The 288,358-nt window shown below is 40.1% G+C and overlaps 3 protein-coding genes and 1 long non-coding RNA gene across 21 annotated transcripts in view; 2 read left to right on the top strand and 2 right to left on the bottom strand.

Annotated features, from left to right (window-relative positions):
* The first annotated feature begins 53,660 nt into the window (after positions 1 to 53,660).
* Positions 53,661 to 71,063, top strand: gmpr (guanosine monophosphate reductase). Of its 2 annotated transcripts, none has more exons than XM_015356933.2 (9): positions 53,661 to 54,067; positions 58,854 to 58,973; positions 59,443 to 59,526; positions 60,115 to 60,288; positions 61,078 to 61,159; positions 61,889 to 61,995; positions 64,558 to 64,600; positions 67,648 to 67,801; positions 69,729 to 71,063. In XM_015356933.2, the coding sequence occupies exons 1-9, from the start codon at positions 53,981 to 53,983 to the stop codon at positions 69,907 to 69,909; spliced, it is 1,032 nt and encodes a 343-aa protein (XP_015212419.2). In that variant the 5' UTR covers positions 53,661 to 53,980; the 3' UTR covers positions 69,910 to 71,063. The 2 variants fall into 2 exon arrangements, with proteins under 2 accessions (XP_015212419.2, XP_006635620.2); XM_006635557.3 differs by having other exon boundaries at positions 53,663 to 54,067; positions 67,642 to 67,801.
* A 3,951-nt stretch (positions 71,064 to 75,014) lies between these two features.
* On the bottom strand, positions 75,015 to 228,071 carry atxn1a (ataxin 1a). Of its 17 annotated transcripts, none has more exons than XM_069195157.1 (8): positions 227,473 to 228,071; positions 192,554 to 192,728; positions 152,231 to 152,290; positions 137,982 to 138,121; positions 130,286 to 130,437; positions 129,958 to 130,085; positions 87,113 to 89,288; positions 75,015 to 83,359 (listed from the first exon to the last, which is right to left on the bottom strand). In XM_069195157.1, the coding sequence occupies exons 7-8, from the start codon at positions 89,030 to 89,032 to the stop codon at positions 82,781 to 82,783; spliced, it is 2,499 nt and encodes an 832-aa protein (XP_069051258.1). In that variant the 5' UTR covers positions 89,033 to 89,288; positions 129,958 to 130,085; positions 130,286 to 130,437; positions 137,982 to 138,121; positions 152,231 to 152,290; positions 192,554 to 192,728; positions 227,473 to 228,071; the 3' UTR covers positions 75,015 to 82,780. The 17 variants fall into 17 exon arrangements, with proteins under 17 accessions (XP_069051258.1, XP_069051263.1, XP_069051259.1 ...); XM_069195162.1 differs by lacking the exon at positions 137,982 to 138,121 and adding an exon at positions 165,980 to 166,034; XM_069195158.1 differs by lacking the exon at positions 130,286 to 130,437 and adding an exon at positions 165,980 to 166,034.
* Positions 228,072 to 277,248: 49,177 nt separating this feature from the next.
* On the bottom strand, positions 277,249 to 287,542 carry fam8a1a (family with sequence similarity 8 member A1a). Its single transcript, XM_006635634.3, has 5 exons — positions 286,978 to 287,542; positions 285,270 to 285,390; positions 283,693 to 283,816; positions 282,964 to 283,103; positions 277,249 to 280,484 (listed from the first exon to the last, which is right to left on the bottom strand). Exons 1-5 carry the CDS (start codon positions 287,474 to 287,476, stop codon positions 280,340 to 280,342), a joined length of 1,029 nt encoding a protein of 342 aa, XP_006635697.2. The 5' UTR covers positions 287,477 to 287,542; the 3' UTR covers positions 277,249 to 280,339.
* Positions 286,547 to 288,358, top strand: part of LOC107078577 (uncharacterized) — a 5,072-nt gene continuing 3,260 nt past the window's right edge. The window contains exon 1 of the long non-coding RNA XR_001479531.2: positions 286,547 to 286,839. This is a non-coding gene — a long non-coding RNA (uncharacterized lncRNA). The remainder of the gene's footprint in view (positions 286,840 to 288,358) is intronic.

Raw genomic sequence — 288,358 nt, forward strand, 5'->3', positions numbered from 1 at the left:
TCACTTCACTCTTTTTATTTGCTAGCTCTCCCCCCCACTATGCATACTGTCATTATTAACAGGGCATAGAAGAAAAAAAATCAAGCCTTGAATAAAAAAAAAAATATATATTAAATAATCATCTAAAAATGTTGATAAAATTATACATTTTATGAAAAGAACAGAGACTATTAATCTGCAACCTTCACCAGGAAAAGTAGAAAGCAATCTGATGGATAGAATGGAATACTAAGGAATAATACTTTGATTCAGATGTTTCAAATAAAATTGCACATACTGTATCACGGTCTATTTCATATTCAGAAGGTAACAAGAACAGATGTCTGGAGCTGTGAATTTTCACTGTTTTGTATATCGTAGATGTGTCTCTTATAATATCAAGGTTGCTTTTTGTGTGTTGCATATTTAATAATTAGAGGTCAAATGTGTTTTCTTTCCATGCACTAAATATATCCCCAAAAAAGCTTACATTGTTTTGCTCTAAAGATGGAAGTAAACTGACAAATGACAAAACATTTATTAAAACAAATGTTACACTTGCCAGTTCATTGAAATGGAAATCTGTTAATCCTGGTCTGTGTACAACACAGCAAAGCAAATTACATTTTTGTACAGACCCTGAGGTGAAATGTGGTAGCTGACAGAATTAAACCGTAGCAGGAATTTCAATCTCTGATTCAGTTAATCCCTGGAAGTGATGTTAATTGAATGCTGGCAGCTCTCCATGAAATACACCCCTGCTACTGTATTCAATGACATTCGGACAGATCCTCAGTCAACGTTAAGAATTCAGATTTAGTATTAGGACTAATAAGACTTTTTTGTGTTTTTAGCATCTGTCCAATTTCAAAGGCATATTATATTCAGAAGGAAGCATACAGTAATAACCCTGATCAGCAATTTATTATAATTTTAGTGTCTTTGAGAACAGATTATTAATAGTTCCTCTTCATAGGAAAATTATTGTATGCAGTAATTAACAATACATTCAAGAGAAAATATTCACTCATTCAAGTCCAGTCCTGCCTGTTACATTAGTTATAAAAACCATGTGATAAGACTTGTTTACATTTAAAAATTAAGAGTTTATGTTTTTTAGAAAGCCAGTTAAAGAATGAACTTGTCTCTGATTTGTACTGTATGTGCATGCCATTTAAACCTACAAAGTGCTAAATGGCAGTAAAAGGACTCTTTCAGAGATTATAACAGTAGAAAGAATGACAAATCTATAGTAAGGAAACACATTTGTCCTCGAGGACCAATATTTCTGGTAAAAAGAATCATGTAACTAAAATCTGCTGTCTGACTTTAGCCTCGAGACACCAGTAATTGCAAAATTACATTTTTATAAATAATGTTTCTTGAATTAAAATACAGTTTGAAATTACTAGCGTTAAGTGTAAAATTAACACTTTGACTGTCACCAATCCGAACGATAGAAAATAGAAAAATGTTGGCAGTGTAAGGGGTAATACTGTACATGTCTTTTTAATCTCTGACGAGTACTCTTTAAAAATGCTTTTGGAAGAAATATGAAGTATATGAAATAAAATAGTCTGGATCCACTGATCATAATTTATCTCTTTTGAAATTCGCTGTAATATTAAAAATAATATATACCATGCATTTGTAAAACAAACAAAAACAAAATCCAGTCAAGTTACACATTGCTTGTGTAAAAACTCTGACAACTAGGTCTGGTGCCTCTTTATACAGTACCTATTTTTTTGTATTTGAAAAATAAGTTAAAAAACATCATCAACAATGCTACAACAAATATTTTAAAATTTATTAAATTGACTATGGATGGATATCTGTAACAATGTAAAGTTCATTATCTGACAAAGAGGCCGACTTTGTATTTTAATGGATATTAATCGTTGTGACCAGATTTGGCCATATTTGTGGAGACTCTTATATTTTAGCTATCAGATGCCAGGATTGGAATTTTGTGGAAGTCAGATGTGCTAACTGAATTTTGCTAATAATTTCAAACAGCCCTGTACCATGCACATGCATGTCCTATTGCTAACCTGGGTCATTGTCCATTTCTCTTGCAGTGAACAAAAACTGAGATTATATACAAGAGTGAGGCCTTACAATCTATTAAAAGCATGTTCTACAATTGTTTTTCGATTTTACCATTTGTAATACAAACTTTTCGTTGCCTATTATATCTAATATATCACTTTTAAAAAACATTTTAAAAACATTTGTGACTGTGTTTTACAGTGAATTAAAAAACAGTTCTGGATTTCAATAACGAATGTAAACCTTGTCATAAAAGTATTATTTTGGATGAAAAAAATAGAAAATCAGTTTTGCTCCTTCAGATATAAAAATACAATTAATCACAAAAGTGTGATGTAGTATGATGAATTTCAGCATTAGCATCAGACATTAGCAAACTCTTTTCTTTCAGCTCTGCTTCGTGCTGTAGCTTTTTCTACCCTGAGGCTGTGTGTTCGCCAGGACAATAATGAATGTAAGTTACAATAAAAAAAGGGCCCGTTTTCTTCTTTCAGCAACAGAAACACAAGTGGCTGCATTTCCTGTTTCTGGATTAAGTTCAAGTTTTCAAATGCGACTGGGGCTCTCTTTTCTGATTAGAAAGTTTGATATTTATCATCGACCCTCCTGTCTTCCATATCCAGTGTGAGGGAGACTGTACAATGGTAAACTGAAAGGAACCATTCTTTTATTCAGCAATTAACCCCATCTGAGTAAATAATACGGTGTTGTGCAATTGAGCCATTGCTGTTATGCACTGAGCTCAGAACTCGAAACGGCTTCAAAGCACCACTCATGAAACGATGACAAGATGCTGCAGAAACAGCTTTTCATGAAGTATATAATGCAAGTATTGTATTTCATTGTACAGTACTGAAGAGAGTAAAGCAGCAGTGATATCACAGATAACATATCTGGATGCACTTACCTGCTGGAAACCTAATCTTATTATTTTAAATTCTGGGCTCGGGGGTTATAAACGGAGCAAGAACCCAAATCCTTAAGTGCAGTAGGGCTCTCGGAAAAGGATGGTTTTACCTTTATTAGCGTCTGTCGCTTATATATTTTGGACATCGCTAAATTTCTATGGCGCGATATCTCTTCCTTTCCCATGACCTCAGGATTTTTGGGGCTTAAAATGACCTGTAATCACCAGACTCACACTTATCCCCCAGATTTACAACACATTCAGAAAATATGATCTGTGGAATGTGAGAAATCTAGAAACAGGCAGTTGGCATAGAAAGGCAGTGGGCCTCACTGCAGGTGATATGATCTTCCCAAAGAGAGCTCATCAGCCTCCACATTACGGCCATATTCCACAGGGCTCTATTAAATTGCCCTCTTGTCTAAGCTTCATACTACAGTACATGTTGCTTTTGGCACAGTTGGGCTAAATACATTGCAACAACAGAAGCCTCTCTTGCTGCTGGAATTCAAAAATGCTATTGTGAATAACATGTTGACCAATCTGCAAATACAAATAGATATGGCGTAATGTCCCACTTTATTTCAAATCGGTTCCATGTTAACTGAGTTGACTAGTACCTTCATACTGTTCTAGTACAAGGATACTGTACAGTATATGATTTTGTAGGTTTTGGAAGTCGTGCTGTTTTGCAATACTTGCAACAGCGTCTACCTGTTTTTTTCATTGAAATAAACATTTCTTTCATTTTATTCAGACTTTCATAGTTTGGAGGAAAGTGAGTTACTTTCAATTCCTTGTGAAGATTTAAAACCACATTATGCTGTCCAAAAGACACATATTTAATAGTCATCAAAAGTCTTGTCATTAGCATGCCAAATGTGTGTCAAATATTCATTTATAGAGCTGAAGAAAGAGTTTTAAATATTGATTTAACAGTTTCCTTATTTTTTTTATTTAATGTCTGTCACACATACAATAGATACCTATGTTAATGTTAGAACCTTCCAAACACTACAAAGATGAAAATGTATTTTTGCTAAAAATATATAGCATGAACACAAATTGGTGGAACACTTTTACATAATGCCATTTGAGTATTTTATATAGAGTTTAAAATTAAGGATTAAAACAGGGCTCAAAAATCTTGACAAATTTGCTACAAGATTCCAAGGCCCGTAAGCAAAGCACAGTCTCCCAAGTATCAGGGCTCAGTATAGGAATTGCTATAATACTGGAATCCACACAGCACAAACAATCTGTAGGCATACAGGTGTTTAAAATTCAATGATGCAGTCAAGAGTCAAATCATTGATGGACAGACATATTTTGAATTTCATCCTGAAATCCAAAAGGAGCCAGTTCAAGGAACCTAAAACAAGGTCTACAGTATAAATATGATGTACAGTATATGACCTGTACAGAAGAATGGTATATTTTGGTTATACTTTAGATATGCTGTAAATAGCTGAGTTCGGAACATGCTGCAATTTGTTAAGAATATTTTGGATACATCAGTAAGAAATGTAATTCAATAATTTAACTCTGGAGTAAACAAATGCAGACATTAGCTTCTCTGCCTCAGATTGAGACCAGCCGCAGAAAGGAACATTATTACAAAGACGAAGGACACCTTCAAAACATTATGAGATTCAGATGAAAGGCTCACATAAAAGACAGCAAGATTCCTGACTTATTGATTCCTGTGTATTTGGACTGCTTCCAAAGCCAGAAATAAGTGAATTAAGGTTGAGACAGCTGTGGAGATGACAAAAAATATTTTGTTGTATCTATTTTTTATCATAATCGCTGCAGTATAACCAGACAGTGCTTGAATAATGTCAGGTGTTTGGATGAATAATAATCTGTGCTAAGATGCCTTAAAATATTAAAGATTAAAAAATGTAATAATAGCAGTAGAATAGTACAGACTTACTGATTCTCATAATATACATTTCCTGCAAGTCCTTAATATATTTAAGATGTCTAAGACGAATACAGTACACACACGAGCATATAACATATAAACTGTTAAAAATACAAATGTCCCTATTTTACATTTCAAATACGAAATGGACTGGAAATAATAAAGAAATCCAATTGTGGCAAATATTTCACCATGCGTGACAAAATAAATCCAAGTAGAATGGTCAGTTCTTCTACAGTTTATGAAGTTTTCCGATCTGTTTTCGACTGGTCATGCTTAATGGACTTTTCATACATTTGCTTATTTATCCTTTATCTGCAGTGCCTTAATTCCCAGTACAATAACCCCTTGACAGTTTCATTACGAAAACAGATACAGTACGCCACTTGCATTTTTAAAGTTTCTGGAGCTAAAGAATGAAGCAAAAATATTCTGGTATTAGTTACTTTTGACTGCGACATCGAAGTTAATTACAGACCCTTTCAAAAGCCATGGTCAATAGAATACTCAACAGAGTGTGTCATTTTGTCCCCAAACCAAAAACAAACAACCTAATTGTTAGCTTGCTGAGGGAAGAGCTAGCAAAAAGGAATTTGTCTTTTCCTCTGTTCTAAAGTGCAAAAGTGCTCTGTCGTCTCTTTTATCATCCAACCCTTTACAATTGACTTTCTTTGAAGATGGACCAATAAGACACCTTCAAATTATTAACAGCAGTGGAACTGCTCTGCTGTCATGCATTACCTTCAATAAAAGTATTCCTACTACCGTATTATTTTTTATTTTTTGCATGTTTCCTTTGAACTTTTTTTGACCGTCATTAATATATTCACAGACATATGCTTACTGTAGACCCCTTTTTTCCATTTCTTGAAGGCGAAGTATATTTTGTTTTGTGAGGTGATATTTTCTTGTAAGAGTTTGAGAGGAATATTTTATTGGGCAGTTCACAAACACGACAAAGATCATTTTTTGTGTTGTATACTGTGCTAGACACTGAGGTTTCATGCTTCAGCCTTACTCTGAGTGATCGAGAGCCGTGGTGGTAGAATCGGCTGTATACAGTATGCTGTAGCTCCTGCACCCTGAACTGACAGTCCGTCTTTGTGTCTGGATCACCGACAGAATGGAGCTCACGAAGCAAACCTGTCATGTCTGTCAATTGTCATCAAATTCGTAAAATGTCTTCCTGTACTTGTAATTTAAGCTGAAAAAGAGATAAAAAAAAGAGTTGGCTGATGAAGCCAGGGATCAGGGCATTATGGTGGTGTGGTGCTTAACAGTAGGACCTACTGTAGGTGTCCTTTATTGCCAGGTGATCTTTTTATTCCCAAAGAAACATAGTTTAGATTGGATTGGCCGCCCAAAAATGTCCCTATGAAAAAATAAAGCCATAGCAGTATTATGGGCCAAACAGTCTGCTGTCACCGGTAACCATTCTGATGATAATAATGTTGTTTTAATACTGAACCTTGCAGGAAGATGTTTTTCAGTTATGTTTACTGTGTTCTTTCAAATCTTCCATCTTTGATCTTCTGTTTCACATAGAAAAAACAACTGAGCTTTGCCAAGCTACAGTATCATTTAAATATACTTAGCAGAACAATTCCTTGAAGTTTGTTTACAGGAAACATTCCAGTCCACAGCAACTAAATCAGGCATTTCATACAGTCTATATGCAACAATGTAGTTTATTTTTGAATGTGTTAATGGCGCTGACTGTTTTGAGAAATTCTAAGAGACAATGTCTTAAAATAAAATTCTAAGAGACAACTTCTTAAAATATCTACCGAGGAGTTGATCTTTGTAGAGTGCTGTTTCTTAATGCTTTTCCAGCAGCAGCAATCCAGCACTATTAGTGTAACAGATATATTCTTCTGATTTCTGAGCAGTTTCAAAAGACAGTGTATTGAAAGGTTTTTAAAGATATGTAAGTAAACTTGATTTATTTATATTCCTGTTAATGCTTAAATTTAGTTATACATCTTTTAATGGCAGACTTTGCAAATTAATTAATCCTTGAAAATATTTTCTGATTTTACAGCCTAGTTTTCAGGCTGGTATTTAGGTGGAGTTACATTGACTTTATGTGTTTATAGGTGATAATCTTCCTATTTAAGTTTCCCCAGAAGTAAAAATCACAGAATGGGTCATTTTTGTAATTTTTTTTTTTTTACAAAATATGTTTTGGACATATGAAATACCTTTTTTCTTAATAACTAAACAAAGACGTTTTTTACAATTTTAATAAAACATTTAGAATCAATCTTTAAGCATTTGAGACACTTTGTGGGAGTTAGATAATTAAGCTTCATCTTCCTGTTAAGCTGTTTGCATATGGTGCATACTGTATGTAAATTCAGATATCAACAAAATATTTATAACTGCCTGAATTTAAAAATAAATATATTTTTGGTTTTTAAAATCCCTTTTTCCAAGAACTAGTGGAAAACAGTTGCCCAAGCTGAAAAAGCACAAACCTTCCAAGAGAAGATAATTACCTAATAATCTGGTTTTTACTCATATGGCAAATCAAAGCAACGTAAAATATCCACAGGAGTGAGAAAGTATGATGTTTACTGTTACTTGATGTTAATTTGACATGAAATGACACCAACACAACCATTGTTCTGTATTTTGTATCAGGCGAAAGCCGAGCAACACACTTAAGCTTTAAATACATACTGGCGCAGATAGCACTGCGGTGATCTTTAATAGAGCTGAGTTCATCAACCACAAAAAGACAACGGGCAATTAAAAACACTCTTTAGTCACTCCTGTGCTTTAATGAAAGTCCAGTTTCCCCGGCCCTAGGTAACGTGGAACAGAATGGTATCTGTGAAACAATTACACTGTCACAATCAAAGGAAACTGTCTTTAAGTAGTCTGTCAAATCACATCAGGAGCTAATAACTGCTCATTCTCCCCACCAAGTCAAAAAGGTCTTAAAGCTCTCTTTGTTCTCCTGATGATCTGCTTCTAAATAGATTGCTTAGCGTTACACTTCAGGCACTTAGATGTCCACACTTAAAAGCCAAGCTTAACCCTCTGGGCATAAATGTAGTCAAACTACAGCCACTCTATAAAAGTAACCAAATCACCCCTTTTCATCTTGTAAATAGAAATGTTTATCAATGTTTTTCACTGTGAACCCTATTACTGCACTTTGCTGTGGATATTTTGAACAATAACTGTTGTTGATTGCCCGAAAGCTAACTTTCATGCCAATACTTTAGGTTAATTAGTGCATTACATTCCTAGGCTATAGATGAACTACAGTATGCTTCATCTTTGTTGCTTTGCAGATTCAGTATTCTTGCAAAATATTTTCTCTTATTTCCAGAAATATATACAGTAAACTTGCATGGTGTGTGAATGTATTTTTGTTTGTGAATCAGCATTAACTGTATACTGTACATGTGTGCGTGCACTTAAAGAATGTGTGGTATTACTTTGCTGTTAAACAACGCAATGTGTATTTATGACTGGTTTTGTTACTCAGAACATATGCTCATTTATGTTTTCTAACAAAATTTATAAGGGTAATAAAAAAAGACACAAGGAAAGGTATCATCTAGTTTCTTTCAATTTAATGATATGCCTGAGCCTCAGCATGCGGTAACCATGGGCTCAAAAGCAAATGTTGTACTTTAACATCATGACTTACGAGACTCACTTCATCAGCAATGGGAAGACTTATACATTTCTCTTCAGCTGTTCTCAGGCAAGGTATTTATAAAGGCTTGATATCCATTGATCAATCTTTAATGACCAGATTATTACTTACAAAGATTAACAAACTAGTTTGTCATGCCACTTTTTGTCTTATAAAACAGCTGTTTTTTATTTTGTCCGATTTATTTTAATGGATTATAATGATCTTTTTTCTTCTTTGTTTCCTCGGATAGTCCAAGGGACACCCCATTCATTTCTTTTTATTAAACTTCAGCACTCCTAGAGACTCATTTCCTTTTTTACAAGCTCCTTCCTGTATTTGAGGACCGTGCAGCGAGCTCATTCTGCCTCTGGTGTAACTGGAGGTGCAAGAGGCTGGCAAAGACACAGATCTGGTACTCGTGCACCTGTGGCTCAGCTCCTGATCCTTCTTAGCCCAGATCACAAAAGGATGCATTAAAACAAATCAAGCATGTTGACAAATTCTGCTTAGCTTGGTGAAGCACAAAAAAAGGAAACACACACAATTAAAAAGACAGAATGCTTTCTGCAAGAGCCTGGTGTTTGACCACAGGCACTTTTCCTCACCTGAAGATGCTGAAAGGAGAAATTTAACAGATTAATGTGCTCAACAAGACTTTACATTCCACAAAGAGCTTTATCAGATTAAATCTATCCCCGACACTGCGAGAAGTTCATCTGTTGATTTCTTTCATACGCTCCTGTTAATCCTGATGAGGAGCCATGACAAATAACAGAAATAAATTTCTATCTTCTCGTTTTTAACCCCCAAAGACATAAGTGTGTGTTAATCCTGAAACACATTCTAGACTGAGTGAGTGCTGCCAACAGTTATCAGAAATATTATTTTTTTATGAAGTGCATTCCTGTCATTTGAGGAAGAGTGAAACCATAGCAGCAATCTTATGAAGCTTGAATACACAAATAATGTCATTTTCATGGCCTTCAAAACGAACCATCTGGATTAATTTCTGGCAAGGATCCTACTGTAACTTTAGGAGATTTATTTTCTTTTCTTGATATGTTGCGTATTGCACACTGGGGCAAAGAAAGGCTTGGGTTACAGAGGGGACCATGGTCAAAAGCACACAGTCATTTTAGTAAAACTAACAATTAGATATGAAGTGTGATAAGTATCGTTAGCAAATTAGTAAAATAAATATTTTGGAAAGAGAATGCAGTTCACATAGCCCTGTTCAATAGAGGGCTCTAGCCTGGGGTAATTTTATTTTTAAGATTTTGCTTATTATTTCCATTATAATTGTTTGTATTAGTAAAGGGTAGCGTGGTAACCCATTCTCTGTTAGAAGCTTAGACTAAATCGAAGTGTGAATCAGCTGGCAAATACAATTTTTACGTCTGCCACTAAGACACACGCAGTAGAATTAACTATCCATAGCTCTGGTTTCAGCACATAGCACTAAAATGAGATGTTGATTGGCAAAAGATGGTTTATGTTTAGATAGCCTTGACTGTGCTGGTCATGTGAAGACCACAGGAAAAAGAATATGTATCAGCCTGGTAAGGATCACACATATCCTTTGGCTACTCAGTAAATTGAATTTAACTTCTTACCTGAGATTCCACTTCCCAGGAATTTTGCACTTCTTTTGAAGTTCCGTGTAAGATCCTAACATTCCGCAAACTGGGCATATCCATTACAAGTACCGAATCAATTTAAATCTCAGAGTCTCAGCCAAATGTTCCTTAGTAAATACTGTTTTTGGTTTTCATATCTTTATTTTTATTGGCAAAAGAAAATTTTGTGAAAAAAAAGTGTTTTTTACAGTATATAAACAACGGTTTTACAAACAGCTATTCCTTTGAAGCCCTTTGTATTTTGTTGTTGCACTAAAGGGATGACTTTCCAAACAGTCTTTTCAGGTTGCATTATAATTATAATTGGGGAGCCATGAACACAACTGTGGGACACATCTTACGGTTTTGATGGGTGCTAAGCGAAACAGACACAGGCACTGATGTTTCATATTTTGCATGTCATCGAGCATTTTTTGTTTTTGTGCTGCAGGAAAAGCTATTCCTTGAGGAGTCTGGGAAATTAATTCAGCCCAAAAAAGTAAAAAAAAATAAAAAATAAAGCCAGTGGGGCTGAGGACATTTTCCATCTGTATCGATGTGACCTTTTTTCCAGAGATCCTGGGTACCTTGATGAGTTACAGTAAGTGTACCTTCAGGATATGTTGTGCAAGAGCATTCATCATTACACAACAGTAAACTTCCCATAGACAGCATGCTGTTTGCTTAATGAAATGCATGCCAGGACTGAGCTTTTTTTTTTTAAACAGATTGTGCCGCTGCTACTGCCTCCTGCTAGTCAGTCAACCCTGGACACAGACCTCACCCTGTTAGGCCTCCAGGCAAGACATTATTGTGAGTTGACTGTATGGTATTTAACATTTAGTCCTTTCCTCACATAAAAACCAAGCAATACTATAAATGTGCTGTGTTAAAAGTAACCTCGTTGAGTCAAATGTGGTCAATTAAGTGTGTTTTACCAATATTCAGTGCATGATAATACTTATCCTATTCCAGTTAATTATGTGTCTGCAGAAAATAAAGTTTTATGAGAATTACTCAACTAACAGCGTTCGAGACTCATCTCAATCTCAGAAGATCAGGTTCCAAATCATTCAGGCTGTCCATCATGCTGTTAAGTTTTAAAAAAGTTTCTTCAGCAAGCCTGAGTGGATTGTCTTGACATGGAATCCATTTCAAAGGCTGCAAACAGTTCTGAAGCCTACTGTCCACTCAATTCGCGAGACTTGAAATTCAGGAGGAAAAATCCAATTAAAATTGTTCTCATTTCAGACCTATTTTGATGGAAAAAAATAATGGATTCAAGGGTAAAGCAATTACCCCAATATTTTATTTGCTTTTTTTGTAAGAAAGTACATCCACCTAAAACAGTACTGTTCTCCAAAGAGAACATTTTTTTTCCTTTGTGAATGACACCCAAAAAACACTTCACAGAGAATTCAGCGGAAACAATTTTTAACCAACAATTATCAGATCAGGACTGGTAAGACATTTTAAGGGAAAAAAATGAGTTATACTCAAAAAAGATTTGTCATCCCTCCATTATAGGGTTAGCCTAGAGAGCGTTAAAACACAAATCTGTCGTATGAACATACAGTATACCTGTATTAAATAATATTTATCCTATTATGCTTTTTCATATGATTTGTAATAAAAATAAAACCATGTGAAAGGCTTTAAAATATCACTACCTGTAAGGTGTGGAAACATTGTCTATCCCATAACGATTCCTTATTGAGTCTCAATATTTTACTGTCCCCATGAAGTGTGTACAGTATATGTGTCGAATATTCAAACGGACCACAGATTAGAGCTGCTATCTGAACTCTCGGACACAAGGAAGGCATACAGTATGCTGACCCACTGACATGTATTTGTGTGCTCTTGAAAGCCAAAAGAAGATTCCCCACCTCAAAACTCAACAGCAACACCATCAAGTGGCATCACAATGAGCTACGTCTTGACACCACTGTGGTCTGAACCGGCGATAGGATAGCTAAAAGCAACATGTCAGCACAGCTGAAAATACAGGCAAGTCTCAAACCCACCTTACTGAAACACTGACATAAGGGCACAAGGTGTTCACACTCCCACACCCTTGTACACATGCAAATATAATTTTCAAACACTTCCTGAACAATACTTTAGGAATATATTATTACTACATAAGTTTACAATATCTGTCTCAACACACACACACACATAAATACCCAATAAAAATAAGAACAGAACAGGCAAGTCTCAAACCCACCTTACTGAAACACTGACATAAGGGCACAAGGTGTTCACACTCCCACACCCTTGTACACATGCAAATATAATTTTCAAACATTTACTAAACAATACTTTGGGAATAAATTACTACTACATACTTTACAATATCTGTTTTAACACGTGCACACATGAATACTCAATAAAAATATAGAACATAAGTGCCGTTACAAACGTGGAAGCTAGTGATCAGATCACCAGTGATTAAATTGCTTAATGGCACTAACTGCTGTCACTTTCACTGAAATTGATACCTCCCTTAATGGAGCATTATAGGAGTAATCCAAAGGTATAGGGTTCAGTATCCACTGGCCTCAATTCACTACCTATAGGGTGATTATTGTGTTTGCTGGCGTATTCAAATCACTGCATGTTGAAAATTGTGTAGTGTGGGGCATAGAAATCTGGTACAAATGCAAATGATGTAATGAGGAACACATTACAGGTATTACAGTTAAACTTTCAATTCAAAACATTAACAGTGTAAAAAATGTAATACTGTAGATCACAGTAGTTTACAACATACTACTACAACATACAACATCCCATAGCATGTGATACGTGTTACTAAATTTTCTCATAGTCAAAAATACAGTTTATATTAACCTGCTCAGTCAGTACAAATAGGTTACATACTGTATGTGCTGTGTGTCTTGATTTGAGGTTTACAATACAGCTAGTGATAAAAACTACACATACACTTACACATATTTTCAATTGAGCATAATGTTCCCTTTGAAACTGGACATTTTGTAATGTCTTGAAATGGCATTTTATAGAGATGCTGTATACACATGAAAAGGCCCCAAACAAATTGATCATGTCAGTCCCACCCAAGGAATGATGACCTTATGTAATGTGTTCTGATATTTATAATGATTGATTAATGATAGTGTCACACTAGTTTCCTGGGGAATGCTTTCGATATTGAATTTCTATCAGCATGCAGGACTACTACCTTGAAGTTACCTCTCACTAGCCCACAGAATTAAACCACACATGAGGAATGGTCTGGCCTGGTCATAATATTAATTTCAAAAGGACTTCCTTACAAACTAAAATCCACACAGAAAAGTTAGAAACTCCACAGTTTATCATCTTCACATTGTCTGATCATTTCGAATGTATGCTAATGTACTGTATTGCTTTAAACAATACTAAGCCTGAAACATGTATAACAATTCAACAACAATTCGAAAATCAGTTCGAAACTGTCAGCATGTGACATCAGTTTTCCAAGGTCGCACACATAAGAGAAACCTCAAAGACTGGTTCCCATCTGTCTGTGTCTGCTAAATACCTTCCCAGACAGCTTAGATGCTTCACATGGTTTGTTCCATCCAAATGGTTGTTTTCCATATACCTCCATAACCTCCGGCCAGACAGAGTGACAGAACAGCGCTCCCTAAGGAGTTTGGCCTGGGAAAGATGGGTATTGGTTTTCCCAGAGTGGTGGTGATGGGCGTGTGAGGTTGGCTGCCCCCAGGCAGGCCTGGAATGAGAGTAATGGCAGAGTCATGGCAGGAGTGCAGCCTAGTTCATTATGAGTTTGCCTTCTGATGCTTTATTCTATTGAACTGCCTCCTTCTCTTGCTGTCTGGGACATGCGTGGCCTGACATGTGCTTCTTATGTTACACCTCTGAGTCTACGCGAGATAGACCTGGACTGCTAAGCTGAGACCACTGCGTCCCGTTTGCTAGCCTGTCAGTCCTCCCTCTGGTTTCACAATCTCGTATTGTTCTGTAGATCCAGTGGCCGAAGTGAAAAGTGTAGTGACAGTCATCTGTTTTCCTTGTGACGGCCGTGGTTGTGATCCATGAAACCATAGTACAGAATAAAGGGGAAAGGATTCAGGAGGTCTTCATTTGAATGGCAAAGTGCTTCTCTTCCTACCGAGAGAGCGCAAATGATGACAAAACTTTTACAAAGTTTCCCAGAGTGACAGACTTTTAATATTAGTGGTATAAATACAAGTGAATTACAGCCATTAGAATATTGGTATTTTTCACCCTCATACAGTGCCTGTAGTTTAAAGTGAGCCCGGAAGGAGGGACCCATTCACAGGTCTATCCTCCACTGTGGTCTGCATTGGAAACAATACCTACATGTACCGGATAGGCCAAAATCTTTCCTGTAGCAGGTTGACTGACCTTATTGATCGTACTGTATATGGCATTGGTAAATGCATTATGCTAATTAACATGTGTGATCAGGAAATGTTCCTGATCACTTTTGATCTCCCTCCCCAAGCTTTTCAAAACTGGTGTGCCCATGAATTTAAAAATGGTTACTTTATCAGTGTACTGTATATTCACAGAAAACTAAAGTGTATGAATCTTCTATATTGATTGAATGTTTTGCTGTACTTTTGATTCATTGATCATTCATGATACACTCAAGTGCCTTTGTCTATTGTATAAATACTAAATCACCTTATAAGTGAGAGAGTCGTTGGGACACAGGTGATGGTTAAAAGATTAAACTATTTAATATCAAGGCTTAGTGGAATGAAAGGAGAAACACACAGAAAGCAGAAGATTTGCCCTGCTTATCAAGAAAATATTGCTTTTATGCCATGGGTATGTTGATGCGGAAATAAGTCTGTGCACTGTTCATTGTTGTCTAGAGAGCTCACAGTAAATTGTAACCTGGCAAGACGTTACAGCCAAAAACAGTCCATTACTGATAAGCCATGATACACGGCCAAGACTGAAATATCATTATGCCCCATGTTCATCATCATCTTCACAATAACAGTCACACTGCATCTGAAGTGAGTGATTGCGACCTCACTACACAACGCTACAGTACATCTTGGGATCCCACTTGATGGCCCTCCGGTGGAGTGGTCCTGATGTGGCAACAGTCTAGCAGAACAGCTCATGTCCTCATGCTCCTCATGTAACAACAGTTTCTTGCACGATGAAAACATTAATGTGGATCTGTACCAGTGAACACGCACATAACTGTCAAGGGATTGTAAGCGTGGTGGTACAGTATCCAACAAGATAGCATCTGCAACCTGATGCAAAGAAAGCATTTCAGATGTAACAGCTCATATTGCTTTCAGCTGGAGCATACTAGCCTCTTGCTGCTACTACTAGACTGTAGTCCATCTGCCTATGGCTTTCACAGTTGTACCTCTGTTGATCAGTCCAGGAGGAGGCGGTGTTGCTGTGTTACACTGTCCTGTTCCAAAATAAATTAAGACTCATAACCTTTCGCTCACTCATAATATCTTTCATCTTTTCCATATCTTGTTTCATAGCAGAAGTCAGGTTTTGATTTTTTTTTTGTTTTTCTGTTCACGGAAAATTAATATATCAAGTTGTTGTCCAAAGGATAAACCTGGTCATATGTAATTATATGGGTTGGTGTGTATCAAGGATTAAAGAAAATGTCAATATGTGTTGTCTGTATCATGGGGAAAGCAGATGATTAGATTTGATTTATTCTTCCTCTATGTCCCCCCCCAAAAAAAAAAAAACAAAAACATTTCTTTCACTTTTCGTGCATCTAAGGCATTCATTGTAATTGTGCTGATGAGCCAAGGAACATGTTGTCCAAGGCTTGAACAGGGGCTAGTGCTGTTTCTTTGTTTAATGATATTTTTGACCTTTGGATAAACTCTGAGGTGGTAGCAGTCAATAGGAAAACCCATTTCTGCCCTTAGAGCACTGATTTCAGTCCTGCTATACAGATGAGGATTTGGGTAGGATAATTTATCCTACTATATTTTTTAAATAGTTTGAAGATTTTCCTCTTTTTTGTTGAATCTTGTTTTTTTTTTTGCGTAGCAGCAAAAAAGACATTCATTCTCCCAGCCTTGTTTCAGTCTTGACTGCAATTTATCTCCCAAAAGTAAATGTAGGGTAACGTGAATGATGCTGGATTAATTTAACCTAAAATTCCAGTCAAAGAACAAGTCAGCTTCTACAATATGAAAGTAAACTGATCAAATAAAAACGTAAAAAAACAGAAGGAACAAAAAGAAAAACAGAGACGATTGTCTTTCTTTTATTCAAAACAGCCTTTCTTTATCTCATGTAGATCAGATTACAGAACTAGTCATTTCAAGATAGTATGAAAATCACATGTTGGTAACATAGTTTATCAAAAGCAAATTCAATAAACTGTGAACACATTGCAAAGTAGACTAACTTTATCATAGCAGAAAACATTCAATAAATACATTGATGATGAACAAGTTTGCATTTATTGTAATGTATCTCCTGTTTGTGTCTATGGTGACTATGATTTGGAAATGTAAAATTCTGCTTTACATGTGGTATCACACTATTTGATGTTTTCATTTATTGTCTTGCCACCAAATTCATAACGTTGCTTCCAGTTTGAGACAAATACCAACACAGTCTGTTTGATTGACTATATCAGTACTGCAGTCCCTACAGCTGAAGAGTTGCAAGCTCAGTTCCAAAACTGAATTAATAAAGGCACTTCTGCACATTATCAAGTCATGTTTTAATCATATACTGAAGATCACAAACAAATAACTATAAAATAATTTGGGTCATCATAATTTCATAGGTTCTAAAATAACTATTACACAAGAAATCATAGATTGTAAAAAAATCCATCCATTTTAGGATCAGTTGCTTTATTGATGGAATGAATCAAATATTTAACAGGCCAGTATTATTAACAACTACCTTTAAGAGGGGCTAATTCTAAACTGGTTAAGAGGCTTTAAAGATAAATAACTTTATACACAAAGACAATACAAACAAAGGCCTTTTTAGTAAACACAAGTGAACAGAGATGCACGCCTAAACACTCTTAATTCAAAGATTAGTACAAAAACATTTTTGATGTTTTATTGATTAGTTGCCCCTTGTGTCTATTGCAGTCAGGTGGGTGCATGATCATTTAAAAATGGCATGTGTGTGTTCTGATTAAATACAGAGTTGCCACAGCAAGAGAAAGAACTGAAGAAAATTCATAAAAACCCACAGGACCACTTGGGCATTATTTTCAATGGATACTTAGATTGTGGAATTCCAGTCACTGAATTATATGTTTCCCGAGCTTCTGATTTCCAGATTTTTATACAAGATGAAAAGAGCTCTGAATACTTTCATCCTGCTATGCATAATTGATTACAAGTGTGCTGAAAAACAGGTTATTTGATGTGTTTTATGTCTTTTTTTAGTGAGTTACAGTAGATAAGAAAGATATACTTTTTATGGTCCAGGTTTATTGGTAGAAAACAGTGTACAGAATGGGGTATATTCTTCAATGGATGAAGCAGTAAAAGACACCTTTCAGAACCTCTTCTTAGGCCTAATTATCTTAGGCTGTAGGCTCTCTGTCCATTCAGATCCTTCTGTCACAATACATCAAGTCATGGTGTGAATTTCTTGGAGACTGCCCTGAGAGCTTTTGAAAAGGAACATAAGGTTTTCAAAACATCCTCTCTTTTGTGGTTTTCCATTCTCGTTAGCTCCAGTCATGCTTTGTGATATTAAACAGATTCAAATTTAGAGCAATTTACAAAATTATGTTTTTCCAAATTCTTTTCCTGTCTCTCGCACTGAATGTGTACAGTTCACATGTGTGAAGATTAATCACAAAACACTCATAATGTGAGCACAGACATGCAAGTAAACACATAATAGATTTGAGCAATTTTCCACACGGAGACGTACAGTACTATACAGTACATAAGATTTCTAAAAAGAAAGCAAGTGGAAAAGGACACTTTATGAATAAATAATTAAAACCAATAAATAAGTACATGAAAACAATTGTACAGTATATTGACCGAATTAAATTAACAATGGCACTGTACTACTTTTAAATTGCAGTTATGTTTGGCAGTGATATGTGTCGTGATTTTTCCTTATAAGAAAGTAAGAATGACTGCTATCAGCCAGAAGACACTGAGCTAGCGTAGCTTGTTTGGTTTCTAGTAATGAAGTTATCCAAAAATCTAATTTAGCCATTTCTTGGAAGATGCTCTTTCTTGTCATGCTATTAATTTACAGTACATTTACAGCAAATAAATGTACTGTAAATGTGCCTTAGATACAGTATGCTTCTGGCAATTCAGACATTTCTCAATTGCAAGAAAATTTCCTGTAGGTTTGACATAAACACAAGAAATCAGAGATTACAGAGGAGCTGAAGCCATTCAAAGCACTTTCCTTGCTTGGTTAATGACTGGGCGTTTTTTTCCTTACAACCACAATCGAATGTGTAAAACAGAGTTTGTTTTTCCTAAATTTTAGATGCCCTGTTTATTAGCCTATGTTTGCAACCAGGGTCTTTCATCCTGTGTCCATTTTTCTGGATTATCTTTTTCTTAGAGGATTTTGAAAGCTATCAAATCAGCTTCTGAGATGCTGTATCTGTATGGTCTACTCAAATGAAATGAGGTTAATTTCTTTTTAACTTGTTTCTACAGTTGCGATCCCCCACATAACTGAATTTGTTCTTCTTTAAAAATGTTTACAAGGCTTATACTAATAATTAATAACATTTCATGTGGATTAGTACAGTGTTATCTAAAGTAAAACCTTGGCACACAATTTTAAGGACTGGCTTAAAGATTGACATTTATTCTGTAATGAGTTTCAGATTTTAGAAACTCCTGATTCAAATGATGCTTCTTGTCCTTAAACCGCTGCTATTTAAAACAGGAAGGAACCATTGTTATCTAGTAAACCAGGGGTGCCCAAACTCTGATTCTCTAGGATTACTGTCCAGAAGGTTTTATACTGTTCTGTAGGTCCCTTTAAATCTCCATCTTCTTAATAACATGGAAAGGCTTCAAGCTGTTGATTTAAGCAAATAAAGGGTTAAATTTTAAAATAGGTATGCAAGTGATCAGTTGGGAAGAAAACCAGATACTTTCTGGCCCTCCTGGACTGGAATTGTAAATCCCTGTAATAAACACTTTTAAAATGATTTATTAATGTCATGAATATAACTTTGAGTAAGACAATACCCATAATTATGATATCTCACAACATCCAAGATGTTCTCACAACATGGTCTTACAACATCAGATAAGATGCCTATTAGGTCTTCCACATCCTGTGCATGACAACGCCATAGTCAATTTGCAGCCTTTCCAATCCACTCCTTTGCAGTGCTTTGATATAACCACCTCTTTAACTGCTGTCTTGATCTTGCTAATGATCATTCAGGAATGAGCTGTCATAAAATTCAATAAAGAAGCATATTGGATTGGCAAACATTTGAGTATCTCTGGGCTACAACATCATCATCCATGATTTCCAGGATACATCATCATAATTCAAGTAGATTTTGAGTTTCCGAGCTCTATTTACAGGTAAATAGAAACCAAATGCATTGTAATAATGATGGGAATGTGTTTTACATACACATGTAATTCCTTTGAAAAGTAAAAAGAAAGAAACTGTTCACCAGCTGCTGCCTAAAATTTAAAAATGTAAATGCTCTTGAAGTCAAACTCAATGACTTGGTAAGCAATAGATTTTTAAAGAAAGCCATGCCTCAGGACCCCACAGTGAGGTATCTATTACAGGGACTACCAAAGAAATGTTCTTTTAATTAGTTACATTTATCTTTTTTTCCTTGTTTTGACAGAAATTCCTACAAAAACATACACTACAAAAAGAGAAAGCCCCACAGAAAGCATGGTCATTTTTATGTTTGACAGAGCCACTTGGAACAAGAACAACTGTGACCTTTTTTTTCTCCCTTTTTGGGCATTTGTAATGACATCATCATAATGCTCAGCAGCAACTGTGACTGAAGCATATTAACAATGAAATTTTAATAGCCAATTATGCTAAAGTAACAATACCTGTGGGCCCAATGTTTTGCCAGCTGCAAAACTGCAAAAGCAAACCTTGCGTGGAAAGACATGTATTTCCAAATGTGTAGGATTTTCCTTTTCTTCCTCAACACATTGGTTGCTCAGACCTTTCCCTAGCTACAGTACATTCTGTGAAGTACATTGATTGCTTGTGAAGTAGTATTGTATTTATCACCAGAATAAATACAATTGAAATACTGTCTGCTCGGAGCCTGGGCATTTCCATTAGGTTACGGTGAATAGGCACACTACAATTCTGGCTCTACAGGAGCAAGTACACAAATAGCCAAACATTGCTGTGGGCTTCGATCAGAACCAATTGAATTTGTCCATGCAACATCCCAGTGACATGCAGAGTACTTTTATTTGCCAGGTAGGCAAATTGGTTTGGTTTCTTACAATTGTACAATTAGCGTGGTATTTTACTACACCTACAGTCCTTTGTCATGGAACAGAGATGTGATAGTCAGCCATATGAATGGAGGAATGAGCACAGTCATAGTGAGTAGTCTTTCCTGGGGACTGTGATCTCCAAGCTGGTGTCTCCAGCAGAGTGAGGATGCGGGTTTACGTATTGTCTTCATGCAGCATATCGGTTTTAGAAGGATACTCCTCGTGTGGTCTTCCTGAAAAAAAGCGTTTGTCCCATTTATACATTTGTGTAACCTATCACTGGCCGTTTACTATCCCAAGGCAATGAAAACTCATTATCATTACCTTTCAGCTTCTCTTCATGGCACGGTTTCCGTAGGAGGCAAAAGTGACAAATGAGACACTGCTTCCCAGCTGGAGCTGCCTCACTGGAGATTCAGGTCTCCTGAGACCTTCTTATTAACGACACCGGGGGTCCATACACACTGTAAGATAGGAGTCCTTAACCAGTGGATGCTCATTCCCCATTCACCTTTGAAAGATAATGAGCGCTAGCAACTATATCACCCTGCAACTCACACCTAACAGCCCACTGGAGCTCAGCAGGTGTGAGCCTGGCCATTACCTGGATGGGAGACCTCCTGGGAAAGCTACAGTGGCTGCTGAAACAGGCGTAGTGGAACCTGTAAGGTCCTTCATATGAGAGTTGGGACCTAGGTTTTGACTCTCTGTGATCATTGTCGTAAAAAAATCCCAGAGCATTTCTCAAAAAGAGTAGGAGTGTTAACCCGGTGTCCTAGCCAAAAATCCCCCCCTGGCCTTTACCAATCATGGCCTGGTAATAATCCCCATCTCTGAACTGGCTTCATTACTCTGCTCTCCTCCCCACTGAGAGCTGATGTGTGTTGAACGCACTGGCGCATCATCCAGGTGGGACTACACACTGGAGGTGGGGGGGAGTCCCCATTACCTGTATAATGTTCCACGTTAACAGATTTCACTTCATTTCATTGCACATTTGTGAAAAAACCTATTTAGAGTTTTTTAATTTTTACAAACTTTTCCCAGAACACGTGGGAAAGCTACCTAACAGATGTACAGGTAGATGTACCGAAAACTGTCCCAAAGATGTTTTTTGTTCTTGATCTATGGAAAACTAACACTGTCACAATCTCCTATTTTTTACAACAGTAAAGTTTGCAACAAAAGTTTGGGGGGGTTGACAACACCCAGTTCGATTTTGTCTCAGATACCCTACTTCATAAACATTCCTGATTCCTAAATGCAATTTCCTAAAATAAAATGTATATGTACATGTAAATACAACATGTAAGCCCTTTCTCCTTTGCATAAATTTTGCAAATTTATCTATTTAGATATCATGTGTCTATATCATATCATATATCATGTATCTATTTTACATGAATATTTATGAATTTCATGGCATTCCTATCTGTGGCAGAAATGAAACTTTCTAGAAGCTTTGAGTTTTGATTATCCTCAGCAAGTAAAATTAAACCATTGTCAAGCACAGGTTTTCAGATCAGGGCCACTCTATCCAGTTTCTCAATTAAACAATCATCTGAGAAACTTCTTTTAAAACTTTGAATAACATTTGTCACGTCAGTGCTGCTCCAATAAATACCTGGAGGCTGGATTAATGATTTTCCAAAACTGAAGGCGGCATCATTCACAAGGTGTGCTTGAAACATTGATAATGACATCAAGTCCCTGAGTAGTCTGCCCTCAGCTTTGCCAAATCTAAAAAAAGTTTTATAATTGTACTAAAGCAGATGGCACTATTTAAGTTTCGGCTACACCATCTGGAATTTACTTAAGCTAATGACTTCATAGACAAACACCTGGCTCTTGTTGTTTTAAAGTAGATACCTCATGCAGGAGCTGGTAAGATTGTCAGAATTGTGAGGTATATTTTATGACACATTGAGTAACAGCATTTAATACAGTACGAATCTCTCTAATAATATTATTAATACAATCTGTATATTCACAGTTTACCCAAAATGATTGAGGATTCTCTGATACATCTATATTGACTCGGTTCAATTCATTTTGAGACTATAAATCAAATTAAAATTGCTTCTTCATTAGATAGAGAGTACATTTGTTTTTCATATTCATATAGAAAGTGTCAAGTGCCGAATCCCTTTAATCTTTCACTCATCTTCTCATGATATACAGTAAGACCTCAAATAGTCTAGACGATGAAATGCTTAACCAAATCATTACCCCACAGAAGATTCAGGAGTCTTCACGAAACAGGAAATTATTTCAACAAATTTATGGATGGATTAATCTTCTCTAGCCGTTCAATTTGGAAAACGAGAGACAACTGAAAGATAAAGCCTGAGAATTTTTCAAGATGGCCTTAGTTTCATTTTGTTTAAATCTAACAAAAGAGGCAGTGCTAACAGCTGGTGCAGTGGCTCTGTGGCTGAGGATCTGCACCGGTTCGTGTCCCGCGGCCGGCAGAGGAATCCTACTCTGTTGGGCCCCTGAGCAAGGCCCCAACTGCTCCAGGGGCGCCGTATAAATGGCTGATCCTGCACTCTGACCCCAAGCTTCTCTCCCTTGTCCCTTGTAACATAAGTTGGGTTATGTGAAAAAAGACAAATTTCTAACGCAAGAAATTGTATATGGCAAATAAAGTGATCTTATCTTAAAGTGCCAATAAGTGGAAATAAAGCTCATGGTTTGATGAGGGCTGTTAAGTGTGCATTGCCCATTGAGCACCTGAATAAACGACTGCATGATGGCAGTTAAGGGATGCTGGCAAACGCAATAAAAAAAGCATGCCTGCATTTGAGGTGCTCATTTTAATAAAGTCTATGTAGAGGCCCTTGTAGACGGCCTCTCCAGTTATTACACGAGTGCCTAATGAGTACGAGAGTACGTTGTAGTAGGAGAGTCAGATATGGAAGAAGGGATTCTTCTGGGTTGGGGCTGAAGAGAAAAAATGCTGCATTAGTGACGCTGGTTTCTGCTTCTCATAAAATCCACACGTTCACAGGATGAAACCGTTTCCTGTTTCCGATAATGGCCTTGCATTGTCAAGTTGCCCTGAGGGCTGTCATGGAGCCCTGCACGTCATTGTTGTGGCTGTAGGCTGGGAAGGCAGAGATACCCAGCCTTCCTCTCACTATCAAAGGAGGAGTCAAACACACACTTGCAGATTGACTGATGTCTGCCCTGTCACCAGCCTGAGGTTCGAAGTGATATGTTGACATTGAGTAAGGGAAGAACTTACTTTAAGAGTGAAAAGCTTCACAATTGGAGATCTTATACCCCTCTTGAGCGATATTCTTTACCCAAGTGTCTCCTTATGCTCCTGTTCACTTGATTGTTTTATGAGAATAGAGGCTGAGGGACCGGTGGTTGATTAATACTAAAGATAAGTAAGAATGTAGATCAGATGACTTCAGTAATTTAATGAATACAACTTTTTTTGTTCTGTGTTAGTTCATTGTGGATTGAATTTGATATGTCTTTTTTTTCCAAGACACAGAGTTATGAAGAGTACAAAGCAAGAAAGAAATGGAGATTCAAAGGGTGAGACGGAATTTTGTGGTTGACTGCAATACTGTTTTCAATCAATCCTGTAACATAAAATGTGTATATGTAATATATTTAAAATTAATTATTATTTAACATACAGTAGGTGTTCCTATGTTCCGATGGTCCTACGTCCATTAAATAAAACTTGCCAGTCTGTTAATACTCATTATTTTAGCGAAATCATATAGATGTTACTGTATTACTGAACAATTTTTACTTGAAAATGGATAACATAGTTGATCACATACAGGGTGCTTGGAACTGTGTGGAGACCCCACAGTTCGAAAGGAGCATTTGGATGATAAATTCTTGTCATCCATGTCTTCTTTGTTTTCTAAATGTAACCTTTTCACCTTTAAAAAAGCCCTCTACCCACTCTGTTTAATGGATCAGGTATTGTGATCTACACTTGCCGTCTTTTTTAGGACTTGCTACCAGAATGCATTTTTTTGTCAATGACTATTTTATGTATTAAAACAAAGCTGGAGCACACTGACGAGCCGTAAGACAGCAGAACCTGCTGCCCGTGGCTGCTTGCGTTGACTTTATATACGACACAGAATTATCAATCTGTTCAGATGATTCTACTTTCTAACTCTGTGAACGGTGCTTTCAAGGTATTGACATGTTTGTCTGAGACAGAGGCCTGGCAGGTGCAGGTCCTTTGAGCAGGAGTTTGTCTTTCTGGGACACCTCGTCTCAGCAAAGAAGGTTCATCCAAACCCCCAAAAAACAAAGCAAGTGAAAATCTGGACTCAAGCCGCCTCTCCTATTCTTGAGATGGCCTTTCTGGGACTGTTTTCCTATTATCGGAGATTTGTTAAGGCTTTTGAGAAAAAAGAAGTCTCACGAGACAGTGTACGGACTGATTAAAGTACCTAAAATATACTTTAAACAAGCCTACTGTAATGGCCTTTCCAGATTTCAACCAACCACTTCTGTAGGTGCTCTATTATATAATAAAAGAAGTCATTGAGTATGAACGTCACATTTTGTCTAATACAGATTTTAAATGGTCTACATATGACAGGGAGCTATGGGCGATTGTCATCTGGTCTGTCAGACATGCTTTGCATTATCTTAGTACCAACCCCTTCTCAATATTGAACTGACCATAAACCACTGAACCATCTTCCTTTAAGCAGTGATCCAGCTAGATGCAGAGGAAAATGGGCCTTTGAACTCGACCTTTTTCAGTGGATTGTGAACCACTGCAAAAGTGTTTGCCATTTCAACGCTGATGCTCTTTCAAGGAAACCTCGGCTTCTCATCTCCTGCTCTTGTTTTCAGGGCCTCTGTCAATGTTCCAGACTCTTGTGCAGCAGACCAGATAATGTCACAGATGCTTGACAGTGTTTCTGTCACATATTCATCCATAGCTTTGTGAGGACACTGTCCTGCAGTTTAGAAATGGAAACAGTGGCTGTCGCTATCTGTTCTACAAGTTTAAGGTTGTTAGTTCAGGTTTGAAGAAACTGTGAACACAATAGTCTACCTTGTCCTGTGAAACTGACCGTTACAGAAAGTGATATCTGCAGAAAAAGGTGAAGATCCACTATACATGGTGGTTGTGCCTCAATCTCTAGCACCAAATGTCTTCACTTACTTGCATGGTCACTTTTTTCTGGGACATTGGGTTTTGCAAAACTCTTGCTCCACCTAAAGCTTCTGTTATTGGGCCTATACGTCTAAAGCGATTGGGGACTTCTATTAAAGTTGCAAAGCTTGCCAAGCTCAGACGTCGTCAATTCAACATCACAAAGCTCCTATGCAGAACACCAATGCCTCCAGTTGCTCCTCACTGCAATAGTGATGATCAGCTCCTGGAGACATCAGCATTTGTGGAGCGAAAACAGAAACAAGAACCATGCAGAATAGGAACAGACTTCAGATCTTCTTGGATTGATTGTTATATTCTGCCATCACAACAGCATCGATCTTTGAAGTTTTGTACAAGTGTACCACTTTGTGTGTTTTTTTTTCCGTTTGTGTTTGAGTTGCAGAGTAAATTGATTAAAAAATTAAAAGCGGGATGAGCTCTCAGGAAAGAAAGCATGAAAGGAGATTCAGAAATGTGTTTCTGTCACCCAGCATCGTACAGTATGGGATTTATTCATCACATTAGCTTTAGCAGAGCAAAACATGTTAGAAATCACCAAGGCCATCTGTGTTGAAAAGGGGTGATGTGTCAATACTGTATGTCAGCTTGACTACTTCTATCTACATTTCGGCAGTGTCTACATTTCTTTCATGTCTTTTCTCTCATTTTAGAGTAACCTTATCTCCCAAGAGCTTTTCCGTAGCTTTCAAACCACCTGATTAATAGAAAGTAAACACAGCAGCTTCTGCAAACACGACTTAATGAGACAAGTGTGTTTGACATCACTAGTAACTGTAACAAAAACGCATTGTACCCCAAGGGGGAAATCTAAATATAGCACAGCATAATAGCCTTTACAATTACAGGTAATATAAGATGGACATGTTTTATAAAGTTTTAACACAGTATCTGTGAAACAGCACTAAGTCTGGTGGATTGAGATGAAGACACAATGAAACAATTTCAACATCATATATCCCAGTAAAGCCCTGCTAACATACTATGAAAGACATTTACCATGAGGGCAAACAGGTGGAAAGGATGGTGCTTCAGTGTATTCTTTACGCAGGGACATAGTCAACGTGTGAGTAATGTAAGGGGAAAACATAAAACATACTTTAAACAAGAAAATGACACTGCTAAGTACCAGACATAAATTACATCTTCCTAATGAGGGAGAAACAAAAGGAAATGCCAGTGTCTGGTAAGCATGACTATGAACACAGCATTTACACATCCTGATGGCTGCTTTATAGACTAGCTGGAAGGCTAATGTGAAAAGGAATCTGTTTGTTGTGGTCTTGTACCTTCGTTATATGAAACTAATCAGAATCCTTTGTCTTTCGTAAGACTTTTCCACAGGCTCAGGTCTCAGGGTTATGCCTATGCCCATGCATAGCGCCAAGAATTTCTGAACTTATCCGCTTTCTTTTTTTTTCATCCTCCATTCCAGGTGTTGTTTACCTAACACTGTGTTTTAAAGACGGTTGCCAAGCAAGAAAAAATTGATCGGTCCATGGATTTGTTAAGAGTGTCTTTCCACCAGGTTCATTTTCATCACTGAAACACTTGCTGACATGGACTGGGGCCTTATGATGGCACTCTTCAATGGCATTATTGGATTCATTTCCATTTATTGGTGTAGGAATGAAGTAAGAATGTCTCACACCAGGGGCTGGTGTGTTGGATGAGATCATGGAACAATTCCAACATATGCAACATGTTGCATATGTTGGATGCATCCAAAAGCATCATGCACTATTAAGCAGGCTATAGGTTATTTTTTGCTGAAGCTTCCTCTAGTGCCTTGAGTCCATCTTTCCAGGAATGACAATAAGAGAAGTAATGAAATCATTATATCACTCATGCACACTTTTTTCAATAACGAACACCAAACCTTTCTCTTCGACAAATGGTTTCAAATTGTGCATGGAAATGCCTTAGGACTTGATTTAATAAAAAAAGAAAAACATTGCAATCCTTTATCCTGGTAGCGATCTTGTAGTGCCTTTTCAAAACCTGGGCTAATACGAGCTGAAAATGTATGCATGGATTCGTGATTGTGGCTCAACTGGAGCTGTACAGTTCCATTTCAATGTCTTGTATCTTTCCCATTATGTTTTACAAGAAACCAGATTGCGCTGACGTTGATAGTCTTTGTTACAACAGCACAAATCCCTGCATTGATTTTTTGCTCAGGTCTTTATACACAAAACAAAGTTTTTGATCGTGTCAGCAAAATGTACATTCTTTTACCATTTAAAAAAAAATGTACAACAGCAAAAAGTGCAAAAAAGACCTAACGTAAAAAAAACGTGACTATCCTCAGCCACTGTTATGCAGGTGTGTGTTACTTTACGGTCCTGTAGACTTCCAATCTAGCTTGATTTTCTATACATAGAAGGTGACTGTAGCGCAGTATTTCAACAAAACCTTCCAACTGCAAAAAGTAGCATTCCTTTCTCACTCTCCCCCCAAAAATCAAGTCGTGTTTGTCATGCACCACAAAGTATACTAAGGCAGAAAGCTTTAGAATTCCTTCTGTAAGATGTACAGTAGAATTTCTATTGAAAATTAGGGAAGGCTTTACTCAAACTGCCAAAACGTCAATGAAGATATTTCCGTTATCAGCTACAGAAGTATTCAACCTGCTAATATACTGTGCACTGAGATGTTTTAGTGTTTCTTTTTCAATTTATTTTCCAGCCCCAAGGAAATATGTTAAGTGATGTTATAGTAAGTAATCATGAGCAAATGTTATTACAAACAAAAGTTAACATATTTCATTCATTCCCTCTGCTCTTTTTTTTTAAATGCTTACATGTTTACCAGCATTTGCTATAGATTAGTTTTCTTCTGAACGGAAGACTGCTTTGAACAGTATCAAGCAGGGCCTGGAAAGAGCTGTTACTAATAGAAAAGTCTGGTTTTCTAGAGTTTTTAGTTTGTCAAATATATAGGTTTTCATTTGTAAATTATAAGGGTATATTGATTTCTCCTCAGTAATGCCATTCAAAATGCCATATACAGCACTTTCCATATAGTATGAATATTTGCATTGTAGCAAAGTTAATTGCTTTGTTTCCTCTTTTCCTACAGCAGCTCAGAACACAAAGTATTTTTCCTTGACAAATGAAGTGCAAGAAAAGAGACAACTTTCAACAGCAGGATTAGTATTCGTGAAGGAGATGTGTGCCTTTTCTCTGTGTGGCTCTCTGAGATGAAATGAGACGCTCTTATTGATAAATGTTTCAACGCTGTACTTTATTAAAACAAGTTATTTCTGCTGTTTACCATGCGGTCAGCTCCTGATGAAAAGCAGATCTTTACAAATACATTTTTGTTCAAATTCCTTAGCTCTCTGTTTACAAAAGAAAGTGAAGTACCTTTCAGTGGTATTTGTCACAGAACACCAGTGCCCAACAAAGCACCCTGTCAACTGTTTGAGGTTTCACTTCCTAATTAACTTTTTCAGAAACACAATAACTGCCTAAAAAAACGCCATTATAATATTAAATAACGATATTATAGCCCTCTTGTCTAATCGACAAAGCAATGGAGCAGTGGAGAACTCTTACGGGGTCCATCTGCAGAGTTTTCCAATTTACGATGTTCTTGCGTTGTTAAGTTTCATACTGACGTTCATTCCTGCTATTCCACACCCAAAAAAAAAAAAAGGCTTTCACAGAAAGTTCTAAAAAGAGCCCTGAAAACAGGACAAATCAAACAAATTATTCTTCTGTGGTTTAACCATATCCGAAGGAAATCAGTTGCAGAAATGCAGACGGGAGGTTACAATTTCTACATTGCAGTGCTTAAGATTCTCCATTCTACAGTCCGGAAAATTCTAAAATTCTGAAATTTATAAACAGAACTTGGGTTGTTTGTTTTCGCCATACTTGCAGGAAAGAAAGAATAATCCTTAAAGTAGTTAAGCGTGGGGGGTAAAGAGTTCATAGCTGCCCGTCCCTCGAACCCGCCCAACCCCTCCCCCCATCGTCGTCCCTTCTTCTCCAACATGCAAAACTGGGGGGGGGGGGGGACTGAGACAAAGCATTATAGAGTCAAGTGTTGAGTGATTTTCATTGACTCTCTCTGCCACCCAGGTCACACAGAACACCCAGACAGGAATTCCAGCACAGCTTATCAGAATCCCATCTGCTCAGTGCTGGACAGGAGAATGTTCATCTCTGCCTTTGCCAGTAGCCAGGATTAGAGCGTGGAACTCAGGGCTGAGGAAAGCAGTTCATTAGTGTTTACTAACAATCATGTGAGATATCCATCAAAACGGGGAAAGAAGGGGCAAAAGTGAATTTGTCGCAAAGATAACAGATTAGCTTAAGACCCCATTGGCATTAAGTTCTTTTCTCAGCTCCTGTCCACCAATCTCTCCTCTGACCCATCTCAGCTCCCCAAAGCATTTGGAAGAGTTACTGGTATAATACTGTGGCTAATGCTTGATTAGGTCTGTATAACACAGCCACTGTTTTCACAGTAGAAGAAGCATTGACACTAATAACTACTAATCCAGCCTCAGAGTTCCTGGGTGTTTGGCCAGATTCCCTTTCCTCTCTTGAAGTTAAAGGTTAACCTGAGATGGTTATACTGTAGTTTCACTGATTTTTCGCCATACTTAATTTTGAGTCACATTTCCTCCCACGTATCGTTCCGGAGGTGTAGGATATTGAGGCACTGGATTGAAGAAATATCCTCTGTTGCTCTACACAGTCTCCATTCTTACTCTCCTACTTGTCATACAGTACATGCCTTTAAACTAATTAGACTTTAAAACCCATCATATTTTTCCATACCTTGAAATGCATACAGTATATGAAAGTAGGCATACAAGATATTATAATTCTAATATTTTAAAAAATCAATGTCAATTGGAATGTTCAGGCAAGTCATTCATTTCTGTTATATACAGTTTGTGGGCTGGATCCCCATCATTCACAAGGTGAATTCTGCCACGTTTGTCAAGATTCTTCAGCAGGGACTCCTGTCTTTCTACAGTGGGGGTCACATAGAAGCAGTATTTCCAGCAGTGATCATGCTGTGGATGCAGTTATCTGGCATGAACAGAGCAGAGGTGTGGGTTCTCCTTGAGTGAACTTTGTTAACGTAACCTAGTTTCCAGCGCTCTGTCATACAGGAACACACAGTGTGCCAGCAATGGGGTACAAGCAGAACAAGACTGCTGATCTTGACCGAGCAATTTTCATGACTTACGACTGCAAACGTTTCTAAGCACTGGAGTAACCTCATAATAAATCGTTTGTTCTGTAAAATCTGGTTTTCCTGCAGAGTGGTGTAGTGCCAAATGGTAGACCCACTAAGACTACATACTGACAGCAAAACAAAAAAGTATTAGATACATAAAAAAACTTCAACGCTAGACATTACCACTTATTTTTGGTGGGAAACTATCATGAAGGATACGCCACTGACCACAGGGAGAATAAGGATATTGGAAGGGTTATAAACAAGATGAGGCCATTCAACCCATCCTTTAGTTCGGTTGCTAGTCTAAACAATGTATAGAACCTCTGTTTACAAAGGTGTGAGTCTCCCCTGAAGCACCATTCAGATCTTATTCCACCCTGCTAACCTTGAAGAAACCCTCCCTTTTGTTTGCAAGATTTTGTTTCAGGGCCATCTGAGTGTGCTTTTGCCCCTGAAAAAAACCAAAGACTCCCGACCTTGTTGCTGGCGACCTCTGTCACCTGGTCATGAATTTTGCTCACAGAATTGTTCTCAAGAATCTGAATCTACAAAACTGAAGCTATTGTATAGTATTGGTATACCTTCCTCACTTTGTCTAACCTATATCTTTATGATTCCGTATATGTGAGAATAATAAGCACTTAAGTATGTCCGTTTCCTTTTCTTTGTTGTTGTGTTGTCATATTTAAATGACTAACTGTTAGCAAGCGATGTGCAATGAATAATATGAAAGATAATAGTAAAATTAACAAGTTTGACTTTCACACACTGAGCAATCGGCACCTTTTTCACTGGCTATGGGGTATGATAACAAATATCTCGTTATTTTCCGTGAATGAAGGGGTGAAGAACAAGTAAAGACATAGAAACATACAGTAGATGGAAGTTTACATTTACTCTCATATGCTAAAAGCTAAAATATCTGTTTACTGCTCACTCAAGTATTGTTTTTTTTTTTTTGCCCTCTCTGGAAAATATAAATTGTTCATTTTCAGCTAAAAAGTTTGGCAAACTTAAGAAATGGGTTAAATACCTCATTTGGGAACAGAATCACCACATTTTCTCAATGGGGGGTTCACATAATTTAGCCATAAAACTTTTTTATGGCATATTTTGTAAAGCGCATTGATCACAGAGGCAATAAATACAGAGATAATGAAACTGAATCTAAGATTCTATGAATATTTGTCATTCCCTCTCCTAGTTCACCACAAGACTTCAAAACCATTAACATGTGGAAAAGGCTAAGCCACGTTTATCATCAGAAAAGTTTTAGATTTACTGCTTAAGCTCTCCAAAGTCTGTCATGCATCACTGACTCACAGTGTTCTATGTTCCCATGGAGCGTCACACAATGTTTTTGCCTGAAAATTCCACTTGACTGTGGTTTTACCAGAAACAATTTAGTAGTTTGTGTAATTGAGTGCTAACCAGAAAAAAAAACTTCATATCCCACAATTACAGATTAAGCCCATATTGTTTTATTTTCACATTAAGCAACCATGGAAAGAACGAACAAAAAGAGGCAAATTTGGATGTTCAGTGGTGTCATCTGATAAACTAAAAAGATTTTCACGTGTGAAGTTTTCAAAAATCAAAAAAAGACTTCCGGCTGATTCTTTATGATGTCTAATGGCATCTCTAGAATTAATATTCCCGTTCAGTTAATTTTCATTGTTGGTGTTGTGGATGGCAGAGAATTATTTTTTTTTTAAATTTAAAACAAAAAAATGTGTGCTTCCTGCCCCAACTTGAAGTTAACAATCATTATTCCATTATGAGTCATCCTTAAACTCAGTCCCAACCATAGGTGAACCGGCTAACATTACACAAAAGTGCTATGGACACTTACCAGTACACTCGTCTTTCTTTCATACTTTGAGGGAAAAATCAGAAGATCTCTAGATTCCACCCAGAGGACTGAAAAAGACTCCAGCTGATACTGTCAACACCATGTAATATACATGTCAAAGGGAGTTTCTGCTGTGATAAAGACTGAGGACCCTCAAGTCCATTTTATGCTACACAGTGTAATTTTTTAAGGTGTGCCAGGTGAGTAGAGTGCATCCCATTTGAAATGAACTACTGCCAGACTTAACTATAAATGTCATTAGACTAACCAATGTAGAATTTATTTTAGCAACATTCTTAATCAGGAAATCTTCTTAAACCTATCAACAACTTAAGGAGGTAAAAACAGTTAGAAAGGAGAGGAAGCCACTTAGACCTGTGTGGATCATTTGGTAGCTGGTAGCTCACCGAAGATCTCATCTTCTTGGAGATCTCTCGTCTCATCTTTTGTAGCTGTTTCTTGAGATAAGCCAAGGACTGGCTTTAGCGATATCCAGTAGGTATGTTAGGTGGTTTCTTTTAGACTGCCTCATCATCCCTCTGTGCTAAAAAGCACCTCCTGCTCTCAGTTTTCAAACGCTTGGTTCTCACTTGATCTGGCTTCGAAGTTGACTCTTTGATTTGAGGATTTCAAATACTTATGAAATCAAAGATTCAGTCTTCTGTGGTCTGTCACATCATTTTTTTATAATAATAATAATTATAATAATTGCTTACACTTATATAGCGCTTTTCTGGACACTCCACTCAAAGCGCTTTACAGGTAACGGGGATCCCCTCCACCACCATCAGTGTGCAGCATCCACCTGGATGATGCAACGGCAGCCATAGTGCACCAGAACACTCACCACATATCAGCTATCAGTGGGGAGGAGAGCAGAGTAATGTACCCAGTTCATAGAGGGGGATTATTAGAAGGCCATGATTGGTAAGGGCCAATGGGAAATTTGGCCAGGACGCCGGGGTTAAAAGCAGAAGACCTAATTAAGGCATCATGCGTCCTGTGTACTTACAGTACATTAGTAGTATATTGTGTATCCAAGATATTCTGCCAACCTAAACCTACTGTAAATAATAGTATTTACAAAACAAACTGTACAAATTCTCTTCGTCTAGTCTTTTCATCTTACCAAATTGAGAAAAAAAAATCCTTATTCAGAATAACTGACACAAGTTGCTAAATTAATTTCCGTCAAAGAAATGTGTTCAATTTCAGGTTTTTAATATTTTCGTCAAACTTAAAAATATTTTTTTTTACAAATCAATGGTAGTGTTGCAGCATCTTAAAAATGCTATTTATTGTTGCAATAACTATGATTTCTTTTTCCAGCATGGATTGTAATGCCACTTGAACAAAACGTTGTAAATGTAATTAATATTTAACAACACTAAGTTGCTTTTTAATTGATGAGCAGACTAGTGCGGAATGGTGACCTATACATGACTCAAGTTTAAATGGTGGGGTGGAGTCAAACTTAGTGAAGTTCTGAATAGTGGAACAACCCCTGGTACTATGCCATCATTGATGTGGAAAGGATTTACACTATACCTTGAAGGCCGATTAAAAGTGACAAATGCCTCATTATCTCACGTTTCCCTGCAATATAAGATTAACATCTAGACTGAGAGGTTGCTATGACGACAACCAGATGGGACACTAAACTTGGTTGTCTGCTGTCTGACGGAGGCCACTCGGAGCTGAAAAGATGTTTATGAAGCAAAATCAGGCCTGCTCAATCTCTATGTTTAGCCGTGGAATTGTTTTTTAACTTTACAAAGGTAGAACAAGTCATATTTGATTCTAAATGGCCGAGGCTGACCTAAACGTTGATCATGCTGAGAAAACATACTGTAGATGAATTGCTCCACCCTAAAGCAGCTCTTTTTCATGTTTTCATTTCCTACAGAGAGGATTAATGACTTCAAAGGGAATCGGAAGTGAAAAAGTTACATGTCATCTAGCATTTTCCCATGATGATAACACCAGAATTCTTGCAGGTCTTGGAAGCAGCCTTTTGAAATAGATAAGGGTATCAAAACATGGCAGCAGTTATCTTCTTTGACAAACCTGTAACCTTGATTCAATTCAGATTCAGAGCATTGACAGCACAGAGACCAACTACCAAACATTTTCCTTCCCTTTGGTCTTAGGCCAACATCTCTGCAGGATTAATAATTTTGACTGAGTCAAACCTAAAGCCAGTAATATTCTCTGGGCGGTTGTAAATTACATGTTTCCAAAGAGAAAAATAAGGCAAGCAGACTGTGTCCACACAAACTGGTATGTCACAATGGAACAGGCCATATTTTAACAGCTGGTATGGAAAAAAACCCTCCATCTAAATACAGTAATGTAGATTGTTATGTTAGGATAATACAAATCCGTAAGTATAAATAGCAAAATAAAAAGTCCCATTAGAGGACAAGATCACTAGTACCACCTCTTTAAGTCTGCTAAATTGTACAGCCAAATCTTTTATGTGAAATATGTTGTTTAGATTGGGGCTTAACTCCTGCATTAGTGTCCCCTAAATGTTTGGGCCCAGTGTTGTGGCTAAGTATTTAAAGGAAGGAGTGAACAGGATGGCTGTCAGTGATTCAGACATGAAAGAGTGGAAACTATGTGGAAGATGCCACAGGCAGTGCATTAGGATTCTTAGAAAACCCTATTGTCCCCTACCTGAACTAATGTCTAATGTAAAGAACAAATAGGATTCTCTGTAACACGAAAGCAAATGGAAAAATGTTTTCTCTCATTTTTTATCTTTTAGTGGTTTTAGGTCAGAGAAAATGTACCTGAAGGAATTGCATTATCACGTACCTTGATGAAAATCCCCAGCTATTCTACAGGTTCTTACCTCTGGAATGTGCGTTTACAAGCAGACAGACTAAAGCTAATCCTCCAAAAAAAAATTACTGAGAGGGAATGTTTTTTATAGAGCCATTTGTGCTTGTCTTATATCTGGATTGACTTTACAGTTTACACAGAGCATCAATGAAAAGAGAGACCATTACAAAATAACTGGGGAAAAAAACAATAGACACAGGTTGTGTATAGATTGAAGTATTTTGTATTTTTTAAGCATCAAGGCAAGTCTGTGTGCGTCTTTAACTTTGCATGTGCTTAGTTTTAAACAGTTAGTATCTTTCATTATGTGTGGTTGACATGGATCCTATAGCTTCTATTGAGGCATGGTCACATACAGTACAGGACAGTTTCAGAAGCTCTGACTGAGCATTATATTTATCCTGATGGCATCATTGTCAGTAGTGATTATTGCTGCAGACTTCTGACACTTATTTTCTAAAGCTCTTGAAAGCAGATTTCAACGAGACTGTTAAAAACAGAAAGAAAGCTGAAGCCAAACTTCTCAGTTGTCTAATATGGCCCAAAGGAGGCAGATAGAAACAGAGCCAGAAATATGTGTTGAAAAGACAGACGATGCAGATGAGACCCAGCAATAGAATAACATGTACCATATAAAAAAACCCCTCCACTGCAGTCAATCACAGTGAGGCAGTTAGTTAACGAAAGTGTGCTTGTGGGAAATGAAATTGAGTAAGATTATAATTCCCACTGTCACTGAATGCTACAAGGAAAAGAATGCATGTCACATCCATCTTTATTTTTATGACTTCTCTGAAAACCTATAAATTCCCATTGCAAACAAAAGGCACTTCAAAGAAGGCTACTAAAAAGATGCAGCAAAGTTTTGGAATTCAGTGGAATATTTTAATTACGACTGGTAATAATTACCTCTCCCTCCTAGGAATTGTGTAATGCAGACAAGCCTACCCCACCACCACCAACAAGATGAAGTTTTGTGATTGGCACTGTTTGATTGGAGGTTAGTTTATTTTACCAGTGTTAGAGATTTGTGTATGTCAGTGTTGCCAAACCTTCACCCAGGCTGTCAGTCAGCAGATATTTTCTTTACTCTGGCGGTGAGGAGCAGGCAGAACAGCAAGAAAAAAACAGGTTTGGTCCATAGAGGATTTTCACATTAGAAATACATGACGTCTGCTGCCACTATTAAGCAGGCTCAACATGGACTGGCAATTTTTGTTTTTGTGTTGAGTTAGTGGTGGTTGTTAGTTTGAGGCGCAGGCTATTGAATTTCCAGTACAGTTTCCATTTAAGCAGTTTTAACCTGTCAGACATGACATAAAAGAGGAGGCTCCTCTTGGAAACTTGTTGGATGAGAGAATAGTTTGCTAGCCCTTTCCTTGATTTGAGTTATTACACGTACAGGTGAGGCAGTAAAGGCACTCTTGTCCTGGTGTAACTCAGGGCTTGGGATAGAAACCCTGAAGGAATCATCCAGGGATTATACCCCAGACTTAAGCATTTGAAAGTGCCATGACCAGCTGAGCCATCTTGTCCTTCCTCCTGACTACATTAAGTTAAATCAAAACTTCATATCTAAAAAGATGTTCCACTTGACCAGGATGAAAGTTTAATCTGTGTGCAAAATAGTGTAAAAAATCTACAGCAGTGTACAGTATGCACACTTCCTTCTTCCGGTAAAATTTTTTTTGTTTGCTTTACCGTAAGCATACTATTCAATTATAAGCCATATCTTATCTTTTACAGTGTAATCAAGTCTGAATATCCCCCATCATAAACACACACACAAAATCCCCTATTTACTCAATCCTATAGGGAAGTAACCCTGTAAAGCCCCAGAAGCCAAATTCCAAGAAAAAAGTCCAATACAATTATAAAAGAAATAGAGATTAAGAGCTATAAAAGTTGCAACCTTTTCATGCCTTCATTTATTTACTTAAGTCTATAATAATGAATAAGGAAAAAAAATTCAGAAATACTTTAGGGATGACAAATTATTCAGTTCTTCTTGTTCCTGATTCCAGTCACAAGCCCATTACTGCCCAACCATGCACCACAAGCCTGAAACACCTGTGGAAGACCCCTGCAGAATCTGAGAACTGGATTTTGTGTCTTGCCTCATTGAAATGTAATCAGAGCTGGAGGTGCAGTACTAGTCACAGCTGAAATCTCGCACGTGAAAAAGCTGCAATGGAAATAAGCCCTTCTCCCTCAACAGGGTGGGTTTTCACCTAAAGCAGTTGTTTGTCTTGGCGCAAACCCAAAACGTAACCACTGTATATATTTCTAGGGTCTCACTGGATCTCTGTGAGCACCACAGCTACTTAAAGTGGTAGAGACATGTACGTTTTCAACAATAATCCTGAAATAGTGAAACCACAGTTTTGGATTCTTGGCACAGACTGGAATATAGACATTTTCACCTTTAATTGCTTTTGAATATCTGAGTGACAACATATGTTTATTTTATTGCCATTGTTATATTACTGAGTTATGGAACATACTGTAAGTAATGCAAAGATAATCCCTGACATTACTTTCATCTATTTTATTCAGTGGGAGTGCTACAAAACAGGAAGACATCGTACAGTACCAGCAGCAGAAATATTTTCACCAGATAAATTAAGAGAGAGTGTCAGGGAGACAATATTGTGCAACCCCAGAGTGGACTTGAACCAAGACACTAGGGTTTACAGTACAATCAAGAACAAAAAAAGCAAATGGTCACAGATGCAAATATATTTGGGTGACTGTTGTACTGTATCCTGTATTTTTGTGTTTCTACTAAGGAATTTATTAGGTTTCATATTTGTAAATTATTATGCAATAGAGAGTTTTGGATGTCCCAGTCTTTTAAACCTAGTTGAGAAACCCCTTACAAATGATAAATAAGAGTACCTTTTCAGAACCAAAAGTGTAAGCAATAAGTAAATGTAATAGGCAAGCATAAATTAAATAATTTGACTGGTTAGACAGAGCATGCAGTTTGCTTTGCTTTAAGTTGTTTTAAGACCTATAGGTGACCAGTACATACTATGTTTATGACAACTTTGTGAAATGCAACTGACATTTACTTCTTATTTCATCTCTTACTAATATAACTAAATTAATATTTACAGTAGTTATATTAATATCGATTTCCCTCACGGGATCAATAAAGTATCTATCTAATAATCCATTTAGTTAATTTGATTTCCCTTCTGATTAAAAGAAACCACTACCACCATTACTAACATTGAGTACCAGAGAACCAAAGGCCAGAAGATTGGTGTATAACATGAATGTTCCTCAAGCATCACTGGGGAAGCTACACAGCACTAAATCTAATGTCAAAGATCAACTGTCTTATTCATGGGAGAATCATGTCTTGGATGGGGAAATGCATACGTCCCTTGTGGCATCACTCATTTGTAAAATTATTCTTGACAAAGCAGTGACTGGTCCTCTCTCTCTGTCACAGACCTGTTACAAGAAAAAAATGGAATACCAAAAAATGACAAAAATGCCCTCCCTATGAATAAGGCATGTCTTCAGCTCCAAAGAGAGTTTAGCTCTGGAACATCTTCCAAGCTGCTTCAAAAAAGATGCCATTTGAAATAAATATATATACAAAAGCCATTTCTAAAGCTTTGGGACTCCAGCGAACCACAGTGAGAGCCATTATCCACAAATGGCGAAAACATGGAACAGTGGTGAACCTTCCCAGGAGTGGCCAGCCGACCAAAATTACCCCAAGAGCGCAACGACGACTCATCCAAGAGGTCACAAAAAACCCCACAACAACATCCAAAGAACTGCAGGCTTCACTTGCCTCAGTTAAGGTCAGTGTTCATGACACCACCATAAGAAAGAGACTGGGCAAAAATGGCCTGCATGGCAGAGTTCCAAGACGAAAACCACTGCTGAGCAAAAAGAATATAAAGGCTCGTCTCACAGGGCCATGTAGGTTTGGATTTTTTTTCACTTAATAATAAAAACCTTCATTTAAAAACTGCATTTTGTGTTTACTTGTGTTATCTTTGTCTAATATTTCAATTTGTTTGATGATCTGAAACATTTCAGTGTGACAAACATGCAAAAAAATAAGAAATCAGGAAGGGGGCAAACACTTTTTCACACCACTGTATATATGTGACACAACATTTTGCTTGTGTGCTGTCATGTCATCGGTCATTTTGTCCCATTGCTGCGTGTGACGTAACGGATGTTTACTTTAAGAGCTGTCTGGAAGGGCAACTGTGATAATTTTGCTTCTCATTTGCATAGTTGGGAGCTGGACTTTGGAATAAATGAGGAAGATACTGTATATTATATGGAGGAAACTAATGAGGCCATTGTTTCAACCTGGGTTGTTTGCAGTAATGAGTGTGATAGACAGTCTCTCGGCAGAAACACGCTCCACACCTGCTTGAGTGTATCATTACTATACATTAATCTCAGGAATGGGCCTCCCCCCTCCTCACCCATCAGGACAATGATTATGAAGGCTTCCTTTAATACCTTTTCAAAGAAAAATTGTAATTTATAATTTTCCTCCCTAGAAGCTTTGACGTAGTCCAGTACGTCTCGTAAACCTTTTTTTACATCAGTCGGCAAACTGTCTCCCTGGGCGATATCCTGTGAGATGCCTTTTCTAACAATAGGAAAAACATTACTTCAACCATCAAATATGTTTACATAAATAAAGTACAGTAATGTTGTTTGTGGATGCCTCATAGTCCCTAAAGATGTCTGAAGGCCACACACATTTTCTTTGGTTTTGTTTTATTCCGATCCATGATTCTTTGAAAGATAGTCTTTGGGACTGAAGCAAGGGTTAAATTGATCCAATTAAGTGAATAAGTTCACTCAGTTGTCTAAGAGGTCAGTTAAAAATGAATTATCATAAGTATCATAAGAGATCTTGGCCTTGTCAGACTAAAATTGAGAAGCCCTGCTTGGCAGACTGCAAAGCTTACTAATGTGAATAACCCAGTCTAGTATAATGTCTAGAAATGGGCCTCTGAATAGGATACTTTGCTATTCTCCAATACAGTTGATCAGTACTCACAAGTCTATGGAGGAAAACCGGAAAGCCTTCCTTAAAGATTAAGCATACAGTATGTTCAGAACAGTACACATAAGAGGGCATTATATTGGTTCATTATATTATGATCATTGTGTCCTTGGCGACTTGCATGCCTCTCCTGATGGACATCAGTGATTGCTTGTGCCCTCTAGTGTCTGTAAAGCATATGTAATATAACACTGACGGAATTCTCAAACCAAAAAGAAAATACTTGAGCAGAACCACACTGCGTTGCACCTGTGCCCATGTGTTGGACTGGTTGAACCCTGTGCTTAAAACTATTGCTTCAAGCAGCTTTTTTCACACTGGAATTTCCTCCTGAAGTTTAAATTTATTTAAAAAAAAGCTAAGAGCTGCTGTTCTCACCGAAAAATTCCCAAAATATCCTTGACATTTTTTTATTTATTTTTCTGAAGAAAAGATTTCCTCTTATTTCTTTTTCAAAAAAAAAAATAATTGGCTTTATTATTATTATATTACTTCACCTGATCAGAATCAATATAACTTGATACATTAATTTTTTAGAATACCAGGCTGACCAGAGCATTATTGAGATTAAAAGACAGGAATGAGAAATGTGATTTATTATAAGGGAAGACATACTGGCCAGATTATATTATTACCATGGGTGATGGTCAGTAAAATAAAAATAACAATTGGAAATGTCCTTATTTATTTATTCATCCTCTGCCTGGAATGGTAAAGATAATGACCTGCAAAATTATTCAACCCCTTACAAGATTTCCATATTTTTGCCACCTGAAATTAAAATCCTGTGAATTTTAAATTAGAATTTATATTTAGAATCTACAACGTCTACTCTATATTGCAAAAATATCGGTTCTGTTGTACTGTAAGTACATAAGTTAGATTTTTTTTAACTTAGAAGTTTCTTAAATACATAATGTAAGTATTGAAGTTACTGCAGCCCTTGATCTGTTTGGGTTCAATAAATAGTTTGAAAGGTCACAAAAAGGTTTTCAAAGTGATTTAGCTTGAAGTCTATAATTAAGAGGTAGAATGTGCTTCCTGCAGTATGTGCAAGGCAACCACTTTATCCAATGGTATCTCTATCCCAGAAAGCTATGCGCACAAGGTAGGATACACCCTGGATGGGATGCCAGTCCATTGCAGGGTGCACACAGACAAGCACACACTGACACCAGGGCCAATTTTCCCAGAAGCTACCCATGCAAACATGGGATGAACAAACTCTATGTAGATAGCTATCCAGGTCCAGAATTGAACCCAGGGCCCCAGCAATGTGAGGCAGCAATGCTGACTACTGCACCACCATATATATAGCCAGTGGTACTTTTCTTGTGTACCAGAATTTAGTCCTGCATACCTTCACTTTTTCATCAGTTCACTCTTATCTTTGTTTCTGGGGTGAAGAGTTGTGACCTTGGTCCCATGATTTTGTACAGCTGCGACATGTGTAATTGCTTTATTTCTCCCTGTGTCTGAACACGCAGAATAGGACATCTTGTGGCTAACCAATGACACTGCACCAAATTATAAAGCAGGGGACAGGCATGAGCCAAAGCTCCTTCGGGCCTGCTGCTGGAGAGCTCCAATCCAGCAGGTTTGGTAGAGGGAAGGCTACCATTAAATCACTCATTTCAAAAAAATATCTAACAATTCCATTGCAATCAATTAAACAGGTGAAATGTTAAATTAAGTCATTTGCTGTAGTCACAAATTAGGACTAAAGTACTTTTAGGAACAGAGTTTTCTCTGAATTGATCAGATCACTTGCCTGATTAGTGAATATCTAATAGGCATCACAAATCTTTAAAAAGATGTGATCTACAGTATAAAATAAACTGGAGTGGAACTCTCCTGGACAAGAGTTGGCGATCCATGGCATAGATGCTTCTCACTTTTTTTAAAAGGGCATAAAAATGACATTTGGTGCAAGTCTTCAAATCATTTGTGGCCGTTGTTTTAAAAAAAATGTCATTCAACTGCAATGTCACAAAGTCAAAACATGAAATCAGTATGATATCTGTACTTGGTAAAAATATTTTAAGCTTTTTTTCATTAGCAATTGCACTGCTCAGCCCACGATTCTACCAGGGTATTTAACAGCAAGATGAAGCAGGTCATAAAGTTGCACTCCCTCATTGTAGAACAAATATTTAACAAGTAATGTGAGGTTTTTTTTATTTTCTGTATTGATCCTGAAAAAAAAATTATAAAGAAGATACAGGCAACTAGTTACTAGTCACCAGACAGAATTAAGACAATGTAGGCTTGGTTTTACAATTCACATATTGCCATCGCTTTCTCATACTCACACCCATCAATGATTAATATTTATAAATGATATTGGTAGACTGTGTGGAGTTCGTACTGTACAGTATGTTCTCCCATGTTCGCACGGGTTTTCTCCAGGTGCTCTGGATTCCTCCCATAGTCCAAAGATTAATCGTCCTCCGGGAAAATTAGCCCCAGGTGTGAGTGGGTGTGTGTCTGCGTTTGTGTGTATGCCCTACAACGGACTGGCATCTAGAGTGTACTGTACCCTGCCTTGTGCCTGCTGCTTGCCAGAATAGGCTCTGATAGGCCCTGCATTGTAAGAAGCAGTTCGAGAATGGCCGTGCTATATTGGGTAGAATACTCACACACTCCAAGAAACAAATTCTCTTTATGTTTTAACTACTGCTGAATTAGAAAATACTGATCACAATAAGAATCGTATGCCTGATATTTCCATTAAAGATAAGATGACCGGTTTTCTGAATAATAATCTAAGAAATAATTGTATCAAAAGGTTCCCTTAGTCTTAGTATAGAAAGTTCTATTTGAAAAGGTAGAGTCCTTGCTTTTGAATGCATTAGTGGGATAAAAAAGCTTCTCAAATAGCTTATTGTTCAACTGTTGCTCCTTATACCTTTGTTCCACTTTTCAAGATAATACTGCAATATCTGGAATCAGAACTGTGACAGGAGTACCCCCCGACAGTGTACAGTGCTCTTTCAAGGTTTGGAAAGACCCCTGAACTAAATAAGAGAAAATACACTATGATTATGTTATAGTATAAAAGCTACCAAATCATTCTAATCTTTCCATGCATAAGTGAAAACAGGAACATTTTGGCCATAGAGAACCATTTTGTACCATCTGTACTTTGACAAGTTTTCTGACTTCCCCAAAACCAAGATAAGTTATGTAAATCAGAAAGAGCACTGAGTTTAAAAGTTGCAAAATGTTGACGTCTACAACAGAGATATCCAAGCAAACACATACTGTAATTAATAAAAAATTGCCGGAAAATACTGCAACAGACATTATGTTTGATAATCAAACCCTATTGACAGGTATGTTTTCAAGGTGATATTCCTGCAGTTAACGTGTTTATTTAAGAACATTCATGTAGAGTTACTAATAGGGATTGCACCAAAGTGAAATTGCAAAAAATCTACTTTTGTCATGTAAAACCAAAATACTGTCTGTACTGTACATTGCTTTTTGTTTTCATAAATTAACTAAAACTATGCTTAGGGTTGAAAAACTTTGCAAAAACACTAAGGCGCTGAATATTAAAATGTACTGCAAAGGTGATATACAGTATGAAGTATGTACTGTATATATGCTATGGTCTCCAAAATTATGTCCAGAATCTACAGTATGTGCTAAAGCAACCTTTCAGCTTTGAGTACAAAGGTTGTTGTTGTTTTGTTTTGTATTGTCTTGTTTTGTTTTTTCACAGATGTGAAAATAAAATTCTAGACCTGTGATGCAATGGAAAGACCTTTGATGCTGTTTATGTGGTTTTCATGGGGCCTAAGGCAGGACTTTGAGGAAGGTATAAAAATAAAACTCCTGGGAATAATAGAGTGGATAAACTGCTAATTCCATAAGAGTTCCTTAACCTGCTTCCTATTGCACAGTATGTTTTAGTGCACATTTGCTCCAGAGCGTAATAGTGTGTTTTACATACTGTTCATACATTTCAGTACCTGGATATCAAGGTTTTCATGATTATTATAAATTGTGGTGTCATTTTAAAATGTACTGTTCAAAATGTCTTCTTTTTTTAAGTGTATAGCCTACAATAGGATATTTTTATCTAATTTTCCTTTGGTGTACCATAGAGCACAATTTGAATGGGTATTTAAACTCAAACTAACTAATGTAGCTCAAACCAATTCAAACTTGCTCTAACCCAAACATAAGTTAAAGTTAAAAAAGTATAAGATATTTTATTTTTAAGATTAAAAAAGCTTTTAAAAGTTTAAAGATTGTGACTGGATCTCATCAATCTTTTAGGTTTCTGGTATGTTTTGAGGGCCTTCAGTCACTCAGAATTATCGATATGAATATTAATTTCCTCTTACCCTTTCACGTGTGTTTATATAGTTTATAGATATACTGTAGTGTAGTCTATAGGTCTATAGGTATGAACAAGTTAAGGTTATTTCCGACAGCAAAAGTAAAATGAAACATTACATAATTTCAGCTGTAAATCCCTTTGTCAGGTGTGAGGCATGTTCTTTTTATCTATACTGTATCTATATCTAACCAGCACACTGATTTTTATTCTTCTACAAAAATCAATAACATTGATAGTTCTTTATGTAAAACTTTCAAAAGTTATTATTTAAATACAGCACATTTTACTATTGATTCAGGCTACAGGTGCAAAGGCAGACCCCAGTTTTTGTCCAAATATATTTAAGCTACGTCTTAAACATCTGTCTTAATGGTTTCCTTCAAAAGCGTTTAACTGCTTGTGCTTGCCAATAAACATCGGAGGACTGTTGCACAGATTGAAAACAGTTTCCATATTAGAGTCGAAGCTTTTTCATGTGTCTTGGTGCAAGTGCACTCCAATACAGATGTTTGGTGCATAAACCTATTGAAAGTTTTCTCCTGCGGCCAACATCTGCTCTGTCGAAATGGCTCCCTGCCAAAATGGCGCCATTACCCAGAGCTCCTGGTGCAAGGTGTGCAGCTATAAATCAGTTTGAATACAGGTTTTATAGGATACATCCCTGGTTTCGGTTGTGTCAGCACGCGACTCGGCGGACACAGCAGAGGAGCGAGGCAGTAAATTCACGGAGAGGGCTGTTTGCCCAGTTACGCCCGCTTCCCTTGATGAATGCGCCTGGGAGCAGGGTCATGAGCCACTGCCAAGGGTCGCCAATATATTATACTCTTAAAAGAGATTGATGAAATTTTAAAAACTCTATTTGTCGAGTATGTCAGGCCTCCTTTATTTTTGCGAAGCTCTTGGATGGAGCAAGAGCCCAAAATTTCATCATGTTTTCCTTCATGTTTCGTTACAGTATATATATATTTCATTCGGTTATCGGTAAGTCACAGGTTTACAATTTGCCTAGAGCGTGCCACACTCACATCTTTAAAAAGGTTTGCTGTGTCGGAGTTTGCCATGGTTTTCATTATTACTGTGATATTACTGTGAAGAGTGAGTGGTTGTAGTTTAAACTCCAGACCCATAACTAACTGGAAGGTAGTGGGTTAAAACTCCAGGTATAACACAGGCATGTTTGAAACCTAACATTTTATATTTAAATTTAACAGTCTAAAAAATGTTTGAATACCTTCTGCACACACTGCACACCAGGATGACTTCTCAATCACCAAAAAGATCAGATGTTAGGTGAAGGTCTAGATAAAGGTGTTCAGATATATCTACTGTTCTAAGGTGTATCATATGACAGCCATCTCTGCAATTATGTAGTTTTTTGTCATTTGCACGCATTAAGTATGGATGAACAAAGATAATTACCACTGTACAGTTGTGGTGATAAAAATAGATATTGTATTAAACAAATGTGAGTTCACAGAATGACCCAATCACACATTGCATGTATAAGATAGTTAGACATCTTGTTCTTGATTTTTAGAACTGTTTTGGATTGATTGTTGTGTCAACAAGAAAATAAAATCTGTTCCCCACCTGTGAGAATGCGGTACTGTATTGTTTTCTGGGAATGGTGAAACCACACAACGAGTGTTTCTGATAAAGGAAGTACATGTGAACCAGTGCTTGTATAAATTTAGACAGTTGTATTTAGAGGCATTATGAGAAACATTATTTAGAGTTTGGATGTCTAAGTTCAAGACGTAGTGTTACTCTCTTCCTGATTTGATCAAACCTGAGAAGCAACGTGAAGGTAGTCCAGCTCAGTACTGACATGTGGAGCCTCCAGGACGATCAGATAGCTGCTGTAAGGTAAGCGGTGTTGATTGAGGAGTAGGTTGCATTTTTAAATCTGAGTCTGAATCTTCTCATTCAAATCCAATACCCCAGTATGACGAGTGTGACTGCAATCTGAAGTATTTAACGGACACATTAAATACCCCATAGAAATGTTGGTAAGAGTAACCTGGAATCCTCCTTAATACAGTATAAGCAATGAAAAAATAAAGAAACCAAATTTAGCATTTTTTTCCATTTTTATGCCAAGTCTGTTCGAAAAGAATGACCTCATTTTAATGGCAACTTATTCTGCTATCTGAGGTGTAAATCAATGGGACTTACTGGATTCAAAATTCCACCTCACCTACAAGAAACTATCAGTTTAAGTGCAGGTAACTGAGACCTTGAGGTTTCTCAAAACGTCTTGCACACCCTTACAGAGTAGTGTGAGACAGCCCCTGCATCTCTGAATCCTAAGAGAAATATCAACAGAAAAGCACGCAGTTTAAATTTCCTTGTAAAATTACATTTAAAGTATCAAAGGACATATATCATCTCTAATTACTCATAATACCCTATTCAGCATGATGTTCATGAACCATTAAAGTTCTCAATATACTGTAAGAGGAAAGTCGGCAGATATATCATATTTATGCTCACAATGGGTCCTTCAGGTTACACCTGCACAACAACTGTAATGTAAACATTTAGTACATTTTTCATTAAAAAACATTTTAAACAGGCCATTTTCTACACAAACTCACAGTTTTTGTAAAATATGAAAAACATGTTGTGGTGTTTGTTTTATCCATAATAGATTGAAAACAGCCAAGTAGAGCCCACTGGAGAACAACAGTGGTTTTTAAGGTATATGTCCAGAGAGATTTCTGATTATTTTTTCCTCCCATTCTTTCCTCTGCATCATTTTCCCCTTTAAACACGCTTTGCTATCTTGGTTATCAATCAAAACAATCATGAAACCACAGGAACAGGTTACACAATTCAGTCTTTGCATTATTTCAATAACTCCGGTGATGGTGAAGCTTCTGTCTTCTGACAGCCCGAATCATAGACCATGATAGTACATTTTTATAATGTGTTTTGTTTTACATGGGTAATCATTCAACACATTGCTGTGAATTTTATACATATGCAGACAATAAGGTATTTCATTCGATGATACTGTCCTGTATGTCAAAGATGTCAAAGATAGACTACAGATAAAAGGTGATCTGATAACACTGCTATCACAACTTTGGGAAGTTAAGCAGAAATAACAGCCTCTGTAATTTTTTTTTATTTGCTTTCTATAGTGCTATGCTCAGTAAAATTCACTCTGAATTCTTTCACCAAATTTATGAGATACGCAACATGAGAGTATAGCACTTCCAAGCATCTACTGCTAGTCGCTGCCATCTAAAGACATTTGGCATCACTTTAACCTGCAAGTCTGAAATGTTTTAAATTTATTTACACCCTGTCGTGACCTGCGGGAGCTGTTTTCCATAAGCTAATGAGGCACCAGTGTAAGTTCTGTGCTGTTATTCCTGGCATAAGCAAACCACTCCTGGGCACAGAAAGCTTCTTACTTTTTTTTTCTCTTCAGTAGCCCAGTGCAAATAATAAATAAGAGGAAATACATCATTCCTTTTCATTTCTGAGCCAAGCCGAGGTCTGCCAAAGTTAACACGGAGCAATCTTAGGTAATGATCGGCAAATGTGTATCAGGTTTCATGGAGCATGACTTCGCCTTGTTCCTGTTCGGTTCATATTGACTGTGTCGGGAAAAATGTTGCGTGCTGTTGTTTTAGAAGCTTCAACGAGCGTTTTTGAAGCCTCACACCATGGTCTTTCCCAGTTTCCTTATGAGGCTTTTTTTAGAGAGCGATACATTATCCAAATGTGAAAGCAAGAGCCAATTTTCCTGATTATTTCCCACTGTGGGTGTTAAAAATCCAATTTCCCTAGGACCCCTTTCCTTTCTGGGTTCTGTTCCAAATGAATTACTTCTAACAGCATAATTATTTGCTCAATTGGACACTTTATTTATCATTTTTGCCAGCACTGGTTTAAAAGGTGACCTTGATTTAAGGTTTGATCCTTTGATTGGACAGGACTCATACAAAACCTCTGAGTTTTTGCATACTGCTTAATAAAATAAATTGTACAGTATTTTGTACAATAAGAGAACAGTGGTACAGTAGACCAACTCTTTACCCTCGTGCAGATATTTGAGGGGACATGGGAGTTTCCCAATCCCATCTTTACTTGTTTTGTGGACTTGGAGAAGGTTTAGGGCTGTGTGTCCCATTCTCGGCCTTATGTCAAAGCCATTCCAGGTGTATGTTGGACTCAGCTAGGGGTGCATCTTCATCATCAAGGCTGCATCTTCACCATCCAGGGTGCATCTTGTCTCCTCTCCCATTCATGTTCTTCTGGACAAGATTTCAAGGTGGAGACAAAGAGTGGAGTGTATCCAGTTTGGGGGACTGAGGGCTGCTCTGCTGTTTGCGGATGATGTTGTGCTCTTGGCTTCCTCTGAGATTCAGGGTGGGGCTCAGCCCCTCCAAGTCTGTGGCGCTGGTTCTGTCCCAGGAAAGTGTGGCTGGCTCTCTCCAGGGTGAGGGGAGGGACAGCTGCCCCAGGAGTGTGAGTACTGTACCTCGGGGGCTTGTTCATGAGCGAGGGCAGGGGAAATCGTGGGATTGGTGCGCTGGATGCAGTCATACAGACGCTGTACTGGACCACGATGGTGAAGCGAGTGCTGAGTTTTTGGACAAAGATAAGTTAATATACAGTAAGTCCCCATCCAAAAAATGGTAATATTCTAAAACATCAAACAATATATGCACATACAGTAAGTACCAGAAATAAAAGATGACATTCTGTACTTTTGCTTCATTTTCATCTTTTCTTCTCACGTACAAATTGCTTGAGTATACAGCACAAATAGTCATTTTCACTTCACTGTCGCAGTACTTATGCAGCGCAACGTATGGTCGTGAGCTTCTGTTCATCAGGATTGGTCTGATCAGATGGTCAGATAGCCTGCCTTTTATATAAAAAAATAATACAGGCGTGCATATCTCCCCCCGTGTGTGTGGTACTGTATATCTTCTTCAGATTACAATTTTGAAAGGGAGTACTGTACTTTCGTATTAGTCAATTTTAGCACCACTGTGAAGGTTAGTGGATGGGTAGGCCAGTTCTTTTCCAGTACACAAGAGGGAGCTATGGGGATATAAATCCAGCCATCCAATTACTACTTTCTATTATTTCGATTTTTTTTCCTTCAACCAAGAGGTTTTGCATGATAGTGGAGTTACAGTAGGATAAATACCGTACGGAGCCTGAAGGGGCCATCAGTAGGGGGAAAAAAAAGTTATATCGATTGACCGATTTACAAATCGTGCGCACGAAATAGCTAAATGGTTCCCTCGTTTTCTTTAATTCATGCTCTCGAAATATATTAGTCTTTTCTAACTCTGACCCCTGCAAGGACAGGTGTGGCACTAGTAGCAGTGAAAGAGAGGTGCAGTCCTAACTACTAGTTCAAGAGTACAGTAGCTACTGTACAATGCCCTAATATCTCATCCCGAAACCAAAATAAAACTTAATCATTTCATCTGTGTCCATTATCCTAATCTACAGCAGTGTCAATTAGGCTTTATTGTACTAATAGAGACAGTAACGTGTTAACTAGTGTTTGATAGCGTTGTTGGTAGGAGCCCGGGATAATACTGGCGTTTTAGCTACTTTCTATGGGCGGTTGACTACCGTGACACAAAGAAAACGAAGGAAAGATAAAACGTGATTTCGTGTGCACGAATTAAAGAAAACGAGGGACCGATTTAAATATTTCGTGCGCACGATTTGTGCATCGATATAAAGTTTTTTCCCCCCTACTGGTGACCCCTCCCGGGCTCCGTAGATAAACACCTACATCACGCACACACAAATATTCCCGAGTCATTTAAATTAATTCATTGAGAATTTCTCAAAGGAAAGTTTCTCTTTCCTTCGTGGGGACCATTCCGGTTGGAAACAGGTACGTACAGTACGGTACATTTTTCCTTTAAAATTAAATGGTCAAAGCCTGCCTGTGTAGGCTTGCTTAAGGAATCTGTTTGTACTATAAATACGTATATAATATAGAAATTCAGGAACAAGAAGAGTTAATGACAGGGCAAAATTTAAATAATTAATTAGAGCGTGTTAATGCTGTAGGTATACAGTTTGTCCTGAAAGCAGAGCATCTTTAGGGCATGAAGACAACAAGCATTTACTGTACTAACTAGACATTACTTAACACATTATGTTGTCGTTCTGCATATGACTGCTTTTGCGTACACAATCTACTGTATATGTGTCATAAAATTTGCATTGCGAGCTTAAGAGAACAATTATATTCCGGCGACACATCACATGCAATAATAAAATGGGTATACCATACTTTAAAGAGATGCTTGCTTTGTAATTGTAGCTATCTGCTTTTTCAAGAAACACATACCAATTGTTGGATATAACAATTACCAACTTGCGGAATTAAACAGTGTATGGCAGCTATTTTTGTATTTAATTTTTCATTTCAAACAAATATGAAACAACAAACCAAATTGTAATTGATCTAGATTATAACTGTATCCTACTAAATAAATCCTTTACCACATTATCTGTTACAGTATGTCTGGTTTTCGCTCTCTCTGTTACTACTGTCTGTGATATTTTAATTAAACACGCATATCCCTATGACGTGTGCATTGCAGTTTTGCAGTACTACAGTATGTAATGCTACAGTATAACCAGTACAGTAGCAAAGTTTTTTTTAGAGGCTGAAGTCGCCCTCTTGTTGGTCTTGTAGTGATTCTGGAAAGATACCTTCCAGAGACCAACGAGCTTACATTATCAGAATCATGACAGTAATTCATTATTCATCCCTGCTCTCTCCTGTACGTGTTTTGAAGCTCGCAGGGTGAAAAATGGCAGATGACTCAACAGTGTACAGCACTCCAGGCACAGATCTACTATCAACAGATTCCCCCCACTTGGCTCAAGGCTTGTAGTGATAAAGCAAGCTACTGTAGCAGGCTTAGCAACTCCATAGTATAGAATACATATTGTTAATTTTAAATGTATTGAATGTATTTTCAATTCAATGTAAATTGATGTCTTTTAAATTCTCACATGATAGCCGAATGTGTTTCACCTCAGTACAGTTTAATGCAAAACCTTTAAAGCTCTGTAGACAGATCAGAAGTGTCAGCTGGGCATGGACATTGCTAATTAAACTTACAGTATCGGTGACACAGTAGAACTGGCTTTATTTGTGCATCTGCATACCAGATTTTATTGTTTTCAACATATTTTCTGAGTGTTTTTAAAATGGAAATGATCAAGTCATAGCTTTATTTTTCTGTGTTTTTTGCTCATTATAATCTTACTGTACAAATTCATACTATGTTTCCCACCACCTTGTGGCCGAATTAGGCATTTTTATTACCAGGTTTACTCATTCAGTGATGTCTGTCCCTTTTTAATATTTCTCTTAACTCAAACGATTTATTCACAGGTAAAGTAAGTGCACTTTCTTAGCTTTTGCCACTAAACATAGACTTGTTTTATACCTGAGCTGAGGTAATTTCCTTTTGTAAATGTAGGTGTACCTAATGCTTATCTTGCATTCTACTGTATACTGGGTTTAAAGAATTCTACCCCTTACAGTACATCTGGGAAGATGTAACTTCTGCTACTGCAACACAGTGCTCCTTAAAGGGGTTAGGAGTACTTTCATATAGTTAAATACCTGTATATACATTATCTATTGACAAGGGAGCTGTAAATGGGCATCGTTTGATAAGGTAGTCCATAACATACTGTGGTTTCATTTTAGTGTGAATGAAGACCTGTAAGATTAACTGCTTGTAAATTAAAGCCCGAGTTCTCAATCCTGATCCTGAAGGCCAACAAAATGTCTGTTTTTTGTTCGAGCCCAGCTCTCAGTTACACAATTGAACCCTTAATCGACGTAATGATAGGATTACTTTGGGCCATTTTCAGCTCTTGAGCATGTTGGAGGTTGCCTGTTAAGTATTGCTTTTGAAATAAAAAGTGAAATAAAATCCAAAACACTTCAATACCTGAAAATATTCCAAACCAACAACTTGTTCGTTCAGTCAGGGCTTAAATGAGGGAGCTATGCTCGACTGTAATGAAAACCAGCATTCCCAACCAGCCTCCAGAACTTTGGGAATATTGTGAATAAAGAAATGATACTTACATCTCTGTTGCTTCCAATGAGGTCCTGCCTATTTGACTATATTTAAGTGGCTTAATAACAGTCATCTTTGTGGCTAGACACAGTATGACACAAGGTTTTGCTGAAATAAAAATGTTTATTTCTCACTTTTCAATATACAATAAAACGTTCTCCCTGCAAATAAAAAAAAGGTTTAAGACAATACACGTTAAGGAAATTCAAAATTTGTTTTTACTCTGGGCTGTCTCCACAGCTCCTGCCAACTGTCAAAATTGAACACAACATGCCGATTAGTTAAAGATTGAAGGCAGCTTGTCTCGGGGTGCTTGCTTAGAAACCGACAGCTCCCCTGCAGACGTGTTACAACAGCAGACAGACTCGATGGGGTTCCCCACCCCCCACCTCGCCCCCTTTAAGGTTGGCTCTGCAATATTTAGAGGCCGGCAGCGTCTGCGCGGAGGGTATCGATTGCAGTACTGCTCCCAGGGGGACTGCTGAGTGTGGAGCAGTGGTGTGGAGTGGCCGCCTCACTGCAGGTGTGTGTGTGTGTGTGCGCGCTGCAGTGCTGGGGCCATCCGCAGTCTGTGTGTAGCTGCTGAGCGAAGAGCAGGGCTGCTTTTTACAGTGCTCTCTCAAAACAGGCCTGGCCAAATAAAGCAATGGGAGTTCGGACAGAGACGGCCTCCTCTGCTCTATAAATACTCTCTCTGCCTGACAGTTCGGCTTTGGTTGTTGTAGATCGGGACGGGTGACTATAGCCGGAGGCATTAGGAGGTTAGCTTTGTCCTTCAGAAATCTCGCCATGCCCCGGGTGGATGCTGACCTCAAACTGGACTTTAAAGATGTCCTTGTAAGACCTAAAAGGAGTAGCTTGAAGAGCCGATCTGAGGTGGGTGTTGTTTTCTTATTGTACCTATTTTGACTTTCAGAGACATGTAGCATGTACAGTAGCTGCTTTTTCATAACTGATGTGTGATTTTGTGACAGGTCGGAGAAACAGACATGTTTGGATGAACATATTTCCTGAAAAAAAAACATAAGGTTGGAGATGCTAAATTAGACCGAACTTGAAACGGCACATGTGTCCTGGAAATAGAAATCAGAACTGTGGTACTTTCTTCCAGTGCAGTACAATACAAATGACCTTCCTAGTACTGACAGTCAGGGCACAGAGGGGTCTGTGTTTCCTCAGGAGAGTCCTGAACTCCCTCTTCAAGACAGAGTACTTTCCAAACTTCCAGTTCCAGCATCAATGGGGCATATAATTGGAAAAAGAATTGAAGTATAGACAGCAAGTGACAAGTCAAGGTGAAGAAATATGAAACCAGGACACAGAGCGAGCAGATAAAAATAGAAATGTAAAGTTATTTGGTGCACCGGACTCAGCTGTCAGCACCAGCATTGCACTCTGCAGCAGAGAAGAAGTACCGATCTGTTTCTCGTGTCAGGTTAGCTGATAATCAAGCAAAGCTTTAAGTTACTGTTCAGGTACTGGGGCTGTTACCTGCATATTCGGAGATTAGATACTGTAGGTAAGACTTTATTGATCCCGAAGGGAAATTGATGATCTATATTATCTATATTCAGAGATGAGATCTATGGCGCTCTAGTGTTTTAGCCCATTTGTGCACAAAAAGGGTTGATATGCCAGGACAACATCTTAACATTACTATTGTGTCACAGACCAATAAGGACTTTACAAAGCCAGGGTATTCAGTTGCTCAACTTTTCATTTTAAAAGGTCTTTAAACAGTTTTCCTATTAGTACAAATGTGTGTATATATATATATTTAAATGGGTTTTACAGCTAGAATGTTCAGTACTGTATAAAAAGGAAAATACGGAGGAGATAAAACACAGAATATATTATTCCTTTAATTTTTTTTTTCATTTTTGGATAACAAAAAGGACAAAACCAAAGGTGATTACTGTATTTCATTTGCAGTATGTAATTTCTGATCTATTCACTCATAATCACTTGCTGTATTTTTCTCATTTTGCTACATAGCCTTGAATTTTGTGCCTGTTGATTAACAAAGCATGAATGATTTCTTTTAAAAATTGTCTGCTGTCAAGTACTCTAGAACCATTGGCCTCATTAGATGCTAGTGGCCACTTTTAAAGAACTTGTATTGGAATGCGCACTGATCTAAGACAGCATCTGGGCTGTTTGATTACTGAGGTCTCATTCAGAATACCTGCTGTGTCAGTTAGTCACACTTACAGCATAGTGTTGCTCACTACCTTTCTGATAATATTAGAAAACTTGCAGGCTAATTTAAGATTTTTTAAAATATGTATATTTTTTAAAATATGATAGTCTCTTTTTTTACAAATAAAACATTTAAGGATAAAAAAGTTTTTTTTTTAATGTTAACTCATTGGAATTTATTGTACCATAATACTTGCAATAGTTTTCTCATTTTGGCAAACCAGCTTGTGGTTTACTTGCATTTGTGATACAACGGGCTATCCCCATTATTAAACGGATTTTGTTCATGGTTGTGTACGTAGTTATTGAGGATTGTATTTCCAAATGCAGTAATTGCCTCATGTCTCCATGGTTACAGTATGCTTCCACGTGGTGCTTTCCATTGTGAAAAGACAATGAAAAGCAGTTTGGAACAAAATAGACTCACAAGGTGATCTTTAAAATATAACAAAAGAAAATAATGTGGACACGATGTCCATACAATTGTCCAACCCCTAGAATTGCATTTAGGAAGTTTGGCTTCCATCATTCATTAATGTACACGTACTGTATGCCTTTCTGTGATGAAAACAGTCCTAGTGGTAGGCTAGCCACAACCATCTACAGTATCTGCTACTGTTAACACTGTGTAATTAAAAATGCTGATGGTGCAACAGAAAGGCTTCTCCTTAAGGTCCCAAGCGCCTGCTCATTATTTTTTTCTGTGATAGAAACTCTCCGTTCTCTCCCCTTCCTTCACACTATATCCAGTATTACTAAAAATGGCCAAACCTGCCGTGAGATCTTTGAGACCACAAATATCAGTAGCCCTCCTCTTCCGATCCTGAAGTCCACTAAGCAGAAAACAACTGGGGCATTATGGTGGCACAATCGTTGGTGTGTTCCCTGTGACTGGCGTCCCACCCAGGGTGTACCCTGCCTTACACCCGTTGCTTGCCTGGATAAGGTTTCGGCCGACAACTTCATTTTGTGGTTGGCCTTTTTAAGCCCGGGCCTCTATTGGATAAAGCAGTTGAAAAATGGATGGAGATACAAAGGAAAAGACAACTGTAAGAAAAGTTAAACAGTGGGTTTGTGAGGAGAAGCAGAACAAGAAAGTGTCGTGTGCCCTGCTATAATTTGTTATTGACAAGCACGTCAGGGTCCTTACTTTTAAAAGGATTTCCCTGAAACTCCATTACCATTGTGTTTTTGCTGCCTCTTGTTAACCTGCACCTGGCTTTATTTTTGTCCTGTGGTCTTCCTTTAGTTTTTAACTGTAGGATTAGTGGCAGCAATTGCCTGAAGGCATAACTGATTGCCAGTATTAAGGATAGGCAATGTGCATTGTTTTAGTACAGGCCGTGCTTTGTGTAGAGCATATCGGTAATAGCTGGAGATTATCAACATGAAACTACAAAAAAAAAAAATGAAATTACAAAATAGAGTTCTTGGCCAAAATACAGATCATATCCAATTGTTAAAGCACTTTGATTTACTGTTAAAAAAAGAAATGTGTTGTTTTTCAGAATTGTTTACAGAGTTTGTTTAAAAAAAAAACAGAAAAATTAGATACATACTCAGCATACTTGCCACATAAAATTACACTATATTTTTCAGAGGGAAAACTTTCTTTACAGTATGTCATTTTGTTGCGACAGTGGATTATACTTGTACAGCACCCATAAAGGAATTTGTCATTTTGTGTTGCTTTCAGCATAATCTAATGCCCAAGGAGAAAATTACTGGGGATCTTCTAACAAATGTTCTGGCTGAAAACAGAAAGCTAAAAACCCAAAGAAAAGTGTAAAGAGACCTGAAAAAATAAACACGAAGAAATATAAATGCTCTGGAGATTATTTATATGTCTTTGGGATAACACAAAGGGCTGCAAATCACATTTTATAAACAATGTATAACAACTTAGCGACATACACTTACTCTATGTATTAATATAGTATTTATATATGCAAACAATCTGACATTTGTTGGCAAGCAGGATGTTACTGTATGTCATGTGCACATGGGTGTGTCTACAGTTTTGGTGTAGCTAAACTGTATAACTGTAGCAGACGAGGCAGTGTAACGGATAATACTTAGTGCCATTGGGAATATTAGTAGTCAGGAAGCTGACTCTAAAACTCAGAGAAGTGCAATAAAGAACAATTACATTTTTAATTATTTATTAGTAAATATGGGAACAGAAAAGAAGGCCATACTGTAGATGAATACAAGTTTAAAAAAAAGTTAAGAAAACAGGTGGTGAGATATAAATGAAGAGATACTGAAGTTACAGTGAGAACTGTTTCAGTGACAACATTCTTAAGTGCACCAGTTACCTTCCACATTTTCTAATCAACGGTTCTGTTCAAGACGTTACAGGCTGAAGACACAGCAGTGGGCTTGGTGTGAAGAGAATGTAGCTGGAGACCAGGAGAAAGAACTCTCTTTAGCCTCAGTAGGTGATAACCTCAGAAGAGATTTGCTTGGGACCTGTGAAATCTGCACAGAAATGACGAAGCTTGACTTCAAACTTAGCTCATTCAGTAGATTAGGAGGCACATCATGTTTTTAGTAAAGAAAACTCAGAACTAAGTTAAAAAATAGACTAGTTCTAAGTGAAAATGGTTTGTGCCAGTGCATGAGATTAAACCTTATACCCTGGGATTCTTCAAAATGTTGATGTTGCATTAAGATAATATCAGGCAAGATTCTAGACCATTACTGTATGACAACTTCAAAGTCCAGGTACAGTATTGATGTTGATTGTTCCCACACTGCTTCTGGCTTTTAATATAAAGTTCTGGTAATATGCGATTGACTCTCACAATTTCAGGTCTTGCATGTCTGTATATTCTGTAGCACAAAAAATAAGGATAGAGTTTTGTTTCAGTGAATTATTAGACTTACTGTATTATTGTAGTTCCCCCATTTTACTGTAGGTGTTTAACATAAAACTCTTTTACAGGAAAGCAAAGCCCTTTAGCCTTAATATGGAGTTGCATGCCTGCAATACCAGATCAGTTAAAATGATCCAGTGCCCCGACTTGACTAACATACTGTAGCTCCAGAAAACATGACAACTCAACATAACAGTAGGTGAATAATACAGTGCGTGAGGCTATCTTTCAACCAGGTCTTCAGCAACCTGCCCCCTCCTTAAACCTCTGTCAAACATCCACCAACTAATACAGTGAGGCCTTTAATATACTGTATCACACAAACACAACTTTTGAGAGTTTGAGAGTGTGTGTTTTTAATCCATCACCCAATGTCTATTTACAGATGATAAAGGCCTTTTGTGGCAGGTTGGCTGTGATTGCAGTCCCCTCACAGGCAGCCCTGTCATAGATCTTCTTTGTCTCTTCGTTGAAACAAGAATCCTCTTAGTTGAAGCTGCCCAAACCCAAACAATGGCTCAGCTGTTGGTCATATTGTAAACCTGGTCTTAAGAGCTACAGATTAATCAGCCCCTCTTCCACAGGTGGACCTACAGAGAACCTTTACATTCCGTAACTCCAAGCAGACCTACAATGGAATCCCAGTGATCGCTGCCAACATGGACACCACTGGAACCTTTGAGATGGCACAAGTCTTGAGTAAAGTAAGGATCTTGAATTAAACATCCGGGTGAGCCCCATACTGTGTGAGTGTGTGGGGGCGTGGTGAGGCAACCAATTTTCAGTAGAAGCGCTCACGTGTGCGAAGGGGATAATGGAACTGCTCTTGGATTGCTTAATTAAAAAGCAGAGAGTGGCAAGAATGAGGATAGGTCACTCGTAACCCCCCATTCTAGAAAGTCTCAAAATTAAAATATGGCAGATTGCTCCTACTTGGATTAAAAACTTATTTGATGAAGTTCTGAGTCAGTGGGAGGACATCTGCTGTACTTGTCTTCACAGAACAAGAACAGTAAAATGTGTGTTGTAAACATGCTGGGGTGCAGTAGGTGTGATTCTCTGTTAGTTTTACCCTCTTTGCAATGATACTGTAACTATTCCACAACAAGCCATCGCAGCTCTTCCTAGATGTTTCAATCGCGTGCTGTATAACCACTCTTGCCTGCCTTGCAGCACATGTTGTTCACTGCTATTCATAAACACTACTCTTTGGAGGACTGGAAGAAATTTGCAGCCACATCTCCAGATTGCTTAGAGGTAAGAGACCACAACACTTCCTATACTGCAGAATTAAAAAGCCCATGAGTGAGTGGTAGACATTTCAATTGGTATTAGAAGAAACGTTTTGGCTGTGGAGCCTTCTTTGGGTGTGGTATACTGTTCCTTTGCAGCCTACGCATGCTGACGCAGCTCCCCACCTGAACTAAATAAGAAAATGTAATAGGTTTATTCCATGCTGAAAAAAAGAAGAAAGAAAACACAACGTTTCAGCCGTGGAACCTTCTTCAGGTGTGTGAGGCTGAAACTTCAGGCTCCACAGCCGAAACGTTGTGTTTTCTTTCTTCTTTTTTTCAGCATGGAATAAACCTATTACTTGTTCCTTTGCAGCCTACGCATGCTGACGCACCTACCCACCTGAACTAAATAAGAAAATGACTGCAATGTGTTAACATACTTGCAGGAAGCTTCAAAAATCATTCCCTTCGATTTTCAGAATGGAACTTGCGACTGTGATGCATTACGGTCTCTGAAAAGAGGATTGTGACCTGTTTCTGATAGGGTCCGTGTTCTGTGGTCTGAAAATGTGCTTGAAAACACTGAGCTGCTCTGGCCTCTCTCCTGCAGCATGTGGCCGCCAGCTCAGGCAGTGGCCAGGCAGATTTGGAGAAGCTGTGCAGCATTTTGGAGGCCATCCCAGGCATAAAGTATATCTGTCTTGATGTCGCTAATGGATATTCAGAGCATTTTGTGGAATTTGTGAAGACTGTCAGGAGCAAGTTTCCTCATCACACCATCATGGTAAGCCCCATTTACCTGTTTATAACACTGCATAGAGAAGATGGCTCCAAAGCACATATTTGTACCACTTATTCAGAAACACAGTGGATTTGATGCCTTTTATTTGCTCACTGTTTTGTATATCCACTTGTTGTACTTAATATGAGCATTTGTTTAGCAAATAATAGAATTCTGATTGAAAATGCAACTCTTCATTACATGTAAGAATTACATAAGCATTCTAGGCATAGTTAAAAATATAGTTATTAAAAATAGAAGGATAGCTGTTGACTTGCACAAATTCCCCCTATCTGTAAATGTTATTTTCAGTATTAGGATTTGTAAAACCATTCTTCAGTCTTAACTAACCCTTTTTTCAAGTTGAATATATTGTTTGAAAAAGTGTCTAGTCTAAACACTAAAGGCAGTATATTCCTGTCCAAGACTAAACAAAAAGTACAATGCATTTTTATCACAGACTGTAAATAGTGCTAAATCAAAAAGCACAGCTGAATAGAGTCAACTACGTACATAACCAGCTGTTTTCTATTTTTCTGCATACCCATATTTTTCTGCTGCATATTTTTCTGCGTAGTTCAGAGGTTACTTGGCAGTTAAGCTGTTTACTGCATTGTGCATGCTACAGGTTATCTCAGTGGGCCATTTTTAGATTTGACAAGTGATTTTGTCTGTTTTCAACTAAGTATTTACTGTATAATGTTTAAATCTGGGAACATCAGCTTGCTGAAATGACGCCCACACACATGCTTCAAAGTCTTAACACAGCAAGTCCTGTTGTCTTCCTGGCAGGCTGGCAATGTAGTGACAGGAGAGATGGTGGAGGAGCTCATTCTCTCTGGAGCTGACATTATTAAAGTGGGCATTGGACCAGGTACAGTACATGAAGAGATCAGTTTATTCCAGATATCCAAACCCCCTCATTAAAAAAGCATATCCTGTTTCTTTTCTAAAATGCACATTATCTTAGTTTCTGTTTCCTCCTGTCTTTATTTGATCATCCTCAGTGTTTTGACAGGACCTTTCTTGATTAGAAATACATGAGTGAAGGTGCCTGTAGCCCACTCTAATCTAGACAAAAGGTATTCAGTTCTGTTAACCTGTCTGTTCAAGACACATTTACAGTATGGTGTGGAAAATGTCTTTTTGACCTTCCTTCAACTTCCTGATCAGTAGGTTTCCTGATCAGTAATACAGTGACCTATAGAAAGTCTACACACCCTTTCCAAAGTAACACATTTTGTGGCCTGACAGCCTGAAATCAAGACACCATAAATCTAAATTTATTTAACCTTTATTTACACATTGTAACACACAGGCTCCCAGAGAAAAGCAAATGCACCAAAATTCCGAGATGTCATAAATGAAAAAAATGGGTGAATTTCATCCTCCCACTTGTTTCCTTTCTTATACCGTATGATCATACAGTATATCTTTTATAGTGTCAGTTCATGTGAGACAAATAGAGCATATAAATACAAGCTTCAGGCTTGTCCTGTGGTCTCATAATTGTGTGCCTTGATAATATGACTCAATTTTAAAGTGCTTTTTTGGTTTTTGCCAAACATCACATCAGTCTCTCCCTTTGAATCTTTATGCCCAGGTTCGGTCTGCACTACCAGAATCAAGACGGGCGTGGGGTATCCCCAGCTCAGTGCTGTCATAGAGTGTGCTGACTCGGCTCATGGGCTGAAGGGACACATCATCTCTGTAAGTCTCTTTGCCAATGTACATGAGCTCAGACAAGAGTGCGGACTTCAGCTTCAAATTCATATTCCTCATCAATCACAAACATCAGGATGTAGAAACATACTGTACATGTTGGTACGCACACCTACAGTATTCACACACTTGTTGTTCAGAGTATAGTACTGTATATGAGATCAGTAATTGAACAGAGTTTTGGAACGGCATGAATTCAGACTGAAGCTCTCTGTGCTTTTAAATTAATTCAGTATATGTTCAAATGTTACTCACGGGGGCAATGTCTAACTAAAGATCATGTTGCTCAAAAGCATCACTCTTTGCTTATCACATCCTAGATTATCTTCAATTCCATATTTTATACTCAGTCAGGATATTTAAAAAAATGGAAACGAGGATTTGGAATCGTGAATTGCTAACCTGATCAGTGTGCTGCCGAAAAGCTTCTGTTAGATTTTGAGAAATGTACTGTGGTAAAGGTAACGTGTTTGTGAAATGCACAGTGTTTCCGTCTGTTTCTTCTACACTCTTCTAAACAATGATTTTGAAACCACTGAGGCCTGGTAGCACAAAATAAATGATTTAGTACCATCTGGGGAATCATAGTCAGAGCCAACTAATAATTTGCCAGTCCCAGCAATACTGTACCTAGATTTATGTCCTATCTTTACTTCAGTAAGAGGCCTCTGCCTTTGAGCCACTCTGGTGTTCCTCAGAGAACGCCATTTTGAATGATTCATACTTTGGCTAGTGTTAGTATACAGCTGCATCTTCAATATTTGGCATCTCATAAGCTTAATAGACGTACAGTGTAGGCTCATTGCCCAGTACTAGGAACCCCCAGTCAAACAGGCTCTCAGAGGCAGGCTTGAGTACCATGAGACATAGTGTTAATCATCATTTCCATCAGCTACCTGATCAGCACAGCCCCCTCACTGTCTGTTGAAAATTGCTTTTCAATCCCCTACACTACTACCCTGTTCACAAGCTCATAACGGAAGGCAGTCCTACCACAATATCGTTTGAATCCTCATGATCAGGGCTGTATTATCCAAAAGGATCGACTCTTTGCCTCAGGCCTACAAATGTTAAAGTCTCGTGGAAAAAGTGTTTGACTGTGTTTATTATTTATTTGTTTGACAGAAACCGATGACAAAGATTTCTTCTTGAATAAATCTACTGTGTATAACAGGAAATAGCTGTCTGGAAAAAAGATTCAAGAAGATATTTTGATCATTCATCTGTCCAGAGAAATCAATATACTCGCCTGGGGCCTGCATGGACTTAAATCGTGCACATTGTATGATGTACATTGCAGCATTCCATGTTTTTGCTGCTCATTGAGGCCTGGGGTGTCTTTCAGCTGGGGCGTTGTGGTATACGAGCCACATTCTAATAATCTGGTCAGTGAGTGTATGATGTCGCTCACACAATCATCAGTTACACCTCTGCACATAACCATACAGGATCTGAAGAGATGGAAGCAGGGTTGAAAGGGATGAAATTATACATTTTTGGAAGGCTTGTAGGAAGACGATGCTGCAAATCACAATCACAAACACTTCCAGTATCTTGTAAGGTGGTAGCTGATATGATCTACTGGATCACTTTTGAAATGTTTTTGCTTTGTTCCCATTGTTGAGTAATAATCCTTTTGAAGGCATTTTACTTCACATAGGCTCAGGTATGTACTCAAGTGTGAGTCTGAAGCTAGTGTAGCAAGTACAAAAAGAACTGAACACTACTACAATAGTGTAACCTGGAACAGTGGGCTGTAAATTTACAACTGTCCAGTACTAGAAAAAAATGAGGATACTGTAGTCTTGAGTATGAAACCCTCAACAGGATTTTCTGCAGGATGTTAGCATATTCTGGTGGTTATGCAAAGTTTAGCATCTGTGATACCTGGGTTTTGATCATAACTATCAGACAGCACTCAGCGAAAAAGTGATAGCACTAATGGTCCTCAAGGGGGCAGTATGGTCCTTTCCAGACACCAGTATCTGTTATAAAACTGACTGTAGTACCAAATTCAGCGTTAAGCTTGTAAAAAAAGAAAGATTAGACACAATCCAGGTTCTAATTCTTTCACAATATAAGAAGATTATCTTGCTGCAACAACACATCTTGACTCCAGACTGAAAGGTCCTAATCCCAAGCTAGTCTGTACTTTTAGTTACTGTCTGTACCTGCAATTTCCCTCATGGGATCAATAAAGTATCAATCTATCTGTTGTACCCTTCAGCACAATACTACTGTACATTCTCATGTTGCTCCAGTACATGTCCCGCTGTGTAACTCTCCAAGTTATCAAAATATGAACTACTGAGAATTTCTGGATACATAAAGGATTTATTTCAAATATACGTACCGTATAAATAAAACTGACCATTAGATGCATCAAGGAGTTTAAAATACAGTACCTATACTGCTGATCACCTGAACGACTCTTAATATCATAGGGTCTATCAGTGATGAGTCCAAGTCATGCAGAAATGAGCCATTCTTAAGCATGTTCACTCTAAACTTCACAGTGTTGACGTTATTTTGCATTCTCCTCCTTTTCAGGATGGAGGCTGCAGCTGTCCAGGTGATGTTGCCAAAGCTTTTGGTAAGTTTTGCTTGGCTTTTCAGGCCATTCATGCTCACCTGGGTGAGGTTTATCACCTGCCCGATTTAAAAGTGAAACCATCGAAGAGCGTGCAACCAGGGTCTGAAAAATGCCATGCGCTGACAGAGGTACCGCCGAGGTCAGCCAGTGCATGAGCTTAAATATTCAATTAATCCCTTGGGTAACCTGAAATAACATCTGAGAATTCATTGACTAGTGATCAACAGTTACTCTAATAAGCAACCTCAATAAAAGGTTTCTGTACTGTTTATTGAGAATACATAAATTAATAAAAGGTTATAAAGCAAGCGTTATCTGATTCAAAAGCTGTTAATCCACAGTTTCACCTCTGACAGGAGGTCTGATAGGAGTCTACTCTTGATAAAACAAAGAGTCTACTCTTGATAAAACAAAACAAAAACATATTTCAGTATCAGAAAGTGTAAGGGCTTTCAGTGTTTCAATGTTATACAGATGGAAGAAAGATATTCTTGTGATGTTTCAAATTGCCAAAAGGGGGCATACAGTAGGTAAAATCCAGCTTTTTAACGAATGTTTAATTTCGGCGGACTGAAGGCAACAGCAATGCAAAGCCGGTGTTGGGAGCTTATGAGCATAACCTCATTCTTACCAGGGTTTAGCTTGTGAAAGATGTCTGAATTATTTAAACGTTACAAACACAGAATGCATCTGACAGTTTAATACCTAAGCAACCCTTAATTAGTACTGGAAGAGAAAACAATTGCTTTTCCAAAGGGAGTCTCAGTTGTCAATTCCATACACAGATTCTGCCATTGTTCTAGCCTGTCCCTAACACCCACATTACCCCTCCTGCTATAGCCAGAGAGAGGAAGACACAACTTAATTTAGTTACGCAGCCCGATTATAAAAAAAAAACATCTCTGTCTTAGCAACAAAAAACACATTCGCATACTGTTGCAAACGTAAATTAACCTTTAGTAAAAATAAACAATTATCAGAAGAGTTCATTACTATACACAAAAGCATGTATGCATATCTGTAGGCAGCAGTACTTTAAAGCTGTCAAAGTGAACTGCAGTCACACAAAATAAAAGCATAAGGACGAAAGAAAGGTTAAAAACGTGACAGTCATTTAACCATCTTGCTTACTGTATAAGGTTGCTAACAGCTAATCCACATGAGAAACTCATTCAGACACAAGACTAGTAGAAAGGGTGATAAACAGAAGGAAACCATCTTCGTTGTTATAGTAACCAGCTCCTTTAAGACACCTTTCTATATCATAGGAGTATATTCCCATGGCTTTAGTGCTGATGAAGTCAGACGTCAGCATACTGTTTCACAAGTGAGATGTGCTGTTGCTGCCTGCTGTTTTGGCAGGACACTAACAACAAAAAGAAGAAACACATAATAGTAGCAAAGGAATGATAAAGTCATGGATTTGGGCTGATGCATGACAGATTAATTTTAACATGAATATGTATGATGTTAACCACTGTAGTAGTAGTAGGAGGAGCTTGCTTCAGGGAAATGCATATGAAAGATATTTGGGTGGTTATATAGATTCTTCCACGTCCTCATCAAGAGAACGATATTTTATAAGGTAAGTAATGGAAAATGGAATGCTTGGGTATACAATATAGCAAAAAAAAGCGTAATTCATATCCAGGGAAGTTATGTGTATGGTTTATAATGCACTGGTGAGATACCACTCATTTTATCATCTATGGTCAGGTGAAAAGTTCTGCTGTAAATCTGTTCATTCTAGAAAAAGGCTATTCAAAGGCGGTTCGATTTATACACCTACAGTATATAAAGGGACATAGAATGGTGAGCTATTTCACACTCACTGGTGACACAATTGGAAACTAATGGGGAATTAATTAAGGTTACACAAAGTGGCCCGGCTCTTGACCCAATTAAGAAATAACTATACTAACATGATTTTAGTTTCATTTAGCTATTAAACTACCAAACAAGCAACATGGGTGAAATAGTCGCCTCTTGTATGCAGAATTTCTCATTGTCTTGTGGTTTCTTCTGACATGTCAAAACTGTCTTTTTGAGACTTGTCTGAGATTGATCCCCTCTGCTACTCCTCTGATATTACTTGAACTGTTCTCCAATCTTCAGTATGGCACACGTCCGTGACTGTTCTTGCTGACGTGTACCGAAGAGGTTAGAGGGTAACTGCGGTCGCAATTCCTCACGCTGGTGAATCAATCTAAGTAAAATAAATCAACTGACAGTATGGCAAAATTTTAGTGTAAAATCGTGAACTTTGCGAAGCTACTGTGTGGTCGCTGTGTTGTCGCCGGCAGATGAGAAACTGCTGGACTGGCCAGGGGCGAGAACGAGAATTCATACGAGAATTGTGATGTGGAAGCAGCCCTTCCTGCTCACTATTCGCTCTTAGCAAATGAGAAACATGGTCTCCTGACATTAAGAATGTGTTTTAGTTGGTTGGCAGGTTGCTCTTTTTTTGCAATACCTTAAGTACCTAAAAACATGTTGCCTTGTACCTGTATGTGGCAGTGTCATGAAAATATGTATTATTAATATAGTAGCAAAACGCATTTGGTCTAAAGCCTGTTTACAATGTAATAAGGCTGCTTTCACATCACTGGAAATTTTGTTCTGCATCCCAGACAATAAGGGTGTGCATACATTGAAACCTTGTCTCTTTTGTGTTATATGGTAAATTGGAGGTTGTACACATTAAGAAGTACTAGGTAGATTTATTGTGGTTTGAACTGCGCTCATTATTGCCAATTCATTACAACCCTGAGAAGTAAAAACAGCATTGCAGTTCCCCTTCATGGTTGCCAGATTTCTTCCCGAACAAATCCCCAAAAAACTAATTTTTGTGAAGTTCAAAATTAAATTGGACTGTAAGCGATTTCAGTCAATAATACCGACTACATTAACGATGTCTTGGCTTGAGAAGTGCCGCAGGGATGTGGCCTCTCCACCGGCTCGGGTTCTTTGGGCGTGAGCTTAGGCCTTTTTCCCCGGCTTCAGCGTTTCGTTCCGTTTGTGCTGCATGTGTCTCTCCCTAGGGGCAGGGGCCGACTTCGTGATGCTGGGGGGAATGCTGGCTGGTCACGACCAGTGTGCGGGCGAGATCACGGAGAAGAACGGCAAGAAAGTCAAGCTCTTCTACGGGATGAGCTCCGACACTGCTATGAAGAAATACGTCGGGGGGGTGGCTGAGTACAGGTGAGTTGCTTTCATATTTACCACACAAGACATGTGCAAAGTCAGCTGGCCTAGTTCGTTGGCTTATTCAAACACCTATACAATGAACGCTGCAGCATGGAGCAATGAAATTTGGTACACGTGTAAGTGGAACCATGGGAAACCACCTAACCACCTAACTTTGTAGGTACCAGGGGGGGCATACTCTGTTCCTAGGGAATAAATTAATTCTTGTGGACGCTGGTGATGGGAAGGGCCTTCTTGTGTGCACGCAATGGTCATTGTCCATGAGTATGTGTTCCTCATGGTGGCCTTTATATACATTGCCTTGCAAAAATGTTTCTTGCTCTTCACCTCATCTGTGCCTTTCAACAACTTTAGCCCCGAGATGTCTTGAAACCTCCTGGGCCTTAATGGTTGAATCTTTGCTTGAAAACCACTGCCTGACTGAAGGAGTCAGGGACAGGCCATTCAACATTCAACTAATTGAGTGACTTTTCAAAGCAATTTTGGGCTTCTGAACTCATTTAGGTAACACAAAGGGGACAAATACTTACTGCATGCAATTGACATGCTTTATTTTATTTTTTTTTTAGTTTTTTTACTTAACTTCTTTGGCCTGTAAAATTCAAGGTTTTTTTTAAAAACGCGTGTGTATGTCATTTGCAGTTCATCAAATTGCAAATCATTGCTAGGAGGTGAATATTTTTCCAAGGCACTGCACTAACCAAATTTCTTTGCACCAGCAACTACACTTCACATTGCAAAATGTTGAATCCAGGCCCTGAAAAGCAGTAGTTCCAGTAGGAATCCTGCTCTGAAGGTTTTTCCTAGTTCTTTTCACTTCACAGAAGATTAATTTATTCCAAAACACCGATTATGAGCAATGGTCAGATACAGTATGTGAAACAGCAGATTGGGCTTTCCCTGTTGCAGTCTATAATTCTATTGCAGTGTTTATGTGGGAAAAAAACAAACTGTTCTTCGAAACTCTTCTTTCAATTTCTCTCTTCCTTGCCGTCTTGAATGGACATACCCAGGTGCCTCTATCAGCTACTGTATATATACTCTGTGCTTCTTTATGATGAAAGCCTCATGTTTAACTCTCTGCTGTGAAGGTGCTGTACTATAAGTGGTGTGAGGAGGCCAAACACATGCTGTTTATTTGGTATCAACACACTCTGTGCCTTTGCTTTAAACGTGACCTCCCTGACCTCATCATCTTGTCTGGAAGGACAGAACAGTTCTCCACACTTCTTTGAGGACTCCGTTAAGAACTCAGACTGCCAATTACACTAATTAGAACTGCCTGGGGGGAATCTCGCCTTCCTCAACCATCTGTTCACATTTCTTTCTGCACTGCCAGGCTCCAGCTTCCTAGTTCCGAGGATGAACCACGGTAATAATACATATAATTGAGTATACCTCCCATATTTAAGTTTGTCCCTTAATTATTTTGGGGATCATATTGGCTTTCCCTTTTGGCTGCCAGTAAAAATAAGTATGCATCTCTTTCTGTGAAGAGTCCCTCAGAACTAGAGGAATGGGAATTTTGGCAGTTGCCTCTTCTAGTGCCGCCAGGTCTTATCATTTTCACAGTGGATCCTTTATGACTCTTAGAATGCGTCATAAAAATAGAAAAGAGGCTTATCAATTAAAATACATTAATAAAAATATAAAGTATTATTTTTTGGGTGAACATTCTTGTTGAAGAGTAGATTCCAAATTCAGCTCTACTGTGGAAATGCACGAGCGGAGACCCCCATCGAACCCGCTGCAGAGCTCATTACGCTCGTTTCTGCCCTCTCGTGTGTGTTGGACGATAGCCGATTAATATTAAAATCATCCAAGAGTTACTGCCCCCGCCCACCCCCCTTCAATGAAGATGGTTGCCCCCCTTTTTGTGTTTCTGAAATCTTCGCTCCTGCTCTCTCTCTCGTTCTTCCAGGGCTTCAGAAGGCCGGACCGTGGAGGTTCCCTACAGGGGCGATGTGGAGAACACCATCCTCGATGTTCTGGGGGGGCTGCGTTCCACTTGCACCTATGTGGGGGCCGCCAAACTGAAGGAGCTGAGCCGCCGGACCACCTTCATCAGGGTCACTCAGCAGTCCAGTAACATGTTCACCTAGCGGTGGACACGGATCCAGAGAGCCGGTGTGCTGTGCATCCCCAACCATTACCTGGCCTTGCCAGAGCTCAGCAACCGTCTCTCAGAGCCGATTTAGAGCTTTGATCACCCAGAGCGCTGACAGAATGGCCCCGGAAGCGCTGCCCTCATGCTAACCTGTTGAATTTTCGGTGTGGTCTTCATTGCTGGATCCAGCCGGGGTCTCTCTTTACACTCGGCCTCAGCTGTGGGGGGTGCGAATGCGAGGTTGTTTCCTATTTCTAGCCGTCATGGTGCGGAAAGGAAATATGTTATTCTTCAGGTTCCCCCCCACTCCCCACAACCTCCTTCAGTGGCGTCGAAGCAAAGTGTTTTAGTTGAGGTCCTTTGTGATATTACGGAAGGGCAGTACATCTCATTTCTCTCCCTTTAAACCATTTCTCGCATGGCAAAGCTAATTCAAAGGATGACGTGACATATTGTGAAAAGGCACAGTAAATCTGGCAGAAGGCATGGTGGGGCCCAGCAAGATATTAAATTTATTACCTCAGCATGGAGAAAGCATGGTAACCTGCATACATAGCCTGGGAAACGGTTTCTTTCACTGGAGAATAATTATCAAGGTGGTGATTTACTGTACCTTAAGAGAACAGATGAGCCAGGCTCTGACTTCGTAGGCAACAAGAACACTACAGAATGATCAAGGCCATTTCTTATTTGAGCCAGATAGAATAAAGTGCTACAAAGTAGCACACTTTCTGTGGAAGTAATTTTGAAGAAAAGGTTCGGACTTGATTACAAGCGGCGGTAAGACAAGATAGCACGCCGTGTATTATTGTAGTGTACAAGGACAGACTGAGAAAACTTTACATGATATAAAAACCCATATTTTGAAATCGACAAATAAAGGTGGCCAGAGAACCCATGGAAAATGAAAGGCTGCATGTCTGTGGGGGAGAGGGGCTTCCTTGAGCTGTAAAAAGACAGATTTAACCAGAGGCCCAGCTCTATGGTTGGGAGCATGAGAGCGGTGAATGAAATACTACCCTCCTGCTATTGATCTCTTCTGAGCGTGGTGTGGGGTGGGTATTATAAACTGTATAAATACACACCGTAACTTGAATGTAAAGACCTTGTAGCAAAAGTTCAAATCAATAAACAAATATTCCAGTGTAATTTAGTTTTCATGTCTTTTTATTTAGGGTTGATGGGTGTCTAGCATGCATAAGTAGAACTACTGTATAAAAACAGCAGCAATGCCACTTTAAAATGAATAATACTGTAGATCAGTGTATAGGTGTGTTGTGGAAGCATCATAGGTATTTGAGTATAGCAAGGAAAAATACATTTAGAACAAATTGTGATTCAAACGTTTAAACCCAGTAATAACTTTTTTGTAAATATAATGGTTGACCTGCACTAAACTTTTAATGTTTCCTTCACTGTAGCACTAGGCATAATCATCAGTTTTATGGAGCAAAGGGTGCATGTCAAAGGCAGAGGTAGGACAAACGACACAAACTCTTTCTTTTCTTTTTGTTTACCACCAAGTTGTATTCCTTACGCTCAGCTGAGCTTGATATCGCTGAACTCTTGCTGTTTTGATACCCGGTCACTGCACAGCAACACCACGCAACATCGTACAACTGGAAGATAATTTAAGATCTGAGAAGATTTTGGAAAGTACTGTGACACTCCACCAGTAAATGAATGGGGCTCAAATTTGTGCAATGCAGGAACTCATAATGCACTTTCCCACACCACCACAGTTCTAGTAATGCTTTTTTTTTTTAGCGACATACTCACCAAATTTAGAATTGACAAGTGTGTCTTTACATCTTGGCTCACGGCGATGACACTCCTGTTACCACAGGTGGAGACTGAAGAAGTGCAAACAAGTTCCTCCAACCTGCTCATCCATCCGGGTGGGTATTAATCTTTCCAAACAAAATTGCCTCCGCAGAAATGCACAGACAGTTTAGGATTAATTGGGGGGGAGGGGGTGAAGGCCCATCCCTCACTGCCACAGTGAGCCTGCAGGTGCCTGGGTCATCACAGGCTGTAGTCTGCTCTGTTCTGTTTTGTTGATAGTGAAGAGAGGCATGGCCAGCTAGTTTCAACCCTGTAACTGGTGGGGCTCAATCAAATGTCTCTGCTGCATCCTGGCCGTTAACTACAGAACTCAACCTGCATTTCAGAGTGAGCTGTTCAGGCCTGAGCTGAGAACATGTCTAAAATTCCCAACAGGTCTTCAGTGCTGTCAAACACCATTCATAAGGACCAAATAACGCCTTTAAAATATATTAACTTACATAAGTCATTCCTTCAGAAAAAGTCCACTCTCAATACAGGATTGTTTGGAGGATACAAACGGTGCTACCTAGCGAAGAATGAGGCCCATACTTGCAGACTTTTATTTAAGAATATATGCAAAACAGGACTGAAGAACACCTGGTACAACCTCCTTTAGGCTGTAATGTTATTTTTTCCTGATTTGAATTTGAAATACTAACTTGATCATTACAACTGTATGTTTTTGCCATACATTAAAAACTAAACCAGTGTGTTTTGTTGTTAATTTGACATCTCAGCTTCTGGTCAATAAACAGAAAGCCTAACAGCAAATCAGGAAATTGAAAAAAACTTCATTTTCTCCTGTGTAAGGGTTTTATTTAATATAATTGGATAGTAAGTTAGCATTTGGTTGCAAAACAACATTACAAGTTGACACTTCGAAACTGAAAACCATGAATCCGCTTGATCATCACCTCAATGAAGAGGAAGCAGAGGTTGTGTAGCATTCTGAATGAAATGGGGGAAAAAATTGAAAACACGCATAATACAGCAAATTGAAACCATGGAATGTACTTTCATCCAAATCTTTTACTCAGCTCTTAAGGCAGATGCAAGTCAAAAAGGCACAGCTTTGCAATTGGCACTGTTATTTTATTAGTACGAGTATACTGAAACAATAAACTTGTACTGGTATACAGACAATTTCTTTTTTTTTTCTTTTTTAAAACAAATTTGTTCAAATCCTGAATCAAATATTGTTTTATTATTCATAATAATGAAATAATTTCTAACTAGAAAACCTGCAAGCACCATCAAAGAAAGGGACCATAAAATCCAATAAACAGACTTGAGTGTATCCTACAAATAGACACACCACGATTAGAAAATAGAATTTCAATTCTTCCATTTTTTTATATTTGTTTTTAAAAAAGCTAGTGCAAGTACAATATTTTACACTGAAATTACAGAGAGTATGCACGCATATGGAAACAAAAAATATTCTCCTTTCACAATAAAAGCTCTTAACTATGTCTGTACTATTTCTCCTCTTACCACTAAGGTGCAAAACATGTTTAATTCCTCCAATGACACTCCCTCCACATGCTACTGGCCAGATCTGTTTATACTACTGTATATCACCTCTGCCCATTCGCCAGCAAAAAGAGATCTGTAACACAGCCCCCACTTCACTCTTGGTGGAAGACATATTCTCATCATGAAAGCATCTTCATCTGCTCATCTGTAATGATTAGGCCTTGGGGCTACGGCAGTAGCTGTTTCTTTAAAAGGCTCCTCTAAATGATCGCCTGCATCCTGTGAAATTGTCATGGCTTCCTGTTTAACGATACCTCATGTCTCTCTACCTCATGTCTGAAGGTACTCGGAAAATAAACACACAGAAAAAAAAAGAAAACTGGGAATTAGAATTGCCTGGAAATGTGTGCACTTCTACAGTAAATCACATCCCCTGTAAAACTCTTTACCCTGCGAGATCAGGGTACGTTGATGCTTAATCTAAAGGAAATACTGTGCAGCTCCCTTCTTCTAACTTTCATTCACTCACTGTTGCTGCTTTGAGGTCTCGAGGTCAAAACAGAAAACTGGGACACCAGTCTGTTCTTGAAAACCACTAGTAATATAGGGTTAATCGGATTGCACATTTCTTTTTGTAACACAAGCAACCAGAATTAGTCACTAGTGAACTGAGTTCTTCACTGAGGGGGGCAGTATTTAAGACTGAAAAGCATTAGGTCAGAAACACCACACGAAACCGTCAAATTGTGAAACTGTGGAGGAGAACAGAGGATTTTTGTCCATTTCTTACAGATATGTCAAGTTTTCTAAAGAAATGTGTTTATAAAAATATCAAATAGGAATCTATTAATAAATACATTTAACTGAAAAGAACCTCCTATACAGGTTGTAGATATACAATTTCAAGAATTTCATTTATCTATTGCTGATAGATTGCTGTGGATTGTTTGTGAGGTTCATGGACTTTTTCTACTGAGCAGCCTGTTTTACAGACTTTTATTATTTTTGAATAACAGCTCCCGAATGACGCTGTTAAGTTTGAAAAGCAATACGAAGTGGAACCAACAAATAAATTCATGAACAGGGATTAAATGCAGTCTCTGCTTTGTGGTGGCATTGGTTGAAACAAACTCTTTGAAAGGAATGGTTTCACATGACTCAAAAGACAACCAAAAACACATGAAGCAAAATGTTTGCTAATTTGTTTGGAACCTTCAATTTGGGTTCAGTTTAAATAGGAGCGTCCACATATAATAATGGGAAAAAAAATTAAAAATGGGTTCATAGAACAAGCTCATCATACAGCATTTTAAAAGTGGTACAGATGAGCTCCAATACGTTTCGCTGCATTGGAGTGGCCAATTTTCTTTCTGACAGTGGTGCACCTTTTTGTTAAAGTTCAAATAACCAGAACAATTATAATAACAACAAAAAAATCAAACCCAAATTAAAAATCCCACAAAAAAAAAATCAAAATTAAACTGAAGTGCTGGGTGGGCATATATAATTTTCTCAGCCTGAGAGTGAATTCTGGCAAAAGCCTTTAATATTGACATGAGGTCAACAACAGTTACATGTTCAACTGAGTAATCCTTTGATTTGTATTCAGGTTGTCTCCTTTCAAACAAGGTGCCAGATTCATTGCAAAATCCAAACAAAAAAAAACATGCCTTTTTTTTTTAATTCTCCAAATACTGAAACTCGCGCACCAACATTCAAATTTTCATTTGTGCAATTGAAAGAAAAACAAATAAAAATATCACCTGTACTCCTCAATGAGAGTGCTTACATACAGCCACTCAAGTTAGTTAAAACAATTAAAAAAAAAAAAAAGATCTACTGTATATGTCCCGACTAAAAGGTTATAGTGCTACAAAGAAAATAATAATAAAAAGATCCTATCAGTAAGGTAACACATTTTGAAGCGAGGTCTATGACAAAAACAAAGAAAAATAAGCCCGAGAGTAAAGGTGTCCAATTCCACTTTGAATTATGTGACGATCCATCCAGCCAACCATTCAACCTCGTCAAACCCTGACCTCATTTTCTCACTCACTAGACCCAGTAATGAGCTAAAAGGAAGGAAAGGTGAGGAAAACACTGCTGTGCCTTGACTGCTTTAAAAGCAAAACGCAGACCACACTTCCGTCAGTCTCCCCTTTCTCTCTCTGAAATGAATGTAAGAGCTTTGAAAGCACCAGGCCTCCCCTGACAGACAGGCAAGCCTGACCTTTCCTGGCTTCAAAAAGTGCATCAACAGTATTATTAATTCTACCCTAAAAAAAGGATTAAATGTGCATTTTTGTTTTAAGTGGTCCCCACTTTATGAGGTTTTTTTTTTGTTTTGTTTTTTTCCGTCAGCGCTACCATCATGGTATTAGCGAACAACACCACCCGGACGAGTAGTCATTGCGATTCACAACAACGGGACTCGCGACGGCACCCAAAATGCCAGTCAGAGTCCGAGAGGTGTCAGCTCTCGTTCAGGAAGGCCCTGCGCCCTGACAACGTGTCACAGGCGCTGTTGAGGTCTGCTGCTGCTCAGGAGGAAAACTGAACTTCTGGAGAAGGGTCCAGAGGTCAGGCGACCCACATCTCTGTGCGGGTGGTTTTGTTGTGTTGTGTTTTGTTTTGTTTTTTTTGACGGGCTTCGAGAGGGGTGAGGAGCACCTCTGCTCGCGGGCAATAAAAGTGCTGCTTCTGGTTACATCAGTGTACCACACGCGCCCCTGCACGCACGCACACACGCACGCATACGCACAAGCGCGCGCACACACACACTCACACACGCGAGGGTGTGCGCATGCGCGCGCCAACCCCCCCCCCCCAATACCTGAGTAAGAGCTCTGAAAGTTTTTTTTATTTTTTTTTTCTGGCCGCTGATAGGGTGCAGCGGATGATGTCACCTGCAAGGGCACCTGTCTTGTTTGCTAAAGCAGGGGGGTAGGGGTGATTGATACACTGCAAAATATATATATTTAAAAAATACAGGGACCTTATAAGTCAGAAGGGCTGAGTGCTGCAGTTCATATCTGTACGAGGAACAAGGAATGAGGAGGTAACTACAGCCTGTCAGGGAAAAGAGACCCCCCTATTTCTTATGACACTTTGGGTCTTTCCTGTTTTACCACTGACTACATGGTAGAAAAGAACCATCAACGCTACATAAAAAGCTCAGCAGGTGACATCATTCGCCCACTGCCTATGGTGTGGCCTGCACAAGAACGCAAAACAAAAAAAAAAACACTTTCTAAGTAAAACTCCAGGATGTACAACTCCAAACGATGACACGAACAGTCTTTTTTTTTTTAATAAAACATACTATACAGACTTCCCTCAGAAGATTGCATCCTGACTATTTGACTTAGAAACAAACTGCCTGGAAACTGTCGACAGAAGGAAAAAAAAGCCCGTGTTCAGCTAATCTGAGAGTCATATATAGTTAGAGATAATATTGACATATTGCAAGCTAGACATTGTACAGAGGCACATTGCTAGTCTGGTAAAGTTCACTATCTGCATATTCTCCAGTTTGAGGCAAAAGCGGACTGGGAGGAAGAAGAATAAATGTAAAAACACAATGAGGGGAAAAGGAAAACAATTATTAAAAGAAAAGGGGAAAAACTCAAGAGGGTATCAGCGCGACGCTAATTATTACAAGTTGGCACGATGAAAGGAAAACAGCGAAAGGTAGCCAAAATAAAAAAGGGCGAACTGACGTCTAGAAAGAAACAGTCTTACTACCCAGGATACCTTTTTAATGAAACACTTAATTATAAAAAAACTAAATCACACTGTGTCTTATCATCACTCTCATTCTTCTGTATATAGTGTCAAAGTCGTTCCAGTCAGTTTTTAATTCCTGTATTTGCACTATGTACCTACAGTACGTCTCCCTGCCACCTCAGCAAAGGTCATTGCTGGAACCTGTATACTGTATATTTGTTGCAAGTTTGAGCCAGACTGAAGTGTGCCTCTCTTTTTCCAACTCGGTTCAAAAACAAAGCGCTGAGAATGTGCGTGCCCTGAGTAGAGAATATGGAAGTACTGAGTGAGTATGACCAAGCTAAGATCCAAATACTTTTCTATTTTACTGAACCAACCTGGTGGAATTGGACTTGGCACACAACTGGGCCTCACCACTAGGAACTCGACCACAACATTTTCTCATCTGAGTGTAAGAATGCTAGCAGATACTCCTGTTTATTTCTGGGAAGGTTAAAACCCCAAATGTTGTTTCTTTGCAAGAACAGATTTGAGTCGGGGAAAAAAAAAACGGTACGGTATTTTGGGGTGTTACACTGGGCTTGTCTGTGCTACGTCTGGCTGGCAGAGAGAAGTCAGATTCAAACCAGCACCCTACATACCGTAAGCAAGAGGAGGCTTGTGCTCGGATCAGCGCAGCTGTGTGAAAAACAGATATTGGGTTTGGTCAAGGGGTGCTCTTGACGCCAACATACTGTAGCTAAAGGCCAACACTTAAGATTGAAAACCTTAACATTGGCATTGGCAGTAACACCACATGTTACTGCAGAAATTTAATGGAAATTAAATTAACAGAAAATGGGCAAGACTTGGTGCACCACCATTCATGGAGAATGACTCTGTCCACGACGGGACACTGGGCAAAAAAAAAAACCTCTGGCGTTGTAAAACGGAGACTTTTGCATAGTGTCGTGGCAGACTGCAGGCTTCAGTCACACCACCTACGCTGGATAATGCACCTAAAAACAAAAAAAAAGTCTCTGTTCTCGTCTTTAAAACATGGTTTTGGGACAATTACTTTAATTTTAAAAACAATCCAGAACAGTACAAAAGAACAGGCTTGTATTCAGTTGTAGAAGTTTTTCTGTTCAGTTTGTATTTGGACTGTCCCCTTCTTACTACTAGAACATACAGCTGGATTCTTTTCTTGTCATCTGTTTGGTTATTCCAAAATATCAGTGGTGCAGAGGACAGCATGTTCTGAAATCACCTCTCTTTTAGCCTCCCAGTCTTATCTCCTGCTGTAAGGCAATCTTAGGGACTTGTATAGAAACAATGCAGATGACAGACATCTCTGGATGACGTGTTTTAAACGTGTACTGTAAATGCAAGCACACGCTTTTGGAGGATGCCAGACTTTTGCCTCCACAGCATCCAAGCATAAGCGTTTCATCTTCAGCATTCTTTTGTTTAAACCCCATCTGGCTTGCGGTTTAAGTTAAACATCGACGGCCTTCCACAAATGCATGTTGCCCCTCTTTGTAAGCATTAAAAAACAACTAAAGTTCGGCTGAAGATCATTCCCTTCCCCTGCTACCAAAGAACTAAAAAAGTCTAGCCTTGTGTTTAATCCAAGAGACCCTGGTTTTATTACAAGAAAATAAAAACATTTTAAATCTGCATGGGTACATTTTTTTCCCCAAGCTTTCCGTACCCCAAATGTCCCTGCCTGGCACACTCCTGCCTTAAGAAGACTAACACCTGAGGAAGTATGCTACCTCACAGCCAAACAGAAAGCTTAGGAGACGCTTGCACTCAGTATGACTGATGGCTCTTCTGTGACCCACTAGTCTCTGTTCCACACAAATTGTACACGATGAGGCTAGAAATTCGTGAAAGTGGCTGCTGGAGGAAAAAAAAACAACAAAAAAGGTAGGAGAGTAGACCCATCAGTATGGGTCCAGAGGTTAGGCAGATCTGTTAAGTAACTGCTACATCAATTTCCCCACATTTACAGCGGAAAAAAAAAAACAACACAAAAGTTACTAACTCTCCTGATGTGCAAATCGCAATATTCTTTAAAGTATAACTTTAAACAAGAAAACACTGGACAATTCATATCGCTATATACACTACAAAACATTGAAATCAGTCCACTGCCACGCCAGTTCAGTTACACAGCAGGGCAATTTCAATGTTGTGTGGAATATGTCTGTGTGCATGTAAAAGAAAATATACGTGTGTGTGTGTATATATACACACATGATATACACCTACACAATATATATGTATATATACATACAAACAAACATAAGTGTAATAAAGACAAAAGGTACCCTTCAAACTTTTGTGGCCATTAAGTAGAAATGGATATAGTGAATGCATTTTCACTATAGCTGCAGATCTGCTTCCCTTATATAAAAGGAAAGTATCACTTTTCCTCTTTTTCAGTATACAGCCGCTCGGTACAATTTTGAATCAGGAGAATTTTCTCTCAAGAGAGCCATCTCGTTGGCCTGTAACAAGACCTTACTACATGTCGGAGGCAGCTTCATCGAACAGCCACACAAGGTTGAAGTGGTTCACCCTTTTTTTAAATCTTTCTTAGGCTTTTGTGCTCTTGGAAGCGGAGCATCAAAAATTCCAAAACAAAAGTGCCTCTACTAAATCAGTCCTCCCTGGGACCTTTTCTTTCCTCGCTGTCACATATTACTTCAGTATTCACATTCATCCCATTCACCCCAGATGCAACCTGTCTTACGATGTTGCTGCCGGAAACAATGCTAATGAAGACTATAGAAGACTATTTCGTCTAGTCTTCCTTTCGCTCACACCCTGTACAGTACTTATTGAATGTTGAGACCGTAAAAATCACACTTTACTTCAAACGATTCTCAGTTTTTAGGTGTGACAGACACTTTAAAAGCTTGAAGGCAATCACCTGTCCCCTCATTTCCAATCTTTTCTCACACCATTTAATTACTTCTCCCATTAAATGCGACAAAGAGGCTACACTGGCACCGGTTACTCAAAATTTGGATTGAGTTTAGTTTTCTTCTCCCCTATTCCTCTGATCATGTTCAGAATGTCAGGAGACCGACATAAGCCTACAATCAAATAGACTGCCTCTGCAAGTTTCCTGACCCCCAGGGTGTGAATAGTCACTACAACATGAACCATCTATCATGCAAAATGTGCCAAAATCTTAACAAGAGGTTTAAAAAGGAAAAAAAAACATTACAGATCTAAAAAACTACTGAAAGTAAACATGTAAAGCTGACTCTAGTCTATTCAAACCTGATAGTAAAAGCGACTTTTTTCTTTCTCTGAAAGATATACGGCACTGCTTGTTGTAGTAATACCCGACTGGTCTGATTGTCTAATGCCACAACACCTAGTCTAGTCAGATACAACACAAGGCAAGTCAACTGAGGAAATGACGAGGCAGTTTTGTTGTTTAGTTTCTCCAAAGGCCTTGAGACACGTTTTGATTTCTGCTTTATGAATCGGCTGTTTCCATTGTAGTGCCCTGAGGAGCAGGTCAGGCAGTTAGTGAGCTGGGTGAAGACCAGTCCAGGTGTGTTTGATACAGTTCACGTACATGCAGAGAGGAAAACATTTACTCCTGAGGGACAAAGCCCTTGACTGCTGATGCTTAATGCTTCAACAGTACATGCAACAGCTGCACAAACAGCTCCTTCATGCTCACTTCCTCTCATCAGAATTTTGGTTATCGATCTTGAGTACCCTGTAATAATACATTTCACCCCTGGGAAATCAAGTTTTGTTCCAGGTACACTGTCCAGAGCAAGACAGAATCTCCTGCTATGCTCCTAAATCATTATTGGGCATAAAGGCCCTTTCCACACAAGCCTGGAAAAATCACTGGACAAAATGGTGCATGATCTCAATAAGAGGAATAGAAGAGGCCTACTCTTTGGGCACATATTTTGATTATAATATGGGTTTCAACATTCAATCACGTATAAAGGGGACAAGATAGTAACCTGTAGATGTTTCAAGATCTCTCTCCTCGCATCTCTGTATTGGTCTCCATCTCTCAGATACTACACCGTCTGCGTGTCTTTGAAATTTCCAGACATTCATGCAATGAGTTTTTCGAAGCCATGTGATCCAGTGCAAGATGGACTCGGAAATAAAAACAGCAAATGCTGACAGAGTCAAGAGAAACAACAATCAGCGATGCTGTTATTTGCTGCTAAGCTGCTACATAAAGGGCTTAATATTTTTAGCAGGATGCATTTCCAATCAGAACATTTGCATGATAACTTAAATGAGAGCAGACAGTTCTACAAACTGTTGACTTCACGCTTAAATACCAACCTTATAATGTATATAATTTCTAAAACATATTCACATAATGTACATCTTGTAAGTGTGCTTTTAGTGGTACTGTTTCTGGGAGAGAAACAGCATCTTAATTTAGAATGAGGCAGAAGGGCACAAATTAAAAGTAAATGTAAACAGCTTAAAGTGTGCAGACATCCTCAGAAATACTAATCAGCTCTATTTCCCTTTAAAGCAACTTTCAGACAATCTTTGGGGGCTGCTGGGAGTGGTATAAAGAGCCAACCAGAGTTCAATTCATTCAAAACCCATCCCCGTCACTAATGGTAATGTAGTTACAATTGGTTTATCAAAATGAGTCCGGTACTGTGATCTGGTACAGACCTTGTGGTTGGGATTCTTCCCATTCCCCATTATGGTCCACTTTTTGGGGTCTTTAATCACGGGAGCTGGCACTCCCCAATGTTTTGTGGTTACTGCATGCCTTAGAAAACCAAATTCACAGCATACGAGAAAGCAGTTTACCCACCATAGACTGCAACGTGCGTATCAGTCACGGATCTGAGAACACTTCAGATCACCTGATCTACTTCGCCTGGCGTGAAAACAAACACGAAATGGATGGAGCCCGAACACGCGGACGATTCTGTTTTCTGTATCATCTCAAAGTCCATAATAATGTGCTGCAACAACCAAAAATAACGACTGTTATCTCTAAAAACGAAAGACAAAAAAATATATAATATATATATTAAAACAGAGAGATCAAGTGCCAGGGCTGGCTGACATCATGTCAACCCCTACCAGCGGTCTTGTCGCCACAGAAACGAGATGTAGGGGAGTGATTCCGTCTCGCCACCCCCGTGCATTTAAACCCAAGATGGGAAAGTGCCGATATTCTACATTCTGAATTTACAGCACAAACATCTCAAGTAAAAGCCCACATTACTGCCCAGAGAAGGCTCTGTCAAGTACGAAAGGGTTTATCTAAATGTGAAGGGGTGAATGACCCTGCGCTTCAAGAGACTACGCCTCGAGACGAAGACGGTGGACATGAAGCGGCTTGGCTGTCTCCCGTTTTGACGTTCCTCAGCTTGCTACTTTCGGCTGGACTCTCGGTGTCGTGCTTTGCCCTTCCTGAATCTCTCTGGGCCTGTGTTGCTGATGGTGGTGGTGGTGGTGGTGGTGGTGGTGGGGGGTTCTTTAAAAGTAAAACATGGGTGGAAAGCCACAGACCAGCCTGTCCGTTCCCTGTGAAGTCAAGTGGTGTACAAGCGCCCACATATCTGTCCCCCACACGTACTCTCCAGAGATTTGTGGAACAAACACCTGCGCCAATTGCCTGTGTAATACCAAATGCAACTATTACAAAGGTTATAACATGAACCTAAGATGATAACGTGTAAATACTGGGTTATTTAGCCTACAGTACAGTATTCTGGATAGAACAAAAACGAAAGAAAATGGAAAACAAAATACGAAAGAAGACGACTGTGAAGAAGGGTATTCTTTTGCTTTCCCCCATTTATAAAAACGTCCCCCGCGAGCCTTCACTTGCCTATATTTGACCTGCCTTCGATGCAGATTTTAACCTCCTGAGGGATAAAAGAGGGTTTGGGCAGAGTCAACGGAGGCTCTTCTTCCGATTTCTCCACCTTGCGGCTCTCCGGGGCCGACCACCGCCTCTTCCGGGTCGCGGGCTTGCCGCCCGGCTCCGTTCTGGCGAGCGGCGGGGGCCGGCAGGCGGCGGCGGCGGCCGGCGGGGCCGCCCGCTCCAGGAGCTTCAGCTCCCCGTTCTCGGAGACCGGCGGCGTGCCGGTGGCACCCGCCCCGCCGCCGGCCCGCTGCCCGAGTCCGTTCTCCTGCTGCTCGGCGTAGCGGCTCCGGCCTCCGTACGGCCCGTCCGCCCTGGGGGGTTTCGCCAGGAGGCCGCCGCCGCAGTCCGGGGGCTGGCTCTTCTTCAGGGAGCCGTTCCTCAGGTTCTTCAGCGTGAGAGAGATGCAGACGTCGCCCACGGCGAGCTTGGCGCAGGGCAGCTCGAACAGCTGGGTGGTCCTCTCGGGGCAGCAGGAGGACCACCCCTGCCCAAAAACAAAGAAGGGGTACTCCACCAACACTTCCACGCTGACCTGCGGGAAGAAAAGTGACAGCACAAATCCCTCAGAGCTTTCCCGTGAACTAGTCTCGGCACCGTGCACACCTGGCAGAATAAAGACATTATACGGCACATTTCATCCTGCTCTGCCGGAAAGAGTGGGGTTTAATTTCAAAAGAAATAATTTGCTTCTCCTTTCTGGAGCACTCTCTGCATGCATGAACTTCAAGCACAGTGACTTTACGCCTGAATGATACTGCACCACACGCTTTCGTTCCAGCGGCATTTCGGCATTCTTTATTTCACACCCAGGCAAATCTGGAGTTGCCGGATGTTTATTTCCAACCCGGCTCGCAACAATGGTTGTCATACCCCACGTGGCCAACAGGGGGCGCCGGGCACGCTCCCCTAACCTGCCCACCCATCAGGTTCATTTGTGTTTCGGCACGCTCTGGAGCCTCACAGGAGATACAGCGCTTACGAAACCCCAGTCCTGCTCTTTGTTTCTTTATTATCATCCCGTCAGCTGGGCCTGCTGATCGGGGATTTGCCTGAAGAAATTCCTCCATGGTTGCTACAAACCGCATCACCTGAGGGTTCTGTCAGCAAAACCGGCAGAACTGCTGGTCAGCAACACTTCTCAGGCACCCTCGTGGACTAATATTTACACATTTAAAAATCTTTCTCGGAGCATAATAAATTATGTTCTCTCAGTGCTGCCCTTCAAAACACTTCCAGTATGGAAAACCATTCACTGAGACACTGAGCACCGAACACAACACTCTCTTTGAAGCAAATATTAATAGGTAGTGTACGTGTGAGACAGGGATTGAACCGCAGTACTGTATCTCCTCCTTTCTCTATTCACTATGCCTGTTAATCTCCGATTCCTCTATTCAGACAATTCATCAGTTCTTCAGAAACAAGATTTTAACTAAAAAAAGACACCAGTTAGGTCTTCTATAGCCATATCTGCTTCCTGCACTCTTCTGAAAACTTTCTGATTCTAAAGCAATTTGTCATGGTGCCTGATATGCTTGTCATTTCTGCAGGTAGCCAGTAGCCAAAACACACCGCAGTTCAAAACTAAAGAGCAGTGAACCACCTTAGACCATGCATACATACGTTTTCCAAATGTATGGGCCTATTTAGTGTTTCTTTGTAAATTGTGAATCATGTAAAACATGATTGAAATTTGCACTGCATTTCCCCCCTAAAAATAAGACGCTTTTCTTTAACTACAGTAAGTCTACTTAACTAAAACTACTATCAAGCAATAACAGTCTAAAATGACTCTTTTTAAATACGACTGTAACTCCTGCTATTAAATGTGATATCCCTATAGCCAGTTTCTTAATTCACTCTCAGTTAACCAGTCTGTAATGAAAGGTTTTATTTATTTTCAGAAGACACAGGTGAAAACACAAAAAAACAAGTTTTTTCAGGTTTAAACAAGGTGCTGTAGCAAGACCCTTTCTTTCATTCTCACCCTAAAGGAAGGAATTTGTTCTGTGCTACTACTGCATGTCTTAGTTTTGCTCTTTCTTTGTGCTGCTCTAGTTATTTTTCTCAAGGTAACGAATGCTTTCACAGGTGCCGCTGAACTTGCAGAAAGCTTAAACACGTTGGTCTGTGTTTTCTCAGACGTCTTTCTGCAGGGGCTGGGAATAGTTGAAACTGATTAAAGAAGAAGATGCAGAATCCTTGAGGTTTAACAGACTAAACAGACCGAGGTCTTTAGACACAGCCTTCTGTAAAGTGGCAGCGACTTCTGGCTGTGAGCAGCAGCAAGCCATTTCATTGGTCTGAAACAGCTTTGGCACCTTGTCCAGGAAAAATTACACCAATTCAGGACTCAAGGATCTGACAGAGAATTGTCGGTGGTATGGAATGAATCATAGACTTCGCAGAAGTGCTGAGTAAAAAAATATATATTTCACGTTCCTTCATTCATTACACCTCTACACTGTATATCGAACAGGCCAAGGCCTACCAAGAATTCTAATAATACTCACTGGAGCACAGAACAGAGTTTGTATATTTTGTCAACTACAGCTAATGTTGTGTTTTTTTCTGAGATCTTTATGAAATTGTAGAGATGCTGGGAAAGCAGTAGAGGTGTTTAGTATACAAATAAACAAGTGACCATTAAACAAGTGATTATTAAATTGACGGTGGAGGACATTCAAGGTAATGCAAGTACTGTACAGTACATGCATAACAAATAAAGACTAGGTAAGGGGTGACTGCTCAGATGGGGCTAATGTAATTACTGAAGTACAAAAAGGACCACTTCTTTTCATCATCTACACAGTCAGTAGCAAGTAAACTAGTTCAGTATGCAGATAATACCAAAACAGGAGAATGAGGAAATTCTGCCAAAGCAGCAGTAAAACTGAAAATGATTTAGACAAGAATTAATACTGGCAGACAACGTTTAATACAGACAAGTGCAGAGTGATAAAATGCAGGTTGCAAAACCGAACTACAAAATAAGATGGGAAATACTGAACTTGAAGAAGCCACCCATAAACAACAAAAACTGACATTGTTTTCTGCCTCTAGGCAATGAGGAAAAACAATCAAAGAAGCAAAATGCAAGAATATACAGTTAAAAGTATATAATTTAACTTAAAAATATATTAAATTCTAAAATGCACAATACAAGATATCATTAGGAATATTGTACATAATTATGGTCACAAAACTAAAAAGACTGCTTCTCTAGGATCAATCCAGGGCTTGAATCCCTAATCCCAGGTTCAGACGAATGCCCTACAATGACAGATTATTAAAAAATCTTTGTTAGTCTTGAAGAAAAAGAAGGAACTTGAGTCGAAAGGTACTCGCAAAAGACATAAATTGTGGAAACCCTATCTTTTTTCAAGAAGCAACTACTGTAGATGACATCTTCAGATCAATTACAGTAAAATGCTAGCAAATAAATTAGATGGCCTTTCATTTGTAATTTCTATAGTGTTCTTTTGTTCTAAAATCTTGCATTGCATCTCATCCATTTTTATCTTTGTCTCTTGAAACAACGAGGCTTCAATTGTTTCTGAATGAATTCAGATAAAATCCTTTAGCTAATGTTTTCATGCCCACTTATCCCTTAACTGCACAGTCTTTAATTTGCAAAATTACAATCCCAGCTGGTATGGACATAATTAATAAGAATTTGCTGGCAATTAAATAAGATAATGCACACTTTGTTTATTGATAGGATGTATTCAGATACATTTGAGACTTTTAGAATTTTCCTTAGAATTTGTGTGCAATATCACTAGTATATTCACTAGTAAATATCACTAATTTCCACAAACGAAGAGATATTTTTGTCCGAGAAAATTTAGCTCCAACAGTTCAGACCACTTTTCCCAGATTCTTACACATACACAGATGTGGGATTCACACCTGTTTTGAACATTTTTCTTGATCTCCTGGAGATCTATAACAAAAAGCTGGTAGCCCATTTGTTAAGTACTGTTAAACCTGGATTATTATGCCTGGATTTTAGAAGGTCTTTTTAGAAGTTTTCACATAATTAGTACAGTATGAGCTGCCTGTTGAAATAACACATACCACACAATACAATACAGTGCTCAGAAATGCTCCTAAATTCACAGTAGGCAAACTGCTTGACATCTTGCCACTTTTTCTGGGGTTTAGCATTTCTGAAAACGAAAAGGCTACACGCCTGAGGCACTTATCACTAAGCTTGTCAAGGTCCGCTAACGTTCCAATTTGATTTCCATTAAAGTTCAGCTGCCAGCAGAATTTCTCTCACCTGAGCTCGGTGCTCCCCAACGGCAAACTGGATGATGGCGAAATTGGGGGTCTGGCTGCCATCGATGCGCTCGACCGTGCTCGAGTCAATCTTGAGGTCACTGCTGATCTCGGCACTCTGGATGAAGTCCTCCGTCCTCAGGTCCTCCACCCTCTTGAGCTCGCCATCAGCCAGCTGGATGATGGAGCCCTTCATGAAGTAGGGAGGCAGTGAAGAGGAGGAGGAGGAGGAGGCCGGAGGCAGGGGCAGTACGCTTGCGGGAGCAGTGGCCGGGACTATGGGTAGGTGGAGCTGGGCCTGCACCACGGCAGCAGTGTGGTAGGGGGCAGGGGGCTGTGGCTCGCTGGCCCCAAAGGGCTCACACTTGGGGACCGTGGTGGTGACGAAGGCGTGAGGCACTGTAGCGAACTGCTGGGACGTCGTGGCGAGAGAAGGTCCGGATTCCAGCTCCCCGCTGCTGCCACTCACCGGTATGAGCAAGGGCTGGTTCCCAGGAATGACCAAGTGCTGGGGCAGGTTAGCGTGGTAGCCAACAGACGGCTGCTGCTGCCCACTCCCAGCGATGTAGCCGATGATGGGCGGCTGCGTGGCGGCGGGGTAGAAACCGGCAGCAGAGAGACCCAGGGAGACCTGCTCGGTGGCGTTGTGCGTGGTGTGAATGACCGTGTGGGGAGAGAGGGTGGTGACCGTGGCTTTCAAGCCGTCCGCCCCCAGGTGCGACGACGACGATGATGACGACAAGGTGAAAGACGATGCCCTGGCCACCGGCTTGCCCAGGCAGAGGCCCCCCGCCTTGTCGCTGTTTGTCGCGCAGGACGGCGATTTCTCCGAGGCCATCTCCAAGTCGGCGCCGCTGTTGGCTTGGCTGTTGGGCACCAGCATCAGTGAGGTCCGTAGCCCTGAGGTTTCGTGTGTACTGTAGTCGGCAGGGAGCATGACGTGGCGGGCCTCGTAGTGGTGCTGCTGCTGCTGCTGCTGCTGATGCTGCTGCTGGTGGTGATGGTGGTGATGGCCAGAGGCCCCTTTGGCCTTGGCCAAGCCGGCCTCGGGGGACAGGCCGTAGCGCCTGCCCTTCTCCAGCTCGCCGTTCAGCATCTCCCGCATCCGCCCGTCCTCTTTTTTTGCCGAGGGCCCGTCCGCGTACTGGACCACCACCTGCGAGGGCCCGCTGAGGGCCAGGGCGTGGGGGATGACGGCCGGATGGGAGTGGAGGTGCATGGAGAGGTGGGCGGGAGGGGAGGACACGGCGCGGGGGTTGACGCCCAAGGGGGAGCCGGCGATCTGGACGTACTGATTGGCCGGCTGGCCAGAGGTGGGCGGGGGCGTCCCGCCGGCGGCCACCAGCCCGGGCGACCGGCCTAACGAGTGGTGCTGGTCAATTTTGGAGGCCTGGGAGATGACGGCGGCTGTATAGGCCTCCAGGTGGGCACGCTGGGCAGGGGGCGTGGGGGCAGAGGTGGCTGGTGGGGAGATTAGCTGGGAGGAGATGTAGCTGGTATACGGCCCCGTGTAACCAGAGCTAATGAACTGCAGATTGGGCGGCAGCTGGGTGTACTGGATGGTCCCACCTGGCTGAGAAAGGGATGATGGGTAGACCGTAGGGAGAGCAGCCACAGTGGCCCCCGACTTTGGAACCCTGGAGGAGGAGGAGGAGGAATACTCCACCGTGGCGGCGGCGGCGAGCGTCTTGTACGAAGAGCTGTCCTGCGTCAGTCCCGTCTCGGCCGGGGTGCCGCTGTGCCGCACGGCGGTGTTATGCCTACCGGCCACGTTGGCGAGCCAAGCCAGGTTTTCTCCCCGCTGGCTCTCGCTCGCGGGGGCCACGGCCACGGGCTTCTCATCCGAGGGCAGGTTGCTGGCTGGGATCTCGCGCTTCTTGGGGGGCAGGCATTCATTGCTCCGTTCCTGGTTGGACTTCATGGTTGTGCAGCTGGCTCTCTCGCGCTCTCTTGCTCTCTCCTCTCTCTCTCTCTCTCTCTCTCGTTTTTCCCTTCTCGGCACCAGGTTCCCGCCACCCACTGGCTAGCTCTGTGCTGGAGGTCTGTCTTCAGTGTCTGACCGGCACGGATCTTAATCTGATGCACGGGAAGTCACGCCTGCTGTCAGTGTGTGATCCATGGACTTCATGAGGAATCATTTCCCACTGACCGCAAGCCCGCACAGCCACTCCAGGAATCTGCAAGCAATGGACAAGCAAAGATCAGCAATGGTTTTAATATGCTTTTTTTGTGGGGGGGCAAAAAGTCTCAGACCATATATATAAACTTTCAGCTTACATATGACAACATATTGGCCGCCCACCCTGGTCAATTATCCCACCCAAAAATACAATTATCACTGCCATCCGAGTACAAGATTAAGGTAAACCAGACATCAGATCCCCTGCTACAGCCATGCAACCATTTGCTTTCAGCAGTAAGAAAAATAACACAAATCCATTTTATCCTTGGAGATATTAAGCGCAACAGACACACAGTGTAGGTCAGTGCTGCGATTACACCAGGTGAAGACTGTTTTAAAAACACAAAAAAGTTAAGCAGGTCAGAAAGATAAGGGATTTGAACAGAACTGCCTGGAACAGCATTTCATCTCAAATAAGCCCGTGTTAAGATATAGATATTTTTAAAAAGATACTGTACAGCAATACTCAACAAACACTAAAAAGCGATTAACCTTATTTTGACTAAACTGGCAAGGTTAATTCCTAAACATTTCCAAGCAATTTCACATACCCTTCATTATCACTAATTGCAACTATTTACATTTATGTAAGGAAATCTAGGACTACAGCTCATCAGAGCCTGTGAAATGACTTCCTAAGAGCAGTAGTAGGAGAATTTTAGGGCACTGTCCTACAAATTCAGACATGATAGAAGGTAATTTTTCCAGTAGGCAGTACAAAGCAGTTCATTTTTGAAAATTAGAGTCACACTTTAAGGAAAACCCACACAGAGAAGTTAAGGCAATTAGTTCTGCACTGTGTGATAAAATGAAGTATTGCCACAAGGTAAGACTTTACAAAGCACAGTGAAAAGAATGGCAGGTTTTCCATTAACAAACATTGGCATTATCTTTACAATACTCTGAAGGGACAAGGGAAAGGGCTTGGATGCTGTCAGAATCCTTGGTTTCTATCTCCTACAGTGCCTGTGCATCTCTGTACAGTTGTAAAGTGTTGCCTTGACATGATAAGGTCCCATCAATAATGCATTCAGTGCTCAGCTCCTTGCTTCGTGCCCTTTCCATTTTGAATCTTGCACCACACAGAAGAGAAAACAAATATCACATTTCCTCCCTATGCTGCAAAGCTCTTTCACAGAACATACAATAGGTATAAAATAACCAGCATAGCAAGCATGCTAAAATATCTCAGTGAGACTGCGTGTTTTCTTTTTAAAAGACGTTTTAAGTGCAGCCTTCTTTGAGGTTTATTGAGACTGTTGTTAGTTAAGAAGAGCATTATCTAAGTGGCAGCTTGCGTTCGGAATCCCCAATCATATCATTTTTACACCACTTCATGTTGTTATTAGAGCTATCTTTACTTTTTTAGCTTTTTAACCTTTTTTTATTTTTTATTCATTGCGATAAGTAAAAATGAGTGCTCCCTCCAAACAGGCCGCCAATATTTCACAGCCCGCTCACGGGTAACAACCACTTCACAGCAACACAGCTCGACTCCCCAGACAGCAGTGAATTCTGCTACACAAAGAGACCGGGACTCCTGCCATGATTCAACGACGCCCAGAGTCAAGCAAGGTGATGTCACTTCCCTCGGTTACTGTTGCCGAGCTCCGTTTTATTCTTCCCCCAACAACTCCTCTTTCCCCTCAGCAGCTGCCTCACCCACCGAGAGGCCTTGCGCTCCGTCGTCCTGGCCGGGGCGCCAACATGAGCAGTGTACCTCAAATGGGCCACAGCCAGCTTCGGAGCCCCGCAGAGGTGCTCCCCCGGAAAGCGAAGAATTCAGCCCACCCCGAAAGACCAGGCCTCCTGCCTCGGGCTAACTCAGCACCATGTGGTTTCCAAGGAAGTGATGTCACTTTCTATCTCGGGGCCTGGGCCACTAAACTCTGAAACACCTCTGTTAATAGAAAAATCCTAAAAAACACGGCGGGGTCAGTCCTTTTCACCTCCCCACTGAGAGCTGATGTGTGGTGAGCGTTCTGGCGCACTATGGCTGCCGTTGCATCATCCAGGTGGGGCTGCACACTGGTGGTGGTGGAGGGGATCCCCATTACCTGTAAAGCACTTTGAGTGGAGTGTCCAGAAAAGCAGTTATTAATTATTACAATTATTATTATTAACTGGTGTAGTCATATGTACTCTATATGATTCTCTGAAACATTTAAATTTGAAATGAAATAATATACATATAGTAATTACCGATAAACTAGATAAGATGTGCATTTTACACATATAATAATATACTATTTTATAAAACTGAAAGCTTGTATGTGTTGGCCTGTGCATTTAATAGGGCCTTTCTAGTTTTCAAAGATGACACCAGAATTGTGGGACACTGCAAAGTTAGATAGACCTTCACAGCAAAGTTAGAAGTGTCACATCTGTTTTGCTAGAGTGCTCGTAAGTATAAAAATAAACTACGTGCTATCCCCTTCTCTGTGAAAAAACGACAGAAAAAAGATCTGCTTCTGCAAAAACTGCAGAATGGTGAGAAGGGGTAAATTCAGACACCACGTGAAACAATCTTCTCTGTAGATAATGTTCACGCGTAACAGACAAAATCTGCTATTAACGACAGAGCAAAAACAATGACAAAACAAGTTTGTTGAAGAATGGATTTTAAAAAGAGAGAGTCTGTGAAGCATGTTTTCTCAAAAAATAAAGCAGAAGCTGGATGATCTGACTTTTATCCCTGCTAACACAAGTAACACACAGACCTGCCTTTACCTTCTACTCTGGAGAATGCAAAACCAGCAATAATAGCAAAAGAAACACCCTCAGATTTAAAATCACTCAGTTGACACTTTTTAAAGAAATAAAACAATGATGAAGTCAAACCTGAATATCCAACACCTTAGCTTCCAGCTTCTATGGTTGGCTACAACAATGTCACAATGACACAATGTTGACATCTCCATAGGGCCTGCAGATCTACAGTACAGTATTTGCCTCTTTGCTTTAGATTGGCAGCCAGTCATTATACAATTCACATTCTCACAAACATTACGCTTCCTACAAGTGTGCACGACAGTATGTCTGAACATTTTCTTTCTGAATAATCAAAATGACAGAATTACATTCTGCCAATGAGAGGCAGAGTATGCGAGTTCAGCAATAAGAGCACGTTTTAAGCAGGGTCATGTACAGTCCATCGTATCGTGCCTAACACACTAAAGTCTAGTCTGAATTACCTGATGTAAAGTATGACAAGTGTGCTGATTACCTTATCATATCCAAGGAACCAAATGAAATCTCATCAGTTGCCAGAGAATGACACATACTGTAGATCCCGGAAGTAATGTGCCCTAAGAAATTCAAATTCCCAGCGTGCACTCTTCCTCCACCAGCAAAACAATGTCAACAAAGAATACATAGAGGAAACAGTGAGGAGAAGTTTGGGATCAGAAGTGTAAAAAAATCATTCAGGTTTAACATCATCAACATCCAAACATAAATTATCCACAGCTGTTTCAGCCTAAAGAGGCCCGCTGAGTGCTGGAGCCTAACATTGCTACAGGGATGCAAGAAGTCACAGCTCAGTTCAGTGCCGTCTTGAAATTTGTTTACTCTGAATGCCTTTTGCTAAGAAAAGCAGGGAGAATGTTTTTTTTCCCCTCAAAGCCAGGCTCTAACATTCATTCAAATGTCTTCCCTTTTTTAATACCCTGTAAGTACGCAACAGCCTCCTGTGTTTCCTTAAAAAGAATTAAACATGGTGTGAGGAAAAGGACATGTCTGGGGTGACTTCATAGCCAAACGCCGGCAGGGAAAGAATATTTCTTAACCCTAGGAGCTCACACCCACCAATATCCAGCTCTTACACATTCTGCAGAGTTCCAGGCAGTTAAAATCAAGATACCGTATTTTTTTCCTGAACAATTACGCTAGTGGAGGCTTGTTTTTAGGGAAGAAAGAAATCTAATCTCTCCAAGGAAGGTGCAAGCTGCAAGGCAGGGCTAGACAGGGCCTGGACACGATCTGCAGGGCACACACACACATTCGCTCACATACCGTACACACGTTAGAGACAATTAACACCGGGCTACGTCTTTAGGCTATGGGAGGAAAAACAGGAAAACTAAGAGAAAAGTCATGCAGTCAATGGGAAAACAGGCAAACTAGGCCGGGATCAATCTCACGACTCCTGCTCTGTCAACCAAGAGAACAATCTGCCAAGCCACATTGCCACCAAGGATTATACCAAGCATATAGAGAGAGTACGGGCAGAAAAGCAGGAATGTAAACACCAGGTTGAAAAATGAATGAGCATGTGTATTTAACAAAGCCACGTGTAAACATTTCAGGTTCCAACTGCAGTTACTATGGCTCTGCAGATCCTGTAGCGACAGATTCCAGACACAACAGAATGCCAAAAAGATATAGATTCTTTCCATTTTTTCTTCTTCGGTCAAGTGCCTGGGCTTTAAATAATGCGGTATCTTCGGAAAGGCAAACATACACTGGGAACAGAAATGCCGCACATTCCCTTTGAAAAACAAACGCATAATATAGTATTCAATCACCTTGTAGGCAGTATCACATGACCACTAAAGAAAAGAACAGTAAGATATCACCCTCTCTTTCTGATTTTTTTCTTCTATGTATTCACTGACTGGAAAAAGAACAGACTCACTTCTCATTTGTAAGGGAATGTCTGTTCTTCCCCTTGTCACCACTAAGCACTTCCACGGATTACGATACGAGTTGTACAGGGTGAAAGCCAGCCCTAATCTCGCACAGCTGGGACTATATATTTATCATTTACTCTGGTGGATTAAGCTGGGAAAATGAACCCCAAGGACTGGTGTGCTGACTCTCTCTGGATAGCTGCCCTTTCTGTTCCATACAAAGCTGTAGCGATGTCTTTCAATGTGAGACACTGTTTCGCCTGCAGCCTGTGATGGCACATGTTGTCCAGCCTGTTTTTCAAAGCTCCATGCAGGTACATGACGATTCAGGCTGAAGCTTTGCTCCAAAAGTTAGAACTGTTTTCTCAAGTATTAGAACCGCTTTATACCTTTTTTTGCTTCATTGCATCTTTCATTCAACCTTTTGGTCCTCACAAATCAGGCCCAGCTAAACATCAAAAGATATCCATCCACCTATTACCATAAAGCCACTTATTCGTGATAAGATTATGACAACTCTGAGCCCATCCCGGAAGGGAAGGGCATAACACAGGACTACATCCCGGACTTCACTGCAGACACAAGCAAAGTGGACACCAGTGACACCAATCAACCCAGACAGCAGTCTTTGATAGAAGAGAGGAGACTAGAGCCTGTGGAGAACACCCCTGTAGACGCAGGTAGAACATGCAAACTCCACAGAGAAGGTTTCCCAGGCCAGAATCAAACCCAGAACCCAGAGCTATGAGGCAGTAGCACTCACTGCCACACTGCTGTGCCACCATCAAAAGAAAACAACCATTTTGCCCTCTTTTCCATTGTTCGGTCTTTTTCTTGCTCAGTTGACAGATTTCACAGTGACCTTCAATAGTCAGAGAACATTTTCCTGAGGAGCAGAAAGCTTAATATAGTGAGCGGTAAACTACTTAAAAGAAAGGAAGAAACAAAGATGTCAGATTATCTTACGGTTAAAAATTGAGTACTATTTCATAAAGCAAGAAAAGAAAAATCGTTTGGGGCAACCGAGGTAGTAATGTTTTCCTTTGGTAACACTGGAGTTCTGATTTGTGGTGCTATCGAAAGATATCACTGTGACCATGACAACTCAAAACCCATTAAAATGAAGATGATTCTTGCTGTTACATTATTTAAAAATAAGCAACTATGTGACGATCAAATTGACAGCAATTCGTCATACTGTACAATTTTATCTGAACTGTCTCTCTCTGAAGGACTGCCTCCGTGTGACATTTTCATGTGTGTTATGGATCCTCCTTTGCTTCTGAGATAAGTTCATACTGCTTCCTGAGTCAGGAGCTCTGAGGAGAGCATTACACAGGATACTCTGTGGTCGTATCTGGTGTCTTTAATCCCCACAGAGAGGCTGCTGGCTGATGCTCCTTACTGCCGTGCTAATCATATTGCAGCGAAAATGCTTTGTTTTAGACTATAGCTACAGAAAGAAACATTCTCTGGTCCACCTCTCTGGATGTTCAAGGAGAATTCTGTACCGAAAAGTGGTTGAACGACCAAACTGAAGCTGTGGATCATCTGCAGGGACACATTACTTGAAAACCTGGATCACATTTTATTTCAGGCACTACATTTTAACACAGTGATAATGTATTAATGTGTCTGACAAACTACCACTTCAACTCGGTGGCAATTTTCTAAAAGTCTATATTATTCCTTTTTTATGATAACTCAATAGAATTTGATGATAATTCATTCTAAAATATGTATGTATGTTTTGAGCATTTATAGATAGATGTAGCACATTCTTGGAGGCCTCCAAGTAAAACATGCACTGATGTGTTTCCCAAGAGCCTCTATAATTTCAATAACTCAATTGTTATTTTCTTTTTAAAGTCTTCTCTGGCTATTACTTCACATCAAAGATTTTTTTTCTTCTTCATGCCTTTAATAGTTACGCTGCTTTCCAAAAGGAAAACAAACAGAACGATATCATGTTGTCAGAGCCATTAAAGGACTTGACAAAAAGTAGTGTTACAGAACAATGCACTACTTTTCCTCATTAAAGGAATATTTATAAACAATATCTATACCTTTGCTAATGTGTAACACGCCTCAGCTGAAAACACACATGATAAGGAATAAAAGCCTGTTGCTGTAAACTTTTCTGACAGTGTGTCAATTAAGCCAGTAAGCAGCTTAATTCCGGACACACTGTAAAAAAAGCATACCCTCACAATATGACTGTTTTCCAGGAAAATATTCTCCTAGCATATTAAAAACCCATGAACCAACAAGGCTAGGAGTTGAAAACACATGTCATATTTAATGTTATTTTTCCACTTTCCATGATAGTGTTCTGTGATTTACCTACCTAGTACCGGGCCGTTAGCAATGTCTGGATCTGCCCCATGGAAAATGAGATGTGCTAATATACAGTATGTGTGTGTTCCAGATTCTTAGTTTCTGGTGTTTCACACACTCTTTAGAGGTGAAAATGAATGCTTTGCAGAAAAATGTGAAAGGCCTATCGTTTTCCAGTGTGTCATCTGTGAACTGCCACAAAGTTTCCTAATAAACTGCAAGTCTTCTGCCATCTACTTTCAGCATGTCTTTTTCCACAAACTTGAAAAGCTCAGAGGTTAAAACAGCGGTAGTGTTGGAGATCTCCATTTTTCATTATTTCAACCACTCTGTGCCCATTAACTTAGTAACTTGTAATCAGAGCACAATTCTACTCCTAACTACTTGCGGCAGTTTTGAAAACAGAGGTTGCGTGCATAGTAACAGCCTTTCAATTTACTACCCTGTGTAATTAATTTGGAACTGTAAATCAGGTTCCCACACTGGAAGTTTAGTTATTAGATTAGAAAAATCCCCACGGTACTCATTGCTTTTAGAATCATTTTAAGACTTAGTGACCCAGAACATACCGCTCGCCTCAATTAGCTGTACCACAAAAAGAAAAACGTCTTATTTTTATAACCCACGGTGAGCTACAGAAAAGACAACGCCACAGCTGAACCCTTCCGATACGTCTGAGAGGAAAATATAGATTTTGTACAACTAGTTATAAGTGATTTGCCACATCGATAAAAATGAAAGCAAAATTAAATAAAACGATGAGGCACTTTGGACTCTGTATGATGAAATGATAAAACCTCTAGGTTTTAATGATGTTTCAGAGGGGGGGAGTTGTACACGTTTAAATGCATAAAATATACAATGATGGGGTAAAATTTGCCTGTAAAAGCTTCACGTGGAGCAAAAGACACAGGTATTTGCGAACTCCAGCAACCACTCAGATAAATGCACAGCCAATATAAATCAGTGTTATTATTTGTTAGAATTACTACGAACACCTGGTATGAGTGAAAAGGCAATCCGTTACAGAAAGTATTATCTGCCACATTCAAAACTTTTTACAGTGTGTGAAATACCCATCTATGCCTTGAAGAACAATATTTAAAAAAAGAATTAGGAAAATAAAAGCTGCTCATCAGAAGTGCTTCAACACTAGAATTACAGAACTGTACTTCTAGCAGCAAACAATTGCATTTTTTAAATGTGGATGAGATCATTTTTAAACTCCAGCAGGGAAATGAAAAGTTAAAAGAAGTCCATTTTGAAATGCTTCCTCAATTATTTTTAATTTCTTTCTTTTATGAGCACCAGCTATAAGACAACGTGACACTTCGTTTACAGTATGTGACAGGCCAGGCGCCAAGAAGCTGAGAAACAAGATACTTACTGTCGCTCTGAATGTGGAGATTACGATGTTAGAGGAGACTGAAACAAATCCGCCTGCAGAAATCCTAGGACCAGCGACAGCAACCTCCATACCTGTAACTCGCTCTGCTCCCTAATTCTACAATGAGATATCCTAGAACTCATTTGAACTGGAAAGAGCCTAGAATCTGTGGCTGGCTTGCTATCGGTCCAAGAGACCTCCTTCCTGCCTGCTTGTCTACCCTACACTGTCAGAGTATTCTCCTTTAAGAGGCGGACCATGGATCTGAACCAGACAGGCAGCACAAACATCGGCGTCCTTGTCTTCACAATGACTCAAGCCCTCTGCACCCCTGTTTCTAAACCACAGGCAGGAGAGGGAGAGTGCTTTGGAGAGGCACGGTAGCATCACAAGGTCGCATGACTTGCATATTCTTTAACCAGGAGGAGCTCCCAGGTAATAAAAAGACAAGAGACGTTGTTGTAACACACTGGAGAGACCGAGGCGGAGAGGGAGGGAGGAGGAGGAGGAGGGGGCTGGGTGAAGGATTGGAAAACACCTTTTAAAGCAAAAACAAAAAAACCCCACAGCAACAGCACGACCGACAGCAAACCCAACCCCCTCGCCGCTGTGAGGGGTGAGGGTTGTGGTGGGGTGCTGGAATTGCTTACCAGTCTTTCCCAAATCCTTCCTTGGTTGGCATTTTAAAAGCCAACCCTCCTCGGTATCTCTTCTCTGTCCGTGTCCCTGAGAGAAAGAGCCCGCGGGGCTGGAGAAGGGTCTTCTTCCCTCCTTTTGAACCTTACTCCTTCTGACAAATAAAAACAGGAAGGCACCCCGGCCCCCTTTTTTGTTCAGGCCCCATTCCCCCCCCGCCCACCACACACACACACACTGCAAGTGTCCAGCCCAGAAAGGAAGCTACGCTGATCTCCCTGCTCACATGAAGCCCTGCGTGCAGCACTCCAGAGTGTGTTATGCAAGGGCACTAGGCTGCCGGAGCTCTCCACAGTACTCCACTGTCATCGCTCCTCCCTGCTTTCGCTTCATTAACTTCATCAGGTATTCATTCAAAAAACACACACTCCAGTTGGCAGCGTGCCCGGACTACGCTCATGAGGACAGGAAGGGAGAGAGCGAGAGAGCGAGAGAGAGAGAGAGATGCACACACTCACACGCAGACAGGATAAAATCCTCCAGGGAGACTTTATGCCCCTTTTTTTTTTTTTAAACGCTGAGCTGAGTTTGTTTTCTCACCATGGGGACAGGAGAGAATTCCCCCGGCTTCTCTCTGGCCCCCGTGCTGGGGTTTGCACATTGCTTGCTCAGTCCCTTCCCTTGCGGTGTGGTAAAAGCGCCTGTCCTAAAATAACCTCCCGCGCCGGAGAATTATCACCCAGCAGCAGGCGATCTGTACACTGATAAAAAAAAAGCACAACACCCCTTGCTAGTCCAACCAGGCTACCCTGCAGAGGGGCCTAGTTCTTCTTCAGCCTTCAGATCCTTTAGTCCAAAAACTTAAAAGCCAAATCTACAACTCTTACATAACTCCTCTCTTGCCCAAGCTCACATGTCAAGCCACCGGCGTTGTTGGCTTTTTATGGAGTAGTGCATGTTGTAACAAAGCACACCGACAGGCCCAAGGAAAAAAGCTTGCACGCGTCTAGGTGGTGCACAGCCTCAGAATATCTGCTTTGCAAAGCGTGTGAGAAACCGTCATTTAAAACATGTTTTGAGAAATGCTTCTAAGTAACTCAGACTCGGCAGCGATCAATTATTTAACAGCGGCCTTGCACGTCGTTTCAGCTCATCTTTTCTCAACGAGAGAAGGCACAGCCCGGAGCAGCACTGCAGCTGGCCTAGACTGGGGTGACTGCCCCTGCCGGACAGAACATTTCAACAACTTTATAGCAGAGGGAGAGGAGGCATTTTGTCTCCAGCAAAGTCGGAGCTTGGAGTGTGGGCAGAACTTTCTGCAGGTACAGTATGTTCATCCAGCTTGCAATATCTGTACCAGAACTCCCTGCCAGACTTTCTCCTGAGCCGTCCTGGAAAGGTAATACATTAAAACTCCCTAAAGTGAGATCATGAGAATATTGTGTTAGATCACCGCCTGTGTCACTGCCAAACCATCACTCACATCTGTCAATTTCCACTTTAACAGCAAAAAGCAGTTCTAGTTGGTCCACCCAGCAGGTAATTAGTGGCGGGGAAAAGTATTGTACCTCTGCCTTAGAACTGCCAAAAATCCATGCAAATACAGCTGCAGCCAAAGTTCACAATCTTTTGGAACACAAAACTCCCAGGATGTCTGAGAATGCCTACATGAACAAACTGTCACAATTAAAAGGGTCTCGTTAATGGTGACCTACCCTCCTGAATAATGAACTGGTCGCATAGATTTTTCATGGCTCTGCACAACAAGGTTAAATTCTAAAGGGCACTAATAAACACCTGGGAAATCTCACTGGCCATCACACACTCTTGCGTCATGCATACCTTAAAAAAACAAGTTAAGAGTTGTTGTTGAAGAAAATTTGGTAACCTAGCTCGGGGCATAAAATTCGATTCAGAAGGAAAGCTGCCGACAGCGTAATAGTTCCATCACTATCAATTCCTACTGCTGTATTGAAATAAGAACTTGCTGGCCTGGCAAGCTCTTGGTCAGGTGTAAGTTGTAAGTGTAGTGGAGACTTCACTGACAGATAACCACAGGTGTAAAAAAAAAAGCCTGTTTCATGTATCTGTCATACTGGAATACCAGGTAACTTAAAAAAAAAAACAGTTCACGAGTAAACCTTGACAAGTAAACAAAAATGACAAGTTAAACAACTGCTGTTTGAGACATGATGAGAATTGGGAAAATGAGCTTGGAGCACGTACTGTATGATGTGTATACTTACTGGCAGAGAAGGTGTGACAGTTTTTGAAGGTCACCTTTGGACAGTACAGCACTGTATTTCAACTGAAGTCGCAGTGGGTACCTTTTTAATGTACCATGCGTTTTAACTGCCCGTGTGGAGAGAGGAGGACAGGTATGAGTGGGGAAGGCGGAGGAGCTTAACTGACCACTGCTTTCTAGAACTTTCTAAAGTTGATTTGCGGGTTATCCAAACTCTAATACAGTTTCCATGATCTGGTGTAATGTGCAAACTGGGGGTCCTGTGTTTATGTTGAGTCTCATTCTCATTTTTCAACACGGTAATAATTTTGAGGCTAGACATTCTATAGTAACATTACCCTTTGAATAAGTTCGTATAAGATAATAATCCCGTTTGATTTTATTTTCTTTCCACTCAATAATTATGATCCCAGCCACAAAAAAAAAAGTCAGAGAACAGGTAAACAACCTGTTATAAACAGGGATGAACAGTACTGTTGATGTTATCCCAGGTATTTATTAATTTCAGGCAGTTAGTCATAAATTAGCAATACAGTCTAAACTAGAACTGATACCACACTGTCCCAGAAACATTTGTGAATGAGTTTTACTTTTAAAGAACACACGGACGAGAACAAGTTTTACTTTTAAAGAACTCAATTTCTAGAATTTCCACTGGAAGGCCAAGACAAATAACGAAACGGGAGAAAAACTTTTGCAGCTTTGAAACTTTCTACACTGTGAAGTCATGGTCAATCACAGCAGCCAATGGAAACACTATACCTGTTAATCGGCCTTTGTCACTAGCAGCAATGGTAAATGATTATCCAGAAAACTGCAATAAAGGTAGATGCAAATAAAGGGAAACGCATAATATCTCATGTAAAGGGCATATGTGGAACTATTTATTAGGTTCACTAATGTCCCAGTGCAAGGCTGTACAAATGCACTGTCACTGGACAGATTAATCCACAGTCTGCACTGCGAACCTATAGCTGGTACCCACAGCCTCTGATTACAAAGCACAGCACCTCCAGGGGCTAGGTCCGGTCGAACAGTGAGAAAAACTCACAACTGCACCACTCTCCCCTGTGTGTAAATATCCCTCCGCCGAGACTGGAGCCCACTGAACACGGCGAAACTCAGCACTTCCGCCTTCTCTGGACTCTACAGCCACCTGCCAGACTTCACCAGAACAAGGCTGCCAGTCTCCCTGCTCTGAGGGCTGCCAATACATCTGGTCTTCATTCCAGGTCAAATTCCCAAACAGCACGTCGATCACATCACTTGCTCATTTGGACGATCTAAATTTTTGATGTCTTCTTACAGCTGATGATTGAGTTGACAGATGTAATTCAAAAGTACGGTACAAACACTTTGAGACCTGTACACAACCGTTATACTTGTCCAACATCATATAATTAGACTCGTTAACCTAAAAGCAGAAGACACTTAATTAATTGAGTTTGAGCTTCTCATTGTAGCGGCATAAATTAAATTCCGAGGCAAGTTTCTGAAACAACCCCTAGAGGTCACTGTAGGCTGCTTATCCAAAAACTACAGGGTTCATACGATCAGCCTAAATGTTTGTTTGCCTGACCTAGTTTCCCGACTAGGTTTCATATTTTCTGAGTGAAATTGCTAGTGGAAATTAGTGCTAATGTTTTTTCCAGTCCGCCATAATAAATGTAAATCTGAGAGCAGCCAGTGTCTGGGAATGGCGACTACAGTTTTTGTAATGCGATAAACAACACGTTCTACAAAGTGAAACATTTCCTGTTTTTCTCTTGTTTCGTTCCTACACTATTCAAAATAATCAACACAGCCATTGCTTCCCTTGAAAACAGTGTCACCTGTTGTTGAGGGGTTTCTTCATTTAAAACCCATTTACTTCAACACTAGGTGTTTTTCATTTATTCGTATCACCAGTAACCTTCATTTTAACAAGGGCTGAAAATGAGACTGCCTCTAGGTACAGCATGTCACACTTGTTTCAGATTTTGGTGTAATGTGATCCCTGATGTGCTTCACAAGGACTAAGATGTGAGTTTTGATTATATTTCGCAAATGACCTACACCAAGGATATGGAGCCAGAGCTTAACAGCAGCACGTGACAAAGTTGGTATCTCACCAGTTTCATATCATTTTTGTTTCAATTCACATGTATTGACTTTTACACTCATATTACAAGATAGCTCACTCATTTCCTTTTCTGCAGGAGGATAACATGACAGGTAAGTACAGTAGCCTCTGAAAGTCAGACCTACAGTTTTGCTCCGTGATAAGTATGGAGGTTACATTCCAGGTTTGTAGACTCTCTTTAGGAGGAATCTGCCCTTAAGTAGGGAGATTTGCTAACTTGGCTCCTTAGGTGAACTGTAGCCAGCAATAAATTCTTCAATACCCACTAGATAGGCAATACGTGTAACATAAGCAAAATGGTAAAAACAGCTTAAAGACAGATCAAAGACATGTACAGTAAGAGCAACATTTACAATAACATTTTCCAGTGTATTTTTTTTTAACAAAGGCTTTGAACCTCCCCTGAGTAATATAATTTTTTTAACACGCAATCAGTGTGACTGGCTGTTTAACCTTTGGAAGTTCTGATCTGTAACAGATGCTCGCTCTCTTCTGGTGACAGGAAGTGAAATATATTTGGATTCTCACTGCACAGAAAGGAATACAAAAGCAAACTGGTCAGAAGGCTTGCTGTCGTACTGGAACTGGGAAGCAAAATATAATGCAGACTGTCACAATAAAGATAACAGACCAATTCCATTTTCTTACGGACCTCTGTCTTGGCCAACAACTTCCAACTGTGGCTGTACTTGCTGAGTTCACATGTCTTTTATTCTTTAACCTGCTACATTTGCTGTTCCATCTTCCAGTCTGCACTTTATCAGAAGGGGAAGAACAGATTTTGAAAAATGAATTACGCAACAGGACACCAAGAAAAAAAATGGATAAAGAGTAAACTTTATGGTCATTACTGCTGAAACCAGCATTTTAGAACTGAAACTTAAAAAACTGCTCACTTTAACGGAATGCATGACTAATATTTTCAATAAACATTTAAAATGTTCTAATAAAAAACACTGTTCATTGTTAGACATAAAATATTCTCAATTATATTTTTTAGAGCAAGGAATCACCCGCAATCCTGAAAAGCAGGGGGTAATTAACGAGCGTTTCTGGAAATGTACCAATGTCATAAACCCCCATGTGGTCCTACAGATTTTGTTACCTGTGGCCCATCATCTCTGATACACTGCAAGTGCATCATCACAGTATGAAAGCCCATAAATGCTTGACCCCCATGATGCTACTTTCTCAAAGCGACCACACAAAACACCCTGAGTGTGCAATTAAAGCTGCATGTTAATTAAGGCAGATACCCAGCTGATCCACTCATGCTCAAGGGCATCTTTTCTGTTGTATTGCAAGTCCAATAAGAGAAAGGTTTTTAGGCAGAAAGGCATAAAACTATATAGATGTCTGCTATTAATTAGTTTTAAAATATCCAATGAAAATCTCACGAGGCACACTTAAATTATTTTGAAACAGGCAGCAAAAATAAACACTGTCCATCAAAGGAAGTGCAATGCCTTTTGATGTGGTAAAACAAAACGTCCTCTACACAACACACTGCCTCGGAAGCAGAGGTCAGAAATTCAGGGGATATTTTTATTTATCCTTGTCTGGCTGGAGATTCTATTCGAACCTGCCTGACAGATTAGGTCACAGTGTGGAGCTCATTACCAAGTGATTGAATGACAAAAGACGGTAAAGACATTGCAGTTGTATTCTTTTTGGAACTCAAGCTCAAGTGGCTCTGTGCTGAGCTTGGAAATTATGTCTTATTTACTACATACAATTACGACAGTGGAGAAATCATACAAAATTGTATCTATTAATTTGTTATCGAGATTTAATTTTCATCCATCCCATGTTAAAATCCCAACAAAAGATAGATATAGATACGTATTGAATGTATAGATAATGCTATAAGAATTGTATGAAGCAGATCAGAATAGAGAGAATACACTATCCTAAATTGGGTGCTAAATGTGAAAAAGTGCACAAGAACACAGTATCTTTAACAAAATAGTTTGGTTGATACTTTAACTTCAGTTGCCTTAAAGACAGCTTAGTAGACAAGTAAGTTATTAACTGGCTATATAAAATAATCGTGCTCTATTTTGCAGGTTGAGGTCAGTACTCGCACTGCCACTAGACGTTTCACTGCAAGTCGTACATGTATGTACAGTATATTTAATTTTAATGACATTATCATATATTTAATGTTAATGATATCAAATGGACTTGCTTCTGTTGGCTTCAGCAATGTCAACATAAAAGTTTAATTTTAATAAAGTTGAAATTGTATTCAAATCACATTCAAAGCCCGAAAAAAGGAAAATCGCCAAGCATTTATTTCTGCAAAGCTGAAGGTGAAAGAGAACTACCCTGCCTTTGTGTAACAGAGCTCAGTGCACTAAGGAAGCTGCAGATGTGATGTCTCATAAAGATTCTCAATTACCAAACACAGAAGAGTAGCTTTGCGTGTTCACATTTATTAGTCTGGAATTGTTTTTCTTTAAATCCTTTATTTCTGATGGCTGCAGGAATAAAGAGTGGCCAAGGAAACCAGATCAACAGATACACAGATCATTACATCAGATTATGTTTACAGCTCAGCGTGCATCGGTTCATCTCAGATATCAAAAACATTCCTCAGTTCAATTCCTAAGATCATTATACTGTATGGAATGACAACGAATTACAGTGGTTGACAGAAAAGTACCATTTCTTGTCAAAAAAGCCTTTTCTTTTGTCTACATCACCAGACAAAATCTAACAACTTTTTTCCCCATTTTAAAAATTGACTACTTCTTCTAGACAAATCTTGCATCTTTACTAATTATTGAAATGAAGAGCCCTCCTGGACTCCAGAATCCATAATCAAAAATCAGATCCCCAGAATCCATCATGGGTGTCTCTAAACTGTCCCTATAGTATGTGCTGGGGTGTGTGTTCCTTACAATGCCTGGTGTCCTGTCCCGTGTGTAGACCCACACTGTGGATTTATTTGTAATCCATTGTTCCACTACAGATTCCAGGTTGCCTCAACGCTATCAAGGAAAAAGCAGTTTTACGATTGACAATGGAGTTGTCAAGTATGTCTTCATTTTTGATCCACCCACTTGGGAACTGTAGTTGTCAATCAGTTCAGTTCAGCCCGAGGAAGAATGAGGACTATTAACACCACTCTGATGCACCTCAACCATACCCACTGTTTGTTAGGCTGTAGGACCTAGTGCCTTCTAGGAAAATCACCAACAACTAGAGGAGGGGCACAGCCTTCCCAACTCAGGCCCATCGATCCCTGGAGAGGCTCAGCCAACTGCTCGTTTCTGTTTAGGGATAGTTTTATACAGCTGTCTAAGCATCCACATTGCTTTACACGGAAAACGTTAAAAGACTAACACTTACAAGTCATCAACTACATTAAAAGCAATACAGTCATGAGACCAATGGATCTTTAATAGGGAGACTGCAAAAAAAAAACGTGTGCACTCACAAGGCAGAGGAGAATCAGGCGGTCCTCTGTCCATCTGTACTTTAAAGCAAAGCCCTCACAACTCGTTTTCACCACGGTCGAAGGTGATCAAACTCACTTGAATAACCGCTGAAGTCATATTCCCAGCAAGCCACCGAGTAATGCACGAAAACACAAACAAAAGAAAGACGTTCCCCTGTGAGGGACGTGACAATATACCTGACAATAAAGCGGAGAGCGCCGGCAACAACAGAATACATTCATTTCCAGGGAACCGCGCAAATCCACCTACTCACATAATGCCTACGAACAAACGCGAGCCCCGGTTCGTCCCGCACTGCAGCACTTAAAGCAAATCATCATGAGTTCACCTCTGAACACTGTAGGCTTATTCTTCTCACTATTAATGCCATGCATTACTCCTTTGCACTGAAATTGGCTTGGTGCTGTCATGGCTCCCGTCTGACATTACCATTATTTGTGTTGTCATCGTTGCCGTTATCCCTGTTGTTTTGGCCTCTTATTTTGAGCCACCACCACAGCCCCAGCAGTGCGCCTGCAGAGGCTGAAAGTATGCGATCTTTCCTCTACCCACGTGGAGAAAATATGCTCTAGGGTGTAGCACAAACAATAAAAAACACACTCCTTTTGTGTGTAGGGGGAACTCTGACACCTCCAGCAGTACACCTAGTGTAGGTCCAGTCCGGTGCTTAGCTCTGGAGCTCAAGCTCAGACCTCACCATTTACACAAATAGATATGCAGCTGCTGGCTCTTTATCTTTAGTTGTATGGCTTATGGCTTATTATCTCTGACAATGGGAAGGCCCAAGGGCTCCTGCGAATGACTTGCTCAGGAGGATAAAGCACAGCTGTCACTTTGAGCAACTTATTTTACAATAAAACACCTCCGGAAGAATGTAATGGAAAACACGCTGCCTCAGAACTGCCTCTGTGAAATGACATTATAGTCGGGGCACTCCAAAGAGAAAATTGCCACGTACAGACCATGCAGAGCCCAGTAATTCTTGGCTGCAGGATTGCCTCAGAAGACTCTCTTCCACCTTGTGACTGTCTGTGCAGGAATGATTCATCACAGATTTTCTAACCAGTCATTAAGCCAACCTTTAACAGAGCAGCCGATAAGATGTGTATCTTCGAAAATAATGCACCCCTACCTGTGTAGCATCCTGACCTCCATTCTAATACAGTTTTCATCTCCCTTTTGACCTGCCACATCCAATAATTTCACCCGGAGGAGTAACGAGCAGTCCTAGGGGACGGGAATGAGTACTGTAAACATACAGTATCCTGAAGGAGACTAGTATCCAGAGCTCTGAGTCCACTGAAACTTGCAACTCTTGCCTTATGAAGTCCAGTTCCAGGTGATCAGAGGAGCACTGAATGTCGTTATGAGGCCAATGTGTACATTTTGCAGTGCAAATACAGTCAAGGACTCCCCATCTTCTCACAGTTACGGGCACAGAACAAGAAGAATTTTAATCAATTACCAAATCTGAAAAAAAATAGCCCAGAAACAGTTTACAAAATGCATATTTTCCTGCAAAGTTTATATTGTACACACCTACACAGCCTAAACACAGAATGTACATTTTACTGACTTGACTTTTTGTTCCAGTCCTACACACAGGGAGGTGGCAGGCATCAAGTTTGGCTTTTGCGATTGACAAATTGACGGCTGTTTCAAAGAACGTTACACAGAACAAAACAGTGCTGTACTTCAACTTTGTCTTGTTTTCCTTCTGACACTTGGATCCTGTGGACAATTCCTTTTAGCTCCACATTGCCAAATACAAACACGAGAGAACATGCCCAGACAAGTCTGGACACATTCAGCAGACAGCTATTACTGTATATATATATTCTATTTGACATACCTATGTAGAACCTAATTATGACAGCACATTTACTCTGTGCACATTTAATTTGTTCTACCATGCAAAAAAAAAAAATGGCGATGAACACATTTCTTCGTTTTGGCTGCTCATGAAACAGGAAAAATGATCCTCACGACGCTGCATATGACAGACTGTCAAGCATCTGTATGACAAATAGACATGACAAGATTACCTCTTCCCTGCGCCTTGTAAAAATAGTGATACAAACACTTGAAGTGGGAAACAGCGACCAGCAGACCTGTGGCTGAGACAGTAGTACAAACTGCACACAGTGAGGATACCCCTCATTAGCAAGTCCGCATCTGAAAGGATGCTATAAGCAAGGAGCTTTAGCAAATAGCCTGTGAAAACGCTCATCTCATGATTTACTCTGGATTTCTGACTCCAGCTTACGGGCTAGGGAAACCTCAGGGACTTCAGTGCTGGAAAATTGACAAAACTTCTACAAGGAAGGAGAGGACTTCTTCATGTGGTCAAGGGGCGACATTTCTATGCATGCCTCTGCGTATACTTTCTGTCCTGCGCGCATTTGAAAGCTTCGGCACCGGAGCCCAGTGTAAAACGGAGATCGGCTTTGTAACCTCCAGAAGGGCTTGTTATGTAAGACAGTGGCAACAGCAGCAGCTGCTGTTGTGAGAGCGCGCTGGGGAGGATTAGCGAGTGAGAGTGATGGGAGGGGACGCAGAATCAAATCCCTTCTGGTACTTACACACACATACACACACACAGAGTACTACCCCTCCCATGCCTCTGTGCCTGGCACACTCAATCTCAAACAAGTGCAGGCCAAAGTGTACCTGAGTCTGCTTGTCTGATTCCATGTTGCAGGGCATGAACTTTTCCACTCTAGGCCAGAGCGCCAAAGAGTGTTGAAACCTCTGACACCACCTCCTGCTGAATAACTAAAAGCTAAATTCTTCAGTGAGAGCGGAGGGGATTCTCCGACAGCAAAATATTCATGCAAAATTCAGTTATCCTACGTTTCCTAGGCAAAAAGATCAAGTCCCGTTTTGAATTCCCCTATAAAACCTATTTAATTCTGATTCTAAATACATTTTATTTGTAATTCCTGCCGTGCTAAAAAATGCCAAACAAGCATTTCCCATCTCATAAGGATTGCAGAGTTAAAGTCAGCACCTGCAGATATTGCAGCCTGATTTGTGTACAGAGGGGAACAAATTTAAAAAATTTGAAGATTAATCCATAAGGCTTCTACCTATCAACAGCACCTACTTATCCATTAGTCTACACACCAATTCAGTCCAATTCCTTCCTGTGTGTCCTCAATTGTTTTTTGTTAAAAAAACAGACACGAACCCACTTGACACTGCTTGACAAATATGGGCAAACCACATGTAAATACAGACTGCCTTCAATTATCGGGAAGCTGTGGCAGATGCGCCTCTTCCCAGGAAAATACCTTCTTCCCTAGGGTTAACTGTGTGTTTGACTAACAGGACACTTCCCCCTGTCAGGCCCAACTGTCACTACTCTCACATAGGAACCGCATGCAGGCCTGAGCTGAAACCTAGACAGCCTCTTACGCCTTTCTTCCCCCCCGCCCTTAATTATTCACAGAAAACGACTGCAAATTAAACCCTTGCAGCCTGTGTGCTGACCCACTTAACATCGTCTTCGAAGATATGCGGTTCCCTATCCCAGTGCCACAGGCTCTGTGCTGGAAATCATGACCGTGGGACCGAGAGCCCGAGAGAAGAGAACTGAGGGGAACGTCAGCAGTAAACAAATGACCAGGAACAGCCACCCAACCTGCTCATTCACCAACCCATGAGCCTGGAAGGATTCTCTGCAAGGGACGAATGACCCTGTGGTGTAAGTGCACTCTATCCATTGAACTGTCTGCAATGCTGTATTGCCTGAAAAGTCCTGAATGGCCGTTGGGAGCTTTTCTTCCCTTCCAGTGGAATGAAACATGCAAGTCACACAGCGAGGAGGCAAAAGAGGCAGAATAGGCCAGAGGCCCTTCTTGAGTCGCCTGCTGTGGTGTAGTCTGCAACATTCACACAAGGCAAGTGTCAGTCAACGTGGAACAAACCGGAAAGACAAATACAGGAACCTGGCCAGAAAACAAAACCCTTTCAAGCCGCACATATCAACTAAGGCTCGGCTGTGATGCTATAGACAGTAATTCAACAGGCAAAGCCTACCAAAAAGGCCAGAATCTTTTAAAATTATGGGACAATCCCTTCAACTCACCATAAGGATGCAGCACTCAGAGCGAGCTTAATTAGAATACAGCCAAAATACAAAATTGCCTTAATGTGCCAAAGCTGGATTTTACCCAAGGATCACAAATCAAGATGTATTTTCTTTTACTCACGAAAACAAAAACAAAACATATCATTCACTTTTGGGTCCCGGTACCATTACAATGACCCAGCCAATAAGATACTATCACAACCTTTGTACTTAACAGTAACAAAAAGGCACATTTTCCATTTTCACTGCCCCTTCCTGACCTAAATCTCAAAGCAGTCGACAGCGACCCAAACATAATTCAGACAAGCTCCGGGAGAACCCAGACAATATTTTAGTTTGTGCTGGTGGGTTTTCAGAATGTGATATCTGGATTGAATGCAGAACATTCGGAAAGGGCCCCTTCCAGTCAGGAGTCAGAAAACCAAAACGATGAACTGTACAATGTCTGCAAAATATTCCCAGTGCCAATGGGTTCATCCATATCCCCACTATAGTGCTAGTACCCTCAATGCAGAGATAAGAAAAAACAAATTGCTGGCTGTCTACAAAACTACTGTATGCTATGTTACAAGGGCAGATATGATTTGAGTGTTTGTCCCGAACAGCCTGACTGTACTGAAGCCACTGCTGAAAACATTATTGTATTTTCAAGGAAGCAGAAAATTGCTTGAATTGTTTCATTAGAAAGGTTTATGTTGTTAAAGATGTGAAAGACCCTTGACCTACAATGGCCTTGCCTACCCTTTTATTCAGTGTGTGTTTTGTAAGTGAGGCTTTGTGTTTTTAGGATGGTGAAGAACAGTAAAGATCTGTAATGTCTGTCACATCTAAAAGGACGGTTGAGAATTTGCAATTTAAAAAACTCTAACAGCTTAGTATGGAAATATACAGTTATATTCACAATGTATTCTGTAAACTTGGCAATGTAATACATTATGTACTACAGTGCCTCCCCCATATACTGTACCTAAAGACTTTGAGAAGAATGGAAACTGAGGCTGACTGGGGATCTATTATAGTGGGACTATTATGGAGGGGTTTTAAAGGAACAGACACAAGCAGGTCTCTTACTCCAGACTTCAAAATTCAATGAAAAGTCCATTAAAAAGATTCTCTATATGATATAGCAATGATGAGGTTCAGTACATACAGATTTGGCTCAAGGGCTAAATAGCTTTGTTTTAGACACTTCATTAAAAAAAAAAATATCCCCTCATTTAACTGCATTTCTTTCACTGTATTATCTGGTTTTGCAGTGAACCAAAATGGGGCTCAAATACGAAAAATTATAATGTCCCAAGTTTAACATGATGGAGAGCAATGAGAATCTGTGTGGCTTTTATTCCAGTTTTTAGAATGGCAGTGATAACTAATAGAAATAAAACGCTACTTTGGCTACACAGCTTACATTTACTTCCCCCAAATCATCTTTTGGTAAACCTTGCAAGATTGTTTCTATCCAGAGGATATTGCATTTTGAGAGCGCAACAAAGAAATAACAGACAAATCCAAATACTCTGTCTGAAATGTCAGCCCGCCGGCTAGAACAGGATGCAGCACTTTTGTAGCAAAGTCGTTTAAACAAATAATAAAAAAGCATATTGGCTCTGGGAAACGTTAAGACTGACATCACAAGGCTCTTCTCCAACAGCGGGCTGAGAAAAACTACCAGGCCCTGTTGCTGAAGCTGATATCCAGGGTTTGACAACACTTGGATTAGATCTCTGGATAAAACATCTCCTAGCAACTAAAACACGCAAAAGAGGCTGAACGACGGCATCCCTATCATTGGTAACCTTCGCGTTGTCATGCAGTTTTGAAACTAAGAGATCAGGCAAAGATAAGTCTGCCTCCGTGCTGGATTTCACTGGAAATCCTGATGGAAAAAGAACAATGTGGATAGCGTAGATACCCAGTACCTCCACACAGCCCAAGTGAGCATCAAACTTGCAAATGCAAAAGGCTACCATATTAATGGGGTGCTTTTGAACTCTGCAGGGATATCATTATCAGGTTCAATACAGAGGGTAAGGTGTAACTTGTGGAAGCAATTGCTATATTAGACTCTTTCTATAATTGTCTGATGTTTTTTGAAAGTATTTTCCAGACCTGTCAGAAGTATCAAAGAAGCACGCAATGTTTGTGCAGTAAACCAATCGCCTCTTTTTTTCCCACATACTGTACCGCAAACCAGCAGAGATGTTGGATTTCAGTTTATTAAAATTTAAACACCAAGTGCACTAAAGGTCTGCTTTGTGCAATGCATGGCATTTGGAAACAGTTGTTTCGTTTGAAATCTGAACACGAAGGCATTAGGCTCCTGATAAACCTGAACCCCAAGGCTACCGAGATTACTAGAGAGTCCAAACACTGCAAATCTGAAGATAACTGTAGTCTCAGAACAGAAACTCCTGTCACATTATCAGCCTTGAAGTTAGACCAGCGGGAAAACAGCAAGGCACAAATGGTCCAGCATTAAACCGACACTCAATTCCTGCGGGTTCTACAGTATCTGGGAGAACAGAGGAAAACGGGGTTCCTCTGTGGAGTGTGAGTTCAAATCAGAACTGAAAAAATCCTCCCAAGGTTTATAAATCATTATGGTAAGAATATTTCTCTTCTTTTGGATTTTGGAATCACCATTTTTTTAAATACTGTGTATACACCCAGAGTGAGATCTCAAAATGTCTCTAGCTCCCTGGCAAGGATTCCTGTACTACTTGGAAGAGAATGACACGCAGAAGCACTCTGCTCTCACATTCCCCACCCACAAGACCATTCATTCATGCTTTGACATGCTGGGAGCTCCCCAGCGCCTAGCAAGAGAGATAGCAGTGACTGGAAGAGCAGGCCAAGAGAGCCCAGGCTGACTAAACCCATCTCTTTCCTCCAGGAACTCCACCAATCGTGTGCCACATTTTAAGGAATGTCAGTCAGATACTGAGGGCACTTTTTTAATAATACAGATCAACACAACTGCATTTAAGTTAAATTAGGTCAAAGAATAGTAATACATTACAAAAGACTTCATGTGTAGGTAAATCACTATGAGCTGGAAGAAAAACAGTGTAAAACAGTGTAAAACAGAGCTAATGGCTAATGTTTTACACTAATGTGATTTGTTTTACGCAGGCTTGCATATCTAAAAAGACATGCACAGTATTTACGCAAGACAGCTTCTCAAACCTGCTGCACCTAACATCCAAAGGTACTGTAAAAACAATGAATAGCTGGTTTCCGAGTGGCTCAACCAGTAAAGCTGTTTGTTCCGAGTTCATCCTGCTTTCCAAGACCGAGATGTAGCGAGTTTGAGTCTGGATAATGTCATTAGCCCACTGTGCGTGCGATTACCCCAGCAATAGCTCACAACTGGCAGAACGCCGCCAGGGGTAGAGTTGGGATTAATCAGCCAGGCTTTCCTTTTGTTTTTTTCAGCGACGCAATTTGAATTTGAATTACTGCACGATGAAGGTACAACTCTTGCACTTTGGCTTCTTTGATTTTTTTTTATTGAGAAATCCACGAAAAGGCTTGTCCAAAAACGTCTCCCAGGTTACACGAAATTTCCAACATCAAGATTATCTCGGAGGCAGAAAGTTTGAAGTAAATGCAGTTCATAATCAACTGCTGTGAAACACAGCAGTGTGGTTTCTGTGCTTAAAGGAATAGTCACCTGCCGAGTCTGTTATAGGTCATACATAAATAAGAGTCTTTCCTGAAGTAAATTAAGTGTGTTAATAACCTTTTTGAAACATTTTCATTTCCCCTTTTTTCTCATAACCAAAAAACTGTTTTTTGTCTATCAAAAGGACTAGTGAGCATTCATTAAAACGGCCATGATTCAGTTATTAATTAATAAAAACATCTAATTCTGAGGACAGCCTCAAAAGATTGCATCCTCAGATTCTGCTGCGAAACCCCTATTTATTTCCAAAATAAATAAAAAAACTAGGAAGTAATTACAGTGGCCAAGCTGATAGATCACAGGAGTGCTGATTAAAAATGAGCAAAACAAAAATGGCTCCTGATTGAGAAGCACTGGACACAAAAAGGTCACAGCACTATTTCTGCAAATCCGCCAATTTTCTTTTTTATAATTACAGTGAAACACAAATTATAGGCTGCATTAAAAAAAACAGTATTGAATCCCTGGAGGTTGATAAAGAATGCTGGCTACTGCCTGAATAGTTTGTTCAATTACCATACTTAAGGCCTATGCAAGACAGTCTTTATGATGGTTACTTATTTGTAATCTGCCAGTAGCAGGCTGTACACAATTGCCATCAGTACTCACATAAGCAACATGGAGCACAAGGACAAAGGATGAGGACTGTACTATTAATCTGTGACTGCTGGATTACAATTAACCCAAAGAGAGCTGGAAAATACTGGTGGTGGACTGGGCGGTGGGGTGGCTCTGTGGCTAAGGATCTGCGCCTGTGGCTGGAAGGTTGCCGGTTCGTACCCGCGGCCGGCAGAGGAATCCTACTCTGTTGGGCCCCTGAGCAAGGCCCTTAACCCCAACTGCTCCAGGGGCGCCGTATAAATGGCTGACCCTGCGCTCTGACCCCAAGCTTCTCTCCCTGTCTGTGTGTCTCATGGAGAGCAAGTTGGGGTCTGTGAAAAAGACAAATTCCTAATACAAGAAATTGTATATGGCCAAAAAAGTGATCTTGATCTCTTATCTTACCTTCAGCTGAAAAATCAGAGAAGAACTCTGAATTATAAAATTCATTAAAGCAGCAAAATAGTTCTAGGATCTCATCTCTCTGCAGCTCCTATTTTTCAAATGACACTTCTAATTTAATAATTCAATTTTAACAACAAAAGCAGGCTAAAACGGGCTTAAAGGCAGTGCTAAAATAAATATATAATAACGACAGAGGGGAAACCAAAACTAAGGAGAAAATGATAGCAACGTAAGCGATACATAAATCAGTGAAGTTCAATACACGAAAAGCAGAATTCAAGCACAGATAATTTTCCAGATCTACTCTGCTACCCATGTTCCATGTGCATTTTATTCAAAAACTGGTTTTAGCTACTAAGAATCAAATGAGCTGCAGTAAGTAGGCCAAATGCCCAATTCTCATTTGTAAACACATTCTTTATCTCACAGGGTGGTTGTTCAGACACTGAGCATCTCAAGGGCATTCCATCTTTTCAGGCAATTCCCAAACACTGTTCAGACTTCCAAGACAGCCAAGGAACAAAAAAATTCACAACTGAAAAAGCAAAACTGCTGAAAGACAGAAGCATGGCTGTTCCTGTGATCTTAGCCTCTCTTCTCTAGCTTTTCTAACATGAAAGCAGATGACTAAACAACAGCTTGAAAGAATATCAAAGATGTCTCTGGGATTTACTGTAGCCGGACCGGTAGAGATATTTCACTATGGGTTTGATTAAGCTGTTCTGCTCACGACTGAGGCAGTTAGTACCTCTGTGGACCCTGAGCTGTACTGCCTGCTTTTAAAGTGCAGAGTCACGTGTGCTTGGACCCTGCAGGCAAGACAGCTCCTAAGAATATCCTTTCATGTTAGGGTGCACAGAGGGCCTTCTTTTCCAGCGAAGCGATCTACAGTACTAAACACTGCTTTCACTGAGCAGCAATCTCAGCCATGTGCTTAAGTTACGCTAATAGCAGGTTGCTATTTTTCAGCAACAGATTTTCAAAAAAATCTTCTTCTTCAGGAGTCCTGACTCACAGTGGTCATTAAAGATCCCCGGGTATTTCTCGATAACAGTAGGGAGTTATCCCGGTGTCCGGGCCAAATTTCCCCCCTCGGCCTTTACCATGGCCTCCAATTTGTCCCCATCTGCGATTGGCTTGCCCTTGCCCTGTGATGGACTGGCGTCCTGTGCAGGGTGTACCCTGCTTTGTGCTCGTTGCTTGCCGGGTAGGCTCCGGCTTCCCACGACACCGTATGGTATAAAGCGGTTTGGCGAATGACATGACATGACTTTCTCCAGGAGATAAACAAGAAATGTTTAACAGCCAGTCCCTTTGGACAGCTCCTACAAAGCTGTTCTTCCTTCTGATTGGTTTGTCTCAAATATCCAGTCGATCTCTCACTCCCTCTGTCTGGGAATCTCTGGGTGAGTGGTGTCCTTGGCCGTTTCCCAGATACCTCACTCACCTTCTGGAAGCTAGCGCTAGTTTATGTAAACAGGACAGCAGCCATCGGCTAACACAGCAGTGACCACCAACAGCTCATGGATGATCACAAGGGCTGTCACATACAGTACACGTGGCAAATCAATAGTTCACAGGCAGTCACATGGATCTTACGCGATTTCAGCACAGTCAGGAAGAGATATCCCAACATGTATTTTGCAGTCATTTGTCCGTGAATTTAACATCATCAACCATCGAAATCGGGATTTCACCTTGATTAAGCTTATATATATCTGGTCTCTGAGCTGGGCAAAAAAAAAAAACCTGCTCCGATTTAGAGCTTTCCACAAAACTGCCCGACTGTTTCATCCTTAGGATCAGGGTTGTTCACCTCTGATTATATGCATTAGGTGTGACTTGGCCTTCAACTGTTATTCTTGAGCTGTATTTATACTACCATAAGCCTAAGATTCCAACATAGTCCTTGTTTGTTGTGTGCTAAACAGCCCTTATTTAACAGTCCTTATGTGGTCAAGTACAGGGGTCTGCTATCCTGGTATTGTAGGACTACAGTGTGCCTGAAGGCTTGTGAGATCTCCCAAGTAGACCTGCACCTGAAGAGCTGGCACAAGCTGTTAAACTGGTCCAGTCAAGCCAGTAATGAGTTGATTCAGGTCTTGAAGACACCAAGACCTGACTGAAAACCTGTAGACACCTCCCGGACTAGGACTGGGGACCTCTGGTCAAGTGTGTAAACACACTGTCAATCTTGCTATCAGCTTGAATGGAATGAAGGGGGGTCTGCTCTCCTGATCAGCTGAGGGCATCTCACAGCTTTCTGCCAGGAAGTATCCTGTAGACAGCAAACTGGTATACTCACTGGTAACCCATGGTAGTGCATGAAATCTAATTCCGCGTTCAGGGACTGATGCTCACCCCAGAGAACGGAAAACTGTAAAACGATATTTTTTTTGCAGATCACACAAAAAAAAAACACTGTCACTCATTTGCAAAAAAAAACAACTTTCAACACTAAAGATCTAAACATATTCCCCCTGTGTTAAGTGACAACAACTCCCAAGCCTGCTGGGTAAAGTAAACTTAATTCTTATTTGAAATGCGCTTTTTGCCATCAACAGGAAAAACGTATCAAACAATTCATTACTCACAGCAGCTGCAGCTGCAGCTCCAATCTACAGTATACTGTATATTTATTTCCACCCAGGTTTTGTCCTCAGTTCCTTCAGAAACATTTCTTGATATGGAGGCTAGTCCGATTCACATTTCCCCTTCTGCTGAAACCTGAAGAGATCTCTGTATCAAGCGTTTAAACTTCTTTGTTTTCATCATAAAGTAGCCATTTGAAGAGCATTTACAGTATTTGCTCATATCTTCCAAAACACCGGGCACATTTTTGGACTATTTTCCACGTGCCTGGTTCATAATCAAGTTACCAGTTGTAGTACATTCGAAAAGAATGATTGATTTTAGGGGTTGTTGCTGGTTTGTTCCTGTCCGATTTGCACGCTGTCTTGTAGGGTTAAATAACATTTGTAGGACTGGGATTTGTATGTGGGTAAAATGGGCTCTGTAAATCTATTCACGGGTGTGAAATGAGGGTAAACCGAGCTAATAAAGAGAAATCCAAAAGGGAAAAAGGACTTGACTGAGAAGAGTAGACAAGTGCCCCTTCCTTTTCCTATTCTGAGAAATTCTCTGCACCTCTAATGGCTCAGATGAATTATGAGTGTACTATGTGCTCTTGGAAGTGTGCTCTGAGAATACTAAAGCCCTGGTTGCCATGGCAACAGGACCACTCCACTGTTCCACAATCCCCATTAAGAAAGATTTCTGCTGCTCTGAGCCTGTGTTATGAGGTCATGTAGAGTTAGTAAGTGAAAGAGCCCATTGAGATGTCTGGAATCCTGAGTTTAATGAAAGTACTAATGCCCAATACCAAGGCCTCAGGTGACAGCAACCTTATATATTAGAAAACAATGTATTCATTACCCATGACTAACTCGGGCTGCAAATTCCAATTTTGATCATTTACTGTACGACCTTCAATACTAAATTTCTAGGATCCTGAGACTGTTTTGGTAGACAGCACATTTACCATTATTCAAATATTTAATTTATTTCAGAAAGATATGAGACTTCTGTTTTCCCCATGACACTTGGTTACATACAGAAAATCAATTTTTTGGTTGTTTATTTGAAACCATAACCGAATTTAGTTAAATTTTAAATCATAACTGAAGCTTTCAATAAAATAAGGTCAATTACGTGCACTGTGAAGGCAAGCTTTTGTCAGCACAAACTTCTTTGTGTTGGTTTTCATTTTATTTCTTGCCACAATGAATCACTGAACCTAAGGTGTTAACAAACAGAAAAGACTCAAATTAAACAACACTGAGAAAAAAAACTTTTTAAGCTTTGGTTCCCAGGCCTTCCATAGATTAGAAAGGGCTAGAACAATTAAATCCAACGTCTCTAATGAGACTACAGCAGCCATATCAACCTGGAACTCACAACTGGCAGCCCACTGAAGCTCAGCAGGTGTGAGCCTGGTCAGTCCCTGGATGGGAGACCTCCTGGGAAAAACTAAGGTTGCTGCTGGAAGAGGTGCTAGTGGGGCCAGCAGGGGGCGCTCACCCTGCGGTCCATGTGGGTCCTAATGCCCCAGTATAGTGACGGGGACACTGTACTGTAAACAGGCGCCGTCCTTCGGATGGGATGTAAAACCAAGGTCCTGACTCTCTGTGGTCATTAAAAATCCCAGGGAGTTTCTCGAAAAGAGTAGGGGTGTAACCCCGGCGTCCTGGCCAAATTTCCCATTGGCCCTTCCCAATCATGGCCTCCTAATAATCCCCATCTATGAACTGGCTTCATTACTCTGCTCTCCTCCCCACTAATAGCTGGTGTGTGGGGAGCGTTCTGGCGCACTATGGCTGCTGTCGCATCATCCAGGTGGTGGTGGAGGGGAGTCCCCATTACCTGTAAAGCGCTTTGAGTGGAGTGTCCAGAAAAGAGCTATATAAGTGTTAGCAATTATTAATTATTTTTATTATTATTATCATCATCATCATCATCTTACAGTGTTATCCTTAATGCTATGGTACTATACTTGTCAAATATGCTTGGCTTGTAAAAATAGATCCATTCTATCAAAAATCAAAAAGGAACAAACATTTAAGGCTAGAGAAGAGGTTCAGCAATGCAGTGAAAGGATACAGTATGTTACAAACCACATATAAACTCAGTATGTTACAAGACAATAATGGAAGATCGTACAATTATTTTTTACAATTAAGGAACACTACATGACTGAAAAGTACTAGTGGGAATAAAAACCTTTATCTAAAATACTGAACATTTTCTCAAGAATAGTTATATTTTTCTTGCAAGGCATTTTCCAGTAAGTGCAAACAGTTAACTACAGTATTTTGAGTAAGAGCTATAATATTAAGAGAAGCCTGCAAAAAAGCCCAGGTCCTCAATAATTTGGTGTTAATAAGCCAACCAGATCAATTCACGTGCCATTGAAATTATTTAACAAAATTAAATGCGGAAAAAAAGCCACTGTTGTTGAAAAAATATTCCGGATATAAAATACGACCACAGCTTAACTGCAAACTTAGATGCAGTTTGACTCAAAAATGTGCAATAAATTACATAAATATTTCTCAGCATCTCAGAACATTTCAACATTCAGCTACTACAATGTGCAACGTCTACCTCTGAAATTCAAGACGGAAAGAAAGCACAGAATAAACACTTTTGATCCTCTGTATATAGAAATCTCAAGCCCCGAAGAAAACTTAGTGTTTCCAACTCTGCATGTTACACACTTCTGTAGGCTGAAAGAGAAACCGGGGCAGAAGTGTAAATTGTTACGGTTAAGAAAAATATCAAAAGAGTTTCCAAAGTAATAAAGTAGCTGAGGTCAGGGCACTGTGAAGGATGATTTTGTTGCAGACAGACTAAGGTGTACCTTACTGCTATCTCTGTAATTAAACTCGATGTGTTAAGTCCAGATGATAATTGAGTCCTCAATGGCTGTATTTTTGTGCAACGTCTCTTCTTGTAGGTTTGCATTTTTGTCTGCAGGCATTTTGTTTATCGTCTGTGGAAGGATCCTCTTCAAAGTGATTTCAAGCTAACTTAAAAGTTCTCGGACAGAACACCTTCAGAAAAGTCACCTCAAAGCTAGGAGAATAAAAATGATACGTCAAAGTCCAGCAGCATGTAAAGACTTAATACATCCTGCTCAACACTAGCTGAATTGCCACATACTGTACAACAGTGATAAAGAGTCACAAGAAACATGAACAATACAGCATGTAAGTAAAGCAATGAGTAAAAAAAGGCAACATAAGTCCTTGAAAAATGACTTGCTTACTAAAGAGAGTTTGATTTGATTATGATGCATTGATAACACAGGTCCTTCCATTGTCAGAATGACAGAACAAATAACTAAGCAAATGCAATTAATGATTTTTTTATAGGAGCTGCTCATAATAACTTTAATCCCGGATGATCACACATCCTGAATTGGATGGCACTTAAATTCCTATTTAGCTGGTGTTCCACACAACATAAATCTTAAGTGTTAGGTCCATGATTAAAAAAAATAAAAAAAGGATGAGCTAGTTATTGGATCAGAGTTCTGCCACAGCACTTGTGAATATCCAGCACGTCTGTCTGAGCTGAAAGAAAGCAGGACGTTTTTGTTGGCGCTGAAAAGACACCTGGTACTGTACGTGCACATCTGTGGCAGCTCTCACCCAGCTATTTCAGAAGAAAGAAATACGTTTCTCATTTGTACTGAGGGATTGTTAAAAAGAGAACTGAATTTACCAACTTTAATTCAAATGCATCTTAGTGTACAGTATGTCAGTTTATCTTTCTGCTTCCAAAGCCCCAGAGCTCAGTTGTAGTCCATGAGACTCAGCCTGCAAGAGCAGAAACACTCAGTGAAATAGCACTAACAAGATAATGCACTGCACTCTCTCACTCGTTTGGCCAGTGTACTCTTTTCCCTTTGAAATTGTAAGGATTACAGGAAGTAAGATAAAAAAAGGAACTAGCCCCACTATCTCTCTACATGTGTAAAGGCATCAATGTAAAACAGTTTTAAATCAAAATTTAAAAAACTGTTTGCATAGGCTACTGTGGAAAACAAACGTGTCTCTATAAAATAAGTGCTTGAGAAGGACATGCAAATTATATAACCTATAAGGTTCCACAGCAGGGTACATTTTCAGACAATCAGGAAAAAGAACCCACTGACTTTGAGCAGTAAAATGCAATAAATATACAGTACTGGATATATTATATTTGTACTGTAATTTTTTTTTTAAGGGGAAACTTATGTCATGTAAACTCTAAAAAAGTCTGATCATCTGGTTCCATTTACTACAACCTACACAAAAATCTTCTGAGCCTTTAACTTATCAAAGGTCTGTTCTTTGATACAGTATTCTACAAAATTGCACCCAATTCTTCTAAAACCAAATGCCGAACCTTTACTAAATACTTAGGTTTTAAAGGAACCAAAATAATGGGGTTTGAAACGGACACGCCCTCAAATTCTTCTTTGGACCCTGTTTGACAACTAGCACTGGGATTACATAGGATTTTCTTCCTGTGAGTCGGTTCAAACTGTTGCTCAGGGTTTCAAATTTCACACAGTCCGATACTGAAGAAGCACGCACGCAAACAGCTGCAGCTAAAAAGAGCCCACCACGTAGCAGGAAATTAATGTACAATGGTAAGAGTGCTGAAAAAAATCATGAAAGATTCCGAAAATCACATTCAGCTTTGGGATAAACAAAAAAAATATTCTACTGTAAGGTTAGAAGCTCAAAATCTAACCTAATCACTAATACATCTACTAACTACTACTACTAATAATAATAATTAATAATAATTGCTTACTTATATAGCACTTTTCTGGACATTCCACTCAAAGCGCTTTACAAGATAATGGGGACTCCCCTCCACCACCACCAATGTGCAGCATCCACTAAGCTGCTTTAAACTACTTTATACTAGTGAAGTTTATATTATAGAAACAAATCTGGTTTCAGATCACATCCCAACATGAAAATATGTCTTAACAGGAGCGCAACAAAATGTGTTTAAGCACAAGCCAGACACCATCACTGACTGCAGGCTGCAGCCTACTGACACCTACAGGCTGTTGATGTTCATTGAAGAAATGCAGATCAACTTGCAGAATCAGAAGACTGGAGAGCAAATGTGATCAATGCCATCTGACAGCTTCAGAATATGAAAATGCGCACAACCACGAAAACGGGTTTAATCCATTGACATGCTGCACTAATGACATGCTCTTTAAAGTAACTTGGAAATACTGTATGTCTACAGTTTAACAGAATAAATGGCATCTATAATATAGAACATAACTATACAATACAGAATGTGTAATAGGACAAAAAACTGTCAGACTATAGAGGACCTACTGTTTCTGGTTAGCTGTACAAAGCAAACTTCCCTATTCATTTTTTGGCTGTTCTGGTCATTCACCTTGATGTCAGTGGCAGCTTTCATTTCAGAACACGTGGATTCTGTTGCTTTAATATTTACAGTATATTAATGTATTATTATTATACATGTCTGATTTTTTATTAATTGCTGTCATTACTCACGAGGATTAAGATGACACTTCTATTTACAGTAGTTGGGTCAACAAAACACTACCATTTTCCCCTGCTACAGTGCACAATGAGATAAGAGTATTTAACCGTTACAGAACAAATAAAAGGAGTAAAACTATACTTTAAAATTTCATTAGAAGGTAGTGTACAACTTCACCCAATTGGAAGAATGAGATGAGAATGTGACTCAGCAGAGAACTTGATTCTATCTTATCATAACGTGGAGTAAGTTCTATACTAGAAATTGACTTTGCCTTAAACGAAGAGATCAATGAAACACTAAGCTATGAAGCTCCATAAACACAGTTTTTTGCCTTTACTGCAGTCTAAGAGAGCTCAATGCCAGAACATTCACTTAATTTCAAATATTTTCTGACTGCGGTACTTGAAAATCTGGGCAGTGCCCTGTGCGGGTTTGTGAATGTCTGTCTCTGTTCTTTCCTTTCACTCCCAGATGTAGCACACCCACAACCTCCTCACCTTGACTGGCTCACTTCGGGGGGAGGGAAAAAAAAAGCACGGCGAGTTCGCTCATTAACTCACACGCCGCGGTCACATGGGAACACCGGCACGCAGACTCAGGCAGCAGAACTCCACGGGCTGCCAAGCCCTCCACCCCTCTCTTCCTCCACCACCACCCTTCCACTACAGCACGCCCAGCCCATGAAACAAGTCATTGAGTTCACATCTTTCTTACTCGCGTCAATATCTCAGTGGAAGGCTGCCAGTTTGCGACTCTTGGCCGCCGTTCAGACATGCTGAGGTTCTCTGGATCGTACGCTGACTAACGAAGCCGCCCCAGCTGCCAGTGAGAAAGGCTATCGGGCTCCTTTTTAGCTGGGCTTGTCTGCTGCAGTCAGACAGTTTAAAAAAAAAAGTGTGAGTGCTGGTGTGTGTGTGTGTGCGTGTGCGTGCATACACACATTTGTCCGTGTGTAAAAAAATCCTTTCCTCTTCTACAGTGCAGGAGAGTCCTGTGGGGTGCCTGAGCTGGAACTACTACAGTTGAAGAGTGCGCTGCTTAAATTGGCCTTAAAAGCAAAGGCGAAGTACAATGGCGTATTCGCGTTCTCGGAAGCCAAACCATTTTTCCCATGTGTGGCTGGGGGCCCAGGGCTTTGCTCAGATCAGCCAAGAATAGCACTGGAGTCCTCAGACACTTCGTATTCAGAACGAGAGCGCAGAAGAGAGGGAGGAGGGACTTGGGTGACATCACTATCACAAAGGGCAGTGGAGGCCAGATCCCTGTTCCCAACCTCCCCCCCCTCCTCAATATTTGGTTTCCATTCTGGCAAAGCTGAAGGAATGCCGAAAGCTCCAGTTGATTAAACTCAGACTCCAGACTGCTGGTTTGGATCTTGGCTCCGGCCGCCGAGGCAAACGGACCGACTTGATCAGCTCCTTACGAGAGGGGCCTCTGCTTAGCAACGGGCCCAAAAGGGCGCAAACAGCCCCGCAGAGCGGAACGGCGCGCATAGCAACGGGCCCGGACCGACCCGCTGTCGCACACGGGGGCCTGAGCTGCTCTGACCTAACACATTTACCGAGCGAGCTTTACAGAAAGTTGGAGTGGTTATATTCCTTCCCTTTCAGGTGTTCCACAACTGCTCCTTGTTGCTAGAAAGGAAGCTGTGTTTATCTCTCGTCTAAAACCTTTGTAAATCGGTGCCTTAAGACTGGCAGGCGAGCGGCTTCTCTCACATTGATATGTCACCTTTTATGTGCCCCTTTCCATGAAAATTTTAATTCTTACCATTCTCTGTTCCGTTTCAGTAAACCAAGGATTAAAACTGCTTAAAACAGAAAGTGCTTTTTACTATGAACTTTTACTGGATCCTCTTCCGTTCACTATTTCTTCGGCGAACAACAATCTATATAAGAAATACTTCCAGAGGTAATCTCTCTCTATATAAAGCGATCTATACAGATGTACAATACACTTGGTCTGTATCCTGTTGTTGATCTTTTCACTCTGTCTTGCACTCAAAAGCAAAATCAGATTATTCATCTGTACTGACGAAGTGAGGAAATGGCTGAAACTAAACTTCAGCTAGTATATTACTGAAATAGTGCCTAATGCACATGCCTCGCTATGATGTAACTGCCGCTGAATCAATTCCTACCTCTGTGTCCAAAAATGGATATCACCTCAAATATGTTATAAAAAACCAAGCCTGCAGTACATAAGGTTTGAAAAACCAACAATAAAAACAAACGGTCTACTCATATGAGATACTATTAAGAATGATATGGTATTTTTCAATTTATTAGGACTTTGTGGGTGGCAGGTTCAGTGCCTTCACGGGCTATGAAGCTGTACAGTCTCAAGAGTGTGCAGAAGCAGTGAAATCTTTTGACTCCAAGCACGACTAACGAGCACACCTCAGTCCTGACCTCAACACCTCTGCCACTCTGTGCTGAATCTTTGCCAGATGTCTGAGCTGTGATAAATTGGGTGTCACTGTGGTGTCATGAGCTGGAGTCCACTGGGGCTAATTACAGGCCATCACTCTTCTCTTGCTCTGTGTCCCCCAGACAGACTTTAAACCAGGTGTACTTCGGTGTTAAAAAGGTCAATAAGTCAAGGGCAAAAATTGTCTCTGGAGGACAAAAAGAGATAAAAATGCATGGTCTTTTTTGGGTAAATAAGTTTTTTTTTTAATTAGCAAATCTGTATAGAAAGATCTCTCTGGAATTTGTTGTCAAGTTTACTGAAAATAAATGAAGTAATTTTTTTCATATTCTAATCACAACATAATAAGCCTTTTTGAAGTTAACACGCATGATTCCAGCATACAAATGTGCTGTAAAAATGTTTGTGTCATGACCCCAAAAGCAAGTCATTTGCTATTTTTTTCTTTATTTGTATTTCTAAACAATTCAAATAAGATCAGACTGTGACATTTGTTTCATGCAGGTGATGTAAGCACAAATTAAATGAAAAAGCAGGTCAAAAGGAGTCAAAAGAAGTTATGAGAATTCAGTCTGCACTGTGCTTTACTGTCCATGTATACAGACTTATATATATAAATATAAATCCCCCTGTGTTGCTTCATAATTAATGCCATACATAAAGTGGGAGATGGATTGGTCAAACTGCATTTGAAGCACAAAAGCACAGGCCTCCACACACCTAGGGCATTCCTGTGAGCCTGTAAGTATGAGTTTTGATATTTATGTAAAGAGTACAAAAGGAAATCTGTTCACAATGGCCCTTTTAAGAGGTCCTTTCTGCATGGCAGGTCAGCAGGTGAAAACAGAAAACTAGCCAGTTATCATTTGTGATCTAAAATTATAGCTTTTGTCTCAGTGTTTAAGGAGGCGGGAGTTCCTTTTAAACACACCATGCAGCACCACAGCGATTTCACTACTACACAATAGTAGGAAGAAGTTGGTTAGCATTTTAGTTTTTATCCCCTGCATATACTGTCTGTATGTAAATTGTGCAGAAAAGTCTACATCCTGTCACATACTGAAATGTGCAGATGTCAAAACGTCAGCACTTAGGAACCCATTGTACTGTGTTGCTGAAGACCCCTGTTGGAGAGCAGCTTTCAATAAGACAGGTTAGACCTTCACCGGAATTCCGCGGTGCTCCCAGTGTCTCCTCATTTACTACTCATGTCCAGAAGGGGGCGCTGCAAGAGCTGCACAGATTCTAAGAGATTCCAGTTGAGTCTTAAACTGTCCTCACTAAAGCACACAACGCGACATACAGTAGATGAATGCAATTCATGCTTTATGACCGTCTGGGGGAAAAGCTGTTTTACAGCCGCGTCCAACACAACAATATGACAAAACATCACCAACAAAGAGTTTAACAATCTTGCACAATGAAAGCGCAACAATGTTTCAGGAGATAAGAGAATCGTTTTCTTTCATGAACAATGAGATTGCACAGGGGATGAATGATTTCCTAAGTGTTTTACAGATAGAAAATGTCCCAGAGATCAGAGTTTTGAGACAAAAACTCCCTATGCATTCACTGTGTGAGGATGCATCACATAATCAAAGAGTTTGGGGTTCTTCCACATTAGTTTTTCAAACCTAAAGTTCATCACTAGCAAGGATTTATTTTCTATACTAACTAGAAGTTTAGTGGATTAAAAAAAAATGGTCGAACTGTGGCACTGTGAGTTTAAATCAACAATTAAGTCACGATTCGCAGTAGAGGACATGCTACTTTATTTGTATTTATCAGCCTGTCCTTTATTATTATTTCCTAATCAGTCAAAGCACCTACAGTATCACTGAAACAGAATGCTGATTATTAGAGTATTTCAGTGCAGCTGCCTTGAGAGATATCTTTAAATTACCTGCAACACAAAGCCTTCAGCTCTGGGGGTTTTCATTTCTCAAAGTGCAAAGAAATTGTTTTGCAAGTAGCTGTATTTTCTCAATTTAAACTCTGCTCTTAAGATTATCAGGATTCATGAAAAAAGCTTTGTGAAAATTCATATAATTAAAGAATTCACATCTAGATGGTCAATTGATAGAAAAAACTAGTCTTCAATTCTGTCTTCTATAAAAGATACAACAAAACTCAGATTAAGGTGACCAACCTTTTAGCAATCTATAGCAGATACAGTTATATGCAAAAAATCAGTTATCTGCAATACTCAGATGGAGACACACTGTTGCTCTTAAAACACATCTCACTTCTGATTTACTAAAGTCTTAACAGAGTAAAGAGAATTATGTTGTACCTTTCAATTTTGTGCCAGTCAAGCTTACCAATGTGGTCACAAAGGAACAGCTCTGAGTGTTAGCAGCCTCCAGAGCATATTTGTTATGAGTCAAGGGAAGATTTCCCTCCAAATAATATAGGGATCCTAATCCCTAAAGTAACTCGGTATCATTCTCTCCGTTTAACAGGAAGGGTCTACTTCCAAGTTACAGTTAAATGAAGAAGGGCAAGAAAATCTGCAGTGTTTAATCAGGTTTCAGCTGCCCATCATGGGTTGGTTATTAATGGCCTCAAATTCTTGGCTTATCCAAGAAACACCGCCCTCACACTCCCACTAACAAACACGTTTTGTTTATTTTTTAAATACTGTACAGTATTTGGCTTGGTCTCTCATGCACAAAGCGATGTTGGACAGAGATCGGCACAGCATCACCGTTCAGGGCGGGGGATCGTGGAACAGAAAGCTTGCTGTCGTGAAGCCTAGCACCGACGCGCTCAGGGGGGCGGGGAAATCCACTGGGGGGGGTGAGGCGTCCGAGCACAGAATACCTGACAACATCAGGAGGGCACAGAGGAAACCTGTGCTCTAGCTGCTAGGCTCTGTCCCCTCCCCTTCGCTACACTGAATTAAAAGAGGCATTTCAGGGGCTCAGAGGATTTCAACTCTTCTTACCACTTATTTCATGCACAGATCTGGCCATTCGAAGCAGGGACACAAAAGCCTGATAAATGGAAAGAAACATGGATTGCTCTGTTTTTCCAATAAGGGAGGTATGAATGAATGGCATGATAACTAATTAGAAATGTTAAGTATCACTTGAGGTTCTTAAACATTCTGAGTATCCAGACATCATGGAATGCAATTCAGAATTGAGAGTTGTACCCACTTTTGTTTAAATGAACCCCTGGACTCCACATCAGGGTATGTTAATAAATGATATACTTAAGTAAATATATATATCCTTCTTTAGGGATATTTTTTCAGTATATAATTCATAAAAGAGCTGGAACTGAATCTATGTGTTGCACAATCATTTACAATACAACACAAATTCAAGTGACTCAAAACCATCACACTGCAAACTGCACAACATTGGCAAGCTGCTGCAGCCCCAAGTACAGCACTTGTCAAATGGAAGTCTTTGCAACAGCTGCATTAATTATTTTTACATTAAGGCACATTTTTCCCCTCCACTCAATCAATAAAGAGCTGGTAGTTTGTTTTTTTAATGCGTAACTGTCCTTCACACCAACATAGTGTGGGAAACGTTTAACTATGTTCCTACAGAAAGTCTTATGGAATGCAAGGCTTTGGCTGTTTGGTAAACAAAGAGTCAGTTTCCAGGCGGACTTTTGCTTTTTTTTCCTTCCAATTAGGGCTGAGGTAACAGCTAAGCATGGAAAGACTTCACAGACAGCTGAAGGATCTGTGGGCTGTCAAGAAGCAGAAGTGGTCTGGGTCAGATTTTTTATGGTATGTAAGTCAAATACTTAACATTTCTAGTCAGGATTGTATTACAAGTGAAGTGTAACACATAGAAACTGTTTGGAGTGGAAACGCTTATGTTTAATGGATTAGGAAGCAGCATATTTAATTTTCCAGAGAGAAGAACCAGATGGCACTATAAAGTTTCACATTGTGGTGCTTGCAAGTAATATCCATCGTTCAAGAAAATAAACTAAAAATCAAGCAAACTATACACTATTCCATGTCAACAAGTACATCAACCCACATTAAGGATGTGCTTCCCAATTATTGTCTGGTTTCCCTTAATGCCCTTAATGTTTATCATCATCCTTCCCTTTACTAAAACTTACACATGCGGCACCTTTAAACACAAAAGTAAGCAAGTCATATTCGGAAACACAAGAGTAAAAACTCTTTCTGGGCTACTTCCTCTGCTGTGCCCTTCAGTCCTTCCAAAAGCATAGGCCCTTCCTATGTAAACTGAAGCATACACATTTTTCAAACTTAATATTTTATTCAGGGTCTGAATGTATAAATATTCAGGCCCGTCAAGCAGTAATCAGCAATATCAAGCAATCAAGTAATATCCAGCAGCCATATCATCCTGCAACAATTCGCCAACAACGTGTGGCGAAGGTGGTGTGAATAAAAACATGTAATGCTAGTAGCAATGCTACCTCAAACTGTCATGGCTACAAGCTTTAAAACAACAAAACATGAAAACTGTGAAAGGGAAACTCTTTTGTGTTCCTAAATCAATACCCTAGGTGTTGTGGCAGACAGGAAGGAAGCCTACCACATGTACTTTGGTTTGGTTTCCACTTCTGGGCCTTGGCCTTCTCAGTCTGGGCTGGCAGGACAGGAGGTCCCATCAGAATGCACACTGATGGAAGGCGTCTCTTAGTTACAGTGCACGGGAGAAACCTGAGATAGCAGGAAGACACAAGGGAAGACAAAGACATTTGATTATCCAAACTTAGGATAACCAAATGTACTGCACGTACTGTGATAATCTCCTAATACCACCCCTACCTCAACTACCAAACACAGCATTGTGGATATCCAAACATAAATGTAGCATGCCTAATGAACTCCTAACCCCTAATTTAACTACCAGGAAATACCTGCAAATGCAGCACAAGTGGAGTCTTCTTTACAAAGGCCTCTCCTTCCAGACTACTGCTGGTTAGGAAGAACATGGAAGGAGTACAAGATAGTAACCATTAACTGCTTAATGCAAGCTTAATAATTAGCAGCACAGGCAGTCCAGTCCAGTCTGGGGAAAACAACAAAAACAAGATTAAAGAGTTAAGTATCCTCCTGCAGATTAAAAGAGGCAGGCATTGTTGCCCTCACAGCTGTTCCTTCGTGATCATGAGCTAAGTGACTCTTCTGCTGACACCCATGCACTGTGACCACTGAGGCCTGACACTCACTGACAATGGGAACTTCCTTACAGGAGAGCGACACTATTGTGAAGGCGCACCCTGTAGTAAACTCTGGGGAGGGGGCTCAGATTGTACTTTGTCTGCAGCTCTAATACAGAGACAGTACAAGCCAGTTTTGTCACTCTACCCAAGTGACCTCCTAACCCACAAAGCATCCAAAGAGAGACTAAACACGACAATAGGCTCTGATGTCTGTCTCTACGTACCCCGGCGTCCTGGCCAAATTTCCCATTGGCCCTTACCAATCATGGCCTCCTAATAATCCCCATCTATGTATTGGCTTCATTACTCTGCTCTCCTCCCCACTGAGAGCTGGTGTGTGGGGAGCGTTCTGGCGCACTATGGCTGCCGTCGCATCATCCAGGTGGGGCTGCACACTGGCGGTGGTGGAGGGGAGACCCCATTACCTGTAAAGCGCTTTGAGTGGAGTGTCCAGAAAAGCGCTATATAAGTGTAAGCAATTATTATTAATTATTATTACGTATAAGCATTTGTTTTTTTAACGTGTGGATTTGCCTGTTGCCGATCTCCCTGGCAGATGATGATCAACTCTGCTTTTATAGCTACAACCCTTGTACCAAGAGTAAAAAAGACAACAACATGCTTTCCTATGAACCTACAGTGTATTTGTCAGAGGTATCTACTACCTTCCAGAGCACAAGCCCTGGCACATTCTATAGGACAGTGACTGACGCGGCTCTCACTGAAAACATGGCCAATCCTAGACACTGCTGCTGCAAGGCAGTTCAAGTTTATGCAACCATGGTGATGAACCACTCAATCCCAATACACTGTCAACTAACAATACAGTCCAGATGTTGCTGGGCACAACCTTGTGCTTTGAAACAAGCCTTGACTAGTTGTGCTACACAGGAGCTAGTCTGCATGCTTGCTTCTTGGCTCAGCATACAGTTATATGATATGTTAGGGGTGGCTGTAGATCATTTTCAAGAAGAGAGTGAAGGTTGAAATGGTCTTTGAACAACAGGTTGTAGCAGGCGCATCTACACCAACTTAAAAGTAGCCATTACTTGAAAGAAATGCTGGAAAGACTTTGGGGAGGTAAAAAAAAACAACTTTGAATCTTCCTATTTCAGCTTTTCCACTAGCACAATTAGCTTCGGCATTACTTTCATGTTAATCTTTATGTTAATAAAAAAGATAATGAGAGTTTTGCCTTTGGTAGTTTCTGACTTGTTTAGAGGGAGCGGAAACAGGAGAAGAGCATGCTCATAAAACAAACTACAGTTCGGCTACACTGCTTTGAACAGCAGACAGATTCATAATAACATAGACAAAGGCCCAGAGGAACAGGAATGAAGCTTTGATTTTCTCCCATTGCTGAACACATTACACAGAGACACACACTCTACTCTAGTCACTGTTGTACAAGGACTGAAAAGCAATTCTGTTGGTTCGAACAGCTGGTTTGCATGTGTACTAGGGGGTCAATACACTGGCCAGGGTATTGGTCGTTTAAGAACCTAGTTACCACGTGCAGAAAAGCTCGTTCCCTGCCCTGTTAATGCCCTCTGAAAAGAAAAGCAGCACTCTGCCTATCACGCGTGAGAAAAAAAAATAGCTTTCGGGGCAATGTGAGGGTTTTATTTTGCACTGGCAGTTTTGTAACCTTCCTGTATTGTCCCTGAGGTATCCTATCATACAGCTCTCAGCCTTTCAGCACATTTCCTTTTTTGTGCGTTCTGTACAAATGGATAACTCCTGCGGTAACGCTTCAGGTGTGGACTAACGTCACACCCACGCTTCTCTCCAATTCAGGAGGAGCCATCAAGGCAGCTGCGTGAAAATACACAAAGGAAGGCATCCAAACGGTGAGGAGGACCTGTCTCTCACAGTAAGTGAAAGGTGCCGTGATTGTTCCAAGGGTTTCATCACAATTGTGACTGCAAGGAAAGTAGCCGTTCTTCCATTTCTCTTTCAAAGAGCTTTTTGTTTTTTCAGATATGACTGAACCTCGTGCCGGCTGATCTCGTTTTGCTATGGTCTTACACAAAATTTGAATTTTTAAACTCCAGACACCTTAAATTTACACTAAAGCCGGCTAGAATCTCCATGTACCTACTGTATCGCTATTATGGTTTGAGTAACATGGCAGCAAAGATTCCTTATTAATGGCCAAGTATTTGTTGTCACTGGGAAATTTAGGATCTTTCAGATAACAGGCAGGCAGGAAATCTTGACTTGCTACTTGACCTAGCTATCTGGTGTCATATTTGTACAAATACCATACTTTTTTTCCCCCAGTGACACAAAAAAAGGATTCATACAAAGAAAGGATTGTTGTTGTTTTTTCCCCACAATCAGGCGCATAATTATGCAGAGCTTCAGGTAGGATAAGAGATCAAACATTTTCTTCTACTGAGTGATGAGTCTGTCTTACAAACCAAAGCTTTCGAAATCACTCTCAGTGGCTTAAAAAAGCAGGGTCACAAAAACAAAATGATAGATCTTAAGTTTAATGTCTGAACACACCAGGAGTATCGATAGATTACACCAATAAGAAGAGGCACCACCATGAAGATGTTATGGTATGGGAGGTATTTATGTCAAATAACTCCACAGTGTTAAACTCTGACATCACATGAACTTAGGTCCTTATGATTATTTTTCATTAAAATCTTTCTTATCTTTATTAATATAAATGCACATTGCTTCCTTTAGTCATGTTGCCTTCTGGTACTGTTCCAGGTATGCACATAGCAGCCCGTCATTCCAAACTTGCCAGGCTGTTTGGCATCGCAGGAACAAGCTGGTCTGCACTTCCTGCAAGCCAGCCCAAACTGCCATTATTTTAAATTATCAAACCGTGTATTACCCATAAGAAAGAAAAAGACTTTCACATGGTGGAACAGAGAATAAGCTCAAAACTATTGTTCAGATTTCAACAATTAATAGCATTAATAGCCCTTAAAAATGGTTGAGGAAAGGAGAAGTGTCAAAGACATGTCAAGTCCGAAAGAGAAGGGCCGGCCATAACCTTAAAAATGAAGATGTCAAAGCTGCCGAAGTTTCCATACGGAACCAAATTCTCCCTTTAAACTTATTTTCTACTTAAGAAGCACACAAACTTCACGAATGTGGTTTCGTAACATAACCTATTCCTAAGTTGAGGACCAAGTGTCATTAAAAAAAACAGATGACCATATTACAAAGAAGAAGAAACCTCAAATAAATGAGATTTTGCCATTTCTAAAAAAAAATCCAGACTCAGCACAGTTTTAGATTGCAGTATTCAAAATTATCTGAGCAATATTCCAGTAATACGATCTTTTATTGTTATTGTTTATTGATGTTGGTTTTACTTGTTGTTTTTATTTTAGTCACTGTCCTTTGTGTGTTCTAAATACAGTACATACAGGAAGGAGTCCTTTTATTGGAGCATTAGCAAAATTTAAACATTCCAAAAGCAATACAGCATTCTTTTTTAGGATTCATTACAATTATATTCTTTTTCTGCCCTTGTTGACCTTGTCCAGGATAAATAGATTAAAAAAAGCTCAGCGGAGAGCTTATATTGTAACTGCACCACCATTTATGAATGCGGCCTACAGTATTCAACGCCAAGTTCTCCTCACCAACCTGCCTTTCTTCCAGATTATAGCTCTCCGTACTCTGTGAGCTGAATGCTTACAGCCATTCACAGGCCTGTGTGCTGCCCGATTTATAAGCTCCCATTTCAGAGCTGGCCAGGCCTCTCCAATGGGAGCCAGCCTCACTCACAAAGGATCAGCACTAAACTGGAAGGTTATCTAATCTGAACGAACCTACACCGCATTCTGCCAAAGACTTAATCATTGTAGTAACTCCCCAGGAACCTGGATTTCAGGATGAGTTCAACAGGCCTAGAGGTGGTCTGAATCTAAGCTGAGTCTTTTCCAAACTGATTCCTTTGAGGAGGTTTAAGCACTTACTGTACTGTCAAATTACCTATACCCCAAAGTTTCCCATTTTGAACTCAAAACTTCATTTTCTGTTACACTACCACAGATTTAAAAACACAGGTTATTCAACCCTCCATTTTCTAACTGCTTCATCCAAATCAGGGTCACGGTGGAGCTGGAGCCTATCCCAGCAAGCACCGGGAACGAGACAGGATACACCCTGGACAGGACGCCAGTGCATCACAGGATACACACAGGCACAAATACACGCACACACACTCACTCCAGGGCCAGTTTTCCCAGAAGCCAATTAACTTACCAGTATGTCTTTGTTTTGTGGGAGGAAACTGGAGCACCTGGAGGAAAACCATGCAAACAAGGGGAGAACATACTCACGCCACGTTAATAGCACCCCGGGTCTGGAACTGAGGCAGCAATACTAACCACTGCGCCCACATGCCACGCAAAACAGGTTATAAACCTTTTTTGTTTACCAGTTATCCAAATTCATGGCTTCCTTCTAAGCCTTTCTTATTGACTCTGCTGCTGCTTCTGCTCAGATGGTTATCTGCCACGATACACAGATACTTCAATAAAATTCAAATGCTGACATGATTCAGTGGGCTGACAAGAGAGACTGAAGAGGAAGGAGTTCAGCGAGTGTAACATTGCTCCGGTGGATCACTTCTATCAGCTCAGAGAGCAAGGTGAACATTGTGCTTCGGCACAGAAAAGGCTTTCAGAAGCCGTTTTCTGCTGGAGAATTTACTTAGCATTGCAAGTAACAATATACACAGAAATCATGACAAAGAAGAAGTACAGAAAGAGGAATGCATTCTTAGGGCTGGGAAGAGGTGAGATTGGGGAGTTTTGCCAGAATGCAAACGGCAAATAATTGCCAGGATAATTCCACGCTGTAAAAAGAATTAAAAAAAAACCTGTCTACTGTGGTGCCATGTTCTGGTGTCCAAGAAAAGCACACCTAAAGAATCCTCTGCAGAGGAAACGTTTTTTTTCCTTTCTCCTTTACATCATGGAACTAACCTCTGTGTGTTCCATTAGCAGTCAGAGTGGTTATTTAGCAAATGTGTATCCAAATATCCAATTCCACCTTCAGAGATCAGAGCGTACACTTCGATTCAATACCTGCAGAGTCTCCGGCACAGGGCACAAGGAGACCCCGTGAAACACACAGTCAGTCACAGGTCGAGCCCGAAATAGTCTTGTGACCAGGGCCTTTCTTGGCTACTGGATCACCTCACCTCAGAATCTGACACAATCAATAAGACATGAGACAAGTGATGAATAAGTAAAAGAAAATGTGACATAACCTCTCACCTGAAATCAAAGCCAATAAAGTGATATTATCTTTATCTAAAAAACTGTGAGAACGAAGCGAATGCAAAACCACAGCACCAAGAAGCAAAGTGGGACTTGATCCAATGTGTTTGAGAAGAAAATGAAGATGCAGTATAATCAGGACTTAAAGAACATCTGGTGACACTGAAAAATACAGATGCAGTATTTTTTACTTAAATATCCACACAACTTAATTAAACACACAGTAAGAGTGTGTGGTACAGTACAGTATATGATACATTATTTGAGATAAAGGATACTTCTTTAATGACTAACAAGAAATCTGTTGTGTAACAACTCAGAAAATGGAAAACGAAAGGCCAGTTTTTCAGAATAGATTAATATAGCAAAACTACTTTATACTACACAATAGAGCCAGTCTTCACCACTGCCCAATTGCAACAGTAATTTCTGCTCTCTTTTATGTCATCCCTGGGGGCTGAGCAAGCCACAATGTTTTCTTTGATGAGCAGTTTAACATTTCACAGGTTAGAAACATGAAGGCTCCTTGGCCATAAACTGTATCCCCATCCAAAACATTATCCGCCTCAAACTGAAACGGACTACTGGGAAAATAAGAGGCAAAAACAAAGGATTTGACACAGATGTTGACAAGGATAGCCCCGATGCTTTATTTAAAAAAGCACCTCTGATTTGTAGCCAAGTAGTGTAAATGTGTCTTCACTTCACACCTGCTCTCCTAGTGTCTAGTTTCATTGCTGAGCCTGAAGCAGTCATCCGAGTTGAATTTTTCAACATTTGTTAGGATCTAGATTACCTGAACAGAAAAGAACTGGCCAGTCCCTTGCACTGTAACTGCAAGCCAATGACAGGACGTAAAAAAGTACCATTAAGACCAAGAGGAAAGCAAAGCTTTGACAATTATTTTTTTTCTGCTGCATCCACCTGTTTTCCATCTCTTTTCCACGTCTTGGCTCCCGGCTCTGAATCACGTGACCTCACACAGGTGAGAATGAGGACGTGGAGGAAGACCCGCCCCCCCCCCTTGAATAACTTTTCCTTTAGCATGTGACTGGCAACATACTGGAGGCCGAGAGGAACGCCCCTTACCGAGAGCACCACAAACCTACAGGCGTTGGGGAAACCACAGAGGTCGCAGTGTTTGCTGAGAGAGGAGAGAGCTCTGGCCAACTAATCCCCCTCTACCCTTGGCAGTGCTCAGCTAATGGTGCACCATGGCCTGGGGAGCCCTAGTCACGAGACCTGATCAAACAGCCCACGCTGCATTCAGTCAGGTGCTTTAACCAGCTAAGACACTCAGAAGCCCCGCTCAGTCCCTCCTGAGCACCAGGAAGAATATCAACAATTTCCTACTTTCTCCCAAAAGACACTTCAGAAAGAAAAGAAAAAACACCACCAAGAGGGTTCCCTGCTAGCCTGACATGTTTCTGTATAATTATCTTTGCCAATAGAATGCGACAGTATAAAGATTCAGCACATCAATCGTATGCAATACCTGCAGATTCAACAGACCGTTAAAAATACAGATGCCACAAGACACTCTTTAGTTGAATCTGATTAAGAGTCTGCCCTAACACACAGTAATGGGTTTCTCAGTCCAACACAGACTTTTCTCGGCACCAGGGAGAAAACGGATTCAATCCAGGATTTAAACGGGACTTCTTAGGACTTAGGCATGCTTCGCTACAGCTGCACCTACTTGGCAGGTCCTGCAGATCTTTCTGCTTAGATCATGCTTTTAAGGGGCGGTGCAGTGGCTCTGTGGCTCAGGATCTGCGCCTGTGGCTGGAAGGTTGCTGGTTCAAATCCCGTGGCCGGCAGAGGAATCCAACTCCGTTGGGCCCCTGAGCAAGGCCCTTAACCCCAGCTGCTCCGACCCCAAGCTTCTCTCCCTGTCAGTGTGTCTGTGTCTCATGGAGAGCAAGCTGGGGTATACGAAAAGACAAATCCCTAATGCAAGAAATTGTATGTGGCTAATAAAGTGATCTTATCTTAAGTCCCATTCCTCACTCGGTCAAACAACCCCCCCCCCCCGTCTCAAGTTATACCACCTCTCCTCTTTATCACAGGTTTAGGCTGGGGACACACTATGTGAACTGGACTTTCACGATGCTGTTACAGCAGCTCACCTGAAAGACAGGATTGCAAGCCGTCGTTGGGCCAATTGCACTGAGGCTGCTGGTCTGAGTCCTACTGTAGGTGTGTGTCCAAGCTCGGATCTTCAGCACACACACACAATACCTCCACTCAGTGGAGCTGTAGGCATGCCCTATAAAGAGCAAACAGGAAAAGATACAGCATTACTGCATGTATGACCTCATGATGCTACAGCTCTGTGAATATCAGTTCTTGCTGAGGAGGTTCAAAACTTGTAAGTTACAAAGCAAGTTCAGAACATTTCAGTGCACTGTTGTGTGTGACAGTCGCAGCTCAATTAGGATTTATATAAACTTGTTAGAATGCTGATGGTAAAGAGATGAATCAGAGACAAATTACTTAACGCCATTAAGGCATGATGTACTGTATAAGACCTTAATTTGCTTAACCCTCCCACACACAAGATTGTTTTGTCTTTAACCTGCAGTCATTACAACATGTTAAACTTCCATGTTTATGGAAAACCACAGTGCGAGTATGAGTGGGTATTTCTACAGGAAACGCTGTTCTTTCAAAAACCAAGTAATAGTCACAAGAAGGAAGCTCTAGATCTATTTGGAAATGACAAGGTTAGGTACAGTAACTAACTGCTGTTAGGTACATACAGTATATAAGGAAGTACAGTTATCAAGGACTGGGTTTACCCCAAAACAAATCACAGGCTCATTCCACTGGGCTTGGACAACCAGAATTGAAGAGAACATACTCAATATCAGCTATACCAATTAACTACAAGAAAGTGAAGAGCTGCTTTTGTATTTGGAGAAGAATATGATATCCTTGCTTTTAGAGTGATACTTTATCTACTGTATATTCTGAAAAGACATTTTTAGGTCTTGTATTGTTATGTTTGTGTAAAAAGAGCATATAAGTGCTCATATACTGCAAAAATGCTTCCTTTGATGAAAAAGAACTAAAAAACTATTATATTTACAAGCAATGGGATTAAGTCATCCCAACAAGCCTCTCTATACCTAGTTGAATATTCTGATGTTATAGGTTAACAGATGATTGCTTTAAACAATGAGTGCATATAATGTTTTATTACTGTAGGTATATGATCATATATATATACACATTTCTCGAGGATGAGATGCAAGATGCATTTAGACAGCAGGATAATGATTCAGCTACAATGAATTCAAAGAATTCAATCAAATAAAAAACATGTATTGAACCTCACAAAAGCAGTCCTTTTCTTCTTTCACTTAAGGAAAACTTTGCAGTGTGTATACACTACCTTGAATGTGGCCGAGATTCTATATTTTAATGGCGCTCAATTCACATCTGGCTCTTTGGGGGGAAAAAAAAACTTTGGATAGTGTCCACCTTCAATTCTGCAGTTTCATGTCTTTTAAAATTACTTTGCAGTCCTGCCAGGTCAGAAGCCCAGTTCATAGGCTTTTTCAACTGGTAGCGCTTTCATGTCCTGACAGGCCTTAAAGGATTAAGAAAAGGTTCAAAGCTAATAGAAAAACTGCCAGCCCTAGTGATTTGCCATATTAGTAACAGATGTGTTCAACTGTATATAAAATACACAATTGTAATTCGTCCAGCCATAACCTTAAGCACCTTGTTTGTACTGACTTGTATTGCTTATAATAGTCGGGGAGGTCAACAGAGTGGAGCAGGTAAAAACTACAGTAAACAAATTAATGATTGACACATACACATTATGAAATATTTCAGTGTAAACAAGTACCTCTATGCAATAAAGTGAAAACAGCGGTGCAAGCACTACTCAGTCATCTGCTGAAGTGTAACGGTGAAAGACTTCTCCACCTCATTTCCTTTTAAGTCTGAGCCTTCATGTATCAGGCCAAAAACAATATCTGCATTCTTCTATAACGTTTGAAACACAATGATACAATGTGAAGAGGTATAGGAAACCCCATTCAGTACCAGGAGGTATACAAATCATAACACCTCTTCATCATGGATAGCGCAACAGATCAACATGGGAATGTGTGGAGGATTAAATTATATTTTACAAAATAAGTTTTCTGAAAATAAGCTTAATTTTCCCATGCACCTCTAGTTTCCTAGCAACCTACATTCCTAATGTAAACAGCCCTCGAAGCCGAGGCTAATTTCTCCCATGGATCTCCGTTATTTACAAACACTGGATTGGGGAAAGAAAAGCTTTCTCAGAGCTCTCATGCCTGTAACACAGGCTAAGGCACAGTGAGGTAAAAGCCAGTGAACAATGACCAACAAGTTTATAACTCAAACTCCGTACCCTTTTTAAAAAATGTGGGTTTACAGTATAGGGGGGAAAGGCTTAAAAAAACCTCAGTTTTCCTAAAATATTTCTGCTTTCTTCACCAACGAACAAAGCCTCCATGACTTTATTTTCACAAAGATTGTAATAGGAGCCATGTTCCCTTAAAACACAGTGTAGAATCGGCATGAATAATCTCACTCAATTTCATATATAAAAAGAGAGAAAAACACAACTGAAGTTATAATAAAATATACTGTAGTGGTTTTATTCACTCATTAATTAATAGCACTGATTTGTTGTTTTTAAGCACCATTTTTTAATGTTGTTGTTAAAAATTATCTTTCGGTCCACAAATTGGACTTCATCTTCAGTCATGTTCGGTAAATTCTGTACTTCTTTAACACAGAGTGAGTAAGTGTAAAAAAAAGGCAGCTTTTGTGCCACACACAAGATTTTAACACACAACTTCGGGACATTTTGCAAAAGAAACTGCCTTTTCTTCATAGAATGAAATACAAGCACAGGGCATTGAAGTTGTTGTTTGCCGAGAGCGAATATTAATTGAGCGAATGTTGTTTTTTGAAATGGACAGCTATCTGAAAACAAAATATCCATGCTCCAAAAAGCAAGGACAGATTTTACTGCATGTCAGTTTTCCTAAACTAAACCTATCAATTGACTAAATTGCGAAGAAATCCCATTCACTTTTTCAACTTGCACAATTATCGAACACATTTCTTTTTACCAAATCAGCCTTTTCCATTACGAAATACAATCTCAAAACACGTATTACTGACATTGCTATGGTGATGCATAACCACTGGCCTATTCTCCCTGCACATTGTGTTAAATAATGGGAGCTATTACCAAAAAAAAAAGATTTTTACTTTATTTTCTGTCTTCAAACCCTTTGTGACATGTTATTTGAATTGCCCTCCTACAGGCTCATTAAAAAACCCTCACTCTGAGTAATCGCGGGGACACTCAATTAATTGGAGCATTTTATCAGCGTCAGCAACATTTCTGCTGGTGACACTTTTTAACCATAGTGTAAAAGTATAGGTATGCCAAAGGTGACGTGGTTTATAAGGCCTATTAACTGGGTTCCACAAAATGCAGTACATCATTATCCACACTCATGCCTCGTCGTATTTTATCTCCCCATCGCATTTTTTCAGGACTAGCTTTCACCTTTAGCAGGTTTAAAGTTGACATTCTAAAGAAGTCCGTTAGCATGGGGCTGCAGTTCCAAGCCAGGAGGTGCAAATACTGTACCTCCTCTACTGTACATATTGTATGTATGCCTCCTACCCTGAGCCCTGGTAACTACAGACTTCTCCAGGGGCCTTGGGCGATGTCAAATGTCTCCTGGTGAGATCCGCAGCTCCACAGATATCAACCTTTGTCAGTCCTCTAACCCGTTGGCCCTGGCAAAGGGAACACAGCAGATTTCCTAGGAATGGATGACGAAACGCCAATCAGAGGATACAAGTGGAACCTATGTGCAAGAACTGGAGGCGCTTCTTTATCCAAAGCATGAAACAAGCAATTCGGCAGTATTGTGGAGCCAATACCTTGGTTTGGTTCAAGAAATGGCTGGATGAGGGCCTTGGATCGATACTACAGTATCTGCCAAGCAACCTAGACAGGTCACATGGCCTCCTATAATGTATAAATGTTCTTATTTTCTACACTTATTGCTACTGGTGGAGTTAAAAACAAGTGAGTTCAAGACAGTACGTTTTTCTCTTGAATTTCTTTCCACTGTGAGGTCCAAGTCCAGAGAGCAGCAGGCGGGAGTGGTACTGCTTAAATCAAACTGAAAAAAAAATTCACTTCTTTCAATTAGAAGTCTTGATGTTGTTTTATGAAAGTTTTATATTTGTAAAATGATGAGCAGGAAACCAAACGTCATACCCTGAAACAACTGTATTTAAATGGTCATGAGTTCATGACTCATTCACAATCGAATCCAGCTAAAAAACAACAAAACTTGAGAATCCAATTGTTATATAGTATAGTATACACATACTGCACAACTTATTTCCAAAGTGGAAAAAAAAAGGAAGAAGTGTGTACAAATTTTCATCGTGAAGAGGTAAATTACAAGCAAAATGTAAGAAATGAAACAACCACACAGCAACATTTATATAAATTATTCTTTCAACATCTTTAATCCAGCTGTTATGAGTGGAGAACCATAACCTGACTTCACATCTCTTCCAAATCCATCCAGTCTTGAAGGGTTTAGCAGAGCTTTTTTTATTTCTGCATTTCTACTTGTTTCTTACTATGTTTCGGATGCAGAATTTGCTTATTTGCCCTGGAGAGATAATCCTCTCCAACAAGCAGGTTTTAAAGACTCCAAAATGACTAAATAATTCCAATTAAAATAACTACATTTATTTGTTTACTTAATTAAAAACCTTAAACATAACCCATATTAGTCCATTTCCACTAAATGATGCAGAACTATCAAATAAGTTAGTTAATGATGTGCCAAATTACCTAGGAACTTGTGAACAGACTCAAAGTGCCTTATCTCAATTTTACTCCAATTTTTAGTGCATTTAGAAATCTGCCATTTAAAGGCTCAGCACTTGAATACATGCACTTTTCCTCCTTCTGTCTGCACTTACAAATATTAAAATTAAAACATATTTCATATTAATATACAAATCTTACAATTATTAGACACCTAAACTTTTTTCTTCGATTATGAATCTGGACACTAGAAATGCACTCTTTGGGTTTCAGAGCTTGAACTGACTGCTTCTCTACACCCTAAAAGGCACAGAAATGTAAGCCAAGATAAAGTCCTTCCTAGTTTACAGCTTAGTTTACGACAGTGTGAACAACTAGGACACAGACCAGCTGACACATAATGATACTTCATGTTTCGTTTGCATGAACATGCTGGTTTGACAGACAGTGGTGTGTAGGAGGTGTTGTCCCCCTATACTATGTAAATTCACAGGTTTGGGGTTAACCTATAATTAGAAAAGCTTACCAGAATAAACTCAGAAAGGTTCAAAATAACTATAGTACAATGCAGATTTTTGAAAACCAGCATACAGGTTCTTCGTGATACAAAATCATTTATGACAGTCTTGGTGTGTGCCCTGCTCAACCAATTTAAGGGTTTTTAATTAAGGCGTAAATAGACTGCACTTAATGGATTTAACAGATGACGAAGCATTTTAAAAATTCTTTGTGACATTAGCTTCAGGATACACCGTGAGGTCAGTTTAGTAAAGATACAAAAACACTTTATAGTTGTAGATTATAAAAGGTACCGCTTCACTACAAAATTATTTCACGTTTTTCACCCCAGCCTTACTTAATTTCTCTTTTATTCCAGAATATTTGTGGATTTCACATGACTGGCAACTTGCCTCAGAATGCACTCTTCACAGCCTGGTGTGCAATTCCTCCTGCCTGCTCCCCTGATAGGCAGTCTCCTGCACATTCACATCTTGTTGACAAAACCGTTTATAATTAAAACAGCATTAGCTAAATATTGCTGCAGTAATAAAAAAAATGCAGATTCCACTGGACACAAGGAAGCCATCCGATGCAAAAGAACTGAGGTCTAAAATGATCATACAGATCATATAACACAGGAATGGAACTACAGTAATCAAGAGCAGGAAGAGAAGTCACTTCTCCTCATTTTGAGAGACATTTATTACTTTCATTTCTAGAAAAGAACAACAGCCATCCTTATTTGCCATAGTATTAAAACAAAATATCACACAATCTGTATTACAGTACATCTATATATGGCTCCCTAAAACACCTCAAAAGAGCTCTTTCCTTTAATAAGAACATCCCATTCATTAGTATGCAGATCATTTTAAACCCAATATACATGGCATGTTTAGCTTGGATAGAGAGACTTTGACATGGCAGGTTTACAAAAAGGCAGTAAGTAGGAAAAAAGTGGAGGATAGAAAAAAAGAAACACTATTTCTATTTTAAACTGCACCAGAGCATTCCCTTTCAACTGAGAACCATGTGCAAAAGACTGGAAGCTGTCTGAGAAAGATGTGACCCTTTTAAAACATTTCAGTCTGTCTTTCTGAAACAGGATGAGGTTTCCCTTGAATAGTGGGATCTGGTGGCGTTTATACCATTTAACAGTTCAGCCCGGCCGTGAAGTACTGTAGGTAACGCGTTTGTGTGTTTTTAACGGAGCATTCAAAAATCACAGGAAAAAACGAAAATGAACAAAATCAATTCTAATAAAGAATGAAGAATGTTACTCGTCTACAGAACAGTGAAAAGAAACAAAAAAAAAATTTAAGGCTGTGGTGAATTCTTCATGTGTGAAACTAAAGAGACCTGAAAGCAGGATATAGAGCCGGACGTGGGGAGACTGAGAACTTGTGTGACAGTTTGTATTCGTATATGAGCCTTCAAACTGCTAGAGAGAAGATGTCACTTTGCAGTGCCACTCAACCATGACCCGCTTTTGTTACATGATGTCAAACTCCTGATATGTGCAAGGAAGCTGCAGGTTCAATAAAGGTAGCTCTGGGACCTTCACTCTTTAAACACTACCTAGTTTGTTTTCGCCAGTTTCCCAGGATGCTCCGAGTGTGAATCTTTACAGTTCAGTCGTAAGCAATGCAGTGGTCCTCTCTGTCAGTTCCATATCCCCTCTCTAAAATGAAAGGCAGTACCGGAAGTATCGACTGAGAACTAAGGACCTCTAGACCCAGATTAAAACCAACCTTTGACCTACCATACCTGCCAATCACAAATAAACCCAGTAGGTTCCTTTTTCCCCAGAGTGCCCTGAGTCTTTTTTAATGAAGCCTTCAAGTGCAGCTTTAGTAACTCGCAGTGGATATGTTGACGTTTTGAATTAATTCTGGTGTGAACAGTTCAAAATGGCGGAATCCCTCATCTGAGCTCTTTTATATTTTATATCTTGTATATTTTAGTTTCTTAGAAACTCCCACCCCTACCAAAACAAAAATACACACCACCCTTCCTATACTGTACCTCTTGCCCAACTAAGAAGAAAATGAAAGCATTCAATTCTCCAGTACTGGCTGAACTGGCCACTGTGGCAGCAGTGAATGGAACAGGAAGCTCTGAAGATCCAAACTCTCAGATGGCCATTATGCAGTTTCAGATCTCGTAACTGGGCTTCATCTCAAAATGCGCAACAGGACCAAAACAGGCCACTTGACTACAGTGCTAACGGAGTTAGTTCGCAACGCAAGGTGGTCAGTCAGGAAAGCCATTTCCCGCAGAACGGGCTTTCTAGATTCAGGATAATCTGGTCGGAGCCTTGAAAAGAGTGGTTTCCTAATCAGACACAGCCGGACTTCAGATTGGAAAGAGCACACAGGATATACAGCATGTACAGTAGATGGTGAAAAGCCCACAAGTTTTTATTTTAAAAGTTCTCGGGTGCTGCATTTGTATCTAGACTGCAGGTCTGACCCATGCCATGCTCCACGCAGGTAAGCAGTCCCAGTTTATCACACACAGGATGTGGAGGAGTTCATCCTCTCTGAAGGGCCTAACTCATCAACGCAGATGGAGTAGAAAAAAGGAAGAAAAGACTCATCTCTTTCAAGGACACTGCTGGTATCTGCACAATTCCTCTATAGTTGTGATGCACGTAGGATCATGCAAGATCGGACGTAGTTGTGCTGGAGCTTCTCTTTATTTTCTCTTTTTAAGGATTCTTTATATAGATCTTTATATTAGCTGTACATATAGTTCAGATCAGACCTACGCTGCTTTTTTGTGTGCATGCACTGCATTTCTTCAATGCAGCCAACTGACTTTGGTCAGTTGATGGTAGATCAGTCTCTTTTTGCACTATAGTAATTCAGTAAAGCACTACAGTACAGTAATTCAGCAACACTTACTGCATTCATTCTCACTGGATGTTTATTATTCAGAGTGACACCTGACTCACTTGTATGAGGAGGTTATGCTAAGCTACTGAGCAGTAAGGTTAAGAATTTAATTTCTGCAGGGTTGTTAATTTATATCTCCAAACTTCCTTAGCAGTGGCAATGTGTACTTTATTCACACCAGACAGTATTTTCTTTTTTTTGGCACTGAATTTGCTCTATGAGATCAATTACTTTTATTTTGTGCTGGAATATATGTGGGCTTAATTCTCCTAACAAATATGCTGGCTGGAGCTTCTACAAAACAGGAGTCTTATTTAAAATAACAAGACCTCTGTACATCACTTTATTAAGAATTAAATTAAAGAATGAAATGGCACCTCCTCTTCTCAAGAGAAGAAACAGGCTGCCTGAAATGTACTACAATGGAGTCTGAGTCTATACTTATTCCAGAGGACAATGAACTAGAGAGACTGTAATATTTTAAAAATATTTGTTCCGGATACAAAAAGCACTTTTTATCAATTTATGCCAGAATATTTGAATGCGGCTTTTTATTTAATCTTTTATCCAAATTTGTGCTCGATCTTGCTGAGTTTGATGTGATTTTCGGTGCAGAAATGAAGTCATTAATCATATACTTGACTTGAAATTGAAAGAGGTAAGTGCCCAATATATGATAACTAGAGCATTAAGAAAGACTCTTTCATCTGGGTGTGGCAGATATATAGAAACCAAGGAATGTATTTTATTTTGGCTAGGCATAAATCATACGCAAGAACTGACTATTTTTGCGCCTCCCAAGTTATTTTTTCTGTGGTATTCAAAGCTGAGATACCGACTATATTGTTGTCAGATTGCTGTGCCAATTTCTGCATACTGTGCTGTTACAAAATGATCGAATATGCAACTGCAAGCTAAACATTAACATTTTTTAGTTCTGTTATTCTTCTCTCCCCACCTTAAGACTAGTGGGACAAAAAGGTGTGTCAGTAAGTTGAGTACGAAGTCCTGACTTGTACGTGTTCATTACAGACCCAGTCTGTTCACAGACAGATCCTGATCATTAGTATCACCACAGCTGAAAAAACCTTTGACTCTATCTTCCCATCCCCAATACAGTTATACACTTATATGAGGCTTTTCACAGCTCAGACGCATGTTGCTAGTGGAATCAAAACTTGCATAGTAAGTGCTTAAACTGTTTACCTTATTGGAAAGTGTAATTGCATGAACCTCTAAAGGTAGCTGTAGTATTAAGTTTTGATCACTTAGGGTTTAAGAGTCAAGCTGTGAGGGGCTTGAGTTTTTATTTGTATAGAAATTATTTCTGAGCAATTAAAATAAGAACTTACTATTAAAAGAACTAAAATATTCATCTTGAGATAAAAGTCCACGATTGCCGTTCAGATTTCTTAAATTCTTTGCAATTTTGTTTACATGGATCACTTCTAATTGATATTTATCTTATGCCTGCATGAGCTTACAAAGAATGCAAGGCATTCAAGCTGTAAATGTTTATCTAAAACAGGCTGCTCCCCATCTTGAGTTGGCTGTCAGTATATTAGTGGAATACTAGGAAACGCTTAATCTGATATCTAGCTTTTCAACATTTGTCATGCAGCTGAAATGCAGGATTCCTGAACAGACTTTCTTTATAATTTGTTTTTGCATTGGATTTGTATTACAATCTTAAAGAATCTATACCCACTCCTCCCTTGACAACTGGGAAGTGTTTCTGTGTTTGTCCCAGAGTCTTTCAGCTAAAGTTAATCACGATAAGTAGAACATTCTGAATTAGAAACTGAGAGATATAAAAGAGGAAAATCAAAAACATATTCATAAACATACTGAAAGGTTCTAACAGCAAACAGACACAGACTTTACAGACTTTAAAATATTGAGTGATTCTACTCAGATGTTCCAATTCCAACCGATTTACTGTTTTTCAGTTATGGAACATAAAAAAAATATTGAATAATGTTAGAAACTGATAAATGCAGCTTCTGTTAAAGACGAATGACAAGTAGCAACACTAAAATCTAATTAGTGAGATTAGCACTTTTGAAAACAAAGTGAGTTATTATGGATACAAGGCTTTTATTTCAAAATAAGGACCTTAAGACCATTGATAGGACTGCACTGCAATGCTTATTTTCACAATTTAACAAACAGACAAAAGTGATTACAGTGCTGGCCTTGTAAAAACGACTTTGCTCTCTGAAGGCAGGATCTCTCTGATGCTCTGTTACTCCAACAGCTTCAGGCTATATACATGTACAGTATTAAGATACTCTACCCTAAATACAGAGGAAGGCTTCTATCTTCATTAATAGAAGGTGTTTCATTTCAGATTAGCTCAGCAGGCCATAGATTACTATGTAATAATGGCTGGAACTGATCAAAAGAGTGCCGAACCTTTGAATGAGTCACATTACAGACCCTTTCCCGTCTTCATTTCCATGCAAAATGCATCAAACAAATCGCTGGGCATCTCCCTTTTCCTAATCAGGAAGCTCACTCAGAGATGGCAATGCTGGCAACAGCAAACTTTCCAGAAAAGCTGGAGAATAATATGGGCTTTTAATAGCCAGAACTTGAAATCAGAATTCTGGAGATAGCACTGTACCTTCACTAACGGCTGAAAATCAGCTGCATATATGGTTGAGCAATATGGTGATATACTATAGATACTAAACATATATATATATATTTGTACTTCACAATATTAAAAATAGAGGAAAAGATTATCACAAAAATTGTGGTGAGATATGTTGGAACATTTTAAAATAGCATCTTTTTTTTATTTTTTCATCCATATTCTCAAATGTCTCTCCAATTACTACTAATTTCACTAATTTCCTTACCTTGCTCGTGTCAAGACCTTAAGACATTTTCCATGACCTAAAATGCTTTGTGTAATTGCTAACATTTTCTTAACCGTATTGTGTCTATGAGCTAATGGCTCACAAAAATAATCAGGTTTCTTAATCGCTGTCTGCTTTTTCTCCTGTTGTATTAGTACTGTGTTCTGATCATGAGAACAGCCTTTATAAATGAAAACATTGGTTTGGATGCTGAAAACATGGTGAAACAGATGAAGGCAAACATTTCCTGCACATTTCCACCCTCAATGCCATGCCAGACTTTCCTTTCAAATGGATTTACTCCGAAATGTTTTGCAGCAAACTCAACTCGCTACCATCATTGAGAACAACATTCAGTTCACTGTGTCATTCTAAACCATGAATATTCCTTGTGAAATATTTAGCGATATATTGACCACCCCAAGACAAATACTCACCCTTGCCGGTGGTTCTGACCACACACCCAAATGCAATACTGTTACAAACACCAACAAATATATCCGATGGATCAACTATTATGTTAACTAAAGCTTTGCCACACATAGGCGATTCCAGATAACTTTTCTTGTACCGTTTTCTGATAAACATCAAGAAAAAGAAGCTTCCGTCGACTTCATGTTCGATTCTGGAAACCAGGGCATCTGGAGGATACCCTTGTGAAACTGGAGGGGGGAACATGCAGACTCCACATAGACAGCACCACCGGATTTGAACCCAGAGCCCCCCTACAACGCTAGCCACTGCTCCACTATGCCATAAAAGCAGCTCATGCTTTTTAAATGCACAGTTAAGTACCACTGTGCCCAATACCTATAAACTTGCCTAATACCTTTAACCCGAGACCCAGTTCAATTCTTCTTGATGATGATCATGTGAGTTTTAAATTCGTCTCATTTCAAACACCTTCACGATGCAGATCATAAATGCCTCCAACGGGAATTAGGGGAGCACTGAATTAAATGTATTCGGAGGCCGCTGGAAGTGAAAAGTATTCAGTTATGCAGCTTTGTCTTGAAAACATGATACTCCTAACTGAATACCTCTTGGCGGGGCTAAGGTAACGTGATGCTTTTTACTCATTTCTCCAGATTTCTCCAGAGTTCGATTTCAGCCTCAGGCATCAATCTGTGTGGAGCTGGTGTAGTTTGAAAGCATTGGTGTGGGAGTTATCGGGATGCTCCAGTTTTCTCCCAACTCCCATAAACATGCTGGCCTGGCCTGGCCTGACAAGCTTCTCTGACTTGTCCCTTTTTCTGTCACCCTACCCTGCACTGTCACCCCATCCAGGGAGGGAGACAGCAGTGTGCTCTCAGTCTATGCCCTATGCTTGAGGGGCTATTGGGTGAAGGATGAATAGTGCTCTGTCCTGCTTCTGACATCACAGAAAAGATTTAGTGAAGTGCACTCTCTTCAACGCCAACATAGCTGTTATGATCTTCGGTATCTGTATTAGGAACTCAACACTTTCCCTGAAAGCAGATACACCACTTGCGAAACACCCCCCTTGTTATCCCTGAGCACTTTTTTTAAAAAGGATTTTAACTTTGAAATTGAAGTCGTTCGGAGACGGCAGACACATTGAGTCTTGCGAAATTGACAAAGTGCATCCCTCTCTGAAATGAAATGAGCTCTTCAAGAAAAGATCTTAAAGGGAACTACTGTATACAGAAACAGCCTTATCTCACGCCACACTAGGCTCCAGGTTCCTTCACCTGCCTGGCCATATTTGGTGTACACAGGTTTAAAAAAACATGAATTATAACTCCTCGGTTTTTACCAAAATCCCAGAGATGTGGAGAAACATAAATGCTATTTTTAACCCCGAGTAAAATTTCTGGCACATCTGGAAAACAACACAAAAGCTATGATAAAAAAAAGAATGCAGAGGCCAATGAGTCACGTCTTTCCTCAAAACCAGCATGTATCTAGTATTAAACTGAATTCCATTGGTTTTTTGAACATGGAAAAATGAAAAATCCAGCACAAATTATATTACAGTTCAAATTTAGCTGTGGTTTTACAAAACGTTTTATTTCATACGCGCTCAGATATCAGGATTTAATGACTGCTAGGGTCTAGTAGCTTTTAATGCTGCATGCAGAACTGAAGCTCACTGACAATTCCCCTTAAACTAAAACTGTGAGTCTAGAATGCACATGTACAAAACAATACCGCATATACTAATACATTTTCTAGTTAGAATTAAGTCCTAAGGAGATGTACCATAATGGAAGTATGCTTACACCCCATATAAAAAACACAAGATATACAGATTCTTTTAATCATAGTTAGAACCACAGAACTATGTAATCTAAAATTTCTGATTTCCTATGCATACGTTATTCACCACATTTTCAGCATTGTACTATTCTGAGAGAATATCTTCTGCCCGGATATTTTAAGTCACAGGAGTTGCTACTGTAGGTATGGTGCCTATTGGCAGTACAGTTGAATACTGTCCTCAGTTCAACAGGTATAAGAAAACCTCTTTCACAAGAAAACCTGTTTCAGTGATGACCACTGGGAGATTTGCTCAGAGACAGACACTTCCGTGAAATGCAGGGGTAAACATAAAGTGACAATGCAAATACACTACTGATAAGAAAAACTCATCATCAACATGGCATCAACAAGTGAACCAACTGCATTCTCCTGAAGGCTTGGATTCAAATCCCACACCTGGTGAGGTACCCCTGAAAGTGATGAGCTCTGTAAGGGTTGTTGAAGCCGATACATTGTCTTCCTTCAAGAAATGGCCAGAATCAATTAGCTACTAACTACCGAACAGCCCCAATGAGCTAAACTGCCTCATCCTGTTTGTAAGGCCTTATACAAGAAGTGAACCTGCTCAAATGTTACATCAGTGCACATGACTTTGCTTGATATTACAATATTTTTGTCTTGAACTCTTTTCAGATAACAGAACAGTTTTGCAATTTTTCAGAAGGAGAGCATATCGAGGAAGATGGAGACAGGGGTGAGAGGACAGGGAGGACAGGTGGGAGTTAGTATTGGAAATATTAACAAATGTTATCTTCAGGGCAGACTCTTTGAACAAGCACAGAAAATGCAAGCCAAACTTTAATTAAACATGAACACAAGCAGCACAGGCTGTCCTTGGTTAAAAAAAATCTTTTTCTCTTTTCTTTCTAACTACTCCTGCAGTTCTGCAAACAAAAAAAAAACCCTGCAAAACTGGGCATACAATGAAAGTACAGCACAGCTTTAAAAGAAAGTCACAGCATACTCACTGGATGAATCATGGCATGGCGCATCTGACCAAGGGGCTGAGATCTTGCTGCATTCGAAACCTGCAGAATTGAAGACAAAATTCAGTCCATTATGTTTCTCGGTTTGGGTCAGGCTGTTTTTTGAGCTTCTCTTCAAGGAAACCCACAGTACACTCGACAAACTGAGTGGCTACTCTGTTTATGTAACCCATTACCTTCTATAATATGAGCATACAGGACAAGGGTAACTTTAAATCTTTTTACAGCGCACGCTAAGACAATATTGACAATGAAGAGTCAGTGAGTTTTATTTTTCTTTGGTCCAAGTACAATGAAAATGAAGTAGAGACCTTTGGCAGACCTGCAACTTACATTTGTACCGTAATGTGTCCTAATTGCTGATGATTTGCCAGTTATATTCTTCTGACTTTCTTAACCTAGAGAAGCTGGCCTTCTGCCCTTGCTGGCTAAACTTCAGCACACGCAGAGATGTACAGTACGTTCCAAGAAATTGGATTTAACATTAAAAATCGATTAGGTGATAAAAACGTTGAACTCTCTTTCCAAGTTGGCTCAGAAGTACTCAGCTAGCCCGTATTCAGTTGTACATTAAACCTTATCATTACTGCTGGGATGATGGGAGTTCTGTCTCTGCCTCAAAGAATTCAAATAATAAAGTAACACGTGAGAATCACTTGCCTGTACCGGGTCAGAAGAGTCTCTCGTGTTACAGTACATTTATCAGAATAAATGGCCAAATACACACACGGAAAAGGGAAATGGCATTATTTTCCCAGCATTTACAGTATGCTTCATAACAGAATGTGTTTTATTAAAACAAGAAAGCTTTACTTTATTCTCTTAACCTCCAGTCCAAAGGTCCAAACCTCCAGTCTTTGTAGGTTAATTGGCTTCTGGGAAAACCGGCCCTGATGCGAATGTACTGTACAGTATGTGTGAGTGTCTGAGTCTGTGTGTGTCTTGTAATAGCCCGGCCTTCTATACAGGGTGTGTCCCACCTTGCGCCTGTTGCTTGCTGAGTTTTCCAAGGCTCTGACTTCCCTGCATTGGATGAAGCGCTTAGAAAATGGATGGATGGATGGATGGATGGATGGGTGATTTCTCCTTGTTCATTGTTCCCTTCCAATAATCTAGTTTCCTTCGCTTTCTTTCCCAACCTCTTACTCGGTCCCTAACACACCTATGGTTCCTCAAACACCCCCCCCCCAGAATAGTACAGACTAAAAGTTTTCTCCATTGTGCCTCAGTGTTGCTCTCAAGAACTAATCCCAAAGCTCATGAAACTCATACATAAGATTTAGGGTAACCAAGTTCATCATTTGCATATGGGACAAAGTTGGTGAGAACTCTGAAATGGTTATAAAAAAACAGATTTCAATTCCACTTTCATACGGTTGTACACAAAGAATGAATCTTCAATACCTAACAGAAAGGTCACATGGGAATGCGCCCTTGCCACCGCCGCCTCAGGTCGGCCGCTGGGGACTCGAACCTGGGCCTCAGGCGTCACACAACAGGGACCCGGCCAGTTGAGCTAAAGGGAGTTCTCCCGCCAGCCCAGCGGCTGCGGTCCCTGCTATCCACAGGGAAGGGCGGTGACGTCACCGCGCTGGTAAGCCGTCTGTGTTACACTATGTTACTTTGACCTTTGTATTATTATGCATTAAATGTACAGAAACTGAAAATATGTCATCTGCATCCAATGATGACAACTACAACGGAAGTCAGCTGACATTCTATGCTGCAGTTATCGCTCTTTGAGTGTCAAAAGTGATAAAGCCTTGAGATTGTAAGAAGATTCCCATGCCTCATCCCCACAGAAATACTGCACATCTGGAAAAATAAGATAGTCTGGTAAAATATTTAGAATTTCGTTGCCTAAAACCAGTACCCTTTATTTTTTTTATGCTTTAACTGTGTATCATCAGTAGAAATTATGAACTCTTTGAATTTCCTAGCAGTGATAATAATAATAAACTTTATTTTATATAGTGCCATTAAAGGTGGCTTCTCAAAGCGCTTTACAGAACAACAAATGAATTCAGCAACCCTTGATAGTTTTATCTAAACTTTCGATATTTAATCATCTGCATCAGCTCAAAACCTCAAAAAACAGAATTATGGGTGGTTCAGGGAAGACAAGAGAAATGTTTTATGAATTGCCTTTGTTAAAGAAAAGCTAAATCTTTGTACTCTCTCAAGGTCAATTTTGTTAACAAATGAGGAGCACAATTTCGTCCTAATATTAGATGAATTGACTGCAGGGATGTGTTATTTATCAGCTGGGCAGATCATTTTCAGTTGATACTGTTCTGCTTGGTGACTGTAAAGCTTTGCTTTCATGCTCAGTCTCTTGGTAGTCATTTCCAAGGTGGGTCAGAATTAATCTGAATAGTGAGATACTACAGGCAATTAGTCACTGGCTAAACTGAGTTAGCTGCTGGATCTATATAAAAGAAACAGACATATGGGAAAAAAAGAATTAACTGAGTTATTCACTGTTCTCCTGAGATATGAAACCGAACACAACTGCATACTGGTAGACTATAATAGGACTGGATCCAGTAGCTCTTTTTTTTTTTAAATAACAGCAAATTAAAAGACTTGTCTTAATTATGTTTATGCCTACAGCCTAATTAAGAAACTTCTCGTTTCTTTTCTTTCTTGATGAATCTGAAATGAATCTGAAAGGGGATCTGAAATAATCAAGTCTGTCTAAGGAAATCTTTATACAAATAAAAGCCTAAAAATGAAAAGTACATTTGTTATATTTCTACTAGACTCTCTAACAGTGTCTGGCAAGTAACAGGTGCCTGGAAGGGTACACCCTGGATGGGACGCCAGTCCATCGCAGGGCACACACAGACGCCCAGACACTCACACCAGGGTACATTTTCCCAGAAACCAATCAACCTACCAACTGTGAGAGGAAACCAGAGCACCGAGAGGAAACTCAAACACAGGGAAAACATACATCCCAGATCCGGAACTGGGCCCAGGGCCCCAGAACTGCAAGCCAGCCATGCTCGCCATGGCTGCCAATGTACAGTACCACCCCCTGTTTCCCAGCCCCTCTTGGCATCAGTCACTAATTACTACAGTTTCCCTTGCGCAAAGTCAGAATGGAAGCTGGGAGCCACATCAAGGTCATTCAGGGAGACACTCAATTGCAGTGACATCATTACTACTGCAGGGCAGTTATATCACCGATCGATAGAGAAAAGCTGTGCACAATGCCAATGAGATCATTTAAACAGCCTCAGCCTGCCTGTCTAGTGGACTTCAATTAAAATCCCTGTCTTTGTTTGCACTGCCGAACCATTATCAGTTGCACAAGCAGAGAATCAGTAAAAAATACTGTAGCTACAATAATATTTCATATTACCACCACTGCTGGCCACCACACACCCTGATTACATACAATTAATTAAAGCAAAAGGGACAGAAGTTTGACAAATACTAAAAAACAGCACTTAACAATCCAAAACAAGTTGACCGAATGCTGTTTTGAGAATTTTTTATCAAAAAGGAAATCATACTATAGCCAACAAACAGGCTATTTCATGAAACATCTACTACCGTGTCACAATGTCACGTGGGAGTTTCAGGATACAAATTCAAGTACACCTCTAAGCAGTTTAAACACACTCGGCGTTTGATTTTAAGTGTGTTCTGCTCCTTCTCGAGAATAGAAAAAAGCAAAAGGCCAAAATGGACCCAAAACCTCCTCAGGTGCAACATTAATATTTAACCTTCTTCTCCCACATTTTATCAGCATTTTGATTTGCAGCATCCATTTCATTAAAGCAACCCTTCAGACCTGACTGTGGGCACTGTGTTGCAAAACAAAGAATCAGGAGGCTCTAAAATAAAGAGATTTATATCTATATGTTTTCTACAATAAACTACTGTATGCATTTTCCCAACCTCACACAGACTGCAGAATACACTATATAGCCTGGAGGCTGCCTGTTTGAATCCGGGCTATACTGCTGACCAACTATGGTTACAATCAAAGCACTGCTAGAGTTCAGTGGGTTGGAATCAAATGGGGATTTCTTGGCTTAACAGAAACAGAGTTGTATCACCAAAAGCCTTATTCTCTGCTGGTTAACTCTGAAGATCTGCTGCCTGTGTCTCAGGACACACCAACTTGGTGATAGAGCCTACATGTCAAAGCAGAAAAATATTGTTGTTTACATCTCTTCCAAATCCTGTGTGAAAGATTAAAGTGTCCAGCTTGGAGGAATAACATCAGGCTAGTCTAAATCGAGGTTGTAAAATAAACAGAAATAATTGACAACTGCAAATGAAAAACGTCCCAGTCTCGGAGATGAACTATGCCACCCATAAGCACCAGTGTCAGGGGGAAAACATCATTTACTGCAAAGAACACTCTGATCCCGTAGGCAAGGATGTTACAGTGACAAGCCGCAACACGTTTTCAATTTCAATTTTCCAATTCTAGTGCTGCCACGAATACCAGAGCACACCGCTTAAGGATAAGCAGGTTTCTATTGCACATCTTTTGAGTAGCAGCTGATCCAATAACCTGTAGATATTCTACTGGCACACACATATAGCGCTTCTGCTGTAGATCTGCAGTATTATGTAAACTAACAAACAGCCCATATGTCTCTCTTGGGGGGGAAAAATCCAGCAGATGCACAAAGCAATTCAGTGAGTGGGGGCGTGGGGATATTTAGATAAGCTGGCTGTTAGAACATTAAAAGTGATGCATAGCATACAGGGGCAGGCTCCCAGTTCTTTCAGATGCAGACCTAATGTATTTCAAATTGATTTACTTGGATAGCTGCTACATCAGGAAAGAGCAATGGTAAAAGACCGAAGTCCATATTTCAAAGCAATCTTTGCGATGGCAGAGTTCAATTTCACACACCTCTATACTGTAAAGAAGCACTAACGTCTCTATAAAGCACTGCAGAAAGCTTACTTGTTTAGAAAGGCTTTTTATTTGAGCAATTTAAACCTATACAGACTTGGGGGTAGGTTATATATCAGAAACTGCTGCCATAGAATCACTTATAATGTCTGTTTCACATCTCCAGCGTAGAAGACACAGCACAAGTTCATCACCTGACTTGTCCACCTAGGGGTACGAACTGTACAAGCTGGAGCTTGGACCAGGAACCCCTGGGTGTCAAGATATTTTCGATATAATTCATCACCTTAATTTGTTTCTCAAATTCTTATTATATTTTTATTATCAGCCACAATAAATACAGTTTTAAGTGTTGCATAAAAAAGTAAAAACACATTAAGTCAAGCCAATATGTTTCCTAATGACTGCTCACACTGTTCTGAAATCTCTTCAGATTTTACTCCCTTTGATAATACAAATTTTGACTGAGAGCTTTTAGCTAATTCATTCTAACTGGTACTGTACCGTACGTTTTTGAAACCAATTCACATTTTTATTTTAGCTTTTTGTGTTTCCGAATCCAGGAAGCTAGAAAATGTGATTTAAAAAAAATGGGAAAGGTTTTTTCCTGACTGACAACTAATACTACAACCGGACAGCTCTCAAAGCTTTCCGATTCAGTGTCAGGATTTGCTTAAATCATGTTTATTTTCCAAAACTAAAAAAAAAAACTAATTGCAGATTTCTTTTCCACACCTAGGTTGTTTCTTGCTAAATTCACACCTTTAATTTGAATTATTTTCTGACATTCATGAGCATGCTTTCCTCTTGGGTAGAACGCTTGGAGAGACAGCCCACAACACCAAAAAAAAAAATGAAGCAGTAATTATTTTACCACAGCTCTGTGCTCCCTCATAAATCATTCAGACTTAGTATCTTGAGCATACGTTCATTACAGGTCTGATCTGGATATGCTTCCAGAACTTTTTATGTGGTTATGAAGGAAGATGGGGGCAAGCATTTAAAAAAAATATTGGAGTTTTAGGAGCAAAATCAGAAAGAACATCAAACACCCAAATTTTCTACACATGATGTCACATTACAGGAAAACCACAGATAAAGGGGGTCAATTAAACAAGGCTTCAAAAGATAAAGTGTCTCACCACATTGTCACAGTTTTTGCACCAGCAAAATACATTCTGCTCCTCTGCCTTAGATTGATTTGTGCACATGAATTCAAGGTGTCACTAGGAACACCTCAGGGACAAGTAGATATTTGGCACAAATCATCATATTATAGGAGTTCATTAGTGATCATTTCCTCCCTTCCTGAAGCATGTTCGTTCTTTAACGTCTATGGAGTACAAGCAGCGTCACCAGGCTATTTTACAAACGTGGTGCTTTGACAAACACTTTCCAGCCTTAAAGGGGTCCAAAGTCCAATGTCTCAGGAAATAGAGACAGGCATTAAAGCAGCAGTTTTCTTTCTGCTGAGTGCTATTCTATTTATTAAACACCATGAAAACAGTTCTCCCCTGGCATCTCTGCCATACCAGCTAACCACCACCTGCAAAGACACCTCTAAAGAAAATGCTTCTCAAAGCCGACTACAATGAGGACCACAGGTGAACCCATCTCTGTGTGCCCAGGGAGCTGATGTCTACTGACGTTCAGCTGTGCACTGGAATATGAACAGCTCCCACGTTCCTTGCTGTGCATTTCTCTGCTCTCAGCCTCCAAAGAACCTTTGTCAAAACACTTCCTTTTGAAATATTTCAGCAGATCAGTTCACAGTAATAACCTTAACAAAGGGAACTAACCACCAGCCTCAAACAGGCGATAAGAACCTGCTCAATGGGTTATTACTGAAAATGACAGATGAAATTAATCCGAAAAATTGGCCAAGTCTACTTCTATTTTGTTTCTTGTAGTAAAAGTACATTATTGAGTACAGGAGTACATCTTGTGCTTATGTTGCAATGTATATTCACCTTAGCTGACATTAAACCATATACTATTTTACTGTCCACTTATATCTTAATTGGATATTTATATGCGATAATAGGCACAGGTCTGTACATATTACTACCTATTACTACTGAGTATCTGAGGTCTGATACAAGAACAAAACTCTAACACTGAAAATCTTGCTGAAGACATGCTGGCAGCTGTTGACAGAAGGAGAAACAGACATTAGCTACTTCCAGTGAACATGTCAGAAGGAACCCCTCCTCTAACAGTCTATAAATAAGCCTCTACACTCACAGCATGGGAAGACACCTCAAAGACGAGACATATTCTCACACCACATTGAGAAAGTCGAGCTCTGCCCATCTAGGAAATCATTAAGGTTTCCCTACTTAAAAAAACATGCAGTTTTATCATAAGAATAATTAAAAGATGGAGACAAACTCCCCTTTACATTACAAATGTATGCTCTGAGCCAATGAATCAAACTGTATACCTCATGTGACTTTAGCCATAGGCAGGTCTAAAAATAATTCATAGTAGAAGTGCAAAAGAAAAGTTCTACAGTAGATAATTCATTTCTCTAGGTGTGACATTTAACCCATTTTTCAGTATTTTGATCACTTCACCTACACTACCATTTGAAACGCCTCTGCAAAAGATTTCTAAGGATAATAATTTGATCAGTTCTCAGAAGGGTGCCCTGAATATCCTGTAGGAAGAGATTTGTAAAAATATTCCAGATCATTAACATACTGTATATAACTTAAGCTCTAAAGCAAGGACTGCATGCAAGATGTGGTTATCACCCTGACTTGCTTGTTTTTGTTAGCAGTAGCTTTTCAAATGCAGAAACTGATCATGACATCTCAGAAAGCTGACTAGAACAACCCCTCTTGGCAATTTACTCTAGGCACCTCCCACTCTTTGTGTAAAGATATGCCTATCTACACTATATGTATGCCTAAAAGTACCAATCTTTTCATTTTTACTTGTGACCATCCTGATGTCCTCATTCTCTTAGAATGCAAATTTAAACCCTGCTCTGTAGGGCATTTTTGGGGATTTGGGATGCAAATGGCAAAGATGTTTTTCTTCCTCAGCCATAAGTTAAAATGTGTGAAATGGCTTTTTCTAAAAGGCCTGTGTTCCCAGGCATATGTGCAACTGAAACAAAATCAATGCTTTCAAAACTAAAAACAAACACGGAAAGTGTGGGTCTTTTTGGCACAGGAGTATTTGCTTTGTTCTGGCACTCTAGTGCATCAGGCAACAGAAACCCCAATGTCGCATTTATACAATGTTTTTGTTCTCTGTCGAATCCTCCTGTGGCATCATTAGCCATCCTTGTAGTCCTAACTTAAACAATCCCCAGCTCTGCCAAAAGACCAAACAAAGGTTTCCCTATTTGTATATCTTAGACTGCAAGACTCCACCGTTAGTAGGGCCATGTAAGAAGGCGATAATTAAAAACACAAAGGCATTTCTAACTATGAGAAAAGTTTGGAGGACATTCCAACAGGTCTGTCCTGATATCTTTTCATGTGCTCCGATACCGTGAGCACTTTGTCAAATGACGAGGCTGATTTGTGCTGTGAGGAAAGTCGAATGTTAAGAGGAAAATCTTGACTTAAGTACAAAATCCAGCCGAGCTGTGAATACTCTTTTCAGAAATGCTTGGTTTCTGAATCCAACAACTATGAAATGAGCTAACAGACTCTGGTCTACTCTCTTCAAAGGATTTGGGGGTGTCTGTATAGGACAAAGGAAGTTATATCAAGGAGAACAGGCTTAAATACAAATACAGCACCCGCACACAGTATATAAACTCTTAATATACCAGTGTTTACAGAATATGGAGAGAGAGCTCCTGATGCATTTAATCACCACACTGTATCCCATATTCGTTAATTCAGTAACTACAGTAACTACAACTTGCAGGAAATGGGCAATTAAACAACTTTGAATCAATATCAATGACAATCATATCTTAAAAACTATTTACTTCACTTTACAGATTAGCAAATAATCCTGTTTTAGATTCAGCACGTGGGCAATAGGTAATCGCATTCTCAGTTGACAGATACCTGTATGTCTACTGTTCTGAACTTCCAGATGCCTTGTAATGCCAGAAATAATTATATCCTAGATATATAATATGTCCTAAGGCAAGACAAACAATGCTAATCTCCAAGGCCAAAAATTCCAGTGGCTTGGACCACAAAAAAACAAACCGCTATCATTTAATGTTATTGCCACGAGGTAAGGAAGTGGAATACAAATTCACATTTTCATAAACACATTCTTGCACTCAGAACTAGACGGAGAGCTGTCAAAGTGTCGAGTTAGAACTACAAAGACTGTATAAGATGGTTTTCAAAAGCAATAAATGCCTGTGTGCAGATTTGTCTGAAACAATAAATCATTCTTTAAAGATGTTTTACAGGGAATTTTTTTTACCTTAATGTAAATACGGCTCTCTTACCTGGTACCAATGAGAACTTCCTTGGAAGAAGACTCAAGAGAAAAAGGTTGCTCAAATTAAAACACAAAAATACTTTTATCGCCTGAGAATTTCTAGACCCCATGGGCAACTAATACGAAGGAACATTTTTGCATCTGTCCAATTTTCTTCAAAGCTTTAACAGAAGTCTTAAGGGATGCCACACAGTGCATGTCAGGATATTTAGTCCAATAATTTGCAAGAAACCAGCCTCCATAAGAACAACAAACATATCAATAGAAAATATTCGGCAGTATAGATGCAGCTAAAAAGAAAGATGTATTCAGATACTGCAAGCATTGTAAAAATATCCCTCACATCTGGTGTGACTGACCTGACACATCTATAAGATTTTGTCTACAAACATTTCATTAACAAATGATTTTACATTAAACACGTTTACATTTACAAGTAGTTTTTAAATACAGTATAAGGATATAAGATTATTTGATCCGACGACTTCATCCAACTCTCTTCAAATACTGTAAGTCAGGACGGTATTGGGCTGGGTAGTATGAGGCACAACTCTCCTGTTCCTGGTTTAAAATGTACTTCTCCTTAATTTCCAGCTGTGTCCCCGATTCATGTTTCCCTGTTGATACTGAAGTCCACTGGGTTATCAAGCTCTTTGACATCAAAGAATGTGAACTCATGAATCGTTGAATGAATTCTAACGTAACGTCCTTTGCTTTAACGTCCACACTTTTAAATATTTATTGCCTGTACTGTACACAGCATTCTAAATAAAATTTTAATACAGTGTTGTACAATTTTAACACAACATCATTTGCTTTAAATTAAATGCGAAAACATCCAAGAAGAAGGGTTTCCACAACTTTTGCTAACCATGGATTTTATGACTAGGCAGAGGACCAGACACTACGAGCCATTTCATATACTCAGTGTCGGAGGTCTCTCAAAAAATAAATAGGAGCCCTTACAGAAAGTGTCGTGGGTCTGGAACAAACTCTCAAGCCACATCGTTAAAGATGCCTCCCTTGGGATCTGGATAAAACTCTCAGATCATAACACTAATACTAATAAAAAAAAACCATACAGCCTCCTTTAGTAGTTAGCAATGTGTCTCCTGCTCTTGTGATCTGTTCAAAGTCTCAGCTGACTAAAGGAGCATCAGACAAAGAACAGTTATTGTAGCTTTGTACACATACAGAACACAAACTCATTTAACAAAAGACACATTTGGAAAGGGAAATCTTTTAAAATGAAATATTCAATTGACACTTAGCAGATTTTACCAGCAATTAAGATTTTTCCAGGTCTGCACCTGTAAAGGTGACAGGATTATTTTTATGCCTGCAGCAGGTCATAAATCTGTTTGAAGAAATATGGCCCATCACTCAAACTGCATCTGCTCAAAAACTGTTTTAGAGAATTAACTCCATAAAAGGTAAGGAGCATTCTAGTGAGCATAATATTAACACCTGATTTACTGGCGTCTACTGTATATCTACATCAACGAGAAATTATATGTCTGTTCCAGATAGGTTAGATGATGCACATATTTAACTCTCTTCCAAAGAATTTACTTTTTTCCCCCAACTAATCATACATCTAATTCAAGAAATTACTTAATATTTGCTTCCCAATCTATTTTTCGTGCTCAGAAATACTACCCATATCTCTAACAGATCACTATGCCAATGTACAGTATACAGATTTGAACCGATGAACATGTACAGTACATGCATCCTGTTGGCATTGTGATACCTGAGCATTACAAAACAAGACACTGTGGGCAGTTTCAAGCCAAGCTGAAGGAATTCCTCGATTCAACCTGGTTCAATTGACAACTATTTGTAAACAAAGCAGTTAAGGCTAAAATGCAGTATTTAAAGGCAATTGTGTCATATTGTACTCACAAATACATGTAGTTCATTCTGCAAAACTGCAGAATTGGAAACAAACTTGTCTTTTCAACAAGATGCACAACGCCACACGTTTAGGAATTTCTGTATTAGAAATAAGCACTGCTAGTAAAGAATTAAATGCTTAAACACAGTGTCAAATTTCATTTACCAGAACTAGCCAGAATTATGGGCACATTTTCCACAATAACAATGTATGCCTTCTTGCTTGAAATTCTGAAGGTTATTTTTCAGATACAAGGATAGATGGTGTACTCATAAATCTCCAAATTCCTATGGAAAAGGAAGTGACTGCTTACTGAATTATAAATCTGCAGAGAGTTCACTTCTGCCAAACTCTTTTTTTTCCACTGCAGTGATCTGCAAGCTCTTTTTGGTTTGCATGCCTGTTTTTTGGCAACCACTCGAAGAAAATCTGGTCCCACCATATACAGTACACATCAAGATTTGTATAGTAAATATAAGTGTTCCCCTTAGGTACTGCAGATTGCCTCTTTGAACTATAATTACAATAACCAAAACATGGCATTGAGTAGAAATAGTCATATGTAAACTACGATGGTTTTTGAAAATGAATGGATGGAGGAACTTAGCTCATTTCAGAACTTGCAGTCTGCAGTCTCAATATTTTCTCTCTGGTTTCTCTTTTTTTTCTCTTGCATCTCCATTCTGCTGTGTGGGTCTACTGTCTCAGCTCATCTTCCACACAAAGGCACAATCTGCCCGATGTCAAATAAACCAACAGAGGACCGGCCTCCTCTTTTTCCTGTAGGAGCTTCGTAAAAAAACCTTTAGCAGTTGCAATTTGCACAATCTTAATCAAATGATTATTCTTTTCGTTACTGAATGTGCTTGACTGCAGATGCTATCATACAAGGGTTGTCCTTAGTCCCTTGTGCATGTTCTGTCCTTGGTTTTATCTTTATAAACAGGGTCCAGATGTATCTATATTTTAGAGAAAGGTTTCTTCTTCATTGTCCACTGTTCCAAATAAAGTTATTTTTTGCTCTTCCCTAGCATTTTTGTTAAATAAGAACTCAGATCTTGGTTTCCTACAGCTGCAAAAACCGATCTGGTTTAGGCAACAGCTAAAACGATGTTCGCACTGGTTCATTCCCCTGGAATCAATGGATGCTGGCCTTGACCATTATACTATATGCAGCCCTCTATAGATCAGATTGAGGGTTCTGGAGACAGAACAGTGGGGAGTATTCGAGACAGGATCAAATCCTTTTAGCTCAATACTTCTATCACGTCTGACTTTAAATTAGGACTCATTTGGTAGGAAACGCATGATGTTGGGGGAGATGCTGAAATGTATTTTATTATACTTCATCTGTTTTGGAAAAAAATAAGATTAATTCAGATTGATTCACAAAAAAAAGAAGACACTACTAACATCATCCTAAGACTGAGGCCACCCTAATCGTGACATTCTTGCTGATATGCCAACAGAGGATATTAATGGCAAAAACAACCTCAAACACAACAGGAACCTGCATATTTTAATAGTGTAATTTCTCAGCGTAACGTCTGTGCAACGTGACTGTTCTCATGACATGCAGTGCGGGCTGTTTGCATGTGTTAGTCATTACATGGGAGGAAATTTCAAACACATGGTCAACAGGCAGACATTAGTGGGAAGAAAGCACAAAACCGGTGAGAATATTTTCTTTTAAATCTTCAAAAATGTTAATTGCGTAGCGGGGTCAGTCCGGAAGGGCAGGGACAGTGCTCAGTCAGGGGTAACTAAGTGTGGCCTACAGCATCCGGATGACATCAGCAGCCTGATTTTCCTGAGTGCTCTGAGGGCACAGAGCTGGATGCAGCTCAGTGAAGCAGCCACTTCACATTGTTAATTAACAAAGCATTACAATATTACAGGGATAAAAAAAAACACACAGCGGAGACATTCACAATTTAAAAAAAAAAACAGAATATCTCAAATGTGGAATGAATCATTGATGAAAATACCACAAGAACACAAATATTGTTTTCTTCGTTTTAAGATGTTATTACAGCTTTGCTTTTTCCTTTAGGCTCACATTGCGAATGGAGGCTTTGGATGTGCTCCAAATACACCACAACGTCTGTCTAATTTGTAGTAATAAACATCTCTGTAAAGCGGCAGGTATTAAGCACAGTGAGGTTAAGAACAATTTTTATGTTTCATTATTTTCTTAAAACCATTCTTTTTACAACCTGATCACAGCGATTTGCTCTTGCTGCTCTCACGGGGTGTGATAATTGTTTTAAGTCTAGAAACACACAAAGCAAAAGCCTGTTATGAATTTCTTTAGTTAGTTCAAATATGTATTTTGTAGTTACTTCCATTCACTGTTCAAACAAACATATGCCTTACCAGCTCTGGTGCCAGTTTTATATTTGTGTTCAATGTGATGAATTTCATGTCCATCATTTTCAGTTTCTCAAGATACAGCCAAATATTTTTTTACTAAGATATTTTACTATCTTTTTACTGATTTACTAAGATGCATTTCATTTCATACCTGGGGCACAGCACTGTGGGTGGTTTCTGCTTCTCAGACACTGCTGTCAGTTCCACTGAGAATAAAAGCAAAGTTCCTGTGTAGATATATATAACTTCAATAAAACAAACGCTTTACCTTTTGAACTTTGCTGACACCTAACCACAGTGTTAACTCAATACTCAAGTTTGCGTAAAGCGATGAAAGAATACACAGCACCAAAGCTAAGCAAGCCTCTGCAGATGGCTGACTGAACTGTGGTAAAGGATTTTCTCCCTTCTGCGTCATTTATTGATTCGCAAAGGTGAATCTGAATGATTCCTGAGAGCCGTTAACTCCCTTAGAGCCATTTTAACGCCGCATGGATTAGCAAGAAAACAAATCAACTTGGATCACGCAGTCCACTCAATATATAAGGTGATCCAGACCTCTTCGCAGACATCACATTTCAGATATGGACACTGTGCAATTAAAAACCGCTGGTATTATCCCAGGAGTGTTCAGACACACACTTTAAGGAGTGTCTCCTCGCTCGCTGGCACTTCTAATATTAGTGTTCAAGTTATATTCTCAGAGGAGCTGCAGTGTAAAAAAGCACAGGCAGTTTCATGGTACTGCAACCTAATTCAGGAAATAGCATGACTAAGTCTATTTCTGCAGCGCAATGACTTGCGTAGCTGGCACCGTTACACAAAGCATACAGCGCTTTTCCTTCTGTTTGTATCAGATTTTTTTCGTTATTTACTTTTAATATATATGTTGTTAGTGTACCACGTGTTGGAAATCAGACTGTACAATCAAGTGTACAAAAATGCTGAAATACTTTTGGACAGAACAAAACAGATTACGGAAGGATAAAAAAAACAAATTTCTTACAGTGTCCTACTGTTTGAAAGTCACACTCTCCTGAGCAAATTCAGCATAGTCTACACAGATGACATAAGATGGTAAGACAATTAAACATTGCCACTTATTATGGCCTCACAGTCCTCATTTGAACATGCCATATTTCAAACTTGGAACAGAACTCAGTGCCACTCAGCACGTTATAGGAGCGATATCAACTCCTTGGAACCCAGACAGTGTAGAATTGTGCAGCTATGCAGGAGACTCAGATGTGCATGTCATACACGTATCGCAAGTGTTTAAGCTGTTAACAAACCAAGGCATTCTTAAGGAGTGCATAGCAGTGGTAGAAGTGAAATGAGGTGGTGGGCAGGGAATTACAATTCTGCCAACACTGTATCTGATAAAAAACAGTTATCTCCCACTCTGAAAGGTCTCAAGACCAGCTCAAACATTTCTGCTGGATGCTGGCCTCTGAAAACAAAGACCTCTCTACTTCCTGCCGTAAGTGTTGTACATTTAACACTTATTACATCATACTTTCAAAACACTGCTCTTTAAATAGCTACAACATTTCGACAAGAGATGTCAAAGATATTGTATTGTCAACTTAAAGGTTGTTTGTTATTTATAGGTTATAGTTAATAGTTTATATTAACTATATAGTTATAACTATAGTTAGTTATAGGTTAGTTATTGATCATATAATATACACCTGAATAGGACCTAGTCTCTAATGTGCTTTTGCACATATACTGTACAGTATACAGCCAAGTTAAATTATCTTCATTCAAATGCTAATCCAGTGGATGAACTTGAAAACGTTTCAGTGATTTCTAAGACACATATTGGACAGAAAACAGAGTACAGCTAAGGAGTAAGAGCTCACGACAGTATGACGGAATTAAAAGAGTACCACAGGGACCAGTATAAGGACCACTGCTCTTCTTAATTAGCATCAAAGATCTAGATTCCGGAACAGTTAATACACTAGCAAATTTTGCAGATGATACCAAGATACCAAGGAAACACAAAACGCAAACACCTGGTAGATAATATATAATGTAAAACAGGACAGGAGTGTCACATGAAGCATCTTATTCATTCTCTAGACAATAAGGGGAAACAATATGAAAAGCAAACAGAATGTTAGGATATAATGCGATGAACATTAATTTTGTACAAAGTACTAGTAAGACCCCATTTGGAATGCTACACACATTTTTTGTCACCACATTACACAATAGATAATGCTGCTTTGGGATTATTACAAAAGGAGTGACCACATACAGTACATGGGCTTAAAAGTAATGTCCTATTCTGACATATTGAAAATAAATTCAACAGAGAAGTCTGTGAGGGGACTTCTTTTTCTCCACCTACAAATTCAGTTTCATGTTTGTCTGGAATGAAAAGGGTTGTGGGAGATGTAATAAGGCTTTCTTGTTTGTGATGAAAGAGCTAACTGAATGATTGACTGGGTTTATAAGAGTTCAGGAAACCTACCATAAGAAATGTGCCATAGAAAGTCTCTTCTGCTCCCACTTAGATGCACAGCAGCTCTAAATTTGTACACGGCAACAACTGAATTGTTTTGCTTTATTTTATAGCCTTGTGTTGTGCTTAGACTTGATTTGTTTCAAGCATTTACAAAATGCTTCTTGTAAGCTAATGGTTTCATTTGATTAAAGTTGTTCACAGTGATCTATGCACTGTGTGAATTAGATTACAAGGCAGACGCTACCAACCTTAAAACATCACTCTTAGCAGGTTGTCAACCTGTTTGAATGAATTTCCCAGAACCTCAAGCAACGTGCTAACCATTCCCTCTGCCTCTACCACATTTAACAGCACAATAAGTAAGAAGGCAGTTAGGCCCTTTGGTCTGGCACTGTAAAGATCTGAACTCAGCCCCCAGAATAAGGCAGAGTCACTATCGAATATGCTACTAAAAATACACCCACAACACCACATCATATGTTTCATATTTTTACTGTATTTTAGAAAAAAAAATATATAGCCTTAATGAGGATTCTACTGTATGAACAAAATCTAAATTAAAAAGGCAAACAGAGGATGCACCTGTATACCTATAATCTTTAGAGGCAGAACACAAAAAATGTTTGCTCCATTGAAAATAAATTGTTTCGGAAACGATAACATAAACTGGGCAAATCTCCGAAACCCAAAATGAACTCAAGGGCCACTTAGTTCTCAGACCTCATTGCTGGCTGAGCAATAAGATACTTTGCTCATCCATTTCAGACATATTCTGCCCATATGCCAAATGGCAATGTGTCAGTCAGTTAGGAAAGCAATGTCCACACACATCCTTCTGACAATATCGTTAAAATATTGTGGTTTTCAGTATGGCAATATGTGCTGTGCACCTCCAAATATTGTCACCGTAAGTTGTTCCAACACAGAACATATTACACAGAGATAGACTGCAGGTGTGAGCATCACACTGGAAAGACAAGTGTCCAATGCCAAAACAAAGCCATCCTTACAAAACAAAAACATTGAATTCCTAGTTCCAGAAAAACAGCTTTGAAACAGCGGGTTTAACCTCACGGTTTGAGAGTAGGTTATATGATATTTATCCAATGAGAGGAAGATGTATGATATTTTTGGGACTAAGATGAATGATACTTATCCAATGAATCAAAAAATTAAATGACAGAAATCAGGGAAAACAAGAGCTGGAGAACACTGCCTAATCTAAATAGGCATTAACAAAGTAAGCGCATGTATTATCAGAAAGACAGAAAAACTTTCTGAACCTTTCAATATGGTTATTATGGTAAACCGTCTTCTTTTTTGGCTAGTTTTCCTCAGATGTTTTTATTATTATTCAAATTGTAACTCTACCCTGCGGCACTGGCGTCTGAAAGGAAACTTTTAAATATTCAAACCGATCATTGTACTGTGCTCTACAGCGAGACGATGCTTTCAGTGTCATGTTAACATCATCACAGACAGAACAAAGCAATTATGCCTATTTTTACCATCTCGATTAGTCATACAATGTTTTTTTATATCATGAAGCAGAGGGAAAGCACACACAGAAAAAAAGTGAAACCACAAACGCCGATAAAAACGTGAGGTCTGGGGTTCGGATAAGAGGGCGAGATGCAAAAAAAAAAATCTCCCTCTGTTTTTGTCTCAGTTATTCACTACCCAGCAGGCTCCATGTACTAAGCTCGCTGTAATTGTTTTCAGTTATTGCCTTTATCATTGTAAACTCTAAATGGCTTCAAATGACTGCTTTTATACAAGACTTCAGTAGTAATACAGTGTCATTATGGGTTTCTGCCGCGTCTTGTACTTCCTACTCTTGCCATTTATCTGTAGTCACAGGATTTAACAACTCAAAGACATGCCGCGGTGCAAAGCAGAGCATTACCAGAACCCTCTGACACGTTTCACACATCCTATAATGCACGTTTACGGTACTGAAGCTTGTGACCAGAGGAAAGCTGTGGCCATTTAAAACAACACAAGTTTTTATGATGTTCATTATTTAATGAGGAAAAGGAGAGCTTAAGTCACCTCAAGTCTGAGCCAACACCGTTGAGACAAAAATTGATATGAAATTGATACGGATATTGTTTGGAGAAACAGTTTGATTAAATTAAATTAAAATGATACAGTAGGATCATTTTTAAATACGGATTTGAAGGTCAAACCTCTTTCTCATATGCTAGAAAACAAACACTGCTGTAATGTGATATCAGAGGGGCACACTTCAAGGTGAATAAGAGTAAGGCACACTGGGCTACACTGGCGAGGCACTGAGTATACCTACAGTATACTCACAACCAATCATTTCAGCCAAACGTTGTATCGACCTGAAAATCACAACTGGTGACCACTGAAACTAAGCCTGTTCAGTACCTGGATGGGAGACCTCCTGGGAAAGCTAAGGTTGCTGCTGGAAGAGGTGTTAGTGGGGCCAGTAGGGGGCGCTCACCCTCCAGTCTGTGTGGGTCCTAATGCCCCGGTATAGTGACGGGGACACTATACTGTAAAACGGCGCCATCCTCTGGATGAGACATAAAAACATGGTCCTGACTCTCTGTGGTCATTAAAAATCCCAGGGTGTTTCTCGGAAAAAGCAGGGGTGTAACCCCAGTGACGGGGCCAAATTCCCCATTGGGCCTTACCAATCATGACCTCTTAATAATCATCATCTCTGAACTGGCTCCATCACTCTGCTCTCCTCCCCACTGAGTGTGTGGTGAGTGTTCTGTGTGCACTGCCGCTGCCGTCATCATCCAGAAGGGGGCTACTCACTGGTGGCGGAGGGGAGACCTCATTACCTGTATGGAGTAATGGGTTTAAAGCGCTTCAAGTGGATTGTCCAGAAAAGTCATACACATAAGTGTAATTATTATTAGAAGACTTCTTTACCAGGAAAAGTTGAAAAGAGCACCAAAGGATTCAGGGAAGCACACAGACTGGAGCAGAGAGAGCTTCAAATGGGCACCTCCCAGTAACCCTATACCTTAACCACAAGACTAGCCCCAGCTAGCCCGCAGTTGATCTGCACAATACACACTCTAAGGTGAAGTACAAGAACTCAGACATCAGGCACAGTGTTATTCTTTATTTGGACTATATTTTAACAAGTGTGCCAACGATGCTAGCCCTGGGCACCGTTGTAAAAGATTCCACCTTCCTTATATAGCACAAAACCCCGGTCCCACAAGTCAAAACTTGTGAAATGCGCCAGTGGGGCTCTCCGTCTGTCGAGCGCAACACAGGCCCTGATGCTTCCACAGACACGCACAGTCTGAATTACTCTTAGGGTGGAGGTGCCCTGCTTAAGAGGGCAGTTTTACGGTGAAATAACACGTGAACCGCTCATATTACAGTGCGCGACTGACCTTCATTGCACCTCCACCCGAGCAAACCGCGCGGAGCAAAGCAGGATTTCCCTTGCTCAGTCAATTAATTAAACACACCTTCTGCTACAGCCACCCTGTTCCAGAGCAAGCCCAGGCAATGTAATTAATCTGTCTGCCATATCGAGCAGTGACTCATCGTCAGCCTCAGCAGAGCACACACACTGGGGGGCTATACGAGCACACGCCTACTCCATTGAGCGACTGCAAGGAGCAGAACCGGGTGCAGCCAAGAGACAGGCGAGACGGAGGTGTAAGGCAGAAGGGGGCGATGGCGCGGCTCACTGACAAGAGCGCTGTCAAAGGCCCATGGAGGTAAATCAATGTGTGAGGTTACACGTCAAAAGCAGACCTCAAAAGAGGCGGGATAAAAAGCGTCACCGTCCTGAATGAATGAGACATCTGATCGTTTTCTTTGCTAGATTGTCAACTCCAAGCAACGTACATAAAATCGGTGCTTCGACGAGACTGATTTCTGTAGGATCCAGGCATACAAGTAAACCAATATCTACTGCACAGTAATCCAGAGAGATGGGCAGAAATACGGAAAGATGAAGGTAGTGTGCTGTGTCATACCTGAAGAAGGCTCCTCAGACAACGGCGTGTCGTGTTCTGTTGTGGCTGTATTGTGTGTTTTCTTCTTTTCTAGGTACTTTTCATCATGGGTTTCTCCACTCGTGTCATCTCTGATTAAAATTCAGTGAGTAGAGTACAATGGCACAGCAGGAAACATCTTAAAACTGCACTTCACACTGACAGTAGGAAAAGGTTTAAACAGAGGGAATTATCAGTGCATGGCTCAAGATTAGTAAAGCATGCTGCAGAGACAGAGATGCCCAGGATCTATCAAAATTAAGAATGATGCTGCAACAGAATAACTTAAAAGTGTATAATGGAAATAAAGAGCTATAAATATAAAGGTTTTTCATATAAAAATGCTCATCGATTAGGTCTCATAGGATACTGCATGTCATACTTCTGTGTTGATGCATTAAATACAATTTATATTAATTAGATCAGCACAATATTTGGATATTTATACTTTAAGCACTGTTCCTTGACTAAAACTTTTGTTCTCAATTGAAATTTTGAGATGAAATATGATTGTAAAAATTATTTTAAGTCACAGGCCACTGAGACCTCTTATAACAACCTAAGCAGACCCTGGGATCCTTCTGCTTCCTTTATGTCCAATTTGTGGGAAACAAGGATGAGCAGGTAATGGAAAAGTCCAGCATGGAATAACTTATCTCACCAAACGATTCGGAATCAATGGATATTGAGCCTGAGTCCCGCAGCAGGAAGAAGGAAGCACTGGTATTGATCACCACCTTGGAGCATAACAACTGTTCCAGAGGTGACTGTGCCCGTCTTTCAAAGGTCACGCTAACGCAAGCCATAAGCAACCAGGAGATGTGCATTATTATTTATGTTTTCATATACATAGACCCTGGTCATCTCTGGTGGTTTCTGCTCATTCCAGTTCCAATCCAGACTCAGGCTGCTGCTGCTGAGCCCAAGAGGTTGATATTCAGGTCAGCTGCGGGGAGACTGGTTTGTTCAGCTCCTTGTGCAAAACACAAAGACATGTCGCACTGTCACACCCCCTCAGTCAGCGGATCACCTAGGGACATGGACAGCTCAGCAATCTCACGACCAAGCCCTTATGTAACTCGTACAGCACTATTTCTGTTCTACTGTACTTTTGCGAGCAAACCATCAAATTTTTCCCTACTCTGCTCATGCTTTTCCTACGGTTCGTTACAGCCTCCACCACGCTTTAAAAACACGGCCTTGAAGAAGTGCACTATGGTAAAAAGTCCTTAGAGAATACTTATTATGATATATTACTGTATAAAGTCAAAGTGAAATGGTAGGAAACTAGCAAACACCCAGTGAATTTGTGCTATAAATTCAAAATTACAGTGACGGATTCACCATGAAAAACTCTGGTCAGGGTCTCTTCATCACAAACATTTCTATGTTAATGAAGAGAACCGCTGTGCTCATAGACCATCGAACAGTATTTACTTGAGGAATCTTAATCAGACAAGCTGGCAGGGAGGTACACTGTGAATGCTCCAGTTAAATATGAAATGAAATTGGATTTGACAGCAAATGTTATAAAGACATAAAAAATGAATAAAATAAAAGCTGAAACATACTTTTTAAAACTGTTAAAAAGTCCAGGTCTTTTAACTTTAAAATATGGCCCTAACACCACCGATAAAAAGCCTAAGGGTAGTATGATTAATGTTTGTCCTCAGAAGAATTAAAAACTGAGATTGTACATGTATAGTTTCCTCATCGCTGCTCTGGCAGAATTTGGTTTACAGTGTAAATATCACTCTGTTTCTGCACCCACACAAGTCGTGCTGGCTGGGGAAAAACAATCCAAATCTCACAGCAGAGAAGGTGAAGAAGTACTGTGTTACTGCATTGCTGCTGGCAAAATGAGAAACGCCAAATGTGTTTTCCCAACGGAGCAAGATGCAAATTTTTTTTTTTAAATATACATATTAAAAAGTCATGGAAAAAAGCCTAAGGTTGTATTTGTAAAGCATGTGCTCAACTGTATTTGGCCAGGGTAACATTCACTGATAACAAGTTTATATAAATAAATATTGTTTTTCCAGACTAAGCTTGATGATGTTACAGAACACTGTGGATGAAACTGAATGTGAAAGCACACATGCAGATTATAGAATAATTGTGCACACCTTTAAAGCAAATGCCAAGTAAATGTATGATTCAGAATGGCTCCAAAGCAAAAGATTATACGTGCATAAATTGGATATCCAGTAAATCAAAATGTGACACGTGAATATAGAGTTTAAACAGTACCTAAAAAGAACCAGTAAATGTATGCTTTAGAGAGAGAAGACAGACTCCAGCTCCCCCTCAACCTTGAATTGGATGAAGTGGTTAGAAAATGGATGGATGAATATAGAGTGGAATCAAACACAGACAATGCACTGCATTCCTAAAAAGTATTTGTGCGCCACAAATAGGGAGAAATAAAACGAAATGAGCGAAATGAGTTTTACATTCATTCCTTGAAACAGTTCTTTATACAGAATGTATACTGTAGGTTTATGTGTAAATCTATACTGTACATGACTGATTAGTGAGCTAGAACTGCTTCTGTACATGGACACCTTTATAAAATGGTAAATTCCCTGAGGTATTTAGTTCAAAACACTGAAGATCACAATGCGGTCCAAGTAAGAACTGGTTTGCTTTGGTGCTAGTCTGACACAAGCCTAAACAGTAAGCTGTGCCACACCTGATTGCACTGATCTGATTTTGTTTTGTGTACGACACAAGGTGACTGTTTCTATAATTAAAGGTTTAGCTGGGGGGTCAACATGCAGTCACCACCAAAGCCTGAACTTGTCCTGTTTTTGAATGGCAATGCAATTTGTGTGAAGAGAACAGAACATAAAACTGAGTGAGACTTCCAGGAAATTTCTTCCTAGGAATTAAACTGCTTCTGCTTGCATAAGGATTACTCCAAAACAAACATGAAACAATGAAATAATTCAATTTGATGTAGCTATCCTTCACAAAACCAAAATCAACTTCTAAATCATATTTCATCTCCTAATGCTCTTGACAGAAATAGTTTCATATGATTGATACTCAAGCACAGCATACATTTGATAAGATGAAAACAAATATAAGAGATTTTTCCCTGTACAGTACCTAAAGTCCTAATGCTAAACAGAGCATTGTTAAACATGGTGAAAAGCACACCATTGCAAACCAATAGTATATATCTTTCAGAGGATCATGAATCCTACTTATGAGCTTTGAGATGCAAAAAACATAACTTAAAGGTATATGTTTAACCTTTTAAAAGATTATGATAAATGAATATTTTAAATGACACAAAAACTCAAATGCAAGCTTAGTTATTATTAAACTCTGACAATTTTGATTGCCTCTTGTTACTTGCTTTGTGGGCAGTCCTGAGCTCTGTAGACTCCCCTCAAAGAAAAACATCAGGCAAGCAAGACCGCAGGTACATTACGTACATTACCACATGTGTCTCACAGGTGGGCTAGTTGTAAAGAAAACAAGGCTTCATACCAGGAGGTTTCTGGTTCAAACCCCCATCTACCACTTGACTAAAATGCCTTTGACTCTGAGGAAGCCACTAGACCCCTTTGAGCGTGATCAATGAAGATCCTGATGAGAAAACCTCTAAAGCAGAAGTTGAGAATGAACACTGTAGTTCACTCTGCGTAACCCACTTTCGATAAAAGTGTCAGCTAAATGACTAGATATTACTTATATTTTGCTTTAGGTGCTATTGCAGCACCAGACACAAAGACTCAATGGGTTAACGTATAGAGCTAGAGTGGTGTCTGATTGCTGGGAGGCCAAGAACATCCTGACAGCAGGCCAGTCTCCATTTTCCCATCATTTTAGCACTTGACAAGCCCCAGAAACTGTCATTTCTTTGCTCTCGGATCTCACATTCAGAGTCCATTGGAAACACATAAATCGCTCCAAAATAACTGTGCCCAATGAGGTACATTAGAAAAGAAGCCAGGACAGCACTTAGAGAGACGTACAAGAGCAAGAGAGATTTAAAGACAATTACGGATGCCATAGTCAAAAGCACTCAGCGGCCATCAAACACTCAGACACCTGCCCTGCTCGTTAAAAAACGCTCACTATTTCAATTCAACGACTGGCGTCCGCCGAGCACGATGTGCCCAGTTTCACCTCATAACTGCTGCAAGCTGAACCCAGAACTGCAAAAGTACCTCTGACTGTGGTTTCCATGGTGAAATTCAAGCAGGCCAGGGTGCTCATGGGTTCTGTAGTTCCTCTGTAATTGTACTGTTATGAAAGTAATTTAGTGTTACTCAAATCATAAGGAACATCAACTAAGGAAGACTGCGAATATATCACCTCGCATAAACTTCGGACTTCGGACAAGGTGTAAAGAAAAGAGCTCTTAACGGTGTAGGCGTGCATACAGTAAAGAGCCAACCAATATTAAAATGCATTGTATAAAAACTTGCATCAGCGCCCTGGTAAAAAAAATAAGGGGAAAAAAGGAATAGAGATAAGATGATAACTCAACTGGGCTGGAAGAAACACTTTAAATCTCTGAATAAGAGAGAGTCTCCAGCCCTGGTCCTGAAAAGTCCCAGTCCAGCAGGTACCTACAGGTAGCCTGTAAAGTGGTCAGGAACAATTTAACTAAGATCAATTAAACAGGAGATGTGTTAAAGTAAAGTAATTCAGGGGGCATTTGAAACAATAACCAGAATAACCTTCTGTTCTCAGTGACCAGTGTTCCCTTCACTGAAACATGAATTGCTTAATTGATCAACTACTTAGAGAAGCGTTCCTAACAGGTGATTTAGGGTGACTGACCAGAATAGGGTTCTCCAGTACCGGGTTGGCTACCCCTGCCAAAGATGCTATATCAGGCAACAAGCAGTTTTTGTACAGCTTATCTTATACAGTACCTGCTACACTTAGGTTCAGAGAATTTAAGCATCAATGTCTCTAGAATATTACAGAAGAGCAGGGTTATCTGTTTAGGGATGCAAAATTATTCAGGAATCTAGGGCTTCCCCTGAAGAAGTTCTTCCTGTAAATAGATTTCCAAAACTTTTTAGACTACTGGATTACTGTATACACACAGATGCCCACACAGGAAACGCAAAGATGACATCAGAAGTGTGGCAGGAATAATCTAAAGTGTATTCCCCAGCATCAAGCAGACTGAAAAAGGCAGATAATGAGGAAGATGATAAGGATATTCACACACAACCACAGAATTTTATCACAACAGCCCACCACTAAACAAAAACTTTTATCTGCACTTAACGGCTTGAAATCACAAGAACTTACAAGATCACCAACTTGCACTGGACACACAGAGGTGTTCATTGGGTTTTGGGGTGTTCACTTAACTATTTTCAAATGTTTTCCTCGAGCATCAGTCTTTGAGCGTCAGTTTCAGATGTCAACACCGATGATGCAGCCTGTCAACACTTTCCCAAAATGTAAACAGATGGAATTCCAGCCCTATGACCCATCAACATCTATACTCATCATGACAATTACATTGACATGTCTGTGAGTTTGGGGAGACACGCGAATTGGAGGGTTCTTGTTTTTCACAGGCCGGTTCTGTTGCTATGACAACCACTGAACTGCAGTAGTGTTTGAACAGGTTATCCTCTGAAGGAATGCCAAGCCAGCTAACTTACATGAAACTTACTATGCCACCAGCAGAGTGAGCTCAGTCAGACTACTGGAAGCTGTATACTAGCACCACTGAATGCTTCAAAGTTAATTGCCACAGGCGAAGTTTTACTTGTCGTGCTAGGAGCCATATAAAGTAAGATATAATCAAAGTACAGAAAGAGTTGACCACAGCTGACTAAGCATCTTTGTTTTATGTATCTCCCCCTGTCATCTACACTTAATAGCTGAATAGCAAGTAGTTCCACTCGCATCAATCAAAAAATAATTTAAAGGTTAGACCTAATCATTAGACCCTTACCTCCGGAACAAACTGTTCTTAAGAAAGGACCTCATGTAAATGATATACGATATGTGTGCACATAAAATAGTTTGTGGGCATAGAAACAGACACTTAAGAAAACAGAACCAGTGAAGAAAAGTCGTAATCACTGTATGTACAGAAAGAAACAAAAACCACCCCTGTGAATTAATGGAGTTTTAAATGAAAGTCTGGGAGATATGACAGCAACCACGACCTCACCTCGAACTCGGCATCTTTCTCAGATTCATCTTTCTGAAAAGCAATAAATACCAAAGCAAGCTCTTTCTGGCTCACATTCATTCTGCATCTCTTCACAGCTACTCCTTGGTCAACTCCTCACTCTGCATGGGGGTCCCAGCTTCCTCACACTGCGGCCAGGGGGGCTGGCCGTCTGACAAGCGGGTTTCAAACCAGAACTCCTCCATAAACGTGCCTCACTGGGTGAGGGTGAACTCGACGTTCAGCAAGACCCAAAGGGGCCTATCCGCTATCCATTCGCGATGCTACTACAGCCCTCTCCGCTTGCTAAAAAACAGGTATAGATCAGGACCAGGACACAAAACATCGACTTGTCCAGCGCTCAACCGCTCTCAGACTGGGCCAGTTTTGAAAGAGCTCCTCCACAACTAAATTCCTATCCAAAACATACAGAAAAACTGGCACAGCTGTGATACTGCAGTGCAGGCCGAAGGTGCGATAGATACATGCATTATTCTACAAGCCCTATCCGGAGGCTCAACCAGTCTCCCACCCCCCATTTTAAGCAGGGAATTGTTGGGGACTCAGGAAATCCCTACCCATGCTGCTGTCCTCTCTTCCTCTCTCGCCGTCTCACAGTCCCTCCACCCCGCTCTCTGGAAGGTAGGCAAGCCATTAAAAGAGCTTTCAACTCACAGCTGGAGGAACGCACATCGCTGCCGGTTCAGCTCATTTCTAAGCGAAAGGCCAATACACAGGTCTATTGGACGGCATCACACAAGTAACGTGCAGCCCGCATAAATCATCCCCAATGATTTACCCTCGGGAAAGAGAGTAAAGGCAGCTGTCTAGCAGGTAATTAGAAATGCACAGCTAGAGTGGTTGTACCAGCACATTGTAGAGCAAAATTACTCAAAATTGATCCTGGGATGAAGGCAAACAAACTTGCCTTAATACACTGCCAAATGTCTACGTAAGAGACCCCTGGGTGATGGGCTCACACCTGTTGCAAGCATTTGGAATTACAAAAATTTCAAAGAGAGCTGCTTTCTGGTAAAGAAACGAAATCAAGCTTGCTTGCGACTTCATGACGCGCAGAGGAAGGTACAGCCTTCTGGGAGCAAAATCTAATTGATACCATATTGGCTGAACCTTTGTAGTACACACACACCTGATCAAAGAGTCAGTGAGGACAGACTGTATTTTGAAGATTTAACATACAAGTATTTTAAAACTATTGAGGTATTCATCAGCATTTAGAGGATATCGAATGGGTTAATTAGGATTAAAAAAATGAACTTGGTGGGTAATATCTGGTAGGCAAAATGAGAAATACGTTTCAGACACTGTCGCAGAGGGTCAACACTGAGCGTTTCCCAGAGTTTAAGCTGACCTGTTGTCAGACGCCTGTGCTGAAAACATTCACATCTTGCATCTTACAATGCAAGCCGTATGAGCGGTTTTTTTTTTAGCAGCAATCTGCATGGACTGAAAAACTGCATGGGCAGCAGAGGCATCTCAAACTGCCTGCAGATCCTTTACCCCAGCCGTCAGCAGGACTACAACAGTTCTGCACTCCCCTGCTCATCTTTCACTCAACCCTATATGTTCTGCAATTAAAACAAAAAAAATACTAAATATAATCCTCAGAAATCTTGCATCGCTCAGCACCAGAGCGATGTGGTTTCCTGGAACCACTGTTTCAATCCTAATTCAGCTTAACCAGCTGCTTTTTGCCTCTAAAGAACAGTGTTTTTTACAAGTGCAGCTGACTTGATAAAACTGCTTTATGAAAGACAAAATTAAGAAATGGAGATGACCAATACAGAAAGGGTTTAGTCACTGCACTAACTGTGAGCTTCTTTATGCAATGGAAGATGTATAATAATCTGTTGGGAGAATGTAAGATAATTCAGACACTGTTCAAGTAACAGCAAAATGGCTGTGGAAGAATAAAGTTGCCTAATTATGTTTTTTTTTATTTCCCATGTGAAAAAGAAATGATTGTCTTTGACTTGACATGGGATGTACAATTAAATAAAAAAAAGCAACTTCTGTATCTACTGTAAGTAGATTTTGGTTGAGAACAAGATGGCTTTAAAATATAGGAAGTTGTACGAGCTTTATGATTACACAGCTTTCATTGTTTCTTCTGCAGACTAAGGCCTCAAGCATTGATTTGGCTAATGGACCTCCAAAGGTAAAAGCAGGTTTTCAAAAACCACAGCCCCAGTGAAGCCGTTTCTAAGAGAGAACTATGGAAACCGAGAATGTGGAAATAAAATAATTGTGGCTACACACAAGCAGGCCTCTTTTGAAAAAGATTCCAAACTCATGTGGAGGAAGTTGTACTTCTCTCATACTGGTAAAAATGAAAGATGTGGTAATACTACTGCAAACAGTACAACATACAAGACGTCATCTAGGCCAAATATCATGCATCCAGAAATACATCACCCGCAAGACACTGCGTATTTTCAGAGATTGCATTTACTGCATCTCTTTGCAGAAAAATGCCCAGCCATTTATATTGGTGAGACGGAAGAAGACTGGCAGACCATTTCAGGGAACACGTCGGAACTGTGTGAGGATCAAAGATCTCTCCAGACAGATAGTTCCCCATTTCACCCCATAACAGCCACAATCTTTCTGATCTCTCCCTCTGTATCCTCATAGAGGGCATACAGAAGTCCTGCTGCAGAGAGACATCCAAAAGCAAAATTATCCCAAAACTTGGATCACACCTTCCCCCTCCTGTCAATAACAGACTCTTCCTTCTAAATCCTCTCGATTCATTTGCAGATTTCGGCTTTCCACAACTCTCCTCCTGTTCCTTCTAAATTTAGACACTCATTCTCACCCGCTTCATGTCCATTTCCCCCCTGCTCCCTGCCCCTTTCTCACTACTCTGTTTTTTCCTCCTATGCTTTTTTTACCTGCTAATTTCCTTCTCTCTCCCTCACACCTGAGAAAGGCTCCGCAGCCGAAATTTTGGTTGTTTTTTCTTTCGGCATGGAATAAACATTACCTGTTACTTTGCAAAATAAAAGAAGATTATAACAGTACATTCAAGAGGAACTCCCGTATCTTTTAACCAATGAAAGCGGTATTATCGGTAAAGGCTACATCAAGTCCTCCGTCCTGCACAATATCCCTTCACACCTGAGAAGAAGATGATAGCATCTCTGCACGTTTCAGAGACGTGTATTACAAGGAGTATTTACACATTTGATTTGGATTAGCAGTGGCACTTTTAAAATGCCTCAGTAGCCAGATCAACACTGTGTCACCTCTAGGCCATTATATGCGCAGTCAGCACAGATGCCTGGAGTGTCACACGATTATAGTACATACTGTAACACTACTTCGGATTCTCAAGCACAGCACCGTGAAAGCAGAAATCCATTCTGGTTCTTGCAGCACATTGCAAAATAATTCTTCCAACAAGCCAACTCACTGTAAAATAGATAAGCTTCTGATCCTGCCCACAAAAAGAACTGTTAGTGCATCTAGGGTTCTACAGTAAAGATGGCTCATCAGCAACTTACAATTAGTAAGTGGAATATTGAAAATAGGTGGGAGTTTAAAGAAATATAGCTGGCCATTTGCAAAATAATATTAAGTCAATTTGATTTCTAAGCACTTTTCAACCATCTTAAGGCACATATGTAAAATACCCCACATACAAAAAGAAAAGTGGGGGGGGAAAGCTAAGCAAAAGGATATAATGAAATCAATGGAAAAACTAAATTTAAATTTAAAACTGTATTTATGTAAGTTTTTAGTCATAAGGTGACTACTCCAATGGATCTGGGCAACACGTTCTTCCACATGAGGAGGTTCTGTCACACATTGTGTGGAGCCTGGTCTTCAGCATTTTACGAAGGCACAAATCAGCTGGCCTCAGATCACACATGCAAATCCTTAAAAAATAACCTGGATCTAGACCTTTAAGTGCCTGAAAGGCATTAGCTGAAAACCTTTACATTCACTCTTAATTTCAAAGGGTGCTAATGCAGCTTATACAGGGCAGAATTTACCCACTGATACAGAGAGCCTTTACTTAGCACTTGTGCCGATTTCAGGAGATACAGAAGTCTTTAGTACCTCTTAAGATACTTCAGTTCACTGTTTGAAAAACAAGCTTTTAAATTATAGTTTGTAAAAGAATACACAGTAAGAACAGGCCCAAAGTGTGACCTTATGTAACCTTATATTTATATTTTCTGGGTTCCATTTTTAGTCAGTGTTTAAAGTTTCACGAGCTGTGTAAGTTTCACTGCTGACAGGTCGTGTTGTAGCACTGCGCTATACAGTACCACATCAAGGGACAGCTGTAACCTCATGGACTCACACCCTCCTCCTAACACACAGGTCCCCTGGGTCAGTACTCAGAAGTGGCATGGCACACACATGAAAGAGGAACTGCAGGCCCCGTTTCTCAGACCGGTTATAAAAGCTCGGTAACAAAATAAATTAATTGACGTTCCAGAAAAAAAAAACACACATTTGGAATTAAGCTCAAAATCGTGAACGTATGACTTCCTAAGAATTGCGACCTGATGTGGCCCTTCCTGCTCACTAGTCTCTATAATGACTGATGTCATGCAATGTACCGTTTGAGCTAATAAGTACAGGTTGTGCAGCAGACGTTTCACTGCGAAAACACTTCAGCATGATCCACATGCAGAGTTAACAATTAAGTCATATTTGTCGGCAAAACTGTCTCAAAGTCGGGAGCGATATTTCTATTGGATTAAAAGAGATGTATTCACAAGCCTTCTTGTGTACAGGGTGATAAGGCCGCAACATATCACCAGATGTTTTGTTGCCCTGTTCTGAATCTGCCTGCTGTTTTGTTGCCTTGTTCTGAAGTGACTGTGTCCATGTTGTTTTTGTGAGAGTCCGAAACGCACTCATCAGTGCCGATTCTTTCGAATCCGGAAATATAAAAAACGGTTGCGGTTCCCCTTTAAACCACGTTTCGTCTATCCAAGCAGCTTCCCCTCCCAACACCACAGCCTTGGACTTCTACATCTTTTGTGCCTTTGTTTGCACCCAGAGAAAAACAATCAGCGTGAGGCTGCTTTTTCAAAGCATCACTGAATCCTTTGTCATTCTCATCGTGTTCGGAAACCCATTTCTGCTCATTGTTAACGAATTAGACTGTTGTTCACATTTCGGCTTTTTCAGGAGAACTGTCTGACTGCAGGCCACTTCCATTCAACTTCTCCAATTTGGTAAGAAGCCTTTTTCCCCCCTAGAGCTAGAAGTGCAAGCTCAACCATAGACACTTTGCCCCACAAAGTTTCCTTCAGAATCACTCATCTTTTTGCCAATTTTATTTCAGTAACTGAGCAGGTTTCATGCCTCCTTTTTACAGTTGCCCTACAGGTAGGATGAAAAACTAAGGGGCAAATGTAGGTGCCTTTGCTGCAGCAATTGTCGATACCCATCTCAACCCCCTGTCCTCTTTAAATAGCTTTGGATTACATCTATTGTACAGTAATCTTTTAATATGAATTCTCTGTGCACGCACCCACTCCAAAGTAGCTAATAACATATGAAAGAAACAAATTCCCATCCAGAGTATAAAAATATTACATAACATTAATTAGATTAATTGTTCGGGCAACATTCATTTTTAATGCTTCAGTATGACAATAAAATACAGTTAAGCTCTTTCTTCCGACAAAGAAAGGAAAATAATCTTTCAAGTGAGTGGCCCACTAGTGTTGTTAAAGCATGCAGGAGAGAGAAGTTCTTCAGAGGCAACAGAGATGAATAGGACAAAGCAGACGGTCCCGGGAGTTTCAAAATACTAATTACGCCAAACACTGCAACAACAACCGAAAAGAAACGCGCACGCACACAAAAAATAGTAGTGTGCTTGAAAGACGACTCCAAGCTTTTTAAACGTCTTCACAAACTCCCTAGCTACTGAATCGACTGGTGTCCTCGACTTGCGCCTTGTTAAATACTGCAAACTTAATACTTGCATTCGCCTCTATTTGTCTCCCCTGGGACTGCAGCTGTAAGGAATTACTTACCCACAAGTTGTGTAAGAAACATCAATAGGACTGTCCCCTTGTAGCTTTAAATACAGTGTTACGTCTTCTCTATCTACATATTATTTTCATTATCATTAACAGGCAGCATTAATGAGTTGTGCTTAGTAGCAGGGCTTTTCTGAGATTCTTCTTTTTTTACCCAATGTGATAATTCTATAACTTCTTCTCAGCCGCCAGCAGATTCAGACTCTGGGTCTGCTGGAGTCCAAGGGGGACGTGTGTTTAATAGACCACTGAGGGAAACAGAGTGCTGCTTGGGCCAAAAAATATGTTGGCAGCCTGTGAGAAGGAGAGAATTGTGTGAAGCACAATTTCCATCCAGGCAGTCCTGTAATGAACCAGGATCATTTATGGTGGCAACAAGTGTTTATGCTTTACAAGACAAAGGAATGTATGAAGGCGTAGTGTATTTACAGTACACACACAGTATCAGGATACAGGATTCTCTTTGCAAGGAAAAATGCCTACCAAATCATTGTTGTTTGGTTTGGCAAAACAGTGGGGTCGATCCAAACGGGCTTCGAATTATCCCTCCTGCAAAAAGCAGGAAAACCAACATCACATTATTGTATAGGTGCATTACCACTAGATTCTTCAATTACCACTAGATTCTTCAATAGCTTCTATCCACAAGCAGTGAGACTGGCGAACACATTTAGCCATCCCCCTCGGACCACACCTACACCATCACCATCTACCTCTTTATGATTTCTTATCTATTGCACATCTCCAGTCATTGTTTACACGTCTGTATTGTTTACATTCAAACTGTCTACATGTTTACTTGCACATTGTCTATTGTTTGTTTGTACATTGTCTTGATGCACTGTTTGCACTTTGTCTTGTTTTTTACACTTGTTTTACAATCAAGAGACTTTCTGTAAGTAAGAATTCCATTGTACCAGTACCGGTTACATATGGCAATAAAGTTCAAGTTCAAGTTTCGTTTTTAAAAGTCAACAGAAATCCAATAAAACACATTATACCAATGAGCATATAGGTGAGGGAGACTTTATGTCAGACGGAACCACCAGAGAAATACTGTATGTCATGCACTGGAAAGGGGGGTTTAATATAAGGGAATTAATAACAGCTACCCTCTCTGTTTCTACTGCTTGATGTTTTATCAATAGCGCTTTGCAGTTGACTTTACTGAACTGAATTAGACTTCTCGAGCTCCCAGTGAGGCACTGTGCCTTTAAGAGCATCAGATTGGACAGTAGCAGAGCTCATTCAGGGTTAATTTTGCTACTTAAGAATGAAAAAATAAAATAAAATGGACTTTTCACAAGCTGTGGTCAGACTACCCTGCTGTCAAAAAATAATAAGAACCCGCCATTAAGGGAGAAGAGTCATTCTCGGTTGCAGTGGCAACTAAAGGCCTTTAAAAAGGATCACAAAGAATTACATTAAAGAAACAGACAAGGCACATATATGAATGAAAAGACTTTGCCCACTCTGACAGAATCTGGAGGATGTGACAGGTAAGGATCTGGTTCTATTTAGACAAAACCCTGAGAACACAAACATTCCCACCACGAGCCCTAGAAAGCTCCAGTTTCATCCAGACCCGGCAACCTCAAAGTGGACAGACCAGAATGGGGTTAGTACTTAACTAACGGTGGCCCCTCATTATACATTCCAGTTGTCAGAAAAGTAAAGAACAGCTCAACACCCAGAGGATGAAAGTTGTCTTACACGGAAGTGGCGCTGGGGAAAGTACCGAGAAATGGGCTGGAAGGATGGGGAGAACCAGGACAGGACTCAACGCTGAAGCTGGCTGCCTGCCATTGACCACAGACGAGGGGGTGGTCAACTCATAGACGTGGAGCAAACAAATACGGACCACTGCAGGAAAGGTCAGCACAGCTTCGCCGCTTCGGAAGGAGCAACTCCACCTTGTGCGCATTCGTACCCGAGAACACCTACTGCATACGGACCACGGAAAACACAACCTGTAACTCTGGGAATGTGTGCGATTTCGAAACAGCACCACACCAGGATAAAGCAGCCACCATTCTGTCCTATTTCTTTTCATTGTACGTCTAAAAAAATCAACGCAAATAAAACCAATCTATGCGTTTGCTAATCCCCCTTGTTGACACAAAGCGCTTTTGTACTCCAGCTCCAGATTTTGGAAGGTGCCAGGAATATCTTGGTTAGCAAAGCAAAACACAAGAAGCCATATGTGCAACGTTCGCACACTAGCAAGTGAATAACACAAACTGACAAAAAGCCACAGTCACAACAAAGATACCACGTCAATTTCATTGCTAAACTACCTAAGGATAAAGCTTTAAGTATTACTCATGCTCTGCCTCTGTTAAAACCTGGTCTCCAAAAAGCATCCCTTAACATGTGTCAAACCCTCTTACTTAAAAAGGCTGCAGTAAAAGGCCGCCCTTTTTTTTTTTACTCTCGTTTTGTACAAACTTTTCAGTGGTTTCAGGAAGCTCGGGTTTAAAAGATATCTCTGAGAACTCAAAGGCTCCTGCAGCCTAAATGATATTCTAGGCCTGTCTGCAGCAAGCACTGCAGAAGGAGATCAAATGACACCCCTCAGAGTGAAAAACTCCCAGTCAACCCCCCCCCCCCACCCCTTCCTACTCATTTTCCAATAATATCTGCCTGCATCCATTACACGGTCAAACAGACAGTGACTCTGGAACCTTCTGTCTGAAAAATGCTTTTCCAAATAAGACTCACGCTTACAGTGGTTGGTCACTTAAGCTTGAAAAGCCATGAGAGCCCAGTAGCATCAGTAGTTCCTCTAGACTCCATGAACAATAGGCAGATATATAAAAATGTACTTGGAACAGGTTGGCCTTATTCGAATATCCACTCTGTGTATTACTGTATTATACAGCATACATCACAATCTGACGAAAGTAACAGGAAGTCATAAGTTTTTACCACTCCAGAGAGGAAAAACTAGTTTCAAACCTGCCTATTTTTTTATACTGAACATAAGACATGATAATTGCAAATGAGACGAGATGATGATTCAGAACAGTGCAGTTTAGCAGGAGCTAATTAATCCGAAGATTTAATCCCGACATTTCTTGAAGGAAATGTTACATCAGCTTCACTCCAGGTCTCATTTGTATGTGCTCTTCTGTTTCCCTGTGTGCTCTGCTTCATGCTTCACTGTTCATGGTACTGGACAACCTGTGCAGATGAGCATGTAGCATTCTTCTGTATTTCATATACCGTATGTGCACAGAAATGAGTAATGTAAAGCACAGTTATGGAATTGATCAATTACATAGGCATAATTTTGAGGATCAGACGTTTTTCACTAATTAAAACCAGGTTTTAAATCAATTACTATCTAATTCTACTGTACATGCTCTGTTACATCTTGAGGTTATTTATATAACAGAATTTTATGATAAATTAGAATATATTTTTTTACAGTGCTACTTAACACATTATGTCTTTAAGAGGTTTTTTTAATTTGAAAGAAAAAACAGCCCATGAGGAGATAAAACACACACTTCTTACTTTTGATTAAAATTACGTCACATGACTGAAGTACATTTCTATACGTAAGAAATTTCACTGCATTCTGTTAGTCAAAATTAAAGTGCTAAGTTTTTTCATTGCATATTAGTCTGAAAAATGGGTTTTAAATCAGAATGATGAGGAAGAAATTAAAACTGTGTTCCCCGGAGGTCAAAATGGCACATACCAAAAATTACAGGGGTTAACAAAAGCAGCAGTCTAATAAGACAGAACTTTAACAAGATCTATATATAACACCACTCTAAATCTCTTACTCGGACTACCTACTCTAGTGCTGTCACACTGGTTAAACCATAAAGTCTCAGACTTTGGTGTAGAATAATTTATAGCTAATAATAATTCTTTTATCTTTTAAACGTTCAGCAAAATGACTCTTTGTGCATCAAGCAATTTTGAGGGACTTGACACAGATACTGAAATCCATCCTGTAAAAGGAAACTGATAGATGCAGTCTTGTGACAACCTCAGGCAGGATGACAGCAGTCAACATGGTAGAGCTGTACAAGTTCACAGTGACAATTTTAAATGCATCTTGCTAATTGTAATTTCCTTACCTATTATTATGCCTGTGTGCTTTTGTAATTAACACTCGGGCATATTTTAATTAATCCATCATGCTTTGGCCGGTTAATTGAATCATCAGGAAGCGATTATAAGCCCAGTTACTACAGAGAGCAATATTTAGGGAGAGAGTAAAAAAAAAAATTAAAATACACAGGGTGGATGTTTTCCTTCAGGGTCAAAGATAAAGTGCAGTTTTTTTCAAAGACTTTCTATTGAATTACAGACAAGTGTTCCGAGAGGCTTGAAGGACTCACAGTACTGCTGTTGGTTTTGAGCCAGTTTCCCAAACTAAACAGCTGCTCTGTCTGGCAGTACTAGACATGTGTATTCCAAAGCACCAGTATTCTAACTGAAAAAGTCTGGCTAAGTGGTACTGAGTAAATGACCTCAATTGTGTTCTGAAACAGAAAACAGCGTATCAGAACCCGGAAAACAAGAATTTCATAAGACCTTATTAGAGGATGATAACTCAGGAGAACAGGTTTATCTAGAACAAAATCTTTTCGCTCTCTAATCACAAACCTTGTTTCTGAAATACCGTCTGGCCCATGCACTCCACTTATCACATTTTCCCTCTTGTGCAATAACAGCAAAGCTGGAACTCTCATCGGTCAAAAGCCTCGTTTCTTTCTATTTTGAGGTACAACACTAATGACTTAGGGCTTTCTGGTAAAGTATTTGGAAGCCAATGCAAAAATGAGGAAGGAATTATTTTAAAAAACCAACAAAAATATTACCGCTCAGACAGTTAGGATTTCTCTGTTGGAAAAACACTCACGAGAAGAACCCAGTTCTTTTACTTTTCTGCCGGCCCAGCACACACCTGACCACCCTGGATTCTCTCGTATTTCTGCAAACAGGCACCAGCGGGCATAAATAAAACAAAGAAGCCATGCTCAGGTCTGGTCTCTCAGGACCGTTTCCCCTGCGAGAGCTCCCGTCTGCAAATCCTATGCAGTGAACCGCTAATACCTTAAAACCCGGGCTGTTTATCCAATTCATCAGAACGTCCTTCTCTGCTAAGGCAAAGTTTCGACAGGTCACCAGCATCAATTTCAGGACGCTCATAGTTGCGACTGTTAAGCAGATCTCGGGATCGACAGAGAAAGAAACAAACAGAAAACGAACAGGCCGGCGAGCACAAATGCTCACGAAAACCAGAGGAATCACTAACCACGATGAGCCCCAGCCGCACAGCTCCACACTCGGCCTGTCCATTCCTTTTGAAGTCTGCGCTATGCCGCGAGGAGGAGAGGGGGGAGGTCAGTAAGGACACGGGGCTGGAGACTGAGCCACACACCACTTTCAGTTTCTGACTGGTGTACAGGGCAAGGTTCGCCAGCAACTGCTCGCAGAGCAAAAACTCAGAGCAGTAAGCAGGCGTAGCGTGACAGCACAGTGGAGGCTTCTCAGACCACACTGTATGAGTCAGCAGCAGATAAAGAAAGGTGATAAGGGGAACCAGATGTGGTGCGCCTTTTCAAATAGATCTGACATTACTGTATAACGGCTTCAGCCCTCGTCGGAAGGAAAAAACACGCAACCGGCAAAATGACAGTAAATTCAGTTGATTGTCACGGTAGCAGGGGACCTTCCTCCATAGCTTATCAGTAGAAGAACAAGGATTTCAAATTTACATGAACACCAAAACTAGCCAACAGATAAATACAGTGGAATTCGGGTTTTTACGAACCCAATATTTTTGGGGATTCACATTAGACTTGGAAAAACAAAAACAGATCTCTAAACTGCAGAAATGAACACAAAAGACCTTCTTGTCTCTTCAGCTGGATTGTTCCAGCAGGTGCACTCGTCAGTGCTTCAAAAAAAAGACCTATCCATTTTACTCCTTATGGCTGCAGACACTCTAAAGGCTTAGTAGGACTAAGCAGACTTGGCAAAGATGATGGTCTCGAGTCACCAGTAAACTGGCTATACTGTATATTAGGCCAGACAGAATAAACTTTTTTAGAGGGCTATGTACACTTCAACAAAAGTTCCACTTCTAGATTTTTGGAAACTCTTCTCTTGGGGAAACAAACTACTAAAATACCTCGATCTATGCGCTCGTTAAAAAACAACTTTATATTAACAAAGACCTTCAGACGAATACAACGTCTCTCACAACAGTAGATGCTTTTACTTTGCTGAGTCTCACTGTCCTCTGAGAGAAGTCATTCTTTGGTCATGTGGCACCAACTTCCCAGCACCACTTTACCCACAATAGCCTGCCATAGGACAAGGCGAGTCAATAAAATAAAAGAAAGACACGGGATGTGTTAGGTATACGGACTGTTACTGCAAGAGGAGCAAAGGAATATTGCATGTGGAGTCTGTTGAGCTTACAACTTCATGGAATTCACACAGAGACCGCAAGCGATCCTAGGCCTGCAAGTTAAAAACCACTGATGTCAGGGATAACAACCACTCTTCTGGAAAACGTACTGTATTTCAGCTTAAATCAAAAGTCCGTCATCCACAATTTTAAACACTTTGACAGTGTCTGTCTGGGACATTTCTTCTTTACAACAAGCAAAAAAAATAGCATATAAAAAGGGGATTTGTGAATGGATATTTCTTGCCCTGCAAAACCACTAAATGCTAAGGAAAAATTAAACATGGAAAAAATATTTTAATTAGGTTTTGAAAACCCCAAGAGCCATTTACATACTGTACTTCGCATACGCTGGTATAAAACGTCTTTGTCACTATGAAACAGATTTAGGAATTCTACTTTTCAGAATAAAGCATTCACAATCTGGTGCTTTTGAATGATGTGCATAAAACAAAGTCATCTGTTTCGTACACAAAAAGATGCGTAAAAGAGAATGGGTTAGCTTGCTTAATCAAGTATTACAGAACCCCTAGAAAACAACGATCCTTCAAGCCAGAGCTGTAGTCAGCCAACGTGTAGAAAATGAGATCAAAATGTTAATCTGTGATCTTTTTTTTCTGTCTTGCGACCAAATAATCAAATAACTAGCAAAACCAAATCAAAAGAATTCCACCAGTATTACTGTTACATTTTACTCTGACTCAAAGCTGCACATCTTGTTACTAAGAAAAAAACTGTTCTCCTCCAATAAAGCTGGTGTATCACTGGGAAAAACAAAAAGGATTTCTCCCCTCAGCAACACATTTCTGCAAAAATACCTCAGATTATAGCAAACAATTTAGCTTGATATGAAAACACAACCACTGAAGTCTAAGAAGACTGCTTTGAAGTTCAGATTCTCTATATGTATTTTCTCCTTCAGTTCTTTTTATAAGACTTACAAGTAATTCTGTCAACAGCTGAGGAAGGAATGCAAAACAATGACATCTTTAAACGCACCTTCATAAAGAGAAACTGTGAATGCCACTCAAACACACAACATCTTTACTAAAATAAGCAGCCCGCATAACCATAGCACCAAAACTCTGAACAATACTACAATAAGCAGCAAATACAGTAAAAATCTATAATGAACAGAAAATACAAAACTACATTTAACTCTTATTCCTGATTTACTAAAACCAAATCTACCCACAATGTATCGACAATAATGTGTAATCACTGAGAGCTGCTTTCTCAGTAATTCAAATGTTGTAACTTCAAGTTGGGGAGAACGTTTTCTCAGAAAAGGGGGAATATTTTCTCATTAATGCTAAAAAAAAAAAAAACTTTTTGTGGGTCATGTCACCAACATGTAACCAACTGGCTGAGCACCACTGAAGGCAGGAGGGGATTAGTCTGCCAGGCCTCTATGGGTTCCAAGAGATGCATCAACCCCTGTGGCTTCAAGAGAAGTGAAAAACACACAATCAGCTATTCAAATCAGGTGGATAAATCAAACACAAACGGCAACTCTAAATAAAAAAACACCCTGGGATAACTGCCAGGAGTGGAACTATAGGAATGCATGTATTTATGCTAGAGAAGGATTACCTCTGCTTCAAGCCTTACCTTAAGCACAAACAAGAAAAGGCTGCCGAAAAGCTCTTCAGTTGAGGAAAGGGTTCCAGTCTGTTTTGCAGTCGGAGTCTTCCCTTAGTCTCTTCAGTGGAAACCTGAGGGGGTTGCCTGCAGTTCTAGCTCGTATTATCCAGGTCGTGACTCGGCCAGGTGCTTTCACCATTCCCTGAGAGACAAAAGGGGGCTTTTTTGAGAAACCATGTCCCCTGTAAAACACTGCTGCTTCACCAGAGTCAGGACGCAATAGTTCGTGTATTTAAAACCACGCTCCCTCCGCTCTTGCAGAATGGCATAGAACCTTTCATCTGATGGCACTGTGGCTTGTTACGAGAAGGACAGCAGCTCTTACCCTGACTCTGCCACTGACTCCCCACTGCCTCCCCTGGTACAGTTCTCCTGACTCCGTAACCTGCTTGTGATTCTTCGGTGATCCTCCATCACAAATGGCCCTGCTGCAGCAGGTGCTGGTTCATATTTATTCTTCTAGCTTCTGTAAACCCTTGTCAATACCACATATGTAAAATTGCATCTTTAGGGGGGAGGCAAATAAAAATCCTGTACATATTTATGAGCTATTCAGTCACTTTTTAAATGACGAGATGGATAGCGATCGGATTTATGACACTTCAAAATCAGTCATTCTTCTACACAGATGATACATGATTCAGAGTCCCCGATGCACTACTCTGCGCACAAGATGCGGTATTTCTATTATTCCCTCGAGAAGAAATCTTCTCTTTCGTAAGCAGCATAAAAGAAAACATATTTATTGCAAATGAAAAGTGTAGTCAGCTTGCCCGGCACTTCAGCATTGTTCGCCGAACTTTCTCAAGGGAGGGCGCTTCTGAAAACAAACAGTAGAACTATTTATAGATGCCCATTGGCATGGTAACTGTTCTGTTTGTTTGAGTTAGAAACTATTTCTGTTTTTTACCGAAGAGGGGGGTTTCGTTTCCTTTCCGATAACGAATTTCATTGAGCTTAAGAACGGACATTCCTGGCTCAGGGCTTTGCCCAGACTTCCGCTTCACTCAGATACTGGAGTCTGAGTTTAGGAAGATTTTAGGCCTCTTTTTTTCGAGCCTACAATTCAGGGTAACTCTTTCGGTTATCTGTTATTTAGGGCTAGATTATCAGTTTTGGTTCTTCAGTTAACAGCAACTGGTGTCTTGTCATTACTGTACCTTTATATACCAAAAAGAATTGCAACAAAAAGCACTGCAGTGATGTGGGACAGAACATTACTCTTTCAGTGTCAAAAGCACAAACTCCGATAACAGTCAAGAAGGATGCTTGGGAGTTGTATGGTTACTCAGCCTAATGACCCACCATCCACAAGGCACAACACCAGATTAGACATTGTATTTTTGGATTTTCTAGCCTGCAAATGCTAGAATCATTATTATTCGGCCAGATGGCTCAGCGGTAAAAATACAGATACAATACAAAAATACTGTCCAATTTTCAACTCTCTTTAACTGTCAAACAACAGAGATAAGAGTCTGCAAAAAAATCCCTGGGAGACCTAAAAGAACATGTTTTTCTAAATGATTCAACTTTCACATTTGGTGGTTTACAACTACCGACTCCACAAGGATTTACAACATTTAACTATTTATTTTCCATGACATTTTCCATGATCTTCAGATACAGACAATGCATTTCAGAAGTTTTCTTTTTTTATAGAATACAATGCGATCTGAACTACTCTTGACCTGAAGTGATGTAGAGAAGCTGTCCCATAACAATGCTGCCACCACTATGCCTGACAGTAGGAATGATGTTGACTGGTGCTGATTTGTTGATATTGTTGACACAATATAAATTTGTGATCTTCTGCCTCCCTTTGAAGCAGGGGCTAATTTGTCCTGAGAGACTGTCCCCCTCAACTACTGTTGGGGACAGCACCCTCACAAACATATACTGGAGACTGCCAAACACTGGCTAACCTTACAAATGTCCTCAAATTCTACAATCTTGGATAGGTAGCAAGGTGTAGACCTCACTAAAAATTTCCAGAATTCCCCCCTCTTTGTGGTTTTCAGTGGAGCAAACTGTGGAGATCAAAATTCTTCACTGTTCAAGCCAAAGCCAGAGTATGAAGCTAACAAAACTCCAGCTTTTACCAAACAGATGCTGATCACAGTACATGCTGTGTTAACAAAAGGTTTCCACTTAATAGCCAACCAATTTCTTGGCACCTATTCAGAGGTAATTCGAAGGCCTGTCACATTTGTATTGTTCCTCAAGCACGGGAAAAGTAAAGCCTACATCAATAACAAACACAACTTGTATGGCCATTGAATATGGCTGGATAATATATGAATTGGTAAATTTTCCTGATTTGCCAGCAGATGTGACCAGCCTGCCTACCAGACTGGAGAGCTGGACTATCTCACTTTAGTCTCTCTGGCCATAGTGGTACTTAATGAAACCCCGAGGAAGCCCCAAAGGAGAATTAGATTGAATTCTATCTCATGGCAGGCTTCCCAGCCAAACAAAACTGTGGACGTGTGCAGCACATAGTGGCTTTGTTCAGTTCACAGTCCTCTTTCTCATATTCTACTGAGAAAGGAGAAAAAAAACTCCCAAGGGGAAAGAGGCTGGGTTTCTCATAGATTCTTAATCCTGTCTAATTTTCTTATTTCAAGAAAAAATGTCATGACACAATACTCTGTCTTCTAATCTGCAGAAAACTCAAGTATGACCTGATAAGGCTTGTATTCAGCAACTAAAAAATAAAAAAGAAGGTTAAAGTTTACAAATCCAGGATATACATCAGAAGTTAAGGTCCCACACAACATCTTATGTATACAGTATAGTAACAGTACTACATACACAAACGTTTGAGATGAGAAAGAATATCTGAACACTTCTAGTAGCACCAGAGATGGTTGCTCATACAGTCGGGACAATTTTGCACTCAGCACACTTTATTTACAAAATTAAGTTTAAATTTCACTTTAGGGCAGTCTTCACAGCTACCTAATATTTTGAAATCCTCATGAAGCTCAAGTCTTTAGCAATGGAGAGTCACCCACTCCTCCAAAGCCAAGGTAAAGAATCTCAGAGACCACAGATGTATGCAAAACACTTTCTTGTAACATTTCCAACTCATCATGATGGAGATGGAGATCGGCCACTAACATCTGTATTCTAGGCCTGCCGGAAGGTGCCACATGAGAGTTCTTGGTACAAAGAATTGGACCAAAATGGTCACCCTTGCTGGCCACCTCAAAAGGAGAATTATAATTACAAGATAATATAATATGATAATAATAATATGTCAGTCCTGATACAAAGAAGGACAGGTATCATGCCTTCAAACTTCTTCACTATAGTGACTGGCAATCCATCCTTCAGGCAGCCATAAAATTAGCACCACTGCGGTTCACTCCTGTTCTTTTCAGATTACTATGCTCTGGCAGTACAGTGCAGAAACCCCCTCACCCGTGGAGTGTAGACCCACTGTGCTTCACCAAGCCAAGCTAAGGTTTATCCATAGATACAAGTCCAGTCCATGCCACACGGTATACAAATGAAAAAAGTTGCCTCTGAGCTGCAGAGAAGCAATGCCTGGCTTGAAGTCTATGCCATTCGCTTCACTGTTAGACACGCGAGCTGGATCATTTGCTTCTTTGGATGCACTTCCTTTTGTAGACAATCCTGACATTACAGGGTGCGTATGGATTCCTTTATTATTCCCGATTTAGTAAAACAGAGAATTGTCCTTCTTTTCTAGAGAGGGGAGGGGTGCCATTTTGTTCTATGGGTTGTCATTTCTGTGCGATACAGGTAAATGACAACATGTGGTGCGACTTCCTGGCTGAAGTGCATTTATTTTAAGCTTGTGGACATGTGTTTTACATCTTGGGTTCTCTCAGCTAGTCCATGTTAGCTCATGTTTCTTACGCTGCATTTGTATTGAGGGTTTAAGCATTTGTGAGCTCACTGTTACATTACTGTGGAGGGGATTAACATTTTTCACTTATTTTTCCATCCCATTATTTGTGAACTCTTTGACAGTAACTGCAGAACATACTGTATACAGTACATCTGCAATCACATAATTTTCTTTATGTTACTGTTACTGAGGTGTCTCGTGTACATACAGTCCCAATAGAAAGTTTACACACCCTTTCCAAAGTAATATATTTAGTGACCTAACAACCATCAAGAAATATTATATCAGAATTACACCTTTATTTACACATAACACAAAACATTGTCAGACATTCTGACAATTACAAATAAAACCCTAAAAAAAGGTTGTTTTTTTATATAGTACCTTACAATAATCTTAAGACTCTTGCACAGTTTTCACCTTTATTGCTTTAAAATTTAAAGTCATATCACTTTGAGGCAGCAATTATTAGTTATATATACAGTACAACCTATTCTACAGAAAGCTAAAAAGAGTTGTGATAAGACTGGAAAAAGTGATCCTCTAGCTTTTTGACAGAGCTTGAGCAAATCTGCCAAAAGAAAAGGCTAACATCACCCCAAATCGCTTTGCAAAACTGGTAGAGACCCCAAAACATGTAAAACACAGATACTTAAAAAAACAGTTGAGTTTACAGGTATGAATATTTACGCAATCAACATATTTCCATTTTTTTCTGCTCTTTTTGTTGCCGACATTTAAATGTAACTCACAAACGCTAGACAGAACACTCCTTTTTTTGTTTTTAGATATAAACTGTGCTTGTACTGTACCTTAAATGTCTTCATTTTAACATCACACCCAAAAAAGATGTTTTCCTGAGCAAAATAACAGAACGTAACCAGAACCAAAGAGAAGGGAACAGCTGCTACCCTGCCAACAACTGTAATTCACTCCATATAATCACCATTCCCACATAAACATATGGCAATAAACGTATAACCGTGCGACACATTTAAAAATATTACAATGGATTTGTAGTTCTTCTGTGTGGTCATCTTCTGTTCACTGCTACTCATTAAAAAAAAATATTCAGGATTTGAGAAAGCTTTCTCCAAGAGTACGTGGGAAAACTGACACCTTTTTAACTCCCATCAGTTATAGTACCATTTGTTTTATGGGTTTGACTAATACAATAAAAAAAAGATTCCGTAGGTCTTTTTTTTATCTTGGAAGACAAGTTGTGTCTCCTTTTGGCAGTGATTTTAGTTTGAACTCCGGGGCTGCTTATACAAGCCTGAGAAATCGGACTACATTGTTAACACAGGAGATGGGTACAGCAAAAAGTCCCTTACACATTCCTTGAAGATTCTCAATTCACAGGAAAATTAGTCATGGTTGCTGGAGCGAAATGCGTACATCTTTAAAAACAGACCGGTTTTGCTTTTGGGCACATGGTTATGCCATTTATCTGTCAAATTTACTACTGCATTCTTCACAAAATGAGGTGGCTGCTGGCAAACTGTAAACTGTTCCTTATCATTGAAGAAACAACAGCGGCACTCTCAAGGAATTAAACTAATCATTTATTTATTTAAGTTCTTCCTTTGGCTCTTAATTCTGAATCACCAAGTCAGGTCCCACTGTTTTTTATCATGATACAACACACTCACTGCTAAATTCCATCTCTACTTTGACAAAACTTACTTCATAAGTTAAAACACGCCTACAATATACTTAACCAAAGAAAATAACCCTAGCTGCATTAACATTTGTGGAAAACTGAGTCTCTACTGCCCAAATGTGATCCATGCTTTCTTCAACCAAACACCTCTCTAGACTTTTCACGTCACAAAACCGAGCTCTAGAACACCAAAAAAGGAAATGAGAACAGTGAAAAGCGAATCACTGACGTGTCATATTTTAGGGAGCCATTACACTTTTACAAAAATAATAAGAAGTGATTTACAAGACCTCTATTCAAAGCAATATGCAGTCAAGGGGGCGATCTCGGAAAACGAAGCAAAGTCTGTACTAGGATAGGGAGCCACTAAGGAAAATGAAGTTGTTACTTGAACTGGTGGGGATGCAGAAGTACTGTAGGTGGCGCTCTTGCCCTTGGACAAGAATTTAAAATCCAGTGCCTCAGTATGATGACCAAGGACAGTGTCCTGCAGGACATACAGTAGGGTGCTACAAGATAAGATGTTAAACTGAGAGCTGCACTACTTCGGCATTAAAGAGCTCACAGGACGGTCCACAAGAGTAGGTGTGCTAGCCCCAGTGTCCTGGTTAAGTTCCTCCTTAAGCTTGTGTGGTTTGGACTCCCTTGATTTCCCTCTCGATTCAACTGGTGAAGTAATTCCTCACTTCTCCACTTGCGCTACTGTGTGGTGGAGCTGTTGGCACAACGGCAGCTGCCAGTGACTGTAGCCTCCTGGGTCCTGCTTGAGTGGAGAATGACATGGGCCCCCTTCGGAAGCATGAATTGCTTTGGGATGCAGAGCTTCTGGCATTTCCTTTTGTAGTTTCATCTTGAGACTATTAAGGAGGAAAAAAAATCACCTCTGAAAAAACGGATAAGAAACCATTCGGTGCTATGAAATTGTACCTGATTTTTTCTAAAAGTTTTGTTAGATATGAGATTGTCCCATCTGGAGACTAGTGAGAGAAAGCTCTTACACTTTTCATCCTGAATCCCAATATTCATTGCCACATCAACTGTCCTGTCATCACGAATACAGTTACTGTATATTAAACATGAAACAGAAAAGGGTTAGGTTATCAGCCTTTAAAACTTCAGAAATTCAGTACCGTTTTCCAGTTCAATTGTTTCCTTGAAATTTAATTATGTAATGCATTCGTGTGGCAAACATTCTTATGTGAAAACAGACCAGCCTTGAAAATTCTAATTACTTGTACGTATCTGTGCTTTTATTAAAATGACAATCTGTCAAAATGGTTATTTTTTAGACACAACTTGAACTTTTATAAAGGACTGTGAAAGATGCTTTGATCCTCAAGAGTACAACCCAGGCCCTGCTACATCTCTGGCCAGCATCATAGTAAATGGATGCAGAACCTGCACTTCAGCTCTTTCCAAAGTCATTGAGCTCAATGAGAATAATAATAATAATAACATCACTTTATTAATATGTTTTCCTCTAAGATCTCTTGTGCTCCTCTTGACCAGACTTAAAACTGAGGACCTTTTCGAAATAAGTAGAAAACCTTGATGCTGGAATGAATTGCATTAATTTCTCTCTGAATCTAGCTTCTTAGAATTAATGGAGCAAAGTCTCCACTTTCAAAAGAGCCTGGCAAACTCAAGTCTGGCATACACTGCGGAGTGTCACAGGTTTTCTTATGCAACTCAAATCAGCGTACTGTGCAATCTTCACAGTTCACGTTTGGGTCATTACTGTGAGTCACCTATGCCAGGTTCAATGTCTTTCTTGAGGCATTGATACGGGGTTCTGTTAGGATAAAGAGCCAAGTACAAGGTTCAGACAGTGATTACATGCATAATTACGAGCCCAGGAGACTGCATGCCAGTGGGACAGAGCCACATTGAATTGCTCCACAAGCACAAGAGATTATTCCTTAAATCAGTGCAGTTCCTAAATCCTCCAGGGACATGTGGATGGAAATCTGTGTCAAAGTCTGTTCTCCAGCATTATTCACAGAGATTCGGTGTAGTTTACTGATCTGGTTGGGGAGGGGTGGGAGTGCGATGAAGACATCTGATGGATGCTCTGGAAATGGGCTGGGTCCCAGAAAACAGAGACAGAGACATCGGACAATTTCCATACGCAGCTCTGTGCCCTTTAAGGAAATTACAGGGATCTCCTGATGCTAGAAAAGCACAACCCATAAAAATCAGCAAACCAAACACTACCAAAGATAATGTGCCAAAACAATTTCAGAGCCCTCGTGAAAAGCCTTTCATCCCGACAGTGTTTCCATAGGGTTAAAGAAAAATGCAGAGAGATTATAGGCAATTGTTTCTAAACATAATCCAACTCCCACGCAGTAAAAACATCAACCTCCTGCTGATGTGCAAGTACAAATAGACTCTGAGCAGCAGACTACCGCCAACCCAAACCCCACGCCAACACGCACACACGAGCGCACTGTCCATGGGGCTTAGGACAAGGCTCCGAGCAGCTTTGTGGAAATCCCCCAACCCATCGAACCACCCACCAACTGTATTTCATAACACCGCATTCAGCAGTTTCTCATTTATCAGCCTCAATCCATAGCCCTGAGCTATTAGACATCCCTGCAAGAAGCAGCCTCCCGAATGAACTCATAAACACCCTGCTCGGAAACAATGGCCGCCATTGAAGCACAATACAAACACATATGTAACCGTCTCCCGAAACATTACACTTGAAGGTTCAGATGAAGAAATGCTTTATTCAGGGTGCCAATATCTTGTGGTACAGCATTAATTGAAGACAGAAAAGCCTGAATCACTTGATCAGGAGCTCTACATTGCAAGCAGAGAGTGTGTCGAGCTGGCAGTGAAGCTGGCTTGGAGCCTAAGGTACGCTAGGCCAGCAGGGCTGGTCAGGGGCTGATGGACTAATATTGGGGTACGCAGACCGAGAGGTGGGGTATGCACTGCCCAGAAGTGGCTGTTAAATCACAAATGGGAAAACCTTTGGATTTTAAAAGAACTGTCAATTGCTCCCCCTACACCGCTCCACAAATGTGCAGCGCTCACATCATTTCATAACTCTTTCAATGTGTTTTCAGAACCAGAAAAAACACAAACGTACATAGGCCTGCAGGATGGGTCAAGACTCCTACTGCACAGCAGTTCCGATCAGCTCGCAATTACCCGAGTCGCGACCTTACGCATAGATTGTTCCGATTAAAACAGCAAACTAAGCAAATGTATTCAAAACCAAGGTGAAATGTACTAAACCTGGAGTTGACTGCAGCCTATAATTCCCAAAATGGTCATAACTTCAGTGGAAAGGGATTTGTATTCCAACTTCGAAGCAGAATGCTAGATTTAAAGCTATTAGCTTCATGACCATGTCTTTTTTTTTATCCTTTAAAGGGATATTGAAGAATACCGGCCTACAGATATCCTAACTGGTGAAAGAACAACACTAACAACGGAGTTCCATACAGCAGGAAAATGAATAGATCACAGAATACAAAAGGAGAAATCAGAATGTGGCAAGGCATTTAACTCCAAAGTCTATCACAATACCACAGATGAGAACTCCCTCATAAAAGTCTCTGTGAAACATCATATAAACATAGAATTTTATTTATCCAGCCAAAAAATGCAGCACCATCTTCTGTGTGTGGCTTACAGCCATGCGTAGTGCTGGAAACAATAAAGGTGTGTTGCTGAATAATAAGTAGTTCTTCACGGTGTGTCAAAAAGTTTGAATAGCAAATAGGAGACCTCAACTGTGTTATATTAAATCCATGAAGCAAAACAGTACAAAACCATCCCTTTTGACTGGAAAGGTACACTTCCTTTAAGGCAAAAAGATTTAAATCGTATCTCTTAAAATCTTAAGAAGCTGAGTACTAATAAGATAGTTATGCTTCATTAGGGAATTACAAAACAGACCCAAGTCCACTGAAGTTATGAGAAAGGGCAGAGCCAATAAGGCTAAAAATGGACTTCCATGTAATGAATGATGACACAAGAATCAGAAAAATCCCTGCAACAGCCTTGCATGCCAAGGACCAAAAAATAATGCATGCATTTACACATCCCACTCAACTGCTAATTTAAGGTACTTTCTTCTACACTGATATTTTCAAACACATCTAAAAAAACTACAGGGCTCCGAGAGTGATTTATTGCTTTGGAAAGACTATATGGTGATGTGAAATACTGAGAAATGGAAGCATGTCTTTCCACGAAGTGTTGTGGGAGTCTGGAACAAGTTAGTTGGCCAATCCTGCTGAACCGGACAAACGTCACCTCCGTCTTCAACACAATTAGCTACCAGCAATCAAATGAGCTAGATGGGTTGAAGGCTTTCTCTCAATTGTAACACTGGAACATAACCTCGGTTTACTATGTCTGTCCACACTTAACCTATGTGGACACATAATAATAACTGTGGCAGACCATAAGTGTCTGGTTTGTGAGCTGATAAATACAGACCCGGAAAACAGAGTGGAAGAAATGGGGAAATGGTCAAGCTTCCCTCAGTAGTCCCACATATCCTCTTCACATCAGGCTTACTTGTCAATACAGACCAAACACAAAGTGTACACCAACGTTAGAAGACAAGCCAACTACTGCTTAACAAACTCTCAAGACTTTAGGAAGACGAAATACAACAGCAGGTGAACTACAGCCCACTAATCATACTGTAGATTTTTTACAACAGTTCAAATCTAGGAATAAAGCATCATTCTTCCTCGCTGATCAAGAGCTGCAGGAAGCTCAGTGGAAAAAAGGAGCTGGTTCAAGCCAAACCTATTTTTTGATCATTCACACTCATTTTTGGTGAGAGCCATGTAAAGTAACAGTTAACTAAAGCAGTCACCTCACAGAGCAGTAGCTGGGTACAAAAACCTGAAAATGAAATTAAAGAGGCAGAAAGGAAAATCTCTGGAATGCTGTTTGATCGAAAAAATGTCAATGACGCAATTGCTAAGGAAATAACTCTTTTGTTTTTCTGTGGTAGTGTATTACTCTTAGAGCCACAGATTCTCACTTACTTGTAAGACAGAAACACATCAAAACACAATTTAAATTCCACTGCCCCTGTATAGGAAAACAACTTCCACATATTTTTGTCCAGGATTTGATTCCATGGGTCTTCATGCATTAAAGATTAACAGTAAACACACTGTTTATTTGAAGCACAAACTTCAGCTTGTACTGTATGTGCCATAAAGTGGAAAACATTACATCACAGTACAGGTTTTGAGCAAAAGGCTAAACACCTACCTTTTTTTAATTCCTAGCAAAGCATCTATATTCCCTTTCATTAACTACTTGGGAAATTACAATTACAATTAAAACAAAAATAAAACAGGTCCTTGAAGTAGTCCTGCATCCTTCCTTGTCCATGTGTCAAGACGTCTCCAGATGGAAATTTTGCTTCAAGGCTAGCCATCTTTATAAGGCCATTAGCTGTGTTTTAGTGGCAGGTTTCAGTTACCTCATTGGGACGACATTTAACTTGACGCCTGTCGACAAAGCGTGCTAGATAATACCCTCTGAACCAGAACTGGTGCAGCAGAAACGTGGGACCAGTTTATCAATCACTGCTCTTCCGACACAGGGTCATGTTCACTGGAGCATCCTTTCAACCAGACAGAAAAGTATTTGACACTCTAGGTGAATCCTGGAAACTAGACGGCTGTGTGATGCACACTAGAGACCCCTGGGAAAGACACTCTTCCTATACCAGCAGCAGCTGTTTTTTTTTTTAGCTGTTCTGTTTTATTTCCACATCTTCATTACACGAGAAGTTTTTTTTGTTTCGTTTCTGGAACAAGACATGCTTACTTCCTCACCGCACTGGGATGCTGATCCAAGATTACGTTAAAGAGTGCCGCGACCTGTGAGAGGCCACCATGATGAAGCAACTCCAGAACAGAAGGAAGTGAGCACTGCCAGACGAGCCTGAGGAATACACCAGGAGAAAGCTGGAAAGTGAGCAGCAGCATCTGCTTCCACCCAGTGAGGAAACAAAAAAATAGTTGAATACTCCAGTCATGGGATAACAACACAGAAATAAAGATATGATAATAAATGTTTAATGGTAGTCAGAAGAATTTAATTGTGCCATGAGCTCATGTACTCATTTAGCATTCTTTAAATTACCACCCCAGGCTTAGCCAAATAACATTTATCAACAGAAGCGCTCTTGGGGAAGCTAGTCCCTTCTTCGAAGGCTTAAGGGTTTCACACTCTCCTGGATTTTGGGAACAATAAGGATCTTTTTTTGGTTCCCTGTGTTTCGTAAAGAGGATGAATACCGCAGCAGGTTCTCTGATCCTGCGTGTTGGCAGGAGGTTGAGGGGTAGGCAACGTGCACATGAAGACCACAAATGTGAAATGAGCAGCTTCTGGCCCCGCAAAGGTTTGTGGGAAAGGATCTGTGGGCGATCTTTCACAGTTCGTGGGGGAGGGTTGGAGGTGAAGGGCTGATTTTATTGTGTGCTTCTTGAATGCAAAATCAAAGCCAGGAACCACACTTGAAAAGAGACATAAACATTTCCCCTAACAGCTGTTATGGTTTTCCTTTTTTTTTTTTACATCGAGCTGCTTTCTACAGAAGCGAGAAGGATTAAAGTGCCTCCTAGGAAGCGGTCTTGCTATACAAACTTACCTAAGATGTTCTCATTAGTTACAGGACAGAGGTAGAGAAAGGAAAAGTCCAACGGAAGGAAATGCATTGCACAGATTCCACCCCAGCCCATACGAGGAATGTTACTCTAAGTTTAAAAACATGCATGTTCTTTCCATATAGACTATACAGATCTATAAAAGTAAACCGTGTTGTTGGAGAGGCCCACCAACTCTACGTTATCTGGAGGAGGCCGGGCCGTGTCCTGTTAATAGTGAACTGCATAGTTTAAATTCCCCCAAGCCAGTATCAAACACAAACAACAACGTCACCTGGTTCTCCATAATGTTTCACAATCTGTTCTGTGGCATAAGACAAGTAAGCAATGGCCCGAAATGTTTTAAAGAACCAACAACTGTTCACAAACTGATAATAAAGTATAGTGTATTCTAATTCATCATTTATTTTAGAAGTTTTGAACTGTGCTGCCTAGTTGTTTTTAGGAATATCTTTTCGAGCATTCCTCTGCACATTAACAGAATGACAATTTCTAGGTCTATGGCTGTTGCCTGCATGAAGTCACCAGAGGTAGTGGGATCTCACCGTAAACAGCAACAGATTCTTTTAACTGTACAAGCTGTCTAAACATTGCATTATAACTGCTGGCAAAATAAGCCTTTTCAAATTTCCACCAACCTTAGGCTGAATGGATTTGACAAATAAGGTGAAAACAATGTTATCAATTTAATAAGCAAAATTCAACGCTTTGTAGATCCCACATAAATCCTATATGTGAGAATAAGATCTCATTGTATGCAAGCCGGTTCAGTTTGCTTAGTACTAATGGTAAAAGAGTTGGTAGGTTAAAAGACAAAATGCTTTGTACTTTTTCCTGGGAGAAATCTTAAGTATCTATAAGGATCTCCAGGATTACAATATTTTTTAATCACATTGTATTGATCAATCTATGATTATTATTAATAACAAAAATGGGAGTTGATAAAAAATCTTTTAACACTATTTTAGCTTGCTAGATTTTTATTTACAGAAAATGGCCAGTCTCATGAAGTGCCTCAATGGCAGCGTGGTGTGTGTTGTACACATAGGCAGGCACACACCCTAGAAACCTGGAGTTACATCAACTGTCCTCTGTCTTCTCACACACTGTCTCCGTCTCCCTTTCACAAGAGGCACGGGCAGCAGAAGCACTGACATCTCAAAAACAACAACATAACTGAGATAACAGTCAACAGCCCTACACAGAATTTTTACAAGCATTTTCTCACTGACACTGTCACTGACAGCTGTATTTGAATCTGCTCAGGAGCTCTGTTTGTTCAGCCTTCTTGTTTAGCACATTTTACCACGCCATGAATGAAGTTTAAAAGAATGAACTATTTTAATTACCTGAGACAAATCAGTCAAAATGCCTTCTTTAAAGATTTCCTGACGATGACGTACTGCTCCATAGTTTGCAAGCTCTCGATATCTTTATGAGCATTTCTGCCTCGGTTGTCATGTGAATCGGAGCTCAGACCTGATGTCTGGTTAGGCTTGCATCTATTGAGCTAGCAAAACACTTGCATCGGATTCCTGTCTGTCTGATTAATTTCACATTCTGAACAAAACAGTTAAAAAAACCTCTAACCAATCCTGTTTCCTCCATTGTTTTCCATGCTGTAGTGCAAAGATAATTTTATTAGCAGTTGAGTCAAGCCTCAATCTGTTTAGGTTTTCATATTTCAAGTTTACCCATTCATGATGTACAATTCTACAACTTGTATCATTGTCAAATTGGCAAGATTTATTCATATTGGAAACTAGATCTTGTTCAAACTATCATTTTTTTTATACCAAGTATTTTTAATTAGCTTTCTTTTATTTTTGATCATGCGGGCTGATAAAATGGCAACAGTTCAACTACCTTCTTGTACTTGATTTGTTACTTTAGTCTGAAGCACTGAACTCTGAGCCTGTGTAAGTGTATTTAATAGACCGCAATACATTATCTTACAATTTATGAGAATAAAAACTGAAATAACTTACAGCCTTAGAAAACACCCTTATGAAAATCATATAAAATATAATTTCCTTAGTGTGTTTCCTTATACAAACTAATTTAGCACAGTACCTTCAGAGACAAGATGGCAATATGAGAAGTATATCTCTATACCTCTGGAATATGTACTTTTTACTGACAGTATTGATTGTCAATACAACTGATGTATATGTACTGTACCTGGGACACATTATAATTATATTTATACAGTATGTACCTTGGACATATTATAACGATATTATACATTTGTGAAGATGTCACCCTTTACCATACAGTAGGGTCTCAACATCCGTGAGGATTCTGCGCAGAGAACTGAACAGACAAATTCACATATAACAAGTCCACCCCCATCCCATCACATATTATGCTACAGGAGCTTGTATATAGTATGTATAGTTAAAAAAATAAGTAATCCTACCTTACATGATAATTAAAGTAGTAATGCTTTGGCTTGAAGTTAGTTAAAATAACACTGATCATTTAAAACAAACTAACGTAATCGAAAATAAGCAACATGAATCCCTCCTCTGCATCTAGCAGATACCTGCACTTTCTCTGCCTTCCCAGCTCCATGATCGTCAGAGAGCCTGTAAAGTCCTCGCCAGCCTGTCATTCTCCAGGAGTGTCCGTTACAACAGAAAAACAAGATCGCGCTGAGATGAGGACCCTGAGGAGCAAGTGCTCGGGGGGGTGGCAGGCAGGGGCGCATCGCGAATAAATTTGCAGATGTTCAATTCTCAGATGTCAAGACTCTACTGTACTGTGAACTCAGGTACCCAGACAACTCTCACAGCTTTCACACTGATGAAATCAAGTCCTCAATGAAAACTACAATGGTGCCGAGAAGTGGACAGTAAGAACTCATTAGCAATTACCAACCACTTTCCCCTACTACTGGGTGCACACTACCACAGATATTGCCATAAAGTAACTTCTACTATGAATATCACTGCCACCTATATACTGGAATGATGGAGAAAATGTTTTACTTGAGTCTGGCATACTATCATCAAACAAATGGACACAGTCAAACAGGCATTAGTTAATCATCATAATTCTGATTAATATATATTAACAATATTGACTATAATAACTCTGGTTGGAATATAATATAGAATTATATCACCTTAACGTGTCAAAGCTGTCCTTGTTCTGTCACTGTTTTTCTCAACCAGTTATTGGAAACTCTTCAGAGTCTATACTGTTCAGTGCAGATGACAGAAAGTAATCAGAGGACACTGCTGTGCAGTTTCTCTTTAAGAAAATAAATCTCTGTCACAGGCGACAGGCTTTACGGAAAGGAACACACATTTACGTCTACCAACCTGTTGTTCGCCACGAAACAGGATAAGCAGAAACAACTAAGACTCACTTGGGCACACAAGAAACATGATAAAGATCAAGAACGCAGCAAAATCCAAGGAAATTACCTTGAGATGACCTGCAGCATTTTTTTAAAAATAAAGCCAAAAGATCATTTCTCTAATCACTTTTTTTATCATTATAACAGATAAAAGGACGGTTTTCCCAGATCCTATGTGCTCTCCAGATTAACTGGGAGGCAGGACAGATGGTTTCTCACCTAATTCTGATGTCTATAGTCCAACAGGAGTGCACCCATCACAGGGGGGAACAGAGCTAGTTGGCACAGGGCATCCAGGAACTCTCTCAATATGCTACCACAATGAATCGCCTGAAGGCTGCAGATACAGCCTCATTAGGAGGGACTGGGGTGGTTTGAGGCCTTTCTTCCTCCAAAAGGGATTCCCTGTTCTGAAACAGTCAATTGTATTTTGTGAGGCTCCAGTGCTATAAACTAAGGATGCCTTATCTTCCAGAATATACTGTGTCTCCTTCATAGACCCCATCCTTTCTAATGAACAAAGACAAGACACATCACAGGGCTCTGCTTCAGCTCAATGCCGTTTGTGCGAATTATGGTTTGCAAAACCCTCTGAATTGCCAGAATGGAATCTCTTTGAAAAATGAGATGAGAGGACTCATATAAAACACACTGAACTGAGACATTAACTCATAGTGTCACCAAGCTCCTTATGAGATCCCACTTGATATTTTGTATTGACTGTTGCAAGTACCACCTCCAAGTGGAACCCGCTGTTCCAAGTAAAAAAAAAGACTATTTTCAGCAACCTTGGGTCAATTAAAAAACGCCAGTGCAATCCATGAAGTCCAGTTTACAAATCACACTATGCAGATTTTTTTTTTAGTGTGTTGTTAGGGTCAGGAATCTCTACAATAGCAGAACGAGGTTATTTTTATCATGGAGATGAAAGTGTTGCGTCTTTCTTTTTGGCATTCCAAATTTAGCAGGAAATATCACTCTAACCTCCTAAGAGAAGGCTGTCCAACCTCTGCTGAACAAATCATAGAAATCATACAACATAATCTGAATCACACACACAAGAGATGGAGAGAAGTAGAATTTGATGACCAGCTTCTCGGTGAGTCTTCTCTTGACAGTAAAACGATAAAAAAACTCAACTGCACACAACAAGGAAGTCACCCTCCAGTGGCTTTCTGAGCAGTTTGTGCCAGACATGGGGTGGATATAGAAGTGCCATGAACAAACAGGACTGGCATGGTGTTTCTGCTTTTAGTCTTCTGGTTGAACTGCACCTCTTACCTCTGCAGACATGTAAAATGTTTGTCTCCTTGCTGCCGAGAATATTTCTTCAACTACTCCAGTTGAAGATAAATGTTAAAATAAGGAGAGAATAAATAAATGGGAAAAGCAGAGCGATAAGCCCTGAATATCACACACACAGAAACGTGCCCTCCATCACCGATATGCACACACAGTACATTAAGTCTTCCAAGAACTCATTTTACTACCAGCCTATCAATATCTGATCTTTTACAAACACAGTGCAGAACAAGATTTCTTATAAATTCAGCCAAGAAAAGCTCACAAGAGGCAATCTGGGAACTGCAATATATGATAATAACAATAGGATTGGATATATCGGCACTTATTTTCAAGTATTTTGTAGATAATATTTTTTTTTGCTATTTTTGAGGATGTGAAGCCTTTAAATCGCTGGAATTTTATGGCAAAAAGAAAAATACAGCTGTCAGAGTTGTTTCCATTTTCTGTCAACGAAAATGTGACAGTACAGCAGAAAATGACATACAGTATGTCTTTTTAATAACATTGGAAGAAAATAAACATCTGAACAAGAACAACACGCACTGTGTAACATCAGTGTGCAGTCTTATTAAATGCAATAATGTGCCAAGAAATCATTTTCCAAGGTTTACATGGAGAGTATGAAACAATTTTCCTATTGGGTTCACAAGGAGGAGCTGCGTGAGTGATTGAGAAAACATCCTATGTGGATTTTCCCATGTGCCAGTTCTGAGGTTATTCCAATTATGCAACTACCTGAAGATTCCTGTTTTTAACAAAAGGCTATTAAATTTAAACGGAAAGTGTGAAGAATTAAGTTCACTCTCCTCAAAGCAACTAATCAGCACAAATTCTCACAGAAAACGTTCGGTTTGTTGTGTCAGCCCACTCACTGAGTGACATACTAACCCTTGCTCAAGAAAAGAAGCTTTTGTGATTTGCCTTGGCCTTCTCATCACCTTCAGAGAATCCTGCTAATACAGGATGACTCGAAAGCAAGCTGGCCCATTCATTCACTGACTTGCTTATGCATACAGAACAAGTGGGGAAAGAGCCTGTGTAGAGCAATGAGTACACAATGTTAGCTACCCTATTTAAATCACCACATTGTGGGAAAAAAAGCTCACAGCGGAGCAACAACCTTGGATACAAACTCAGAATAGACCATGCAGAGCTGGTTCCTATAGACAACCACAGCAAGGACAGGAGGCTGGCACATCCACTCAATGTGACCACCATTTTTGTCCATGATGCTTTGTACCACTGTATACCAGTGATGTTCATGTCCTCTGTTGTATACTGGCCTTGCTGATGGAAACGCATTGCAATCTTGGACAGTTCTCACAATAGTTCTTTGGCCAGAGCCTGGTCTCTTGGGTCCTGGGTTCAGCTCCTCTCTGGGGCACCTTCTCAGTTGAGTCTTTTTCTTTCTCCCTAGGGTCATGTGGCTTTTCTCTGGTTGCTTGAATGTTGATTTGACTGGCACGTTATACAGTATGTGGCCCTGCAAGCAACTCACGTCTATTCCAGAGTGAAATCAGTGTACCCTGTTGTGTTAATGCTTTTCAGATTGGCTCCATGTTGTTAAATGGATTTCTGAACAAAACAAATTTAGTGAGCACCCTATACTTCAAACATGCTTCTGGGTGACTTTATTACAATAATAAGTGGTTGTCCATCCTGGTCCGGAAGTACCACTGCACAGTATCTACTGGTTCCACCAAGACCACTGACACAGGTGCTTTAAATTTATCTTCTTCCTTGTTTAGACTGTTTTCTCCACTCAGTTCTTGGTTTAAAAAAAAAACTGGTAAAAGAACATTATTTCCAACAACTTCAGCACACAGATCTTTATGCAATCTTGCATACTAGAAACTGGCAAATTAAGAACTTACTCCCTTATTTTAACTAAAGCCCTATGAATAAGTGATTCATTTCTGATGAAGGAACAAAGATAATAGTGACAACGTATCAAACAATTCCACGACCAGTTTTCCTTCTGCTCAAGTTCAATTGTTTACTGAACATGTAGAGAAGCTGGTACCATGTTGACATCAAATGACATGAGGTGAAGGAATTAGTCATTAAATTCACAAACTAATTGCCTCAAAAAAAGTTTAAGTTGTCTTGCAATCAAAGATCAACACTAAAATGCAGAATCTCTGTAAATAAATGAGTAATATTTATTTGCTGGTCTCTTTGGCACTTTTCGCTCCTCCAGATCCTAAAGCTCTTCATTTACAGGAGGGGGACCTCTCACCCACCACTGAACTACAGCTCGCGCTGGGCGTGGAGTGGTGGCCGTTACGCACAGAGACCCCAATACACACCAGATCACGTGGAGATGTAAGATATGACCTTAACAGCTGGTTTAGGTGAAGCTTTAGGTAGGCTGAGCTATAAAAACCCAAAGTGGAATTTTACCAGAATACATCATTTCAGGGTAATCAATCCTACTCTTACAAGCCAGCACAGCTCTTCATCGCTTCAGAAAGGCAGCACCTTCTTTAGCATAGTGTCACCTATACAATGCCATAATGGGGCCCTGGTTTGGACATACAGTATAAATCCGGAGTGCAGAACGCCACATACTGACCCATCCGTGCCACTTTACGGCAGCGACATGTTCAGAGGTCTTCCATTCCAGTTCTAACCAGGCAGGCCCAACCTTGCTTCTCTTCAGGGACCTAAACAAGATCAAGCTACCAGGTGGAAAATGTTCTGTCCAGCGTACACAAGTAAACACATCAACATATCAAGGAAAAAGAACATTTAGAATGCACCAAACTACGAATAAAATCACAAAATGTGCCTCACATCCACGTGTATAGAGTGAAATGAAAGGAGAAACTGAAAAGAATGAATGCTGTTCAAAATGAAGGATGAATAATTAACCTTACTCCGATGCTTCAGAAACTGAAAGAATCAAATGAACAGCTGTACAGTGACACTGCATGGTTTTAAAAGGCTTTAAGTGATTTTATTTTCCTACAACAACACAATAAACATATCTTTTTTTTGTCACTGGCCATAACCTTCAATTCACTTTTTTTGTACAATTGGCGTCACTGTGAACCGACACTTAAAGCACCACATGCTAAATAAAAACTCTTCTCTTCAAGAGCTGATCACTCATCACTGCATCTATGAAGGACTTTTCACACCAAGAAAATAGTATCTTAAGAGAGAAAGGTAAGAGGGCCTGAGTTTCAATTTGGACACGCTGCACAAACCCTGAGAAGCTGTTGCTATCTGCACACGGTAAGACCCCTTCTGGGGATAATTTTAGAGGCCAACCTCTGAAATGACAAACATAAATTAACGGTCACAGCTGTGTGAAATTCCTTTAAAGGATTTTAATAAATCCTGTAATGGACAAAACGTGTAAAAAAACACACCAAACCCATGCAGCACAATTCTGAAAGCGTTAGGCATTGTGCAACACCGCATCCTTTTCCGAGGATGTAACCTTGGCAAACAGCTGAAAAATAAGGAGAAGAAAATATTTTGTCGTAAGGTCGCCGAGTTCAGTGTAACTTACTAACCCGCGAGGAGAACACTCATATCCACATGAGGTTTTAATTTGATGTTTTTCTATGAAAGGTCTACATGTTCGCTAATCAGTCATTCGCTATCTCCATGCAGTTTAGACTTACTGTGGTATTCAAGGACAAGTAGAACACACTTAGACAAAAGGCATACAGGTAGTTACAGTGTTTTCAAGAGTTTCAGCATGTTCAGGTTTTCTACTGCTTTTCACCATGCAATACAACAAAGTTTCATTCGTTTCATAAAGCAAACTTTTTAAGTAACACTTCCTAGTCTTTTTTGCATTCTGAAAATAATCATAAGCTTAAACAATCGCCATAGCAACCACTGCAGTACTGACTACAATAAATCTATATTAGTTCCTTGTCACTTCCCTTGTCCACCACTGAAGTCCTATACTTCTCAGCAACTCTTTGCAGTAGCCAAAACCTTAAAGCCCATGCCGAATTTAGACCTCGGCCTTAAACACAGTTTTACTGTTGTTGCTGTCATCTGTCAATCGAAGAGCAAAACTTAATGGTATGACAGAAATATCAACTGAAACCAGGGGTGACTTGTTCAATACAATCTACACGGGTTTCTTAACAGAGATCTTTATTGCCTTAATGGACCGGATGCGCTGTCTGAATTTAGACTTTGTTATATCAACAAAAGCCAAACAAACTACAGTCTGACCATCATCCACAAGTACCAGTGAAAAAAAGACATTTTTCTTACTTTTGAAAGGGAACAAACACAGCGACAGTCATTAAGCTGTATGACTAGTCTGGTATTTCCCAGAACTGTAATGTAAGTAAAACAGGGGGGCTGTGGTTGATCTGTTATCAGCTGAAGAGACCACAAAAGTCTCAACACAAGCCTTGGCAAAGACTCCACACCCTAAAAGATTAGTTTTAGTTAAAAGTCTGGTATCCAGTTACCTAACCTGTAGTTAGAGGTGTACCAGTCTCAAAACACAAAACGATAAACTATGCTGGAAGAATCAATGAGCTCTTTCTGCCTGAAAATCACCTGGCCTGAATTAAAATCTGAAATGCAAACAGTCATCTGGAAAGTCAGCAGCATATGTCTCACTCACATTGGCTACAACCATCTTTAATATTTTCAATAACAAACTGACTGCTTTTATGGTACTCTGCCACAATGGGCAGTAAGTTATAATTCAAACAGACATTACACTATGGGGAAAGCACGGTATCTCAGGACGAAAGGATATATAATCACTCAAAGCGTGTAAACACAGCCAAAGTCTAATTGTTTCAGTTTGTGTAAATTCTGTGTAGAACTGAATGCCTTTAGAAGGCTCTACTGCTAGAGCCACATGTTAATTTGAACTTCATCCTGGGATTAGAGCCTAGCAGTGTGTTTTTTTCTTTTCGTCTTCAGCCTCACAAATTAATTTGTTTCTGAATCTTATGAACTTTGCATCCTTGTGCACAATCCAAAAGTGGTTCTGCTAGATGAACACAGTAGTGTGGTGAGAAACGCCATGAAGACCAAACTTGGGTTATTCGTACTGGGTCATCTGACCTCAAATCCAGCACAATGGAACTGAATGATAACTGTCATGCTCAGTTAGCATGGACCTGTAATCTCTTCGTGTCGTAAATTCTGTCATCTGCAAGACAGATGACTCATCTCCATTGTCACCTTCTCTCAGAAAGGAAACACAAGCACGCCACACACTAACACTGCTGATTCAGACTTGTTTCATTTATCCACCTCGTATCTGCTGCTGGTAACACAGGATATTACAAAGACCAAACTACAGATACCGAAGAGCATAGATCACTGAAAGAGCCTCCTTCTGAGTGTAACAGCATCACCTGCAGTGCGAGCAAACATCAGGTCCCACCAGCAATAACTAGATACTAACACATGAAAAGCAGTAAAAAGCAAAGGATCATCTCACGGGTCAATGCTCCAAAAGAGATCAGCACGATCAAGACAATGGCATGTGTGACATTGCGCCATGTGTACAACGAGCAAGGCTTTGGACAGCACAAAAGGGGAAGAAAGTTTTTTTTTCCTAAATCCACATTTATTTCAGTTTAAACTCGAGGTGACAGGGCTTCAGTCCTGAGCTCAGCAAATTTTTCAATGGCCTTTTTATGCCCCCCAAAACAACATCAAAGGTACAGAACTGCACACCTGGGAACAAAAAAATATAACACTGAAACCAAAGTGTTTAATTTGCTCATGGCTTTCATTAATTCTTTCCCACAGGTTTGTTTTTTTAACGTCCATTTTAATTAAACAGTACCCCTGGAGTAAGGTCTGTCATTCGGCTCATTCTGTGTATATATGCTACTTGGAAACTACAGCATCAACTCACTTTTAAAAAAATATATATTTTACTCGATGTTTTAGATATAAACTATATCAATTAAAAACTGAATTCCTATTAATTTTACTTATGATTTAGGAGGCAACATCTAACCCTACTCTGCTCTTGGAGACAGTACATTGACTGTTCAGGACCTTGCAGGGGGATATTAAATAAAACAATTCACTCAGGGAGAAAGAAAGGGGAACTTTTCATTTCATTATTGCACTTGTAGATTGTATTTACTCATTCTAATCATCTGTAAAAGTCATTTTCATTCAGACAGCAATCATCCCTTTTTGTTGCATGACTGTTCAGGTATCAGAAGCTCACAGGCACCTCTCACTTCAGACCAAGACAAAAGGCTGCAAGAACTCAATGCTATTCGGGTTCCAAAAGGGTGTCAGAACAGTCTGTAAGAGGCTCAGAATGAATTGAGTCCAGTTACATGTACATTTTGTCACTTTATCACAATATGCACTGAGCTTGATTGCTCTCATGTGTATTTGTGTAGTTGTGCACTTGTATCTTCTTGAGAGTAGAAGTGCATCAAAGTCATTTCAGTTTTGATAAAACACCCTGTGTCCCTGGCCATGAATCTTGCCCTATAATGGGCTTTTACAAACTTCCTCTGAGACATATTAAACATTTAAGTCCTTTTTATTTAAAATGTCTGCATTCTTTGTGTAACTGTGCAACATAAATTTGTATATTTTTAAGAAATAACCTTGTAGTCGACAAAAACTTTTCTAGCAAAAAGAAGTAAAGAGTCTGGTACAATGTATATGATAATTAACCAATTAATTTATATTTATACCAGTACTTGTCCCAAATGTGATCCCTTACGGTATATTGTACACCCATATTTATAGCCACATAGTAAAGAGGGCAACTACAGTTCATGTATGTCAGTTTTTATTATGTAGCCCGACAGTTATATTTCACTTTTCTGCAAACATCAGACCGTTTTTGATCTTTATTATGCTGTATATGACAACTTTTTTGCAGATTTCTATTTGTCCTCAAGTGTTAATAAGTAAAAAGAACAAACATTTGGTTGTAAGAGCATCTGTGCATATTTACAACTAATAATCCTACATGACTGTTGCTCAGCAGGTACAATACATCAACTGTGACGGAATCATGCCTTAAGCAGAAGCACCCTGGACTCTCTGAAACAAGATGCAAATTGATACACCAAGCAGTTCTTAGAAAAGGGCATCAATACCTTACCACACAAATCATACACGAACAACCTCCAGCTTATGTCTAGCCTGAGTAAAAGCAAAGATTCCTGCTGCCAGAAATGATATGGCTGTAAGAAGCATCAAGCAGTAAATTACAATCCTTGAGTCACAACATAGTAATATCTATAGCAATCAGCAATACAGAAATAGTGTCTTGTAAGAGACGGTTTGTGTCATTCTAATGTAGTTCCTGTTCTCTGGCAAAATTAAGTAATAAGCAAAGTATTAAACCACAGGTCTTCCATGTGTCTTGTACTTTTATTCCCCTAGGACCCAGCATGTGAGGAAGGAATCTCTTTTGCCTACAGCACAGAGTTTAAAAAGTATCCCAAACTGCACTGCCACACAATGAAGACACTACTCTTACTGTACCTGCTGAGGTGCACTTTAAAAAGCGCCTCATCAGCGCTCAGAACAAACAGAAAAAAACCTGAATAAACTGAGTTTCATTTTTAAAGCTTTGCATTCCAAAGCAAAGCTTGCTCCTTGTGCTCTCAAACCAACGTGTTAAACGGTGTTACTCCAACAAAGTGGAAAAAGAAAATATTTTTCTCTAAGTAAACACTCTGGATTCAAACTGAATTTCAGAGGGTGTCAGAGACGTTTGGCACTAAACCAACATTTGTAAAGTCATCCTGTTACACACAGTCTAGATATGCAAGGTATTGAGCTAAAGCAAACAATTTACTGAATATATCAAATTTCGTAGCAATACTGACAAATACTGAACACTGAGAATTTAAGCACCACATTTAAAATACCATAAAATGTAAAACAATTTCTAACTAAAAGATTAAAAGATATCTGGAATTAATTGGTTGAACATGTAGTGATATCATGTCGGTTGACAGGTACATATTCTCCAGAGAAACACATGATTTATGATTGTTTTATGTGGGGTTTTTTTTGCCTCCTTTTTTCTGTTAATCATCAGAATTAACTAATGCTACTTTCAACTCAATGTCTTTATAGACTGGTTCCTATGAATTTGAGTGATTCTCAACCGTTGTCCTATTTTCTCAAGCTTCCTTGAGGTGCACCCCAGGAACGTCACTCCGACTGGTTTAGGGGTGTTTAACTGAACGATCAGTAATTAAACTGGATCTCGGTTCATCTCCATTTCCATTTTGACTGGTTCAACTGACTTCCTCAGCTTATTTTTTGGTATTTTGAGCTGTAATAAACAGTCATGAAATCATTTTATAATCATTTTGTTATATTGTTATATATAGTGTATTACTTTGCAGTGCTGGTGTGACAAATCATGAGAAGTAAAGATATTTTAAACCAAACTGGACAAAAATACCCAACGTGTGCAAGAAAGTAAAATGAATTAAGTGTTTCTAGGCTTTGCTGCTTTAAGCAGAAGTGGTACAGAAATCACAGTCTAATCGTTATCTCCCACTTGCAAGCTTTTATGGAAAAGTTCATTAAAATTAAAGGAGGTGAGGTGGCAATGGATTTCACATTGAAATGACCCCCCCAGCAAAACAAATTAATAATAACATCATGGTGAGAACTCTCTTTGGCAGCTGCTTTCTTCTTACATGTTCTTGGCCTTAACCTTCAATACTTCTGTACAAATGCTACACCCACCATCAAACACTTTTACAGGTGACAGCTTCAAATTCTCACATTGTTGCTCCTCATTACCATCAAGCCCCACGCCGGTCAGAGGCTTTTGGAGTTCTTCAGGTGTGTCAACCCTGAACTGAAAACACCGTATTTTAAAAATAGTTTCATTCCAGACAACTGCAACAAGCTTACAGCTTGAAGGGTACAGTCGTACAGTCCTAAATTACGCCCGAATGACAACACATTCCATAGTACTGACATAAGCGGTACACTGACATGATGCAATAAACATTTAAATTGCTGTAAGAACTTCACAGTATGATGAAAATGAACTTATGCATCTACAGTAGCTATACAAATAATAGGGATTTCTAGTAGTTTAAAAAATCATTTATAGTGCGTTTCCCTGTTTTTAATTCCTTAATTCATGCATATCCTTTTCTCTGTTTGCTTTGTTGTTTCAGCCTAATTTGCCATGCTTTTCAACGATCTGGTACTCACATTTTCCTCAGAAAACTGGGTGTAACAGGAAACCGAAACAAATCCTGTTGCCCATTACACAAAGCAAGAACGTAGATTTAATGCTTCTATATATTAACTCCTCCTTTAAATTCATTCAGAGACATTAAGCTTTGCTGAATCTTCAGGAATTCATAGTGCTTGTTGTTCTATATGGCCACTATATGCCTTGAGTTTTGATTTTAGAACTCTAACACCTAAACAACAAGAGGAACCCCAAACATCCCCTGACCATTGGAGTGATTGGGATCAGTGCTAGTTAACCTAAGTATTTGAAGAAGCCTCCTTATTTCATTAAATAAACTTTATTTGCATGACAAATGAACTACAGTGTTGCCAAAGCCTATACAATAAACACAACAGCTACAATACAAACACATCATAGGGCATTTACATTCAACATACAAGACATACAGTAGAACATTATTGTTCATCAGGCTGTGAGGGAGATCACATTCTGGGCTGCCAGCCCAACTGAGTTCCCTCCCCCTCTCCCAGTAGGACTGGGAGCTGTTCTGATTCTGGCAGGTGTGGGAATTCTAGGATTAGATTTGTTATGGTAGGGATGAATGTTTTACTATTCCCAGAGTACTTCTCCCAGTGCAGCAGAAAGCCAATCTCTGTCCTCTCTGGGCAGTCCAGTCTGTCTGTGTCACCCAGTTTCTATGGCCAGATTTTAGAAACTGAGCCAGTACTTCACCAGAGTCTGTTTCTCTTTGCTGTTCCTTATCCTGGTCAAATATTTAGCTAGTGTGTATTGTCTGCTTAGGGTTCTGTAGCATTCCAGTTTATGTTGTGTTTGCGTGTGCATGTCCCAGTGGGTGAGATATCGCTGTTTGATCTGTGCTCTACTCTCCGCCCTTGGAAAGAAGTATAATACCCAAAATTCTGCTCTGGGTGACGATGCAGTATTAATTCACCTCCCAGTCTCTGTAAATCACTTTTAAATAAATGTGACTCCTATGCCTGGCTCCCGAGTGGAACACCCAGCTGAGTCACTCACTGCAGGCACAGTTTGAGCTTTACAAAGCAGTCGCTGGCTCTGAGCCAAAGTCACTAGCCGACTGCGACTGGAGCTGCCCAAGTGGCAACGCATGATTTCCTTATTGGCGCCCCCGCCAGAGGTAGTGTTTGTGTGGCGCTGGGCTCGCACCCTCCTGTGATACGCCAGGCTACCGCCTCCCTCACTTCTCTCCAATCCGCGCTGAACGGCCTGCGCGCTGCAGCAGAGCTTGCACTGTGAGGAACAGCTCGATGGGTGAGTGGCTTTCCCGGGGGGGGCGTGGGCATCGTGGCTTTGAACCAAGACACAGAATCATGGACCGATTCTAAAATTGTGTTGCGGTATAGTCTAAAACACCTGGCAATTCAGAAGCGTCTATTACATTATTTCTTACTCTTATCATTGCTGGAGGAAAATAACAGTGACACCTGTATTCAAATATTGGGGGCTATTTTTTTTAGCATCATTAGCAATCACTAGTGAGGAACATGATGATCCTTCTTATTGTTCAGTCAAGTATCTAGTTGCTAAATTCTCACAGCAACAGGTAATTTGTTCAGGAGTCCTCACTCATTGAAAGGCACTTCTGTCAAAAGCGACATTCACCACATTTAAAATACATTTGAACAACTTCCATCATCTACATAACCACAAGTATCATAGAATTTATTACCCGTTCCAGATGCCTTTTCACACAATTCGATACTAGCAGACAATTTGTGCCTTCAATTAAAATGCTGTTTAACATGTTATTTTGCTTGAGGAAATGCTATTGAAAGTACAGACAATACTGCAGACTGTCAGCAATCAACAAGCTATTAAATGAAACAGATGGAATATTACACCTAAATCCTCAACATGTCTGATTTCTTAATTGGTCGCTTTTTCCCCATTATTCATACAGAAATTGAGAGAGAGACCTCAGACTGAATAAAATCATATTAATTATGTGACTGTTTTGTGCTTTGTACCATGAAAAGGTAAAAGTAAAATACTTGGTTTCCTCTTCCGTGCTTTCTGCTTAAGATGTAACCGTCAGGTGACAAAGCATTTAATCAATTTAATCATATTTACACAAACTAGCTTATTTTACGGATTAAAAAAACAAGAACTGGGTTTCAACTGAGGCACTAAAAATAGACGAGCTGTTTCCGTCAGGTTTTGAGCCCTCCATTAGCAAGCCTGCTGCTTCTCCTCTCTGCTGTGTTTTCCAAACTTGTAGGATGGGTGACACAGTGAATCACAGCCCTTCGCTTTTCACTACACCACAGCTGTAAGGAAAGCCTGGCCTTCTGTTCTGTATTCACAAAATGTATGGTTACTTGCATTATTTAGCACCTTGCGGCAACCTGTTGCGAAAGGCACTATATAAAAATACATTTAATTGAATGAAGAGAACACAGTGCCAGAAAATACGGAGACTGCAGCGTGCAAAGACTTTAAACAAACCTCACCACATCCGTAACCGAAAGACAAGCTAAATTATGCGGGAGCAGCTTTCAACAGCTTGAATTAGCGATAAGGATATTCAGCCAAACGATCGTATACAGGAGTAACCCTTCTTAGAGCCACAGTCCTGCGTGTCACCCCTAAATCATCCACTCGAAAAGGGATTGAACAGGGGGGAATTGGGGTCAATTTAGTAAACATTCTGGTCCAGTTAAGACAGGAATGCCCCGTTGCGGCCTTTGAGATCTACAAGTGTTGTACGTTGGTAAAGAAAATCATGCAGACAACAACAGCAGCAACCAGAAACGGAGGACAAATTCTGTGCCAAAAATCAAAGGGGAAGAAGAGCTTTAAAAATGCCAAATGTGTGAAAAATCAAGTTGTGTTTTATGTGTTCATTGCAGACAAGCATTCAAAACGACCAAAAGGGTGTAAGAAGTCCAGTCATTTCAGTCACATCTTGACTTTCTTAAGTGAAAGACTGAAAAATAACAACTTTTTTTTCTGTTGCACACAAGATTTAACTGATTAAAAAAGAAACATTTGCTTCAAATTTCTTCTCCAGTCCTCAGTGTAATACTGCTGGCTGAGCCAGGAGAATGCTCTAAGGCCTCTCAGACAAAGGTTATGAAAACAGTTTTCATTTTAACATGACTGGTTTTGGCAGCTGAAGTCAAGTGCTGTTCTACTAAGGCTGCATTGTCATCCTCTCTCCGAAAAGAGATATTGTTCCAAATTACCTGCCTGCAGCCACTGTGTAAGAATGTTTAGAATGCACGATTACTTATTTTTACTACTTTCTGTTTTCTGTTTCGTTTCATAAATGGGAAGAGCTATTTAAATAAGTGTGCAGGTCCTGAACATTACTGAGCACAGTTCTGTAAACACAGCCTGCAAAATCTGCGATGCTCTTGTAGCAAAGGAAGGTGAAATCTGCTAAACATAGCCTGCTTGCACTCTCCACAACTCAACAGTCCAAAATCCAAATAACAAAAGCCCAAGTGAAATGGTGAGAAAACCAGCTGTCTTTTCTACTGCTTTTATCGGAGACTCCTAGTTTTCACTGCCACAAAACCAAATTCTACACATTAAAATCTGATACTATAGCAGCAGCAGTACAGGACATTCATACTAAGAGAGAACATTCACATGAAAGGAGCACAGCCTGAGTGCAGAGAAAGACGGCCGACTAAAACTGAGGTTCTTGAAAGGTGTTCCTGGAGACACCCACAGGCCGGCTCAGGCGTGATTGATCAGTGGTGTGTTAGCTTCATGTGATAGTTTGGTAACACACTGTGCTTTCTTTTGTATCTTCAGCGACCAGGGAAATTAAAAAAACACCAAAATAACTAGCTTTTAACTTTGGATTGCTATATTATTAGCCAAAAACGTGTAGTTTATGGTAAATTAAACTTCTAAACAGCTACTGAACCTAATACATGATAACATATACAGTATATAAAAGTACATGTTCCATGCTCCGAGTCTGTGAGAGGTTCTGAAATCACATTATAGCATAAAGGCATAATAAAGCAGGCAATAGAGAGGAACAAATGGACAGTAGCACAAAACTATTAAAAAGAAAAGAAACCTGCGAGGGATCTGTTATAAAAGCTGAGGTTCTTAAGTGACCTCTTGATTACACTTTGTCACGCTGGTCAACCCTGCAACATCTCTGTGAATGGGGCTTGGATTACCTGTCAGGCCTCATGCATATCCTTCACACTCACATTTTTCCAAAGCATCCTTCCTGCAGACAGCGCTGTCTAACAAGTCCTGTATCGTGGGCAATATCAAATATCAGCATTTGATTACAAACTAGAGAAGAGGGAGTTCCCTTGCTGTCATCGGCTTAAAAACATACTTACAGCACCTTAGACATGCTAAAGGGAATGCAAATCGACTTGACTGGCAACAAGACTGGGTTTCTCAAAGCCTTCTGGCTAAACAATGAAAATTCAGTAAAAGCACAGAGATTAACTGCATCTTGGTTTTAAAGTGAACATAACTTAGGACTGCCCATACATTTATAGCATGCCTTATCCACTAGGACTAGGGATAAGGTGTTTTTCACACATCACATCAGAAAATGTCCCACATAAGCCACAGTAAGAGGAAAGAAGAATATCTGTGGTTTAAATATAATCCATTTCTGCCTGCTTTGCTTCACAAAAAGGATTTATTTTCATCTCCCCCCCCCCATCACTTGCAAAAAAAGGGCAGCATCACAGAGGAGTACAAGGCAAGCAGAGAGCCATAACCACAGAAGGGAAAGCTGTTAAACGAAAAGATGAAAGGGCAAGAAATAAAGAACTAGATACCACCAAACTTTTCATCTCTTCTCCTCCACCCCCTGAGACAAACACAGAGGTGTATTCTGCCAGCTTTCTTATTAAAAAAAAAAGACAATGGCTTGCCGTGATTTTCTTACATGAATGAGACCTCCTTCTGGGTCTGAATTTAAGCGTCAGATCTGCGAGAAGGAATTCCCATTCACCAGTGCTCAAAGCACAGGCAGTGCAGTAGCTTGTCAAAGTGCTGTAGACTTGATACTCTACTGCTGTACTTGACGTTGCCTTCCCTGAAGGAGTTAAAGAGTATCAAGAGAATTACCACTTTATTAAACAGCAGCTTGACTTCCTTCCTTGCACTAATTCCTAAGTGCAAAGTGGACATGCCTGTTAATATGTATACAAACATGCTTTCACAAAACATGAGCAAAGAATCGATCCTTAATTCCATTGCTGGAACACCTTATATCTTCAATTAGAATATTTCGTTTAAAATAATTTGCTAGCAGACCTCAAGACAATATGGTATCAAAACTACTGCTGCTCCTGTCGTTGCCTATTTCTTTATTAAAACCAGAATAAAGATCTCAGGGAAAACACCGCCCCTCTCCAAAGAAAACAGTAAAACCTTTTTCAGTGTATATTTTTCCATGCCCAAAAAGGACTGAATTCTTTCAGAGATTTTTAACTTTTATCAGAATACTTAATCAAGGTCACCCTCTTCAAGCCGTGTGTGTTAAGTGGTTCCAAACACATTACAACAATATGCACCTCCACGATTTTTATTCTCAATGTATTTCAAAGAACCACTGCAGGCCCCCAGTGCTATCAGGTCTCCTGACTAGCTGGGGCTCAAATCTGAAAGCTTGTAACCTGAGGCTGAGGTGCGTCCCGCTATTTTTTTTTTTTAAACCAAAGACGAGAAAGATTGTTAGTCTGGCACCTGTCAGTCACTCTGAAGGAAACCTGACACTCATCATGCATTGAAGGGGTGTGGGCTTCTTACTTTTCTGCTCCTGATGCATCACGACTTTGCTGGGATAAAGATCACTCCCTGTATATTCAGCCGTACTGCTAAACTGGTGATGCCCTCGTCCTGACCCAAGACAGAGAGGGGGGTTTCAGCTCTCATGTACTTTACTGTCCCCCATTCCTGAACTAACGCAGTATTAACCCAGTGACTGCAGACGCTAGACCCTAGAACCTGACACCCCGTCCACTGCAAAACTGGCACATGACAGAAGTAATTTCAGCCCCAGGATAGGCTATTACTGTATGGATGAGACTTTTCAAAGGCCATTTTTAGCCTCAAAGTTTTATCCAGCTACTACAGGAAGGAAGAAAAACGATTTGGACTCTTGACACTTGTCCCATCTACCACCGTGTTCACTATGGAAATGTATTTTACTGTGACCGATCAGGACGGCGAACTATTTATCAAAGGAAGCCATGCTTTATATACTTGCTTGCTAGGGAAAAGGCAATACTTGTAAGGAAACGCTGATTTGACAGAGCAGATTTCATGAAATTAAGTTTGTTCACTTACTCCTTTCATTTCTCAAGACCACGACTGTTAAATGGCCTTACTGAATGTAATATGTAATTGAGTGCCCAGTTAACACTAAAAAGGGGTACAGGAGACAGCACTTTGGAGTTGTGGCAAAGGCCCTGGGCTTGTAACTGCAAGGTTGTGGGTCCGAGTTCTGACAGCAGTTCCTCTGGTGTACTCCTGAATAATGTGCATGCATTGTTTCAGGAACTTCAACACTAGATAAATTCCTTAGCCTTCAAGAAATGTGTTAGATGCTAGCTTATACCACAGCTTTGTCCCCTTGACAAAAAAGAACGTTTCACTTTATAAAACTGTGCAATAACCCATGCAGAAAAATGTCTTTACCCTTAGAAAACCTTTCTCCTTGATTCCATATTTTACAAATACAAAAACCTCATCCGCAATTTCTCAATCCGTGCAGTGATGCCCAACTGTGATATAAACTAAATGCTGTAAAGGTTAATCAGAAGAACGTTATTTTTTAATCTGATCGAAGAATAATTCTCTTAATTTAAACGTAATTGGAATTATCTGCAGCAGCAGTGGCCTTATAGTAACAGTGTTGTAATCACAAAACTAAACCTCAAGCGGTTAACTAAAGAAATTGGCGGCAAGCGAAGATTACTATGCAGTGCCCGTGAAACTGGAGAACATAGCCCGGCACAAGGCAAACACACCTGAATGGGTGAATAAATACTGTCTGTTGCCATAGCAGCCCGATCTAATTGCTTGATTGATCACGGCTGAAGTAAGAGCGCCGCCAGTCTGCACTGTGGACTGGAAATCTCCATGCCGCTGAAGCAAAGCTCCGGTGAGGCCATCAGCCTCGGTCTACAACAGTCCTCTCTAATACTCTCCTTCCATTCAGTGCAGAGCGCGGCTGGCAATGTTTCACTATGGGGGAAGTTTAATTTGCTCCTGATAAAAGCATCGGAAGAGCTCACTGTCAGTCACAGCCAGAGCTAGGATACCGAGAGCCCTGTGCCTCTTTTTTTCCCCCCCACACACGTACTGTATATCCCAGTTCTGCAGACATTATTTTCACCTTTTCAAAGATCTCAACGTCGAACAAGAGCTGCCCGCCTAAAAATGTAGACGGACCTCAACTTTGCGACTTCACAAACCTCCACCAGTGCTGGTAACGTCGAAGCAGTACAATAGCGTCACGAAAACAAACTTGCGAATGCAGACAGTTCGTGTTAATGTCAGATTGTGAATACACCGAGATGCCAGGGAGGAGAACCTGCCTCGTTAGTCTACTACAAAATATATATCGCAGCACGGCGATAAATTGGTGGTTTTTCTCGGTCTCCCCCCTCTCTAAAGACCAACGCTAAGGCAAGTAGCGTGCAAATCCGCAAGTACCCGAGCAGAAGTTGCAAAAGCACATCGGTTTAAAAGGATTCCCTAATGCACACAGCCTTTCGTTACTGTAAACAAAGTATAAATAGCCTGCAAACGCTGAGATCCCAGCAGCCTATTATATAACAATATAGCTAGCTGGGTTACATGACATCACGGGCAAGACTTAACAACCACTAGCCGTAAGGAACGGGGGAAAAAATGTCCATTTAAACCGAATTAATTTATGTTTGGGTGTATTTAAGAAACGTCATAGTGAATCGGCATGTATTTTCTAAATATGTGTATGTTTGTTTTCTTTAATGTTACACTTACTATAACCTCGATACAAAAGGCATAGTGGTGTTAAACTAATATACATTTCTGGGCATGGGCCAAATAATATAACGCATAAGACTACCCTTAAGAAAAAATCGTAATGCAGGGATGATGAAGCTCATAATTGTGGACTGTTTTTCTTTAGAAGCAGCTACTGTAACATTTCTAGGTAACAGGGTTATTAAAAAGAGTTACATTTCTTTCAACCCAGAAGAGTGTTGCATTTACGCAACGCACCCACACGCCTGTCCTTGGAAAGAGCTGCCCAGCAATAATAAAAAAAAAACCCCGCTTCATAAAACTAGAAACAACACGCTTATCTCGTGGATTACTGTACTACTACACACACACACACTATGGACACATCGATTAGGAAGTGCTTTCTGTAATGCGTCCTGAGCCCGCTAGAGGAAGTGGAGTGACGCAGCGAGACGCGAGAGTTGGTCCGACAGCAGCCCCAGCTCAGTGCGCTTCTCCTCGGCTACCGCGCCTCGCAACATCCGCCGCACCGCCGCCTGGTGCGCAGCGCAGCGCAGCGAACGGGCGCACGCCTCGCAGTGCACGTCCAAGGACGCCCGGGGCGAAATTTTTCCCAGACCCTTTCCTCTGCGTAAGAAGTTATACCTCCTTTCTGGTGGTGGTGGTGGTGGTGGTGTTGGTGTTTTTTTTTAAGAAGGTGGGGGGGGGGAGAGAGAGAGAAAACAACGCCAACTGTGATCCATCGCGTCTCCCTTCCTAGTTCCTCAGAGCCATTTTCCTCACTTCTTTGGGGAGGAGAAGCGGCGACGGAGCCGGGGGCTCCCGAGGCAAGACATCACGCTAAATAAATCGCCGGGACTTACTGTACGGTGTAATGGTCTGAGGAGGGCAATGCCTTTCCTTGTTGCCAGGGCTGTTTTCCTGCAGTGACGGCGGGTCCGTCTCCTCTCCACTACTAGAAGGATGTCTGCAGCAAAGCGAGGCTAGCTCTCTCTGTGTCGCTCGCTGTTCCCACCTCTCTCTCTCGCTCGCTCGCTCTGTGAATGTGTAATAGAAGCCAAATATGGAGCAGTTGGCCGCCTCTGCAATAGCTCCAGGATCCTTCACTATGCGAGGAGGGGATGGAGGCGAAGCCGCTCTCTGGCACGAAGCCAGGAGTCGCGGATTAAGGCATACCCACACCACACGGAGTTACGGAGAGCTTTAACTCCTTCGCCGCCGGACGTTTTTGTCGTGTTGTTCCCCCCCACCACGTTTTGTTTTCTGTGGACAGCTGTGGTTTCTCACAGTTTCGTAGACGCCAAGATGAAGTTTACGGTCTCGTTCGGGGAAAGCGGTCGTGGTGCATGCAGGTGGTGTTAGCTTTTATCCCGAGCGAAGCCCTGGCACCTTAGTGCAGTCGAACAGGAGCTGCTGGCTTGCCCGGGATTTCAACTCGCTACCTTCTAGTAAGGCGCCCAGAAGCCCAGAAACCACACTGCTACAGTACTTCATTCAACGCTGTGATCTGCATGAAGTCACAATATGTATTAACTCCTAACCAAGTGACTCCTTTCAGCGCATGAAAAAAGTAACATTGAAATGTGACAAGTCACGCCTAACTAGGTGCTGCGTAGACAAATGCCATCGGTTAAAAAAGGTGGTTAGTCAAGGATACTATGTTCATGATAAACATCATTACAGCCAGATTATTTTTCTTCTAAAATACATCGAGCGCATAGGTTTTGTTTGCACTCCAAACATAAAGATAGCTTTAAAACATTTTCTTCTCCTGGCTAAATTACAAAAGAAGAACATGTTTATATGTTGTGTATATGTTTGTTTTCGTTCTACTGTGTCAATATTTCCGGATTTTCATAACTGACCGATTCCAAATTGTTAGTCTTTAAAAGAAACAACAAACAAACACCAGCCATCAGGTGAGCAGTCTATTGTGTCGAAAAAGCAAAACGGACAATTGAAAATCCTGATTGTGACAATAAAATCATATATTTAATTTCTAAATAACACTTGAGCAAAGCTATGCTTTGGGTCATAATCTTAAAGTTACAGTGTCTCTAACTGTAAAATTTTAAAAAGTAAAATTGCACATTTTTCTTGTGGCCTGTGGCTAAGAGCTGTTCTTGGAAAATACATTGGTCCACAGGCACCTCCAAAACTGCTGTACTGTTCAAGTCAAACAATATGTCTGACTGGTATTTTTAATTCCATGAATCAATTTTCAAGCCATATGAGAAGAAAGGGACATGGGACTGAGATCTATTACCTTAGACCCTGAAAAAGAGTTTCCTTCAAGAACAATACTGTTGAAAACTGACTCCAGTGTCCAGCAGGCCCACACTTGAGTAGAAGAAAAGTCAGAAACCAAATTTCCCCCAAAGGCAGATCACTCTTAACAGTTGACCATCCTCAAGTTCAATGCTAACATCTACGATAGCAGCATCTTCCAGTAAAACCGCCTATGAAACGCCTGTGAACTGATTAAATACACAGCCAACCTGGGGAAGAGCTGTTGTCAGGATTTACATCATTAATATACTGTAGGTAGAAAAATAAAAGCTGGCCCCTACTCTATTGCAAAGTTGTATGACATTTCAGCTGCAGGTTCAGGTATCTTTGCTGTCGGATTTCACATACACTTTTTACTGAAAGGAGTTTGGAGTTTTTATCTGACTTAATTAATGTAACCCTTTAGCTGAAGGTTTGACTGTTTAAATGTTTTTAACTGCTTTCAGCACTTAAAATTTACCCAGCACTGCTGTCTGAGGTTTCTCTATTGGTCTTTTTTTATGATGGATTCTCAGTTGAATCCTCATTTTAATTTTGATAAAGCAGCCATTGTAAATTAGTCAAGAAAGTCATTAATCGGGACTGTGATGTGTAAGCTTTGCTGGTCCTTCAGGGTCTCCAGCCTTGTTCTTGGAGAGTTGCTACCCATCCAGTCTTACATGTCAGCATGGCATCGACATGGGACGTAACTGATGACTGAAAAGATGGAATCTGCTCAATTTAGAAATCATTTGGAAACAAAAAAACTCAGTCCTTGAGGACTAGAGTCCCTTTAGACAAATGCCCTGCTCAATAGATCAATAATGTACTGGAAAGTGTTGTTCATCTTTTTAGATCCTGGTGATATCTCCAGAATCTAGTTTTCAGAACCCCCTTTTTTCTGTGGGGGTTTCTATTAACTGAACGGGCCTCTGGAATTTAAGTCACTGAGATCAAGTGACACTAAAGCCCAATTATATTCAAAAGTTAAAATCTCAAACCCATCACCACTAACCAACCAGAATATCTAACGGCAAGTTCCCTGTTAGAGGAAATACAGTAGGAGCTCCTGTGGCACAATATCAAGTAGAGTTTTTATTTGGGACTGACAAGTGAGTTCAATTTATTTTAAATTCTGGCCTAAATTAATGTTTGCCATGGGAATTCATGGTACTACACAATTCCCTTATGTCACTAAAATCACTGCTTAGATGTTTAGTGAGGTGAAGAAGAAGAGCAGTTTCTGGAAAATGTTGTGCACATGATGCTTGCTAAATATCTTGACAACTAGCAGGGTATTTCTGAAACACATGACTGAGTGCAGAAAATAGCCCAAACAGGGTCTAGATCTAATTAAGAAACTGTTCAGTTAAGGAATCAATTAGTCAAAGTAATTAAAAGCTCAGCTACTACATAAACTAAGAGATACAGTATCCTGGGGACTGGGGTTTGCTAAAGAGCTTGCTGGAAAAATAGTTTTTTTCTGTTTTACTGTCTTACAGTATGAATAGTTTTTTTTACGGTATAGAGTACTTACTCTATGAAGTGGCTTCATTACTCTGCTCTCCTTCCCACTGATGTGTGGTGAGCGTTCTGGCGCACTATGTCTGCCGTCGCATCATCCAGGTGGGGCTGCACTGGTGGTGGTGGATCATACCCATATTATGATAAGTAGCTTTGACATTTGTCCCGGCTCATTTCAAAGTGAAGTGAGGACTAGCACTGTCAGCATCTCCCAAGAGAGGTACAGTAGTTAGACTCTTGCCCACTATAGGGAATCGTCATTTCAAGTCCTGAGCAGCTGTATATTAGACAATGAAAGGCACACAGAAAGCCAGCATTCATTTTCCAATTTCACAGCTCGGCTTCTACTGATATTGAACAAATAATATTAACGGTATGCTGTAGATACAGAGATCGCTGATCACAGACAGTAGTCCTAAATAACAGTTTCTTTAAAACAGCAAAATACTACGGATTGTCTGGAGCTTGTATATTTACAATAAAGCCTTACATTTCAAGAGGCAAGAGGAGATGCATTATTTCACCTACTTGCATCACATGTTTCTAGAAAACAAAATGCAACTTGAAAAGGTTATTTTGATTGTGTAATCCCACTTTACAGAAGTGGCTACAAATGGATATTGAACTGAATATTAGAAGAATACGAATTGAATACATTCTGTACTCTGACTCCTGATGTTGATGACTTCTATCAAAGAGTCAGGGTTAGAATTAGGGGCAGGGTCTTTCAAATGTGATAAGCTTTGGGCCTGAGAGAATACACATAAGACATTCTAGCATTGTTGCTTTGGTAGGGAACCAGAATTCCTTAATATTCTGTTACCATCAAGTATTTCCTAAACAGTGATGTTGCTGACAAATTTCTGTCAATCAAATACATCAGAAATTAGGTACTTGCATGGCAAGCCTCACAATCTTTGAAATCGTGACCTTAAATAGTCCCCAGTTCATCTTTCTGAAGAACAACATTACGCATACTAATGACATTAACACCACAACCATCCGTGATTTCATCATATGTGTGTAATTTCCTTAAGAATTTCTCCTTTCTCAATCAACAAAAAGAGGATGATAAATTATTTACTGTACAACACAGAAAGTATGAGAACAAAGATTTTTCTTAAAGCAAACACAGCCAGGATACGTTTCATTTAATAGGGGCTTCATCTATACAGATGGCAGGAATTGGGGGTCAGTTCTAACAACTAGCAGTGTTTCAAAAGGTTCGCCTGTTACATATGGAATTCTGTGTAAAAGCAAGGTAGTTCCCTTCTAGAATACAAGGTTGTTTTTGCTTGTCATCTAGCCTAATTAAATTTGGCAGTTCTTGTAATAAATATAGCATCTTAAGAATCAAGGCTTCACATAACACTAAGGTACAACGTGAAACTGATAAAAGTGGGTTCTCATAAAGAGACAGCTGATTTAAATGATTTAACGATTTCATATCACGAAGTACTGAAACATCCTTGATAATGACCACATCCTCAAATTTTCAGTCAGGAAAATACTGCAAGGAGAGTGATGTTATGACAGCCATGTTTTATTTCACTGTTTTGTGGGAAAGAAGAAAAAATACTACAGGAAACTGAAGAACTACCATGAAGTGAGACGTTGTCAATTCCAAACAACGCTCACTATCTGCAGAGCGAATGTGCTTTTTTAAAGCTGCACTGTAGCTGGAGAAAATCTCTCACATTTTGTTATACAGTATATTCAGAGACACCCCTTTACCCAGGACAGTACATACTGGCAGTAATGGTGGTCTATGAACGTACATCGGTTTTCTTTTTCTTTTCAGAGCCTATAAAAAACAACACTTGGAGCTGCAGCCAGATGTAGTCTTAGGCTCCTGTTTTATGGTTCCTCTGCGGAATCTTCCCCTTCCATTCTGAGCCATGCCAAGAATCTAAGGAAAGGATACAATTTTAGTCATAACTTCCTTGTTTTGGTCTTTATGCAAAAAAACTTTTTTTTTTAATGAAAGTTCCGAAGAGCTGAAAGTGGTGTGGTCATCAATTTACACAATTGTAGTACTGAAGAGGAACATTTAAAAGGATGGTCTGTACTGTTACTTTACATTACTGCACATTACTATATACTTGATATCCTGATTTGCTTTAATGCAGTTTCTCTAAGTTATTACCTGTACATGAATCTCCCTTGAGCTAATGAAAATTAGAGCTCATAGTAGTTTTGTAGTGTTGAAACACAACGACCAAACACTTCACGCTTCTATCTGAGATACGGTGATTTGTAATTTATACACTTAAAGTAAGTGTGCATTAGAGACTAATATTTTTCTTTGTAGCTAACGTTTACGTTTCTCAGGCTTGTGTTTCACAACCTGCCTGCAAGTCTCTGCCGTTCATCTCTAGCATGTGAGAAAAATGCTCAATACTCCCCCCTACTGTTTTTTTTAAGAACTGCTACACTTTTTTATCAGTTGGCAAACTACGTTTCTAAAGTCCAGATAACTTTGTGTGAATGTTTAAGTAGCAAAAAAAAAATTATAAACAAATATTGACTTTATATTTGATACATATCACATCAACACAGGTTAAAGAAAATAAGTTTAAAAACGAGAAGGGCTTCTAGCCCATTGTGTTAGTTTGGTTGCTGGTTGTCAGTTCACCCTGAGGTCACAATCACCTCTTGAAGGATCCATAAACATAAAGTTCCAGCAACCAGGAGAGGTGAGAATGAATTTGTTCATTTTTCTTCCCTCCAAACCATGATTTGGTCTTTTTGCATCTACTAAAGCTGAACTATCAGAACTCTGAAAATACATTAGAGGCATTCATAAGAAAATTAGAATTGTATGAGTAGCTTAATGTACCTTCTACTGAGAAATGCTGAAAAAAACATGGTTCTTCAACAGTGATAATTATTACATTGGCAGATCATAAAGGCCTGTTCAGATTTTACACCTCTTGTGTTTTATTCCACAGTGAAGTTCTTATTGTTTTATTGTAATTTTTATGAAATATGGATTTTAGAAAAGCTGAATTAATTTCCCTTTTCTTGAATACTGCAGATAATGCAAAAAGGAATTGACTGTTTTTGACCATATTTTACATTTTCTTCTGCAAAAAAGCAACTACAATTCAATATTTAATACAGAAACTAGCGGTGTTGTTGTTTCATCACAAATTCAAAAGAACAAAACGGGGACAGTGTCATCATCACAGCCGATGTATTGAAGATTAAAGAGAGTCGTATTGGTTTGTGTAAAAAACAGGCCTTGTGTCAAATAATTAGGCGTTGCAAAGCAGCAATGCAAACAAAAATCGTATGTGTAAAAACTGGCCTATGGGTATAGTGGTATACTGTATACAATAGTTTGGACTGGGCGATCTGGAGACATGCCTGATGTGGCAGATTAGATCTGAGGTCTGACCACATTTGTACAGTGTCATATCAAAGACGAAATAGTGCCTCTGCTTTCTTATCCTCAGGGACATACCACTTAACCCCAGCCAAAGAAGAAAGGTCCACAGAGGTCGCTGGAGTGACCGTACTGCGAGGGTGAATGAATGTTAGTAGAACTTTAGTCATTCTCATTCTCAGCTGTTCCAAAACTACGAGTTATACTGTAGTTCTGCTCTGCCTACAGTACAGTATATAGTGGTTCTAATGTGCAGCACTGCATCCAATCAGTTGGTCAAAGGGACCACACAACCAAGGAGCAACAACCTTAAATACACCGTAATGCATGCATGCAAGTCTCTGCTTTTCAAATTAAGAATTCAAATATTGAGTGAAACAATCTAGCCTGAAGCTAAGACACCATCATGAATGCAGCTTCAGCCACCTGGTCTTAGTATAATGCTAATAAACTGAACCTTACAGCAGGATCTTCAGCTTTTTGTAGGTTCTAGTTACACTTCTATAATCCTCGCGGCAGAGTCCTTGTTTATTTAAGATCACATTGTGTGGGGAAAGGTAATATTTTGATAGCTAAGCTGTTGACATGGGTGGCACAGTGGTAACCGTTATCTGCGTCGAGTTTGTGGGTTCTCCTGCGGGTGCGCCAGTTTCCTCCCACAGACCAAAGGCATACTGGTAGGTTCTGGCTTCTGGGAAAATCGTCCCTGGTGTGAGTATGTGTGTCTGTTTGCCTGTTTGCTCTATCTATTCAGGGTATAACCCCATTTTGTGCCCATTGCTTGTTGAGATAGGCTCCCCTGGAACCCTGAATTGGATGAAGGGGTTAGAAAATGGGTGGATGCTGTTGACATCTTTATGATTCTGGAAGACAGTCTATAAAAAGCGTGAAAGGAGCTCCTTGCAAGATACACACTGTATATGCAGCTGTTTCACTGTCAGTTGGCTATGCCATTGTGATAAAGTTGTGGGCTGCTAACTAGACTTTGAATAAATGAATACATCTTCACATGGTGTTGAGAAATGGACAGAGATCATTCATATTCACATTTCCCTAAGTTATAGCAACTGCTTTCTCTGGAAAAAAAAAACAAAATAAAGTTGTTGCTTGTAAGAGAGAGAGGAACTATGCAGAAATCTTACATATTCTCATATTAAACTGAAAGGATACTGTATGTAATATGATTCCTATGCACGCAATTCCTTTCTACAGGAATTATACTTCTATTGGTTTAATGTGAGAGTCCAACCTTACTCCCCTTCAGGAAAAAGCTCAGGTATTACAGTGTAACTCTGAATGACTTAATTAGATCAATTACTTCTTAAGTGGGTTTTCTACGGTATATCTTTGCTCATTTTCCATTTCAAGCTAATTCTAAAACTTGGGAGGACTGTGGCTCTGCAGGACCAGAGCTAGAAACGCCTGCTTTAATGGACCAATCCAAGCTGTTCCATACCTTTTATGACAGTGCAAACAGTATTTCTTAAAGAACCAGAATGAAAGGGTGTGTTTCGTGGTTGCGGAGTCAAAGAGTGTTGGGAGGGAAGCAGAAATATCAACACAAGCCCCACTGCTTTACGAGCCAGAAGCTGTGTAGGATGAATGAAAAAGGAAATCGGCAGAACGTTTGCAAGCTCGGCACGAGGAAGCAGACTTCTATAGGAAAGAGTGTTGGGAAGCAGGAGACCACATGTCAACACAGAGGGTTATAAAGCATGCAGAGCACAAGCAGACTGTCCTCAGATGACACTCCCAGCCTGCAGACTTTGAAGAGGGAGAGAGAAGCACATGGAGGCTTGTCCGTACAGAACCTTTGCTTTTCTGTGTGTGTGGCAGCTGTGGCTCATGAAAACCCCACCTTAACGAAACCTAAGGTTCCACCTTAAGAAACTACATTTTATTTTGGGGGTGCCATTTTAACTGAATGGTTTACCTTGCAGTTATCTCACTCCTTAAAGAACATATACTGTAAATTAGAAATCCTTCAGAACACTTTTTCTTAAGAAAGCCACTTTTCTACCCGGAATTTGTAAGTATCCCTAATTCATTCTCACTTTCATTTGGCATCTGCAATAATATGAGGAATGTTACAAAAGAAGGAAGACCATTGGGCCAGGCTTACTCATTTTTTTTGCTACTAACTCATTGATCTGAGGTTTGCCCCCAACATTTCTTGAAAGAACACAGGGTCCTTTGAACATGTCTGGATAGTGTATCAATATACTCTCACAACCCTCTGTTTATTAGATGTACTTAACCTTAGTTTGAACTTTTCTCCCCTGGTTTGTGTCAATGTTGGCAACAATTGACCTAACACAAGTTAGGTCTTTTTGTAGCCTTTTCTTTTAAAGATGAAAGATGTGGTTCTTTTTAGCCTCTCAATGTAGGTATAGGTGCTTTTCTCAGAATTGATTCCACGTCACCCATATCTTTTCGTTGGTAACAAAGTGATTAAAATCGTGACTAATCCGTTTGCAGGATTACTGTAGCATTGTACCATTCTAATATACCATGACAATAAACTATATATCCCAACTTTCTATTTTTTATTCTTTCCCCACTTTGCCTGACAGATGACAATAATCCGTGTACAATTACACCTGTGTTTTTAGCACAAGCGGTCTCTTCAAGCTTAGTGTTTTCCATTTTGAGTTTTTATTTATTCTTTGGCTACCTTCGTGCAACTCACTGCACTTCTCGACATTGAATGTCTCCAGCCAGGTGTTTGTCCAGTCCTGAGTTAGGTCTAAATACATTCGGATTTCTTTTGTAGCTTCTGCAGTACTCATAGTCCCGGACTGGTAACATTTTTGATCTTATGTAGTTTGTAGACTAGTCCAAGTATAGATGATTATTTTAATTCGCAAGAGCGTCGCTTCCAATACAGATCCCTGAGGAATTCCATTCATGACTTCACCTCAATCTAAGGATTTAGCCCTTATCTGTAGCCTGTACTCTGCTTCCTTTCCATTAACCAAATCTTAATCCCAGTAGTTCATTTCCTCCAATATATACCCCCCTGCAATCTAATAATTATTTTTTACTCTTTGAAGAACATTATCAAACATTTACTGAAAATCTACATTTTCCACATCATATACTCTATTTGTATCCATTACATGCTTGTTAAAACAGTTCTAACATCTCAGATAATTAAGACCTACCTTTTGTTAATTCATATGGATTATCCTTTAGACCATTATTTCCATACAGTTGATCTTCTCATCCTAATTATTGTTTCCAAAGCCTTTTCCATGTATTAGAAGTAAGATTTAGAGGCCTTTAATTACTTGATTTATTTTTTTCCCCATCCATTGTCTTCATCCTTGTCTTTGGTGACTGGGAGAAGAGTCTTCCTGAAGCTCTATGAACAACATCTTTTATCTCCTCTAAGCAAGTTTTGAGGGATCATTCGGACTAATGAAGTGTGGCAGAGAATATCCTGCCACATGCCTGAGAAGACTGAAAAGCTCTAAGTTTACAGCAGAAGAACCACTAGCCTCCTGCCAATATGCTTCTGAAAATACTAATACTAGTCATGTCATAACATCCTAGTTAAAAACCCGTGGTAGTATCCTGTTGTTACTTTCAATTACACTTGTATGTAAACTTCCAAACAAATACAGTAAGGTCTTGACATCACGCGGATTTGGTGCAGAGAAGTGGTTCTCACATAACAAAGTCCACCACTATACCATCACAAGAAGAATTACAGTATACAGGATGTATTTTTAAAAGACATGAGTAACCCTCCCCTATATGATAATTAAATTACCAATGTATGAGTAAATTATAACAACATTGATCAACGAAACCAAAACAAAATTAATCACAAACTTATAGTAATATACTAAAATAAGCAGCATGAATCTCTCCTCTGCGTCCAGCGGATACCTGCACTTTCAACGGCAATGAAACTGCCAGAGAGCCTGTAAACGTGTCTCCAGCCTGTTATTCCCCACAGAGAGATGGTTACAATACAAAAACAAGACCACACTGAGGATGCTGGGTGGTGGGTACTTACTTTGCAGGGAGAGGATCACTCACTAACTCGATTCGTCTCACCTTCCTCGGCTGTTTAAAAGTTCTGCTTGACAACCTTTGGCTTGGTTCCATCCTGTTCTGCTCTTCTTCCACACAAGACACCATCAGCCAGACTGAATCGCAAATAAGCAATTTTGTGAATGTTAAATATACGGACGTTGAGACACTACTGTGTACTATTAGAAGTATTATATTCTTAATGCATCTGGATTTGTATTGCTTTGCTAAGGATGCATTGTCCTTTCAAATTAATGGTTGATTTCCTCTGTCTTTAAGCAGGGGGGATTTATCCTGAAGTCTTGTGAAGTTTCATGGCAGGAAATCAATGATAACTTGCAAAACATGTGCATCCAGAAGCATGGATTTCCTACTAGGGATCACAGTACCATAGGAATCCTCAGAGGCTGTTGAAGGCTAGGGTTGTGGTTTGTGCTAGCTCTTAAATTTTTTCACACATGAAAGAACTTTGGTCTGAGCATTCAACTTTCAATGATTAAATATTGGCTTTAAAATATGTGTGTATACATCATCTGTAATTCATCAAAATGGGACACCACTGGAAGAGGGTGAATGCTTTTGTAGGGTACTGTAGGTATTCATGTTTATTTCTCATTGTCTTTACCTAACTGCACAAACACCCTTCAGAAGGTTTAGGGTCAGGGTGAAAAGAGTGGAATTTATTTACTGAGAGACATTGATCTGGTTCACCATAATTATCATCTTGGTAAATCATTAAGAGTGATCAACAGTTCAGGAACACGAGATAAAAAACAGGTACACAGAAACAGACATGAGCAGAGAGGGCACAAAGAGAGAAAATGATGGAGGAGAGAGAGAGGACCAGAAGAGTGACATGCAAGAGGATCTTGTTCGAATCTACCTGAATGACTAGATTCTAGATACATATTGAAACCTTGTATTTGAGAACTTGCCATGTTTGATTTTAGGGAACTCTGATTCGCTTAATAAGGAACTCTCAGGCTAAAAATGTTCTCTCCTGGTTACTGGATGCACTTTTTAGAATATGAAGATAGGTTCATTTTAGATTATATCATATCATATCGTCATTATATCATTTCAGATTAGAATTATAGCAAGAGAGATTTAGCTTTGGGTTGTATTCCGTTTTATTGAGGATGCAGGTTTTTCTCTCTTGTTGGCCTTTTAGTCATGATATCCGGTAGAATTTCTGAGTACTGGGTTACCAGTCTCGGTTTGTGTGGCTGGTCAGCAAGTAGGCCTCTGAAACGCCTCATTCCCATATACTGTTGTATTTTATGTTATTTGTTGTGTTTTATGTTACTTAGTTTGTGTTATTGTTAATTAAAAACATTCCTGTTTGTTGCTCTTTTGTTAGAGCTATACCAGAGAACAAAGAACTCTACCAATACCAAGTATGTTCTTGGTATATCTTTTACAATTTGGGAGTCATGATTATTTATTTAATTTTTTATTTTCTTACCCGCCCCCCCCCCCCCTCTTTTGGGACAATATCAAGATCATGTCAAAATTGCATACTGCACTTGTAAGACCTCATGTGGAATATTATGTTCATTTCTGGACTTCATGGTGTAAAAAGGATATTGCTGCCTTTGGCAGTTCAAATATTCAACTAGAATAATTGCTGCTCTTAAACGAATTTCGTATGCAGATGAGCTGAGCTTAGGGAAAAGAATTGTTTTAGTTTTGAGTGAGGGAGATGGCAAGGAATTGTGATTCTAGAATGAAAAGGCCTGGAAACCGCTGGCAAAATTAACCAAAGATACTATTTTAAAATAAAAAATAACATATAACACAAGTGACAAAGCTGCATACAATGCATTTAAAACAACACAGCAGAAACATTAACAGAGCTGTAGGACATTTCACTGTTAACGATATTTGTCAACACCTCTCAATATTTGCCTAGGCTTTGCCAATACTCATAGCCCTTGCTTGGTGACTCTGTGATTGCATGACCCCAAAGCTGTGTAATAAGCAAACTGACAAGCTGTCTATTCTTGTCAAAGTTCAGGGTCATTCTCATCATCCTATTTAAACACAAGCTTCCATAGAGAGCTGCACCAAAACCACTGCTCTTCTTAATATCTATCAGTCATCTAGGGTCTTGTCTCGTCGTCTAGTTTTTGATACCAGAATAGGGGCTAAATGTTGAAACACTGTAAAAGTAGCAGAAAAAAATAAACACTTAAATTTTAAAGACTGATTGAACATCTAGTAGAATAACAGTGAACACAAATGCTGAGTGTCACATGCAGGTACTGTAGCAGAATCAATATGAATCTTTAATACACACAAAGATAGAAAACATTGAACCTAAATGCCTATAAAAAGACATAGGCTGTGTAAAGGCTGACATATCAGTTAGACCTTCCTATATGGGGAAGCAACAGAGAAAACAACTGAATATCAGGATGTAGAGCACACAATATTAAAATTATACAATGTGCTAGAATCACCTCACATACAATGCTGAATACAATTATGGTCACCATCTAACAAAAAAGATACTGCTGCTCTGGGATCATTCATGGAAGAGCAAAAAATACATCCCCAGGCTTAAGAATGTCCTCTACTGACATTGTCAGGTTATAAAATCTGGATGTCTTTAGTCTTCAGCGGACATGACTACAGGGGAGATCTGCTGCACACGTTCAAAATCCTCAATTGATTTAGAAAGTCGGCCTAATGAGACGTCTTCAGAATCAACAATGAAACACAAGACAAAGGACACAAATGGAAGCTAAGAGGGAGAGTATTTAACATTGAAAACAGGAGCCACTTCTTTACATTCAGAATACGTGAGTACTGGAAAAGCTACCTGCTCATATTGTTGTAGATGATTGTTGGATTGTGGATGAGAAATGTGGACCAATTATTGGACTGCTAGAATCATTTGGCTCATTCTCTGTAAGTCACTTCCTGCCACAGGGCTGAGACAAAAGTGGAAAAGCATAGCTCATCACATACAGACACCAGAGAAGGTACCACAATGTTCTTTAAATTTCTTTTTTCAAAGACACTTTTTTTTCTGAACTTCTTACCATAAGAAAATATTTTTTGTTGGTCTTGTGTCACAGGCTTGGCCGCAAAAGGAAATGTGGTCTTCATTTAGGCCTTGCCCATTTACCACAATGATCACGAAAACATGCAGTCTCCTCCAAAAGCAAAATGTGCCAGGGATGAATTACAAATTTTCAATTGTACAGGAATTAAAAAGGACACAGAATGCAAAAACACCATTTTAAGGAGGAAGGAAAACTGGTTGTTGTGTAACACCAGTGCATTTGAGATGTTTGCCAAACTCAATTATCCAACCTATAGAAGCCAGGAGCTAATGAATATTTCATAGCCTTGTTTTAATATGAGATCGCCCTTAAAAGCCCTTCTTTATGGATTTCATGGGAAGGAAATGCTATACAAAGTCATAATGCGCTTTTCCAGGAGCAAGCAGTGTCTTAGACATTTTTGTTTTTGAGAAATATCAGACTCCTCTAGAACAGAAGATTTGCTTAATGCACCTGTTAAATGTGTTTGTCTTGAGCCACTGCCTTTGATAGTAATAAAATGCTTATATACACACCTAGCCTCACAGGTACTGATTATTGCATTTTTCTGCATTGCTGAAGTCATATTTTATACAAGTAATTTACCACAGGTTTCTGCTGCACTTTGTTTATTACATTTCCACACTGCTGCCTTCTTCATAGAAAAGGTCTGTAATTTACTGATACACATTTTTTTCTTGCATATGTAACAGATTCTATGTACAGAAATTTCTTCTACAGGTGCTTTGAGTAAAAAGAGGCTGCTAGCCAAGTCTATATTTTTAGTTTAAGCTGCTGACATTCACAATAGTTTTTTAAAGCCCATGCAAGGAAAATTAAAACCTTTTGAACCTTTTGAAATTAGTTTGTGGCTGCTGTTCTCTTATTTTGGTATTATCTGCAAAGGTCACTAGTTTACAAACTACAGTATATTAGAATGTAGATCATTTATATAAATTAGGAAGAGCAGTGGGCCTAGTACAGATACCTGTGGTACTCCAATAATCAATCACATTTGAACAATTATCCCTTATCTGTACTCTCTGTAATCTATTCATTAACAAGTGCTGGATCCATTTGCACATATTTTCCTGAATACTTTCTGTAATTTGACAGCCTGGAACCTGCTCCTTCCCAGAGGATTATCATTTCATTCAGGAACAAGCTATATTTTGTGATGGTTTTTACTGGTGTCATCTGGCTGTTGTGATTCTCTCTTTTTACAACATTTAATTCATAGGGCTTTATCTAACACTGGTTCACCACAGTCTACCAAACTGAACTTTCTTCAATAAATGGTCCCCTCGTGAACTCAATTTTTTTTTTTACTTTTTTGATACTTTCATGTAAGACTTTAGCTTATTATGTGAACTGAATCACCTTCCCACTGTGTTCTGCGCTAATACCCAGTACTGGTCGAGACCCCAGCAGAGGAAACAGCACAACAGAAGAATTGGCTCACCTGAAAATGAAAGCCAAGCACTGCTAATGAATAAATAGGAATACATTTATGTCTGTCACACAGTTCTCTACGTGCTCCTTTAATAATCTGTGGTCATACATTATATACCTACACTCAGACCAAAGCAGCTGAACAAAGTCTCTTAATCATTTAAAAACTAACTCACAGAGCTGCACGATGTGCTCACAAGTATTAGTGTGGGGATGATCACAGGGGATATGGAGAATGGGAAAACCTTCGCTGTTTTTGTTTTCCTCATTCCAAACAAAACATGACTCGGCAGTCATTTGGTGTTAAAGCAAGCCCAAATAACAATGTCCAGAAGATTTTTTTTTCCAAATTAAAATACCTCCATAGAGACTTGTTCCTGCCTTCTGAGCTGTTTCCATTCATTACTTACAGGTATTTTAATGCAGTTTATACCAACGAATCCATTATTTGTACTCGGAGTGTTAATGAAGCTGAGGAAACTAATTAGAATCACACGGCGCATACATTACACTGTAGGCTGAGCACCATGAAGGTGACACAAATTATGGCTTTGACTTATAGGGTGTCTACGACGTTGGTCAAATTAAATCACCCCCTGGAGAATTCTGCAGTCACAAAAGTTTCGTCCACAGTATCACTTCCCAGCAGCTACTGTTATCAACCTGCAGTTTCCCACTGGAGCTTAGCAGGTGTGAGCCTGGTCAGTACCTGGGTGGGAGACCTCCTGGGAAAGCTAGGGTTGTTGCTGAAAGAGGTGTTAGTGAGGCCAGCAGGGGGCTCTCACTCTGTGGTCTGTGTGGGTCCTAATGCCCCAGTATACTATATACACTATACTGTAAAAAGGTGCTGATTTTCAGATGAGATGTGAAACCAAGGTCCTGACTCTCAGTGGTCATTAAAAATCCCAGGGTGTTTCTCCAAAAGAGTCGGTGTGTAACCCTTGTGTCCTGGCCAAATTTCCCCCTGGCCTTTACCACTCACGGCCTCTTAATAATCCCCATCTCTGAACTGGCTTCATCACTCTGTTTTCGTCCCCACCGAGAGCGTACTGTGTGCACTGTGGCTGCTGTCCCATCATCCAGGTGGGGCTACACATTAATGGTGGGGGTGGAGGGGGGTCCCCATCACCTGTAAATCAATTTGTGAAGTGGCCAGAAAAGCGCTATATAAGAGTGAGGAATTATTATTAATTATTACAACAAAATCAGACATCATATATTACAAATATATTTTATAAATAATCTGTGATTTTCCCTAAGATACATAAGGCTTCCGCAAGAGACTGGGGAATCTGTGGATCTCTGGATCGGCAGGATTTCAAAATAATACAAAAATACCCCTTGGAACATGACACTTAATAAGAGAGCTCTCACCACACTAGTACCAGGTCCATTCAGAATTTACATCCTACTAGTACAATGTGCATTTTCTGTTGGATACTGATGACATTAGTGCCTTCTGGTGGGTTAGATTTCCCCATGGGAATATGTTCTCCATAATCCAAATTGTATAAGCAGATATTGCACAGTGATACATATATTTGGACAAATCAAATCATTTTACATGCTTCCTATATTTTCTCCCATTGTAATTTGGTTAATGCTGTAGATTACATTAACAGTGAAAAATGTAATCTATGTTCTTTCATCCATATGTATGATATGCTTGCCTCTTTACTACATGAAACAAGTGCAATCTGCAACACCATGAAACGCAGCATACTTGGTGCAAGTATGCAGAAAATAAAACATAATTTAGGGATTTAGTGCATCATTTCAATCCTATATATAATTGCACATGTATAATGTCTCTGGCTTGCCTGTAGCCTTATGTTTCAGGTCATTAAGACATTTTTAAAAGGAGGAAAAAACATGACTAGGATGGAATTTGTGTATTGATACACCTGCATGCTCTCAGGTTATTCCAATAAAACTAATGGCATTTAATTGATAAAAATATCCAATTCACCAGGAGTAACAGATCATGAAAAGAAATCGAATGATTTTTTTGTGAAAAACCATCCTCTCCTCTCATTGCTTTGTGAACCAAAAAGCACTGATTAGTCAACAGAAAATTGCAGCAGTTTCTTAGTTTGCTATTCTAACACCCAAATAATCGTTCAGTAAAGCTCTGAATACTACCACTAATTCACTTCCACGTGAACTGTTTTGTCAAGGTGAGATATCAGCTACTGGAGAGTATAATTCACAACTGTAACTGAAATGACTGACATGTGCATTTGAGGCAGTGTAACCTGTACAACAGAGTATCCACAGAAGGTAAACTAACGCGCTCTCTTATAAGCAGAGCAGCACAGTCTGGAAGAGAGAAAAGATCGATTCATTGATGTTTTCTTTTACACTACAAGAACAGGAAAGAGTGCATTTACAAGCAGATAATAAAAACAAGAGCTTCAGGCGATCCTGTAAGTGTGAATGACATTAACACCCAGAATGTCTGTCTGTGGTAGAGGGTCACTGTTCCTCACAGCGCCAGAAGCAAAGACGCATTCCCTTTAACGTACATAAAAGGAAGACTGAATAAAAAAGACTGAAGTAAGAAGGAAATTACATGTTCTAGCCAAGTAAAAAGGGTGCTAGGATATCTTTCCTTGTCCTGTAACAAAAATCAACTTCAGTTGACAATAGCAACACAATTAAGGAGAGATGAGATGACAGCTCCCTTAAAACCAACTCGCCGATATGAAAGGAAAGTGTCTTATCTGCCCTTCCCTTAGATTTGTAAGAATAATTAGAATAGTTAAGATGATAATGCTTATGAAGTTAGATGAACATGAAACACGACAGCATACAACACTTCAAGGACCACTGCCTTCATCAGACCACCTTACTTTAGAAGCACTTTGTATTAAGATACGATCACTTTATTGGCCATATCCAATTACTTCTAGGAGGAATTTGTCTTTTCGCATACCCCAACTTGCTCTAAATGAGACACACAGACAGGGAGAAAAGCTGGGGGTCAGAGCACAGGGTCAGCCATTGTACGGCACCCCCGGAGCAGCTGGGGTGAAGGGCCTTGCTCTGGGGCCCAACGGAGTTGGATTCCTCTGCCGGCCGCGGGATACGAACCGGCAACCTTCCAGCCACAGGTGCACATCCTGAGCCACAGAGCCGCCACAGAGCCACCACACTGCCCACCCTTCCAAACCCTACCTGATTCCTAGTTTAAGGCACAGGGTCACCTGAGGCCACACATGAGTTACTAATGAGGTGGGGTGTCAAATGAAAATTTCAAGCAGTTCATCTAACCTACCCAGTGTGTGTCTACATCGGCGGGAGGAAGCTAGAGTGTCTGTGGGAAACTGACACAAACCTGTGGCTACATGCAACCTCCACAGACAGGTGGCCTAGGTCAGACCACACCAAAGACCGTGGAGCTGTAAGGTAGCAGTTTTCACCACCACAAAACTATGCAGCCCCCACTCCCCTGCTCTATAACAAACTATGAAAAGCCATGACATAACATACTTGACCCTGTCAACTTGACCTGGACGGTCTAGAAGTACATGAACACCCTAGTATATCAGTTCATTCATTTAGAACTATACCGCAGTTAGCCGGAAAAAATAACATTCGTGTTTTAATAAGCTTAACTATGGTTTTCTCTCATAAATCACCATTGTCATTTTCCACCTTGTTCCAGTTTTCTTTCGTTCATCTCTCATGCACATCCCAACAGAGGTATGGATTGACGTTCGTGTCTTGGGGCCGATGGCACATAAGGAAAGACCCCTTCCCTGTTTCTTAAGAGTCCTCCTCCTGAGGGCGAGCTGGCAGGGGGCCTTCGCAAACCCGTCTCGTCCCGGGTTTGGCCAGGGTTTCAGAGCTGCCTCGACAATGGAATTAAGTGGTACCTGTGAGCAGCAGACACCACAGGCCCGCTCTTCTGTGCCTGAGCATTCTCAGTCCTGGCACGTCGTCATTTTGTCCCTGTTGGCAGAGCACGTTCATGCATAATTATGAGTTCAGCCTCCATGAAAGTGGGATTTCTGTTGCCCTTGTCATTCACCAATACTACTTCTAGTGGTGCTGCTCTTAATGAAGTACCCAGCAATCAATTCAGTGTCATAGGCAAATTCACTCTGCTGATTAACAATTGTAATCTGCAGGGCTGGTCAACAAGGGTCTACAGTGAAAGCCATAGGCTGGTGGTCTGCTTGCCGACTACTAGAAACAACACTGGTATTGTTATGATCTGATTGATTAGCCAGTAAAGCAAAACAAGGCTTTCAATTATTATTGCAATAGGCTGGAAATACTCTCTGTGGAAAAGCTGGCACAGGAGAGCATCAGACATGACAGCAGCACCTGTAGATCGTACATGGAACTCCCAGTTAGAATGTGTTTGCAGGGAGAATCTAGTAGAAGTAACAGTGGCTGTAGGATACAGATTGGAATATTTACCCTTCTCTAATAATGCAAACAGAACACAGTTCAGGGTGTTGTGTTATGCCTCATTTTATGACATGCAATTTCTCAAATGCAATTGCTTTCCAGAGTTTTTAAGATGTTTCCGTATCCAGTCATAGATAAGGGATACTCCTGGCATACAAAAGCCATATGCAAAAGCAAGGGAATGTATGAGTGTATTCAGTACACACACTTGTTTTTGTTGTTAGCCTTTACTTCCAAAGAGATTTTTCTGTTTTGCGGCGAAAAGGTATTTTTTCTGTAGTATGTGAAAACAAATTCCTCCATGAACATACATATCACCATTCAAGCTTTCAAATGTACAGTGCAGACAATTTGTGGAGGATGTGATCTTAAAATCACAAAGACTAATCTAAAGGCGCATTGTGCATTTAGATAATTCAGCATAGTTGCTTCACGAGGAAATAAGATTAACCTGCTTTGATTCTGTGTGGTAAATCAATTTGCTTTTTGCATTTCAGATTTCACAGAATACACTGGGGTTAGTATTCCGAGATCAGTGGAGTGCTGTGTGGCACATTGATGGAATCCAAATAAAACCAGAGGAGATTGATTTTGTTATCAGTCCTTTTGTCAGTAAAAACATATAATGTCCATCTTTTCTCATTGTATTTGTCCACCCTCATTTGTATCAGAAAACTGTGCAAATCTGATGACAGGATGAAACCAGTTGAAATCATATCAATTTCTTTTCATGGGGAATTTGTTCTTCAGATGCCATTTCAAGCACACAGTTCAATTTAAAACAAGTAAAATGAATGGACAGTGTAGGACGTCCCACCACTCGGTGGAAATAGCAGCCGATCGGGAGTTATGGAGGAGATCCCACTTGATGGGCAAGAGGTGGATGCAAAGGCTGTGCTGCACAGAGGCAGGATTTCCAAGTCACAGGTGGGCTGGAGGTGTAGCAGGCAGAGGATCTATGTAATAAATAGTAGGGCATTTGCTGAAAACATGGAACTCGAGGAACGTGACAGTTTTTGTGATACTGTAGGTCACACTCTTCCCTGTATGCAAAAATTTGCAATCACAAAGACCAGTACAAGGTCAGTGTGTTATACAGTATACAGAAGGTGGTGCTGTCTTTTGGCTAAGAAACTATTGAACTGACTACTTGTTCATTAAAGATCCCAAGACAGCAGATAATGGGTGTTTACCAAGTGTCCTGGTTAAATTCTCATTTTGGCTGGATCAGACTTGTTTGCATACAGTAGGTTTAATGGATAATGTAATGTGAAGTATATCAGCGATATCATATTCTAGCACAGAATGGCCACATGTCACCTGCAGGTGGGGGCTCCTTCTGTGTGTAAGGCGTTTTGGGATCCCTGAGCTAGTGACTCATATTAACTGTGGGTTTACTACCCATGTTTTGCTTAATTGGGTTTCAATTAATGTGTGTTGTCTCAAACATCCATTAAAATGCTCAGGGTAAAACAGTGAAAAGTGGACAGAACTATAGTTTAAGCTTGACATTCTTTAACTAGTAGAACACGAGTTTCCGTTTCGTTTCGGATCGTTTTTTCCAGTTTTCTCAGAACCCACAGATTACATTGTGAAGAAGAAAGGTAATGCTCAAAATGAAACAAAATTGCTTGTCTATTTTCTGTCTTTTAAGGTTTTGAGAGGAGTATACCCAATGTTAATCAATAGTACGCCACTTACTGTTTCTAAGTATTTCACAAAAGATACCAAAGATCCAAAGATCTTCCCCATCCAGTACATTTACATCAATCTTTTCTATTGCTCTTCAAGAGGCACATCCTTTCTTCTGGGCTCTTTAAAAAACTGCTATTACCCTCTGCCACTGAACTAGATAGCCTCAGTACGGTAGGAGTTGTGTACGCCATTTTAAGCCATTACTCTTGTTTTCTAGGTCAAGGGCTGTCCCTGTGGCAGTCTGCCAGGTGTATCCATGGTCTCGCATAATCCACTGAAATAAATCAACTTTCCATTGAAATCCCCTGCCTGCCAGCTCCAGTTCAAACACAAGTGTGTAGCCCTTTCGTTCAGTACTCTCTCTGTACTCCACTCCATTGGACAGAGCGTGATGGAGCTGGGCAGGGAGAGGGGTGTGAGTTAAGGCAGACAAACAATGAATTCAGAGTAAGCCCTGACTTCATTCCTAGTAATCCTGTTGTGTAACACATCATGTTCAACCCCACTTTTCCCGTGTAGCATTCTCTGACATTTTGCCATTCACATTTAATGATACTGAATTGAGCTGCGGTTTTGAAATTTCTATGAAAATGCACAAAAGAGCAATTCTGTTGCTGAACCTGGCAAAATGTCCAATGGGCAAAAAAATCACAGTTAATAAGGAGAGACAAATAAAAGTCCTATTCCTGCAAAATAGAAGCAGACGATATTTTAACAAGAGAAAAATGAGAATTGCTGAAGCACTAAATAAGTCAATATTTTACAAAGTGATAAATATACTGTAACCTGAACAGTAGGCTTATTTTCTGTTCCACTGTGATCATTTCTAGCATGATACTTCTTAGTAGCATATGGCATATTGAGCCACTCGTTTTTTAGAGCATAAGAACTTAAGAAAGATTTCAAACAAGAGGAGACCATTCGGTCCAGCTAATGCATTTGGTACTTAATAGTTAAGTGACCGAAGGATCTCATCCAGATGTTGTTTTGAAGGAAACCAGGGCTTCAACAACAAGGTTGGGAAGCTTGATCTTGGCTCCCCCCCTCCATCTCTCCATCTCTTCAAGTAATGTGCAGCCTTGTTCTTGGCTTTAAAAGCATTTCAATGTAGTTTCCAACATGAAAGTAAGAACTGCTATCCTTTAGGGGAGTGGAACACCTGGCATGCTACAAGTTTTGCAACAATGTACCGGAAGTCTAGTTCTGCCCGGCAAGCTGCAGGTGTGACAACACTAGTCAACTCACTCCAACCCTCGTTGGTGCTGCTGCCACTTGTGGAATACCAGTCACAGTGGGCTAGTGACTCAAACAGCTGGCCTAGTCACAGTTGGCTAATGACTTGAACAGTTGGCCCAGTCACAGTGGGCTAGTGACTCAAACAGCTGGCCTAGTCACAGTTGGCTAATGACTTGAACAGTTGGCCCAGTCACAGTGGGCTAGTGACTCAAACAGCTGGCCTAGTCACAGTTGGCTAATGACTTGAACAGTTGGCCCAGTTACAGTGGGCTAGTGACTCAAACAGCTGGCCTAGTCACAGTTGGCTAATGACTTGAACAGTTGGCCCAGTTACAGTGGGCTAGTGACTCAAACAGCTGGCACAGCTGGCTAGTGACTTGAACAGTTCCAGACATGTAAGCTCGAACTTACATGGTGTAGGTCTTAGAGCGATCGCATTTAGTAGGTGAGCCACTTGAGAGCCATAGCAAGTCTACTCTTTCTTAACAAGCCTCTGCATTCATCTGTCAGGAGCACTGAGTTTCTGGACCCTCAAGGTCAGTGATGTTCTCTAACACCACAGATGAGTCATAAATGTGTCATGGGATCAATTACGGGTCTAAAAAAAAGGGCATGTAAATGAGATCTCTTTCTCCAGTGACTTCACTGGCACATTATTTTTGATGACCTTGTAGGTAAAGTCAGCTTAAAATATTCTCACACTCAAATAAATTGAGCCTATAGGCTTCTGAAAAATACATTTTGCAGAATTAGAGGGTAGAGAGTTGTGCCCTTAACAGACGGACACATATTTGTTTGATGCAGCAGGAACTTTGTTGCAATTTATTTTTCGAAACAAAGAAATGCCCTGCTACATATCAGCCTACAAGAACTATAAAAAATGAAATTAATGCAGCAGTATAAGAGAATGAAAGAGATAGAAATGTTTTGTCTTTTTATGCAGTGTAGTCTTCTTAATGAATATTTAGATTTTTAAAAGACAACTTTGCTATTGACCCTATAAATAAGGGGCCTGTCAGAATAAAGAAAATAAAAGAGGCTGGAAAACAAGTAGTTTTCTAAGACACAGTGCCAACATACTTGAACTAAGAGGAACATTGAAAGATCCCCTTTTGTAGTACAGTGTTTTATGACCCCTGGCTATTGGTGCCAAGTCTTCCCAGGGCAACATTTGTTTTTCATTTCTCTGCGCTGGGCTCTCCGCAGTGTTAGTGATAATAGCCAGATCTGTCAATATAAAAGTGGCGTGCTTATTCCAGCCTTCACTGTGTTATCCTTTTGAGCTGTCCCCCCTGGGAATTCTCGTTGTTTGCTTTAAAGCTCAGAAATGTTCAAAGCTTTTGCTATTTCATGTACTTCACATTCATGCATAAAACTTCAATCTAAAATGTAAGCACTTCATTGTATACAAGGTTTTAAGAGGTGCCTCTTTCCGTATATATGCAAAGAGTCATTGCCTGGGTACATGTACTATATATACACATAATTCATTAAGAGTATGTAACAATGCTTAACAAAACTCAAGTTTATTTTAATAAGCCTATGCACGCCACAAAGACTAACAAATATCAGACTTAACTATTGGAAGCAATCACCAAAAAGTCACCCCCCATATTTTCATTTACCACACGGCAATACACCTGAGCTCCAGTCTCACCATGTCCTCCTGCAGATGCTCATTAAACAACCACAGTGTACGGTGTGAATTCTAATTAGGTGTAGAAATAGGCAAAGGCGTCAACTTTGAACTAAACAGCAAAAAAATCACACAGAAGGAAAAAAATCCACATTTCGAAATCCAGTGAAAAGTACAGAAAATATAAATGAGATACTGAGCCTAGAAAGTCTGGGATTCTGATTGGTTCTCTCAGCCTAGTGATCTCTAGTGTTATTAATCAAAAGTGCAGTCCAGTAATTACCTCTTTAAATGGTGTGTTTATGGAGTAGACCGGGGCCTTGGGAAAGATTTTAATTGTGACACAGCAGCTTGTCTACCCTACTCATATTTATGAACGTCAATCACTCTGTGCTCAGAGAAACCAACAGTGTTTATTGCACAAAATTGCAGATGGTTGGCCTTTGCTTCTGTTTATTATCTGAGCTGAGCAAAAGAACACCCTCCTCCACTACTTAGGCTTGACACAGCTATTTTTAAATATCCCAGGGTGCACTGCCAGACTCGAATGCCTGTTGTCAGTCAGCCAGAACAGAGATGAATCTGTTTTTCTGCCGTCTGTGATTGCACGTATATTATCGAACAACTGGATGACAGCCCAGAACTTTGCAAAAAAAAAAATGTGCTGGAAGACACTTGTAAATAAAGTCAAGATATTATTTACCCCTGAAAGCAGACCTACTGCAGTTACCTCAAAAATAATCTGTGAGCCCATCAAATGAGACATGTTCTGTCAACAAAACTACAATTTAAAGGCTTTTCCTTTGAATTTGCCTGTATTAGCTGGTAAATTTGCTTTCCTTTTTTCTTTATGGGTTTTTTCCCCATTTCTTGTATTGCACTCTATTTTAATTATTCTCTACTCAACCAAAATGAAAGGTCACACAGAGTGTCTGTAGACCCAAAACAAATAGTTTTGTCACTTTTAGATTTAAAAGAGGCCATAAAAAGGTCAAAATGTTTGGCCATTTGTCAGCTTTTATCTTTGTGGGGTAATTTTCTCAGATTTGGTTCCCACACAAAGTAAAAAACATACGTCTGTGTGCCTATAATATAATTATAATGAATTATAATGAATCTCTGGCTCTGATTTCCAGGCCAAAGAAGAAACCCAGCCCTCACACTCTACAACCACAGCAATAAAGTCAGTGCCAATACTACACAGGTGGCAGGTGCAGTTTTGTTTTTAAAGTACCGTTTGTCACGAAACTTCAATAATTGGGTTTGTGGCCCAACCAGAATTTAGGGCTTGGACAGTGATTGCTCTGTTTCTGTTGCCCTGGGGCAGGAAAGTGTAAGGTGAAAACTGTCTGCGAGGTTACCGTTAGATCATTCATCTCTGATGTTTTTCCAGTTGTTCACTACAGGTGTGTAATCGGGCCTCATTATTCAGACTGAAGTCACTCACCCAGCGCAGTGCATTTGTCACTTTGTCCTCACCGGGCGTCTCAGGGTGTCCCAAGAAGGCGGTTAAAATGCAGGGCTTGGCTGCAATCATTACATACAGTGTGCATGATGTGCTCGAAACGACAGCCGAACAAAAGAGAAAGCCAGAGACTAGCAGGAGCCATCCTGTGGAATGAAAACTTCACAGTGGCCATGACAAGGTGCTTTTTCCCTACTGTGACAGTCTGGGGTGCCAAATCACCGATATCCAGGCTCTTTTAATGGCATCTTCGGGTAAACGGAAGGAAAAATAGCTTCACAAAGCAGCACCCCGCAGTTTCCCAAGAAAACTTTGGTCTCTCTCAATCTCTCTCTCTTTTCTCTGTTTGTTTTTTTTTTTTGCTTCATACAGAATACCAGGATTCTGTGGCTAACAGGTCCTTCAAACAAAAGGCCTTTTAAATCTGGAGAGGCAAGCCAAACACTAACAGCTGAGCCTCACCACACAAGAAACCAGCTAAGTTTCCCTCGTCCCCCAGAAATGTAGTTTCCCACAGTGGAACAGGGAAGGGGACACTACAATCCATGGCAGACAGGGTTGCAGGGGGTAGAGGCTTCTTAAAACTCCTGGGCCAAAACATATTCCTTTTATAACCCAGCCACACGTTTTATTTATCTCTGTCTTTTCTGCAAATGTTAAAATATTTGTTGGATTCGTCTTCCAGACATGCTTGATTTCCTCTTCCATCCCTGGCAGTAGCAAAACATAATAATAATAGAGAACAAATAAAGATTACTACACCATCTGGACATGTTTTGACAGAATGTCCATCCCTTGAGAGACCCACATCTCACCTTCCAATATGGGCTAGAAGAATACAAGTCTATCTGGAGCCCTTTACATGTCTCCAAAGTGAAGGAAATTCATGTCTCAATACAACAATACAATTTCATTATTTAGCTTCCTCCTCTTAAGATGAAGTTATAGGCAGTAATACTTTCAATAAGTGCCTCTGCATTTGTGTATCAAGTCTACTTGTAATGATGTATATATATATAGATATTTGTTCTACATTTGTGCTTGTGTTTGTGCATATAAGCACACAAACATACAGTATATCTAAAAAGATTATCTATAGCCAATTATACTCCTTGTCTTAAGATTGTCAAGATTTGACCTCCAATACATGTAATTGGTAGTCAAAGTCAGTCGAGAAAATAAAAAAAGAACCTAATTTGGGTTTCATCTCTGGAACATGTTAGTTCACTGTCTTTTGTGAAGCCTCTCACATTTCAGACATCTGGGCTCCAATCACTGCCTCAGCCAGGGGCTGTTTCTATGGACTCTGCTGCTTCATTTGGCTTCCCTTCTGTGTCTAGATGCTCTGAAAAGACTATTGCATTAGTTCAGGATATGGGTCTTGGTTTAAGAAAAGCCAATCCCAAAGCTCAATTAAATGTAATCTCTTCGATGCATGAATGCTACACATAGGGCACAACAACAGTGCAAACTAAAGACTATTATTATTTGGCTGATGCTTTCATCCAAAGCAACTTATTGGTTACATTTATACGGTTAAAATGTAGTTAAAGATCACAGGTACAAACCACAGTGCCCCAAACCGGAATGGAACCCACAAATAATTAATTAGGAGTGCTCTACTCAACTCCCAGTAAATCTACTCACTAAGGCCTAAATGTTTCATTGTTATAACTTGGCAGTCAGGTACCGGGGCAATGAGCAGTTAACATCCAAAGAAGCTAAAGCCACTCTGGTTATAAATAAAATATCTCAGAAAGTCACATCCTTTTGTTGTTTTCGGCCTCCACACGGCTTCAGCACTGCAGTAGAGGTTTCTCAGCTGTACTCCCATTTTGTAACCTTTGATATTTCCTGATCATTGGCATCGTTTCCCACAGTCGCCCTTGTATTTACAAATCAGGGCTGTTATTCTCTTCTGTGATTTTGGAAGGCTGCGCCCTGTGCCTTAGGGTTCAATAGAAAACCAATCTGTCAATAACCCCCCCCCCCAAAAAAAAAATCTGCTGTGTGGTCGTCTATGTCTGTGTCAACAGGATTAGCAGTTTGATCGTCTTTTTCCAGTAAGAGGCAACTGATACGCTGACCATGTGCACTCTTTCACTGCTCAGTTTTGACAAATGGTCTGTCTGGAGTGTGTTGTCAAGGTGGGTCGATCCAAAGCAAACTTCAGGATAACGAATAAAAAAGCAAGAATAGGGAAACATAAGAGTCAAATCTTGACCACAGACCTAGTCTCCACTGTCAAACACATTATTGCCATTTAAAGACAGATAGATGGTTGTCCAAGGCTCATCTTAAAACTTTTGGCCATCTTGTGTTACCTAGGTATGAGAGCTGCATGGACTGTGATTTTGTTTCTGCTGGATCTACAGTATAAGAGCATGAAAGTCTCATTAACGCACCTGCTACAACAGGTTAAAACTTTTCACATTAAAGCTGATAGCTCATGAAGGAAGAGAAAGGGGGAAAGCTTGCTTCTCTCCGCGTCCTTATCGACTGACAAACTCGAGCAGGGTTTAAAGTACAGCCCCTGAGCAAAAACAGGATTTCTGTCATCAAGTGCTTAACTCTGACCCGTACTGCTGATACTACTACAGGGCTGCAGCTGACAGCTCATGCCCTAGCCACACATTCGGCATTATTACTACCTCAGATGGTTCTGGCAGCACTAGAATGTAGCCCCTGAGCTCCCTGATTGGTGGGACTGGCTCTGACACACACACAGCGGAGATGGCCAATGAAGACGTGGCTCCGCAGAGCATAAAGACCATTTGATAGTAAATCCGCAGCTTCGAAAAGAAGCTTTTACAATGGAGGATTTCAGCAGCATCAAATCTGACAAAACAGATCCTTCTTAGACTGAAGGCTAGTTTTCCATCCCTCACCACAGAGTCACGGTTTTCTGTGTGCATGTGTGCTTTCAATTTGGGTTTTGCACCATTTACAAACTAGGTCACTGTTTCTCTCTGGAACACACCCGCAGACACTCACAGACAGACCAATACTATCCGCCTCTCAGCTGAGTAAGAGAAACATACAGTCAGCAACAGCCACCAGGAATGCTGGGCAGGCTCCAATCTCCAGCCAATCAGAGTCCTGGAGAAACCGAACAGCCAAGTGTCCTGAAAGCTGGCTGCTCACAGACAGAAGGAGGAGGGGTTGAGGCAGCACTGAAAATCCCAGCCCTTGTTCAAACAGCTGACAGACAAGCTGGGGCAGACTCAAGCTCTTACTCAGCCCTTTAGAGCAGCACAAAGACCGATTGTTTTGTCCTTCATTCCCTGCCAGCTTCAAAAATCATTTTAAATCATGAAGCGCAAGGAAGAAAAGTCATTTGGCAGTATGAGAGGAGTCCAAGCATAGAGGTAAATAAAGGTGAGGTTAGGTTAGGTTTAGCAATTTTTTCGTCTAAATAAAATCCAATTCTTTGAAAGAAAAACATATTCTGTCCTCACAATCCAAGCAGTTTTGTTTCTTCTTCTTTTACTGTTTCAGAACACTTATTGCGACAGGATTGACTCCAACATTCTTAAATGTGTTCTGCATTAAACACCACAGGAAATTTGGATTAACGCAAGCTTTCAATTTTAATTCGCATGGACTTTGGTGTTGAAGCAGAGAATATCGTGGTGTTTGCCAACATCCACCCACATTACGTGCTTCTAAAAATAACTCCCTGTGCTTGAATATGTGTCATTTTTACAAAATGACATAAAAGTCATTTCTAAAGATTTCTTTTCACACTGTGTCTTAGGACGTCTTATGTGGTAGCATACCCTATTAACTGGTGTTGCTCTTTGGCCCAGCTGGCAATGAGAAAAGAAACGACATCATGTTTTTTAGTATCCAGTATTCGTTTTTGTGTTAAACCTCGGGAGTGCACTTGTTGGACTGAGAGGGGTTGTGTCAACAATTCTGCTGCATTTTTCAAGAGTGTGTCACAGCCTTTCAATGGGAAAACTAATTTTATTCATGGCAATTGTTTTCAAATAAAGTGACTTTATAATGAAAACACTCAAACAGTGGACGTGAAATCCCAGTTCTTTTTAGAATCTCTGCTATCAGTCTTCCCTTTGTGCTGAATGCTCCTGCAATACAGTTCATTTTTGCACAGTCGTGTATTATTCAAACTTTTGTTTTATAGCAGAGGGTTAAATGTAATTGTGAATTTCTACAAACATTTCCAGTGTGTGAATTAAAGGCAAAATATAGTTTGACCATGCATGTTTGACTACAGTATGTGCTTCTAAATATATAACAAAGCCAAAGGATTGAGTGCACTGCTTCGTTGCTATGTGCAATTTTTTTTCAGGTTGGTAAATTCATGACTATGTGTTTTGTCAGATACATTCTTTGCAATTTGGGTATTTTGTGCATAGCCCAGATCACATGTAGCTACTCTATGACTTGTAAGGAGTATTGTTTTTGCTGAAAGCTCCAGAGTCTATGGTCCTTGTTCTGTCAATCCACATGAAAAGTCTGAGGTTTCTGCACTTCTGCACAGTGTTTGTCAATGTTTGCCAAGCCTCTAGTTACAATTTAACCCCAAGAAAATCTGAATCCAATTCTGATAAATCTGCTGAAAATAGAACCTGCCAAACGGCACTAAAGATGACTTTAGTAGGAGTGAGTGTTATTACAAAAAACACATTTGACAAAGATTTATTTTTCATTTTTTCTTTTCCACCATTACTTTTTAATTTAAAAAGCCTTTAAATTCATGATCAGAATTGTTCAAAGCACAGGTACGACCACATTTAAAATATTCTGTGCAATTTTGATAATACAATACAAAAAGTGTTGTTCTGAAGACAGTCCACATAAGAGCAACAAGGTTTCTAGGACTCAAAGGAATCTTTTACTCTCACAGATTAAACAACTAAATATTCTCAAACAGAGAAGAGTGTGAGGAGACCTCATGCAAGTGTCCCAAATTCTCAATGGCACTGACAAAATTAGCCCTACAGACGTCATCAGAAACAACAGTGAAACACAAACCACAGGACACAGATGGAAACAATGGAGAACTACGATGAAAACTGAGAAAAGCAGCCTTTCCTTTACACGAAGGTTTGAAGGAATCTGGAACACAAGACCAGCCGTGTTGTCAAATATCAAAGCAAATCGTCTTTCAAGAAACGACAGCTTGAGGTTCTTGGATCGCTTTGCTATGAGCAGCCAAATGCCTCAATGGCCTCTGCTTGCTTAAAAACTTTATTATATTCTTGTGGACAAAACGCTTTTAAACATAACTCCTCCAGTTGCATACCAGCTATGAATTGGGAATTCAGAATCCCTGGCTGACTTCAAGACAAAGGACTATGGTCTACCCCATAAATAAATAAAAAAGTACACCTTGAGATGGCATGTGAAACAAGTCAGATAGTTTGATACCCGTCTTTGAAATGAACAAAAGAGGAGTAATCGATGTGTGTCAGATCATTCTGGGTCATGACCAACAGAATTAATAGTTTGACATGTGAAATGCACCCATTGGATATACAGGGCTTATGTTCCAACAAGTGGTCAGGTTCTATGCTCAGAGCTAAGTAATGCTAAATTTCAAATAACATTCCAGGTATGACCTGGGTTTTTCACAATGATCAAACTTTCATATTACACCAATTTATCAAAGTCAGTGGCGGGTGGTAAAAGTGTGGTCAGAACAGAAAAACAAGGCAGACCTACTGTAATACAGTCATTTAGTCACTAAAACAAAGCTATTGATTTCCAATGTAATGTCCAGTGACTGCAGACAGATATTGTGGTAATGAAGTGAACAAATGAACTTGCTTAAGGTTCAGTGACAAATCACAACTCCACAGACAAAACCTTTCCAGAGGAAGTAAAAACACCATCATAAAAGAGGTACACTCCCTTTACTGTTAGGATCACATAACAACATACTATTAGCGTACAGTACAGCATAACAGTAGGTAGAATTCTGTTGAGTTACACAAGTCATTACTGCTGGGCAACTATAAGCAACATATTCAATAAAAAAATAGTAATAAAAAAGGAGTTCAATAAAAAAAAGTCAGAAAGTCCTATAAAAAATACCTGTGCTCCTCAAAAGATAGACTCTTTTCTTTTTTTCTTCACTGTGATGTACACTGTAGCAGATTGTGCAAACATGATGGTTGTCCGTCGTGTCCAACGATGGTGGTTGTACTTTGTGCAGCTCATCTGTTTGGTAGATGAGCTGCACGAAGAAACCAGTGCGGGAGAGCTTCTTGAAGTGGGAAAGCCATTGCACTGGGCCAGTCCCACTCTCTCGACCCCAGAAGCCAGGGGCCAGCGGTACGAGTAGTCGTCACGACTGGAGACTTCCTTGGTCGCGGTGCATGGCCATGACGCCTTTCTGTGCCTTGTCCTGCCCTTCGCTTTCCACGGAGCGTTGCGACAGTATAGTGTCCCCGTCACTATACTGGGGCATTAGGACCCACACAGACCACAGGGTGAGCGCCCCCTGCTGGTCCCACTAATACCCTTCCAGCAGCAACCTCAGCTTTCCCCAGGAGGTCTCCCTACTGACCAGGCTCACACCTGCTGAGCTCCAGTGGGCTGCCAGCTGTGAGCTGCAGGGTGATATGGCTGCTGGCTGTGCAAACATAGCGTGACACTAAAAACACAGAGCTTGGTTCTGAACTCAACCTGGTTCCAAAATAATCCTTTAATACTTCCCAAAGGGAGTTTGTGCAGTGAGACCCAGTGTTCGATCTCACACCAGCCACAAGGGCCTCTCAAGTAGCAGTGCAATGTCAAAAGGCATTACAGTTTGCTGGTTTAGGCTGAGTGCCATGTGGGAAACTCACATTTTGCTTATAAGACTTCAATGGTGGAATATTATCTAATGATCTGAACCATTGGGGATAATGAAATGAAGAGACCATCATCTGACAGGGCCAGAAAGATCTAATCTCATGCCCCCTTAGTCCCATAGAAGTATGAGTGGTGGGAGAACATTTTCATATTTCAAACCTCATAGGAAAATGAGAAACCAGGACCATGCAGGTGGGCCCAATAATATCCGAAACTTTCTCTGATCATAACATCAGCCACCATCGATTTCTCAACTCTCCAAATCATTCCTCTCAAAACAACACCTTCCATCTCCAGAATTATAGTCCACTAATTTTAAAATACTGCTGAACAAATATTTTTCTATAAACATTTTTCTCTTTTAATATGACATGGAAGTTAATCCTACTGAGAGATGAGATTTCCAGTGAAAGAGTTAAGTGTAAGGCATTGGGTGTGAGCACATTTTTCTAACAACTCCATGGAATTTCTTGCAGAGTTGGAAAAAAAGGATGCATACCTTGTATCTAAGAAAGGCCAATTCACAAAATATCTAAACTAGCTCGGACTTGCGTGAAAGAGAAAGTTCAATCAACTCAAAAAAGATATTGCTGTTACGTTAATAGAGTTTAACAGAATTCACACTTTATAAATAACTTAGTAACATTGTTGGAGACACAAGGTGCTAGTACTTTTGTCTGGACTCACACATCACTGTTCATACACCCTATTTCCTGTAATTACACTGAAAAACAGCCAGCAGTCATGCCCATACTGGGCAGATCATGTATAAAGAATTAGTATTTCAGTCTTGTGTGTTGTACAGCCAGTTGGGCAGGGTTAGGGGTTCAGAGTTTTAAGAATTGTCATTAAAGAACATCAAAGCATTATCTTTAAATAGTGCATTTAAAGTCCAACTTTAACATAAACGAATCACTCTGAATCATTCCGTGTACAGTTTTCTTTTTATTTAAAAGGCAAAGAGCTTGAGCAGAAAAAAGAAGAAATTGGCTACTTTAGAAAAGTTCAACATGGTACATGTTTAATTTCATATCTTTGTTTCTATGGCTACCACTCTGGAATTCCTATTTTCCCCATCAGCATTTTATTATGCCTTCGTATTTAACCTGTTACAAAGCTGGACGCTTGAAATGTCAATCCTTTTTGCTGGGCTTTAAACATTATTTCCTGAAAATCACATGAGGAAAAAGGTGCACTTTGAAATCTCCAAATAATTAAAATCACTTGGTCACAGAAACATTAGTCTGCCTGTTGACCTGTTGGCTTTTATTTGAGTGTTTTGTTTAAATTAAAGTGAGCTGAAGGATAAATGCATAAACAAATGGAAAAAATTAAGTAATTGGCTTTTTGCTCAGATTCATTCAGCTGGATAACAGATGTTAACAAAATAGAATAGCTTTCCATGAAATACTTCTTGTTTCCAAATGTTCTGGCTTGAACAAAATGACTCTGACCAGTAAAGGTTAATGTACATCAAGCACATTAATTTCACAGGGGTAAACATTAAAATAGATCTGGAATACAGGATTGATTTATAACAAGAGATACTGAGAGAACTAAAGATACTGAGAGATACTGGCTATGAACTAAAGACGGGGTCTTTCAAGTGATAGTTCTATTTTAGACTGCAGTTATTATTAATGAATGTTAAGAAAAAAGTTACATTTTTTGGGGCTCCTGAGAGGATTGACCATTTGAAAAGTCTTGAAAAGAGAACACTACAGTTAGGTCTCCTACCTGATACAACTCTTCAACAGTTTCACAGACACAGTCAAGCCAGTGGATTTCTTCCGAGTTAACAGTTGAAACGTGAACCAAAGGTTACAAGCCAAAACGAAATGAAAGTGCATTTAAAACCAAGAACAGGAGACAATTATTTGCCCTTAGGGTTGTGAGAGTATGGAACAAGATACCCAGCTACTGTACGTTGTTGAAGCCAATAGAACAAAGCAACACTAGACATAATCATTTTTCACATTTACCAATAAAAGAGTTTTCCAGCTCTGCGCTTTTTGCACTCAGAACCAAATATAAAATTCTCAGTGAATTTACTAGTGAAAAATATGACTCTGAAAAGGGAGTGTGAATTCCTTCATAGAAAACAACACTATGTGTAGTACGCCTTTGTATAACGCACTGTGCAGTTGACATTGCTTCATTATTACTCAGAAACCAGACGTGTTGCTAAGGTCATATAAAAGTTTACCACAGTACACTTCCATAGTATTTTCAGAGATAACGCTGTTTTACCATGGTTGAAGCAGGGAGCTGCGTCAGCATGCGTAGGTTGCAGAGAAACAGGCGATGGTTCATTCCATACCGAAAGGTAAAGAAAAGAGGCATCTTTCTGTGAAAGGAAGATAACCTTTCTGTTTCCTTTTTTAACCTTTCAGCATGGAAATGAACCATCACCAAAGCCACTGCTTTGCCACAGTTATTCACTTTGGTCTGCTTGCTCTGCTCTAACCATGGTGTATCACAATCATGAGGATCTATCCATGCAATAATGACAATTCGCTCACAAGCCGGAGGCTAAGGTACCGAGAAAAATGTGCGGTCATACGGATGCTCACATGATTAATTGTTTCATCAGTGATGTAGGGTCATGTGTAGTGACAGCATTGTAATGTGATACCCATGGTACAAATGCAACAGGATTCCTAACTGGTTCTGGATGACAGGAATCTGAGTAGGCCCGGATGTGCAGCATAGGGAAAAGGGCCTTTTTCTAAATCAAGGAAATGCAGGCCAAGCTGGTCTATAGCACGTGTCTGTAAGCATGACAGAGTCTACGCTGATGGGAAACCTCTCCTGTAGCATCAGGGCAGAGAGGAGCGGCTTTAACTTGTAAGCAAGAAAGGGGCGAAACTGCAGTCCGTACAGCAGCCAGTGTGTCTGCAGGTTTCCAATGTCTCTCAGAAACAACAGCGTGTGAAGAGCTGGGAGAAGCTGTGAAATAGGTCCAGTCGAGCCAGTAGCCAGCTGGTTTATTTCGTTAAGAGCTTGAGCTGGAATGGAAACCTTCAGGCCCAGGGACTCTCCAAGCCGAGGACTGGACAGCCTCGCCACAGGCACGACTGTGGCGGGGTCACTTGGAAGTTACCCTGAGTTTAAAACATGTTATCTGTTCCAGACCCAAGGGCTTTCAAACTTCCCCCATCCTGCGCGAGTCCAGGCCATTGTAAACGGGCTGAAGTGAGCCGGGTCAGCAGCTGCAGATCACCCTAAGCACTCGCCACTTTCTTCCGCGGGGCAGAAGCGGTACGAAGCAAACAGGGTGACGTTCTTGGAACCGACTTGAGACAGACCCCCCTCCGTGGGCAATCACACAACTGGGCAAGGCGCAATTCCAGCCCCGCCGGCGGAACTTGGCCTTTGGTTTGGAGGAATCAGCCAAGGGCAGAACCGTTAAGAACGCTTAACCCAACCGTGTCTCTTTCCGACAGCAGGGATTTGTCATGTCTGGAACCGCTGGAGACGGTTCTTTTCAGCATGGGAAATTTTCACGTGTGGGAGTAACGCGGTCTGACGTTTTTCCACTTGGATTGAAAAGGATGTATGAGGTGCCCTGAAAACTAGACTGCTATTCATTTTCATAGCTGTTTAGGTAGAACACCTGTGCTTTTTCCTCTATAGTTAACAACGAGCCAACTTCAAATTCAATATCAAGATGTTACATACTACATGTGCACTTTCTATACACAAAAAACATTTTGAGGTGCCCAAATATTTAATAAAGGGGAAATTATTTGCTTTTCAAAACATAAATACCTGTATAATCCGATTGGAAATTGCCCTTCAGCGTCATACTCTGTTCCCTTGCACAGATGCTAAGGACACCTGAGGTTGACCTCCAGGATCGTGTGCCGTCTCAAAGCTCACAACTGTGATGCTTACACTCCAGACACTTCAAATGTATTTAATTAAATTAAATCTCAATGTAACGAATTCAGCATGGTGACAGCGACCGCCGGTAAAAAGTCAAGGGGACGGAAGGTTAGGAGGGACCTAAACATAGCACAAAAGATGTGAGAAATAAACAAAAGGGCAAAAAGAAAGCGGACCGCTCGTGAGCTCCAGGCTGGACTGACCCTGTTCAGCGGGGTCCAGTCTGGTAGAGCAGGGAGCTTAAGGCAAGAACAAATCAAGAACTCAGTGCGCGAAAAAGGTGTGTGTGTGTGCCCGCCTCGGTGAAGATACATGATGGGAAAGGCAAAAAGAAAAAAAAACGCCCTACGCGGTTACAACTCCCTCCGGGACTGTCGGTGTAAAACTCCCCTTGAGGGGCTGTCCCTGCTCGTCCCGTCGGGGCGTGTCCAGTGTGCCTTTATAGGCCCCGCCCAGCTGGGGCTCATCCTCTAGAAGCCGGGACAGCTGGACGACAAAGGCGGGGCTTCGCCCTTCCTCCAGGGCTCCGCCTCCACACTGGACACGCCCCCCGCGTCGAGCCACACCACTGAGAACTTACTCAGCTTCCCTTCGTTAAAGAAGGAAGCGCATGCAAGATTACATTTTAAGGTTACGTTTGAACCCAAACGTCAGGGAGATTAGGTCAAATTCCGATGGGCAGACCAAACATGAGGTGCAATCAAAATGTTACAAAAAGCTCATAATCCTTTGCCATTTCTGCCGATTGAAGTACGAGAGCCAGCAGCAGGTGTCTTCTTGAGTTATAAGCAAGAAAGACGACGCAGCCTCTCTGTCCTTTTGTCATAGGATCTCTCATTTTATGGTGGCGCACTGTGACCTTTATCAGTGATGAGATATCGACCCGATCTTGCGCAGACGGAAAGCAGTTCGTGATGCATTTTCAAAGCAAACAGTGAGGAGATAAACGAGATCAATTTTCGGATGCTTGGGGAGTTTTCTGGTCAAGAGGTTGCTAAATTCTCACTGCTCTTATCGCCTTGCCTAATCATTTCCACCAAACCAAGGTTCCTTCGGACCAGACAAGTTCATTTGTATTCCTCTTGTCTCCTTTTACCATGCAGCCTTGTACATGCGGGAGGGAAAACACGTCTTCACCAGAGGGACCGTCAGAGCATTTTTGTTTCAGGCATCCAGCAACGTAGACTAAATTCCAGTGGGACCATGGAATGAAATTCATCATGTACGAGGCCTAGTCAACCAAGCGCTAACAAGAATTACACATCCACTATCACACAGGATGAGCGCTGAGAACAGCCGAGCACGTGTGACCATGTGAGAAATAAATAATCGATTCCATGTGCAGCGACAAGACAAAAGCAAACAATTCCGATATGGCCTTTTAAGCAATTGCAGAAGGGAGACGGACGGTTCCCTAACACTTAACACCGTGAAAGCAGTAGCACCTAGTATCGATTGCTGTAAGTCCAACTATTTCTTATATCATTGAAGAGAAAACCTCATGATGACTTCTTTTCCCAGCCCAACATGAGCTGGTTATACATGCTTTTTGATTACTACAAACCTTGTTATATAACATGAAATAAAGTATTGCAAAACACTTGTGAGCAGCTTTAAATGAAATGAAATATTTTGAAAGTTCTCAATATTTTTACTGAAAACCCAACTTACATTTCCTTTTCATCTACATTTAAAAAAAAATGTGTTCTTCTACAGTTTTACCACAACCTCAGTGGGCCTTGTGACTGTACAGATTGTAATGATACCATTGCAGATGTCAATGAAGACACAATGACAGAACCTACTGTACAAGCATTTGAAATGGCAAAGCAAGGTATTTTCATAGTCTAACGTAATAAAACAAAGGAAATGTATTGTTGAGACATAAGAACACATGGTAAAAGCAAAGAAGATCAATGCATGATATAAGAAAAAACAATTGTAGCCGTGAGAAAGTACAAGGTAAACTGTCTTGCTGTTTAGCAATACATGCATTGTAGACTTTTCCATGAAAAACAGAGCTCAACAGACTGCCCATCAAGTCAGATTCTCATGAAAGCCTGACTTATTTATAGCTTATTTTATTAAATAAAAATCAATACAAATATATAATAATAGCAGGTGATTACAAGTGCTTTACAATTCATTGAAGTTAGTTCAATTAAACTACTGGACTTTTTAAAATGAAAATTAAGACATTTTCACCACATTTTCCTACTTTTCTGAGACGCACCCTTAATATTTTTTTCTTGACACCTCCCAAAGCCTGACTATCAGTCTATCAGCAGCAGAAACAAGAATTGGACACTTGCCTGTCTGTCTGCATTCCACCCGGTCCCTCTCCTCCAGACAAAAACTGCAAACACTCCCATAAAACAGGCTACTTACCCTGGTGTGCTCAACTTGATAACATCTGCCATTTATCTGGCAGGAGGTAACTCAAGGGGACATAGAAACACATATACTAGTAGAATTTAACTGCTAACAGAAATGAAACTGGGGATCTGATTTAACCAAAACTCATCCACCAAATGCAAATTCCAAACGCATTAGTTGGTGTTTCATTGCCATTAGCCCTAAAAAGGTCTGAAACTGGGAATCGGAAAGCTGCCATTCCATCACAGTTTGTTGAGAACTTGGAGGCAAGCCAACATTTTGATTACTGCGATTAAAAAAGTGAAGAATTAAATTCCAAAGTAAAATTGGTCAAAGCCATGAGCCCAGCTACCCCCATACACACACTGAAATATAAAAATACCTGTTGGTTAACTAATTCAGTGGAGAGGTATTTTCTTACAGTCTCATTTTTATGCATAACAATAAGAAAATCTAACTTACCTAACCTGACACATCCCTTTTTGTGGGCAATTGTGTTTAAATACAGCATAAATGGCTTCCTACAGACACTACAATAACCACCATGTGCACTTTGTAAACCTGGAAGGAATTTAGTCACAGAAAAGGTGGTGTTTCGCACATAAAGGTTTGCATTTGGGTTCCACGGTAACTCGAAATGAGAGTTTTCATATGACAAGAGGACAGGTCAAAGGCCCAATAAAATCATGCAACCAGCCGGGTCTAACTGAATGTGCAATCCCAGTAACCTACTATTCCCAAGCCTACTGCATTCCACCCTAGATATCCACCTTCTAACTGCATCTTCCAATCCAGGGTTGCAGGGAAGCTGGAATCTATCTTTGCAGGCAAGCGCAAGGCAGGACACATCCTGAACGGGACACCAGTCCATCACAGGCACGCACACACACACTCACACCAGGGCCAGCTTTCCCTTCACCTACCGGTACATCTTTGGACTGTGGGAGGAATCCAGTGGCACCTGGAGAAAACCCAGGTGAACACTCAAACTCCACACAGACAGCACCCCAGGAATCGAACTTCAGATCCCCAGGAAATGTCATGTGGATGTTTTTCAACAACCCCAGCAGGGTAGTCCATCCGCATGACCGATCCACCGGTCCCAGACAAGTCTAAATTGTGTGCACCACATTTCAGAACTTTGATTTCATCGGTTTTAAAGAAGCATTTTGAAACATGAGACGATTCTGACAGCACACTTAAGAGAGCCACATTATGTGACCCACCATCTTCATTTCCACAATCCTTGCACACCAGTGTGAGCTGTGGACTACACCAAGCGTCAGGAGGCTGGAAATCCTATGCAACATAAAATAAATATCAATCATCAGTGATTCATACCACATAAACTACACAAACTCCAAAAAATGTACAGATTACTTCAGCATACCCACAATATGGAATGCAATGAGGTCAGACCTAATGTATATGTTATGTAATAAATAATCATGCATGTTTTTTTTATATTTACAGGGTTAATTTTTTTTTTTAAAGTCGGACCTAAAAGACATTTGCATGAACATTATGTACTGTTCCATTCATTCATTACAAAAACAACAACAACAACAACAACAAGCAAGATGTTCTAGTGCTGTTCTGCACACTGGGATCCTGTGGGATGAAAAGCTGTGTAAATGCAAGGAATTCTGATGACTAATCTAGCCAGCAGTAATAAAGTACTCAAGGACATAGACAAGCCTATTTGGACTTATTTCCATGCAAAAGCAGCACAGTATTTATGGATATTTATGGATCTGTGCCTGTGGCTGAAAGATTGCCGGTTCAAATCACACGGCCGGCAGAGGAATCCTACTCTGTTGGGCCCCTGAGCAAGACCCTTAACCCCAACTGCTCCAGGGGTGCTGTATAAATGGCTGACCCTGCGCTCTGACCCCCAGCTTCTCTCCCTGTCTGTGTATCACATGGAGAGCAAGCTGGGGTATGCGAAAAGACAAATTCCTAATGCAAGAAATTGTATATGGCCAATAAAGTGATCTTATCTTATTAAGAGAAAGGATAACATGCTTGAAATGTGACACATAATAAGCAGAGAAGATTGATTTCAAGCAAAATAAACCAACTAGTAATAATTTGATTGTGACTGAGACAGGATTCAGACATTAGTTTTAGTCTTTGGGTTTGCCCACTTGGTTAGAGGGACAACAGTGTGATGCTTCCAGATAGTTGCATTAGTAGTGGTGGGGAAGGGTTCAGAATAGCAAATATTGGGATACACTGGACTAGATTGGCCTGTCTTTATACTATAATGGAGTCCATCTTTCTCCCAGATGTTCATTAAGAACTGCAATAAATACCATCAAGTTACTTGGCAAATAACAATGGCTATCTTTTCAAATAGATCAGGCTCTGCATGAATCACAAGCCACTTTACTCCTGCTGAAAGAAAAAGAAAGCATATGTTGTCCCTCCTTTTTGATCTTTTGTGACCATTTTAGCACAGTTTAACAGTCAGCTTCTCAATGGAGCTTTTAGAGAATGTACAAGTACACAGACGTCTAGTTTCTGGGGACACAATACAGCCTTCTGTATCTCAGTGGATCGGACTGACCCATCTGGAGGTACAAATGTGCCTTTGCATTCCATTAGTCCTTTATAATAAAGAATAAAGTCACACATTGTAGTAGTCTTAAAATCAAAAGGCAATAATGTTTTGCAGGCCTAAACAAGTTCTAAAAAGGTTATCAGTGTTACCAAGTCCCACTTTGTTTAAGGCACATTGTAATGATGTGCCATAATTCTCACCCTCACAGATACATCACACACACGCGCCATTCGAGGGGATTGAACGGAACCGGCAAGAACGTCACACCATCCATATTTCAAATGTCTATTTCCAAATCACAAAATAGTACTTTAAATGTATTTCACAGCTTCCACTGTACAAACCACTTCACATTTCTCCCTTTTCTGCATTAAGCAATAACACCTGTTTTCAGTTTTATCAGCAATAATTCCAATAAGCATCCTGCTTCAGTATTTGTGCCCGTAGTAAGTTCAAAATAAACTCCGGAGTTCAGCACAGTCAGCAGAGAGACCTGAGAGCCTCATGTCTGAGTCTGTTGTACTCTCAGTCTCTCCCTCCCTTTTACTGCTGGGGACTCAGATTACAAAGTAACCAATATCGTCCAGCTATGCAGTACAGTAAACAGGCATACCATGTCCAGGATATGACCCGAGCAGAGATAATAATAAATCAATCCACCCCTGGGCTTTGAAAGTTAATCCTTATGTATCTGTGCCACAGCAAATGCAATATTAGAGCAGGAACATTCATAGGATCGTTCATCTGGAGGTGTGTGTGTGAAGAGTAGGGGAATAAAACTACTGATACTGATACTGAAGGCAGCTTCTTTCACAAACCCTGAGCACTTCAGCCAAGGGCGGCTTGTTTTGATTTTCTTGAGGCTTTTTTTCCCCCGTCAAGCTGCAACAATCAGTTGACCACGGTTCTCCAAAGTGGCAACTGTCGATCACCTTTTAGAAAATAGGGGGAACAGAATGAGTTGTGTGACTTTTGGCTTTTTATACGAGAAAAATTAGTTTAAAAGGCCCCTTTCACACACTTGGCCACAAAACCTAAAAATACCAAAGCGCTCTGGTCTAGTTAATCTATTTTCCTGGCAGTTCTGTTTAACGGTCCTTCCCCTAGATAGATGTTTTCAATCTCCTTTACAAAATGTCAGGTTTGGAAATTGAATTGTTACCAACAAACAATTTAGAACTGTGGTCTAACAACTGCCCACACTTGCGAGAACAGTATCTGCACTTTCCACTGATATTCATTACTAGTGAATGTTTGAAGTTTGTAGCATTTTATTCAGGCAGGTGCAATAAATTGAAAGGAAATTATTCAGTTATGCTTAAAGCCAATTTTAAATAGTATTTATGGAATGGTCTTGAGGCACAATTGCCATAACTGCTTTATATATTATGCATACCACAGCAATCTGCGCTGGTTTTAGATTGTGATTTTTCTGTTGAATCATTGAATCAAGGTTTTTTTTCTTCATAGTACTCAGTGACCATTAAATCTAAGTCCTTCACCTAGAATGTTCCCATGTTGAGATTAAACAAGGGGTTTGCATACATGAATACATGAAAATGCATTTAAAAGGCAAAGTATAATTTACCCTAACATTTAATCGGTATTCCATCTGTACATCAGCTATACATATGCTCTCCTTTGTGTCCACAATAAAAATACAGCAGGACTACATTGCGTAAACAACTGCAGTGTGTCATTGACATCTCTGTCAAGGGGAAAAACTCATTGATTCCTGTTTCACACTTGTGATGTAGGAGTGAGTCTGACACTGTGTAGCATGGTTCTTTGTGGGTAACCTCCCACTTGACAGTCACACAAAGTCCAGCTTGGTTTGCTGAACACCCCTACAAAATCGTTAAACAGCAGGTAGGAACTTTTTGCTTCTGCAGAAGCACACAGCTCCTCAAACCCCTGGGCAGTCGGATCAAAGCTGGCTACTAATGTTTTTCAAATACTCCTGTTAATACTTAAGGCTTTTGTTTCTAGAACTACAAGTAAACGAAACTAACATCTGCATGCAAGAGTCTCCCCAGGTTAAAGCCAAACAAACTGACAGCGAAATAGTTACTTGTGCTAAAGGGGTCATTTTTGGCATCATTACTCTCTACTACAGCATTCAGGGGGAAAAAGGTCAAACCTACTCCTGTCTACATCCATGGGAGTGGTGTGGAGATGGTGGACTCGTACAAGTACCTGGGAGTGCACATCGACGATAGACTGGAATGGTCTAAGAACATCGAGGCCATCTATAAGAAGGGACAGAGCCGACTTTACTTCTTGAGGAGGCTCAGGTCCTTCAATGTGTGTAGTAAGATGCTACATATGTTCTATCAGTCGGTGGTAGCAAGTGCCATTTTCTATGCAGTGGTATGCTGGGGCCCTGGGATTAGAGCAGTGGATTCTAAAAGGCTGAACAAACTCATCAGGAGAGCAAGCTCTGTCATTGGGTCTGACCTGGACCCCTTGGAGGTAGTGGCTGAGAGGAGAATGGTGTCCAAACTAGAGGCCATCATGGACAACATCTCCCATCCCCTCTATGACAGGCTTGTAGAAATGAAGAGCACGTTCAGCAATAGACTGACTCATCTGCGGTGCGACAGGGAGCGCTACAGGAGGTCATTCTTGCCTTCTGCCATAAGACTGTACAACGCATCCACCTTGCGTCTGGGCAGAGGCAACATTGACAGTGACCTGTTTCTGGACTGAACAGTAAACTGATACTGTACATCTGTTCTCTTTCTTTTCTTTTCCCGTTTACAACCATTTTTTGTGCAATATATGTCAGGGACCCGTGCAATACATTTATACTTATATCTATATCTATATTTACATCTGTATTTATATTCATATGTGTGATATGATTTTTCTGCGTACTGTTCTGTTCTAGTTTGTTCTTTGTGTGTCCGGACTGTGAGTAACTCTTTTAGTGGACCCCTCACTGTACTGATTGTATTGTATGTATTGTACTATTATTATTATTGTGTCATTTGTTACACTGTGGCTGTGTTGTCTGTGTAAAGCTGCTGTTGCACTGCAATTTCCCTCACGGGATCAATAAAGTATCTATCTATCTAATCTAATCTAATCATTTGTAACAGTGCAGGAGAACTGTAGCCACACACTAGGATCTTCCTCATTAGGACACTTAAAAGCCCCAAAGCACAGTGAAAATCAGGAAGGCAGATTGCGGTTGCATGCAGGTGCAAGATGAGGAACCCCTACCAACAACAGGCCCTGGTCAAACTCCAAACTGACTTCACCCAATGGCAAAACCTGGACCACTGCTTGTTCCGGTATCAGCCAGCAACTGTGGAATCCACAGCCTAACGCTACAGCCTCTTGCTTACCAAAACGTTAATATTAAAAACAGCCGAACATCAGTGCATTCAAGAACATGGGATACAACGATAAGGAGATTTAGCTCACTTTAAGGGAATGATGGTTTTCCACCACTTGTACTTCCCTGTCTTCAGACCTCAAGATATTGTTCGGTTACTACGCCCAGTTACACAGGGTGCTTGTAAAACTGGGCGCCCATTCAAACAATTGTACCAGAAAAACTGCCTGCTGGAAAACTGACATTTGGGTGTCCTCTTTTTCCTGTTGCTGTCCTGGAGATTATGTTCCTCAAGGCCCTGTTTTCATATGGACCAGGTTTTATTGCGGTGTGGTCTACAGTTTTCAAAGGTACAGTTGCTTGAACAGGCTACAGCAGGTAATTTTACAAGCGCCCTGTATATGCCTCCTTGAATCAATGATTTGTAATGGCTCACACAGATTTCCGACTTCTCTCCCTAATCTAACAGTAGTCAAAACGAAATCTTTCCCTTTTAATGGGATGAAACCCAATTCTACTGGAGCGCGTTCAGTAAAGAAATACTCATATGTCATACTTGCAATTGGATCCGAGCTGCTGCTGTGAACTCACAAGCCACCCTTGGCTTTGGTGTCACAGTCTGACGGAGCAGATGCAGAAAATACTCTGCAAAAAAAAAACAACTAACAAACAAACAAACCAAACAGAAACAGATGAATCTCCAGTTCTAGGAAAATAGGATAGGCATCACTGTGGATGAGAATTAATTTTGCAGTTGTTGGAATGCGACCACAAACATGAGGTTTCGGAGCGCTTAACTTAGTTGTTGTAGGCGTTCCATGAGAAACTGCTGTTGAAAAGCGCCCACGTGTCCTGAGATGAACTCGGCTTCTACTGGAAACACACTCTTTGAGAACAGGAGCTTGTGCGGATTGCACATTCATCGCAGGCCTAACACTGACGGCTCCCATCTCTTCCTGCCAGAATCAAAGAAAGCCCTTATCCCGCATTTCCCAAAGTCAGGAAGAGTGCAGATGAACTCCTTGGACCCCAGGAAGAAACGTTCAACGAACAAGGACAGCACAGAAGGAAAGCAATCGATCCATTCAAAACTCACACCTGCATTCGTGTTCCAGTTGGGCAAAGTTCTTCGATGAACGTTCAAATACAACATTGTACATTTACACCCAGGCAAGGATAGGCAGATCTGAAGTAAGGTCTTTGCACAGATGTCTGCAAAAGTCTCCGGGCATAACTTTACTGGCCTAACTAGACGAAGCTTTCGACAAAAGGTGAGCTTTCTAAATTTAGCTGCAATGTTTGCTCTCACCACTAGAGGCCGCCGACAGCAATCTGTACTGATAGGACGCTGTACGGTTCTAGACTAATCTCAGAAATATATAATAATCAAGATTACAACATTACCATTCGAATGATCTGTTGCAGAATACCTAGCCGTGGTATCAGTAGCAGTGCAGTACTAGTGGCAATCACATCTGTCTGCACTCTGTAAGAGCTGATGGTTTATACACCGTCAATTCACAATTGTCAGCTCGCAGGTTGGCTGGCTGGGAATCTGATTTAATGGTGGCATTGCTGTACTTCCATTACAGGCTATTGTAGTGTGTGTGTATTTGTGTTCCCTGCGGGTGCTGCGTTACATTCCATTTGAATCGGCGACAGCAGTTCCTGCTCTGAGCTTGTCACTGAATTATTACAGTATTTTCTTGCTTTTTTTTTTTAGGGGGACTACACAACGTGTAGCCTAGGGGCCTCCGATCACCTTAATAGTTCAGTTGGGTAGTTGCGTCACCACGCGTAGGCTGCAAAGGAACAAGTAATAGGTTTATTCCAAGCTCAAAAGAGAAGAAACAACATTTTCAACATTTCTCTCAAAAGAGAAGAAAGAAAACAAAATTTCGGCTGTGGAGCCTTTTTTGTAATGTTTTCTTTCTTCTCTTTTGAGCTTGGGATAAACCTATTACTTGTTCCTTTAATATGCTAGGTGTCCCACTGTGGCTGATAAATTATAATCTTTGCCTTCAACAACAATAAAGGAGCACTAAAGATTACACTTATCTAGTTGGCACACGGAAGGCAGGCCAGAGATCAGTTTGAAAGCAAATCAAATCGACGAAAATCAGACGCCGAGATGATGAAATGCACCTCTGTAAGAATGGGTCTGTTTGCAGCTCCGACCCTGAAGAGTCCTATGCAAATTTCAGTTTCTTGGGAGTAGCAGGCCTTCCTGCTAACTGCAGGCTGCCGAATGGCCGTCCCAGCTGGGACATGCCAGAGATAAACAGCGCACTGTACCTGACCTTGGCTCGGAGAGACTTTGCTTCTGCCACTGCAAACAGGAGCCTTGCTCACTGATATAAAACGCCACCTGTTACCGACACCATCTCTCTTTTCCGGGTAGCAAATTAGCAAATATTCTTGTGGAATCTACCTTGGTCTACGGAGAACAAACTCAAAAGTCTACAAAAGTCTACAGACTGAGGCAGCTGCTTCAGAGGAAAGCCTTATCTGAATGTCGGGGGACTTTTCTTAGAAGAGAAAATTATTGTTTTGCCACTGCTTTTGCGGCACCAAACTGCGTTTTTTCCCTTCCATTTCTCAGCACTTCAACATGCAGATCATAGGAGGGGTATTTAGGGTAGTGTCACCAGTCATGGACTCCTAATTATCCCCATCCGTGAACAAGTTTCATCACTCTTCTCCTGCCCACTGAGAGCTGGTGTGTGGGGAGCGGACTGGTGCACTCATTGCCATTGCATCATCCAGGTGGGGCTGCACACTGGTGGAGGTGGAGGGGATCCACATTACCTGTAAAGTACTTTGAGTGGAGTGTCCAGAAAAGCGCTGTATAAGTGTAAGCAATTATGATTAGTGTACTGTGTTACCGCAATGGAACAGGTAAAGAATTATTCCATGCTGAAATGAAAAGAAACAATGTTTCAGCTGTGGACACTTATTCAGGTGTGAGGGAGAGAGGAATTAGTTTAAAAAAAGCATAGGAGAAAAAAACGCTAGTTAAGTAGGGGCGCAGTGCAGGGGGCAATGGACATGAAGCAGGTGAGGACAGGAGGAGAGGTGTGGAATCTGCAAATGAACAGAGAAAATATACTGTATGAGCACGAGTCCGCTGTGTATAAGCGAAAGAGAGCCTCAGTACTGCTCTACCTCTGGTCAAAATGGGCTCGTCTACTGCGCATGTGGTTCAAAGCAAAAAGAACTGAGCCCGTCTCAGTGCCAATACTATAAAGGAATGAGCTCTTACATGCTGCCCCTTTGCTTCACCTTACCTTATTAAGAACGCAGGCTGCCTCATGCTCAACAGCAGGTTTTTGAAAAATAAAGCAACGTTGCAACCCAACCTGCCCAACGTGCAATTTGTAAGGAAATTTAGAACTTTGAGCTGTGCTGCTGCTGCCCCCCGAAATTTCCAACAATGTCCATTCCAGGTGCTATCAGCCCCGGCACAATTAACACATTTCGTCTCTCCAGTCACCCGAATAGACGTCGGGCAGTTTAAACATCCAGGATCTGACACCGTTTGAGGGTTTCCATGGCCGAAGGATAAGGCAAAGGAACCTTTGACGGGTTCTATAGAAAATTCAGCAAAGAAAATAATGTTCCTTATTAGGAAAAGGCCTTTTGTGATTATTCATAGTGTAATTTCACAGTCACTTACTACTTAAAATAGCTCTAAACTGATCTGCTGCACTGTAATCACGGTCCAATAAGATGGTCATCTTCACCTGTCCCTCCAGTAACATGACCAGAAAATGTGAACCATCCCAAAGGCTTGACCCTGCTCAATGGAGTAACTTCAAATGATATTGTTTGTCAAACCATGAAACTGTGGCTTTCAGCACTGGGAATCGTACTCGGACTTCAATGTTGCAGCTTCTCAGTCTTAAGTCTTTGCAGGACGTTATTTCCAATAATGCTTTCACAGGCAAATATGCTCACTGATAAAATTGTTTGATGCACTGACACAAATTCAACACTGAAATAAAACCAGGGGTTATTGTGACTGGTTTCACAGGGTATAATTTTTAAATTAAAAAGGATTACTTGCTACCCACTATAGTGGAGCTCCACCTAGTGGTTAATGCGAAGTATTAATTTCAGTTAATATAAAAATATTAGACCAACTTCAAGATTTTAACATTTATTTTTAATCCCGTTATAGTAAACTCTTCTGATGTTTCAAAATATGCTGTGTAGCAATTTTAAATTAGTATTTCTGCTGCTGCTTTTAAGTGTGGCAAAAAAAAACAACTTTGCACACCAAAAGATTCCCGAAATTGAGGAGGGAAAAGTTATATTCCTTTTCCGTGTCAGCGCTGTCTCTTCAGGGTATAAAGTGTTACTTGGAGAGGGCTCACTGAAGGAGAGAAACAACTGAGACTCGCCAGACACAATTACTCCACTTAGCACTGCTATGATTCGTCAGGCAAGCAAATTGAAAGATGACTTTTTTTTGTTGTTCTTGCAATTTGGAATGGAAGAATCCTCCTGTGAAATGGGATATCAGTACCATTAGAAGCAAGAGATGACGGCTTTCATTTATTCACTTACACCGTTTTGTCTTATTTGGGAGATCTGTATGCATTATAGGAGGTTATATGGTGCCACTGGGTAAAGAAAGAGGCTTTTTACAGGACATTTCCCTCTTCCCATCATCTTGTTGTTCTGATAGATGCTTGACCCTCCTGGTAGTCTGCTCTTCAGAAGAGAAGCTAGTCAATACGACTGTGCAGCAACATTGCGTGATGCAGAGTTCAAACACTATTGTCACTATTCGGCTTTGCATAAAAATATCTGCAACATTAGTAATTTTGCGCAACACTGGGCTTATTCATTGGTCCCAGCCTTTAATCTACTGATGCCCGTGGGTGCAATTAAACAGCCTCCCAATCTGTACTGTGTCAAGCACTACACATTCCTGACTTTTCTTGACCTGAAGCACAGAGGTCAACGAGATTCTGAAAGAAAGATCCACTACGAGACACGATCCATGCAGCCTAATCAAATCATTGAAAGCAGCACATTGGCAAAAAAAATATATTGTATAAGGCAAAACAAAGCACAAGGGAACTGTGGTTACAAGGACTGCTCACTATGTCTGCTAGAGAAAGATCTACTCAATGTGAAAAAGGCTCAGAAGATGAAAGATGTACAGCATAAATGCCACAGTGTGTAAGACCTGAAATGTTACTCTTTAGTACATACATTCCAAAGACAACACCGTCACCTCTCAACTATTTAGGGACCATACAAGTGAACCCACAAAGAATCTGGATTAGTAATTACTGTCGATATATATACCAATACATACACAGCTACATAAGTTACCTGAGTAACGCCATCCCAAGAATGTGACTGTTCAATTATGAGCCGAAATGTCAATGTACCAGATAGTTATAAAAACTATTTTCCTTACCAATGTAGAACGATAAAAAAAGGACAAGAAGAAAACAAGGTTGTTATACATTCTTTAATATTAGATCATATTATATTTGAAAACAAAAATATTAAAGTACCAAAGACTTCGTTTTTATCTATAAACCTGAAACAGTAGCATAGTTACCAACTTTATAACTATTTACCAATTTAAAGACTGAACAAGAAACCCAAGCATGAGTGTCAGCAACGATCCAACAATATATGATGCATGTCTTGGTTGGAATGAAAACGCAAGAAATGCAGAGAGAACTTCTCAGAAAGAATGGGACCCAAATTCAGGATGTCAATATACTTAAAGTAAACCAGTGTGGAGTTTCTGCATTGTTATAGCTTCTCTAGTGGAGGATTTGTTCTGATCTGTTTCTGCATCTGTCCAGTTCATTGAGAAGGTAAGATGATTCATCCCTGCAATGAAGACCGATACTCTACACTGCACATTTAATGCAGCAGGGTAGTGGGGGGAAAAAAGTGTAAATTTTCTCTATTATAATTGGACTATTATTGACACCCACTCTTGGTTTGGCGATATACATTATTCTGATGCATGCATTTTGGATACCATCATATGAGACTAACTTACACAACCATTTTGCATTTTGACTTGTTTTAAAGCAAGGTTAAAAAGCATAAGAACATCGCATACAGCCAAAATGAAGAACTGCCTGGAAAATATAAGAACTGTGGAAGCATTCTACTGGAATTTATTGTGAAGGGCTCGATACCGCAAAACAAAACTGGACTGGAGTTCATTGAAAAAGTCTACTGAAATACTGTAAGGCAGAAAAAGTTTAAAAGCACTTATAAATATATTTTAGTGTTGTACTGTAAAGCTCTGCATTAGAGAAAATAATTTATCAAGAAACTTTGATTATTAGGATCTCTTATTTATAATATTTTCTGCCCAGACATTGCCGTACCTGAATCTTTCATATCGTACAAACAGGTTTTTGAAAGGCTCCCACATCAATTAACACTTCAGAACCCTGGATGTGTCGCATCAAAAACCCGACTTGGTGCACAAATAAATTACAGCTGCAAAAAAGGATTTCACCGTCGGAATTTAACAGGCTTATGATTCAAATGTGAGCATTTAAAATTACCGCACAACAAATTTATTGAAAAACACTGGAAGATGGTAAGTTTGCATTTCTAGTCCAAAATGAATAACAGCAGTGGACAATATGACCCAGCCTCTAGAACACCTCTTCACTGTCATGCTCATATATTAGAATACAACGTTTTACTGTTAAAAAAAAGTGTATTTTCTTTATAAAGTTCTGATATGTTGATCACAAATGTTAAGATTTTAACCAAAAAAAAGCAAGATGTACAAATCCAGGCATTTGGGCAAATGTCCTTTCTGCTGGAGAAATATTCCTTAAATGAATGAGACCATGTCTGTCCACAAGGTGACAGCTGTAAGCCTAAAAGCTAAGATTACCATTACAATTTAAAACAAAAATTAAAAGTGCAGAAACAGCCAGATGAACTTCATGATCAAACAAAGAGAGGTCGGTCCTCATCCAACAGGTACTGTAATTTAGCTATTTCTGAACACCTGAATGTGAATTTTACTCACTTTGATCAATTGGATTCAATATGGAAGTTAATCTCTGAAAGACCAGAAATAACAGTGTAGGAGCAGTGTAGGAGGAGTATTTTCTGGCAAAATGAAACATCTATGTAGTGGGATGAAGAACTAAGAACTAAGAACTACAGCTGTAGCATTTCTCTAGTCAGTCACGTCTTCCCACCTGCCCCTGGTTGACCAGCTCACTGGTGAAATATTCAGGGAATAAAGCCCCTGTCATGTCTTCTGAATGTTTTTCTAGGGGAAGCAACCATAAGGTGTTAAAGGGGAACAGAAAACCTACATGTGGAGGTAGAAATCAAATCTGCAGGAGCAAGAACAAATCTGCTATGGAGCTGAGGTTTAACTCAGTTCACCTTAAAGTCCGTTTGAAATCAAAGTGAAGTGGTGATCAGTGATTAGTTATTGGTCCGACTAATCACATTAATTTTTTTGGCCGATTTCATATTTGCAAGTACATAACGACTATATTTAGTGTTTAATGAAATGCAGTTCAGGCATCGAAACAAAACCTTAGTTTTCATCTTTAAACCTAAACCTACCTCTGTTAACATTTTGTGACGCCAAAGGGCTCTACTGCCAATGCATCCACTTCATTAATAAAGGCATTACCGGACGATCCTGTTCGAAACAACCAATTCTTCCTTTGCATCCCATCAACCGGGACTGGTCAATGGCTAATCAAAGGGGCTTCACCATTTTAATCTTGTGTTACCGAGTGGTTTCCTTCAAACCTTCAGACAAATTAAGCCCTGTGTAGCTTTTCCAGTTTGCAAGTCTCACGACGGCCCGGCGGTATGGATCGGAGGACGGATGCGGCAATCTCCAATCACAACACAGGCTCATGGGGTGGATGAAAGTCAATGACTCTGGCAGAACTGGGCAACACTATTCCTGTCAAGCCTGCTGCCTGAATAAGGACCTTTATTGACTGAACGACACGGTTACAGAAAAGTGTTACTGGAAGTTACTCAGTTCATAAATCACCCCTCAGTAAGCGCTGTTTGAATCCAGTTTCATAACACACTCCATTTCCCCCTGCCGTTCATTGTGAAACCAACAAGTTACTTTACTGTGGCCCCTTTTGCCTTTTATATACCGTAGTTCTGCCTCCAAAACGGGACATTACGTGTTCGGCCATTTCTCTTTGGTTAAATGAAAATCCTTCCAAAGACAAACTGGGAAGACTTGTACTTCGTTCTCCGGGAAATAAAAGGATTCTAAAAAAATAAAGCTGTCAACGAGGATTTTGTACGGAACAGCAGTGTTGGTGTATCTCTGTTCTTAGGCACGCGGGAGTCTCGAGTCTTGAGTAGCGCAACACTTTGGACTTACTGCACGAGATCACCCTTAAGAATTCAAGTGTCCATCCTGCTGCTGCCCCCTGTCGCTCCTTCGCCCTCATCCTTGTCCTCTCTCATGCCCAGACGATGGCTGGGAAATGCGAGACCCTGTGGTATTCAAAGGCAGCACATACCATAAGCCCTGCCAGCATCACACACTGAGGCCAATGCGGTCATCTGGCACCGCTGCGCTTGACCACAATGGTGCCAGCCACAATGTCGTAGACAGTTCTGTTGTGCTGGAAAAACAGCAGCGTGATGAAGGCAGGAAAGAAGAAGGCAATGGAGAAATTTTTGTTCAGGGCTCGCACGGTCGACCTAAGAGTCCAAGAAAAACAGGGGGATTGTGTGAGTTGTGATTAATAACGGAACAAAAACAAAATACTAAAGCAAACACTGTCATTAACGTGGGATCTCCACGTTAGTGGCGACACGATTTCATTTTAAATGGTTTCATTTTAAATTTAAATTCATGTTTTAAATGGTTATACCAGCAAGAGCCACTATGATCCTCAGGCCCCAAGATGGAAAACAGCAACAACAGCCAGTTGATGCAGTAGATTTCAAGTAATGGGCATCACAAGACAACCTGAACAGCATTCCTGAACTGAGTCCAGACTGGCAGGTCCTCAAGACTCAGAAGTGTTTCTGCCTTTGAGCTAATATGGTTTCATTTTCTTAAAGTTAATTATTTAAGCAGTCCCCTGTGTTCCTTCCAAAAGTCATTCGCAATTAAGGAGTCAAGAATAACAAAAAAACAGGAACGTGTGTAAATATGTGGCTCTCAAAATACTGGATTTGATGAGCACTGTTCTATTAATAAGCATAGGATTCATCTTTAATTTATTTCTTTAAACAAAGGGAGCAGAAAGAGGTGAAGAAGAATGCAGACTGTCGGGGAAAAAAATACATTTACAGTTAATATTCAAAGCTGATTAGACAAAATTAAGTGCTACGTCAAGAGAAGAAAGGCTAAGAAACAACTTGAACACTATGACCAAAAGTGCACGAATCCATGTAAGATTCCTGTACCTGCCTTAATAAAACTGTGATCTTTTTCAAACTATTGCAATTCAAGCTTTTATTGATAGAATGACAAAGTATGTTTTTTAACTTCAAATGAAACATGAAAAAAATCAATGACGAAGAAACAAATGAACTGTAACTTGTAACTACTTTCTAAGGAAGTAATCTTTCCATATTATTCAATAAACTGGTTTTTGATGCGCAACTGTTTCAAATGCCTAAAACAAACCCCAACATAAAATAACACTGGCAATCCAATTGTATAACTTCTGGTTCTACAGTTTACGTCAAAACAAAACGGAAAAGATGCCCTGAACTAAACTACTCCTATACAGTGCACTGATAATTCCTGAAATCCTCCCAGTCTCGCTGATAACATCTAAGCAAATGCATTTAATAGTTAGAACTGCACGTTAATGAAACCTTATACCTGACTGAGCCCGAGAGGGAAAGATCACGACAGGAGGTAATACAAGATGAATGATGTTGATTTCACAAGAAGGAAACGGCAGCCTGGATCACAAGACCACAGATTACTCAGCACAAAACAATCCCTCCTAATAAACAAGTGGGCAAGGAAAATGACTGATGAGGATAGCATCAAGTAACACTGAAAACCAGATGGAGCTTCTTCTGGGGGAAAAATGGGGCAATATTCATAAAGCTTTAGAGTGCCACAAGGTGACTGTTTTTCAACTTTCCTTGGGTTGAAAAGAAGGACGGCACTAAGACACTCAAACTCCATTTGGAAGAGTTCACAAAAAAAAATCTATGCTGACAAGCTGAAGAGGTCAAACGCCATGACGGTGTAGGCCTTTGCAAAACTGGGTTTCGCACCTTCGTTACAGATCCACTTTCGCTGTATCTTTGAAAGGTTTTTAGCCTTTTAACACTGAACCAAAGCAAAAAGCCTTTTGATTTCAGAATTGTTTTCAAGACGTCTAATTCTCCTATTGCTGGAAGACAATAATAATTTGTATTACCTCGAAGCATCCTGAGTTTATTTCAAACTTTAAGTTGTTCCATATTGACAACATTGCCACACAAAATATTTCTGAATTTATGATTCCATTAAATGACTTCTTTAAAAAGTGACTGCATGTTTTGCTTTTCAGCAGCTTTGGCCCAAGACCCAAGATGCACTGCAGGAACCCCACCAGCTATTTACAAGGGGATCCATAACCTTTACAACAGGTGGCAGTAGTGTGCAGGAGGATGGGAAACACCTTTCCCACCGGTGAAGCAGATTTAGTGGATCATTCACAGCTCGGTTTACCCTTGTCTGCTTTTAGCCCTTATGTTCTTACAAAACAGTTACATTTTGTTATATGCATATTCTACTACTGAAAATACAGTGAGAGTTCCATAAACTGAAAAATCTGACAAAAAAAACCCAGCACCATTGTATGTATTCACCTTTCACGGTATAAAGTACTCTACAGTATTCATATTTTCTATCAACAGCTTGGTAGAAGCATATCTGCCTACTAGCTATAAAGAATGTAATTAAGGTCAAAGGAATATTTGAAGATTTGGTGTCTTTGCGCTACCTGCCAGAAGCCCGATGCTGACAAGCTAATCCTAAAACCTGAATGAACAAACGGAAACTTGCGCAGAAGCAGCGAAGCCGAGACACTGGTTTGAACCTCACCGATCAATACACAGGTGGACAATGCCTTCCTGTTTCAGGCAGGGGACGATCGGATGTTAGTGGAATATAGATTACCCAGAAAGGCAGCAGGGAGGGCCGATGGCTTTGTGCTGTACTTACGCAGACAAGGTGACGTTCGACGCCGGTACCACAAAAACCCGATTGGGCCGCACAAGAACCGATGTGTCACAGGTGACAACGCGGAGACCCAGCAGAAACTTCCCTGGAGTGGCCCCACCAGCTCCCCAGATGCAAATGATCTATAAGCAAGAATTTATTTTCCTCCATTACTTAAGAAAGAGTTATAAATCAGGTCTTACAAGAAATTACAATGGAGGCTTAATACCGATTCAGAACTAACGAGCAGCGCAGAGCTCATTTTTCAATCTGAAAACATTGGGATATAGTGTTCCATGAAAGCAATTAGACTTTTAACATTTACATTTGAATCTAGGTGCAAATGAATTACCCAATAAAAAATGAGATCTTACCCTTTAACATTAATACTTATTATAATAAGGAATCCAAAGATAGGAAAAATCCAAAAGTGTTTCAATAAAAATAAGACCTCTCACAATTTCACAGATGGGATAGAGCTGCAGATATGTACATTTTGGCTCCTTGCAGGAGACCAACAGTTTTCCACTAGAATGGATACAGTGCTAACTCAGTGCTCATGAGAGTTGAAAGATCACCGTAGCACTCTTTCCAAACTCTTGCAAGATCCAGGATTAGCTTTTTACCCTATTCAGTCAACTCGTTAAAAAAAAGGATTCAATAAAAGGACACTCTTTTGCTCTGGTATACAATGGATGGAAACTAGTATCATCTGGGCTAGAATAGTTTCACCTCATAGAAGCACACCAACACCCTGTAGATCAGCGCAACGACCATCATTTTCTGCAGTTCTTCCATCGAGGTGTCCTCATCAATCTCTTCAACAATAAAATGCATGGCAAACTTGGAAATGTCCCTACAGAAGGAAACAAAAATACCACAGGAAATAATGGCTTAAAACAGGACTTATCGACTGGAATATGAACATGAATTAGCCCCAACGCCATCCCATTTTGACCATGTGATGACTTTATGTACATTTCTGCAGTATGATGCTTGGTTTTGGATGATTTAATGTACATACATCAACTGTCAACCTTTATCCTCATTTGTGATTTAGGCAACATTTGGTCTCTGAAACAGATATTCAGCCCTCTAACCTCAACGGGCTCTAAGTACTCCTAATTAACTCCCTCTTCTAGTTTAATAATTATAGTACTTTTAACATACACATCTTGTGGTGTTCAGAACTTTGCAATATTAACAACCCCTAAACTGGAAAACATGTCGGCTTATATACAATAAGAAAAAGAGATGCCCGCAATACCCTAACTGCACATATAACCCAATCAGCTGTGATCGGGTTTGTTTTTCTCTCTTTTCTTCTCTACGTGAAACAGAATCATGCAGAACTACTGAGAGCACAGTCGTGCAAACCTAATCACCAGCACAGAATTCTTTATGAAGGCAGGAAGACTTTATATAAGAAATACCAACATCTGCTGGAGGCAGAGTGCTGGGAACCAATGTTCGAATATAAATCCTACCCATGCTGTAAACAAATCTGAAGTGGTTTGGTTAAAAGGCACAAATGTATATTTATAAGAAGTCATTACAAAAGTCACAACAAAAAGTAACTCAGTCTTAGTCTTACATTTACTGGATTAACTGCTAGGAATAAACCTGAAGAGCTTTTAAACAGATAAACTGCCAGATGATACTGTACTGGTGATGCAGTAACCAGATTAAATTGTTTTATTCTTAAACTAGAGTCCATGTTTCATAGGAATGACTAACAAGTTTCAGTGGTACATTGTTGGTACACTCTTACATATATGCTTATAAATGTGTACTCCAGGAAACAATGATAATGTATACCCTCTGTCTGCTTTGCTTGATGATCCTGTTTTTAATTTAGAAAGTCTTTTACCAAATATCTCTGGCAGGGTTGAAAGTTACTTCCTGCCTCTATATCTAGCCAATAGTTGAAACAGTTCCTTATTCTCTTTAATGCATTTTCCAGTATATTAGAATTAATTTTTACCATGTATATTAGAAAACTCTTGCACACAGTGTACATCTAAAATATTTTCCTAGACTTGCTTAAACAAAGAGATTCCATATTTCTATTCCTTCAATTTTATTGCTAAATGAAGGAAGTTAATTCGATTTATATTCTGTTAATTTAAGAGGGTTGTAGCCATTCAACCTGCTTATCCAAATGACTTTTTCCATAAGCCGGGACCAGATCTAAGTCAACAACAGTCCTTGTTTATTCACCTACAGGACACACTATATATCATGCACAATAAAGAAACATTATTCATGCATTAAGGCTTTCAGAACATTTGAACTGTTCACTGACTCACTTCATGCCACTGAAGTGCATGATGCTGAGCACGATAGTTGCCTTTATGAAGAAAAGGATGAAGAAGTCGACCATTTCTGCTATGAACCTGTGCAGAGGAGATGGAATGGTATACTCTCGTCCTGCAACAAACAAAAAGTGTCAAAGACATCTCACATCACTGACTGCTAAAATGCATTCAAGTCTTATCCCAACTGTGTTACTACAGCACATCTACTGGTCTACAGTTCCTACAGGAAATACACAGAGAAGATGAGGACCAAGATTGCGTTTTGAGGCAGATGGTTATAATGCTCAGAAATATATTTTAAAAACTCACTTTCACGGTCCTTTCTTAACATAACATGTAACACATAAAATAAATTAAATAAGTAAAATGACCCCCCAAAAAAACAATTGTAAACACCCTGCATTGCTTCACAGGGTTTTCACATTAAGAACAATTAAGTCCATCATCTTTTATAGGGGAAGAACCTGTGATCGGTACGTCGTGATGCAATGTGCGCTTTTATAAAATACCAGCACGATTCTTTCTACAAACTCTGCCATTAATACTGCAAAAAAAACACCCAAAATTTTTAGACAAAAACCACAACGCCTCATTTTTCCACCAGCTCAGATTAGTTAGTAAATAGCAATAGACACTCACTTATTTCCTAGCATGCTGGGGAACAAAGACGGAGTTTTGAACAGGATCACATCTGGATTCCTTAGCCTAAAATACACTTTTTTGTTTTTCTTTACTATTCTTTCAGTTATATCTGCCCTCAAGCCTTCGGTCTAGAATTCTCCAGACTGGATGCTGGGTAGCCATCAAAGTACTGGGACCAAGCCCACTTCGGGAAACCAGTTTTCCTCTTTAGATATTCAGGATTATGCATTTCAAATGCTGGACAGTAAAGTGTCTAACGATTCCCTACTTCATATTATAGTCCCTTCAGACCTTCTGCCAAATATAACATTACATTGTACACAGTACTCTGAGACTGCTTTAGTGATACTGATATTTCTAAGGGTGGCTCAAACCCCCTGTATCACAGAACTGGGTGGTCTCTCGGAGAGACCTCACCCCAAACCTGCCTGCTGGGTTCTGGGAAGATGGAGATACTCCCCGCATTTTGAGTTACTTGGGATGGTAATAAGAAGGCTAACGTTTTATATACATCATAGCGTCACAAGAAGATTTCTTCTACGTAACTGCTTTACACATCCAGAGAGGGCTGAGTTTGTCGTTATTACTTCCCAAAGATTATTTTTTTTTAGATCTGCAGGGACATGTCCTACTTTACAGCTTTCCCAGGCAACGTTTCAGGTACAAGTGTGAGCTTTAGTAAAACCTTAACACCGCTTTCACTCACCCACTGGTGAGTTATTCATCGACGCCTTGCCCAAGTTACACAATATGACAAGACGCCATAACGGAAACGAGGAGCTCCTTCCCAGTGATGCATGCCCTCTGACTTTGAAAGACCACAACTGCGGGCGTCCAGTAGGTAAACCTAACCCTTGTGTTCTGGGATGACAGCCTAAGGATCTTGCAGAGTTACAGATACAGCTGGATCTATTGGCAGGTACGTCCCGCACTGGAACATAACCTACAGTGTTAGACTGGCCAAACAGACAAATGCAAAGCGTGTTTATCCTCCTGTGTAACTCGTGGTTACTCCGTCTCTCCCGGTACTGACGCTCTGAAGGGGATCTTTTCTTACCCGGCTGTGGTGCATTTCCATTTTGCTGCAGTACCGGCCTGTCCCCCGCGGTCAACTGCCCGGCCTGCGCCCCGGCTGCAGCGTGACCCGCAGGGGTGACGGGGAAATACGGAGGCGCGGCGAGAGGGAAATGACTGCTGTACCAACTCCGTACATCGGCCGGGGAAGGCCCCCCTCCTCCTCCCCAGGGGGGCGCTGAGCCGTTCGGGTTAGCGGGCGGCGAGAGGGAGCACGGCGGGAAGGCGTACGCCGACATCGCCGCCCAGCTCTGCCAGTTCATACACCCCCAGTAGTACTGCCACATCCACTCCTGCACCTTGCCGCAGTACTCCGCGGCCGTCTGCCGCCCGCCCGGCGCCGGCCTCTCTTCCGACCCCTGGGGATCCCCCAGCCTTCCCGCAGCGTTCATGTCTGCGCCCGTCCTGCGCCTCGCCTGAGAGTTTTTAGCCGCGGGGTCTTCGTCCGCTCTCTCGCCTAACCTCTCCTCCGCGTCGGCCATGATGAGAACTGGTGTAGCGAACACTTGAAGTGGCAGAGAAGTCCGGGGGGAGCCTGAGCAGTGTAAACACACAGGAGAGGCGTTCAGTCGGTCATATATAATTGATCGTATCAGTATTTAAATAGAAAAACTATACTACTTGGAAATATTTGTATTCCGAGCAATACATGCACAATTATCCAAATACAGAAACATCCAAACGTGGATGTTTATAGAGGGCGCCCTCTTTTTTTCACAAAATGTTGGTATAGTCCCCGATCTGGTGACGTACTTCCGCAGGAAATGCGTCGATACAGTACTGGTAGAATGGCTGTCGAGCTGTTGCTGAGAATTTCACATGATGGATAAAGGGTGATGGTGATGGTGATGGTGATGATGGACATCAGGGTGTGCAGACTGACCCCAAGCGAGATTCTGTTCACTTGAGCAAGGTGCTTCACTCACAACCGGTTAGATGGCAGAGTTGTATAGATGGTTACTCTCCCAGTAGTCATTGACTCAATTTAAAGAAGGGGTAAAATGAAACAACTGTATATACAATGTACAGAACAATAAAAGGCACAGGAAATACAGCTTGATGAATTACCAGCAAACGATCAGCAGTGTATAAGTATCTGATCTGAGGAAGAAGAATGAACAGGCTTGGTATAAGAGGGGCCTGATAATAATTAGCTGATGGAGCAGAAGAGAGTTGATAGGGAGGGGTGAGAGCAGGCAGTTGAGGCGAGAGGCAGGTCAAGGAGAAAGCCATTGGAGGGTGTGAGTTGTTTGCAGTGATTTGTATGTGGTCTGGGGTCCCCAATCAAATATGGAGGTTTTGAGTGATGCCCAATCGTGTTAACTGCCATACCTGTTTCTGTGCAGACATTTCCCGGAGGCACT

This window comes from Lepisosteus oculatus, chromosome 10 (genome assembly GCF_040954835.1).
Source record: "Lepisosteus oculatus isolate fLepOcu1 chromosome 10, fLepOcu1.hap2, whole genome shotgun sequence".
NCBI lineage: Eukaryota > Metazoa > Chordata > Actinopteri > Semionotiformes > Lepisosteidae > Lepisosteus > Lepisosteus oculatus.

Coding starts and splice junctions, on each gene's coding strand:
- gmpr (XM_006635557.3), top strand. CDS start 53,981: ATGCCCCGGGTGGATGCTGACCTCAAACTGGACTTTAAAGATGTCCTT. Junction 58,974..59,442: donor TGGCACAAGTCTTGAGTAAA/GTAAGGATCTTG, acceptor CCTGCCTTGCAG/CACATGTTGTTCACTGCTAT. Junction 61,160..61,888: donor TAAAGTGGGCATTGGACCAG/GTACAGTACATG, acceptor CTTTATGCCCAG/GTTCGGTCTGCACTACCAGA.
- fam8a1a (XM_006635634.3), bottom strand. CDS start 287,476: ATGGCCGACGCGGAGGAGAGGTTAGGCGAGAGAGCGGACGAAGACCCC. Junction 283,817..285,269: donor ATGCACTTCAGTGGCATGAA/GTGAGTCAGTGA, acceptor TTCCTTCTGTAG/GGACATTTCCAAGTTTGCCA. Junction 283,104..283,692: donor TGTTGGTGTGCTTCTATGAG/GTGAAACTATTC, acceptor TCTTGCTTATAG/ATCATTTGCATCTGGGGAGC.
- atxn1a (XM_069195166.1), bottom strand. CDS start 89,032: ATGAAGTCCAACCAGGAACGGAGCAATGAATGCCTGCCCCCCAAGAAG. Junction 83,360..87,112: donor TTGGGGAGCACCGAGCTCAG/GTGAGAGAAATT, acceptor TTCTTCCCGCAG/GTCAGCGTGGAAGTGTTGGT.